The sequence below is a fragment of the Dunckerocampus dactyliophorus genome, chromosome 13 (assembly GCF_027744805.1).
Source record: "Dunckerocampus dactyliophorus isolate RoL2022-P2 chromosome 13, RoL_Ddac_1.1, whole genome shotgun sequence".
Classification (NCBI taxonomy): Eukaryota; Metazoa; Chordata; class Actinopteri; order Syngnathiformes; family Syngnathidae; genus Dunckerocampus; species Dunckerocampus dactyliophorus.
Genome location: NC_072831.1, coordinates 13,380,447 through 13,668,804, shown reverse-complemented (window position 1 = coordinate 13,668,804; position 288,358 = coordinate 13,380,447). Strand labels below are relative to the sequence as shown.

Sequence of the window (288,358 nt, the reverse complement as noted above, 5' to 3'; positions counted from 1 at the left end):
GCTCTCCAATGGGAGGTGGAGAGGAAGGTCTCGGAAGCCAACACTGGGACCACGTCCCCTGATGGGTGCCCGGAGGACAAGTTGTTTGTGCCTGATTCCCTTAGGTCCGAGGTCCTGCAGTGGGGGCACGACTCAAAAGTGGCATGTCATCCAGGGGCGGGCCGCACCAAGTTTATTTTGGGACAGAGATTCTGGTGGCCATCCCTGACTTCCGACGTCAAGGCGTTCGTCGCTGCCTGCTCAGTCTGCGCCCGAAGCAAGTCGTCTCATAAACCTCCAGCGGGACTGCTACAACCACTCCCTGTCCCCTCCCGTCCGTGGTCCCACATCGCACTCGATTTCATCACGGGGTTGCCGGCTTCTCGAGGACATACGGTGATCCTTAACGTGGTTGACAGATTTTCCAAGATGGCACACTTCATTGCTCTCTCCAGGCTGCCTTCGTCCATGGAAACGGCTCGGTTGCTGGTCAAGCACGTCTTTCGCCTTCACGGCAATCCCTACCTACCTTGTGTCTGACCGGGGGCCCCAATTCGCGTCCAAGGTCTGGAGATTCTTCTGCAGGACACTGGGGGCCTTCGTGAGCCTGTCTTCTGGTTACCACCCTCAGACCAACGGCCAGACTGAGCGGGCCAATCAGGACCTGGAAGCCGCTTTGAGATGTGTGTGCCATCGCCACCCTTCCGCATGGTCCTCCCACCTCCCCTGGGTCGAGTACGCCCACAACTCACTGATCTGCTCAGCTACTGGCATGTCCGCTTTTGGATACCAACCGCCATTGTTTCCAGCCCAGGAAAGAGAAGCAGCAGTACCGTCGGTACATCAATACATCCGCCGGGCCCACCGGATTTGGCGTGAGACGAGGGCTGCACTCTCACGCACGGCAGCCCGCAACCGCAGGCTGGCAGACCGACACAGGACCCCATCCCCTAACTATCAACCGGGCCAGGAGGTCTGGTTGTCTTCCAAGGACTTACCATTGGCCAACACCAACAGAAAGATGGCACCCAGATTCGTTGGACCATACACTATCCAGACCGTCATCAGCCCTTCCGCTGTCAAGCTCAAGCTCCCTGCTGTCCTCAAGATTCACCCTGTGTTTCATGTTTCTCGCCTCAAACCAGTATCCACCAGTCCACTGTGCCCTCCTGCTGAGTCTCCGCCCCCTCCGCGTATGATCGATGGCCTTCCAGCCTACACGGTGAAGGCCATTCTAGACTCGAGAAAGAGGGGTAGGGGGGTGCAATACCTGGTCGACTGGGAGGGATACGGACCTGAGGAGCGATCGTGGGTCTCCCGCTCCTGTATCCTGGACCCAACACTCATAAGCGACTTCCACTCTCTCCATCCAGACAAACCAGGTACGCCGCCAAGGGGCGACTTGTGAGGGGGGGGGTACTGTCACATTCTGTGTTGTCGCTGTGCTGCCGCCTGTCTGTTTTGTGTTGCAGTGCATCGCATACCTAATCACTCATGGGAATCACCTGTGACCAATTACCCAGGTCTTTATCAGCTGCTGCCAGACAACAGCCTGTTGCCAGTTATTCCTTTGCCAACCCTGCTTCCTGCACCTTCCTTCCCTGGCTCCCTACTGGTCTTTAGTATTACTTGCCTTGCTACCGTTGTGATTCCTAGTTGCGTGTTTTTCCTTCTCTGTATGCCGTTTTGCTACAGCTCCCTTAGTTACCGTGTTTGTCTTTTCTTCCTGCCTTGCAGTGTTTTTTGTTAGTCTTTTTGGCCTTAGCCCTGAGCTCTTTAGTTGTGTGTTTTTGCATTTTTGTTGTATTTTTGTATATTTATTACCTGTGGTAATAAACATACATTTTTTCACCCAGCGCTTGTTTCCTCTGCATTTTGGGTTCCAACACTTGGCTTACAGCCACCCGTGACAGTCTATCCACGAGTTTAAAATTTTCAAATGTAACACTTGGGTACCCTTGATCTGAGGCATGCACTTATATAATAACGGAAGAAGAAATAAAATGAATTCATTAAGGAGTAAAAACTTCCTGAAACACTGTAAAATAGACACAAAAATTCAGAATATGTGATAAGTGATACTTTGGTAATTGGTCTTTGGAGGAAAAAAATAATTTACTGAGTGGGTAAATAATTATGACAAGTAGATTTTAGAATAATTGTTTGAATTGATGCTTATTGATTGAATTATTATTGAGTGCTTTAAAATAAGTACAGTATAGATATAACTGTTTCATCAACTAATCGAATACCTTGGTGAATGATTACAAGTAGTTCATTGAAATAATGCTTGATTAAATAATTAGCTGAGTAGATGAACATCTGTGTGTCAAAGGTAAAACAGAAACACTGTTTGCCACAGCTTGCACCAGCCAGGGTCAGCAGCCAGATATGGTCCAGGATGTAGTCAAAACAGATAAACATTGGCCTGAGCCAGTAGGCAAAGCAAAATAATGTTTTGTTTATGTCAACATCTAAGTAAGTGTTATCGGGACGGCGAAGGAGCTGGCTATCATATGCTGGCGTCACAAGCTTTGTCAATTGGCTTAATAAATTTTTCAAAGTGGTCCTTTGACCTTTGGGAGGTTGTGGAGAATTTCATCTCCAGCAGTCTTTCACTTCTACAGCGCTTTTCCACCTCCAAGGCACTCAAAGTGTTAGCACATTTACCTACTGATGACACAGCATCAGGAGCGACTGGGGGTTCAGTGTCTTGCCCAAGGATACTTCGACATGATCACGGGAGGACCGAGGATCGAATCCGCAACCTTCAGGTTGGGTGACGACCGCGCAACCATCTGATAGATAAAAAGAATGAATAAATTACAAATTTGGGGTGTAATGATTCCTTTGAATAACGATTCCATTTATATCACAATGCGTGGTTGCCAATGCGATTCAAGGACGATATTGGTTCATTTAGAACGAAACGATTCAGTAAATTTTAAATCGATCAAGGAAATTTTGAACTACTGTGACTATGAAATAAATACCTGGATAAGTGCAACCAACACTTTGGTTGAATTAAAATGAATTAATGAACAGGTTGAATGAAATCAAGTCTGTGATTAATTCTGTCTGATAAAACACGGCTTTAACTCTAAAAACTCATTCACTTCTCTACCCCAAGTATTAAAGACCTTACAGCAAATTTTATAGCGGGAAATAGTGCCTTTGGTTCCCATTGCTTTCACATTGAGTCAAAACAAAAGCTGTGATCGACTCACGGAACTTGGCAAGAACAACCGTACTACAAAATTTATAATAACATTTGTTAACATCTGAGAGATTTGTTTTAAAAGTCAACATAGTAGCCATTTACAGTTTTTGATCATCAAAAAGTCCAGGGAAGAAAATGAAGTGTCATTTCATGTAGGCCTCACGACACACGCCACACTACAAAGTGCACGTACAGTAGTACCTCGCAGAACATAAACCTCCTTTTACATAAATTCCACAGAACATAAAGAATTTATGTAAAGTTTTTGCTTCGTATTACAGAAGAAATTCCATATAACATAAAGCGTCAAGTCAGTGTAAGTCTTTTTTTTTTCAATCAACTTTATTAATGCCTCAAGTCAATGCAAGTTCAGACTAACACTTGGTGACACCTTCTGACACATCACGCTCTCATTGGCTGATTTTCGGGGCACCGCCTCCGTTCTCACCTCCTTCCTTTTCGTAGTCCCGCTGAAACTAACTTAAACAATTAAGCTAAGTTACAAATTAAAATTTTGCACACAGCATTATCGTGTAGTGCGTGTGCGTTTGTCTGTGAGACCAGCTGACTCTTAGACTCTTTGAGTCGCGTTTTGACTCAGGCTAGTCCTCCTCCTCCTTCCTGCCACCACTTGCGCTCCTGATCAAGACATCTCCTGAACGATAGGATTGTTTTTGTTTTTCAGTTTTATTCATTTACAGTAATCTTATTTATTACCTTATTTTATATTGGAATGTTACTCTACTATGTTTATGCTAACGTTTTCTTATATTTTCCCCACCATATTTGGTGGACTTTGAATATTTTGAAGGGCCAAAGGGGTGAGTTTGAGAAGATCTTGGAACGGATTAGGCTATTTACATGTGTTTTACGCTTCGTATAACATAAAATCCCTATAACATAAAGGTTCTCGGATTGGATTATTTACTTTGTAGGGGCGTCTACTGTACATGTAATTCCGGGGCAAAATTAACAAATTTCGCACCATCAGATTTTAACGAAATTTCATTTGCAGATAGATATTAAAGTGAATTTATATTGTTCATACCTCTTGAAAGGCTTAAAGTTGGACTTAACTTTCCATGGCACTCGATGTGGTCCAACACTATATAAAGTATATAAGTATAAATCCAGTGTAAAGCGTGACGATGACATCACAGGCAGACTGAATCGCCTGCAGTGTCCGAGGGGTAGGGTGTCTACAGTCACTCTTTGCAGGACAAAATCTCACGAACTTCTGCTCTTTGGAGAGGACGTGTTGGCTCCAACCAACTACAATGTAACCCTTGGTAACCACAACAGTTGCCTTTACATTGACATAGTCCGTGCACCCCACTCTCCAGGCATGAATAATCAACTTAGGCCAAATCAAACTGTTACACGAGTTTAACGTCTTTCTCATTAAAAGTGCTAAAAAAAAAAAAAACCAACAACAAACATCCATAAAGCCTGCCGTCCTTAAATGCAATGCTTCATTTCCTAGTATTGATTCAATCGATTGATTACCTTTTAAACTATGTTAAATTGATATATCTCGTCCTAAATGGAAACTTTGCTGGATACAGATTGGTTGGTTGGATCGTAGGAATGTAAATCGATGCATCGATAATCGATGCATCGTTACACCCCTATTACGAATAAATGTGGATGTACAAAACGAAAAATGTGAAATGAGTAAATAAATACAGAATGACATTATAATTGATTAATTTGACAGAAAATACTACTGATGAATTAAGTCCGGATAAATGATATCAGACACTGTGGAATTCATTAAATAATAAATAAAAAATAATAAATGAGCAATATCTGTCAATATGGTTTTTAGTATTCTGCTTCCTCCATATATCTTGTAAATACCACGTGTGTACTTTTTATTAACCTGACTCATAGTTTGAGTTCATGATGTGGCCTTGGATATCATTCATTTATAATTAATAAACAATTTTGGTCCTCGTATTGACCTCTGGGGTACACCGCACACTATATGCAAGCATGACACAAATTGTTTTCTGTTCATTAAGTAGCTTTTCAGCTCTTATATTTATTAAATAAGAGTAACATTCAAATGGCCTTGCTGAAGGAGAGAAGTAAGCTGATAGTTACTGATGTACGCTAATGGTTTTGAGAGCCATTAATAACCTTGTTTATAATTTACATATTGATTACTTTACACTCGGTGGATGTTTCAGATTTGCGTTTTTCCACAATACTATTTCCTCCTTGTGTGGCTTCAATGAGGAACAATGAACTGGGATTTACTAGTAGTATCATTCCAGTCCTCAGATAAGGGTTTGGGGATCTTTTGATCAATGTTTGGTCCAAAAAGAGTAGGTATTAAAACCTTTGACTACTTTCCCCATATTGTCTTTTTTGGCATTTTCATATAATCAATATTGAGGGTCATCTGCCTTCTTACATCCATTCTTGCATGCAAATGTTAAAATGTTTGGCATTTTACACGCAGCGAATAAAAACACCCCCCACACAATAAAAACACATTTATTCTTTAAATGATTTTCACGGTTTAATAACCATCAATATAAGACTGTTGTGAAACGTTCAATGGAAATGTCTCAACAAATGCATTTCAGTCCACTTCCATTAAAGAAGTGAAACCACAGTGGCGCTGACAAGACATTTCAATGCACCATGCAGTCTGCAGCCAAACAGCAGGGGGCCACTGAACTTGATAACATTCAAATTCTTTGCAGTGAGTTATTTGGTAAGTAGGATGGTTTTCAATAGGTTTCAATCATTGTACAATATGCAAATTAATGACTGATGAAATTAAACAAGAATAAGCAATATCTTTGGTTGACAGCATGTTTAAGAGGATTATGTGTCCCAGGTTGTGACTGTGATGCAGCTGCTTACATTCTGAGGCCGTTCCCTAAACATAGCGAGGGCTGATTCAGTGCAAGGGTGTCCAAACCTTTTCCACCGAGGATACATTGTATGCGTTAAAGATACTAAAACCAATTTAATATAGGTCAATATATGTCAAGCTACCGGACTACAATATCCATATCTTAGCTCTGTGTTATAGGCAGCAAAGCAAACTTGTGTGTTATCTAATATCAATAATAAATCAATAAAAAACAAAACTGCGGACATTTTGGACACCCCTGGTGTACGATGCCGCAGGTAATTTGGATTTCCCCATAGAAGGCTTTTACCATCACAAACAAGAGGTAATATTTTCCAGTTTATAAGACATAGGTGAGGGATGCATGCAGCAAACATTGTTACATATCATTAACTTTACTCAAGAGGGACGTCAGATGTTTTGGAGGTGGTAAACCATCACAAAGGTTTGAGCATTTGGACTTCAAGCAGCGTTAAACTCCTAAACGCTTTCACCAATGAAAAACCTGTGTGGACTTTACAGAGTCCGACCCCGTGTGACACTGCGAGTAGGTTAGATTGACAAGAACTGTGAGATATTCTTTTCAGATGGCAGTCAGTTCTTGTTTACCTTGATATCAACAACTTTGCAAGATTACAAAAAAAAAACAAAAAACATTAGCAGCACAGTACAGAATATAGAATAAGGCAAAATGTGATTCTGCTGTTTACCTAATATAAATTCTCTCTCTTCGGCTCCAAACAACCATTTTCATCAAACATCATTCTCATCAAACAATTACAACAAAAGGCCACAATATGAACGTACACAGATAATAATCTGTGTTTTTACGTGGTAAATAAAAACAGAACATTACCATATCTTTGCTATAGTCATCATAATTGTGCCTTTTCATATATTACTCTGTGGGCCACCAATGGTGACTCAGCAATCATGCAATTACATTTTTTATACAATCTTTTGAATTTCGGATCAATTTGAATAGAATTTGGAAGATTCAAACTGTATGAACTGAAAGGTGTTAATGCAGCTAGGCCGTCTTCTTACAGACATGGACAAAGTAGCACGGAGCTTGAGTTTGGCCAGGGACGTACGCCATGAAATCTCCGTAGACGCTGTGCTCCACTTTCCCATGGAAGGCTTCGTGCAGCAGCGCTTTGAAGCTGTTCAGGCGGTGGGGGTAGTAGGACAGGCGAAATTTACTGCGAATACACATGGAGCATACAGTTAGATCCTTCTCTCTACGTGATCAGTGTGCCTTTGTCTGAAGAAGTTGTCCAACAAAAGGACACAAAGTCAAGATTTTGACATTTTCTAAAGTGTGAGAAATCTTTCTTTGGGAAGTACCCTCAAGCAAAACACTAACAGTCACTCTCTGCATATGGGGAAGCAAAAACATGTGGGAGGGTCCAATACAAGACATATACATTAAAATATGTTTACATATGGTGGTGTGAAAAAGTGTTTGCCCCCTTTCTGATTTTTTTATTTTTTTGCATGTTTGTCACACATTTTTCAGCTCATCAAATAAATTTCAATATTAGTCAATGACAACACAACTGAACACAAAATGGAGTTTTTAAATGAAACCTTTTATTATTAAGGGAGGGAAAAAAAACAAACCTACATGGCCCTGTGTGAAAAAGTGATTGCCCTCCCTGTTAAAACATAGCAAAGGTTAATTGAGCTCCATCACTCTGGAAAAGGTTATAAAGCCATTTCTAAAGCTTTGGGACTACAGCAAACCACAGTGAGAGCCATTATCAACAAATGACAAAGACATGGGCCTTCCTAGGTGTGGCCAGCCAACCAAAACCGCAGTGACGACTCATCCAGAAGGTCACGAAAGACTCCACAACAAAATCCAAAGAACTGCAGGCCTCACTTGCCTCAGTTAAAGTCAGTGTTCATTACGCCACCATAAGAACGACACTGGGCAAAAACAGTCTGCATGGAAGAGTGTAGAGATAAACACCACTGCTGAACAAAAAGAACATTAAGGCTTGTCTCAATTTTGCCAGAAAGCATCTTGATGATGCCCAAGACCTTTGGGAATATACTCTGTGGTCTGACGAGACAAAAGTTGAACTTTTTGGAAGGTGTGCGTCTCATTACATCTGGCGTAGAAGTAACGCCGCACATCAGAAAAAGAACATCATACCAACAGTAAAATATGGCCCTGGTAGTGTGATGGTCTGGGGTTGTTTTGCTGCTTCAGGACCTGGGAGACTTGCTGTGATAAATGGAACCATGAATTTTGCTGTCTTCCAAAAAATCCTGAAGGCCAATGCCCGGCCATCTGTTTGCGACCGCAAGCAAAAATTAACTTGGGTTCTGCAGCAGGACAATGATCCAAAACACACCAGCGAGTCCACCTCTGAAGGGTGCTAAGGGTGGCCCAATCAGTTATTAGGTTTGGGGGGAAATCACTTTTTCACACAGGGCCATGTAGGTTGGGATTTTTTTTCTCCCTTAATAATAAAAACTTTCATTTAAAAACTGCATTTTGTGTTCAGTTGTTTTGTTTGATGATCTGAAACATTTAAGTGTGACAAACATGCAAAAAAAAAAAAAGAAATCAGGAAGGGGGAAAACACTTTTTCACACTTTGTCAGAAAGTTATGAATTTAACATTACTAGCCTACCTTCTCTCGACATCTCTTGGACTGCCTGACTCAAAGAGGCATTAACCGAAACCGAAAGTAGCTACTGCTTGCACTATTACTTGTGACGTTCACCAGAGACGTAGGAGAATGTGAGATGAAGGAGTTTTGAGCCTACAGCAGTCTGTTCTCCACTTGTGTATATTTTCATTTAGAGTTCTCTGTTTAGACTAATACTTTAGACTCTTATCTAACAGAGCTGCAGTGGTAATATCTGGACTACAATGACAAAGCTTTCATACATGCGCAAATTTTTCTTCGATCTAAAAACTTTTTCATAATAAGAAGAACATGATGGACCAGGACTTGATGAGTTGGTCGACATATACAGGTTGTCAACATAAATGGGTTCGACTGTAAATTTGTGTTTACATAGCTAATAAGCATCAGTTTTTATTAGTTACTTATTAGTTTTTAGTTACCGGTAGTTAGATATTAGTTTCACTACAGGTGGCCCTCGGTCTACCAAAGAGTTCCTTCCGTTCCTACGACTCTGAGGTAAGTCAAGTTTTAGTGTACGTTGGAACTTATACTTAAATTAACGCCTCAGTCGCTCACACGGTACATAGAACACATGTCCACTGTCCATTTCATAACAGAAGATCCTTTCACATGTTCAAGTATACCATCTTTATCCTTCACCGCATTTGAGCGGTTTGCACCAGGCATGCAGCCAATATTGATTTCTCCTCTTTCTGAGCATTTTATGATTTAATAAAATAAATAAGAAAAAAATAGTTTCACTTCACTTCTCGCTTTCACTTTCTTTTTCTTTGGTGCACTGCCCACACACTTGGAAGACATAATAGAGGTTAAAGTTCACTTTACATGTTACAATTCACAATTCCACATGTCCAAAAAGGAGTAGGAAGAAACAAAGCTTATTTAATCCTACCCCCTCTTACCAATTCTAAAGTAACATAAAAATGACAAAGATGTACAATTTTATGTGTCAGTGTTTGTGTGTTCTCTATAACCGCCGTTGTGGATTATCCTAACTGACGTTTTTTATAGTACAGTTAGTGAGTGAAGTGTACTTTTGTAGTTCTTGCCCAAAAACTCCACACAATAACTCAGATATGGTAACACCAGAAAACAATAGAGTATGGAGTGGTTTTTGTTCAGTATTGAAGTGTTTTTTGCCACTTTCTGTTGTACAGTGTATTTTTAATGTGTGATTTCCAGTTCATTTAATCTATTACAATGCACAATAATTGATTTTCATTCACTCTGTCAATGTCTACTCCGCAGTATCATCCGCAAACACGTTGCTGCCACTTACAGGAACCAGATGAAGCACTTTACCTGATTTTGAGTGGCACCTTGACTTTCTACAACAGCTCTTGTATTGGAACTCATGATTATGAAGCCGTACTCAATTGAAGGCATACACTTTGCTGTCAGTGCTTTCATATTCACCACCTACCTGACTTCAGGCTGGCTCTGGGGGCTGTCTTGGGGCACTTGAAGGGTATAGTCCAGAGTGATCATATGGGGCTTACTGTTGACCCACAGCACAGAGGTGGATATGTCCTGAGTTAGATCACTCTGCAACACACAATTCAATGGGGCATTACATGCTGCATTTTGGTGCCCAATTGTTTCAGCAATCATTACGGTCATAAGTGACTGAAGTCCTCCATCTTTTCAGATTGTGGGATTATGGAGATGTATGTGGTTGATTGAAGTTGATTCCGCATTCAAATGCAGACCAACTATCTGTACGGTCTCTAGGTTGTCGGGATTTAAGAACAGGAAAGTTGGTTGGTTGAGGAAAACAAACTGCTGTGGACCATGATTTCTCCGGTGTTCATTTCTCCTTTTTATTCATCATTTATAATTATTATTAGGGATGTCTGATATCAACCGATACCGATTTGTGTAACATCACATAACTCCTGTCGTGGAATTACCACATATCTGAGCAATTAGCTTCTCGACGTGGCTGTAAACAAAATTGTACAACTGTAAGCAAACATCTGAGAAATACTTGCGATTGGGCATGGCAAAGCATGGCTCGAGGAACTCCACAAGTTTGGTGAATCCGCCGTCTTGCATGAAAGGCTGGTTATCCAATGCAATACACTCCATGATTTCCCGATTGATGGCTTTCGCACTGGGAATTGGAAGTACTGAAGGAAGAAGTCTTGGTTCCCCCTCACATGACCAACGCTTTGCAGTCATTGCAAATCGCGAGTTTAATATCCGAAGGAGAAACGACAGACATATTGTTAGTCAGGAGCAAGCTAGCTTGTTGGCCACCCACGGTTGTTTACACGGTTTGATGAGGTCATCATGTGCGTGCGAGAAAAAACCCAATACTTGACCGATATTACATATTTTGCAATAATTATGTAAGATATTAACATGAAATTCCCTTTTAGTTATACACTACATCCCCAACTTACGTTACCACTGTATTATTCAATGTCTATTGTGACTGGCGGAGCAACTTTTTGTCAGACATTTGCATAAATAACCACTTATCATGCCTAATATATGTGTATTGTTTGTAGGCCATACATCCTTCTGACATTAATCACTCCCCTCACAAACCCTTTATTCACTACTGCCACATGCTGTTCAAATTAAATTAAAAATGTATTTTTAATGACAAAGTGAGGGGAAAAAGGTCATAACCTAATAAGGAACTGCTATCATATTTGGTTTATTTACAGTATGTGATTGTATGTACTTTTACACAACACATTTGAATGAATTAAATGCGACTATAATGAAACTGCAACCTGTGTTCTTTGCACAAAAAATTTGTACGTAAAACAGGGCGGTAAACGGATGAGGATGAATCCATAGTCTCCCGCCAGGTTTCTCCTGGTGAGACACAATGGATTACAACTTAGACCTTGGACAGTGCAGCCATCTTGCAAATAAAACAAATATAGCTCTTGGACATGGGAGGAGTTCGGAGAAGCAATGGAGAACGATTTCCGGACGGCCATGAAACAGTGAGCATTATATAAATTAATTCATTTTTGAAAAACCATCAGAGCAAGAGAGCGATATTCGAACCGCGATGCAGTGAGGGACAAGCGTGTACTGTAATACACTGATCAAATCCCATTCCCGTTTGTACCTGATAGTAAATATTTTTGCCTTGTGGTGCCCGCCCAGTCTCCAAGATGTAGTCATAGTTGCGGTGGTCGATGATGAGGATCCCACCTGGTTTGACCATACTAGCGATGTTCTGGAGAGCCAACTTTTGGTCACTCTGATCCCCTATGTTTAAGAAAATACCCAAGTCATAAAACAGAATTAAGATTAAGGAAAATTCAGTCATCCATTTTCTACCGATTGTCCTGTTCAGGGTCATGAGTAAGGTGGATTCTAGCTCAACTGGACTGGTTGTCAATCAGGCACAGCTCCCATTTAGATAAACAGCCATTGACAGGCTCCAATTAAGATAAAATGCATGTTTTTAGAGAAGAAAGAACCCAGAATACCCACCCACAATCCTCAAGAGAAGTCAGAGCCAAAATTCCAATCCAGAACTACTTGATGTTAAGTGATTTTGATTTTAAGTAAAGTACTGTATTTTTATTGTGACAAGATAAACATTCAATGAAAAAGGCCCACTAAATTAGATAATTCAAGGTTTGTATTCTAGAAGACAAGTTGCTCCCGTTATCTTAACTTTGGATAACTCCTCAAAGTCTCACTGAAACACTGGCAACTTCTAATTAGACTGCACCTTTAAAGTCTGGTAAGTGAGCGAAGGAGTTGCCGAGGCAAATAACGGCATCAAAACCGCCTCCAGGTTTCTGGATGTCTTCTGGTAGTGTCAGCCAGTTGGCTTCTTCAATCACTGGAAAAAAACAAACAAAAACATATGTATTATAAATCACAAACGTAAACATAAACGCACTGACATAGAATTTAAGTTTGTTGGTACCACACATCTATTTGTTAAGTACGGTTTTTAACATAAATTCATGCACATGTACAGCTGATCCCCACTTTTCGCGGGGGTTACCGACCAGGACCGCCAGCGAATGGTGAAATGGAGAAAATGTCTATTTTTCACACATGGCTCGCATATGTTTCACTTTTGTGTCTCACAGTACATATGATGCACCAACCAAAGTGTGAAATCTCATTTCTTGACAGAGAAATATTATCAGTGAAGCATAAAGATGTACAAATTGTGGTCTTTTTTTTCCCCACAGTAAGACATGTGTACAGTGTTCTCTTGTTTATCGCGGGGGATAGGTTCCTAAAATAGAACACAATAAGTGAAATCCGTGAAGTTGCCAACTTTATTTGTTTACAAATATGATATATGTTTTAAGGCTGTAAAACCCCTTACAATACACTTTATACACTTTTCTCAGACAGGCATTAACATTTTCTCACATTTCTCTCTTGAACACTCTCAAAGTTCAAATTTCGTTTGAATTTTAATGATCAATCTACTCACTTTGGACGGGTAACACAACAGTATCCCGTGTTTTTATTCGGTATTTTTATTAGGGATTATTGTGCTTGTTGTGAGATAATCCAAACCTGCAATAAAAGCCTGTTGTTCCGGCGATCACACCAAACATTCCAGTAACATTACTGACACCTCGTGACCAGTGTAGGATATTTCAGTTAATTTAGCCATTTTTATGCCTCAAAATGCCGAATTTTGGCAAAAAAAAAATTAACATTTGCTAAAGTATGCATGTGTTTTGACTACAATATGCCGTATTTAACCACAAAACAGATCATTTATTTACTAATATATTTCTAAAAAACTGTGATAAGGTGAAGCCGTGAAATTCAAGGTGCAAAGTGACGAGGGACGACGTTAATTGACTAATACTGACTGAAAGTTGAAAGGTGAATGTGTGGGGATTACTTTCAGCACAGTGACACAAAACATACTGATTGTAAAGATCAAGAAGACAAAAAGTAATGAAAGAAAATATGCAGAATGGTAAGAAAGATGATAGGTATTATAAGACGTGAAATACTAGTATCATCAATCATCAATGGGTGAAAGTTTTAGTTGTCAAAAATGACTTGAACAATGTCAACAAAGTCTCTTACCCCACTGGTCAAAGGCTTGTTCTTTTCTTCTCTCCCATCTCGCCTTCAGCGCGTACTTTAGCATTTTGTCGCTGGCATCCACACTCATCACACTGAAACCCTCCTCCACTAACATAATGGAGTCCACACTAAAGAATAAAAAAGGCTCTGTAAGCAAAATGGGGGCTAAATGAGATTTCTGGTAATCCTCTGTGTGTTTGCTAACGTGAGACCATTTGTGTAACCATTGCAATAAACCCCTCCAACATTTTAAAGTGTTTTTTTCCCAACCAACAATGTTTGTTTCATCCTGTTGTGAATGCAGAATACAGGTTAATACTTGTTTAATAATCTGTATGTGAATCGACTGATCTGCCACCACGCCGTGGCAGAGGCAGAATTTTTTCTTTCTAAGAAGTTTCAAGTTACACCCACGCACATACACAGTGTTGCAATCGCTCCTCCACAGTTCTTTTCCACAAACTTCCATAAGAGAAAGTTATATGCTCCAAATTAGTTCACAAGGTCAAAATTAGACCGTTAATTGATGTGCTAGATTGATCGGCACTCGATTCAGAAAGCAAATGAGACCATGTAGAGCAAGAAATGACATAATAGTATACTTATTTACACAACAGTTTAAGTACAGTGTTCCCTGGTTTGTCGCGGGTGATAGGTTCCCAAAATAGCCCGCAATAAGTGAAATCCGTGAAGTAGCCAACTTTATGTTTACAATTATCATATACTGTATGTTTTATGGCTGTAAAACCCCTCACAATACATTTTATACACTTTTCTCAGACAGGAAATAATATTTTCTCATATTTAAACACTCCCAAAGTTCAAATTTCATTAGAATTTTAATGATCAATCTATGAGACTGGACACAATAAGTTATTTAGTAACTCGCATATTCACTGCTCTCACCGTGCTTCGTCCTGGTGCCGTTCGGCTGCAGCGTTTTTGCATCCTTGTTAAAACTTATTCCTCATGCTGTCGTCATCCTACTCGGCCTACTCCTTGAACCGAATATTCATTTAGTTGGTTTTGCTTCTTCTTCTATTGTTTATTGGCCGTTAGCAAGCAGCTCAGCTAGCTAGTTTGCTATGAAGGATATTGATTGTCAATGGTCTACAGCTAATTACGCTAATTTTTTCTTGAAGTATAAAAAATGTTTTTAGATATCTACGTGGGTTGGTTTGGAAAATGTAAAAAGTGGTCCCCACATCCTTTGATTTTTCAATATGTAGGACTTCTCTGGTCTAAGGTCTCACCGATTACTCTCTCGCTTACGGTTAGTCCAGAACTCTGCAGCACAGCTTTCAACAGGAACCAAAACAAGGGAGCGTATCACCCCAATTCTAGCCCCTCTGCACTGGCTGTCTGATAGTTTTAGAATTGATTTTAAGATTTTATTTGTTTTTAAGGCGTTGAATGGGCCGGCCCCTCAATACATCTTGGACCTCATCCAAATTTACACACCAGCACGCTCACTGAGATCCGAAGGCCAGCTCCAACTAGTGGTACCTAAGACGAGACTTACGACCAGGGGAGACCGGCCCCAAGCTGTGGAACACCCTCCACCTCACGTAAAAACGGCCCCTGCAGTTGAATGCTTTAAGTCTTGTCTTAAAACCCACTTTTATTTTCTGGCTTTTAACTCGGCGTGAGCTGTGTGTCTTTCTTTTAGTTCAGGTTTTTTTTTTTTTTTTTTTTAAATTGGTTTTATTTATCATAATTTTTTTTATTCTTTTTTTTTTTACCTATTTATTTTATTTATCGTTTTAAATGTTTTAATGTCTTAAATGTTTTTGTTTTTATAAGTTTTACTGCATTAATTTGTACTTTTACCTCTTATTATTTATTGTTTTACTAGTTTGTGCAGCACTATGGAAACCCTGTTTATAAAATGTGCTACATAAATAAGTGGATTGGATTTGATTGGATTAATCCACTAAGATAATAATCGTTAGTTGCAGCCCTAACAGAAAGCTACTGCTCCAAAGTCATTTTTAATAAATGCAATTGCTCCTCTACATGCAAGAGCAGAGGAGGTGTCCATTGTGAGCTGGTGTTATATTGGAAATAAAGTTAACATGACCTTCTTGGGCTTTTTATATTGCCTTTTCCAGTGTTTCCCGTCTTTTTTTCATGTGTACCCCCAGAGCCTTTTGTCATACGATGAGTACGCCCTCACTCATACATGTTGATATTTCTCCAAAAGTAGAATGTAACACAACTCATCATTAAATGAAATTCATTTCATTTCATCTCCTTAATTTGGACATTTAATTCTCGGGCATTTTCTTCTTTTTTTAAATCAAAGAATAATAATAATTAATAAATAAATAAATAAATAATTAAAACAAATAATACATCTGCTTTTTTCTGAGTTTTTTGTCAGGTTGCTCTGAACCCTGTCCTGAGTCCAGAAGAACCAGGCGTTTCAGCCATTTATCCATTTGCTTGCAGGTAGCGACTGTTATGATTGGGGAAACTAGTTGTAGCGCACACATTCCGTTTTATTACCTGGCTTAATATGAAATAACGCAGAATGTACAACTTGGAAATAACTGATTAAATGTTTCCACGTACCCCCTGCAATTTGGTCACATACCATTAGGGGTATGCGAACCCCTGGCTGGGAATCACTGGCGTATATTGTATTAGATTCTATTATTGTAACGGTGTTCTTTGTTACTTAACACATTACTAACAAAGACTATGATGATTCTTTCTGATTCACTTTACAATATTTATTCAGACCACACTTCGTCATACAGAATTGTTTTTAATATTTTGGCTTTTAGTTTTTTTACCACGGCAAAGTACAGATAAAACAAATACAGTTAAAATGAATAATCTCTCTAATAAGCTCAATTACATTACATTGTGCAAGAATACCTAATGACTTCTATGTTGAATGTGATGTTCCTCCTACTTAAATTCTATTCCGGATTGAGGCTATTGATTCCTGTCTGCAACTTCCTTGAGAACTTGTTGGGAGGGTGATGTTGACACAACGTGGACATGACCTCACACGCTCCTTTTACGATACACGTTGAACTAAACCAGTCAGATTGAACAATGACCTGTAAAGGTTACTGCACTGCAATGATTAACGTCAACAAACTTATAAAGCACAGAGGGCAGTTATGGACTGTAGAAAACACTCCAACAGACAAACAAATTATGTAATCTAATTCAGGAGAACAGAAGTTCACTGGAAGAACTATTGATCTGGAGGCGTTTATACAAATTAGTTATTGAATAAATTCCCATTATATGTGACAGGCAGCATTACAGGCACATTTTGGGGGCTAAAAATAGTGAGGCCATTTGCAACCCCATTCCAGTCTGCTCATGTTTACATCGCCTCACATTCCTGTGCTACAGAAACACACCATGTTTGCAGAATGCGGTCAAAGTCAGTACACTGCCTGTATCGAACGTATTGGATAAACTATTATTTAATATTACGTTACCTATAGATTGCAGTGTTGGCATTCTAGTGATTACAAATAGGTCGGGGGTGTCAAACTCGTGCCATGGAGGGCCAAGGCACTGCAGGTTTTCCTTCCAGCCAGTCACAAATTTTAATGATCAACACCTCCTTCAATTTGAGAGATGGCGCTCATCAATTAAATCACCTGCTGGAGATATTGGTTGGAGAGAAAACCTGCAGTCTCGGCCCCCCATTGAAACATGTCAAGTTGGTCATCACACACAAACCTGCCAATGACAGTGCGACAGTGTCAGTCACCACATTAAATAAAATAAAATGTCATGTAGTGTCATTTTAGCATGATGATGCTTTAACAATTTTTCCTCTGCTCTCTGTATCACGCAGGGAGGAGCAATCACATTGATTAAATGATACATCTTTATTTTATTTTCTATCGCTTTTTGTTTTCAAAGGTGGTGCTTACCACATGTAACCATCCAGGAGGGATTGCAATACAGTCGCCGGTGCCTTAACCCTCCCAAATCCCCCTTCTGATACACTATTAGAGGATCTCCAACTGTTTTCCTGATGCAGGGAGGCCACTTTAATAGATTTACATGTAATACATTTAGTACATTTTTTTGAGAGGCTAAACACAATCCAGTGTGGATCAATACGCTAAGCTATGCGAACAAAACACGCACATCAACGCTTCAGTGTAATATCTAATAATATATCTCATTAGTGATGAATGAATTGTATTTTACAATATGCATGAGGGCCAATAAAAAAGGAGCTGTGCGCCGACAATTGTAAAGCAGTCAAATCTACCTGCAGCGATCACAGGCCAATGTATTCCCCCTTAAAAATGACTCACCTTCAAATGTGTATAAAATAAGCAGGGTTTTGTTGGAAAGAAATCACCACTATACAGTTTAATTATGGCAACATACTACTACCCACCAGTGCCTTTTGAGAGTGAAAATCCTTGTCAATTATACTATTATTTGGCAGTCAAATGCAACATATCCGTGGTAGAGATTTGTGCTAAAGTGCATTACAAATACTGTATGCTATGCTATGCAGCCAAACGCCATGTATTTAGTGTAGAAATGATATCGGCCTAAATTTTAGTAGAGTGTAGCGTCAGTTGTGCCTGACTTTACCCTGTTCCGCAGGCTACATCCAGCACTCTCCGGGCACCTTGCTCTCTCAGCAGCGACACCACCCAGCTTTTGTACTCCTGCGTCCTACTCTGCGTGTTTCCGATGTATAGCTGCCACACTTTCGCTGCTTTACCATCGGCATACTGATCAGGAAGACCCTCCGCGGCCACACCGAGCGAGCGGGTCCTGAACACGCTGTCGACCGACATACTGTTGCTGCTTCCTGTCGGTGTTTTTGGGTTTTTTTAAGATTCGACAGTGAGCGATTCTTCCCACATGCTAAACTAACGTCATGGCTGTTATTATTTATATGCGGCGAAAAAACTTTAACCCAATGACGCGCTCCTTTGAGGAGCCGCCTACTTTTGTGATTGGCCGATGTGACGGAAACGTCATTTCCGTAATCATTTCCTGATAATGATGGGCTAGATTGCAAATTTTGGCACCGATCTGATACCAAGTAAATACAGTACAGATCCAGTTTTGCCAGTAGTGACAGTAGTGATTCTGATTGCATGATTTTGTGATTTTTAATAATGTATGTGCTATTGAACTATAATAAATGTATTATGTTTTGATTTTTAGTGATTAGGTATCATTATGGTAACTTTTCTAGCAATTACACTTAGTAGTAATAAAATGTGTTGTATTATTTATTTAGAAAACATTACGTGTTAAGAAACTTGATGATCATCTCTAACAAAAAACATTAACATCTGCTAATTGTTCCAGTTTCCCTAGGTCACCACTGATATATGGCCTTGGGTTTTCCCTTGTGTTTGCTCTTTTACATGAGTGAAGTTTTTCACTGATTACAAGTTGGAGTTTGTGTCTAAATATATTCTTATCTGCTCTGATAACTGGATGGAGGCAGTTGTGGATGGCGTTCAAAGTTACCTTTACATTTTATTACTGTGAGCACACAGCTTAGAGCCACAGGAATATCTGGGTCATATATGTGAGACTACTTCAAACACTTCTTTGTTCTTAATTGCTAAAATGTCACACATTAACTTAAACCAGGGGTTGTTCAAACTTTCACCATGCAGAAAAACTGAAGGATCTAGGGAGCCATTTTGATACATTTTGTGCGTTAAAGATGCTAAAACCAATCCAAAGTAGGTCAATATATGTTAAGCTATCTGAACAAAACATCCACATCTTAGCTTTCTGTTATATGGGACTAAGCAAATTGGTGTAGTATGTGTTTTTTTATTTTAACTCATTCAATCCCAGCCATTTTTCAAAAGACAACCCCTTCGGTACCGGCCAATTTAGACGATTATGACTGATATTTCAAGGCGCACAGAATATTGTGTTCTATGGCTATCTAAACATGGACCCTACCAAAAGAAAGATTACACTCCCGTCTTTCATCAGAAAAAAAAGTTTGTTTCTACCTTTTTTCATTCTTTAGTAATCAGCAGTAGAGCATAGGTAAGTTTCAGGAAAATATCAGTTCTTGACTGCAAATTTCACATTTGGAACTGAACTATGTGTGTGCATGTGTGTGCACGCGTGTGTGAGCATGTGTGTGCATGTGTTAAAATTTGGCCCCCAGGCTGCATATTGGACACCCCGACTTAAAGCATTCACCACAGTCACAATGACGGTGCAACCTTATGTTTGGGCTCCAAAGCAGACACACACGGAAGTAAAGTAGAAAGGTTTCATATTACAAAAGGCACACATTATTATGTGGATACAGGTTAGTAGCAAAACGATTGACAAAAATGTTAGCAACATAAGATTGCAGTTAAGACAAAGTACAACAAAAGACACAGCAACAAGCTGGGACGAAGCCGCACAAAAATAAAAACCAACGCATGTCAGGCTCATGACAGAAAGTCTGTTTATAAACTCTAGACTGCTTTACGTTGCTAGTAGATTGAAATACACCCTTGAAACTACTGTTGTATCATCAGGTGGTATATCAGAAAATGTGTGTTGCTGCAACTTGCTGGCTGTTATAGCAGTGTGTGTGTGATGTTAGGGTGACCATATTTTAACGTGCAAAAACCAGGACACTCGGACCAGCACTGAGATACTCAAATAATGTAGGATGCCTGTAGTATGCCTCTCTATGGATAGCCAATGGATAGATTTGAAAATACTATCTATAACCAAAAACACGAATTGAGGTTACTCAACATCTTTTATTATGGCTAAAATATGTATTTTTGGCAACAAATGAAATAATAATAGAAATCTCTCCTGTTTTATGTTACAAACATTGACCTGTAAATTGGCCTGTAAGTAAAAATATGAAATAATACTAGCTATATTAGTAAATCCTAATACCGACCAATTTAATGGCCCGATGAAAAACAATTAAACCCAGGGCATTTTCAGCACTTTCTACAAGAAAAAATGACATGTCCTGAGAAAACAGAAAGTTTGGTCACCCTATAGCTACAGCACTATAGTATAGACAACATATGCAAAAAACAAATGTGTACGCATGATTTAACTCCCTGATATGTCACACCTACACACATACCTGTGACTCTGATTTAGTATGATGGCAAATAAAATACCAACCCAAATAGATCTTCCTGTCTGGAAATGAAACAAAAACAAGTTTGAAGCACCACAAAAGGATTTTTGTTTGCAAGAAGTGAAATTTTATAGAAACAACAGTAGATGGCGCTGTTAGACAGCCGATAATGATGACTATACGAGTGCTGAAATAGTAGTACTGAACACTAAAGTGAAACATGTATAAGGGATGGGAAGGTCGGCTCCCTTCTGATAGTCACCTCTTTTTGTTCAGCTCCCAAAAAAGAGCCAGCTCATTCAGCTCTCTATCGCGCTAAATCTGTTGTAATTTGGAGCCTCTCTTTCACTCTATCGCTTACATTTGTTCTGTTAAAAATGCGTTCTTTGTTTAATATTTGAATCAAACTTTTAGCTGCACAAAATTAGCAGATAAACAAAACACCCCAAACCAATCAACACTACCAAAAACGAAAGCTAAGTGAGTATATACAAAAGTATAAATGTTCTTAGTATGCAGAAAAGTCAGGTGCCTCTGCTTGGATGAGTTGATTTTTCCTACTGAGATTATTTAATAGTGATGTGTCGGTCACGAACGAATCGGCTCCAAGAGCCGGGTCTCGTCGTTGGGAGCCAATTGGCAGCTAATTATTTTTTTCCTTGTATTTTTTTCTGTTAAAGGGGAATGTCATTGGTCAAGATGTGTGGGGCACCTCTGTGTCCACACTGAGCAGGGGGAGGGGCGGGGTTAAACACACGCCGTGGTGTTCTTAGAGCTTATTCGTTCATGAGAAATTTGCATGAAAGAGATTTGACCTATTCTGACTTAATTTGTGTATTGAGATGGGTCTTTGTTTTTGTATTTTATTTTGTATAATATTTATGATTTATTGAGGTTTAAATAAACCCATTTAAAAAATAAACTTATGAAATCGTGTATTTTTTACACTAGTAATTCATTTTACACAATACACATACTTTGGTAATGAATTAATTTACGACAAAAAAATCTGACGAGCCACTTGGGAGCCGAAAGAGACGGTTGTTTTGAGTGAGCCGAGCCAAAAGAACAGGCTGTCTAAAAAGAGCTGAAATTTCCATCACTATTATCTGATAGGGGAAGGCAGATGAAAATACAGATTGTATCGATGTCAAGAGCAGTGTCAGTATCGGATCGATACTAGTGTGATGAGCTTCATATTTTTTTAGTTCTCGTCTATGAATATTTTCACAAATAGCTGTGTTTTTTGTTGTGTTATCAACGTTGTTGCTGTTGTTATATTTATATATAGTTTACAAACTCAGGGAATACATTCTTGGACACGGGGGCTTAGAGGCAAAAACCCAATGGATTTGAATGAGAGACGATTGTATTTTTTGCTTTTGTTTTGTTGTTTTGCTCGATTGGGTTTATTTAGTCCGACCAATATATATAATAAAAGGGAATACAGTAATTATATTATTTTGTTGCTATTGGTACATTGTCTTATATTGGTGTATTTTTGTATTATGAAATTATTAAAATAAATTATTGTTTTTGCCCTGTTTTGTTCTGATTATATATGTTATTGTATACATTTGTTATGATCAACAAGAAGGAAAGCTCTTTATTTTATCACATGTACAATGACATTTGTGTCTGCATTCAATCCATCCTCTTGAGGAGCAATGGGAAGACATCATGCAGCGACTGGGGACCAGATCCGGGTCATAGGTCAGCATCTTGGTTAGTGAAGCACCTATGTGCAAAAAAAAAAGTTCACTGGCTCAACTTAATATAATGAAGGTATGTATTTCCATGTGTAAACCGCCCTGTTTCGCACCGCCCGCACCGGGACTCGAATACAGGACCTTCGTAATGGGAGGCGAGAGCGCTGACCATACGGCCAAAAGCCCGGACTGTCGACCGCGTGTTCAGTGCAGCTCTTAAGGCAGAGGGAGTGAGGTTTACCAACGTACACATGCGCAGCCTCACTGGCTGCCATCCATTACACATGGATCTTTTTGAGATGAATCGGCAATATAAAGGACGCCTCTGGGATCCATTGTTGTGAGACTACCTTACAGAGTGTTTACAACATGTTAACAGATGTTTGAGTTGAACCAAGCTAAAATGAATCCATGAGTTTTTCATTGAATATCCTGTAATGGCTAAATCTTCCACCCATTTGAAATGCTTTCATGTTGAGACAACTGTTATGCATTGGAAACATTTTACTGTTTTAGTTTGAGTTTATTTAAAGTTGGCTTGCTCAATAATGACATAATATGCAACCAGCGAGTAAATGAACGTAAACAAGTTGAAATCAGTGTTGATATCGTCAACACTTAAATATTTCCCGCCGCAGCACTTGGCATTTGGTTGGAATTTTGCTCTCTGCGCTTCTGGCGTTTAATTACATAGACTCTCCCAATACATATAAACCCAAACTCGCACAAAGCCGCTAAAATCCACAGCCAAATAAACGTGCCTGAAGAAACAGAGGAACCTTTCGTAGTGTCATTGTTAGGTTTAACATAGCCTTTGACGGATGGAGTGGTGATGTCAAAATGTCCATCAACTGCTTGGATGCATTTTCCCGGATCTCTAAGGACATAGCCTTCTTTGCAGGAGCAGACAAAACTTCCAAATGTGTTTTTACACACTTGGTCGCATTCACCCATCATGCATTCATTAATGTCCTCACAGAATTTGTCATTCATGATGAAGCCTTCAGGGCAGAAGCAAGCGCTGTTAGTGTTTCTCTCACAGATGGCAGGGCATCTCTCCTGTGCACAGTGGATTTTACACCTCCTGGGATCCTTGCTGTCTGGTGCGTATCCTCGGAAACAAGAGCATTTGTAGCCACCTTTTACAGCAGTGCAGTTTTGCTCACATGGACCATCAGAGCAGCCCTTAGAACTCTGGAAAAAATCTACGTCTGATAATAATTCTTGTGCCTTGCATGCATCTTTGTGGTTGGTTCTGCACAGGAACCCATCAATTTTTTCTGAGCATGGCCTTTCTGTGAATGTTTGGTCATTGGAAAGTGACACACAGTGTGGAAAACAGACTCTTACATCGTCTTTCCAGGTGATAAGAGAGGGGATGAACTTGCTCTGCCTGCTACCAGAGGTCCACTCATAGCCTCTCATATCAGCTGACAGGCTGCTGCATGCATTTGTTGGTAAATAGAGTCCAATCCAAAAGCTCCCGCCCAGTTCTTGCCTCACAATATCATGTAATCTCTCATCTCCTGCTGATTCAAATGTCATTAGTTCTCCTTTCCTGGCTCGACATCTTTCCTCAGCCGTTGTAAAATCCACTTTGTCTTGGTTGATAACCAAGCAGTTGCTCCCAATGCAAAAAGGCCGACAAGCGGCAGTCGACTCCATTGAAAAGCACATTTGGACAGAGAACACAAGAGGCAATGCCACCAGCACTTGGAGATTCAAGCAGGCCATGTCGCTGTGATGTAGTTCATCCTCAAATGTTGGCTTGTTCATGGCCAACTCAGAGCCCTGCATGCTACTACGGAAGGAAAGTTAAATGCGGGAAGGAAATGAGATAAAGACTTAACTACTGTGTTTTTCCAGTGTGAAGCCCAGGGACCATGACACTTTTTTCACAACAAAGACATGACTTATTTTTACTTTTGACTCACAATTACACAAACAATAATCTCATGTACAGAAAACTTCATTCCTAACCAGAAGTATCAGCTAAGTAAAATATACATTTATATGCACAATCTACTTAGAAAGTCCATTCCCTTCCGTTGTGCTCATAAACAAATGTAACACTTTCACCAAATCAAAGCACTTTCTGCTTCTGTGCAGTCTTTGTCAAATTATAGTAACATATCAGTAAATACACAGAACAGTGAGGAGTGCATCAGTCAGACATTTCTATTCTTATATCATCTTGTTGATTGGCATATGCTCACTTCCTGTATATACTACAGTGGAACGTGTTTAAGTTGACATCCCTCCGATCGGCTAACTCACCTTGACATAATCAGTTGTAAACATAACGTAAAACAATTGCTTGAACATTTACTAGTGACTTTCACCACAGATACAGTATACAGAGAATGGGCGAAAATAGAGGATTTTTTAAAAATACCGCACTGTGTTGACATCATCTTTCTCCATTTGTACAAATGGGTGCCTTTTGTTAGTTGCGGAAAATGAATGAATGAACAGTTGCGAAATCTACTACAAAAAAGAAAGGACCTCCGGTCCAGTGCCAAAGTTTTAAAGCTAAGTGTGATTCCTTTCCTGTTGTGGTTTGTTTTAATTGATTTTGACAGAACCACAAATCTGCTTTTGCAAAAACGCGTGAGCCATAATAATGAATTAAAGGGATAGTTCGGATTTTTTGACATGAAGTTGTATGACATCCTCATCAGCAGTGTAGTGCATCGACAGCGACTTACCCTCCACTTGTTCTCATGAGCACAGTTCCGGTCGGATTTCGGTGATGAGGAACGTGGTTCCGGTTAGTTGCTGGGGCCACTTAAGTAAAGAGTTTGTGAGGTCTGATTTTTTCGAGGAGGCATTTTTGTGATGCAAATGTATTACCCTTTTGAACGCATATTGTTTTGAGAGGCCAAACTCTTTACTTAAGTGGCACCAGCAACTAACCAGAACCACGTTCCTCATCACCGAAATCCGACCACAACTCAGTTCACAGGACGAAGTGGGGCGTAAGTCACTGTTGATGCACTACATTGCTGATGGGGATGTCATACAACTTCATGTCAAAAAATCCAAACTATCCCTTTAATTCATTATTATGGCTCACACGTTTTTGAACTATCCCTTTAACAATACCACAACACATGTCAACATAAACTAGGGGTGGTCAAAGTGTGGCCCGCGGCTGTTTTTTTTATTGGCCCGCAGCACAATCTAAAAATCGAATTTAACAAAAGACTAAAAAAAACAACAGCAAAAATGGAAAAAATGATCAGTAATTTTACAAGAATAAAGTCAAAATATTCAGAGGATAAAGTTGTAATCTAAAAAGAAAAAATAATTGTATTATTATGGTAATAAATCACATTTGTAATAACAGCCATTTTAGTAGCATACATTTGAAAATTGTAAAGAAAAAAAGTTGAAGTTGAAAAGAACAAACAAACAAATAAAGTTGTCATTTTTGGAAAATTAGGTCGGAGAAAAAAGTGATAATTTTATGAGAATAAAGTCCAAAATATTATGGGACTTATGTCTTAATTAATAGGAGAAAAGTTTTGAAATAGTTGGAAAATGAAAAAACAACAACAGCAAAGCTGAATGCATGAATGCAGTCAAAATATTAAGAAAAAAAATCTTATTCTCACGAGAAAAAAGCTGTAATTTTACAAGAATAAACTTGTTTAGTGGCACTGAGTTGAAATATTAAAGAAAAAAATGTGTCCATGCATCCATTTTCTATGCCGCTTTTCCTTATTAGGGTCGCGGGGGTATGCTGGAGCCTATCCCAGCTGACTTCGGGCGACAGGCGGGGTACACCCTGGACCGGTTGTGAGCCAATGGCAGGGCACATATAGACAAACAACCATTCACACTCACATTCATACCTATTACTTATACCAATTTAGAGTTGCCAATTAACCTAACATGCATGTTTTTGGAATGTGGGAGGAAACCGGAGTAACTGGAGAAAACCCACACAAACCCAAAAAATGTGTTTTTTTAAAATGTCGTAATATTTTGAGAAACAAACAAAACTAAATAAAGTTGTAATTTTGGGGAAATTGTGTTGAACAAAAAGTTATAATATAGGAATAAAGTCATAATATTATGAGAAGAACTTATCCAAAAATTATTTAAGAAAGTTTTAATATAAAAAAAAAACAAACAAAGGCAAAAAAAAGACCGAAGTCCATACTCATAATGCGCTTTTTCACCTATATAGCAAAGTTGAGATGCAGTTTTTCCTGAAATATATCTATAACTTCTTAGCATAGATACATGTGTTGGTTTACAAAATATCAAAAGTGGCCCTTGCATCCTTTCATTTTTCAGGATGTGGCCCTTGTTGAAAAAAGTTTTGACACCCGGACATAAACGGACCAATTTTTTATGGAAATGATGCCTTTGGGTCTCAAAAACAGCAGCTAACCAAACTTCATAACCAAAATCAAGATCTTAAGAAATCCAATCCAAAAGCAACACAGCATTTTAGGCATTTACATTCACTATAGTAGATATACAGTATTGATAATGTAATTTACAGAGAGTTATTATCTCAGTAGAAGTGGCCATATGGTTGTGCTGGCAACTGTATTGTTTACGTGTGTGTGTGACATACAGTATGTACAGTACGTACGTGCAACCAATCAGAAAGAAAAAAAGAGAGACAAGGGGTGTATGAATGGAGTATTTACAGTTATGGGAACCTTAAACATAAATTACATAAATATGCTTGAAGATAAATTATGTACAAAATGAAGGCAACTCCGTCCATCAGGTCATAGGTCATCAGTCAAGATGGATTCATAAAGTTTCTCTAAGCGTGGATCCAAACCTGAGGACACCCAGCAATAACTGTCTGTTGTAGTTTTCTTTGCTTCTTTTCTAGCTCGATTACATCGAACGATGGCGATAGTCAATGTCACAGTGACCAAAAGCAGCAAAGGAATCACTGAGCCGAGCACACAGATAAGCACTCTCGAGCTGACTGCCTTAGCGCTTGAAGCCTGGGATGCATTGTTTGGCATGACAGTCACCATGCGTGGGAGAGGCACATCCGTGGGAGTGGACCCTTTTTGGGGTTCCTTTGTCATCGTGGGTACAGTCTCGGTGATGTTTACTTGTGTTGCTTGGCCCACAAAGTCATTTAATGGTGCATCGGTCATATCTGAAAGACAATCCATTCCAGTGGCATCCACATTGAACCCTTCTGGGCATATGCACCTGAAACTTCCTTTAGTATTGACACATTTGAATTGACAGCGCTGTGTTGTGCATTCGTTGATGTCCATGCATGAATAGCCATCCTCTGATAATGTAAAGCCATCTTTACAGTAGCAGGAGAACGATCCAATCGTGTTTAAGCAGCTGTGTTCACATTTGGAATGCACGCACTCATCCAAGTCAAGACAATTGCCTTGGAACATTTGGAAGCCGTCCTGACATGCACACATGTAGCTGCCCTGTGTGTTAATACACAAATGACCACGGCAAGCGTTTGATCGTTGGCACTCATCGATATCAGAGCAATTTCGCTGGTTTGCTTCCAATTTGAACCCAGTGGGACACTTGCAAAAAAGCCCTGACTCTCCCACGATGCACTCGTATTCACATGCGTCCACGGTGCACTTGTCTTGTAACTTACAAGAAAGTCCGTCCTCCTCAATTGTGTAACCTTGGTTACAGAGGCATCGAACCTGATCTGAGTCCTGTTGGCACAGATGTTGACATCCACCATTGTTGTATGCACATTTTCCATGGTCAGTCTTACAGAACGGACCTTGGACAGTCCACTGATATTTATCATTACTCAGCATGCACACAGAAAAGTGAGACTCCTGATCACCACATGTGACTTTAGCGTATGTCCCAAGTGGCAATGATTTGATCTTAGTTTGCAGGGGCGCCTCGGAGAAAGGAGCCGTGTATGATATATGTCCAGAGCCTAACAGGAGCAGAGCGTCGCACATTCCTTGAAAGTAAAACTTACACACATAAAAGGTAGGAGTTTTGCAAGCTCCAGCAGTCCATTTTAGCTGATTCTCACCTGTCGGATTGTAGCTAACCTGCACACATCGTTCAGTGCATGTGTCCACAGGCTCTTTATCCCAGTTGGAGAAGTGGGAATCTCCCTCCCCAGATAGCCACTTGAAGCCTCTGAGGGGCTTGTCAGCTAACACACAGTCACCTTTGTGCAGCTTTAATCCAATCCAAAACTTGAGGCGCTGGTCCTTTTGGATCAGCGAGAGGAGAGAGTGGAGATTATCATCTTCTTCTTTGTCCCTGACTGTCATCAGGTACCCTCCATTGTGGAAACAGCTCTGACTGGCCTTGTCAAAGCTCACCTTCTCCATATGTAGAGTGAAGCAGGCATTTGAAGTGCACGTTGTTTCATATTCAATGCCATTAAATTCTCCAAATTGGGTGATGAGCAGCAGTAGTAAAAAAATCAGTGGCATCGTCGCACTTGACAACAATTTTACTGATACCTCTTGAGGGTTTTCATATGGAATGTGAGCAACATTTGGTTGTCCTTTGTGGTGGTGTGGCTCTGAAAATACCGTTCATGTTGCTGTATCCTGTTTGGGACACAAACTAAAGGCGGAAACAATGTTTAGCAGCAGTTATGGGTCCTTTCTTTCTCCTTCGCTGACTAGTTCCGTTTTGAGCTGGAAAACAATGGTGCACTCCACTGTGTTTTGACTGGTTCTCCAGATGTCTCCGGCCACAGCAGACTTTAGACGTTTAAGCTGACTCCCTTAATTGTAGTGAGTTACAATACACAGGGGGTCATATGACCTCAGAGCTGTAGTGACATCACAATTGGAAAGTGAGGATGGATGCATGGGGAGGACAAAAGTCACTGACCTTTGCCATCCTGGCACCAATCTCATACTTACTCAGGTTTTTATCTTCATTGTCTTGATTTTTTATTTAATTTATTGTAATAAGAACACAAACAATGAAAATAAAAATCCCACAGACATGAAGTGGCGCTTACGCACAGCCGTTGTAGCAAGATGGAGGCAGGTGCAATGACAGCCGATGGAGAAGAGAGAATCTTCCGTTCACTTGTCAACATAGTTGGACTGTAAGAAATAAAAATAGTAGAGAGATAGATTGTCTATCCAGTTGTCCCTCATTTATCGCGTTTAATTGGTGAATTTCCGTGAAGTAGGATTCAATATTAATAAACATAATATTTTTGTAGTTAGAGCACAGAAAACCTGTTTATGACTTTCTAAATATGGTTTTTAACATTAAGCCCTACAGACATGAAATAACACCCCTATAGTCACCTGTACACTCCTATTACAGTGTTCCCTCGTTTATCGCGATTTTTATATATATTATATATGTTTTAAGGCTGTAAAACCCCTCACCATACACTTTATACACTTTTCTCAGGACAGGCAATAACATTTTCTCACATTTCTCTCTTGTTTAAACATTCTCAAAGAAGTTCAAAGCTTCGTTTGAATTTTAATGACCAACCTACTGGTCGGACACAAGAAATTGTAGTGTATTTCACTCCTGTGACTGTGCCTTTTCATCCTGGTGCTTTTCCGCTGTACTGTAGCGTTTTTGTATCCTTGTTAAAACACATTGCTGTAGTACTCCTGTTGCAGTCGTCCTTCGCACTGAAGATTCTTTTAAAAGCTAGCAAGTTACTGTTATCCAAGTACAAATAGCTACTATTAGCTCGATGCAGCAGGCAAGGTCTTGTGTATGGAAATGTCCTGTATTATGTGCTTCATTTGCATTAGTAACGTGGCTAGTGTTTCTTCATGTGCACCAGTGATTTGGACCGTCTAGGTGACCGGTGTCAAACTCATGACTTAGGGTCTAAGTCTGGCACATCATTATATGCGGCCCTTGAAAACCTAGAAGCAATGAGCGTCAATAAATACTTAATCTTTCTTGCTAAATGTAATTTTGTTGTTTTGATGGAAAATTGCACTGCATGCAATTGCAGTTCTTCAAAACGTTATCAAGCAACAAGATATTCCATGCATTTTTTGTTATAATAATAATCACATACACGGACAATTGTGTAATAATATCATGAGGAGATACTGTACAATACTGTACAGTATATTCACTGTGACAAGCTGTGATGTGACCCTCAATGAAAATGAGTTTGACACTCCTGATCTACATGGTCTGAATGAAGACAGTTCCTGTGTTTGTTTAAACTCATAGAAATGGACAAACAACAATCACAGGAAGTCGAATGAGACACTCCTACCACCAGCGCTAAGTCAGTAGGAAAGAGAAACATTGTTTATGATCTCATCTTCTGTTGATAGCACATATTTCTTGATGGTTTTTTCCCACTCAATAACTGTGTTTTGTCAAGAAAATCTTGTATGCAGATTGGTAAATATGTTCTAACCACAACAAAAAACAGGAAGTAACCAAATCAAACACGATGGTAGACTGACTTGTAATTTACTGGTAGCAATAGTGTATGTGTTGAATGAAATGTACATACACAGTACATCAATAACAACTCATATTGCAGCACTGAAGACACAAAGCCATTTATATATGAACGTACACACAATATGAATGCAATACACTCAAGGGACACTAGTGGGATAGGTACATGCACAAAACCTAGTCCGATTGTATAGATTGTGAAGCATGCACCATTTTCAACACAATGTATTTCCTCAAACTGCAGAGAATATCAGGCATCTATATGAAGTCCATCCTTCCATTTTCTAGTGCTTTTTCTTTCAGGGTTGCAGGAGCCTAACCCAGCTGACTTTGGGCAAACATACCTATAATGATACCCATGACAATCACAGATATGAAGCATGGCGTCTATTTGAGAGAAAGATTTTATGTTTCACATGCTGCTGTCTGCTAATTAATCCAAATTAGTTTTGCTTCCAAGTAGTGCAATTTGTGTATGCGCCAGAATTGCAAGGGAGGAGCCGGTTAATGATCTCAAGGGAGGTGGGACCACTGTCGCCAAGAAAATCATTAATAGCACACTTTGCCGTACTATGTATACTGTATATTGTTGTGTGTGTGTATATATATATATTGTATATATATTAGGCCGGTCAAATTATTAAAAATTGGAATCAGATTAATCACAGTGTATAATAATTAATCATGATTAATCACCATTAGCAACTATGTGTGAAATATGTCCATTTTTACTGTATGTGTTGTGCCAACCCAACCTGACCTACAAAGAGACGTTTGTCTTCCAGGTATCCCTTTTCCAGCTATCGGATGTCACGCTCATCCTCTCTGTCTACAACAAGCGCAGTATGAAACGTAAGGAGATGATTGGCTGGATCTCTCTTGGGCTGAACAGCTCTGGGGAGGAAGAGCTCACCCACTGGACACTGATGAAAGAGTCCAAAGGACAGCAGGTTTGCCGCTGGCACAGTCTGTTAGAATCCTAACAGCACCACAAAGATACACAGTATGACCACTAACGTCATACATGCTGTTATCTCAGCTGGGTGAAAACATTTGAATTTGTGTCCTCAGAACCAGGGTGGCGGTGATGAAGCTTAGGGAGCCATATGTACACACCAGGGAAGGTTTATCATTGAATAGGCTAAAGATAGTAACAGCGTACAAACACTAACACCTAAAAATGCGTCAACGAAAGTGATGAGCGTGCGAACTGAACACCCCTGCTCTGGCAAGATAGGAAGAGGTAACGTGAGGCACGGTAGGATTCTATGCATATGCACACACATACATGCAACATACCTGCACCATAGAATGACAGTAATGCGCTCCTCACCAGTTAATAATGATAATCGACAATTCCTAATCAAAACAAAATACAAAGACTCAAAATGATCCAAAAGTCAAACCCACAACCTCAAACCTCACTCTTGACTGTATGCATAATAAAGACGTGTCATTTAATTAATGGGATCCTCGTGTAAGTAATTAATGACGGCAGTACCTTCCACACTACAAATAATAACAACAAATAAAAATAAGACTGGAAACAATCCAGAAATCAGGAAGGGGTCAAACACTTTCACACCACAGTATATACATGTACAGTATATACACATACACATATACATACAGTACATATGTGGATTTATACATACTTATAACAAGAAACGGTCTGTCAGTTATGACAAAATATCCTGTACAACACCATAAGGTAAATTACTCAAATTTGTTACAAAGACAGGAAGCATTTTATGACAGGAAGCAGCAACTGTCCACCCATCTCACAAAAGTCAAATAAAGACTGTACGTTGCTTCCATTTGAGTGTATGTATCATGTATACTTTGTCTTTTCATCGGGTCAATATTATATATTACCATAAATATTACCACAAGGCACAGAATTCAAACTTAAAATGGTTTCGGGATCTTGTTATGTAGTCTTCAACTTCCCTATTGAGAGAAGACGCTATGTTTGATTGCCTCTCCTTAGCATGACCAGCACAATGTGGCCTTTTTAGCCCCCTATAATCACATCAGGGGATTATAGAATTCAGGTGCAGGTGTTGTTCTTTTGTTATCCTATCAGTAAATATATTTTTTTACCAGGAAAGAAAAGCAATGCAATTAAATTTCAGCTGCAGCATGTTCTACTTACTTTGAACCCTTGTCACTTGTTCTGGAGATTGCATAACCTCCTGATTGTGCTCTACTGTGGAATTTGGACTCATTTTGTTTGCACTTAGTCATTATATCACTGCCTATCTTGCAAAAAAAAGAAAGAAACCTGTAACCACAAGCAGTATACCCTATCTTTAGAATTATTTTAATGTTGAAAGAAGGACAAAATATGAACATGCAGAGGAAGTCAAATGAAAAACGCCAACATATTGTATATATGATATAAGGAGCTTAAACAGATCACAAACATCATGGCTTTCGCCTCTAAGGATAGGAGTAGTAGGGTGGATGGGGTCTCAGTCTCCTGCATAGATGCTGTTTGTTGTTCTCTGAATTCAGCGCTTCAGACGTACTGTAGCTCTAAATATCAGACAGTATTGGATGCACATTAGTTTTTATTCCCAGTTTATAGTTATGCAGTAATACATCTTATTGCTTTCAACTCGGGTTTATGGCAGCTGACATTTAAATATTGTGAATATACTGGAATATTGATGATCATGACTTTGCACGAAGCATAATTTGTTTAAACCAGAGTGTCCAAAGTGCAGCCCAGGAGCCATTTTCAGCCCACAGCAATGAATGAATTATGAATGAGATATATTATTAGATATTACACTACTTTGCTTAGCATATAAGAGATAGATAAGATGTTCGTGTTTTGTTTCAATAACTTAGCAACTTAGCAGGATAAATTAGCATATAACAACATAACCTACATTTCTCGTTTAAGAGAAAAGCCGCCCTTACGTTCTCAGCTGTTTTGCTCTGCCAGGGAAAAGTGTGATACACTTCCTCTGTTAGAATGTATTTAACTTTTATGTTTTTTTGTCATACAAATTTGGAGCGGCCGGACTGGAGCAGGAGGGAATAGAGAAGAAGAGAAAAGAAAGCAGAGGGGGGAGTGCGGGGACAAGAGGGGGACAACAAAGACAGAGACAAGGACAACAGCAGCAACAACAATTGTGACAACAATAACAAAACAACAGAAACAAACAGGACTACATCAGCAAATGTCTGTGACGGCTATAAAGACCCTGAAGGAAAGGACAAAATATCAACAACCACAATGATAATACTGCATTGAAACAATCACACATAATTGTAGTAATAGTAGTAATGAAATGATTAACTATGATAATGAACAGAATGACAATAACTGTAATGCACACAATTGTAAAAACTATAATCATATTGCCCACATCACTGTCACTGTAATAAAACCAACAATATAATAACACCCTGGTTAACTCAGTGAGTAATGTGGTGAAGTACGTGTGTACTATGAGTGTGTATATGTACGTGTGTACAGGTATCTCTGTATGTGTGCATGTCTTCATGTATATAAAAGGTGCACGAATGAGAGAATGCACTCACTGAGAATGCATGAAAAGAGAGGGACTGCCTTCCACCATCCGGCAAGCTCGGCCCCACACAGCCAGGTTGAGCCCCCACCACCAGAAAGCCCCCGGGCCCACAGGGGCAGGAAGAACCACGACCAGCCCCCCAAGAGCCAGCTCACAAAGCCCGCCTCACCCGGGAAGACCAGCAAGGGGCCGCAGAGAGGCAATCCCAACCAGAAACAGGGCGCGGGCAGGCCGGAGGACAGCGGCAGGAGATCACACCCCACAAGGGCAGACGGCCACCGGGGGCAACACACCTGCAGGCCCAGAGACACCCCCGCAACGGCAGAAGCGCCAGCATGCTCGCAGACATACCCACACACACACACCGTGGTCGACCGCCTGACACCTGGAAGCTTCGTCGCAAGGTACCCCACGCAAGACCACCAGGGAGCAAGAAATCCCAGGCCCCAGCCATACCAACGGCAGGACATTACCAGCTAGGCAGACAGAGGAGCAGGCGAGGAAGAAAGTCAGCAAATGAGCAAGTGGGCGGGCAAACGGACGAGCAGCAAGACAACCCACCACACCGCGCCAGGCGACACCCGCACGGCAGCAAGCCGTGGGGAGGCCGAGCACCAGAGCCGAGACCAGCAGCAGACCAGCCGCCTAACGATGCCAGCTAACGATGCAATGAAAACTGGGGGACAGCTGAGGTATGGTGGGCCCCTCACCTACCCAGCCCCCCCAAACCCTAAGTGTCTATTGTGCGATTAAAATTGAGGGGCGACAGCGTCAGAGGGATGCCAGGGGCAAAGGAGCCGCCGCAAGGCAACTCCCCCCCCGCCACGCCCAACCGTGGACCACCCCCCATAGACCTATATGTGTGTGAACTGGTGTAGCAGAACAGGAAGGACGAGGGGCTCTAAAACAAGTTATAAAACATTTCAAATGTACCTGCATTGTTTTGTGGCTCACTTACATAAAAAAGTTTGTCCAGTCCTATGTATATTTTGTCATCGCTATTTTCTTAAAAAGAATGTCTTCTTTCTCGTTCTCATGGACCCCATATTGTGTAACGGCTTGTCTCGTGAGCTAAGTGTATTATGACGCCCCTACTAAACACTGCTCTTCCAAAACAGTAGAGCGTAGTTTTGGTCAATTCGGCTTGTTTAGCTGTGTAAGTTTTTAAACTGGAGGAGAATGCTACATGCTAGTTGCTAACTGTTACTATGGAATTTGTCATAATAGCATCAATGGTAATGGGCCACTCAGCAAATGTTTCTATGATTTAAAATGAATATGGACTACGTGTTCTTTCTTTCAATTCAAAGTTCATTTGCGGTACTAAGCACAAAAGCGAATAAAGCTGAGTTATTTTCATATAAGGAATACATTTACCATGAAGGCCCAGTGATCTGTGGTATATCCCCCATCATTTTACTTTACACATAAATGGTTATTATCCAATCCAATCAGTACTGTAACAGGGGTTTAAATACATAGCTTCAATGAACAAAAAAGAAGCTTATGATGCCAACATTTTTGGACTATCCAAAAGCAACCGAATGCTAAGAAAAGACAACAATAACCATCTGTAGCTTTTGGGATGGTATTTGGCAGCAGGTTACAAAACAATCCATCCATAGAAACACACGACTCAAACCAAACACCACAATGTGCTTAGTAATCACCATGTGCACAAAAAAACTGCTGAACAAATGAAGTATATGAACAGTGTTCAACAATGCTAACGCACACAGGAACAATGGCACAGCCACCCGTGTTTGCCAAGGGCTTTTTGGCGCAGAACAGTTTGGAATGATCTCTCTTTTTAGTAAGTAATAACAATTTTAAAAAGCTTAGTTACAAAAAAAAATAAGCATATGCAACATGGAATTACGTTTGGGTCTCTGAGGCTGTAATTATTGCTGTTTAAAAAAAATCGATTTGTACTTTAAATGTCATCTTCAATAACACCAAAATACCCACACACCACGAGGTAAGGTGAAAAGAATAATTACTGCCACAAGAGGGCACTAAAGTACTGCATCACAAACCCAGTCACTGTGAAAAGCCATCCATCAATCTTCCTCCGCTTAGCCAGGGTCGGTCACAGGGGTAGCCCTGGCTACTTCGTCCAGCTCCTCCCCAGGAATCCTGAGGCATTGACAGGCCAGTTGACAGAAACAGTCTCTCCAACGTGTCCCGGCTCTTCCTTCCTACTGGTGGGACTCCCACGTGTCCTGAATGAGTCCTGGACTCGGACTTGGAGGTGCTGCTTCACACTCGGCTGTGAGCCAATCCAGAAAAAGCTGAAGACCACGGCCCGATGAGACCCAATCCTGCAGCCACCAAACCATATCCCCTCAATGTCCTGGCTGTGCCTGGAGAAGACAGGGCTACCTACTTGGCATGGCACCTTGGTGCTTTTCCATTAGTACAACTATGTACAGTCGTTTCCAGACCCCACTGCGATAAATGAATTTCTGCGATATAGATTTCAATGTTAATAAATTGAATATTTTTTAGTAGTTAGAGAATAGAAAACCTGTTTATGACTTTCTAAATATGGGTTTTTAACATTATTAGCGCCATGTAGACATGAAATAGCACCTATATTCACCTTTAGACTCCTGTTATTCATTGTTTACAACACATTGCGCAACTCTTATGCTGCAGGGACTCCAGACGGCTGCGAGCTAGCTATAATAACAGTTCAATAATAACTGTTTAATAATAACTAATAATAGTCTACCAGAAAACAGCGATCATTTATTACTGAATACATTTCTGAAAAAAACACGTTTACTCTTTTTTTTTTCACGCAGTGGTACGCAATTTTGCATGCCAATGAGTAGATTTGTCCTAAACAGCTGTGAAGTTTGTGTAAACTGTGCAGGGCTTCGTGCTGGTGTGGAAACAAAATTTTGAAATATTGAAAATTCCTGTCACACATAATTTCCCTGAAATCCTGGTAGTATTTTACAGTGTGCAAGCTAATATAGACATACCTTTTTTTCCTGCAATAAGAGCTTCTTCTCTTGCAAATTAATGAAGCTAGGAGTGATACGTGTTGTACAGCGGCGTCACGCGAGACCAAATAATGCCACGACTGCTTCATGGATGCCGGAAGTGGTGGTGACAATGCATAACCATGCGGCAACAATGCGTGTTGTGCGTGCTATGTCGTACACTAGACATAAACAGCACTTGACAAGGTGTAAATAAGTTGTGCGGTCGCGTGGCCATTTCGTGCAAATGCGCACCATTTTCTGTCACCAACTGTGTGCCAGGTGCATAACTTATGCATAAACAGTGACCTCGTTGCTTTGTGTGTGTGTGTGTGTACGTGTGTGCATGTGTGTGCATGAATATTGTAAAAACAAAACAAAACCACTATTGACAAACCTCAAAGAAGTCAAGGCAGTTAGACTGTTTTAACATGCAACAACCTGTCATAAAAAAATTCGCAGTGTACTATTTATTGCGACACAGATGGACTTTCAGAGGTGATTATTTTCATGCTCACTGGCCTGAGGTACCATCTGGCATTATATAAGAAATGAAGCCTCCTTCTCACACGTGCTGATCCACCTGGGCTCAGCACAACACAAGACACTCCCTGTGCGCCCTGGTGAGTTAACATTTCAATTTTCATATCCAGGTATGTTCTGACTTTTTTGGTTTCGGCTAAAAAATTCACACCTATAAATTGCTCTTGCCATTGTTCCAAATCATATACACGTGCAGTCATCTAATCTGCATTTATTTAAGTGCAGTTGGACCGAAACACAGTTATTTTAGTTATTAAAATGTGCAAAGGAGGAAATTCTTAAACTATGAGCACAGACTACCCTCACAGCAATTAGAACACTTGCATATTTTATGCTGCTCTGCAATGAAACAACCATATATTTTGATGTATTTCCATAACTAGGAGATAAACATTTTGCATGCACCCTAGAAAGTAGATGGAGGACTGTCGGCACCGGGTTAATGTAAGCATGTGACATCATTAGTCTTGCTAATGGACAAATACAGAAAACCCCTGGGTTACATTTCAAGACCCCCATGATCGTCTAAACCATGGTGTCCAAAGTGCGGCCAAGGGGCCATATGTGGCCCATTGCTCGTTTTTTAAAATCTCTCTGATTTCTGTTATTAGTTCTGTTTGTGTTTTTATTTTGTTTCCTGTTTGGTGCTCAATGCTAACCCTTCATTTTGGTTTGATGGAACTATGGGGTGCAGATGGTTATCAATTGTAATTAGTGCTTTACTTGAGCTTGACGGTGTCTTTGACATTCTCTTGTTCCCTGGAAGTATCTTTGAGCTTTCTTGCTGAAAACCCGCAATGTGATTGTTGGCCAGTCCTCACTAAGTGCTCCTGCTATCCTTAAACAACCTTTCATGCATTCCACTGCACAGGTTAGCCGTGACTGTTATGAGTTCGCCTCCGCGTGACTCCACCTGACTAGCATTCCCTTCCATTTGCTTTCCTTTTTGTTTCTCTGTTAGTTTTACATTTTATAATTGACTACATCGTGCTTTATTAGTTTCCCCCTCAAACCACCTTTTGTTAGTTTATAGGTACCTTGTCTTTTTGTTATTTTGCACTTTGTATTTTACGTTTTGCTGCGTGGCATTCACCATTAATGAAAGACTTTATTGATCACACCTGCTACCGTGTCCCTGTATGCTGGACTAACACTAAATCATATTACTGCAAAACATGATACCTGGCACATAAAATTAAATATAAAAACAGCAAAAATTGAACAAATAGAGAAAAAAGGCACAGTGTAAAGCTAATATGTAGTGTTACCTTTTGGTAGTGGCACGAGATGTGAACACACCGCTGATGCGCTGTGAGCAAGTGTGTGGTGAAGCTAGTCGTTAGCTGGCTAGTAGCTAGCCAGTGAGGTGCGCCAGTAACATTGTTAATCCCATTTATGTCTTTAGAATGCACAGAAAAGAGAAAGGCGTGTGCTCATGTCTCACATAAGGATTGTGGATGATGGGCATCCACAATAAAGTGAAGTTTTCCTTTAAGAGCTGTGCTGGTCACGAAGTTGAATGTGTGCTGTTAATACATCGTTAATCATTGTCAGCGGTTAATGCGCTCGACTTTGAATCAGTGGGTGTGTGTGTATGCGGGTTCGAGCCTGTTTAACAGGATGTTGCTTTTTATTGACAACACGGTGGATCAGGACTCGATGAGTTGGTTGACTTAGATGGGTTGTTGACATAAGCGAGGTTGACTTAAACCGGTTCCACTGTTGATGGCTGGCTGAAGCAATCATCTCCAAGTTGTAGCTGACGAGCTGCTGTCATGACAGGGCATAAAAACAAAAACAAACAAGTAAGCAAGAGACTGATAAAAAGAAAGTGTCATGATAAAATAGGTACGCCCAATAATGTAACTCCTATTCCTAAACAGAACTCAATCACGACAGCAATGCCTCCTCCGGGTGTGTGCATGAGCATCGTTAATGCACGCCACGGCAAAGACGGTTATGGGACCATCAGCAACCCTGAGAACTTCTTAAAGCAAGACTACCGGATGTTGAAAGAGATGTGTCTGAGCCGGCAACTACGGTACATCGATGACATGTTTCCCCCTGACAGAAGAAGCATTGGCCAGAACTTACTGAAGCCCGATGACCTGAGAAGAGTGGAGTGGCTCAGACCGGGGGTAAGGGATCACACAAATCACAAAAGATTCACAGTCAACAGAGTTTACAGATACAAATCAAATACATTTTCGGTGGCTGTTCAACCTTCAACCAGATTTGTTTTATAAGCTTATGTTTCACAACATACACAATAAAATAAATGAAATTAAATTATAAAATGAATAAAATAAAACATTAAAAAACTGCAAACGACAGGTAATTCTCCAAAAACAATAGTTTCTTTTTAGTAATGTGCAACATTGCAGACCATTGCAACTGTAACAGTTTGAACAGTGTGAATTAGCATTTCATTTTAGTAGGGGTGCACAATAATATTATTATAATAATAATACCATGAAATCTACTAACATTAAAAAATAGCTCAGATTACCGATAACAGGAGGGCATCTTTTTTATTGAGAACCCAGTGGACGTGGGAACAAGAATAATCGGGGCAGTACTACGACGGGGGCGGTTTCTTCGAGATCACACTCATCCACTAGCATTCCCTGATGAAATTCTCTACAGTATAAGAGATACCAATTTTCAGCCAAGGGAATACACTACATTTGCTCACTTTTTGAGCTGAGGGTCAGGAATAAACTGCCGTATGAAATATTTATTCGGCCAATGTATACTGTATGTCACTGTATGTCACGGCCAGCTGGAACAAAACACTTCTTAAAACTCACCATTAAACATGCCGACGCTGTTGCTCTTGGCAGTGATCTTCTTGAACTCCTTGTAGCGCTCCATAATAATTACTTGCTCGCTCCATTTTTGCACAGAAGTAGAATAATATGACGTCACAACGCACCCTTTTATCTGAATGCGCACTGAGCACAAAGCCAAGAACAGGACTTGACAAAGTAAATTGATAACCACCGTCACAGTAGCATGTAACTCTGTTTGGGGAATTTAGATTTGTTGAGCTGCATCATGAGCAGAAAGCCTGGTATGTTGAGCCACTTTTGCAGCAGAGGCCGCAGGTTTTGGCTTCTCCTTGGCACCATTGCTAGTTATGTTTACAGAGTAGTGCGTGATGTGATTCAGTCCCGTGTGGGAAATCGATAAGGCTATGTACTAAACCAAATTTCCCATACCAAGAAATCTGATATAAAAAAATCTGAATGCATGAACCGTTACGCCCCGAAGACTGGGTCTATGAGACAAGATGAGATTTTAACTTTACTGAAAGTACAATGATATTACAAATAAATGGCAATCTGTAATCTACTAACTCAATACACTCTTCTGCACTCTTGTGTGTATGCTAGTGGCCCTGCCTCCACCCAATGAAACGGTTTTACTCCATTCATGCCGTTCTTCTATGGAACAAACGTGCCAAGATGTTGAAAGCAATGCATAGCGTGAACCCTCTTCCTGCCAGTCTGGAAAACAGACACTAATGCACATGGCAATGTATTGAGGCTGGCAAAATTATCCAGCTCATTTTAATTTATTGCGTGATTAATTTATTTATTTATTCGGAACCAAAAAATCTTGTCCCGTTTTAATCTTGTGAGATCTTGTGACACCCCTACTTTTAATTGTATTAAAACAGCCGCTTAAAATGTCACAGTGAATTACACATGCTCCACACTTGTTCACAGCCGCAACTCGATTTACATTTATTAGCATGAATAATATTAGCATATTAACACAATTAGTCCACAACCCTTCTGTTTCAGAAACTTGTTCCCAATCCATCTTTTGTTACTGATGGAGTCTCGAGGTTTGACTTCGGTCAAGGCCTGCTTGGTAAGAAAATGACCGGTCCAGTATGCTTATACAGTATTTTCCCAGCTAACCTGTGTTTTTGGCTGTGTCATGATATCCTCTTGTACTTGACTGCCTGTGTACAACTTGGCAGACTGTCATTATAATGTGTTCTCTTAGGAAACTGCTGGTTTCTTGCATCTATGGGTGCACTGACATTTCAGAGAGTCATCTTTGAGCAAGTTGTTCCTCTAGAGCAAAACTTTGTTCAGGACTACTGTGGACTGTTCCATTTCAGGGTAAATACACAGCATAATTTCATCTCTGTTTTGCTTTTTGTTAGCCAACTGTTATGAAATGTGTTTCAACAATATGACTTGTTTTTAATTCACGTTACTTTTTATTCATGCTCCATTCACATGAATGAAAAAATGTTGCTAACAGAAACAGAGAATACACTGTTACGTACAACTTACAATACCACGATGAACTAAACAATAGACATAAACTGGGAGAAATAATTACTTGACCTATTTGACTTTGTGAGTTTGTCCAATTGCAGAGATATGAATAGTTCAGAGTATTATGGCAGGATTATTATAAAAGAGAAAAAAAAACCCAACATAAAATAAAGGTTATAAATTAATTTGTACTTGATTAACTGAAATAAATATTAAATCTTCAACCAAACAGCAAGGATTCTGAGCCCCACAGACCATGAAGCACACAAATCAGCCCACTCCTACACCCCATGCAAGATCTCACCTCGTGGGGTAAGAATGAGTCTGAGAAAGGTTAGGGACATGTCCAAAATTACAAGGAGCTTGTTAATGACCTCAGGGGAGCTGGGACCACAGTCACTAAGACGTAATGGACTGAGATCCTGCGGTAGGCGGGATGTCCACATGCTCAAGAAGGTGTTTAACCTGTTTAACCTGAATGATTAAGACAAGGCTTGGGAGAATGTGTTGTGGTCAGATGAGACCAAATTTGAACTCAATTACATCAGCTCGACTTTCCATGTTTAGTGGCAGAGAAATGCCGAATATGTCCCCAACAACATTGTCCCTACTTCCAAACACAGAGGTGGAAACATTCCGCTTTAGGGCTGTGTCTTTCATGAGCTGTGGTGCTGCTTTGCTGCCCTCTGTCTGTCATTTGTTGCAGCACACTGCCGACTCACGTGGGATGCGCTCATGACCCTCCTGTAACCAATTACTCACCTGGAGTATTTATACCCTGCTGTGTTACCGACCTGATGCCAGATTGTCTTCTCATGCACGCCTGATTCCTGCTCCTTAGTTTTCTGGTCTTCCCTTCCCTTTTTTTGTAAGTACTTGTATTCTCTGCTTGCCGGTCTGCAGCAGTGGCTTTTGGTTTTTGTACTTTGTTTGTTACGTCCTGCTTGGTTTTCAGCAGTGTTTTTTGTTAGCATAGCATTTTTTACTCCTGTTACTTCCGTGTATAGCAGCGTTCTTAGTTTAGTCATTTTTGTTTTTTGTATTTTTCCCGTGGCTAGGCGCGGAGGTTTTGTGTTGTACTTTTTACATTTTTGCATGTTTTGTTCCCTTTGTATCTTGTGTGGATTTTTGTAATACATTTTTGTTACACGGACACAGTCTCTTCTCTGCATTTGGGATCCCAAATACTGGCTACACGCCGCCCGTGACAGTGTCTCTACCAAGGTTACAGGACTACTTCACTGAAGGGGCGATGATGGGTTCCATGTGCATTGTGTATTCATATCATTGAAGACAACTTGCACTTCTGAATCTTTGGTTCAACTGAGTAACCTATCATGAAATACTGTAGGAACACTACTTTGGGTCACCCACACCCAAGATACCCATAGCTCCAGTGCCCAGTACATACTGCAAAAAACACTTGATGCATGTTTCAATACATGATACAAAACATATGACCAACAGTCTGTCTCATAAACCTACCGAAAACTCTGGACTGTTCATGTTTGTGTAAGAGGGTAAACTTTTACAAAATAGTAGTGGAAAAAAAATCTAATCTTTAACATGAGCAACATTATTTTTGTTGTGCAGAATCTTTGCTACAGCTCTTGTGATACGGTGTATCAAATGTTGTTGTGTATGTCAAAGCATGTCCTGGGCTGACTTTGGATGTAAACCTTGTCTCACAACCTTCCAGTTCTGGAGATTTGGCAGATGGGTGGATGTCATCATTGATGACAAACTCCCAACAATCAACGGCAGACTCATTTTTGTACACTCCAAAGACCCAAGAGAATTTTGGCCTGCTTTGTTGGAGAAAGCTTATGCTAAGTATGGAAATATAATTTTGTATTATTTTTCTGTAGGAAAGGTTTTCAAAAATGATATTTGTCTTATTTTTGTTTTTAATTTCAATACTCTTGTGTCAGAGTGTGTGGGTCCTATTCAGACATGAATGCTGGAACACCCAATGAGGCGTTGGTGGACTTCACGGGCGGTGTCCACATTTGTATCCAGCTGTCAGAACCTCCCTCAAACCTTTGGGAGATTATGTTCAGAGCTGGACAATTCAAGTCATTGATGGGATGTGGCACTCCTCAGGGGGTAAGCACAAATGACCACAACAACTTCTGTGTGGGATTCTGAATAAACCATTGGAACTCTGTTGAAAGAGGCTCATTTCAAAGCACCTGAGAACTAAAATACCTTCTTGTTAGTTCCAGTTATATCCAGAAGTATTTGCACAATGACAGTTTTTCTGACGATGAGGAAACTCCAATGTCTCATTTGAGTTCTGAAAAGTTCCGAACCAAAGCGGGGTTGGGTATCGTTTACAAATTATTGGAAACCAGTGCCAAATTGCGATTAAAAAAAGGAAAGCATGCTAATTTGTCCAAAAACGATGCCTTTTATTTTTACGGAATTTTGTGAAATTCAAGTTGAATAGAATGGGAATTTAAATACTTGAGTAGTGTGAATGAAACTATAACTAAGTAATATATTCACCAATTTGAAATAGAATCCACTTCAAATTATCATACTTATCACAGCAAAACACAGAATACAGAAAAATAAATACACAACATAAGGAATGTGCAAAAAACTTTAAACAACATTTTACAGTACTTTAAGTGCAGCAGAAATTGATAATTGTGTTGGTGTTAGACTACCGTTACCCGAGCATTTTAGCTCGTCGTCTGTGCAGGTGAAAAAACAGTGTTAAGCCTAACACTGTCAGCACAGTTTACTCGGCGGTAACTATACCTTATTTTTGCCTCATTTCAATGCCACTAAATTGACAACACTTATCTTGTCATTGAGCATGAAATGATAACGCCTTCTCAACAGTCCAGTTGCGATCAACTGAAACACTGAAAACGCTATCGATACACATAATCAATAGTAAATCTTAATTTTGCACCAAATGAGGCACTGATAGTGAGTTACTTTTCGGTTTGGTTACTACCATTTGCCATTTACTGTTGGCACTGGTGCCATTATGGTACCCAGTTTCCGTATGCCTCCGTACACCAATGTCTAGTAAAGAAAGGTTTGAGGTCTGAAGCGAGGCTAATTTCATGGGAATAAGACTTATTACTATTCACGAGGGTTACGGTTAAAGACCACCCGCAAATGGAAAATAAACATGAGTAATTGAGACGCCCATAAAGCCTTGGTTACGCTGTTGCATTGAGGCGCTACTGTGCACTACTGTATACTACACCAGCTCAGATCTTCCTCTGACATTGACGTTCTCAGATTTTGGATCAACATTTGCAATAAGAGTGACTGTTGTAATTATAAGATTAGATTCAGTTGCAGAACCCTCCCCGTCTCGTTTCAATTGAAGTTGCGAGGTGCATCACTTGTGCGGATTGATTCAGTCGGTGCAGTCGCAACATGACAAAATCCCATAGCCCTCTCGCTCTAGCTAACGCTCTTTAGAATTCATATTTATACTAAAAACAGATCACGGGATGATCTTTTTTTTTTAAACTGGTCAAGTCAAGGTAGTTATATGCCAGTTTCATTCTCAGCAATTGAGCAAGCTTTTCACTTGGAACAAAAAGAAGATTAGAGTAAGAAAAAAGTATGCTATCGTAAGGGGCGGGGTACTGTTGAAGGTACTGCTAATCTTGAAAAATAAGCACTGAGCCTTCAAATAACACCACTTTGCTGTTCTGTCAACCTGTGTTGTGTGATTACCTAATACATGCTTGCTATGACTTGTAGAAGACATCCGCCAACACTGTTTTGCCGAATGGATTGGTCGAAGGCCACGCCTACACCATCACGGGGGTCAGACAGGTGAACTACTGCTGTGGCTTCTCTGTTAATGAACATAAAAGTTGTATAAGAATATGACATTTTTGGATGGGTCTGTTAGGGGTAGGTAAAAGCTTGTTAGGATTTAAGTGGGAATATGTTGATGGCAACTGGTTCTTGTGTTTATGGAGCAGATGATGAGTCGTGGGAAAGTAGCAAACCTGGTGCGATTGTTGAACCCCTGGGGCAAAGGAGAATGGAATGGAGACTGGAGTGATCGGTAGGACCAATGTCTATCAAAACAAAGAATTCACTTACAGTACATTAGTGAGCTCACTTTGAGAGTCACACAGTGAAGGCAGTGTCAAAAATGTTCACCTTCTTAGTAGAAGTGCCAACATCCTTAAAAAATGAAATTTGAATGCTCTGTGCCAGTGAGTCTCAACTGGTGGGTCAAGGGCTCATTCTCATTGGGTTGCTGGTGCCTGTGCAAAAAAACAGATAAAAATAATCACACTTTTCTTCTGAAGGGTGTTTTTTTTAATACAGCTGGGTGTTGTCAATTAATACTCCTTAAGGTGGCAACAATGCTCTATAGTGCTAAAGGAAACTCGCTTTCAAAGAAGACGACCAACCATGTGTTGTTAGTATAATGTTAATCCTCAGCTGACCAATACAGACGCCTAGCTAACTCACGGTGTGAAGAAAGCCAACAAGTCAACACAAATAAAACACACAATGCAACTGCACCACATGGACAATGTGGACTGTGTTGGTCTACTGAGTTAATCAGAAGAAAAGTTACATTTGTTTTGCAGCGTTAGGAGAAGTTGCTGCTGGACTACCCAGCATGCCTTGCGGGCACCACTTCAAATTCACACTGCACTGTCTTTCCATTAAATATAAGACATTTATAATGTAAGAAATTTGAGTTGAAACATTTTTGCAATTTGGTGCGCAGTTTGTCATTAAGGGGTGATGGTGGGTCGCGCAGCCAAACCAGATGATTGACAAATTGCCATATTTTCACAGTGCCAAGTCCTTGATGACTGATGAGCACCTAAATTGGCCATTACACTATGAATTCTGTTGAATTTGTTGGAGACTGTAAAGGCAATGCTTTTATAACATCATCAGCTTTCTTTAAAAATGTTTATTTTGCGATATACCTGTATCATTTTACTTTGCTACATATATATATATATATATATTGTTAAAAGCGGAGATAAATATAGATAGGCCTCTCATCCTCCCTTCCTGTTGTCTCAGCATTAACAATAACAACATGATACAGCAATTATGCTTGGAAAAATATTTAGCAGCAGAAATGGAAATCCAGCTAAATTCTATTTTCTTTTTTTTAGGGACGTATACATGGTTATGGATAGCTTAACGCGCGATAGCTTACACACTCAACAAACATCTTTTTCGGGTCTCACTGCACACACTGGCCTCCCTACCCCTTCCCGTGCTCATCCAATCAGCAGTCAGAACGCAGTCTAGATGCATTCACTGACTTGCTGTAGGTCGGATGTTTCAAACTGTTGAAAATGCTCATTTCTTCCACGTCGGTGTTAAAAAAAAAAATCACCGAGCTCGGCGAAGGGAGCAGCAACAAGGAGGCAGAAGAAGCGGCTGTGGAGCCACAGGTTGCCGACCCCTGGTATATACCAATCACCTTGTTATTATAGTGATTCCAGTATTTATTGAATGTGTGCTGCAGCTTCTGTTGAAGATGAAGACATTAAAAACAGTGTTTCTCCAAACTGCATTTCAAGGTCACCTCTGTGGCAAACAGTCAGCAAACAGGATCGAGATATGTGCCTTTCTGTTTTTGACAATGGAGAGTTTTGGTAAGCATGCTCAGATTGGTTTCCAAATTAGCATATAGTATAGTTAGTGCAAATTTGTGCATCTATTTTTATTTTCACTAATGTTACAATGTGATTACTATTTTTAAAAATAATATAATAATAGTATCATGTTCACATTCCAAAGTCTCCAGTTTTACCTCATCTTAAAAGTCCATTGTATCCAAGCCGTATGTTATCCTATGTGACAATTCCAACAGGATGTGCCTGGAAGATTTCTGTAGGTTCTATGATGACCTTGACATCTGCTGTCTATGCCCCGAATTCCTTGATGAAGAGGCATCGTGCCATTGGAAGACGTCCTTCTACGAGGGCAGATGGCTTGCAGGAAAATCAGCTGGAGGATGCATGAACTTCCCAGGTACATTTTGGACATACAGTGTCTAACAATCTGTATATCTACATGTTATGACATGTTCTCAAACGTTTGAACGTTTCGCACAAGCATTTTAGGTAGTTGCTCACCGTCGTCTGTGCAAGTGAAAAAAATAACATCAAATAATAAATAACATCATCACGATACTTGACTCCGGAGTAATTATATGTGGCAACACGAGGGTGATGGGAGGTAATTTCATAACAAAGGAAGCTGACAACAACACCTTGGGGCTTCACCCAAGGAAATAGTTACAGAATACTAAAAGACACACTAGGTTTGTTGCACCAATGAGGCAGAGGATGAGGTTTCAAAGATACAAAATTATTTTATTACAATTGGTTTTCAAAACATTAAAAGCTACCACACAAAAGGAAATCAAAATATTTAATAAAATAACTAAACAAACAAATTAACTAAACAAATCAAATTGCTAACCACAAATCCAACGTGCTAACCACACAACCGAGTTTGCATGTTTGCATGTTCTGCCCATGTGTGCGTGGGTTTGCTTGAACCTCACACTGCCACAACTCCGTGTCCGTGAAGTTTCCACGTAGAAAAAAGGGGGAGATCGGTCACTATTCACCAGGCACCAATGGCGGAACTGTAGACATAACAAAGATTACACGTGTGGCTTGACGCCACAAACAGCTCGGATCACATACCCGTTGATGGCAGCACCGGGAGGACACGGGACAGCCTGAAGCTAACAACCCGCTTCACAATGCAAAATGTACACCTTTATTGTACTCAACATGCAATTTGACTCTTGAATACACGTGTGTGCGTCACAGCTCTCCATTTTGTTGCATTTTCGGTTTTGAGTTCAGTCTGTGCAGTACAGATAAATAAAGAGATATCAGTTTCTCAATAGTTTTTCAAATCAGAGGGTGAGAAAACATTTCTGTCCCCTGGAGGGGCTTGATTGACAGAAAATATATGATAGCCACTGCCATACACAAACAAAAATTGAGGTTCCACTGCTTTTCACACCACTGCTGTTCTCGTTTCAGAGGTTTTGTGTGATCTAAATGTTGATAATCTGTTGGTATTAAATTGTCAAATTGTTTGTTTACTGTACAGATAGCTTCTGGACTAATCCACAGTATCGAGTAACGATTGACAAACTAGACAGTGCATGTGCTGCCAAACAAGGGGACATAAACATGCTCGTGTCTCTCATGCAAAAGCCAGACAAAAGAAACAGAGCACTGGTCAAGAATCTCCACATTGGATTCTCAGTGTTTGAGGTGAATATTAGCATTGCAGATGTTGTAATCATAAGCTGATTGCTGGCTCTAGTACTGAAATAGTCCTGCTGAGCCAAACGTTCAACCTAGCTAAAATACAACAATATGACTGTTGTCAGTAATTACTTACTTTATTAGAAGGGTTGTCCTATTGGTTGGGGAGTGACATATACTGTTGTGTGATTTTATTTCAATTAAGTCAGATGAAACTAGTGAAATTAATTTTCTGTCCGTAACATGAACCAATTTTCATCATCCAGGTTCCAGAAGAAGTGAGTGCATTTCCATCCTTCCAGTACAACCTAGTGCTCATGTTGCTCTAAAGATGGGTATACTTCACAGCACATGTCCTATGCATCAAATGTAATTCCAGTTGAAGGCACAGAGGGGGAAGTTCCCTGCCTCTTTCTTCAGCAGAAACCGACCTGTCGCGCAGTCTAAAAAATACTTAAATGCCCGTGAAGTGATGGAACTCATCATGTTGAAACCTGGCGAATACCTGATTGTACCATCCACCTTTAACGCTAACGAGACTGCCTCCTTCATCCTGACCATCCTCTCCAAGACAGAGACCCACGTTCAGTAAGATATTAACTTTATTTACATTCCACAAAGGATCTTTTAAGGATCTTTATAAAATATACAATGCCGCGACCCCAGTGAGGATAAGCGGCATAGAAAACGGATGGATGGGAAATATACTGTACAATACTACTATTTACATAATGAAAAAACAGACTTAATGCTGTTGTAATAAAAAATATTCAAGTTATCTTTACTTTTTAATATCAACTACCAGTCAGTATTCAATATAAATTGAGATTATAGACACAATTTATTCACGATGTGGGTACTTATCCCTGTTAGTTATTGTACTGTGTCCAGAGTAGTCAATACAGGGTCTCAACACCTTGTCCTTTTTGGAACCCTAAAAAAAGAGCAGCTGCAGTAGTTTAGCTGAATAAGAACAGCAGATAAATTAGAAGTGCTGTACCTCTTCGGCTCCAAATTACACTTTTTTCAACCAAAATATGAACTCCACCGGCTAGTAGATGTTACCAATAGTGGTTTAAAAGAACAGATTGGACAATTACATGTCTCTGTTCGTCCCAGTTCGAAGTTAAACTTCAGAAGAGGATCGGCGTTCATGGCTTTCACTCACTGTTGTCTTGTATTCAAATTGTTCATGGCGCGTGCTCATACGCAGCAGCCGTCTGAGAGACGCGACCGACAATTAGGCGTCATTGTGTGGTTACGATAGGCTATACCTTATGTTAGTAGCCAGACGTTGCACGTGTGCGTGTTACGTGGTGCATGGCTTGCAGCATCAGGGCAGGAAGTGGGTGGAATATACAGTTTTTGAGGATTAGCGCCCCCATGCAACCCAGGCTGACAGCAACTTTCGTGGTTTAATTGGAAGTGTACTCCTACTGAAGGTTATACTGAATGTACCGTACCTTTTAAATATTGACTTTACTTGGTCATTTGAATTCAAGGTATCTAATGCTGCAATAAAATAAACCAAATAAAATAAACTGTTGTATTATGAAGTAGACTATTAATAAAATAAAATGTAAACTCATGCACAAAAGTGAAGTAATATAAATTAGGTTAAGTTATTTAAAACGTGAAACCCACAAGGCTTGTAAAATCGTGCAAGTTTCTTCATGAATGAATTACAAACCTTGAAAGTGCACCTAATATATGAAGCATAGCCGTGCTAATTCCTACAAAAACTAAGTTGACTTTACTTAAGTTGATGTAAATTAACTATAACGGTATGAGAATGAACTCAAATCGCCTAAATACTAGTTATTAAAAATTATAGTGTTGATTATGTTATAATTGAAACTTGATATTGAAGCAGTAACATTTACTTAAAAACTTTTAGTGCAAACTGTTACGATTTTTTTTTTCAAGTAAATACTGTGTATTTTTTCCTTCAACAGCGAGAATTCTGGTGGCCATGACCATGGGCATACGGACGTGGAAGAGGTTGGGATACAAGCATGTTAGAATTTGAGACAGCGAGCAGAGTACAAGCCAGTTTGTTTTTTTAAGTCTATTTCTTTCGTCTAATTGTTTTGCAGTCCGGAGAGGATGATAAGGACATGAAAATCCTGTTCCAGCAATTGTTTGACAAGGTAATACTGTATGTGCATCCATCCTTTGTGCTTCAACTGTTTTTTATCTGATTCAATCAAACAAAACGTACTTTCAGTCTGCAATGCCACTTCCCCGGTGGTACATTAAAGCCCACCCAGCCTTTTACACCAATATCAGTTCTACACTCAGGAAATAAAAACTCACATTTCATGTGAAAGTTAGAGAGTGGGCATTTCTCTGCTGAATGAGTCACTTGTTGGCATGGGGATTTTCCACTGTCACTTTCCAGTTGGCACACACATTTGTTTTATGTCTGAAGTCTTGAATCTTGTTTTGGTTCCTTAAGCAGTCATCTGACATACAGGTATGTCCTGTAATGCCAAGTTAATGCCAGTTAATCGCAAAATCCTATTTCATTGCAGTATGATGAAGTGGACGCTGTGCTGCTTCAGAAGCTTCTCAATGATAAAGTCTTGAAAGGTATGGTTGGGAAATTTTCCACAAATGTCAAAGGAAGAATCGTGTGGTTGTGATGTGTTTTTGTAGGAGACTTGAAGTATGGGGGCTTCAGCACTGATGCGTGCCGCAGCATGGTTGCTCTAATGAGCGTATCCTTTATTGAAGTGATACAGAAAATATTTGATTATTAGGTACACCAGCACATTCTAATGACAGTATTACCCAGCGTGCCATTATTTTTTCCAGTCAGGTAGTGGGGTGTTCGGCCTTGTTTTTCGTGTAAAGACAGAATTAGGTTCCAGTTTCGGATGCCATTAGCGAATGCACTTTTACATTACAAGATATAATCCATGAATAAACAAAAAAATGAATGAATTTCAGTGAAATATGTCCAGATCTTACACCTTGATGTTAATCTGAAAAGACACCTGGCATTGGAAAACTGAATGCTGAGCAACTGTTTGATCTGTGGACGAAGATTGTCATGTACAAGGTAAGGCCTCTATAAAAAAACCAAAATGGATAGCCTCTTGAAAACTACTGATGCTACATGATGATACAATGGAAATTCCAAAGTCAAACAAATGTAATCATAATTAAAGCTTTGAGTGTATTTCCTAAACTGAGCCTTTCTTCCTCACTGTGTCCAATGTACCATATAAGCATGTATAAATCATGGCATAATTTATGGTGTTGAAATGCTCCAATGTCTCTGTTTTGTGTTTTTGGACAACCGAAATGTGATGTGTGTGGCTGCTGGGTGGGGCTCAGAAATTTGCATGTCTAAAAAAGGGGCACTCAACAAAAAACATGTTGGAAAACTGGGGTTGACATAATCATTCAACATCAGTCTGTTTTGAAACAACTTGAAAGTCCAGCATCTTTGTGGTTGTTAATTCTGATTTGAGCATAACATGTATTCTCCATCTCAAGGATATTTTCTTGCGCACTGATGTGTCAAAGAATGGAGGACTGTCACTGAGAGAGTTGAAGAATTCCATTTTTGCTTTAGGTAATGTGATCTTATCTTATTATGTGTGTATAAATAAATAAATAAATACATACATACGTAAATATACAGGGTCTCCCAAAAAATGTATACATTTTAAATAATTGTAAACTAGGTGTTTATTATAATTCGTTCAATTTTCAAAATGTAACAGAATTTACAAACATCATGTTATTGTTTGGTGACCGCCTGTTCTCAAACTGACACGCAACTGAGTTACCAGCTGCTGAAGGGTGTATACATTGTTTGGGACACTATATGTATGTATTAGGGCTGTCAAAAATAGCAGGTCAACTAATATACTTTATTAATTACATTTTTTTTTTGCGGAATTAACGCAAAGGCATCATGGCATGCCACGGCTCCACCCCTGTTATGACGACAGACGGCGGAACAGTGTAGCTCCCCACAGAGTCACACGAGTCTGACGCTCTTTTATAACTTTATTCTTACCTGAACACATCTACAGCAGCGCAATTCCATCACCATATACGTTTCTCCTACTCCCAACAAACACGTCTCTAGTCCGTTCCTCATTGCGACGACACTTCCTCATTGTCACCAGACAGACCCCGAGATGCATTCATGGACACTTGGAACATCACAACAACGTCTTTATTATGCATGGGTGGTCTAAATAAACAGAAATGCATAGAAAATTAATAGGTGGATATTCTTATCACTCACTTAGTAGCTCCTAATGCGGAAGTACAATTTGCTGCATTTAAATATGCTGGGAAATCCCATAAAATTTGTTCAAAACGTTAATTCAAGTTAAATTACTCTCACTGATCATAATAACACAGTTAAAAGTCTGATTCAAATATTCTGCTATTAAAGAAACCAGTGTTTGATAAATACATTTTAAGACATCCTTAACTTGATTTTAACTTTCAGTTAATTTGCTGCTATTAATACATACAAATATATATAATTCTGTTCTGTCATTTATCTTTCTATCAATAGAATACAGTAAAAATGGCCATGTTTCAGACATGATAATGGTAATGGTTTAATTTATTTTGAGCATACATACAAGTTACATTGGAATACAGTTCTACATGTCCAAAAAAAAAAGAGTAGGAAGAAGCAAAGCTTATTTAATCGTACCTCCCATCCGTTTGTTCACTTCCTGTATACCAAATGTACTCTTTGCTAGTTTAAAACACGTAGGGAAATGACAAGGTAATATGATAATGTAATATAAGGTAACAGTGTGTCATGGTGATTAATCATGATTAATTAATTTGAAACCCATGATTAATCTGATTAATCATTTTTAATCATTTGACAGCCCTATCGTTTGAGTTAATGCAGTCCGGACACATAGTACTTTAATTTATGCAGTTATTCTTGTGTCTTTTCAGGAACAAGGGTGAATGATGACATGTTAAATATGCTGCTTTTGCGCTACGGGACTCCTTCTGGACATGTAACACTGGAGAGCTTCATCAGTCTGTCTCTTCGGCTTGGCTTCATGAAAAGTAGGTCGATTTTAGCTCAATACTCCTAGTACATCAAATGAGAACTACAGTCATGGAAAAAACTATTAGACCACCCTTGTTTCTTCAGTTTCTTGTTCATTTTAATGCCTGATACAACTAAAGGTATCTTTGTTTGGACAAATATAACAATGACAACAAAAATAGCTCTGAAGTGTTAAATTTTTTGGCAGTACAACGCTACAGCTATTCATGTAAGAACTTAAGTGATTTTGGTTGTCATCAAGAAAACCATGGAAGTTGCCAGAGCTCTTAAATTAAACACTTATGAGCTATATAAGCCCAAAATTGTTTACAATACAATAAAGTCGCAAAAAAGTCTATTCAACAATTGGCCCTCAAAAATAATGAACATGAATTACTTTAAAAAATAGGAAATATCAAGCATGATAAATGGATTGGAAGTGTTATCACCTTTGTCAAGTTTGACTGAAAAAAAAATATGTCTTTAGAGGTGTATTCCACCAAACAACATAATATTACAGTGAACCCCCATACATTCGTAATTCAGCATTGTTGTGTGCTGTGATACGCAAACGTTTTTGGCGTTTTGGCTACAGAGGCACCAACTTCAAATGATTAATTAGTGGTGAGTACTTATATATTTTATATTTGTATTAAATACACTTATTAAATGTGTTTAATAAGTGTGTGAGACATATTTAGGGCCTTAAACCTGGATTGTGTTGTTACTTTTATTGTAAATGTTGATCCAAAATCAGAGGAGAGCGTTAATGTCAAACTAGCAGGGCCAATAACCATTTGTATTGGCATCTCAACGTATGTCCACACAAATACGGATTTTGTAAAAAGGCATATTTTTGTATGCGTTTTGACCTCTCGTCCAAAAACAAATGTAGGATTTTGTCCTTAAAAACATAGCTTTTGGAAAATTCCGGCTTCAGGTTAGGTGTGTGGACGGCAAAGACGAAGCTTTTGGCTTGTTGCCGACAGATGACGTAACAGGTATGTGCCGTCATTTCCCCACTGGATATGTATAACTTAATGTGTGCAATTGCAAACGTTACATTACTGGTTTTAAACATTCTGAACTGACTTTTTGGCGTGATGGAAATTACATAATAAACGCTTCTGATTGGCTAAAATTGCCTTAACAGTCCATGGCTGCAGCACCGCCATTGTTTTGGCATGCGCATGACAGCCGGTGAATGAGTATTCGTGTGGACACAAATAAAACGCCAATGTGTGGCTGGAGATTTTTTTTTTTACACCGGGAAGGGGCAAATTTTGAAAATGTCCGCATTCGTGTGGACATGGCCTCAAATAATAATCATGGATTAGATTTTATAGTGCTTTTCAAGGCACTCAAAGCGCTTCACAATGAAGTGAACCCGTTATTCACTCCTCAGTCACACACTGATGGTGGCAATCTACATTTGTAGCTGCAGCTGCCCTGGGGTAGTCTGACGGAAACGCGCCTACAGCCTCTCTGACCACCACCAAACATTCATACACCAGTGTGGGCAGCACTGGAGGCAAAGTGGGTGAAGTGTCTTGCCCAGGCACACAAAACAGTGACTGGGTGGAGTGAGCGAGGATCAAACCACCAACCTGCTCTACCTCCTGAGCCACTGCCGCCCCAATTACTTGCAAATGTTCACCATTCGCGGGTGCGGGCACGTGTGCCAGGAGTTTGTAGACCCCGGAGCAAAGACAAACAGCATGGTGTCAAAAAGGCATTTTAATTACAGCAAAAGGAGCTCACAAAGGAGAAAAAGCAAAGTACACAACAAAGGACGCCGGTGAAAAGGTCAGCTAATAAAGTACAAACAAAAGGACAAAGTGGCGAATAAGGAAAGATTCTAAAAAGGCTCAACAACTTATAGGTGATAATTAGCAGCAACGAACAACGGCACAAAGAATCACTAGCAAACGTGTCATGAGGGGACAGAACATGCACAACACAGGCAAAGGACAATCAGGCACAACAATCTGGCAAGGAACTGGCTAGACAGCATGGATTAAGTAGGCCTTGATTACAGATTGGGTGCAGCTGCACAAACCAGCTGAGCAGGAGAGAGGATTCCTCTGCTGAGTTGCAACGAGACAGCAGAGGGCAGCAGATTAAGCAGAGTGCAAATCATGACACCTGGAGCAGAATCTACTGTCTGTAGCCTCAGTTCCCAAAGTGGGGCACGCGTACCCCCAGCGGTACATTAATGGTCATAGGGGGTACGTGAATAAAAATTAAAAACAAATAGGTCTTAACACTCACAATTATGAGTGTGCCTCATGACGCAAGGAGAACGGAGCAAAAACGAGACAAAGCATAAAGCTGTTCATTGCTCTCTGTGCATTATATGACCAAATAAGTAAGATACTGCTTTATCGTGATTGTTACACTTTCCATTTCAATTTTGTATTAAATTAATATGCAGACTTAAACTAAAGCCATCGTGGAGTGGACAAAAAGAGTGAAGCTCAAATTCAACCCATTCAAAGGAACGATGCCAACATTAAACCGGAATAAAAGATATGTAGGATGATTACTTATCTATTTATCAGTGCTCATGTGAAACTAGCAAAATGTCACCATGCAAAATATACATTTTTGACCCGGAAGTAGAGGGTACACGGAGTCAGATCAAATGTCTGAAGGGGTACACGACTGTAAAAACTTTGGGAGCCACTGGTCTGTAGTATAGTATACAGCAGCGGTCTCCAATGTTTTTTCTTGTGAAAGCTACTTTTACAAAATGAAAATGGCCGAGAGCTACTCATTTTTGTAACATTTATTGTCATAGCATATTTTAACCCAAACAAACTGAATATCCTTGTTTTACCAGAACATTAACAAAATGCTGGCATCCACAACTCCCATTTTGTATTTCAGAATGCATTTCTTTCAGGGTTCTCACATTATTAACTGAAAACCTGAATGAAAAGCAGGCTTGCGGGTGCCTCGTGTGGTCATGGGGGGCTACCTGGTGTCTGCGGGCACTGTGTTGGTAACCCCTGGTATATAGTATTTCATGCTGATCACCACCGCAAATTTGTACCGCAGCCATACACAAATTGCCCGGTTAATAACGCAATCTAACTCTGACAATGTCAATGTCGTTATTATACAGTATTTGTGCAAAATTAGTCGCGTAGCAGGCAACACCCATGTAGTCATTTTAGAGCTGCAAAATTCAAGGAATCACGCTGGAAAAAGTGAGTTTTGATTTCTGTCATTGCATGTGACACCTTGTGTCTTACTCTCAACTTTCTCATTGTCAATCTGCTCATCAGATATCTTCAACCGCTTTTCTGACGGAATGACCGTGACGCTTCGTGAATCCGAGGTATAAAACACCCTGACGACCACGTACCATTACATCTATGTATTTAATGCAGGGGTTTCCAAAATGCGGCTGGGCCATTTTTGGCCGGCAGCTTGTTTTTCATTGGTCCTCAGCATGTTGTAAACAAAAGAGATTCATTGTTAATAAGATATATTGTGAGACATTGCCATAAGAGCAGATCTGATTTGCCAGCTCCAGTATATCACAGAGGTTGACGTTTTGTTCAGATAGTTTGGCATATATTGACCCACATTGGGTTTGTTCTAACATCTTTAATATACAAATGCATCAAAGTGGCCCCCAGCATCCTTTAACCTTTCTGTATGGAAAAAGTTTGGACCGACTCCATTTTAATGTGTGAACACAGTTTGATTATCTATTTCTATTTTACAGTGGATGTACATTTCAATGTGCAACTAAAAAGAAGTCCCATGATGTGAGAAGAAAAGCAAGACAAAGCGTGATTTTTGTTCGCATTAAGGGTAAAAGAAAGCGGGACTGTTTTGCTTTCTGTACTTGTTGCCCCAAAGTCAAAACCTTCCAAACTAATTTCGGGCGTCTTAAACATTTTTTATGGCCATGTTTGGAAGGTCACGTGGCATAGAAAATGGATGGATGGATGTTTGGAAGGTGTCTGCGTATGTTGTATTGTTGATTTTCTTTTTTTTTCTTCAATCTAAGGCTTCAGTGTGTATTTGTACTTTTCTCATTGCTCATAAGAGTGGTGTGAAAAAGTGTTTGCCCCTTCCTGATTTCTTTTTTTGCATGTTTGTCACACTTAAATGTTTCAGATCAGATCAAACACATTTAAGAATGAGTCAATGACAACACAACTGAACACAAAATGCAATTTTTAAATGGCCCTTTTTATTATTAAGAAAAAGTGTGTGAAAAAGTGATTGCTCCCTAAACCTAATAACTTGATGGGCCCCCCTTAGCAGCAACAACTGCAATCAAGTGTTTGCGATAACTTGCAATGAGTCTCTTACAGCGCAGAAGTGTTGTAATTCAGCCACATTGGAGGGTTTTTGAGCATGAAGCGCCTTTTAAAGGTCATGCCACAGCATCTCGATAGGACTCGGGTCAGGACTTTGACTAGGCCACTCCAAAAACTTAATTTTGTTTTTCTTGAGCCATTCAAAGGGGGACTTGCTGGTGTGTTTTGGATCATTGTCTGCTCCAAACTCAAGTTCGTCTCAGCTTTAGGTCATGGACAGAACATTCACCTTCAGGATTTTTTGGTAGACAGCAGAATTCATGGTTCCGTTTGTAACAGCAAGTCTTCCAGGTCCTGAAGCAGCAAAACAGCACCAGACCATCACACTACCACCACCATATTTTACTGTTGGTATGAAGTTCGTTTTCACCTGTTTCGCGCTTTTCCACCTCCAATGCTCTCAAAGCACACTCAAATGATCTGAATGATCAAATGATCTGAAACATTTAAGTGTGACAAACATGCAAAAAAATAAGAAACCAGGAAGGTGGCAAACACTTTTTCACACCACTGTATATACCAATATAATGTGAAAATATAAAATGATTAAAAATGATTGTGAATAAACATGATTTAAGAACCAATATGTGTGACTACTTTCTTCTTAAAAATGGTAGAATTGCTATGTACTGTATGGACATTTAATTACACATGAACTCCCCACCAAACACACCAAATAATCCTAAAAATGAACAGAACTTTTTCATCTCATGTCTTTTTATTTATATACACTCACAAGATAAAAGATAACTAAAATACATGTTTAACCCATAGCAACTCAGACCCATTTGTGCTTTACGTAAAATGATGACAGATATACTACAGACCAAGTGGAACACATAAAACATATTTCTGATGCTAAAATAGAATACTGAGTCTGACTGGAAATGTCATGTAACAGCTAATATTAAATAAAACCCTTCAAACCCAGTTAGATTTTTTAAAAGTCTCTTATTTCATCATTCAGAATACACCCCATTCATGAAAACAAAACACTGCAGCATTCCCATGGGTCAGCTTCGCTGGCTCCACTTCACTGAGGGTTACCTGGGGGCAGGAATCACATTGTCATTCAATTTCAGAATTTACATAATCTCTCGCTTGTATTTTGTGTTGACAAATAACAGGCATGGATAAACTACAGCTCAACAACCAAGTTCATTTATTAAAACTAAGGCTGTCAAAGTCAACGCGTTAATAACAAGTTAACGGAAATTCCCTGTAACGGCACTATTTTTTTGACGCGCGATTAACATGTGCATGTACTGTTTGACCCTCGGCCCACCGCATAGTTTGAGAAAACTCAGCCGTGCTGCAGTTAATGTTGAGCCTCAAGCGGGAACAAATATTGAGCAGAAATGGACAAAGAAAAGGGTATTTTGAACGGTAAGTTTAGCTTCAAAGCCCTGGCAGATGGCTCTCTTGATAAGTTCTAAGAAGTTATTTGTATCTACTGTCACTGTGAGAGGAGCTGTCACCGGAGTACGTCGACTTTCAAACACCACTTGCTGGGCTCAGCTGACAAAACTGAAGAATCTAGAAAATGTATTGGAGCATGGCAGGCATTTTTTATTGTCATTTATACAGCAATACCTTGGCATACAAGTGTCCCAGCTAATGAGTGGTTTTTTTTGGATATGAGCCGTCTCTCGGCTGCAAGCTAAAATTTGGGTTACCAGCTCCTAGTTAAGGACAGGCATAGCCCTAGACAGCTATTTGGAGGGCTTTTGTCACCTTAGTATGTGGAGACAAAGGTGGAAGTGAGCGAGCACACACACAGTATTTTGGCCTTTTACGCATTACCAGAACTTCCTTCCTGGGCATAGCATAGCAACACCTAGTGTTAACTTTGCCATACTCAAAAACAAAAACAACATGTAGCGTTATGCGAGGCATTGGGAGCGTTGCTAGCCAGCTAGTAGCTAGCCAGTGTGGTGTGGCTGTAGCTTGGCTAATATGCACATCACATTATATGTAAATAGAGCGTTGTTGGCGCTTTTTTGACTTTTTTTCAGAGGGCTTTATAGGCGGAATAAGTGTTTCCCACTACATGCACTCTGAACTGCATCTTTTTATCTGTTTTTATATGTTTAGAATGCAAAGAAAAGAGACATATGTGTTCATGTCTCACATAAGGATTGTGGATGATGGGCAAAATTTCCAAAAAATTGCAGTTTGCCTTTAAATGAAACAGAGAAATGATCGAAGATGTTGAGAAGTAGTTGTTGGTGTGGATCCCCTCGTCCCTATCTGCTCCGCTATCGCCAGCGAGATTCTTCAAATGAGGTAAAAGTGATGTTTAAATGTTCATTTATCCATTTCAATCATAATTTAGACTCGTTTTGGATTTTTTTCTGCATGTAAAACTACAACTATTTGGAACTATCACTTCCTGTCTCCTTCCTGTGCTCCTATTTTGGAATGCTGCACTTCCTGCTGGGGGGATGTTGCAGCCGCTTTACCTCAGTGGAATTGTGTTTGCTCTTGCAATTAGTGGAGTTTATAAGCCCAGCGTCTTTCCATGAACGGGGCTGGTTCATTCACTCTGTTCTGCTGGTCTGTGCCGTCCTCCACGGTTTACTTACCTGTTTCTTCTGCCAGTTGTTTGTTTTCACAGAGCCTTTTCATCTGTCACCTTTTGTTGCCTTATCCTGCACTACTGTGAGTACCTGTTTTTGGTATTAAAATATTTTTATTTGCACACTGCCTCTGCATACCGGGGGTCAAACATTCAACAGCTCCGCTCAGATCCTGACAATATTCTCGATAAAAATGTATTTTTTCTCAACTCTTTCAATATCAAAGATTTTTTTATAAACTCAAACGCCCGTTCCCAAAGACATATTTATACGTATTTTATGTTTTTTGGCATAAGAGGCAAAAAGAGTTGATGACACAATTGCACACTAATGGATGTCACTTTTAGACCAGTTTTAAGTCATAAAAACGGACACAAGGTGGCAGAAGTACATTTGATATGAGCTGGGCATGTGAATTTGAATGGAAAAAAACATACATGACAGCGACCTTACCTTACCTATGTTCTACTGCTGATTACTAAAGAACGGAAAAAGGTAGAAACTTTTTTTTTCTGATGAAAGACGATGAAAGAGTCTAATCTTTCTTTTGGTAGGCTCCGTGTTTATATAGCCATAGAACACAATATTCTGTGTACCTTGAAAGATCAGTCAAAATCGTCTAAAATGGCCTGTAGAGTTGTCTGCTGGGAAAAATGGCTGGGATTGAATGAGTTACTATTTTTGGGTGTATGAACGAATTACAATGGAACCTTGGTTAGTGTCATTAATTTGTTCCAGAAGGTGTGACGCAAACGGACGCAAACTGAATCAATTTTTCCCATAAGGAATAATGTAAGTCTAATTAATCCGTTCCAGAGTACCAAAAATGTTAACACAAAACATGTCATTATAGTTCTACAAATACAGTTTTACATGCAGAAAACAATTCAGATACATAAACATTTAAGGTTACCTTCATTGAAGACGTGACTCTTGATGGGAATGTTCCCTCAGACACAATGTGGCTGCTACCATATCGTGTCTTTGGGAACAGTCACATCATCAGTGAAGTTAAAAATAACATTAAATGTTAATGTATCCCTTTCAATCATAATTTATATGCATTAACAATTGTTTTAAGCATGTAAAACTATCACTGTAAAACTATAAAAATGTGTTTTGCTAGAGGCATTCTTAGAGTCAACCGCTGATGACATAGCTGACTTCCGGTTCCAGTTGCCATTTTGTTAGCAAGCTAAGGATGCTAACAAGACCTTTTCTTTGATAAAAATGTATTAAAACCACAGTTGGACTCACGCAGGGTGTTAATAACGCAACAGACGTACGCTAACCCGAAAATGCACACAAACCAAGGCAAAATTTTGGCATACATTTTCGACATTAAACAACATTAAAATGTTCTATTGGAAAAATTGCTTCGCTTTTTGAACATTTTGGTTTTTGTCGGACCTTTTGGAATGAATGAATACTGAAAACCATGGACATTCACTGTATATTCCTGCCAAATGCTGTACATACCATCACACTGTGGAGGTTTGTCGCTCCACTGATGTCCCTCACAAGAAATCACAGCAGCACCCATTAATTTAAAGCCATAATAACAGGAGTACAGAGCCACCAATTTGCCAGGCATCGCCGACAGCACGTAATCCCCATTCTTGATCTGTCCCGGAGAGCCACAGCTTTTCAAATCTGGGAGCGGGTCATATTAACCATATTAACACGCACACAAAAATGATTCAATAGTGATGAAATTACAAGTTAAAAAAAAAACAAAAAACACACCTTGACTTTTTTCCTCTTTCCACGCCCCCAAGTTAATCGCCGGTAAATCGTGACATGAGACATAACCTGAGGGGTACTTCTCAAATATGAATGCATCAGGATGGACTTCTGTGATGTCACTATTGTCACAGATGATCTTCGACAGCGAAACCTTTAAAAGTTCATCACGCTGCTGTTGGTTGAACAGACCGTCTGTCTCCCACCAAAACCTTCAGAAACACAAATGGTTGTTATAAAAATTCATAAGTAAACTAGAAATAGTCCTGAACAAGTTGTACAGCTATGGCTATCTTTCACCATAGCTGCCCGAAACATCTTGCATGAGATATCTAAATGTACGGTCAGAACTATTTTATCAAGGATATCATGTAACATCACACATCTTTGACATTAGTACCATTTTCGGAAAAAACATCAGAAATGTTGCACTTGGTATATGGTATTTCTCCCAAATAGGTTTGGGGTGTTACGGGTTAAACTATGCCATCTTTGCAAATACATACAAGAAAATATTTTACTTAATGGAACATATTCATAGGAGCAAACCAGTAGCGATTGATCTAGCACTGCAAGGGAAGCTCATCTTCCCCTAAAATGTCCAAAAAAAGTGGTGAAATATGTAAAACAATTTCATTGACTAAATATGGGCTAGAATACCTTCATCTTTTGTTCAGAATCAGCTACTTATCACAGGTAACCGACATGACTTCCTTCTCATTCATCCCCGCAGCACCACGGCGCTTTCACAGAGTCGGACGCAGAGCGTCTACGACTTCGATGGGGAAGCGTAAAGTGGGTTGTTCTGCTGTGCAAAACTGGACGGTCATTGGATAAATTCTGGGCTTTGGCCCGCCCATCGAACGCTCAGTGTCTCTGGGGGTCTATGGGGCAGTGGGCTGGCCTGAACGCTCGGCTTCTGCATGATGATTGGATGGTCTGTCTGAGGGGGAATCCCATTTTGATTGACAGTGAAGTATAAACTTCCATTTTCTGGAAAATTTTCCAAGTTTTTCATTTGGTTGTTTTGAACTGATCCGGAGACTTTACCGATACCCAGCAACGTTATCTTTGTTAAAAAGCCAGCAAGCTGCACATCATGGCAGACGCAAGAATTTACATATAAATAAAGAAACACGTTTATGATGCCGGGGAAAAAAAAGAACTTCCCCACCTTGAATGACCAGTCGTCGCCACTGGAACAAACTGTACTTTAGTTATATAATTTAACATTTGATTGTTATTGTTCTTCTCCTAGAACTGGTCAACTGTTTTTCACAGCTCTGATCTTCTAGTAACTTTCCAGTGTTGATATCACCTGTCACCATCACGAAGAGCTTTCATCTGCTTTCCAATGAGGCAGGCAAAGACAGGACCAACTCTTGCGCCTGGTAGAAAGGTCTCAACAAGTCCTCCCAACCATACATCAATGTTGTTGGGGTGTTTGTATAGTTGAAGGATTCTCCCAGCAACATTAACATCTCTTACAACGTGTGTAAAGTCTTCAAGTGTCTGAATGCGCTTTAGTCCACAAAACTCTCTCCAGTCATTGTATCCTGAAAAAGCACATTGCATGAAGTTAACTCTTTATCAGAGAAATTCAAAATTAACGATTAATGCTTATTGCTTTCTGTGCGATGATGGAATGATTATAGGTCTTCGGTGATTTTTAAAAACAAGGATAGGGTGCACGAGATGGGATTTATTTTTAATTTTCTCACATTTTTTAACTATACATATAGGCTCAGACATTAACTTAGATTACATCGCCTTAACATCGCATGGAGTCAGCCATGGCATGTCCGACATGATAGAAACAACAAGTTCTCCTCCCATTCCATGTAAGTTTTTGGCTTCTTACTTTGTCCTCCTTCCTCACTCTGTTTGAAACACTTTCTGGTAACGCTTTATAATAAGGTACACAAAATTACAGTAATTAATGAGGAACAAACCTACCAAACTCTAACCCTAGCCATTTCTCATTAGTTAGTCATTAGTTCTTCATTAGTTCCTCAGTAACTACTCTACTCATTAGTTCCTCATTAGTTCTTCATTAGTTTGTCAGTAACTAGTCTAAATGTATGTGCCTTAGTCATTAGTTCCTCATTAGTTCTTCATTAGTTCCTCAGTAACTACTCTACTCATTAGTTCCTCATTAGTTCTTCATTAGTTTGTCAGTAACTAGTCTAAATGTATGTGCCTTAGTCATTAGTTCCTCATTAGTTCTTCATTAGTTCCTCAGTAACTACTGTATTTTTGTGTACCTTATTGTAAAGTGTTAGCCACTTTTTTTAAGTTTAGAACAAATAAATTGGAGGCTAACTAGTTAGCTCAGTAGTTTGCTATATGCTATGAGCGGCGGCCGTCTCTTACGCCTTAGTGATCTCTTAGTGATCCTGTAGCCTGCGTAGTGTTGTGCAATGTGGCGTAAACAAGAATAATAGGAGCGTAAAGGTGACTATAGAGGTGTCATTTCATGCCCACAGGGCTCTAATAATGGTAAAAAGCGTACTTAGAAAGTCAGAAACAGGTTTTCTATGTTCTAACTACAGAAATAGTCTGTTTATTAATATTGAATCCTACATCGCGGAAATTCACATATCACAGGAACCAATTAACTGCGATAAATGAGTGATGACTCTATATTCCTCATCTAAATCTTGTCAAAAGTGATGCAAGAATATCTTTTAACTTGACTCATGCTGGGTGTTTGTAAACATTTGACCGCAACTGTATAACGGCTTCCTTCTAGTGGGAAGACTTTCTACTAGATTTTGGAGGACTTTTTTTGGACAATATGTATACAGTGTTCCCTCATTTATCACGGGGGATTGGTTCCCAAAATAGCCCGCAATAAGCGAAATCCGTGAAGTAGCCAGCCATATTTTTGTACAGTTATTATACTGTATATGTTTTAAGGCTGTAAAACCCCTCTTTAGACTTTATATGCTTTTCTCAGACAGGCATTAACATTTTTATCACATTTCTTTCTCGTTTAAACACTCAAACAAATTTAATTTGAATTTAATGATCAACCTACGAGATTGAACACAAGAAATTGTATTATATTTCACAACTCTGATCGTGGCTTGTCCTAGCGCCGTAAGGCTATAGTCTTTTTTGTATCCTTGTTAAAACATATTCTTCCTTGTCATCCCCCATGAACTTTATTAATTTGCGTTGGTAGCTCTCCGGGACGGGAGAGCGCTGATATAATAATACATTTTTTCCTGCAATATTCTCACGATCGATCGGAAAAGACCCAAAGATCGACCAGTAGCTCATGATCGACAAGTTGGTGACCCCTGCAGTAATCCCTCGTTTATCCCGGTCTATTAGTTCCAGACTTGACTGTGATAAGTGAATTCCCATGAATAATTTCATAGTTAAGAGCATAGAAAACCTGTTTACGACCTTGACATTAGAGCCCTCCAGACATGAAATAACACCCCTATAGTCACCTTTACACTCGTATTACCCTGTATAGTAGACATAGTAACAGAAAACAAAAACATTCAATTAGACTTTGTGCTCGTGTGTGTTGCTGTAAATTTATTCCAGTGCAAGGGGAACTGAGTGGGAGGGGACAGGACAACAATAGCCGCAACAATAGCCTGTGTTAGGGATCGTTGTGCCTGTTGTGAGATCATTCCAACCTGCAATAAAAGCCTGTTGTTCCGGTGATTTAAAATGTGGTGCTTGTGTGTTTCACTGCACATTACAGTAACAGTTAACATGACTAACACCTAGCGTCCGGTGTAAACTACCATACTACATACAGTATGATCACAGCATTTTTCAATGCGTCTGTCAATGCCTTATATTTGTATTTTACTACATTTAATAATTTTTATGCTTGAAAATCCTTAATTTAGGCAAAAAATATGTAAAATGTACTTAAGTATGCATTTTTTTTAAATAACAGGCCATATTCAACCACAAAAGAGCATGACCTACAAATTGATATATTTGTGATATAACCGTGCTAGAGTGAAGCTGCGACATTTGAAGCGTGAAGTGGCGAGGGACGACTGCATACTGTTGCAATGATTTCATGGCATCGTCTGTTAAAGAGGTCGCAACGATACTGAGTTTTGATTGACGTACCTAGAGGTATTCATTGAAAAGCATTTAGCTGTAGTTTGCAGTGATGTAGAACTGCTCTGCGGAAGAAAAAATTGCTGAAGAAAAATAATACCTGGGAGACCGTGATCTCGTCCTCTCTGCAGGTTCAGTGAGGCCAAGTCCATGGGTTGTTGAATATTTATGACAACCAGCCTCTCTGTCGCCTCCTCTTGCACCAGAGTGTTTGCACTGCTGGCTGCTGCTTCTGTTCCAATTGTACCTCTCAGGATTGGTTCAATTCCTCCTGGGAAGAAAAAAATTTTGAATTTGTTCTCAAACCCAGGATGTGTCACACAGATGTCTTTAATTGCTCACAAAAAGATCAATGGATGTATGGATGCTTTGTCGGTCTACTTTCAGAAGCCACAATTGTTGCTGACTCAAAGAAAACTACACAGCAGTGGATCAGGAGGTAGAGCAGGTCATCTAGTCACTGAAGGGTTGATCTTTCCAACTCCCTCCCTCCATTCCAGTCACATTGCTGATGTGTCCCTGACCAAGACACTTCATCCAACTTGCTTCCAGTGTCGCCCACACGAGCCCACAAGTGAGTAAATGAAGGGTTGGAGAAGTTGGCATGAATTGGCAGCCACTCTGTTCCAGGGCAGTGAGAGTCTAGAAGGGCACTACATACAGGTACTGTAAATGTAGTCTATTATTATTATTATTATTATTATTATTATTATATTACATTATATTTGTTGGCCGCACAGTCAGGAGATCGGGAAGATCTGGATTCTAATCTCCGCTGGGCATCTCTGTGTGGAGTTTGCATGTTCTCCCCATGCGTGTGTGGGTTTTCTCCGGGTACTCCGGTTTCCTCCCACATTCCAAAAACATGCATGTTAGCTTTGGCGACTGCACAACTGTCCATAGGTATGAATGTGAGTGTGAATGGTTGTTTGTCTACAGTGTATACGTGCTCTGTAATTGACTGGCACTGTCAATTGGTGCACCCCGCCTCTCGCCCGAAGTCAGCTGGGATAGGCTCCAGCATACCTGCAACCCTAGTGAGTGTAAGTGGCATAGAAGATGAATGAATATTATTAATATGTACTGTATATGTGTAATTCCAAGTGAAGTCAAGTCCATTTTCAGGTGCCAAATCACGATAGAAGTTATCTCAAGTCACTTAACACATTGGGCGGATCTAGAACCATGCTCCTCATACAATAAAGACAACCAACTGAACCCCACATGAGCACCCCACTTGTCAAGGGCCAGAGGGTAGCGAGAGCAAGAAAACAGGATAGAGGGGTGAGTGAAAGATGAAACAAATGGTTGTAAAATGAATATGTGTGTGTAATAAATGTCTTCCGGGCTGCAGTCAAGTGTTTAAAAGACCATTGCATACCTTGTCCAGGGCCTCCTTTAGTTCAAATGTCTCCTACTCTGTTGTGAGCGGTCCCTTTGCAAAGGTTAAAACACACTTTTAAAAAAAAAAAGTATGTCTTTGGTTCCTGTTATTGCCACTGTCATAGAGTATAACATAAGCACAAACACTTAAATTGGGAGTACTACACTGACTGACAAGACACACAGTGTGTGGTGACCTTAACATAAATATATTGTACCCTTAGGATGACGAAAATAAAATATATTGTTACAAATACAATGTACAATAACAGTCTATTCAGAAGAATGTGATGTGGTCAGAAGAGACCAAAATGGAGCTCTTCGGCACCAACTCAATCCGCCATGTTTGGGGGATGAATATGACCTCATAACACCATCCTTACTGTCAAACATTGAGGTGGAAAAATTCTGCTTTGGGGCTTAGGGTTTGTCTGCTGACGGTACAGGAAGAGTTCACGTGTTGAGTTTCTGATGAATGGGGCCATGTACCCCAGAATATTGGATAGGAACCTCGTGGTCTTAGCCAGAACACTAAAGATGGGTTGCGGGTTGGTCGTCCAGCATGGCAGTGACCCAAAACATATGGCCAAGACAACAAAGGTGTGGCTCAAGAAGATTTTCACTGTGTATATAAAGTACAGTGTTCCCTTGTTTATCGCGGGAGATTCCCAAAATTCCCAAAGTTCCTAAAATAGCCCACAATAAGTGAAATCCGCGATACACTTTTCTCAAATTTCGTTTGAATTTTAATGATCAACATACACGATTGCACACAAGAAATTAAGTGACTTACGCATATTTCACTCGTCTGATCGTGGTTTGTCCTGGCACCGTTAGGCTGTAGCGTTTTCGTATCCTTATTAAAAAATATTCCTCCTTGTCATCCTCCATGAACTGAGGATTAATTTACAGTATTCCAGGCGCCCTACAGCTGCGGAACTTCTGCCTTCATTCGACATGTAATTGCATTGACAGTACAGGACACTGTAACTGTTACCTGCACGAAGGAGATTGATTGACAATGGTCTACAGCCAGAACGCAGAACACAATGGGCAGGTTCTCCCTTAGCCAATCAGCATTGCTGTGGCTATATATTTACTGTGACCAACTGGACACGTCTGGACATGTCTTCACCTCTCACATGAGTATACAACACCCTCTACTGGTAGCAGTAGTAAATACAATAACAGACACATGCAATAGAGCACCAATATATCACTCTAATCCACCACAAGGATGCAGAACACAATGCATGTTAATACACTTAAAAAAAAAAAAAAAAAGTGCAAAATCGCACTTTAAAAAAATCAGCGAAAGAGTGAATCCACGAAAGGTGAACAGCAATATAGCGTGGGAACACTGTATGTAGATTTAATGATCAGCGGTTTTCTGTTATGTCGTGTTGTTGCTTTTGATTTAGTTTTGAATATTTACTTGAAGATTGATAAGTGGGATAAGTGGATAAGGATAAGTGCAATAAGCCTCAGCTTCACCCGACACCTTTCTGGTCACTGAATTACAGTATCTTACATAGTTTTGAGCATGAACTGATAAAGCCTGCTTGGAAGAGGTGAAACATCTTCTAAAACAGCCCGAATACTCCAGTTGCGATGGATTGAACGCCATGAGAAAGCAATGAATGAAAAATAAGTTTCACAAAACAGTCCTCACCTTCATTGAATATTCTCCATGAAGTGAATAAGGTATCATGCAGCATCAAGTTTGGAAAGTGTTCATTTTCCTGGTAGCGCTCATTGAGTCTCCTGATGACCGAAGGGACGGTCCCATGGCCGAACCGGAATGCAGCAGTAGCAAAAACATTTGAAGCAGATGGGTTCACAGTTGGGTCATATCCTCTGTAAGGCCCAAGGTAGTTGTCAAAAAACTCTTTACCAATTATTTTTGGAATGTAATCTCTCAGGGTGATAATCTAAGAAAAAAACAGAAAACAATGTTATCCATGCATTCATTTTCTATGCCGCTTATCCTCACTAAGGTCGCTGGTATGCTGGAGCTTATCCCAGCTGACTTCGGGCGAGAGGGAAAACATTGTTATTTAATCACAAAAGCCAAATGAAGGTGCTTATTACTGACTACATATTTAACATCAATAGCAACTATAAATTCTGCAATAAAATGATTAGTAATAGTATGTGTTATGAAGGTTCATCTCGTAGAATTGATAGGGAAATTGTATTATGAAATTGGCATTCATTCATTATCATTCATAATCTCTCAATGCAGCTATTGACATTAAAAAAAATAATTTCTAGGTCCCTCATTAACTGTTCTTCTGGGACCTCTTATGAAGAATGGCAGCCCCATTGTTTTTTGTTTTTTTATGGGGCTTTGTGTGAAAAATTCCTCCCAACGAATCATGATTTCAATTCGTGCATTTTTTTGCATAATCGTGCAGTTCTAAAGTGTAATAACATACCTGGTGCAGAGCCCCAATAATCTTGCGCGTTTCTTGATATATCATCTCTGGGTTCCAGTGACCATTGAGCCATTTAAGTGTCTCAGCAATTTGGTTGTGTTGCCTCAGCCACAGCGTATGCAAACAGGTCAAAGGTAGGCCCTCGTTGACTCGACTGTCTCCGGCACTGAAACACGGCACTTTTGCTTCACCAGCAGCATGGAGGCAGGCTGATGACTTTGATTCTTTAAAAGGAAGGTATGGTCTTCCCTTGATGTCCTTAAAGTACTTATTAACAGTCAGTTTGCCCTCACGTCCGGCGAGATCTCTGAGAAAGTTGTTCACTCTTGGACTGGAGCCATACACGGATGAAGCGTCAATGAAAGACGTGATTGCATTCATCTGTTGCTGTTGCAAAGCTTGACTGATGTCAGACCCAAAGCTGGTGAAGCAGGCTGGTAAAGAGCGATTGAAAGGCAAGCAGCTTTGTGGACTTGACAGCATATCATCTGTCTGTGGAAAACAAATGAAACCATAAGATATTCTTGTTAGACACATACAAAATCTTCTTTAGAATATGTGTTTGGATTACATTTACGGGGATGGCATTTTTGATACGTTTTTATGCTATTTTATTTGTGTTGAACAAGAGTGAGTAATACCACCCTACACCAGGGAAAAAAACACAATTCCTCCACTTTCACTTATTATTACAATTAGTAATTGTGTGTATTATTATTAACCCTCAGAAGCCGACAACCTCGTAGCCGCAGTCTAGCCACACAGACTCATTTCAACTCAAGTCGAAAGTGCAGATTTTACACTGCACCCGAATCTTCAAATTGCGTAAACCAGTCAAGAAAAATCAGACTTACCGTATGATCAATAATATTCAACACGATTTTGTTATTTTGTCACATTTGTTCTATCATCTACTGTACATCGAAAGCTCCAAACTGAGATTCTACCCAGAACCTACCGTGTTCTCTATCACTATAATGCTATTTTTAGATATCCAGGTAATTGCACTCAACTGTACAGGTACAGTACATGAATGAGAGTGATATCAGGCAGCAAGGAAAGTAATAAAGAGATGATGGAGAGGATGTACAGGTAGTGCTCTCAAGTTACCTGGATGGGAAAGCAAGGAGGCACATTTTTACAGGTACTCAGGCAGTCAGCTTCAGGTGAAAATGTTAGTTTCCCAGGACTTTGAGGGGTGAAAGTCATGTCGTGATCAATATACTGGCCCCACTCCACCAGCATATGAGAGTAGGCGTCGTCTTTAGCCTTAAACATGGTCTTCATTATCTTCTTGCTCACCTCCCATGACTGCCGACACAGCATTTGTTTTCCATCAGTCAAATACAGTGAGTTTTACACTATTCCTGTAAGCAAAGCTGTGAAAAGTTCAGACGAACGCTGCAAATCTTGTTTGTGCCATGCTTCACTGGTGTAGACTGATGTGAGACTGAGCTTTGACAGTCTTTGTTTTCCCTTGGATCGGAATTTTGCATACCGTGGGAAGCTGGAATTCATTATACAGACGACCTCTGTTCCAGCCTTTGGGTTGTCGTACTTGATCTTCGTACTGAGCTGGAAGCCACCTGAGCAAGGCGATGTTGGCTGCTCCCCAAAGAGGATTGAACCTGGCAAAAAAAAAACATGACGCTTAATATAAATCAAATGAATAAATCAAATTACAGTGTTGCCTTTAAAGTCAAAAGCCCTTGTGGTTGCACAATAAGGAATCCCCAAAATATGCTTCTAAGTTATTAACACCAGGTGTGGATTTGTGTGGATGAAATTCCGAAAAAAAGTGCAGTTTTCCTTTAATAACATGGCGTCAATTGACACCTATTGATCACATGTAGTGATTAAATGACCGTCTGACTAGGGGTGGGTATAGTTTACATTTTATCCAATACCGGCACCAAACTGGTACTTTTGAAACAATGCTCGTACTTTTAAAAAGGAAAACATATACAGTACATACATATACACTGCTGGTGTTTTGCAGAATTTTGGTGTTGATGAATACACCTCGTTCACCGTGACTGTGATTGGTTGATAATGAGGAAGCGTTGTGAAATAGTGAAATGTGTGCATTGTGTCGGAGCTAAGCGCTTCTGCTGGCGTATTAATGTCCGCAATGAAGCTTAAAAAGAGAGTTAGACTCTGTGTGCCAGTGGCGACACTACGGGGTGGTCGCAATTTTGACAAACGCGGCTCTGTGGTGCAGAACATCAATTCAGCAGTTTCCGCTTGGACGCATTTCACTGTAGCATACAACTTTCCGTGTGGAGGAGCTGTCAATAAAACCGCGTCTTGCATGAACTCTTAAGCGGTAGGTAACTTTTCCATGATTACGTTGGTTGGTTCCGGTCCAATCTTATCACTACTTTGACTTAAATTGTGAAGCGTGATTCAGCACATACAGTAAATCTGTTAATAATGGAAGCTCTCTGTAGCAGTATGAGTGGACATGTAAACCAAGGAGTCTAGAGTTAAACAGGAGAGCCAATCGGCAACCACTTCCGTATTATACCCTGCGCAGGTTTGGCCGCCATAATGGGAAGCAGAATCATTTATTAATTGCTCTAATAGACAGTCCAAAAGCAGTGGCGGAGCTAGTGGTGGCCGTGGCCACCCCTGTGGCCATCTATACAATTAAGGTATCAACTTATTGCCACCCCTATGTGAGTAATGGTCTCACCTTGGCCACCCCAATGAAAAGATTCTGGCTCGGCCATTGCTGTGTGCCATTTAGATTTTCCGTTTAGTTACTCCGGTTTGGTGCCAGAATGAAACTGAGTTTCGGTACCCATCCCTAGTCCTGACAGAGATTTGCATCATCACCTATTGTCTGCTTACAACAATTTCCTGACATCTCCCTCAGACATTGCCTCATTCCACTGGAAGAGTGGTCACTAACAACTTGTTCTTCAACGAAGGCAGGCAAACGACCAATTGGAAGAGTCCAGTTCCTCGATTCGTTGTTAGGCAGATACCTGTTGTTGCAGATGCCAGATATGGAGCGGTACTTGCTGGTGTGACTGTGTTGGCAGATGCCTGGATGTGTTGGAGGTGGACATCTTGACAGCTCTGCAATAAGTTCCACATGCTCCCACGAAAGCAAACCTTTAGTTGGGAAAAGATCACAATAGAAATGGAACATTTCAAGTATCAAAAGGCTTGACTTGGCTGATAGTCTGTTTTCAACAAAGGCTTAAAAATATCTTGTCTTATAAGTGTTTTTGCTTCAACAGTAATTAAATATCCTACCTGCTGCTGCAATATCCCTTTTATATCTCTGCTTCACTTTTTCCTTCAAGACTTGCAGAGTTGTTTGAAAAACCTCAGCAGCGTGTCCTGCCTCCAAGGTTTCTGTCTCGGTTTGTCGACGGAATGTAAAGCCGTGAGTGGAGGACAAGGGTGAGCTTCGTCTATGCACGCACAGTGAAAGAAAGGTAAATCGTGCCTGTTTGTGTCTACCTTGGCAATGTAGAAACAGCGACAGACATGATGACATTTTACTTGTTGATTACCTTTGTCTTTTCAGGAAGACACTTTCATCCATCATTTGAAGACTTTCTTGATGTGATGTGATAATCAGTTTTCGAATGTATGTGGCTGTAGGTCACAGGACGACAGTATTTGTGCATTTTGGATACTCTGTGCTTCTCCGGGGAAAGGATGGAGTGACGTTAATGGCTGTCTCTCAGTCATGGCTTGTGCACAGGCACATGTGCGCACACATTGACAACTGACACGACCTTTGGTGTTGTCTGTCATGTTTGGGTACTGCAACAGGGGCGCTCGCGTTTGAACGTACCATAGCCCACCCTCTTCCTGCTCAGCGCATGTAAGCCACACCGCACGTACAGTAACACTCACACCAGGAAAAGGTGACCTGAGCTTCTCAGAGTCTGTGTATGTGTGTATGTGCGTACATGTTGTGGGCTTGTGCCTGTGCACTAGTGAGTGAGGAAGAGCCACTCCCCTTTTCAGGCCAAATAACAAATCTCATTCAGTTCAACTCATATTTGGGAAGAATATAGACATTTTTTTCTACAGTATGTTCTCTGAAACCACTATTTATAACATTTGCTAGCTGGTAGATATATTTTTTTAGTGTAAAAAGTGTTACTTGGAGCCAAGGTGTGAGAACACTTGCAAATGTATTTACAGTATTTTACACCAAAATGAACGTACAATATACAGTCATGGAAAAAATGATTAGACCACCCTTGTTTCTTCAGTTTCCTCTTCATTTTAATGCCTGATACAGCTAAAGGTACCTTTTTTTGGACAAATATAACAATGACAACAAAAATAGCTCATAAGAGGGTTTTTTTGGCAGTACAATGCTATAGCTATTCATGTAAGAACTTAAGTGAGTTTGGTTATTATCAAGAAAACCATGGAAGTTGCTAGATATCAGCTCTGAAATGAAACTTTAATGAGCTATATTTGTTATCCTCATTATATTTGTCCAAACAAATGTACCTTTAGTTGTATCAGGCATTAAAATGGATCAATAAACTTAAGAAACAACGGTGGTCTAATCATTTTTTCCATGACTGTATTTTACAAAAGACTAGCACCCAAGAGCCATGATGCAAAATAAACAGGTCCTCGTTCACGTGTAAAATAATTTTTAACTACACCGCTAGAAGAGCATTTCAATGCAAGCAATGAGAAGAAGCTCCAATAACATCAACCAATATGAAAAATGATGCCCATGCAATGTTCACTTTCAAAAAAAAAAAAATACACAAACTATACAATACAGCTGACAGTGACTATTAGTCAGTAGTATAGTGATAACTGATCATGGTCCTTCATGCCATTTAATGAGGCACTTTCTTCCATTTCAGTATATTTCAACAAGATAATACTTTTTAAACACATTTTTTGAGTGACTTACTGTTAAGGGGGCTGGCTTCATCAGTTGACGTACTTGTAGAAATAATGCAGAAGAAAACCAGGCTAAACATCGTATAACAAGCCATCGTATGCTGAAGTTGCCAGCGAGTGCAAGTACACCTGGACTACACGATCTTAAATGTGCTGTGCAGTCTTCTTGCTCTCCATATATATGTGGCGACAGCGCTAGCCTGAGTTAAAGTAAACAATCCCACACAAGGGTGATTCAGGTTCACTCTTGTCCTTGCTTGACTCATTTAAAAAAATAAAATGTTCTTAGTGTATTACTTGAATGAAAATATCATGCTTTTAGTCTTAAAACTGCTATGGAAAGCCTGACGTGACTTATTTGTCACAAAAAAATGGTAATAAGCCACTCAATAAATGTCCGTTTCCTGCAGGTCACATTCATTGTAAAACATAAGCCTTGTGTCCCGAAATCCACTGCAAACTTAAGGGGCCGAAAACTCAAAGCTGACTTCAGGCTGTGGTTCGAACTGGACACTACTGTGTCTTGTACTACTTCACTTGTATTGATGGACAGTTTTCTACTTCACTTGTATTGATGGACATTTTTTTTTTTTTTTTTTTTTTACATCGGAGTGGGGGAAATGTGTATTTTTTTAAATATCCGGGTGCGTCCGCTCATTTTTGCTTGAAATTTGTACTCTCTGATGCCGTGAATGTATCCTGACTGCTGACTGGATGAGTCAGGAAATGGGAGGAGACGGCTGCAGATATAGTTGTTATAGCGTGGTTAACCGTTTTAATAAACTGATTGTTGACCAATCACCTTCTCATCAGCCTCCCAACGTCTGTGCAAAAGCTACAGTATTTTATATCGGACTGGATGAAATTGCAGTGTTGGCGAGATTTGAATTTGACACATATGTACTTATTGGTTTTATGTTATGGAACCTTGGTTAAGAGTAATTATTAATTGAAGAATTGTTAAGAAGACACACTGAAATTGTGAACGCAGTATTCTACACTGGTCACAGGGTGTCAGTAATTGTTCGGTGAGACAAGCACCAGACTTGATCGCCGGAACAACAGGCTTTTATTGCAGATTTAAATTATCTGACAACAGGCACAATAATAATAACATAATAATAATAATAATCATAAAAACACAGGCTACTGTTGTGGCCATAACCACGACAAGCTAAAACTCAACTCTGAATCCCCGACATCACTTCCTGTCCACACGGAAGACACTTATTGCGACACACATGAGCACAGCTTGTATTTATGTCTTAAAAGGCTTAATATAATAATAATAATAATTGGTTATTGTCTCCCTCCTAAGTTGGGATGCTTCTGACCATAGCCTTGTTGTGAGCGACTTAATTATTTGTTTGAATGTCTTCCTTTTTGAGTCACAAATAGCAGGAGAAATGCACTGAATTCTTTATAAGAACTATCAAGTGCTGACTGACAAGCAAGCTACAGTACTACAAATATGTCATCATTGAAAGTATTGACAGGTCGTGATGTTGACACAGCGTCTATGAAAGCACACCTGTCGATATACAGTTTTTATCGTAACACTCAACATTTTAAAGTGGACACATTACTTGTAGGAAAATGTACGAAATTTGTCCTTACCTTGTGTTTTATCTGCTGGCATGGCTGACCTTTCTTTGAAAATAAAAATCGTTAACAGGGCAGAAAGAAGGTGTGCAGTGAAATTGGTGCCACACTTCTCAATAACCCGCAGGAACTCTTCAGATATGCCACAAATATAGGTTTAAATGATTTCTACTGATGTGGTGGATGTACTCTATGTGATTTAATAAGGATGCCTTGACCCTGTCCCTATAGCTCTCAACTTCTAACTGTATGTACATGGAGTCACATCACGTCAGTCTAAAAGCAATGAGGAGCGTTATCCACTATGAGTGGGAAAAAACATGACAAAAGATGTTAAGGACGTGACTGATGGATGATGAGTTTCACTTTGAACAGATAAAAAAAATGCTGGTGGATGAACAGAACTTGATCCTGTTATATAACATACGTCCACGTCTATTTAATCTCAAGGTTGGGAAAACCATTATTCTGATAAGGAGAAGACTTGACATTGGCGTTATGGAAAATAGCAAATTTGAATGACCTGTTATTCTGCACAGAATCAGACTGCATGCTTTTACATGGGCAGTACTCTGGGAGTATGGGGTATTGGGCTACCTATTTCAGGCGGTTCACTCCCTGACCTCTCTGAACGGTGTCAGAGATTGGTCCGCACTGACGGCAATAGGACTTGTTTCCAGTGAGGGTTGGACTACGCCAGGGCTGCTATTTGTCACCCAATCTGTTCATTATTTTTATGGGTTTCTGCTTTTTGCATATGACGTGGTCCTGCTGGCTTCATCGTGCCGTGATCTTCAACTCTCACTAGATCGATTCGCAGCCAAGTAGCTGGGATGAGAATCAGCACCTCCAAGTTCGAGTCCATGATTCTCGCCCGGAAAACGGTGGAGTGCCATCGCCGGGCCGGGGATGAGATCCTGGATCGGGGATGAGATCCTGCCCCAAGTGGAGGAGTTTAAGTACCACAGGGTCTTGTTCACAAGTGAGGGAAAGATGAAGCGGAAGCTGAGCTGAAAGGCTAAACACTCAATTCACCAGTCGATCTACGTTCCTACCCCCATCTGTGGTCATAAGCTTTGGGTAGTGACCGAAAGGAGAAGGGTAGCTGGGCTCTCGCTTAGAGATAAGGTGAGAAGAACTGTCATCCGGGAGAAAATCAGAGTAGAAACGCTGCTCCTCCGCATTGAGAGGAGCCAGGTGAGGTGGCTTGGGCATCTGGTCAGGATGCCTCCCGGACACCTCCCTGAGGAGGTGTTCAGAACACGTCCGACTGGCAGGAGGCCTCGTGGAAGACCCAGGACACGTTGGAGAGACTGTCTCTCAACTGGCTTGGGAACGTCTCGAGATCCGCCAAGACGAGCTGGACAAAGTAGCCCGTCTGGGAAGTCTGAGCTTCCCTGCTTAAGCTGATTCCCCCGTGACCCGACTTCGGATAAGCGGAAGAAGATGGATTGGTGGATGTTTGACTGAGAAATCGGAGGTACAATCTGGACAAGAGCCTATACTGCACGTATAACTCAGTGGTAATGATTGAAATGGTAAAAAAGTCTGCGAATGTAAAAGTATTGTGTAAGAAGCCTTAGACTGACTTTGAACATTCTGGTTGGACGCTTTTGACTTCAAGGACCCAGACAGAAAAAAATAAAAGTGTGCAGTAGGAATGAGCCATTTTATTTATTTTTATTTCCCTGTGCCTCTATTCTTTTCTAGCCCACTTTTGTTGTAAATGGCTGTAAATGGCTGTCCTATTAAATTGTTGTCTGCCTTAGAGTGTTTCCTCTGTCAATGTTGCACCAGCATGTTTTCTATTTCCTGAAGGGAAGGGACACATTGAAAGCTTGTTACCTTCTGGACTCTGGCATTGGTAGAGATTGGTCTCACAGGAATTTAATACAGTTTCCAGCAAAACTATGCGTTATTTTTGCTGCAACGTTTTGCACTCTAACATGAAGGAACATGAATGAAAATCATATCAGGCCACACCTCATTTTCTCTGTGCGTAAGACAAGCTCTTGAAGTTTCCCTGGACATTCAGGTTCCCGTGAAGTCAGTCGAAACCGTCATGGCCCACTCAGAGTTGAGCCGTGTACTTGAAATTCACACTTGACTTGGAGCAAATGCAACGTCATGAAGGTGTTTTGTGTCAGCAGCTTGCTGTGATATCAGTCATCTCACCTCATGTTTGCTTTACAAAACATTCACGGAAAGCCAAACTGTTTCTTAGATCAAAATGGTTACCAGCTATATGACGTCATTCTATATGATGTGTTAAGAAATCACTTTAAATACCTCAGTTATGCTGTAGTGCAGTCTGTTAGTAAGGATGACAACGCTGAAAACCTTTCTCCAATTGAGCTTCACAATCAAAAAGATCAATGAAGTGATGGAATGCAGGAACGATTGAAATGAGAACTGCAGTCAAACGCGTTGTCTCAATTTGGACACTTGCGTACATAAACTCCAACTTTTGAGTGCATATGTGTATTACCGCTGAGAAGTATGGTAAAATACAGTCCACTGTCAGTACCCAGATGTTGCGCCAAGGTACATTCCTTCACCCTTGGCACAGGGAAGGTGCGCACCCTAATGGACAACACCCAGGCACTCGTGAGCAAGGAACTTGTAAGATACAATGTGGACATTGCTACACTCAGCGAGACAGACCTTGCTGAGCAGGGGCAGCTGAAGGAAGCTAGTGCGACCAACACAAGATATGACCGTAGTAGTTGCCAAGACTGGAGCCACACCAAATCATGTGACCCTTTGTAGCTGGGCTATCACCGCATCTGAAGCAGGCAGGCCAGCTTAATCAGATAAAGGAGTTAATAGAGACGAGTAAAAAAAATGAGGGGTTTTGAATGACACGTTCAGGACTTGCACAGCTCTACTGTACAGTGTACCGTGGAAAACAGAAAATGTTAAAAACAACACAGAACTTACATACAGTTCAATGGACAAGTATTAATATTTATTTTATGTTTGTGTAAATATTTTTGAGGCTCTGTGTCCCCTGTCTGCATGTCACTGCTTATAAGATACAGTGTTCCCTCGCTACAACGCCGTTCACCTTTCGTGGATTGGCTGTTTTGCGGATTTTTTAAGTGCAATTTTGTATATTTTTTTTAACAGTGTATGAACACACATTATGTTCTGCGTCCTTGTGGGCTATTAGAGCGATGTATCCGTGCTCTGTTGTATGTGTCTGTTATTGTATTTACTACTGCTACCAGTAGAGGGTGTTGTATACTCATGTGAGAGTTGAAGATGTGTGCAGCGTCATCGCATCTATGTGTTTATGTGCCTGTACGAGCATATTAGGAACCCACAGTAGACAATAAATATAGAGCCACAACAGTCCTTATTGGCTAAGGGAGAACCCACTCATTGTGTGATTGGTCCTGATTGGCTGTAGATCATTGTCAATCAATCTCCTTTGTGCAGTTTCCTGTTGTGGTCAATAGTTAGCAAAGTAGCTAACTGTGTGAGCTGCTTGCTAACCACCAATAAACAATATAAGAAGAAGAAGAAGCAGCTAACCAGCTAAATAATCTTTGGTTGAAGGAGTAGGATGAGGAGGAGGACGATGGCAGGAGCAATATGTTTTAACAAGGATACAAAACCACTACAGCCGAATGGCGCCAGGACGAGGCACGGTCAGAGGAGTGAATACACGTGAGTCACTTAATAATTTCTGGTGTCCAACCTAGTAGACGGATCATTAAAATTCAAACAAAATTTGAACTTTGAGTGTTTAAACGACAGAAATTATATATATAAATAATTGCAAACAAATACAATAGGCTAATTCGCTGATTTCACTGATTACGGGCTATTTTGGGAACCTATGCCCGGCGATAAACGAGGGAACACTGTACTGCCAGATTGTTAAGAATTTTCTTACTATTGTATGTAGATACATATTTTATTACTGAAGTTAATCAAACGTATCACGGTAATTCTCTGTGTATTCTGTAAAAATGGAAAAGTTCCGTGGGTGGACTGAGAGGAAGTGGTTGGGGTGCGAGACATGTCCAAGGTTGTCTCCGGTTGAGATAAGAGAGCACCTGGGTTGCGAGACGTGACCAAGGTTGTCCCCCCACATGCGAGGGCTCAGGTCAGATATGGGCCATCTCAAGGGCATCAACACATTCCACGGACGTGAGCTAAACAGCCGCTTCCTCAACAGTCCACTACCGGAACTGGTGTGACTAATATCAAAACTTAACTTACCACGTCCATTGATGTCAACAAAAGGAAGCAGGAGAGTGTGGTCCGTTAGTGAGTGTTGCCATGTGGCACGGACACTCGCTCCTCGCGCGAGAAAATCTCAAATCTTGTTTTCTGTGTCATTTTGTTAATATTTTAAATAACATAAATATTCATTTATTTTCTATGCCGCTTAATACTCATTAGGGTCGCGAGGGAATGCTGGAGGCTATCCCAGCTGACTTTGGGGGAGAGGCGGGGTACAGCCTGGACTGGTCGCCAGCCAACCGCAGGGAAATAATGACTTGAGAGGAAACTGAAACTCATGTGTTTTAATTGGAAATGCAAAAACAACACCTTCTCAGTCTATTATTTACTTTTATGAACAATTTATTGCAAACACAGTAAGAGACACATTTTCAACCTCCAAATCATAACATAAACACATGTTGTTATAATTTTATTTTAAGTTTTCAATTGAATTGGCATGGGCTTGCTACAAGTGGGTGAATAAACAGGTTCACTTGATGAGATTAATTAAAATTAATTATTTAAAAGATGAATTAGGAGACTGTAGGCGCTGAAACCATGATAACAAAAAAAATATTTTCCTCCCATCACAAATTGGTTTATAAAATACAGCTTATTGCCCGCGTATGTCCTTTTATATGTTCCTCTAACTTCCACACAAGCTGTGAGCGCACATAAAGAGAGGATCCACGGAGGCCACCTTTGCGGCAATGAAAGCATGTATACAGTGGAGGACTGCGGTTAGATTAACAAACTCAAGTTCCTGTAAACAAGTCAAGGACAAAAGCACCTATCAGTTATTAAACAAAATGATTTGTACTCCAAACTTAAGCTAGAATAGTCCCGCACAATGGCTACAGATGATCGGAACTAAATGTTAGGATCCATGCACATGTATGAAAATAATGTTAATACCTTCATGTCTATTTGCTTGCTTTCAGCATTCTTGAAAAGAAGTTTTACCCTGGTTTTGCCATCATCAGAGGAGCCTTTAAGTTGAGAGAATTTATATCGCCACAGTTGTATCTACAAGAGAAACACACAATACAGTAAATACAACCCAGCACATACCAACCCTTTATTCATAAAATCACAATTAGGGATGTCCCGATCCACATTTTTTGGCTTTCGGTCCGATCCTATATTTTTATAGTCTTGCCGATCCGATCCGGTACCGATCCCTTTTTTTTTGTTGTTACAAACATGAATTTGTGGAATGAAATATGGTTATGAAAATAGCTCTTTAGATCATTAAAAATAATACAACCAAAGTATTGCTGAATTTACTTTATTACACAGCATGACCCACAATTTTGGTTTTAGTAACAAACCTCTGTCAGTCAGGACCCTAATCCAATAAAAGGAATAAAATAAAACTCCAATAAAAGTCCATCCAATGGAAAAAATGAGCATGCAAAATACTTGTAGGTTTGGACTAATCATTTGACAAGGTTATAGAATTTTTTTTCCTGTTTTTCCGTTTTAATTTTTTATAATTTTTTAGAATTGTGATTAAGTAAGATGGAGTCACAGATGTAATTCCAATCACGTTAATGACAAAATTTAATGACACCCTTGTTCTGTTTACACAATTAGACAAATGTGACAAAGAGCGCTCTTATTTTGAAGGCCGGAAATGTGTCGTGTGTGTTGCGAATGGCAATTGACGGTTGATACGAGCTGGGTGCAAGAATAAACGTGCCTCTCGTCTTTGTTCACTCAGAACCTGCACGTCGTCAGTGGGCATTGTAAAATGGTCCTTTCATTAAAGCAGTAAAACACAACACAGTGAAAATATACTCATCCACCCTGCGTCACGCGCACGCACACACACACTCACCCACACACACACGCGCACGCACACACACAGCTGCAGATAACCCCGCTAGCTTCCATTCACGCTCCGTAACAGAAGAGTTTCCAAGGTTTCGTGTCATGGCAGAAGCCGATATTATCCGATCTTCAAAATACAGCGGCTCGGCAGCTGATCCAGATCCTAAAGATCGGATCGGGATATCCCTAATCACAATTACTAAAATTTGCTGATCTGGTAGACCTTCAAACAGCTAAAATGACGCATAAAGCAAACAATCACCTGCTACCCAAAAACGGTATACAATTCTTCTCAACAAGAGAGGAGAAATATGACCTTAGGGAAACTTTAAACATTTCTATGCGCACACAACACTAAAAACCTTCAGCATATCAGTATGTGGAATCAAATGATGGAGGGGACTGAGCAAAGAAGTCAAACAATGCATTAAAATGAGCCATTTCAAGAAACACTAAAGGCAGTGGATGTTTACAAAGTACGAGGAAGAAGAGTCCTGAACCACTTTGTACATAAAATGCAATGTCTAACCACTCTTGCACTTACTACTTATTTTGCATTTCTTAGGACTAATGAAGTATTACATTGTTTGTACTCACTCATCAACGAACTATGTTTCTGCCAACTATTAACTTTTCATCACTAATTATGACATATTTACTAGGGCTGTCAAATGATTAAACATTTTATTCAGTTTAATCACAGTTTTTAAACAAGTTAATCTTGATTAATCACCATTTGGCAAAGTCTAAACGGGCAGTTTTGTGCCGTTGAAGGAGACGAGGTCTTTGAATTAGTTTTTTGTTTTTAAACCCTTTTCCCGCAGATGCCGTCTGATGGTTATTGTGCTGCAGTCGGCACCAGTAAGGGTCTTAATTTGGGTGGAAGACGCCATGTGTCTTGATGGACAGCCAATCGGATCCTCCGGCTCAGCGCAGGTGTGATTTTTTTGGGTCTCCCACTTGACTTTGTTTAGAATGACTGTCTTACTGCGCCCAACCTCAGCAGCAATGGCACGCTGCGAGAGGCCTTGCTTACGCAGCTCGACAATCCGACCACGTTCAAAAAGAGAAAGCGTCTTAGCTTTAGCCATCAGGAGGGCATGACAGTGTGAATGCCTGACAGAAAATGAACATTTTGAGCAGATTTTGGCTTTTATAGCCTGCGGTCTTAAACATTTGATCAGCTGATAAACAACCTATTTCAGTTTAATTGTTGTTTTCAGTAAATTACTTTTTCAAAATGTTTTTTGTCTCACTCCTCCTTTTTGTTTTTGCATGTTGTAGCTCTACTTAAAACCTCATTAAGATCCAAATGTGCAAAATGCAAATTCTAGCAATTTTTCAACTGGTCTTAAGATTTTGATCAGGTCTGTATAGATCATATGAGACATTACAGTCTAGTATGATGTGAGCTGATTGTACTGTAGTAGTATTAGTAGTAGTAGTTGTAGTAGTAGTAGTAATAGTAGTGGTGGTGGTAGTAGTACTAATTATTTGATTTAATTTATTGTAAATTTAATTTTTATTTTTATCAAAGTGGTATCACCAAGCACTGACTTTCATTCAGTAAAGATATTATTTTCTTGTTACATTGTTTTTGTGATTTATTTAGTAATACATTTTATTTAAGGTTAATTATATTAATTCTATTATATTTTGTACCTTTTAGGGATTAAAAGAAGATATGTTTTATTTTTCCTTTTGTATTATATTTTATTCCTATTCTGGTGCCTTTTTTCATTGAAAAAAGGAGTGTGTGCTGAGGTTGAGGCTAGGCTAAGGTGTTGATACAATTTGTGCACTGCAGAAAAATAACTTTCTAGTTGATTTGTTATATTTAATAGTTTTTATGCTTATTTACACTTATTCTATTTTGCACCTATTTTGTACCCCAGGCTGTCATACCAGGCAGAACCCAGGCCCAAGGTCTACAGGAAAGCCACAGAGGCACAGCACAGAACACAAGACTCCACATTTGACATCTTCACACATTTGCAAAACAATGCTTGTGTTAGAATAGAAAAACACAAACTAGAAGCCAGAATATATCCATACTTACATTTGAGGATCTATCCGAGCAAGTGAAGCCTGAATCAAAGTCTATGGTGAAGCACAGTGTGGTCCCATGGTTGCTGCACATGTAGCTTTTAGTCTGATGAGACAAAGCAAATAAAAATTATTAATATAAAAATATAAATAAATGACAATTTTGATGTTAAATTGTACAGCGGTGGCCGAAGGGTTGGCATATTGGCCACACCGTCAAGACTTGGGCATCTCTCTCTGGAGTTTGCATGTTCTCCCCGTGCATGTCGGTAGAGTGCATGTTAGCTTAATTGGCGACTCTAAATTGAAATGTGCGTGTGAATTGTTGTGTGTCATATGTGCTCTGCGATTGACTGGCGACCATTCCAGGGTGTAACCCGCTTCTCGCCGTAAATCAGCTGGGATAGGCTCCAGCACACCCCCGCGACCCTAATGAGGATAAGCGGCATAGAATATGATGGATGGAATTGTACAACATGCAAAAAGCACGATAAAAGAAGATACTTCAACTCTCAGAGTGATTATTGGTCGCAGCAGTTAGGAATGTATCACAATCAGTTCAGTATATTAGATGGAAGATCTGAATAGGACCCAAAAAATGAGTGGAAGCTAGCCTAAATTTTAACAATTTGGAAAAACATCAAAAGTTGTCCAAAAATTTGGAAAAATGGAAAAATTTTCTTTGTGATGCGAGAAAAACAATAATGGAACGCACCGCGATGAAGCGTAGTGGACCGACCGGTTACATGTAGTTGTAATCATGTGATTACGTATATTGGGCCTCATTCACGAACATCTTAAAAGTTTTCTTAAGAAGTGTACTTAAGAAGGCGCGGGTTGGAAACTGTGCCACATTCACGACACGTTCTTAAGTAGGGATAATCGTTCGCACCGGTGTTCTTAGGTTGATGAATGCCAACTGCGATGCCCGTGCATGTAAGGCCTAATTTGCATAGGTCACCGCCTATTATTTCCCATACAAGGTAAAAAAATGTGCCGTGAGCAACAGGCAGCTGGAGGCAGAGATGAGGGCAAGACTGAGAAGCAGCTGGACAACAAACGAAAGAAAAAGTTCAATTCTACTGAAATAGAGGTGCTTTTACAAGGAGTGAGCGAACACAAGACCACCTTATTTTCACGTGTATCCACCGGTCATCAGGCCATCCAAAAAGAGTCGGCATGGAGCACCATTGCAGGCAACATAAATGCCGTTTCCACGGAGAAACGCACCACCGCAGAGGTTAAAAAGAAGTGGTTTGACTTAAAATAGACTCAAAAAAAAGATTGGACTGCACCGGAGGGATCTGGAGGAAACGGGAGGTGGGCCATCAATCAGAAACCAAACCATTTCGGAAACTCTAGAAAATATTTACACAATCATGATGGAAAAATAAAGTCAAAATACATAGTTTGTGTGTGACAATGTATTTTTTCTGTGGTTACATTTGATTAGACGCTGCCTAATTAATACAGCAGCCCCGTGCTCTGGCTCAAGACGTGGCTGGGGGCGCATGTCGTTATCTGGGGGTGCTCCGTGCGCAATAGGCACACCACGTTTCATTGCGATGTTATTCTGATGATCCTGCACACCTGCAAGAACAGAGAGGGAAGCCTGAAGCCTGAAGCGGGACATCAAATATTCGTGGCTTTCAGCAAATAAATCTGATGGTCCCTTTACATTCTCTCTCTGCGCAGCGCACGTCCAGCCAGCTACATTTTTTTGATGAATTGGGATTTGAATATATATTTATCGATGGAGTATATTTTAGTTGTTTTGATGATAAACAATTGTTGGGATATTTTATTTGCACTACATTTTTGGGATCAGGTTGCAAAATCCATCATGAGGGCGATTGCGCATTGAAAGTGCAAGCTTTGCTTGTGCGTAAGAGTCCTCCTGAGCGTTCGTAGAATTTGTTCTTACATCTAAGAACTGTGAGTTAAGAACACGTTTCGTGAATGCCAAAAATCTTCGTAAGAAGGCTTTAAGAACACATTTGTGCGTAAGAACGTTTCGTGAATGAGGCCCATTGACGCTAGACTGTGCTGGTGAAAGTAGTTTAATAGACAGACAAATACAGTTTATCATAGATAGCTATCACATAAATAATAATATATGATTTAAATATAGTCAAAAATGATTGTGAATACTTGGGAGACAGTATCGGCAGATACACAGCATTGTAGTGACGGTATCGGCAGTGAAAAAGTGGCATTGGGCCATTCCTAGTATGTACACACTGGACAGTCTTTGCAGTGTGTTTATATGTGACGGGGTTGCTTCAGTAAAACCAAAATATGCAACAATTCTGATGGTGATATGTGATCAAGTGCAATGTGAAAGTTACACGGACCAAAAACATTACCAGCGTACAACACAGGGATATCAAGACATAACATGGGCCGAAATGCTGTCCCTTCTGGCAGTGTGTGTACCGTGAAAGTGAGAATATGAGTTAACATTGTGCCGTAGCACCACATAAACAAATATCCAGCGTGTATGTAAACACAAGTAAACACAATAACTTTTAAAATCTTAATAGATTTCCAACATTTTCTGCTCCATTACTACTACCACTAATGTTTTCTTCCATGTGACATTCACGGCACATGCATTTTTAGTGTTTGATTCAACACAACAGCATTCTTCATCATAAATATTCAACATGTTTAACATAAACGACTGTCGGACCACAACCATTTCCCAAACAGATCAGGAAGAAAAGCATCCCTTGTAACACCTCACAACACAAGATCATCAGTCAGGATAGTATTTAAGAGCCATCCCATAATTGGCTTCTTGCAAAGCACATGCACCACCAACCCACAAGGTTTTAGGGAAAACGGTGGTGTAGTTTTTGCATAATCGTGCTAAGACAAAAAAAACACCAACTAACAGGGGTAAATACTCAACAAAACTATAAAAACAACACTTGTTTTTGCTTTTAATTTTTCATCAGCTCAACTCAAAAGACTTCAAACTTTTTCTTTGTGCACTCCTGGTCAAAATATTAAGAGCAGCTGAGGATTTACATTTTGCGCTGTTGGATCTTAACGGGGTTCTAAGTCGAGCTTCAAAATACAAAAAGAAGAAATGGGAGTGAGACAAAAATGTGTTTTGCGTAAGAATTCATTGCAAACAAGCATCAAAGTGAAATAGGCTGATCAAAAGTTTAACACCACAAGCTTTAAAAGCCAAAATCCGACAAAAATGTGGATTCAATCTCATTTTCTGTCAGGTATTCACACCGTCATGATCCATTGATGGCAAAGGCAAAAAAGCTTTCTCTCTTTGAACGCAGTCGGATTGTTGAGCTGCATAAGCGAGGCCTGTCGCAGCACGCCATTGCTGCTGAGGTTGGACGCAGTAAGACATCATTTCAAACTTCTTCAAAGATCCTGAAAGTTATGGAAATGTCAAATAGTAGACCCAAAAAATTGTTACCGACCCTGAGCCAGGGCATCCCAATGGAGAACAACCACTTGGCCACCGTGCGGCCATAAAATGCTCCCAGGCGAGCTCAGGGAGGACAGAAACCTCCAGTGGGGTCGAAGGGTAAAAGCTCACTTGATCTTGATAAACAAACAAATAAACAGCAATTAATGGCAAATGCATTGCAATGCAATGCAAACACAACACTTCAATTTGCAATGAATGAATGAACAGGTTGAATTAAATTAGGTCTGTGATTAATTCTACCTGATAAAACATGACTTGAACTTCAATTTGATAACTCATTCACTTCTCTACTCCAAGTATTAAAGAAGTTAGAGCAAATTTCATAGGGGGAAATAGTAACTTTGGTTCCCATTGCTTGAAAATTGAGTCAAGACAAAAGCTGTGATCGACCCACGGACCTTGGCAAGTACAACCGTACTACAAAATATATAACAACATTTATTAACATCAACATTTGTTTTAAAAGTCATTTTTTTGATCATCAAAAAGTCCACGTAGGCCTCACTACACACGCCACACGACAAATTGCATGTACACAGTAAATCCGGGGCAAAATGAACATATTTAGCACCATCGGATTTTAACGAAATTTCACCTGCATATAGATCGTAAAGTGAATTTATATCCTACATACCTCTTATCTTGTCCTGAAGCTCCGATCCATGAGTTTAAAAGGCTTAAAGTTGGGCTTAACTTTCGATGTGAAAAGTATAAATCTAGTATAAAGCGTGGCGATGAAATCACAGGCAGACTGAATCGAGTGTAGCATCCGAGGGGTAGGCTGTCTAGAATCAGTCTTTACAGGACAAAAACTCACAAACTTATGCTCTTTAGAGGGGACGTGTCGCCTCAAACTAACCACACTGTAACCCTTGGTAACCACAACATTTACATGCCATCATCCGTGCGCCCCACTCAACAGGCATGAATAATCAACATTCAACTTAGATACCATTTGCTAACACTCTGCACAGTAAATATAGAAGAAAAAAAGACATTGTGCAAATATTTGGGAAGGAGATGAGTGTGCTGGTATTTTGTGGTTGCAGTGAGCCCTTTTTTGCAATGCACATCCTTTCAAACCTGGGCTTCAAACTTCATATTGCTACTCCTAACTCTCACTAAATGTTAAGCAGCGATCTGTGCTTTGTTTTTATTGCTGCCACAGTAGAAAAGGTCATCTCACAGAGATAGGATGTTGCAAAAAGGTAGTAGAACGTTCACAGCTTTCTGTCCAATGATCGGATACTCCCTTTGCACACCAAGCCAGAACTAAGTGTCTGTGACGTAAACCTCAACCCCAGGGTGGAGTCAGAAGACACGTCAACCAGCTGGTCCTCCTCTGCCGAGAGCTGTCACGCTGTATGGATCCCTCTGCCTGTCATACTGGGAGCTGTCACCACAAAAGTATAAGAATCCATTTATTGATTAGATCTGCTGCTTCAGCCATGGAATCACTGTAGTCACATCACAGTCACAAATCCAGCAAACCATGGTGAAGTCGCTTGCCCCACATTTCCAGCTTTCGAGGGAAGGTGCTAATTTCGTCTGTGAGATCTGGAAGGTGCATACTTCGGCCTTGAAGCTGTGGATGTAGTTCATTGAGCTTTCCAAATACACAGGTGAGGTAGGCCGATTTCAGCAGAAATTATTGTAGAGCACGTATTCGCACTTTCGTTTATGCGCTCCTGCTCCAAAAACATCCTTACTTCATGTTTGAGCTCATACACTCGTGACAAAGCTTTGCCTCACGACAGCCACCGTGCTTCAGCGTTACGATCTGCACCCGTGTCCTCACAGAAAGTAGCAAAAAGTTGTGCTTTCAGTGGCCTTGTTTTAGGGAAGATGATAACAATGATGATGCTGGTTGAAGCCTCATTTAACTCAGGGCTGAGCTGTCGTGATGCAAGAGCTTCCCTGTGTATATGACACAGAGGGTCCACTTCACATTTGGTGAGGCCCGCCATCGCTGCAAACACAGACACAGTTCTCCCTCTTCAATCTGTGCTCATTTAGGTAACAATCCAGGAGCTTGAAGAGCTCATCAACTGTTGCTCTTGTTCATACATTTTTACGAAATAGCACACAGTGACCCTGACATGTCAAAACGGACACACGTAATAAACGGTCCCTGTTGCTGTCAGCGGCCTTGTCCATTTGTAAGGCAAACCGCTTGTCTGTGAGTGTTCTTGCAGGTCGTCTGAAATGTCAAACAGACGCCTCCCTTCTTAAAATCTTCTTTATATTCAAATGCAATGTTGACAAGTATGCTGTTTGGGAGCCTAAAGAGCCGGCTCGTTCTAAGGAGCCAAGCCAAAAGAACCAGCTCCCTAAAATGAGCCAAAATTCCTATCAGTACTCTGTATACCGGTGCACAGACATACAGTATATACGTAGACGCCGCATTAAGCAGTGAATGCATTCGTCACCGCCATATTGGATGTGGGAAGAGCGAACTGAGAACAGGCAAGAGAACAGGTGTTGTCTCATTCATGAGTTGCATGGAATTGTGCCAACCAGTTCACGATCCAAACCAGATCTCATGGGATCACCTTACGCTTAAGACTGAAAAAATACTTTTGATTGTGTTTAGCCATTATAACATTATTTGAAACAGAATTTGCTGACTTTGTGGCTAATATTAGAAGTCCTCCGCATAATACTGTAGGTTCCTGTGGTAAACTAGCTTTCTAACTACAAAGCACTTTATGACCTTTGGTCCATTTCTTTGCATTAGTTTAGGATGCAGATCTGCCACAACAAATATGGCAGACACGCTGACGTATTGTAGCAACAAGCCAAAATGCTCAATGATGCACCTGTCTATATACACTCTTGATTAAAATTTTAAGACCAGCTGAAAAATTTCAAAAATGTACTTGTTGCACTGTTGGATTTTAAGGAGTTTCTAAGCAGCGCTTCAAAATGCAAAAAGAAGAAATTGTAGCGAGCAAAAAAAAAAACATTGAGAAAGCAATTTGTTGCAATCAACCATTAAAGTGAAATAGGCTGTTTATCAGCTGATCAAAACTTTAAGAATACAACCTTTAAAAAAACTAAATCTTGGCAAAAATGTGGCTTCAATGTCATTTTCTGTCAGGTATTCACACCATCATGATCCATTGATGGTAAAGGCAAAAGAGCTTTCTCTCTTTGAACGCTGTCGTATTGTTGAGCTGCATAAGCAAGGCCTCTCACAGCGCGCCATTGGTGCTGAGGTTGGACGTAGTAAGACAGTCTTCAAACTTCTTCAAAGATTCTGAAGGTCATGGAGCAAAATGAGTGTATTCACACTGTCAAAATTAGGGTTGGACATCATTTTAATTTGAACAATTTGGATGCTTTCAAGCAGCAGGGTTATTTGTCCGGTTTAAATGAGGGCACAAACCAGACTTCTTTTTGGATGAAATGTCTGAATTTGTCCATTATTTTTTTAGAAGCATAAGCAAGGCCTTTCAACACCTTTCCATGGCTGCTGAGGTTGAACGCAGTAAGACTTTAAACTTTTTAAATGTTCCTGAGGGTTATTGAAAAAAAAAAAAGTCAAGTGATAGACCCAAAAACCCTCACCGGCCCTCAGCCGGAAGATCCGTCAATACACGGGACGATCCGGGAAGGTTGTTACTGGTGCCGAGTACAGTCCGATAACCATAAGACAGTATCTGCCGAGTACAGTCCGATAACCATAAGACAGTATCTGCGAGCGAATGGTTTTAAGCACAAAAAAACGTCTTCAAAGGTGACGCCTCCTTTAACGGCACGAAATTGCCTGTTTGGAATTTGCACAAGAGCACCAAACAAGGGACAACAAAGTTTCAGGGAAGTTTACAAAAAATGGACACCACCAGTAGGCCATCTTTACCACAACATTCCTACTAGCCTCCTGTAAACACTGGCACCATTCCCAAACAAATCTTTGAGGTGGTTAACAAGAATGGCGTAGCTACTCATTACCGAGTCCTTTTTTCAAAATTATATCTTTACTTTAGGGGGGTTTTGTTTTGTTTTTTAGCTGTGGTCTTAAACTTTTGATCAGCTGATCAAAAGCCTATTTAGATAATGGTTGTTTACAATAAACTACTTCTTCAAAATGTTTTTGTCTCTTCATTTTGAACCTCCTGAAGACCCAACAGTGCAAAATGTAAATTCTTGCAATTTTACCACTGGTCTTAAAGGGGACCTATTATACTAATTTTCAGGCCTTTGTATTGAGTTCTGGACTCCTATGGAGCAGCTACACACGATAACCCGTGCAGAAAGCTTTCTAGATCTTCCAGACTCTGCACCTCTTCCTGCAGTGTTTCTTGCCTTCCGCCCAAACGGTCTATGTAATTTACTCCATCCCAGGCCCTCCTGCAGATACGCCTCTCACCGAGCCCACTCCGCTGTGATTGGTCACACTCCCAAGCACTCCCTGAGGACTTCCGGACAGCTGCCGAATCCCTTTTGTCCGATTACTTACACAAAATAAACACAGTTAGGACACTGATAAATTGTTACTTACAGCTTGCTCTTCTGACTCTTCAACACAACCAAGTAACACTGGTTGTGTTGAAGGTGTCGGACTTTAGCAACAGTTTGGCGGATAGTCCAGCTTCATATTGGCCCATGTTCACAAAACAGTCCTGTGTGAAGTGCCGTTGACAGATGAGCAGATTTTTATGGCTCTTTCTAGCCAGGAATCAGCAACTCCAACCACTTCTGCCTGATGCTTGCCTCTTTAGGCACACCCGGACAAACATTTCCTGGGAGCCATTGCTCGATGTGCTAAAACCGTGAACAGAGCGAAGCAGAGTGGGGGTGCTGGGCATGCCTGTATAGGGAAGTCCGGGTTGCATTGACGTCAATGGAACTCGGTGTTAAAAAAAACTCTTGCAGAGCCGTCCAAAACTGCTTTCAGGGCTCACTTCCAAATGCGTAAACCTCATTCTCTGATGTGTTGGCATCGTTAAACACAAGAATACAACATTGTAACTACATTTATAGGTCAGCTTTGATCAAGCGTATATATCCATGCACTGGTGCGCCTGTGTACTTCTTCTACTTGGTTGAACAGGCAGCCTGTGTGAGCACTGCTGCCACCGAGCTGGAGGCTTGTGTATTGTTCAAGCATGAACAAAGACACTAATACTGAAAGTCCCCCCTTTCTCACACGCCCCCCGGCCCACTATTTGAAAAGTACCGCTTTAAGCACAAACGGGTCTGAGTTCATATGGGTTAATGTCCCGACTAAAGCAAATTCAGCAAATTCATTAGCAGCTTCACAGCAAATCCCAAATGACATACAACACACACATATATACAGTATATGCACACTTTTATAACATTTTTCAAGTTTCTTTGAGTGGGATAAAATAAGGCAGAATAATATGAGGAACAACAGAAGACGAAATCCCTTTAGAAGTCTTAAATATTCTATTTTTCTTCACAGCACTCAACACAAGCATATTCACAAATCTTTTGAAGGCACTGAAGGCTTTATCTCAAAATAGTCTCTGTACCACAGAAGTTCATTCCAGTGTTATATCATCCACTCATTTGAAATACCGAGAAAATACTCATCTTGTGTTTTTGTGACAGTTCCCTAGTAATTTTTGTGTGCACTGAAAATGACACGGGACACGACACAACACAGGTCCCATTTCTAAAAGAGCTTTCAGCTGTGAAAGGGATAAGAAAGGCATAGCAGCCCCTGGGTTCTTGCTGCCACCCCAAATTAAACTCATGTATGCCTGGTGACTACACTTCACTAATTGGGAGGGATTTTTTTCTGTGGGTATTAGCAACACAAACCTTTTTTTTTCTGTAAATCTCCTCAGCAAAGACTAACAGAAGTACAGCCATGTTGTAAAAATGTCTGCGTGTGTATGTTTGTGTGTGTACTTTCCAAGTGATTTAAGTAAAGCTGCTAAACACAACATGCACTGGGCTTTTAAGAGTTGCCTAATATGCTGAAATGCACCATTTCACTAATCTACTGGTATCATGACCATGCCGGATTGACAGAGCCTGACTGTTAAGAGCCCTGCCCCTCAACGGCACCCTCCACTGCTCCATGAAGGTCAGATTCATTTTGTTTCATTTTATTTTCTGTATCGTGTAGGATCATTTTTTGTTGGCCCTTGACAGATTGTAAAAATAAAATAAAGTCATTATTTGTGCAGCACATTATGAGATAGTATACTAATTTACTTGGTTATCTATAACCCAAAGCTAAGATGTCAATGTTTTGACCTACAATGGATTGGTTTTAGCATCTTTAATGCACAAATACATTTAATGCATCAAAGTGGCCCCGTACATCCTTTATTTTTCTGTATGCAGCTCTAGATGAAAAACATTTGGACATCCCTGGCTTAAGTCATTGCATTGTAAATCAACAGGCATTCATTTCAATACTGTGCACATAAAAAAGGCGTTTGTGTTAATGTCACTTAATCTACTGCCTGGCGCTAAAAGCTATGATAATGGTAATGGTTTGATTTATTTCGAACACGCATACAAGGTTACATTAGTGTACATCACATACTTACTGTGTACTTACAATTCAACATGTCTGAAAAGAAGCAAGGCTTTTTCAATCCTACACCTTCTCAGTTTTACATCAATCATTAATACATTTATTCACTTCTTATATTCAACATGTCCCATTTACTGAATCAACAAAATGATGAGGATGTTTCAAGGAAAACTGCACTTTTTGGGGGAATTTTGCCCATCATCCACAATCCTTATGAGAGACATGACCACACGTCTTTTCCTTTTCTGTGCGTTCTAAAGAGAGAAAAACAGCTAGTATGAGGGAGTTAACAATGCACGTATTGGAAACCAACAATTCTGCCTGTAAAGTCCTCTTAAAAAAATTCCACAGGGACATTGTTATTGTAGGAGCTAACAACGAAGAACTACTTTTCTAGCGTAGTGACACAGTGCCTCACTCACAGCACCTCAGGCCATTAACGAGAGGTAACGTAAGCTACTGGAGTTGCTGCATCACCTGTGAGTTTGAACTGAATTGAATTGAAAGATACAGCTATCCCATCAGTCAGCATCCCGGTGAGAGCAGACGTAAGTGACTGTTTCATGATGGTTTTACTTTGCCAATGAAAGGTTTAGCACTGGTGCTACATGCTAATGCTATGAGAATGGCTTAGTGTTTCACCATAGCTGGATATGCCTAGCACCCAGAGACGTTATTCACTGCCTGGGCGGGGTGTAAAAGTAAAAAGTAGTCGTTGGCAGCGGCTCTCACAAAGTCAGCCATGATTAATGGCTCTCTGTGTGCTGGACAGAAGTAGCGTGTGTTGCTATGGGCTATGTGAAATCATTGCACCCAGGAAGGAAGTTCCGGTAATACTTAAAATGACCAAAATACTGTAAGTATTGCATGTTATCATGAATGTGCCTGTTACCACATGGTCACAGCATGTATATAAAACCATAAAACGTTGTTGCAGAGTTTTTAGAGGTGTTTTAAAGAGGGCTATATAGGTGGAATAGGTGAATTCAATAAATTGCATTACTAGCTGCCTCGTGCTAGCAGAATCCACAAGGAATATGGATGATGGGTAAAACAAATTTAAAAAGCGAAGTAGAGTTAACTGTTTTTTTTGGTAACTATTACTGTAATATAATAAAGTATATGGATATTAGTGCATACACAACTAAACACATTCAAGTCAATAAGTTATTAAAGAGTTATAGTAGTTATAGTAGTCTTTTTTCATGACGAAAACAAGACGGTGACAAACTAAAAATGGCTCTTTGTTGGCTAAAACAATACGAGTCATAAGTGAGTTTTTGTTGACGAGACGAGACTGGACGAAAATGTTAGTGAGTGGTCTATCAAACATTTAAAATGCATGACATTTCTGCCTATTGTGTGTAGCAGTGCATCCTAGCTTAGCATACAGCGCATTTCCTGCTCAACACGCCAGTGACGTGGGCAACAGGAGCACTTTTGGTCGGAAACAACACACTGATTTGTGGATACGCTTTAGATATAATCCATCTGAAAGAAAATCTGAATGCATTGTGCAGAGAGAGGGCGGTAAATGTGGCTGCAATCTCAAGCAGCACATGAAGGCTAATATCACACCGATACTCTTACGAAGGTAAGTTACTACAAGTTGTGTTTACATATCATATACATCCTAAACACTTGGCTTGTGATAAATTTCATCGTAATCCTAAAGCTTTCCACGTAAGTCATCTCGCAAACTTAGTTCTAATTTCAGGCTAAAGTTAGCTTTATTGTGCAAACATCAATTCAATAGATTCAGCGACGGTGTGGCCATCTCTGTGTGTGTGTTTATGTTCTGTGAACATAAAGTGACGTCATGCAGCCCCTATCGTGGTACGCTTACAATAAAGTTGAGACACACACGCAAAACTCAACAGTACAGATACTGTACCTTATAATTTTGCCCATTGCTCAGAAAGAAAGAAAAGTCAGAAGGCTTCAGTACAGTGCGGGTGCCAGTCAAGTGGTTAATAAGCTACAGTATAAAAACCTATTTTTACTTGTTTGATAGTGCTATTTTGCCTTCACCTGTAGACCTTTACAGGAGGTGTACTTTGTATACAGAGATAGAGTATAGAACTGACTAAAATGTGACAAGAAGCATTTTGATCTAAAAGACAAAAATCCCTGTCCATGCGGGAACGTTCTTGGGTTGGTTTTTTTTGGCAGGTTGAAAAAAAAAATCTTGTCCACACTGTGCCAGATTCGCAAATACTTGCATCCAGACGGGAACGGATAACTGAGTGAAAACGATGTAATGCACAAGGCACACCTACATGTGACACACCAAACAATGGAAGAAAGAATGGATGCGCATAAGTCCGTCCCGTCATCTTCAGCTTTTCAAGGCATGTGGAATTACATGTGCGTCCTTTTTGGAGTATAAGACAAGAAAACACCGGGAGAACGTCAACTGCGGTGAGTCATGACACTCGAAATATTCAGATTTGTTGGCTTGTAGTCAAAGTTCACTTCCGGTCACATGACGGCGATGGTGCGGTGACGTCATCGTTTTTAAAATGAAGTGGATTTGCTAGTCCATACGGAAATGGCGAGCCGGCGTTTTCGGATTTTCCCACTCTGGAAGCCATTTTAAAAAAATACCGTTTCACCCAGAATGCTGTTCCTGTGTGGATGAGAGGCTGAAACAATAAAATACTTTGACCTGAAAACGTTTCCGTGTGGATAGCCCCTCAGACTAAAAATTATTAAATGTTTAATATACAATATGACATGAGTGTCGGACACATGAGTGTCGGACACTTAACTGACAGAAGTAGTTAAAACACTCACTCGCATTCGCTGTACTTCCAAGAAGACAGCTCTTTGGAAGGACTTCTCCCAGACAGCCAAGTCAGAGGACAGCTCTACTCTGAAGGTGTGGCTCTGTCCGTGGCTGATGAGAATGCTGAAGCACAGAGACTCAGTGTCCTGCTGGTCAGGTGGATGCTCCAGGCCCAAGTACAGCCTTGCCTGAAGCCAGCAGTCCTCTGTCAACCACAGCTGAAACCACAAAGTTCAATCATTGAGTGTTGATTTAAAAAATAACTAGCAGATGAAGTATACACCAACCATGAGCTGGCTGAACAATTACGAATCTGACTAAAATGTTTGAGAAAAGTATGAGGGAAATTCATGATGAAGACTGTGAGGGAGCTGTCAACCCTCCCTCACTGATCAGGTGTATGCCCCGCCTACACACTCACTTTTCTATTTGTGTACAATGTATCTAGTATATCATATTTATTTGCCAATTAATCTTAACTGTTAATGATTGGATCTTTAAGTCGTTGGTTTTTCACAGAAGTTATTTGTTTGTAATTTCTCATCAGTGTCTCCTTTCTTTGAGGTGATTTGTTGGGGCACAAGCATGGAAGCGTGCCCATGTGAGTGCAGACCAGGTGCATGTCATCACCCTAATTGGACTCTTCCAAGTTTCACCTGGAGGAGGGCATGGTTCACTATGCCGTGCTTTTTGTCAACATAGTTACATATTGTATAATGTAGAGGATGACGTGTACAGAGGTTGAGGCCTAAATGAATTGGCATTGGAATGCATTTGTGACATGAAGAAGGGATCTGGAGGGTGTAAATATGACTTCTATAGCAACTACCTCACCCTCCCATTAAGTAGTTATGGTTGGGTTCTCACTATATACACGGGTCTGGGTGAATTGGTGTGTGTGTCCTGTTCTGTGTGCTGGGGGAAATGCTGTCGGACTGTCTTGCGGTACCTGCAATAAATGTGATGAGCTCGCAACCTCGGCTTCTGGCGTATACTTTAGATGCTACGGCTATCCTGGGCTAGTAAGAGGCCATTTTTTAAACTGGAAATCTTACAAAGACCATGAAGCAGGAAATTGCACTTTTTCAGGATGTGCACATCTCTCAATCAGTGCAATATGCAAGCTGACAATACAGGACAACGAGAAAAAAGTATGGACACACTTTCTCATTTCTAATAAGTTTGTCAAAACTTTTGAATTACATTGTAAGTCAGTAAAAATAACGGACCTTCATACACTGGAAAATATATGAGTTAAATATGAGTTTAATATGACTTTTGGAAAGTATGTGTGTCAGGCAGAATCCAAAGATGACAAAAAACAGAACTCGGCTCATGGGATGAAGTGGGGCAAAAGTCACTGTCGATGCATTACACCGCTGATAGTGATGTCATACAACTTAACAGGACGTGCTCCCAGCAATGCTACAATAAAAAAAAAAAAAACATACGCTAGCATGCATGCGGGAGCAAAACTGAGTTCGGTTGTACTTAATTGAAGTAATTTAGAATGTACTCACGTTATTTTTGATCAATCCTCATCCACAAATCCATCAAAGTCCTCATCTTCTGTAGTCGACACAAAAAAAGCCGTCTTCTTTTCCGTTCGCTACTAGTCTGTTAACTTGTCAGTGTTATTCAGCTCCGAAGCAAAGAAGGAAACTTCTCCTGTTGCTTCTGCCAACTTTATTTACTGAACGCGGCCACCAGACAGCAGCTCAGAACACACACACATCTCTCAGCATCGTCTCTCCTTCCTGCTTGCCCACAAGGCAAAGGTTAAACAAGCCCCACTACATAGCTGTCCCGGCAATGCCTGTAAGAAATGACACCGTTTATTTCCTGGTGTGCACTGGTCAATACTGTAATGCCGCTTGTTGTGGGGAAAGAGAGACTCATGTCGCCGATGCACTTTAATGGCTTTATTCACAGCGGAGAACACTGCAGAACTTTACATCCACGCCAACATAAACACACTTCCCAACTCTCTCGAAACTCACAGCTGCTCGGGACGCCCACCATCACTTCCCGTCACTTCCTGATGAACTAAAGCTGTAATGTCACTCTGCCGTATAAAAAGTAAAATATAAAAAACAAGCGTAAAACATTACTACCACAGCTTTGTTCTGTGGGTCGTGGATATATTCTATCAGTTATTATTAAGCCTCTAGCTTCCTTTTAGTAAGTAAAAACCTTGGCTATGATTGCACTACATTGTCATGTAGACCTACAAAGTACACTTGGAAGAAGAAGAGGTGAATAAATGTATTGCAACTGATGTGAAACTGATGAGGGGTAGGATTAAATAAACTTTGCTTCTTCCTACACCTTTTTGGACATGCAAAATTGTGAATTGTACGTAATGTGAGGTGCTACTGTTTGACTCATATGCATGTTCAGGATTAAAACCATGAACCATGAACCATGATAATAACAAGCCTAGTAGTGCTGTACAGCTTTTATCCACAGTCCGCAGTGCCCTCTACTGGTCAACATTATTATTTTTTTCCCCTTTTTTTCCCCTCTACTGGTCAACATTCAAACAGGACGCCAACCTGTCTATAGAGGCCACCTGTCTATAGCGGCCACTTTTGCAGACTCCCTCTAGTGGCCGCTACAGACAAGTTTGACTGTATATATATATATATATATATATATATATATATATATATATATATATATTCATGTAATTTTCTGTTGTTTCTTATTGTAAAAATGAATTCCATATCCGACTTTACAGGTTCCACTGCGGTGTTAACAACACATTTACAACTACTGACATACCTTGTGAACCTTGAATAGAACCTCGCAGAGGTTATATGATATTTCCGCTTGTCCCCAGTCAGCAGCACTAAGCTGAAAACAAAAAAAAAGTTCCTTTAGCCACACATATCACAGAAATTATGAGACTGAAGGTAAAATTTATTGAAACTGATTGATGAAATAGGGTCATACATTTTAAAAAAGATCTAATGGAGCTCTTTGAACATGCACCCAACTCGTTCCAGTATATTAGAACTAATAACAATTTATACAAAAAGACAAACCATCTGTATTGATTACCGGGGGGCTGCTGAAGATATGAAAATATGGTCCTCTCATTGCCAGGAATTTAAAAGATTGTCTTCGAGAAGCACCCCTCCTGTCTGAACTTTCACAAGCCCAACCCATGTGAACAATCTGCAGAAGAAGTTGAGAATATTCTTGTTAGTTACATATTACTTCTGTATTGTACGTATTTGCTCAAATAGTGGCCAGGGGATCGAGTAGCAGTACATTGATGGAGTGTCTGGCAGTTATGTGAAGTAATGCATCACCTTTATTTTTTTCAAATATTTGTTTAACAGTGGAGCTAGATACGCTGCTGTCCACTGATGGATCTGTGGAAAATTGTTAATTTGGAATTACAATGGGAATGCAATGTGTAGCTAGTTCCATCCCTTAAAAGTAGGGGTCCCCAACCACCCGACCACGGGAAAAATTTCAGAAGCAATACAAGTTTTTTTCTTTTATAAATAACTACATTTAATATTATGTAAATGCATGTAAATTATGGAAACAAGGCTTATTATTTTATTGGAAAGATAATATACTGTTAGAAAGCCCATAGTTTTTGCATGTTTAGGTCATTTTATTTCAATGTTTCACAGAGTTTTCATTCCCAGTGGTCATTGAACGCACCGTAGTTGTGTGCCCCGAGACAAATTGAAAGTCTAACTTTCTCAGATGCTGCCACAAATAGACTTATATTTTCCCCGTTCATCATTGTTCTCAAAAGCAGATGCTGTGTGTAAATACATAAAAGTGAGTTCTGATGACATGACGTCTACGTTGAGCGCTAGCGTTGAGATTTTTTTCGTTGCCACATTTATTCATGCAAGTACACTGCACCCACACATCAAACAACGTCATTCAGTGACATGTGGTGAGGTTCATGGATGGTGAGGCATTAACTCTTTTGGAGTTTTTGTTGTGTTAATAGGAGGTTGCTCATTACAATAATTCACTTTTGTTTAAAAAAAAAAAGTCTTCAGATTGTTTTCAAATATTTCTTAGTCCCATTTATTTATTTTTTTAATTAACTGGTAACATTTGTGTTCCTACCTTTTATCTGAAATATGAAGTACATGCAGCCTTCTCCAGGAAAAGTTCTGATACTTTGATTTAAAAATCTGATCACCTCCTATGTTTGCTGTCAGCTAATTATAGTGATGTGGCAAACTTTAGCTGCTAACGTCAGCTATCATTGAATGTATAGTCTATCATAACCACACTATGACTCCAAATTGTGTATGTGTACACGCTATGGACATGTACGTGTATATAACACAGCCATGAGTTATTTTAATCAGGCCGAACACAAATTAACAACTATTTTATGCAGTATGACAGACATTTGTTATACAATCTGTTTTTTGAAACCACTATTGGTTGAAAAAAAAAAATACAGTCCCTTGAACTTGATTTTTAAAGTGTGCCAGAGTTAAGGGAATAGTGCCTAAGCCAGATAGAGAGAGACTAATCCATGCCTTTGTCTCCAGCAGGCTGGACTACTATAATGGCCTTCTCACCGGGCTCACTAAATGAGCTGTAAAACAGTTGCAGTACATCCAGAATGCTGCTGCTCGAGTCCTGACTAGAACCAGGAAATATGACCATATTAGTCCAGTACTAGGTCTCTGCACTGGCTTCCTGTCGCTCAGAGAATAGACTTTAAAACAGCTCTGCTTGTGTATAAGACCCTTCATGGTCTTGTGCCAAAGTACATCTCTGACATGTTAGGCCCACATAAACCATCTTGAGCTCTGAGAATCTCAGGTAGTGGTCTCCTGTGGGTGCCCAGAGTTAAGACTGAACACGATGAGGCTGCGTTTCAGTTTTATGCTGCCAAAATCTGGAACAATCCTCGACTTTGGCAATGTTCAAATCCAAGCTGAAAACACTTTTATTCAACTATGAATATGACAGCTGAAATAATTGTATTTGCACTCATCATTTTCTTTGTTTTATGGATGATTTGTGGAATTTTATGTAATGATTTTAGAATGTTTTCATGTAATGATTTTATGAGGTGATTTTTACCCTTCTTTTGTGTAAAGCACTTTGAATTACCTTGTGTATGAACTGAACTCTATAAATAAACTTGCCTTGCCTAATACTTATAATGACAATTTGTGTCCGGTGTGTGGGTGCTGGGTTTGTTTGGGGCTGGCACGGGATGGTGGCTCTTAGCTGGGGGGGCATGGTACCTCTTTGGTTCTTTTGAGGGAGGCCCACAATGTTAGACTCTGAAAACCCCTGGTTTGACTGGTTAGATTATTGTGATCCGCAGTTACTAAATCAGAGCACTCCTGTGGGGATATAATTTGTACAAGACAGCAAAGGTTGTGCCTGCGCACCACCCAGTGTGAAACAAACATTTCTCCTGTCCAATTTCAGGTAGGCCAATGTTAACACACCTGATCATCTGAAGCACTGTATTTGTTGACCAACTTCATCTGTGACAAAAAAGAAGAACACCCATTATTATCACCAAAGACTCATAAAAAAAAAAAAATCTGTTATGTATTGGCTCCATAAAGGTAGTTTTAAGCATCAATAGTACTGAAAACAAAACAGGGGATCCTTAGTTTTGCTGTTTTGTGGTTATGAAATTGCTCCCATAATTTAATTAAAAACCTGATTTTGGTCCGTAAACACGAGACTCGGTTACAATGTACACCGGCGGAAGAATATGTGCCGTGTGCAGCACAAGAATGCATGTTCCCTGCGCTGGGCTACCGTGCCCAGTTACACTGTGGAAGAATAACATCACTTTTAGAAGGGGCGTGACCCTGGGCACAGATCGACCTGTCTGTCACACGTCTGACAGACGTATCTTTGGAGCTTCAGTAGAGATATATGCCCAAGGCAATATCCCATCGTGAAACACTGAGCAAAGTTAAAATAAGAATGTTTACATCTCTCCCAGGACGTTTTCACTCAGCATACACAGTCACACAGTCATCCTGAACCCCACTCTGTCCTTCAAGTCCCAGATCAGATAGATCACTCAAACATCCTTCTCCCACCTCAGTAACATTACAGGTCTATGCCCCAGCCCCGCCTTGGTTGCAGAAACGAATACATACCTTCATAACCTCCAGACTGGATTACTGTAACACAGGGGTCACCAACGCGGTGCCTGCGGGCACCAGGTAGCCCCCCACGACCACATGAGGTGCCCACAAGTTTGCAGTTAACAACGTAAAGAAATGCATTCTGAAATACAGAATGTGAGTTGTGTATACCAGCATTTTGTTAATGTTCTGGTAAAACAAGCATATTTGGTTTGTTTGGGTTGAAATATGCTATGCAAATAAATGTTAGAAAAATTAGTAGCTCTTAGCCATTTTCATTTTGTAAAATTAGCTGAAAACGTTGGAGACCGCTGCTGTAACATCACCCGCTATGACCTCCTCTACCGTGAACTTCAAAAACTACAACATGTTCAAAACTTGAAAACAGTTGCTCAGAGAACACAATACCACCATCCTCCCACCTTCACTGGTTCCCAGTAGAACATCATCACTACTATGTCGCTGACTTCGACATCACTCTCAAATTCATCGCCTCATTCATCACCTCGGTCATGAACGTAAAACTTTTGACCTGGACCAAACTGCACCTGAGTTTGGAGGCTTGCTGCAAAAACATTAACTTCATGATTTTCCTTGTTAAGCACTTATTTTAAGCATGATTGAAACCAAAACTAAAATTGCCATACCATACCAAACCTCTGGAACTCCTGAACCGTGATTCACACCATTCAATCAAAGCAGAACTAAAAAAAAATATCTTCAGTGAATTTTTCAATATCCTCCTCCCAAACATAAATACTGTAAGTTTCACTGATGATCATCACTACAATTTCTCTTTGTTTACAAACACAGAGAAAACGGGAGATAACCTTTCACGGTATAATGCATAAAAAGACTTACATTTTCCAGGGTCAGGTCACTGATTTTTGTTGATATTGCTTGGAGCCAGTCTGTGGTTTCAGCTGCATTGCAAAATTGAAGAATATTGGTTGTGGATCCATTCAAGGCAAGTACTTCAAAAGTGTTGGACCTGCAAAAGGGGTCAGAAAAAGACAGAGGAGAGAGAGGTGGAGAGGATTGAAAGCATTATTGCATTGAGTGAACGTTTTTTACGTTATTTAGCTATTTAGTTATTTAGTACGCGCAGAATAGGGAGCAAGTTCTCTGCCATGACTGCTAATTGCTAAGACTGCTTCGCTAAGACTGCTTGTGTGTACGTGCGCGCATACTACAGGCACGTGCGTGTGCACGAGCCGTGAGTGAGTGACAGCCATTCATTAGGGGTGGAACAATCGATCAATGATCTTTAAAAAGCCTGACCTGCAGATTAAAATTTTGGCCGATACGGACTTTTTAAAATAACTGACACCATACACCTTCAGTGACACCTTTTGTTGCAAAACAACACAACACCCGTGAAACAATGCAAACTTGTTGCCGATCGCCGATTCCCCAAAATTAAGGAAATCTGAGCCAATTGATAAACCGTCCGGTGCATGCTTAGCATGCGAGCATGTAGTGGTGTTCCCGTATTTTTGGGGGTTCGGAAAAGTGTAGTTTGGAGCAAAGGAGGGATAGCACCTTTCAATTTGAGCTTAAAATAATTTGAGTGCATAACTTACATGTTTGGTCTCGAGTTGGGCAGAGACCTGGAACTTGGAGGCACTGCTATTTGATGTCTTAAGTAATCCATCTCAGTGAAGATTTAGCAATAATAGGAATTGGGAGTATACAACTTAATGAGCCACTGTACAGTATGAAGAGGGACATCTAAGACAGCTCTCAGTTTCCTCTTCAATGTTACCTACAACAACGTCAATACTCCAACCACCGGCAATTCTCTTGCAAGCATGACTTCTTGGAAAAAGCCGCAGGCTGAATCCATAGTCACTCTCCAGGAGGGGTGAATGGTGTACAACTAATAGATGCGTGTCTTGACCTTAATGGTCGATTGATCTCATTTTTTGTATAGCTTGTGGGATTTTTATTATGAACATGGCTCCAGCATACCCTCGCGACCCTAGTGAGGATGGGATGGATGGATGGCTGATTCCAAAGGGATCAGGCTTTCAGGCATTAACAAAATAACATGAAATACACAAATGTGCTTGGGATTATGTTTTTCGTGAAGTAAATCTTGACAAGATAATCACCATGTATTGTATATGGCAATTACTTCTTCTCGCATCCAAGGGTGCAAACAGGCAAAAATATAATTCCCAATGCTCAAACATTACAGTAATCAGAGTGACAGAGCTTAAACGCAGTGGCTGGAACAAGCCTCAGAGGTTGCTGATAGACAGCCTGTCTTGTAGGATATCAAAACATAAGAGAAAAAACAGAATATTGGCATCTTTGGTCATAAAAATGAAATGACTTGTATTTATTACATCACGTTTAACTGCTTAATTGAAGTGTCTCTAGATGCAGATGCCAACCAACTCTTGTGTCTTGCAAACCTGCCTATTAAGGAGCATTAGCAATGGAAATAGCGGTAAATAAACAGATACATTTAAAAGAGAGTGAATAAAATGTTTTATTCATAAGAATTTTATGTCAAATGCCAAAATTGTCTCGGTGGAAAGAAGTTCCATATATTCATCAAGTAACGACATTGTTATTGTTATGTTAGTGATGTTAAAAGTTATCGTGATGAAGTTGGTAAAACACTGAGTATTTTATGAAACTGAACACTGCATTTATACTTGTAGTTCGGTTTTAACACTGGTCCATTTACTGGTGTCTGTAGTGTTCACATGCAAGCTGACCGAGACACATCTTTCAGGAGGTCCTAACCCTGCTTGTTTAGAACTAATCTGTGAATGAAGAAGTCTTAGATGAAGAAGGAGGGCAATTTTTTTGACTCTCATAATTTGCACAACCGATTTTAACCGTGTCGTAGCCAAAATTCTCCAATCATTTGGGACTCTTCACTTTTCTTCAGTTTTAGGCTGCGCCATGCCGTGTGGGAGTTGTCTATGAAGAATCACTCAGGTGAGAGGCCTGAACTGTTATTCAGGTATACTGCAGAGGGCAGTGATGTTTACAAGCTAGGTTGGAGCCAGTCTGTGAGTGAAAAAGGCTTAGAGAAAGGCTTAGTGTTTGCAATGCTAGTTTTAAACTGCGCTGTACGGTGTAGGAGGCTGCTTTGATCCTTTGAGAGGTTCCACATAACTCAGTGTGCTAATGCATGGGCTGCCTACACAAGCCTCTATCTAGGGGGCAGCAGTGCTCAAACTAATCAACAGGATGCTTATTCAACCCAGTTAAGGAAGAAGAAGACATTCAGAAAGTGGTGACAGTATTTCACCCATTTTCTCAGGTATTAACTTACACTACCGGTCAAAAGTTTTAGAACACTCCAATTTCTCTGGAGGAAACACCTACATTTTTAAGTGCGTTGGTCTTAAGATGGTCTGTCTCTCTCTTCCATTGGTAATTATTTGTTTTCTTGCCATTTTTGTAGCATTTTGCTAGCTTGCTAACATTAAGATGTTAGCATTGTCAATATGCTAACATTAGCATCTTAGCATTTAAGCTATTTTTATAGGTATAAACGTATATAAAGACTAAGTGCTATCATGCTACATGTTAGCATGATAACAGCTAGCATGCTAGCATTACTAGCATGCTAACATTAGCATATTCACTTTTTTGCTATTTTGTATAAATTTTACATAAACAGTGTTTTCGTGTTAGGTGTTAGCATGCTAACAATTAGCATGTCGTATTTGCTAGCATGCTATAATTATCATGTTAGCATTTTTAATGCTTTCAAACCCTAACCCTAAACTTACATAGACACTTTGTGCTATCATGCTAGGTGTTAGCATGTTAGCTATAGCCTTTCAGTCTGGCATCAGCTCATTAGGATTTGACAGCGAGTGCAGCACTGCAGTTCGGCATCAGCTTTGCCAGCATTCACATGTAATTTCTCCCAAAATTTAACACTTCTAGTTTTAAGTACTCTTGTGCCAAGTAAGGAAGAAAGTGCCAAGAATAAAAAGCTCCAAAGGAAGAAATTAATAAGATGGACCGACATCTGGCGCATCAATGTCAGAAAACTGTATCCCTGTCAGAAGGCGGCTTAAGCCATCCCATACTCAGAGAGCAGTACTACAATCCTCACAAGAGGGAGAGAGAGGCTGCTCTGTTTCCCCCAAAAATGGTTTGCTAGCAGTGTTCTAAGTTGTTTCATTACGTGTCAAAGCTTGTGCATCACATGTTTATTTCTTTATAGTGTGCAATATTGATTCTTCGGTAGGGCATGAGATCGATCCCACTCTCCCCCAACACGCACACACACAAACACTGTACAAATATAAACCAAAAAACAGCAAACTTTGAATGTTTGCTGCAGCAGAAAGCAGAAAGACATAAAGTGGCAAGCAATATGTGAAATGTTGATATTAATAACTAATAATATCATAAGATGTGTCTTTGTCTGCAGTTTCCAGTTCACAATAGACCTGAGTTGGTGGTTTCTGGATTGTTACTGAACATCCTAACCAATTTCCTTTCACCTGAACAGTTTGGGTGTTCTTTTTCAGACCTTGGCAAAGTGGTGACACATCAAAATAACGTGTACTTATGTACAAGTGTTTACACTGATGATGTTGGAAGAAAAGGGTACCACTTGTCACCATTCTTATTCAATAGAACAATGAACTACATCTGTGAGACACCATGACCCAATCACACTTTGTAATACCATTGAGAGCAGGAAAGCGTCTGAAAGACTGATACTCTTCACTGACAACATAGCTCTGCTGGTAGACTCCAGACCAACGATTAGAGGGCTGACATCTGCTCTTGACCAGAGTGCATCCAAGGCTGGACTAGAGATCAGCTGCCAGAACACCAACATCATGCATTCATTAGTACAATGAATTACATTTGTGAGACACCATGACCCAATCACACTTTGGAACACCATTGGGAGCAGGAAAGTGCCCTAAAGACTGATACACTTCACTGACAACATAGCTCTGCTGGCAGACTCCAGACCAAATATTAGAGAGATGACATCTGCTCTTGACCAGAATGCATCCAAGGCTGGACTGAACATCGGCTGCCAGAATACCAACATCATGCAGATTGGAGAACAACCTATGGATGAACTAATAATGTAACCAAACCACTTCCTACTGAAGTTATCATAAAAAAAATACATTTACAGTTTAATGCAAAGGAAAGACATCTGCAGAAGAAATAGGCGGGGATCTACTGCACATCACTGTGGGGCCCAAAAAAAATACTGACTTAAAAAAGCTAAATCAATATACATAAAAGGGAGTGCATGAAAATCAAATGCATATTAAGTTTGACTAGTGTTGTCACACGTTCTGAGTTCCAGCCTTAAAGCTGCAGTGACCTTTTAAGCCGTTTATGTCTGTGCATACATATTGGCGTTAACAACTTCTTGCCTAAAGGAACATTGCTTGCTAAACCAACAACAGTGCTCACTGAACTGCGCATGTTGAAGGTGGATTATATCATGCCGGATAACTCTTACCTTAATTTATCCATGCCAGCTTTATATCTGGAGACTCTGGCCATCAACAAGGGCAGGGAGACAGCATCCATCCAGCGTTTCTCATACTTTGGTTCATTAGCTGAGGGTGAAGGAGGTGATGAAGCCTACAAGAGACAAATGCCCAATGAGCTTCTCAAGCCTCAATGTTAAAGAATGTGGCCATGCAGCCGTATTTGCTTTTAAAAAGTAAATCTACAACAAAATGGTGGGATACTAGTTACTGCACATTTTGAGTAAGTGTTCGAAATATCATTTACACCATTGGTCACCAACCTTTTGGAGCCCAAGATCTCTGGTCTCGCCCGTGAACCCACGCAAGATCTATACACAGTCAAACCTGTCTTAGCGGCCACCTTTATAGAGCGGCCACCTGCCTATAGCAGCCACTGAAAAATCCCCCCAGCAAATTTACATGTTATAGACCCTGTGTATAGCAGTCACCTGTCCAACACGGCCAGCGGCCACCCATTTTGTCTCCCTTGGTCAATATCTGACTGCATATAGCGGCCAAATTACCAACTCAAGTAGAGGCTTCATGCACAAAAAAGTTTCGTTTTTCAATCAATGAAGCCGTCGTGTGTAGACTTTAATTACTGAGTCCTAGCTCAGTCACAATCATTCACAAGATCCACACAAACTGTCAGTTGTTCCACATAAAAAAGCCGTCTTCTTTTGAGCTTGCTATTTCCTGGTCAAACATGTAACTTTAAGAGCATTTGCACCAAAACATTACCGCAACGTAGGCTGGGAACAGGACGTGCTCCAAGTGACGCTACAATAAAAAAAAAAAACACGCTAGCGTGCATGCGGCAGCGGGAGCAAAACTGAGTTCGTTTGTACTTAATTGAAGTATTTTAGAATGTACTCACGTTATTTTTGATCCATCCTCATCCACAAATCCATCAAAGTCCTCATCTTCTGTATTCGACACAAAAAAAAACGTCTTCTTTTCCGTTCGCTACTAGTCTGTTAACTTGTCAGTGTTATTCAGCTCCGAAGCAAAGAAGGAAACTTCTCCTGTTGCTTCTGCCAACTTTATTTATTGAACGCGGCCACCAGAGAGCACACAGAACACACACACACATCTCTCAGCATCGTCTCTCCTTCCTGCTTGCCCAAAAGGCAAAGGTTAAACAAGCCCCACTACATAGCTGTCCAGCCAATGCCTGTAAGAAATGACACCGTTTATTTCCTGGTGTGCACTGGTCAATACTGTAATGCCGCTTGTTGTGGGGAAGGAGAGACTCACGTCGCCGATGCACTTTAATGGCTTTATTCACAGCGGAGAACACTGCAGGACTTTACATCCACGCCAACATAAACACACTTCCCAACTCTCTCGAAACTCACAGCTGCTCGGGACGCCCACCGTCACTTCCCGTCACTTCCTGATGAACTAAAGCTGTAATGAAACTCTGCCGTATAAAAAGTAAAATATTAAAAACAAGCGTAAGACATTACTAGCACAGCTTTGTTATGTGGGTCGTGGATATATTCTATCAGTTATTATTAAGCCTCTAGCTTCCTTTTAGTAAGTAAAAACCTTGGCTATGATTGCACTACATTGTCATGTAGACCTACAAAGTACACTTGGAAGAAGAAGAGGTGAATAAATGTATTGCAACTGATGTGAAACTGATGAGGGGTAGGATTAAATAAGCTTTGCTTCTTCCTACTCCTTTTTGGACATGCAAAATTGTGAATTGTACTATGTGATCGGCTACTGTTTGACTCATATGCATGTTCAGGATGAATTAAAACCATGAACCATGATAATAACAAGCCTAGTAGTGCTGTACAGCTTTTATCCGCAGTCCGCAGTGCCCTCTACTGGTCAACATTATTATTATTATTATTTTCCCTTTTTTTTTCCTCTACTGGTCAACATTCAAACTGGACCAACCTGTCTATAGAGGCCACCTGTCTATAGCGGCCGCTTTTGCAGACTCCCTCTAGTGGCCGCTATAGACAAGTTTGACTGTATATTTCAATTATACATAGTTATTTATTGATTTATTTTGCAGAAAGCTTACAAAGCTTTGTGTTATTATTGGTTGTCGGTGTCAACATTTCAGCTTTTTCTCATTGTGCCTTTTGCTCTATTTTTACCCTTTTTGCTATTTTTTTAATTTTATTTTCTTTCTGCAGTGATGCAATGACAGATGGCCCCTTGGCCGCACCCCTACTTTTGTGGCTCTTTGTCGGGGTCGGGCTTGTGGCGTCGGCTCTATGAACAAACTTCAAATCTATTTGGCTTGTGGGCTCAGTGCAAATCGATGGTGGTTGAGGGGAGAGGGGTTACAACAGTCAGTCCTAATGAGCAGCATTTTTTGGAGGTGCACATCTATGGAGTTATATTTGTGCCTTCATTTTGAGGTAGCAAAGGCTGATTTGGAGCCACAACATGCAATAATTACTGTTGCGTGAGCAGGCACATTGCTGACACTCTCTCTCTCTTTGTCACTCAACCTGCGAGCACGAGACGAGCCGGTGTACATGTGTGATCGGGTTTTTGGGACAGGGCTCCTGGCTGGACATTGCTGGAGAAGGCATACGGGCGTGTTCAGTGGTCAAAATGCATGCCTGTTGGTCATTCTCCGGGAGAGGTGTAATGATGTAATAATACATTTTTTTTCTAATATTCTCGTGATCGACCAGCCAAGTCCCAAAGATCGACTAGTAGCTTGCGATCGACGGGTTGGTGACCCCTGATTTACACTATCTTCCGTATTGTCTATTCCTGATTTTTGTGGTGACTGTTCTTGTGTACTTGCTGTGTGCTCTGGTTTCTCCTCTTCATTTTGGGTGCTTTCTTTGATGGGATAACGAGGCACACCTCCAGTCATTCTGCAATTAGTGGTTCTTTTTAAGCACAGCTGCTGCAGCAGGAAGACGCCAGATTGTTCCTCTGCTTCCACGTTTTATGGAGAGCTGTTGCATTCCCAGTGTTTTTTTTCCATGAGCAGTCTTCATTTTGTTTCTTGATGACAACTTGTTCAAGCCCTGCCGATTATTTACTGCTCGTGTCTTCCTCCCGTGCCTTGTTATGCCAAGCCAGCTGCCCTTTTTGCCATGCTGTCTTTTTTGTTCTTCTAGAGGTAACAGTTTTGTCCAAGGTGGTTTTTGTTGTTTTTCCTGCACCGTCACTTTTGGTTAGTCATGTTTTGTGTTTGTTTTTGTACTTTGCCTGCGAGAAACGAATGCACTACATGAGCTTTTATTAAGGACTCTTAATGTTTTGCTACTTGCTTCCTATGTCTTTGTTGAGTCCAAAACTACAGGTTGTCCACAAAGTTACTTTCCAAGTTAACAAATGTATGGCAAGTAGAGATTTACGTTTTTGTCTCTTTTGACGGACCTCTATATGGGCAACATTAGTTGAATGAAACACATCACGGTGGTTGATTTCTTGCCATGTTTGCTGTAGCATATAGGAGGTGCAACGACTCCTTGAATAATTCGAGAACCTCCATTACAAAAAAGATCGAAGGATATTTCTGCCTCGAGGAATCGCTTACATCACCAACGCACTTATGTTACCCATGCAGACGTCAAAGAAGGAAGCGGACGGTGCGGGAAGATTGAAGAGGTGAGAAAATGCGGTAAGGCAACAAAAGGAACGAAGGAAAGCAAAGAATAAAGTCGCAGTTTTGTCACCAAACAAAATGTAAAAAGACAGAAAATGTGGCGAAACAGAACGTTGAACACCATCACAACATCCGTTGTACCACAACAGCACATCTTTTATGTGGCATCATCTCCTTCCGAATGTAGCATAAAATCCGAGACAAGGTTAAATTAAAGTAGCGCAAATCAGTGAGATTAAGGTTAGTGTACCTTACTAACATAACGTTAGTCGTGTGGACGGATAGCTTTCTCTTAATTATGACTACGGTCTAATATGTGGCAGTTTATTACGATGGTATCGTGACTTCAAACAGGGTTTGTTTCATCTGCAAGAAACACAGCGCTGTGACACTTTTTAGCTCAGTAATCAGTAGCTGCTCATTTCTAGCAGACAATACTGTGTAATAGAACAAGGAATTCCTTATTTGAGAGTAATGTGTTCCACTACAGGTGTCTTCATTTGACTATGAACCCTGCAAAAATTCAATATATTATAAAGAATATTTGTCTTATTTCTAGTCAGCCTGTCTAAGTTTAGGATTTATAAATGCACAGCCATCAACATAATGTAATTTATTTATTGTAAAAAAATAAATAAATAAATTCTGGACCCCAACATGTGTCGCAGAGCCTGGGTTCCAGTTCGAAAATCCCTGGAAAGAACACGACTCAGATACATCTTACCGTGCCTCTTTTGCTGCCATTGAAATGCGAGCCGCAGTCAAAGAGTGACGAGGATTCACCGCTATTATCAGCAGATGAAGAACCTGTGAGGAGAAGGCAGTGGTTAGCATGTTGGCCACACGTCTGGAGATGTGGAAGATCTGGGTTCGGATCTCCGTTGGGCAACTCTGTATGGAATTTGCATGTTCTCCCCATGCGTGGGTTTTCTCCGGGTACTTCAATCTCCTCCCACATTCCAAAAACATGCATGTTAAATTAATTGGTGACTCTAAATTGTCCATAGGTGTTGAGTGGGAATGATTGTTTATATGTACCCTGCGATTGATTGGCGACCATCCCAGGGTGTAGCCCGCCTTTCGCCCCAAAGTCAGCTGGGATAGGCTCCAGCATACCCCCGCAATCCTAGTGAGGATAAGCGGCATAGAAAATGCATGGATGGGAGTTTGCCTTCATTTCACTTCACTCCTTCCTCGTGGCATCTAAAAATGTAATAGTATCTGTGTGCCAACTAACTCAATAAAGGTCCCATATACTATTTTAAATTAGCGTCAAGTCCTACAAAAAGTGCTTTTAATAAGCCCTAATAAGAACACAGCGTTGTGTTTTTACTGCTTTAATGAGCCTTTTTCCAACAATGTGGCTCAATCACTATTATGCCTTTTATCCACTTTTACACACACATAATAGATGCAATATACAGGTGGACCTCCAGTTACGAACGTGTTCCGTTCCCACAACTGTGTTAATTTCGTGTTCGATTTGAACAGCCCATAGCGCACAAACCAGCAGATCTTCTATTATTATTTCTGCAGTGTTTTTAATAAAGTTTTGTTTGAGCAAGTGACAGCATTTCCTGAAATAGTGTCCATTGGCCATAGACACTACAGTCAAAGTAGACAAGTTATGATATTAAGTTGAGACAAGATTTAGGTCTTCAAAGTAGCAAGCAACCCACAAGGTCCTGAGGAGGACACGTCTATTTGGGGAAAGTATTATTCGTTTAAGAGCGTACCCACTCCCTCTCCTGCACTCACACTGAGCATTTGAAAAATATATTATCAGTGAAGCAAAAAGACATAAACATGTAAAAAATGTGGGGTTTATAACTGTGGTATATTTATGCTGAACATTTATCACATAGGCCAGGGGTAGGCAACGTTATGCTGAACATTTATCACATAGGCCAGGGGTAGGCAACGTTTACCATCAAAAGAGCCATTTTAGCAAATAGTCGGGAGCTGCAAAACATTACACGGCTTATAAACTTGGAAAAATTTTACTTTTTTTTTTGTTGTTACCTGTTCCAACCACAAAATTCAACAAAGAGAAGTGTGCCTATGTCGGCCTACTCTGAAATAATTTGAACACTTAACTCCGTAAGTCTTTCAGAGTGGTTCCCACATTTGTTTAAAATTAAAACAAATTGCAGCCAACTTTAATATAAAAAAATGTCCAGAGTTCACATACACTATGAGTGTTGTTTGCTGCATACCGTTTACGCTTGCGCTGAATTGTCATCAATAACCATTTTATTGTCCTTGACTGTCTTTGCAAAGAGAGGCATTCTTTCATGTTCTGAATAATGTCCTGTTTATTTTTTAATTCGGAGAATGGATGCTCTGATATTTTTATGAACAATTCTTTCATGTATTCTCCATCTGTGAATGGCTTACCCCTCCTTCCCATCTCAGTGTTGCCAACTTGGCGATTTTCTCTGTAAATCTGGCCACTTTCCAAACCCTCTTGGTGACTAATTTTCTCAAAAGTAACTAGCGACAAATATGAAGACTTTTCCTGATGTCGTTGGGAGATTTTTCTGGTATTTGGAAACATAAAAGTGAAAGAGCATATTGTTCTGAGCGGTGAATGCACAGTCAGCTCCCACGCCATCCTATCTGCCTCTCCTGGAGTCACCACCTCGGCGATTAGCGTGTCACGGGCTCCGAGCACACACAGTAGCTCGTTATAAAACATATCGCTATTCTCTCGTTAATTACATAGTTTTATTTTACTGCACAGTAACTTGCTTCAAACTCAACTCAAAACTCCCTCACCTTTTTTCTCTCCTTCGTAGTGGGACTCACTGCATACGCTAGCCTATCTACCCCTCCCTTGCACATCCAATCAGCAGTCAGAATGCAGTCTCAATGCATTCACGGACTTGCGGTGAGTCGGATATTTCACATTCTTTTCGAAAATGCACATGGGCCCCTACTTCAGTGTTAAATCTTAATCTCCAGGAAAGGAGCCGCGGGTTGCCGACCCCAGACACAGGCCACGTCCACACAAACACGGATAGTTTCAAAAACGCACGTGCCCCTCTGCAGTGTCCAATAAAATCTCCATCCACACAGTTTTAAAACTATTTCTGTCCACACTAATACACATTTGTAGGCTGTCATGTATGCCAAAGTAACAGAGTCATGGACTGTTAAGGCAGTTAAATCAGAAGCATCGATTACATCATTTCCATAGACTCACAGTAACAACCACGGCGAGTCACAGGAGAAGATACATGTTGACTGCTAGCAAAGTAGCGCTACTTTTCAGTAGTTTATTTCACATTTGTCAGCAACATTGATTGAATACAAAACTGAAAATGTATGAACCATGTTTTTCTATTCAAATGTACCACTTGTTGATTATGCTGTGAAGTGTAGTTCATTTTATCAGTCAAGACAGAACTCCTTCGGCTGTGACGCTACCATTGCTGAAATAATTTTGCGCCTCTTTGTTTAATTGCCTCCACGACAGTAGTTATGCAGGACAAAACGGGCATATGTTACAGGCATCCCCCAAAGCCCATAATGGTGCCTTTTTGTTTGTCAATGTAAAGCGAAAGTAGGCGTATGTTTACTTTTAAACACACAAAAAGTCATTTCAGTATGCTTAAAACCAGCAATGTAATGTTTGCCATCTCATACATTAACTTATACTTAATAGTGTGGAAACGACGCCACATAATTATTACATCATCTGTCGGCAACAAACCAACAGCACCGTCTTCGCCGTCCACAAGCATACGCTGAAGCCGGAGTTTTCCAAAATATTCACCTTGACCGTAGTTTTCCAAAAGCTCAGTTCTTAAACACAAACCATACGTTTGTGTGTCGACAGAAGGCCTAAGCGCATAGAAAAATATGCAGGTTTTTTTTATATCAGAAATATTTTTATTGAATTTTGACAAAGTAAAAAACAAATACACACAAAGTTTGCTGGTAGTTTAGGCAGAGAACGAGAGAGAGAGAGAAACCAAAACAAAAACAGCAAAATAACAAACAAAAAACCCCAACACAAAAAACACTCACAAAGTAAGCCACACACAGCCCAAAGAGACAGAGGTCAGAGTTTGGTAGGACAACCAAATGCAAAACAACCAAAGCAAATGCATAAGTGAATTAAACAACAGATGACAGCAAATAGGCCAGAGAGGGAAAGCTATTGGGGAGCTCAGGTAAATTTAAAGTTGTGGAAATATACTAAGAAAGGTCCCCCCAGACATTTTGGAATTTTTCTTTGGCATTACAAATCGAGTAATGAATTTTCTCCAAATTTAGACAGGACATGACATCTCTCAGCCACTGAGCGTGGGTGAGCGGAGCAGCATCCTTCCACCTTAACAGAATTGCCCGTCTGGCCAAGAGGGAGGCAAAGAACAAACTTCGTTGTCGTGTGGGGGTCAAACGCAAGTCGGGTTCACCTGTGGTGCCAAACAGTGCTATTTAAAGAGTTGGGTTGCAAGGGTAAATTGATAGTTACAGAAAGTGTCTGAAAGACTTCCCTCCAATACTTTTCCAGACTAGGACAAGACCAAAACATGTGAATAAGTGTGGCATCCTCCCTCTTACACTTGTCACAACAGGGATCCACCTCTGGATATATACGGGCTAGTTTGGATTTTGACATATGAGTCCTGTGTACAACTTTAAATTGTAGCAAGCTATGGCGGGCACAAATAGAGGTTGAGTTGATCATTTTAAAGATTATATGCCACATGTCACCTGTCAAAGACATATTCAGATCCCATGCTGTTTTGATGTTAATCAGAGAGGTCTGTCTTATGTCCAACAGTTTGACATAAACCGTAGAAATTAAGCCCTTACGTGACGGTTGCAAGTCCAGAAGTGCATCAACAATGTTCGTACCAGGAGTCTCAGGGAAATTTGGTAATCGATTGTAAACAAAGTGCCTAACCTGGAAGTACCGAAAGATATGGGACTTTGGAAGATTATATTGTTCCATTAATTGCTGGAATGACATGAACGTATTATCATAGCACACACTCCGTGGACCCATCAGAGGGGAGGTACAAGATGTGAAAAATATGCAGTTTTTAAAAATCCATATTCATGTGGACGTGCACATCACAAGTTTACGAGTTCAATTAAATCGGTACCCTCAAAGAAGCTCTATTCCTATATATTAAACCAAAATCCAAGGTTGCTTTATTCTAACTTTTAAAAATGTATCAAATTCATGACTCTTACCAAGAGGAAGTTTTAGAAAAGATGGAACCTCCCGTAGATAGCGGACAGTGATGATGACCTCATCTCCAGCCGTGCGCAAGAGGTGAACCTGACAGGAGTGACAAAAGAAGATGAAAGGTCAGCGGTGAATTAGCAATTTAGGATATAAAAGCTCAACTTATACAGATTTAATACAAATCATTTTTATGCAGATGCACGTACATAGCCCATAAAACCAAGTTAACCTTTGTAGGCTATGTACATACAAAACAGAGACAAGACGTAGAATAAGCAATCAAGCTAATTGTTTTATTTGGATGAATTCATATAGATAAGCGTTTTTAACAAGTAGTTTAATGTAAAAATTACATTACAACAATTTACGTTTGCGTACAATATGGTGCACGTCTTGTCGTGCGTGAGTCCAGATGTGTTAATGTATTTTTTTTAATCACAAAACACCCTTCCTTGCTAGCATCCTATCAACTAGCTAAAGAAAATTGCAACCAGAACCAGCAGTTACATCACCCGTCTATGATGTCATCAGTGGTTGACTCTCAAAAATGTCAACACAAAACACGTTTTTATAGTTTTACAATTATACTTTTACATGTGAACCAATTCTAAATGCATGAAAATGATAAATGAAAGGGATAAATTAACATTTAAGGTTACTTTTACCTTGATTTAAAGACACAATGTGGCAGCAACAGCAACCACCACCACCTTCCTGTTTTCAGTCCCATCAAGAATTACGTCTTCAATGAAGGTAAAAGTAACCTGTTCATTTATCCCTTTGATTCGTCATTATATGCATTTTGAATAGTTTTCTGCATGTAAAACTATAAAAACGTGTTTTGTGTTAATATTTTTGATTACTTATGAGAAAATTTTATTTGGTTAATGTCCGTTTCGGTTTATGTCGGACCGTCTTGAATTAATTAATTACGCTAGCCAAGGTTCCACTGTATATGAATTTAAATACCTGCCAGCAGTTAAAAGCCGGCTGTATTTTTGTGGCTACTTCAGAGAACGTCTGTTACTGTAGAGCTGCCATCAGTCTCTGTTTTGGTTTGGTTACATGATGAAGCCTCCCAGTCTGGCGATTTGAGATTGAATCTATGATCTTCTCTGGATGGGGTTTGGATGTTCTCCCCATTGGTTTTCTTCGGTACTCCGGCTTCCTCCCTAAATTGGTACTCTAAATTGTCCCCATGTGAAAATGTGAATGTGATTGGTTGTTTGTCGATACAGTGCCCTCCAAAAGTATTGGAACAATGAGGTCAATTACTTTATTTTTTTCCGGAACTGAAAACATTTGGGTTTGACATCAAAAGGTGTGAGACCAGAAAGCAATGTTTCAGCTTTTATTTCCAGGTATTTACGTCTGAATCGGATAACAGCAACTTTTGTTTGAACTCGCCCATTTTTCATGTGAAACATTTGACTGACAGGTGTGTTTTGTTGCCCAGGTGTATCCTATTACATTGCTTGTTCAAGCAATAAATAGCCCTGAATGTCTACACTCAATTTCAGATTGTGTGGGGTAGGTTTTGTCTGTGTGAGGTGAAAACAACCACAAAACCAGAGAGCTGTCTATGGGTTAAAAACAAGCAATTGTGAATTTGAAAGAAGATGGAAAATCAATCAGAACCAACGCACAAACATTGGTCATAGCCAGTACAACCATTTGGAATGTCCTATAGGAGAACGATACCACCAGTGTACTAAGTAACACACATCGAACAGTTGTTTTTTTTTTTTTTCCACCCGATGACAGTTTTCATGTGGTTTTCACTTGACAATGCAGTCTAGACAAGCAAAACCTATCCTCCCCCAATCTGAAACAGAGCGTAGACATTCAGTGTGCTTTAATGATTGAATAAACAATGCAGTAGGACACATCTGGGCAAAAAAACAGCCGTGGAAAATCTTGAATTATCATTGAACAAAATTATACTCACAACTTGTTCATGAGTACAGTGCTCCACGTTTATGCCATTGACCTACAGAAACCAAAAGAGGATACAAATGAACTTTCCTTCCATGTTAAACAGTGATACAGCAACTCTATTAAAGCAATTAAACTCTGCATTATAACTAATTATTGATAAATCATCACTGTCAATGTAAATAGAGTGTGAGGATTTATTTGATGTGCAACACATTTATTACAGGCCTTCAGAATTTTACGTTTTAACATTCAGGAAAAATACATACAAAAATATTTTTCAATTCATTTGATTGAAGCACGTTCAACCATGAATAATGTCATCTTCATATTTCCAAAATGAAATGTCACACTGCAAAACAGAAGAGGATGGAAAATAGTGACCGCCTTGATCCGAGCCAGTCACACTCAAATGTACCCACCTGCAAGACGGCATCACCAACAAACAGCTTCCCCACCTGGTCCACTATGAGCATCAAGAGTCATGCATCAGAGGTTAATGAAAACAGTAGAAAATAATTTTCTGTTAATTTGTGCTAATGTAGTGGAACTAGCAATCGGTGTACCTGTCGGACTCATCTTGGGCGGCATCTAATTGGTTAGACAATCATACAGGGATGCATAATATCAGAAACTAATCAGGTTTCGAAGTCTATTAAAAAGGCAGGAGGTGACGACAAAACTGATATGGAACGAGTAAAACCATTCAAATGTTTCTCACTGTATGGGGACGTGAAAGCTGTGAGTGTCAGCACTTTAGAAATTGGTCAAATAAAACACTGAAATATATGCAGTTTTATAAGAATGTAGTTATTTTTATTTCATTGAATTTTTTTCCTGTGAAAATAGGCTGTTTTTTCTGTGTTGATAAATATTGTTTGTTGGTCTTTTCTGCACTTGCTGCGATGACTCATGGTGACATGGCTGATTTGATATGCACTTTGATCCACCAGGTGCTTTGCATTGAAACTTCACTGCAAAAACTGAATTTCAAGAAGTAAAGTTAAAAAAAAACATTTCTCATTTTTTTCCTAAAAAGAAAAATATCTTGTCTAGCAATTTTCACTTAAGAAAAATAATCTTATATTAAGACAGTATAGCTGGCCAGTTATGAAGATATTTTTTTTTTTTGCCAGAAATTAGTTCTTTTTTGTAATAAGTTAAACCTTATTTGGATTATTCAACAACAGATTAATATACATTTGTCTTAAATTAAGAATATAACTTCTTTCTAAACTTTCTAAATTTAAGAACGGACTCACACACAGAAAATATAAAGTATATTTACTATACTGCAAAAACTACATTTCAAGAAAGTAAAAAAGTCCCACTTAAAGCAACCATTTCTTAAAGATTTGCTGATTTCAGGCCAATGTGAAGTCTATGAAAATGTAATATAAATGTGTAAAATTGTTAAACTTGATTCCAGAAATTAAATTACTCTTTTTATCTAGTTTATAAATCTCAAAAGTGAATTTCCGTGCAAATCAAGCCAAGGCAGAATTCTGATGGTGTTTATGACAATAGGTTTTAGTGGATTTTAGATGCAATCACACTATTTTCTTGAAAAAAAAAAGAGGTTCCATTCATATAATTTGCTTCATGCTTGTTGAAAAGCTCAGACCAGTGAAGAAGTAACCAACGTAACTAACATCCCGACAATGTGGCTGAGTCGATAGCATGGTGGCCACACAATCAGGCAACCTGGGTTCAAATACCTGTCTGAACACCTCTGTTTTTGCTTGAAGTAAGAAAAGTTGTCTCATTTTAATCTAATTTGGCCTTCTTTCAAGTATGGCTATTTTTGCAGTGTTTGAAAGTAAAAGGAAACTTTGCGTGCAGGTGTGCATACGCACATTTTTATAAGCCTGAATAATTTTATGCATATGCACAGTTTTAGTAGGAGTCCTGCACGCACTTTTAAACATGAAACCCCTGGACATTGGTACTGGCACGCTACGTCAAGCACACTCGTCCAAAGTAAAGAAATAATGGCTGTGACTGTTTTTTCAACACTTAACAGGAACTCGCAGTGCTGAAGCAAACACCATCCGTCCTTATTCATTTTTGTATTGTTGTACATGTCAGACAAGCTATTTATACAGTAGACTCATGTTTGCAGTACATTTGATTGATGCTGACAAGACAATCCAAATGCCGTAACATTTTCTTCACTACAAAAGTAAAAATGTCAGCAATTTAAATGTCAAGGTCATAAGTACTGATTTTCGACAAAAAATACATACCTTTTTTGTTACCAGGCACTTTTTTATCTTAGACCAATTTGCTTATTTTAAGTCATATTTATACTGAAATCTGAGCTTACCATAAGCAAAATAACCAAACAATGGAACAAGAAAATTGTAATTGCACTTTAAACCTTCATTTCAGGTACGTAATGTTAGATTACCCATTTTTGTAGTATGGAGATATGTAGTCACCTTCATCAAAGGCTTTTAGATGTGTACTTTTAAGTAGGGGTGTTCCAATTGGGGTACAGATGTGTTCCTTTTTCCACTTTCGATACAATTCCGGTATTGCAGCCTTGAACATTGGACAAAACCAATATCAATCCGATATCAGCATGACTCAAACAGAGGAATGAGAAAATCCATTTACTTCTTGATGCATCTGATCTATACAGTAGTTTTACTGACAATAGGCTAAATGTAGCGAGGCTTGAGGTGCTCAATAAAGCTTTTAAACCTGACATTACTAATCTCCAACAGGAGCCGGCTCCTTCCTGTTATAGTCAATGACTTTTTGCCGTCCTGTGCGAGTTTCATACACTTTTTAAATGTGTCGAACAGCGGTGGATGTTTGAGGAAGCCGTGGTGTTGTGAAAATCCTGCTTCAAATGCATGATGAGGCTGGTCGTATTAAATTTCCCCGGTTCTGTACCACCGCGGTAAACATGTGCATGACAAGTTTTGTACTCGGCTTCAACGTCTTTTTCTGACTTTAACAAAAAGTACTGCCACACGGCTGCCATCACTATACTCCTTGCTAAACACGTTAGCACACACTTGTGATCACGTGGGCTGCTGGACAGAAGTGCTGGCGCGGACCTTGGAATGGACTGCTTGTATTGAAGTCCCAATATCAGAGATTTTAGATGGAGGCCAATATAATCCGATACCGTTTTTTTCTGCTGATATCGGACTGATATCGATATCAATATCGGATTGGGACACCCTTACTTTTAAGAGGGATGAACTACATTCTTACCTACTTGAGCTTTAAATATCTTGGAAATAACCACAGGCACGTTATGCTCAGCACCCCCCTGAAAAGCAGGAGAGAAACCGATGAAATTGACAAACCTTGTCACCTTTTCCATACAAAGCCCTTTTCATTTCCGCTTGGATGTCTTCATAATAAACATGCATGTGCTTACTTTGATGCTTAATCCCAGACAGCCAGTTTCCTGTCTTCGGAGTACGACAGTTCTGTACTTTAAAAAGTGGGAGATTTTTATTGGCAAAGGGATATTGTGAATGTGATGTGGTGGTAAGGAATTATGCACCTAATCATAATAAAAGTCTGAATCCCCCAAGGGCACTTACATTTACTTGAGATTCACTTCCCCCAGTGCAAACCACGTCCAGCTTCTGTATAGTTAATACCTCATTGGTCAGTTTCAGGCAGACGTCATAGGAATTGGTGGTCTCCTCATTGTACAGCAAAGCAATTCCAGATTTCAACTGTTGAAATTGAGAAGAGCATTGATATTTTGCAGAGGAAACCAATTATGTACACAATGAACGTGTAAGCCCATTTTCTAAATAAGTGTAGCTTAGGGTTAATTGCTTTGTTTAACGTAATGAATGCGTGAACACTGGTGCACAAGATACTGTACTTCTGATGTTGGGAAGAAGTAATAGAAGTCATTCACTTCTGAACCGTAACACCACAACAGAAGGTGAAAATATCAGTAAAAGAGACAGCTCATTTCCTCTCTCTAAATTAAATGCATGTTATGCTCTGTGATCTCTCACTGCTCCCTTTCAGCACAAACTGGAATTAAACTATAAGAATTCCAACAACTGCACCCCTGAGCTTTTCCAATTAATTGGATTTCCACCACGTTTTGTCTGCCAGATTTATCAGCAAGTGATTGCCGGATGGAGTTCTTTCAAGTTTTACACTGATTAAAGTCGCTCGTCCGGCAATGTAACTGCTCTTTCTCACCTCCCTTGTCTGGCAAAACTCCAAAAATCTACTGTATAACAGACAAGTACAAGAACCTTTGAATGCGTTCCTGACATTATAACTTTAAGTGGCATCTTTTAGCTACTTAAAATTGAAGGGGGATTTTTAATTAATCCACGAATCAATAGTCTGTACTGCTTATCCTGTTCTGAGTCTCACAGAGGCAGCATACAGCCTGGACTTACTGTATCATCAATCAATCAATCACATGACTGATACTGTCAACCAAATACACTCACATTCACATACAGGCAATTTAGCTCGTACTTACACTCTGACATTTGAACTGGATTTACTGTATACTCACATGAGGCCGTGCCTGAGCTCACTTCAAACTAAAGTCGGGCACGTTTGGCTTGTGTGAACGTCCATGCACATGCACATGCACATGCACATGCACATGCACATGCACATGCACATGCACATGCACATGCACGCGTGCAATGTAGCCGAGTCATAAAATGACTGCAATGCATATCGCTCCTCGCAGGTTCTTAATGATAATCAACACATTATAAAATAAAAATTCATTATGAAAATAAGACACAAAGACTAAAAATGATCCAAAACAGCACACTCACGACTACATTCATCTCCGTAATGAAGATGTGTCATTTCATTAATGCAATCGATCTCCTCCCAAATATTTAATTTCAGCAGGCACCTTACACAAAAAAAACAGTCAAAATGACTCGTGATTAATTTCCATAATAAAGCAGAATAAAAGTGAGGGAACAAGCAAACGGGCCAGGTGGCGAATGGTCAGTGTTTGCACAGGCTAAGTGGGGTCGGAAGAGGGAAGGGGACTTGCGCCAAAATCCACCATGGTTCGGATGGACGAGTGTTAGTATGTCCTGATACGGTTATCTCGTCCCCACTCTTCACTTCCTTCTACAACCCTGTATTACAGAAAGTTTCCTTACATTGTGCATTATTTTAGGCGGTGGTTGGTGGTGCCCATGTAGTCACTGCCGAGTGTCAATGCACCCTGAGTCTTCAGTTAACCTAAATCCTCGTTTACACTTGCACGCATTTTCTCCCCACAGGGGAGAAATTGCTCGTAAACAGGTGTGAAGTATGCGAAAACTGTGCAGGGCTGCTTGCCAGTGCGCAAAAGAAATTGAAATGTTCAAAATTTTGCCTATGCCTAAACAATGTGTGCGTTTCAAAGTGTGTCTCAACTTGTGTCATTCACATGACTGGCTTAACTTTTCCACCACCTTTTGGAGCAAGTCGGGGGGGAATTCTCAAGTCGTTTCTGTAGCCTCTTGAATCTTCCTTGTGAATTTCTGTTAATAAGTGATAATAATGTGATGTCTTCCAGTCAGCAATTCCCTCTCCCACACTGTCCGCGACTTCTTTTTTTCTCGGTTTTTGCTTCTTTCCTGCTCTTTGCGCATTTTCTCTGCTGCTAAGAGACAATATAGACCTACCTTCCTTTTCTGCATGAGCTTTTTTCCCTGGAGTTCAACATCTTGTAGGTCCCTTGCAAATACAGGAATTATTGAAGCTAGGGGTGATGTTGCATGGTGTCACGCGGAACACAGACGGACCAAATAATGCCACGACTGCTTCACGGATGAGGGAAGTGGTGGTGACAGCGCATACCCATGTTGGAACAATGTGCATCACGCGTACTATGTCGTACACTAGACGTACACACTACTTGACCAGGTGTAAGTAAGTCGTGCGGAGTGTGGTCATTTCGTGCCAATGCACACCATTTGCGGTCAAGAATTGCGTGCCAAGGGCGTAATTTATGCGTAAACACAACACAAACAGTGGGCAAAGTAGTCTTTAGGCTTTGCAGGTGTACCATGAAAAAATAAATGACACGTATTGCCACGGAAAATTGCAGGACAAAAATGCAAAATGCGTGCAAGTGTAAAGATGTTTTGCATGCACAGGGACATCGCAGAGAGGAGACAGCAGAAGTATAACAAAAATATTCTTGCATGCCTTAGCAAGGCATGGAAATGTTGAGAAAGTACATTTAAAAAATCTAATCCAATCTATGCCTTCAAGTTACTACAGAGTTGAATCTGCATGTTTTTGACAGTCTCACAGCAAAAGATTATTACCACCCTAGGATATGAGTCAACGCAATATTTTGCAGTTGTATTTTAGTGAGCCCAACCCCTCTTCTGTTTGAGGTTTTTGTTGCTTTCACTCAGTAGAAATGTATCCTTTTAACACTGTTGATAACAAGCATTTCCCCACAATGCTTTGCTCTTTGAATTTTATTTGTTCCAAATGCTTTACACCAAAAATAGTCACGGTGATTTGTGAGGCTTATTCAGTTCATGAATGCCATACAAAGTAAGCATCTACATTTGATACTGACTTTCCTTAATAAAGCTTACAGTAGGTACCTGTATGTGTTTGAATTCCACTAAAGTGATAAAAATCACCCATGACACAAAGATCAAATATATACATTTTTCGACGGTAGGAACTTCAACTTAATCCGAGAATGAATTAGGCAGAGATGCACTAGGACAGTGGCCATGGGACCGCTGCAGTAATAATTAGCGGTGTCATGACACGAGACGATACAAAAGATTGGGTCTACGAGAACGAGACGAGACAAGATTTTACAACTTATTTTTGCAAAAAAATTAAACAAACAATGGAAAAATTTATTACTGGACAAACTGACTTTTTAACTGAACTGAGTCACAACACATTGCAGGTGCACTTTGAAATGTTTAATGTCCCCCAAATTATTATATAAACAATGTTATTGTCAACATTATTTGAGACCAAATTAACCATTAATGTTATGATAATATATCATAATAATAATTATATATAGGGGTGTCATGATACACTCAGCTGACACAGGTATTTATAACTTTGCATGCATGACCCAAGCATGATGCTTTTAACTGTTGAACTTTCCACAAATTGAAAAAAAAAAACTAAAAATGATAAACATTCAAATAATGATGGCAGTTGTAGCTGTTACTACTAATCATTGATGTTGATGTGCAGTTATGTAAAACAGTTTACAGTACATTAGCTTTACGTTTACGCTAAAAGAACTACAGCTCCCATGATGAGGAAGCATCCAAATTAGACTGGACTATCACATGTTCTGATGGAAGCCATATGCAGCGATCGTGTTTTAATTTGACAAATCTTAAGTACCTCTGATCAAATGTAGAATTACTACAACTTCTGCTTGGATGTTAATTAACATAGCGGCAGCTGTTGAACTCTGAAAAAATGAAAAAAACAGTCACGTTTGCGAGCGAGTGACGCTTGGAACACTGAGTACAGCAGAATTGCAAGGATTATAGTAGGGATGCTCCGGCCACCGATCAAAATCGGCCGATTTCCGTGAAAAAGCATGTGGTAGGCATATGCCGATAAATGCCTTTCAATGCCGATCACAAAAGCCGACCACCTGTGGCTCGTACGACTGCAGCATGCAACCTGTAGCGAGCGTGTCCCGCCCACTTTCCTTTCCTCACACTGTGCAGGCGTACCTGCCGTTTGTGAGAGTGATATCAGTTTTGCACGCTGCAAAACATACCACAAAGAACATCTCACCGGGATAGCACATTGTAAAGCTTTCATTTAATACGGCATTTGAACACTTGACGGCATATGGTGAGTTTTCGAGGCTCATAATGTGATCATCAATCAAACGGCAGCTACTGAAGCCAATGCTGGACACTCGCCCATATGTACATGACAGTCAGAAGTAGGGATGTCCCAATCCACATTTTTTGGCTTACGATCCGATCCCGATCCTTTATTTTTTTTTTTCTAATGATAAGATTTTGTTACAAACATGAATTTGTGGAATTGAATATGGTTATGAAAATAGCTCTTCAAGGCATTAAAAATAATAAGAAAATTAAAGCATTGCTGAATTCACTTTTTTATTACATAGCATGACAAACAATATTGTTTGGCTTTTGTAACAAAACAAGGTAGGCTAGTGTATACAGCGAGTTTCACTGGAGAGAAAAAAGGTAGGGGAGTTTTGAGTTGAGTCAGAAGCAAGTTACTGCGCAATAAAATAAAAGTATGTAATGAATGAGAGCAAAGCAATATCTTTTATAACGAGAAGTGCTCTGTTGCTATGTGTTTGGAGCCCATGACAAACTAATCGCCGAGGTCGCCCGGTGTTGCCAAGTTGGGCTGCATATGAGTAGGAAGAGTGGGAAGTTGCTCACAGACGGCGAATACATGAAATAATCATTCATAAAAATATCAGTATCTATTCTCTCAATTAAAAAATAAACAAGAAACTATTGAGAAAATGAAAGAATACCTCTCTCTGCAAAGACAGTCAAGGACAGAACCTTACTGATGACAATTCAGCACAGGTGTAAACGCTATTGAGCAAACAACACTTATATGCATAAATGTGAAATCTTATGAGTTTTTTATGTTAAAGTTAACTACGTTTTGCTTTAATTTTGAACAAATATGGGAACCACTCAAAAATGCTTATGGAGTTCAGTGTTTAAATTATTTCAGAGCCTACACATGCTCGCTGCACATCTGTTTGTTGAATGTTGTTGTTGTAACAGGTAACATTTAAAAAAGATTACAATTTTTACAAGTTTATAAGCTGTGTAGTGTTTTGCGACTCCAGACTGTTTTTTTGGGGCGGGGGGTTTACTGGAAGACGAGGCAAAATGGCTTTTGATGCTAAAGGTTGCCGACTCCTGACCTAAAGTACAACTACATAAGGTTGTCCATCCACATCTGACAAGGCTCTCAGAAGTAACATGCAATACTATCATTATACCAAAAACTATGAAAATTAATTCACTCAATTTTCTCAAACGCGCACAAACGTGATCATCAACCCAATCTAGCCCAACCCACACACGTACACAAACACACATGCTGCACACACAACATGTTTGGTTGTGCGTGGTTGCGTTTTCTTTTTAGGTCATATTTTACATTCTTAAATCAGATACAGCTGATTAATGTTGTTAGCCTGGAACAGATCGCATCACTTTGCTACTGCGCTGCGCATGCATTTGCATAACTGCCAATGCAATTAAAATCTCGTGTCAGCCTATCATAGAAACCATGCTGACTGGTCATTGAGTTTTAGTAGGGTGGATCGATGTTTAATTAATATGTCCTTTTTGTGAGCGATAAAGCACCCATATCTGTTTTTTTCGATAGCCAAAACGACAAACATGATGAAGGAGGATGCAGCTCGCTGCTTACTATATAAAGGCATCACAATATTTGCTTTAGAGGACACATCAGATGACAATGCCCTATCATATACACACAGTATGTTTGTATTGGTGAAAAAATGTAAAAGATTGAGCTGCAACCAGAATAGTGCTGACAACGCACCTCTGTAGATACAGCGGAAAAGGTTTGGAACTGACATGACGTCCCAACATTATCCAAAAAAAGTGCTCTTTCACAGTCGACACTTTTCATACATATAGCAACAGCCCGGATGTCTCCTCAGTGTTTTTCTACCAAACATTCCCAGTTTCACCTTCACCTTGGTAACTGACAACTTTCCAGGCACTGATAACCTTGAGAAGCTGCACAAATATCAAGCGAACACAGATGCACAAAGCCTGGAGACACAGCTTGCCTGCTCACAGAGCTCACGTCCACATCAATCACATCATTTCTTAAAGTCATCAAGGCAAATGCATTATAGACTGACATGCCACAACTAGGGATGCTCCCATCAGGGTTTTATGCTGCCGATTCCGATACCCATCATCGGCCGATACAGATCACATAGATTAAGTTTACATTTTTTAATTTACAATTGGCGATATGATATGAAAAGGGGAACCATAAAATCACTTTCATTGAGACTAATATATTTGACTTACTTTTTCAAGAGAACATATATGACTGGTGAAACTTACAGAGGATGAGACGCCTTCTTTAAGGAGACTTTTGATGCGAGAGCACACAGCTTGATGGCGCTCCAGCAGGACCCCAGTCTGCAAACCCGGTGTCCTCCACCGCCAACCAAGGCAGTGAAGGACACCAGTCTGACGAATCCAACCACTTTCCGGGCTATCCGTCTTAGACCTCCAACTGCCACGCACACACGGGTGAGAGTCCAGCGTTGGCCAAAAAAGTGGAAACATCAAATGGAATAAGCTCAGAACTAAAGAACTTCCAACAAAGAAATGCAATGTTCCAGCAACCAACTCAAACTGCAAGCTGAACTGAAGATACAAAATAAGAGCACCACACAGGGAATCACAATGAACAACGTCAAACTAAACTCAGAACGAACTGATTCCATATGTTCCCAATTTAAAGTCACACCAGGTGGGTGGATGGAGAATCGGCGGTGGGTCGCTGAGCATGCGTCCCTACCGCGATGGATTGGAGGGGCAAACGGTAATCCATTTTTGTCAATTTACAACAGTAGGAGACAACAGAAATTAACTTCCAATATGCACATTTTTATTCCGGTTCACACTAAAATGTAATGCGTTCTTGCATCTCTAGTAATGGTTTCATGGAACTCAGTGCTGTTATTTTTGTGTAACCCTGCTTATTAACAAGCCAGGAAACTCGGGTGAAAAAATGCATCACACCTTTGCACTCTTGTGCTTGGTTGAGGAAACAATGCTAAAAAAGGTTCAATCTAAAAACATAACAGCAGTCCTCATTATGCGCACACATGTGCACAATCAAAGTTAGAAGTGCAATGGCTGCATGCTTGCTGACTGTGGAAACAGACTGTGTCCACACCAATGTCAGCTGGTAAAGGGACAAGGTTTCTTCTCTCTTCATGGGAAATGAATGGGATGTTAAAATCCATCAGTTTCCTGCCTAGGATCTAAATAAAAATGCTAATGAAACACTGTAGGTATTAATAATGCAGAGGAGTTGTTTTATTTGCCATGGAAACATTTCAAGTCAGTCTGTACCGACATTGCAACTTGCTGTTTGATGTATCCAGATTCATGACACTCGCTATCTCATGACATTTAAATAATTAATACAGCATCTAAAAAGTCTTTAACTCGCCCGTGGTTTTGTAGCCAGTTGATTATGACTGTGCATGATGCAATCTTATATATGTACTGTATCTCTCTTTCCTACAGGGATTAATTATAATATTAAAACTGGAGTATTCCCTATGGTCCAGTTCTCATCCCTCAAGGTCCCTCCCTGCCGCGTTCATGTGCCAGTGATTGAACTAAAACAGCACCCTGCTGTATCTGTATGTACAATTTTACAATGATACAGAATATTTTATCCAAGAGAATTATGAACCATACAAGGCCATGGGTATCAACTTTGAGACGTACATTTCTGAGACCTACTGCATCACCATATGGTCAAAACTTTGCTCAAAACCCTGTTGTACACATTTTGAATACTTGTCTTCAGCCCCCTGGATGTTTGATAGATAGATACTTTATTCATTCCGAAGTTTGCACAACAATAATTTGTCAGAATGTCAGAATCGTGTTAACCCCGGCCTGGCTCTGTCACGGAGAATCTTCCATTTTGAAGACTTTTGCTAAGAGTTTCAAAAACGACACTTACTCTGTTGAAGCAGCCCATAATTACCTACATTTTGTCATTTTCATTGATTGTTAAAAGTGCAGAAAACGAGTGTATCAACTTTGATAAGCAGGTACAAAGGGGAAGTTGGTAGATGGTAAGCTTCCACATTTGTCCTCCCACTGCTAAAAGGAGGTGAACCCTCAATTGTGAATAATTACAGGCCAATCTCTAAATTATACATTTTGGCAAAAGATTTTGAAAAATTGGTCTGAGATCAACTGAAGGATTTTTTTTTAAATCAAATAACATTCCCCCTTTCGTTAGTTTTTTTACGAAGCAGCACAGCTGTTGCCCTGAAGGTCTATAATGATGTGTTAGAGGCATTGGACTCAAAGGTTTTGTGTTGCTCTGTTTTGACCTGTCCAAGGCATTTAATGCTGTGGATTACAGTTTGCTGTCCGAAAGAAAGTCTCTAAACAAGCTGCCCCTTGGTTTGCAAATTATTTGGCAAATAGGACGCAATGTGTTCAGATGGCTGGAGTTAGTTGTACCTTTTGTTGAGGTCACAAAACGTCTAACTCAAGGCTCAGTCTTAGGGCCCATTCTGTTCACCATTTACATGAATGGCCTGTGTGCAAACAACATGTACTGTGGAATTTACTGCTGCTCACATTTGATTGCACAGACCTTTGAATTCTTGCAGTCTGCCTTTGATACGGTGCAGTTTTGTCTGAAGAAATTGAAATTAATTTTAAATGCTAAAAAATCTAGACTAATGTTTTTTTTTTCCAAATGCATCTGTTCCCTCTGAGGATATCCCTCAATTAGAACTGTCCATGGTAAACTTTACAGCTGGCCATCAACTACAAGCAACTGGTTCTAATTGTTGATGGGGACCTTTCCTTCAAAGTTCATGTAGAAAATCTGATCTCCAAATAAAGGCTGAAGCTTGGTTTCCACCATAGAAACAAGTTATGCTTTTCCTTCAGCGCTAGGAAGCTTCTGACGTCGCCTACTTTTTTTTTTTTTGCCTGTACTACATTATGGTGATGTTGTGTATATGTGCGCTTCAATCAGCTGCCGACATTCCTTGACTCCGGTCTACCGCTGTGCTCTGAGGTTTGTCACTGGCTGTAGCCACCACTGTGAACTGTATGCTAAAGCTGGCATGCCCTCCTTTAATGTAAGGCGATATACACACTGGATGACCCTGGTTTATAAGGTTCTTCTTGGTTTGGTTCTTACTGCCTTATGCCTCTCCTGTCAGTATCGCAGGAGAGAGGGATATGATACATCGGCACCATCAGGATGAACATGGACAGTGTTAAAGGAAAAAGGCCAGAAGAAACAGGTAAGAGGGTGCATGAATCATAGTCAGCCAAAACAAAGCGGCAATTGTACGATGGTGTGAAAACAAAGCTGTCAACCTGGTATCCTGTTTTGTTGGCATCACTCCCCAAGGCCAAACCCTGGGATTGGAAGACCAAGGCACGTCATGGTTCCCTGACTAGCAATTTTGGATACCTACACCAGAGGGTGGAATTTATTTTGTCTTATCTTACTTACAAGTAGAGCGTTGTGTATATATATGGTGGCATAGTGTCACACTGTCAATGCTTGGATCCTGTACGGAAGATACATGATTGCAGTGTAACTAGAGAAAAACACCATCCCCCTGAGAAAGAGTCAGGCCTCGGTTGGCTCTGGCTTTACAAGTGCAGAAAAAACGGAATCCGGAATCAGACCGGCAGACCACTGTTTGTTTCACCAGTACCCTCTTCTCTACAAACACCACCACCACCACCACCAGCCCAACAAGAGAACAAACCTCCACAGGGTGTTGGGTGCACGTCTACTGAGGGCAAAAACATTATTCTGAACAAAAGCCTTTTTCAAATTTGCCTGCTCAACCACAACCGAGGCCATCATGCAGTGTCACTGCAGATGTGAGGAGAAATGGGTTAGATCACTTCCCGACCTGGACGCGACAAAGTTGCCAGCACCGCAAGGAAACTCCTCAATTTTCATATGTGAAAAATGCAGCAGGAACAGTTTTCTCACAGACTACTTGGCAAAATAAAAAATAAAAAAACGATTGAAAAGATAGGAGTTACAAACTGCAGATGTTCCAGATGGGCAAGAAAAAAAGAGTTTTGTCATTTCTGCTACAAGATCATTAAATGACCGTGTATCTCTGTGAAATTAAATATTCTAGCAAAATAAGCATCCTACTGTAACATTTTCTTTTGAATATTCAGTTTTGGAATATCAAGTGTGCTTGTGTGCATTCCAATTACCCATGTCGATCCAAGAAAATATACACTGGTATATGTGTTCAAATTACAAAAGCATCGCCAGTCACACTCCACTAGGATATACTGTAATTATTTTTCAGCAGCCCCGACCAAGAGACAACCTCAGGCGTGTGACCACAGGGGTTTCGTAAGTTTATATGACATGCATATCACTGATACTTATTCATTTAGAAAGGTATATGCCAGAGTGTGATGCCTGATGATTGTATTGCATTCCTCCATAGTTAATCCCATTTGTAATGATGTGATCCTTGAGGTGTCCTTGTTGTCTTATTCACTCTGGAAAGGCTACATTCTTAGAAATAGCCAACATGTCATAAATCCCTGATTAGGCTGACAATGTTGTGTCTCCACATGGGGGCATTACTAAATTGGCACAAAAAGAAGACCTGTGACTTATTAAATACCGACCCCGTGATCTCTGTGTGCATTTATATGATGACACAACGTGCAGGCCCAGGCTATACTTCACTACACAAGTTAAACACATGTTTAACTGTACAGGCCATGTTTTAGTTGATACTTATCAGTGTAAAAGCAAGTAAACTATTAAATATTAGGCATAATACTTAAAGGAAATTATGTGAGACATGAACACATAGGTCTTTTTCTTTTCTGTGCGTTCTAAAGATATAAAAACAGCTAAAAAGAAGCAGCTGTGAATGCATGCAATGGGAAACACTTATTCCACCTATAAAGCTTTCTGAAAAAAACTCCTAAAAGCGCCAACAACGCTCCATTTACATAATAACCAAGCTACAGCAACATTATTATCATCAACATTGTTATGCTGACTTTGCCACACCACACTGGCTAGCTACTAGGCGGCTAGCGACTAGCTTCACCACACACTCACACGCAGCGCGTCAGCACCACCTTCTCAATGCCTCTGACCACAACCGAAAGGTAACACTACATATTGGAGCCGCCGCTAGCGATGCTGTGTTTTTGTTTTTGAGTTTGGAAAAGTTAATGCTACATAGTTTTGGCTTTCGTTTCTATGTTGCTATCAATGCACCCAGGAAGGGAGTTCCGGTAATGCTAAAAAAGACTAGAATACGGCAAAATACTGTAGGTATTGCATGTTATCATGAACGTACCTGTTACAGAACACACATGTATGATTTTCATGATCTATTTTAATTCAATTGTGAATACAAAACAAAACATTTTGGTGTTCAAATACTGCCCACCTGGCAGATACAATAATCCCTCATTTAATCCCTCATTGGTTCCAGACCCGCCCTCGTTAAATGAATTTCCACGATATATGAGTCAATGTTAATAAATGGAATATTTTCGTAGTTACAGCATCCAAAACCCGTATGGGTTTTAACGTTATTACAGCCCTGCAGACATGAAATAGTCACTTTTACACTCCTAGCCGAGAAAGCTAGCGAGCTAACTAGTTAGCCTCTTCAATTTACTTATTCTAAACTGAAGCAAGTGTTTCAAACGGAGTGGGGAAGGAGGACAAAGGAGACAAAAACTAACCACTTCCAAACAGAACGAGAGAAGAACCTTTTTTTCACTCGACCTTAGCCATGGCATGTCGGCTCGGCTCTGTTAGCGTAATAGTCAGTCTCCATGGAGTGCGAAAGGTAATGTAATCAAACGTCATGTGTCGTAACATTACTGGTGTTTAGTGACCAGAATACTACATAAAACTTGTGTTTCAATATTTTTTGGACTAATAATAGTCAACCATGAAACAGCGATCATTTAGTCATTAATTATTATTTGAAAAGCCACGATGTAGTGAGGGAGTGATATTCGAACCGCTGTATAGCGAGGGACGATTTAAATATTGCTTTTAAAATTCTGCTTCTATGTCTTTAATTGGTCTTCTTGTTGACTTAAACAACCCCCCCTCCCTCTGGCTTTGTCTTCACAAGCTTAGATTTTGATACCAAACCATGGAACCGTTTGATTTTATGTGAACTCTGCAGTATCAACAGAATTCAGTCGGTGCCTATAAAAGTACCGCTTTCGGTACCCATCCCTACGTACTGTACAGCTACATTGAGGAAGGATAACATCGCTTTGTGTAGACACTTTCAGTATTGTCGTTCTTACCGATATACAACATCCCATAATGTCCGGAGGTCTGTATGGGGCTTTTGTGTTGATGATGCAGATCAACAAAACCCCAAATCCTCAGTTAAACAATACCGTGACAGTGGTTCTCAACTTGCCTTGTTAACAGAATCACGGACGGAATCACGGAATTTGCCAATGAAAACGGAATGCACTGTTAAACATGGAATTTCGTGAAAATTGACATAATCTGAACGAACCTCATTATCGTTGGCATCGCTTAACAGTTTAACACGAGGATACAACATTGTAACTTTTATAGGTCTGAAAAGAGGAAAAGCATAATCGGTCCCATTTAATGTCCAAGCAGTACCGTAGCTGTTGTAATTCTACATTTCACCAAAGATACTGAAGATTTGTCAGACCAAAACACGATCACCGTATGCGTGTGTGTATATATATATATATATATATATATATATATATATATATATATATATATAATATAAAAGTGGGTTTCAATCCCCGTTTGAGATCCACTGCTATACTATGTTATATCAATATATATATACATTCTAGTTTTATTTTAGTTTTTAATGCACAAAATATGAGTGTGTGTGCGTGTGAGTGTGGTCGTATGCTACAGTATTAACATAAATGTGAACATTCAAGTGAAACAGAACTAAGCTGTTTTGTTTCATTTAAACTAAAATGAATAGTCGTTTAAAAAGGTGTCAAACAATCCTATGGCGTCTTCTTTACCCGACATACAGTATGTAATGACAGGAGGCTAAAATGGAGTTCCAACATGGCACAGTGTGGGTTCACTTACCGATGTGGGTGGAAAAAGACTGGCAGGTCGTTCAATAAACTGGGGGTGTTGTTTCCCGGTAACGTTCATCTCCCAGTGCCGCTTCTCCCGCTCTCCGCTGGACTTTGGCAAGTCACGTCACTGACGAGCGTCCTCTTCAAACACAATAGAAGTCACATCCGAGCTCCGGCACACTCCTCCAAAGATGTCCGTGTACAAGTGTAGCATCCACAGCGGAGACGCCACTAGTTTCAGCGCCACCTGCACGCTGACTGTACTGGCGTCCTCACAACTCAACGTCACATTAACCCGTTCATTGGCACACACTTGTAACCTCACGACAGTCAAACAGAAGTTCAAGATCTGCAGGGGTTGGCGATACTGCAAATGTTGGAATCGATCTGATACCAAGTACATACATACTGTATTCCTGTTATCAAGTCTGATACCAATATTTTTTTCTAATTAAAACAAAAGCAAAAATTACTATTAGCTTTCATCCACATCCAAAGCCCTCTTGTGTCCGATAACATATTCCCTGAGGTGAGTTTTTGTTTGTAAACAATATAACATTTATACAGAAACACTATAAAAATATATAACACAACAAAAAACACAGACATTTGTGAAAATAAGCACAGAAAATAACGGAAAAATACAATTGGATCAGTGCAGTCATGTTATTCAGCCCACAGCCATACAATGGATCTTTGCATATTTCTGCAATGTACTGTGGCATTCATCACATTTTAAAATATATAAATACAGGATATATATATATATATATATATATTGTATATTTTAATTTGTGAGAAAACATGCCCATTTGTGCTTTTTCTCCCCCAAAATAAGGAGGGTTTTTTCTCCCCCGAAAACCCATCTCATTCACCCTTGTTGTGTAATAGTTTCTAAATATGTGATAACGTCACGAGTTGGTGTGGCGTGGGTCTGGATCCCGAACGCAGAGGCAGGAGGCAGGTGGGACTTTACAGAATTTTATTCTGTTGCAAAACTAAACACAAGGCGATGGTGCCAACAAAAGGGTACACCATGGGAAAAATAGACTACTAAGTAACGGCTGAAGGCTGGTGCTGCTGAACGCTAGGTAACAGGTCTCGGGGTAGCAACACAGGAGAAGCATGGAGACGATAAGAATAATCCGGCGTTCCCCAGCTGTCCGCAGTCAGCCTTAATAGTCGGCGGAGGAAATCAACCTCAGGTGCGTTCAGCAGCTCCGCCTCCAGCCAGGAGCATGGGCTCTGGATGGAAGATAAACAAAAGGGGAGAACATAGTAGAACGTGACAAATAAAGCATAAAATGTCAGCATAATACATAACAGTGGTTCTCAATTGTCTTCAAAATCAGACCTCACAAATCGCTCGGCGTTATATTTGTCTCTCACATTGTCCCTGCGCACTGTCACCTCTCTGTTTGTGTGTATGTGATGATTCGTGGGAGCAAATGGGGGAGGGGGTTAAGTCACTGTTGAAATAGTCCACTACTGATGGAAATGTCAGACAACTTCATGTCAAAAAATCTCAACTATCCTTTGAAGGATGGAGTCACATTGGGTGGTTTCTACTGTACTGGATGTAGGCGTCATCCCCGGTACTGTTTATGTCCAACTTCCTTTTGTTTGCATGGGTTCCCACAGGCTTTTTCTGCTGACAGGCTTTTAAAGTTCATACCAATCTTAGAAAAGTCTTGTGCTCCAGCAAAAGCAACAATCAAACTTCTCTCCCTGGAGAAACTGTTGCTTCATTTCTGTCTCTAATGGCAAATAAATGATGTTTTTCTTTGGAAATGACCAAATTGAACAATTTGCTTTGACCCTTAATGGTTATTTCAGACAAGTCAACAGTGAATTCAAGTCCAGAAACGTCTGTTTCTCTGGAGCTTATGAGGATTGACAAACACATTCCAAACCTCATATTGTGTTAGTGGGTGCAGTTATTGGATAAATAGGCTGGACAAAGACGAATGGAACTCGTTTTAAAATGTTCACCCCTTCTGGGAAGACTTTATAGGCCTGCAAATATTTGCTGTATAGTGTTTGAGCTTCAGTCTTCCTCCTATTGTGAAAGTGCTCACAACAATTTGGTCATCAGTCAAGTGACTCATCAAATCATCAGACAGAAATCCCCGACTGACAAGAGTTCAACCCAAAGATCTTTTCCTTTCTTGTGTCCTCACTGTCTTGCGGCTATATTTTACATTCACTTTAAAAAGGAACACACATTAGGAACATAGATTGGGTAGATCCGTGTAACTGATACCAGCATGGATGGCTGCGTGAGTAGACTTCTCTCCCTGAAGTATCAGACTGTTCATTATTGTCCACTGTGCCAAAAAGGAAGTGCAGACCCTCGTTCAAGCCCTGGGCGTGTACAGGAGTGGACCAGTCGGGTTACATATGCATCACGAATTCTTACTTATTTAGTTCAAGATAGCTACTGTACAAACAGCCATCATGTTACACGAAATATAGAAACTTAGATCCATACTATATCAAGTTAAAGCACAATTTAGAGGCTCCATTTGTAAAAGACATAAATCAATGTCATTACGACTGCATTTTGGTGAGGTGCTGCAGATGATTTGGATTTGTGAGAAAGCCAAGTTCTACATTTGGATACGACGGCTGCACTGTTATTCATGCTGGTATGGTAGCTAATTTGATTTGGCGCCTCACAGAGCTTATTTACAAAATTATTCAAACTGTCAGACACTTCAACTCTTCTTCAAAACAGAACAAAATCCAACCACTGCAGGTATGCGTGTATTTGTTTAGAGAAGCTGAGCTCGGGGCATGCATCATTAATTGAGTCAGCTTTCTGAAATTCACATGTATTTGTTGTGCCTGCGATTCAAAAATATTCCTACTCACCACTAGTGTGGCAGTTTGTCTTCTATTTGTTGGATTTATCAAGCTGTGGCGACATCTAAAGAAAGTTATATGTAAGTTTCACTTTAGCTTCTCAGCACACAACGAGGGTGGCTTAAAGGACCAGAGAATCACACAGTGAGAAATCTGATGAAAGAACATTATCGGGAAAGCATAAAGATATAAACATGTAAAAATGGTGGGCTTTCTAACAGTGCTACATGTGTACTGTACATTTTACATAGTATTTATAAATTATTACCAACTTATGATGAATGCGATGGGTTTCCTGCAGTAAAACAGCCTAGGTTGCTTGCTGCGTGTTGCTACACGTGAGTTGTCCTCATGCTGAAAACATGACTTGCGGCATGCATGACATCACAGAAGAGGAGAAGAAAGCAAATCCAGTATATGGTTTTAGTAAGGAAAATGACAAAAATAGTAACGCACAGTGACTTGGGTAATTAACGTTGATCTGATTACTGGTTTGGAAAGAGTAACGCCTTAGATTACTCGTTACTGAAAAAAGTGGTCATTTTAGAATAATGCGTTACTGCCATCACTGCCGGTGACGCAAAATCTCTGGAGTGACATGATGGCCTGGAAAACTCCCCGACCAGTCTCCCACATGCTGCTAACAGGTTTGCTTCTGGATCTGTAGGCACCGGCTAAATCAAATGACTCATGTGTGCTATGAGGTCGTCTGGGTTGCCTCTTTCCAATTATGGCGGCAGACAGAGGTACAGTGTAGCGTCCCCACAGAGGCTGACGCTCTTTAATAACCTTATTCTGGCCTGAACACATCAACAGCAGTTCAATTCCAACACCATATGGATCTCCAACTCGCAAACACTGTACATCTCTCCGTCCACCTTAGGACAACACTTCCTCGTTCTCCAACTCATGCGAGGTGCATTCATGCACACTGCGAACTACAAACGTCACAAAAACATCTTTATTACACATGCACAATGTGTGGTTTAAATAAGCCAAAAGACAAAAATAAGTGTATATTCTTTTCACTTCCACTCAAGGTAACTCACTCTGGATGTACTAAAACACAGGCACACAAACGATGCACACCTCCATAACTGTCTCCTTTGAAAGAGCTGAAATTCCCTGTGAATGATTAAAGTATTCTACACAGGTCACTGTGATCGCTGAACAACAGCCTATTATTACAGGTTTAAATGATCTCACAACAGGCACAACAATCCCTCAAAAAAATCCCTAATAAAACACGGGCTACTGTTGCAGCCGTAACCCACGTCAAACTGAAAATCGAATCTGAACACATCACATCAGTTCCTGTCCGCCCCAACTTAGCTCCTCTTGCACTAGAACACGTTTATAGCAACACACACAAGCACAAGTCTTATTTACTGCATGTCTTATTTTCTGTTATTAGGTCGACGACAGTATATTGGGTAATATGAATGTGAAGGTGACTATGAGCTGTTATTTCTAGGGATGTCCGATATTGGCTTTTTTGCCGATATCCTTTATGCCGATATTGTCCAACTCTCAATTTCCGACTCTGATATCAACCGATACTGATATGTGTAACATAGATACTTTTTCTTTTACCGGCGCCGCCATAGTGACTTTTTTTTATTATTAACTTATTATGATGTATGTATTATAATTATTATCCTCCAGTTAAGGAGTGTATTTTCACATATTAAACCACTTAAAACAGCTTTTGGCGTTTCTGCATATTCATGTATCTGGCAGTTCAGGCGGGGCAGCAATTCCAATGAAGAGACAACCGTCACAGTAAAAGGAAACCGCATGCAGTTCACCTTTGGGATTCCTGCGCTCAAGATAGAAAGAAATTCTTCAACCGTTATTCACCTCAACTGTTTAAATTTTCAAGAGAAAATGTAGTGTTCTGCACTCATGTCTGACGGAATTAATGGAGTAACTGACAAAGTGACATCACGGCAATCTACTTGCGAGGCATTGTTTCCGTTAGGGATGACTCGGGCGTTCCTGTGCTCCTGGTTTATTAAAAAGCTCCGGGGGAAATTCATTTCAAAGCCCATGTCTGATTTGGAGATACGCATTACACGATAGGCACGCTATACATTAGGGACAAAGTGGAGAATAGTTGAACACACAGCATCAGTAAATGGTGAAGAATCCCCTTAATGAAGAAGAAAATGGTCCCAATATGTCTGCATCCTCCTTTCTAAACCATCAAGCCATAAGGCATCTCATGCAAATAGTCGAAGAAATGGCTCCCATATTGTTAACGTGCATCACTGAATAAGCGGGGAGATGGCAGACATACTAAAGTTCACTTTTTGCCCTAAGAGACACTTAGCTCAAACACAAGTCTGGATGAATTTATCCAAACACAAAGCACACCAGCAATCGCGTGTGACGGTTTCAAACTCAGTGTTGCATTTTAAGTGCACATGAACAAAACTGAATGGATTGTTTGTGTCACATGATCATCTTTTCAGAGGTCGTTAATTGCTTAGGAGATAGGAAATAGCCAATTCAGTCATTAGTCAGTCTTAAGGTGGTGCTACGGATTTAAGCACATTTTCAGTCATTATGAATTACTGGATATCTGAGCCTAATTGATGATATTTATCGATAAACAGGAAACAGCTTTTTAGGACTTCAAAAAGTCCACTGAGGAGTAAAAGAAAACAAAGTCTCTCCACACTGTCGTCCAGGAGCTGAAAGAGGGAAGTAGCGTGCTAGGTGAAATAAGTATCGAATGGAAATGCCAGCCCTCCACAAGGAGAATGACGTGGAAGAACACGTTAGCTTGCAAATGATGTGTAGACTTGATGAGTTGGAGCAGGGTGCACACATGAATGATGAACTTTTGACTCGTGTTCTTTTTGAGCCCGGGTCTTTTATTCTAGGGCAGTCCAGAACAGAATGGGAGAGCGGTGCAACAGATGCACAACTTTGTGCAATCAAAGAAGGTTGAAGTGGATGTTGATATCGAAACATGTATTATTACACTGTACGGAAAAAATAACACAAACCTCAACACAAAGTTCACCAATGGGAAATACAGTATAAAACAGCACTGCTGACGTGGGAAGTAAGCTCAAAAGAAACAAACAAAAAAGAATGTCCACATAATCAACGAACGCTAGATCGAGTTACGTTAAGGAAGCAGGGGAAAATTAAATACATTTGGACTGTGAAATGGGCTGGCAAGAGGTAAAAAAAAAAAAAGCAAATTTGTGTAATATATATAAAAGATTTTAGGCAAACAAAACACAATAATGCCTCATGTATTGTGGTGAATTGGTTAATTTCCACAAAGTAGGATTCCTTATTTATAAATGGTCAAAGATGGAATATTTTCAAAGTCAGAGCATAGACAACTTGTTTTACGACATTCTAAATATGGTGTTTAACATTACTCGACCCTGTAGCCATGAAATAACAGCCCTACACTCACCTTTACACTCAAAATACCCAATATCAGCCATTTAAGATATAAATAAGACTCATGCTCGTGTGTTGCTATAAATGTGTTCCCAGGGCAGCTCAGAGAGTTCAGAGTTGAGTTTTAGCTTGGTGTGGGTTACGGCAGCAACAGTAGTCTGTTTTTACTAGGGATTATTGTACCTGTTGTGCGATAATTCAAACCTGCAATAAAAGTCTGTTGTTCCGGCGATCAAAGAAACTTAGGGGGTATTCTGCGAAGTGAGCTTAGTGGGTTAGCGGGCGGTGTTGACTGAAGCCGGACTTGCCTGTTCAGCGAAGCTAGCTCTCTTTTAAAGCAGCTCTATCACCATGGTAATTTAGGCTAAACCTGGTCCAGGCTTTCGGGTTAAAATTGGCTATGAAAGTGCCACTGTTTAACTAATTCGGAGATGGCGTCACCATTTATTTAGAACCTACGGAGCCCGAGAGGGGACATGGAGATTTTTTTTTTTTTTGTTAAAGGGCATTCCATGATGATATGATCCGAGTTGAGCACCAGGAATCAAATGCAATGAATTAATAATTAGGCCAATGTGAGCAAAGTACATGTCACAGCATGACATGACATGAGTCCTTGAGTACTCGCCCGTTAGTCGTCTTATATTACAGTATTTGCTGGAGGAATAAGCACTCTGAGGTATCAATCAACTGGAAGAAAACACGTTTATTATAACAAGGAAAATGTCAAATTACAAAAGGTCACCACAACTCGTCAACACTGCTAACTGCCATCTAGTGGTCACAACAAGACACAGCATTTGAAAACATTTCAAAGATGAAAAAAAAAAAAGACAGTTGTTGCTTCAATTTATTTTTTTTAAATGAATAAGTGTGGAAATGTCAAAGTTGTGCAATGTTGAGCTTTGATAAATGAAGACTAGTAAGGTATCGTTAGTGTGATAAGATCAGTGTTAACTTGCACATTCACACATGCCAGCGTCCTCCCTCGCTGTATTGGCGGCAACACTGTTGCTCTTAGCAGTCATAATCTTTTGGGAACTCCTCATAACGCTCCATAAAAATTACTTGCTCATCTTGTGTAAAATACACCGGCTGGGATTGCTTCACTTTTCAGCGAAAGCAGAATAATAGGATGTCAAACGCCCCCTTTTTATGTGAACGCTCACTTAGCACAAAGCCGAAAACCGGACTTTAAAAGTTAAATAACCACCGTCGTGGGACCGATTAAGTCTGATTGCGATTTTTAGGCTGTTGAGCTACATCTTGAGCAGTGACCAGTGTAGAATATTACATATCATCACAATGTCTTTAAATGCATCCTCCGAATGCCTGTTATTTGTATTTTGGTTAATTCAGCCATTTCAATGCTTGAAAATGCTTACTTTAGGCCCAAAAAAAAGTATTATAATTTGCCTTAATTGTCACGGAATGGCGAGTAGCCATAGTTGGATTCCAATAAAGCAGACAGGACGAACAAGACTTCTGTGTAACAAAGTCCACAATGTACAAAAAATGAGAATGTCCATAGAAAAAACGCTAACACAAACACCCTGCCTAGCCGCGGGGAAAAAGGAGAACAAAAAGATAACTAAAAGGCGCTGCACACACGGATAGCAGGTGAAAAAAAAGGTATTAACAAACAATCACTACCACAAAAGGGTGATAGGAAGACACTACTGGTTAGCAAGGTAGCAAAATTCACAGTAACGAAAAATCACTGCATAAGCAGGCAAACAAGAGAAGTACTCTACTCACAGTAGGAACAGGACGTGACGTGACCGGAACAAGAGAACAAGGAATCAGGTGTGCAAAGGAAGACGTTCTGGCAACAAGTGAGGGCTCGAGCATGGCCTAAATAGTCCAGCGCTGATTGCTGTCAGGTGTGCCTGAGCTCCTCCCCTGGTGATTCGGTGTGCTGCAACAAAGTGAACGGCAGGTGGCAGCAGAGCAGCACACCGTCTCATGACACTTAATATGCACATGTTTTGACTAATAAAAGGCCTTATTCGACCACAAAACAGCGTGATTTATCAATTAATATATTTTTGAAAAACCGTCATTGAGTGAAGTCATGAAATTCGAACCGCAAAGTGGCAAGGGACGACTGTATGTATTTAAAAATATAGATCTCTTTTTTGAGAAATATGTATATTTTTATCGACAAAATTATTTGTGAACAATAAACAATAAATAAATACAACAGTATACGACAATGTAACAAAACCAACAAATGAATACAATTGTTTATCATTTATTAGACACAATTGTAGATACAATTGAGCTGTCGAGTGCGTGACCTCCGGTATGCAGAGACTAGGCGATGGAGAGCAAAAATAAAAAAGATTCATTAATGGTGTGTAAAAGGAGTAAACAAAAGGCGACACAGAAAACGGCTCTGTGATAACGGGTACAGAAAGTCCAGGTGAGTAAACATCTCAGGTAACGGCACTAACTAGGGAACAAGGAACGTCAACGAACCAGCGCCGTACGTCTGACGACGCTGGCCTTTGAACAGCCACTAATGGTGATTGGCGACAGCTGCGCGGCCACCAGGCGTGAAGTAGGCGCTGCCTCTTCCTCCCAACAGGAAGTATACCTTGCCAAAATAAGAGCGCAGGACATGAAGCACTCGCTCCTGTCCCGCGAAACATGACAACAATGTTTTGAGCAAAATAATGAATGAAGTGAATGAAGCAAAACAACAAAACACACGATCAAATAACTATTACTACTGACTCAAATTATTAACAATTTGAAAACAAAACAAACAAAAAAAGTATTTCTGAAAATAAACAAAGAAGAAAAAACTCATCAGGCTAGTATCAATACTTGAATCGATCCACTCACCCCGGAAATGCAGGCTCATCCCAGACAAGTTAGAACATAAAATGGTAAAGAAGTCCTGTTTAATGTTTCCAATTCTTTCAGAATTCAGCAGAGGGATTTGTGAGTGAGTTAGACGTTGCCAAGGGGACGTGCCCCGCTCGGTCTCCACAATCTTCTGCATTGGCTCTCTGCATCTGGCATCAAAAATGCAAAAAAGCTTGGCATGAAACCTAAAAGTAGAAAATGGCTTGTGGCATGCAGGGACACCACAGTGGCAGCCAGACGGACTCCGGAATGATGCAGTGCCGTGAGTGAGTGGAGCAACCTAGAAATTAGCTGCTGCAAAGATGAAATGATTAGATCAATATTGCACGCATACAACTTTTAATACACTAAAACGGGACTCCAAACTTTTTCCACCGAGGGCAGCATACTGAAAATTTGAATGGAGCGGGGACAACTTTGATACATTTTAGACATTAAAATTGCGGTCCATATCAGTCAATATTAAGCCAACTGAACAAAACATCTTAGCTTTGTGTTGTGGGCGAGAGAGCAAATTTCTATGTACACAAAAACCTGTGTTCATTGTCCAGAACTTCGCCGCCACCATGGGCCACTTGATTGGCAACACGGACGCATTTCATTGAAAGGCATTTTGAATGCACCGCGATACCGTGACGAGATCCTACGGCCCATTGTTTTGTCATTTATCCACGTCCATCACCTCATGTTGTAGCGTGATAATGCACAGCCCCATGTTGCAAGGATCTGTACAGAAAAAAAACATCCCAGTTCTTGCATGGCCACCATACTCACCGGACATGTCGCACATTGGACATGTTTAGGGCGTATACAAGAAATTACAAAGTCACTCACTCGTATTTCACTCCTGTGACCGTGCCTTTTCGTCCTGGCGCCGTTCCGCTGTACTGTAGCATTTTTGTATCCATGTTAAAACATATTGCTGCAGTACTCTTGTTGCAGTCCTCCTTCGAAACAAATATTCATTTACAAGCTATCAAGCAAGCTAGCGATGACACAGGAGACACGGCAGGAGATTGATTGACAATGGTCTACAGCCAATCAGGACGCAGAAAACAATGGGCAGTGCAGACAGACGAGCGAGACAGAGAGAGAAAGAGAGACACAATTTCCCACAATGCAATTCTTCTTAAAGGGCCATGCTCGGCCTGTAACAGCATTCATACAGTGCAATAAAAAAAAATCACTAAAAAGATTCTGCCAAACAGCGAATCCGCGATAGAGCGAGGGAACACTGTAAATTGGTCTTCCAAATGGACAATGACCCTAAGCATACCACCAAAATAGTCACTAAGTGGCTAAAAAGTCAATGTTTTGGAGTGGCCATCACAAATCCCTGAACACCATCGCAGAGAAAATGTTTGGACAGATTTGAAAAGACGTGTGCAAGCAAGGCGGTCTACACACCTGACTCAGCTACGCCAGTTCTGCCAGGGGGAATGGGCCCGAATTGCAGCAAACTATTGTGAGAAGCTTGTTGAAGGATACCCGAAACAGTTCACCCAAGTCATACAGCAAGATGCAAGATCCACACCAGATACTGACTGGTTGTCTTTGAGTTGAGGTCGTGAAAAATGAGAGTAAAAACAAAACAAAAATGTTTCTATTTATGTTGAGTATATTGCATTCATAATGAATTTTTTTTTTTTTTTTTAGAGTTTTTACAGTTTGGAAGAGCAGACAGCCCCAGATAATAAACTGCCAGCAACTTATCCAAGGTAATTTGTATTTCCTAACACAGATAAAACACAGATTTATTTAAAATTCAATGTCATTATTTTATTAAGTTAGGAAACCAACACATTTATGAAATTGTATTATATACACTGCCTACAATATGGATTTAAAAAAAAAAAACGACAAAAAGACGCTTGACGCACCAAGCTAATTCATAATAAAGAATTTCCATTTCACATGACCATAAATAATGTTGATTCAAACAGTAGTTACCGATTCATAATGTCGCAAGGTCATGTCCCAAATGCGCCAGTGTTCGTTTGTTCACATTAGGAAAAAAATCCATTAAATACATAATAAAATACATAAAGCATCATTTACCATGTGTTCCATGGGAAACAAAGAAAAGGCAATATTTGAAGAAATCATTTCTCACGAGATATTGGAAAGCATTAAAAAAAAAAACGTTCAAGTGACGTCATTTAGAAGAAGAAGCGGGGTTGCAATCATGAAAGCAATCAAATGATGGCATCATTGCCACTCTTTTCAAAATATACACATGATGAAATCTATGGATGCGCTGCAGTAAGCAGCCATGGGAAGTTCAGTTTGGTCAGTTCCGAAAGCAATCCAGTGCGGTTTGACCCCAAGGATGTGTCAGATACAGTTCTGTACTGTCATCAGTGCAAGTGCTCCTCCTTCTCCCGGCCTTTCTTGTCCTTCTCATCCTGCAGGGCTGTGCCCAGCTTCTTGATAAGCACAGACAGCACCTTGTCCAGTGGGTCCATCACGCCTCTCTGCAGCCACTTGGGAATGGTCGTTCTGGCATGGTGGAAGCCCAGTTTTTGTAAGATGTAGTCCACGCCCACCGGGTCAATCTTACGGCCTGTCCAGGAGATGAGCCTGAAGGCAAAGGCAATGTTTACACAGGAGGTTGTCTCAGAGCACGTATTAGTATTAGCTGAACATCAAGTTCAATGCAACCCTAGCATCTTTGAATTCAGTTGCACTAACGTTTTAGAATCAGCTAGCATCAAGGGATTGTTTTGTAGCTTTTTTTTTTTTTTTTTTTTTGCAAAAGGAGGTAAGCAGACTCACTTGATATGTGAAAACTGTTTTATCGTTTATGTTTTTCTTAACAGTGGTTAACTTCTTTTTACGCTTCTCTGAAAGTTCATTCATTCATTCATTTTGCTGCTTAATCCTTTACGGTTGCGGGGGTATGCTGGAGCCTATGCCTGCTGATTTTGGGCAGGAGGAGGAGTACACCTTGGACTGGCCGCTAGCCAATTGCAAAAGCAATTGTAAAACCTTTCACACTCACATTCACACCTATGGACAATTTAGAGTTGCCAATTAACCTAACATGCATGTTTTTGGAATGTGGGAACCCCCGTACCAACGGGGCGAACATGCAAACTCCACACAGAGATGCCCGACGGAGATTCAAACCCATATTTGAACCCCTCTCCTGACTGTGTGGCCAACATGGCCGCACGGGGCCCTGTCTGAAAGTTAAGATTGTGAAAGAGTTGCTTTAAAACAAAAAAAAAGCAGTAGTTAACAAAAGGTATTATTAAGAACAGTACAGTGGATGCTTGCACATTTTGGTGAAAAATTTTTTTTCTCTTCAAAAATAGGTGTTTTTTTCCTCATTCAACCTAACTTGGGTAATAATTTATAAAAATGTGTTAATCCAGGTAAAATGGACAGCATACATGCGCCCTTGTCAAAAAAGCACACTATTTTACACTTGCTTGTTTATGCTTCACTGATTACCTTTTTTTTGTTGTCGAGCGAGATTTCACACTTGGTTCAGCAGTCCTCGAACACACCATAGTTGTGTGCTGAGACGCAAAAGTTTGTTTGGCTACGGTAGCACTAGCCAGCGTCAGCCTGGCGCCGAGGCTGATTGGATTCCATCTGTTCAGTTGTCATCTAACATTGTTGTGGTCCATGGTGTGTGCTAGCTAAAAGGATGAACTGATTGAAGCAGGGCCGACCTGAGAGTGGGCTCCAGGTGCCAGGTGTTGCACATGAACTCCCTCCAGTCCACCGTAGTGTAGTTGATGCTGTCGTCGTTGTCCTTCCCTGTGGTGCCGTCATCGTGCAGGGCCGTGGGGCTCCTCTGGCCTGGCCGAGCCGCAAACATTCTTGGGGCAAAAAGGGCTGACGACACAGTGAAGGAGCAAAACAAAAAAATATTATTACTGTTGCGTTGTCACATGAGACCAATATTTGTCTACAGTCCAGTGAAACCTCGGTTAGCGTCCGCCCTGGTTAGCGTGTTTTTCGGTTAACACCAACATTTTGCCTCTGTTTGCGTGCATTCTCCGGTTAGCGTACAATATGGCATACGCTATTATTACCGTCTGAGTGCAATTATGTTCTTAATGTGATCACAAAACATCTTTGTTAGCATCCTTAGCTTGCTCATAAAATGGCAACCAGAACCGAAAGTCAGCTACAGCATATCGCCCCGTCTATGAAGTCATCAGCGACTGCGACATCTGTCAACAAATGCAACCATAGATTCATATTGAATCGAATCGTATAGACACTGTATCGAACCGTTCTGCTTTCAAACCTTAACACACACACACACACACACACACACACACACACACGCACACACACACACACACACACACACACACACACACACAGGCAGGCAGGCAGGCAGGCAGAGCCAGAAAGGCAGATGTGTGCTATGCGGCATGTTGCTGATGGTTCATTTACTGGGGAGATGCACAACACCTTTCTTTGACAGCGTCAACAGGTTATTTGCACTCCTAATGAGATTGATTCATTTATTGACTTATTTATGAACTTCTCAGAGGTTCACACGCACGACTGACAAAACAGAAGGAGCAAAAACCTTTCTCTTTCTCCTTCAGGTAGGCGGACACCATATCGTGCAGGAACATGATGAGCTCTGCGTCCATTGTCACACAGATGTGGTCTGTGAACTCTGTCACCACGCTGCACTCCACTTTTGGTTTGCTGTTGGAATCTGGGAAACACACAAGTCAAATAAAACTAGTAAGAGAAGACAGTACTACGAACGAAAACAAAAACAAACTACAGAATGAACTGCAATAAAAATAAACACTGCAGAAGTAAAATAGACAAAATTAAGTACATTAAGACTATGTACTTCCGTGTGTAAGGTTTATGTGCATTGTGCAGTGTTAATAAACGTGTAAACACAGCAATGTGCAAATATGTAATATTAGAGTGGAACCTCTGAAGTTGATCACAATCTGTCCCGGTTGATTTCCAATTTGTTTCCTTATAAGAAATACGTGACGTACAGATCATCTGTTCCAGGGTCTGGAACTGCCGTAATCATAAAACCTATCTTAACTTTTCACGATTTTATGCAGACAAGCATTCACACTCACATTCACACCTATTGACCATATCAAGTCTCCAATTATGCAATTTAATGTTTTTTTTCTGGATTGTTGTTGCTCTCCTGTCTAAAACTATGGACGGTTCATGTTCTTGTAAGGGAGAAAACAAGCCAAACATGATGATGTGCTGATGAATTAGGCCGCGTATTCATTGGTCTGACTTTTGAGAGTATTTTTGGAAAGGCACCACACCTAACAGAGAAGGTTCGTCAGGATCTTGCACGTGGATGGACTTGAAGTCCAGCTGCATTCTGGGAAGAGCAAAGATGGTCTCCGTCTCGTGATTGTAGCTGGAGTTGCTGCGGAAGCTGCTCAGCAGACTGGAGCTCTTGGCAGCAGCTCCACTCTCTTGGTTGTTCGCCTCCACATTCCTTAACAAGTTTAACTCTAAAGCAAGAGATGGAAAGAAAAAGTGTCAGAAGTCCTTTGAGCTTTTCTTCCTTTAACACTATCTCAGCTATTTTGCATTAAAGATAACAGGCTGCAGCTTCAAGGCGGATCGCAAGTTGGTGGTTTATGGTTGGGGACCCGTTGTCTCAGCACTGTTTGAAGTAAAGAATTTTCGAACGACTCTGCACTTAGTTGCCAGTTCATTAGGTAAAATGCTCCAGTCAATGAATTAAACTTTAATTACCGTATTAGAAATCTGCTAGTTATGTAGTGTTTTGCTGGATTATTTTACCAAAAACAGACATTTAAAGCACATATTATGATTATTAGGTTTTTTTACCTTCATTCCTCATGGCAGTGACATAGTTAAACCATTCTTTAACAGTTGCGACTCCGTGTGGAGGGTTTTCATGACGCCGCCGGGTTATTTTGGTTATGGTGGCCATCGGGCTTTCCAATGCACCACACGGTTTGGTCACCATTGTGTTGTGACCAAGATGGAAGTCCAACGTCTGCACGATGTACGTGGAATCATCCTTGGAACCTGTTGAAGAAAATACACTGCAGTGCCAGGCAGACACATCTGCACAACAGGGGACCTTGAAATGAAAGCTTTCTCTCACCATCCTCCAATATTTTCTGCGCCTCTGTCCAGAAGGCGATATTGGGCTCTTCCAGGTGGAAAAGGGCCCACGACTTGGACCGGAAGTTGGGTCCATGGAAGCAGGCCAGGGTCATGTGATTGCCATGCAGGCTCATTGAACCGCCTAGCTGCACAGCATCCTCGGGTAGAGGCATCTGGAAGAGGGATATGTGGCAGCCCGCGATTACCTTCAGCACCCCGGGCCAGTGGCGGTGATGTGCTGCATCCATGTCTGCATATGAGACACAAAGTGTTATCCTTGTTGTGGACAAATACATTCTGCTACTCATTGTCATCACATTTTTGAATGTTGCAATATTTTTACTTACCGTTTTTAGTTTGCGCGTCACTGTGTTAATAGTACTGTAAATCTGACTGTGTTTAACAGTAGAACTACCTTGTCAAGTCTTGTAGTTTTTCCACTGCACGGTACCGGCTCGGCTAAGCTCTACTAAACTCACTTTGGGTCATAGCGGATGAAAACGCAAATAGCCTGACACAATGAACGCATCCATCGACACACAGCAACAATGCAGGACAAATCTGAGGGCATCAAGTAAAGAACCGGGTCCCTCCCGAGGCTACGCCTGTCTGAGCATCACTTTGCAATCAATCTCGGGGAAAAGATGACGGGCCCCAAAGCAGCTGGGACAATTGCAGGCCCGCTCGGCCTTGACGCTAAACTATATTATTGTCAACATTTTTGAGACCAAATAAACCACTGTTATGATAATATATAATGATAATAATATCATAATAATGCAATATTTCTTTTTATGTCATCTTACACTGTAAAGTTGAAGAATTGGCGTTTGTGACATGTATTTCTCACAGTTCTGCTCAAGTCCAATGGAATAAACAGCCACAAGTCACTTACTGATGCAGCCGAAATTTTTATACATTTACGTTTTTATAGGCGTATCAATTACTCACGGATTTTCGACATCCACACGTGTTAATTTTGGATATTTTTAGTCATGTATAACGAAAAGGTACATTGACAAATCTATCGACTCATGAGTGACACAGTGGTTTATGTCTCCCATCTGATATCAGCTCAGCATGTTTGGAACTAGGATCGCCCCATGCTTGATACCAATACCATATAACCAATCTGCTAGCAACCTCTTTTTCTCTGGTCTTGTTACAGTAATAGATTTGCATGCATGTTCTTTTCTTAATGCAGACATTAGGGGGTTTTAAGAGACATACTGTACAGTTGAAGTGTATTTGTGTTACAAAAGCCTTCCAGTGATCGGCAGGACTCAGTATTTGCTGAGTGTATTATTATATTACATTACATGGGATTTCAATACTTCCCTTCGAGTATACTTACAAAGCTCTGCTGCTCCTTTCTCTGTGTTGATGACTGGGGTTTTAGGAGGCAGGTAGGGGCCAGGCCCCCATGTAGAGAGCGCCCGCTTGCTGGTGTCAAACTGTTGCGTGAAAAACTCCTGCAACTTCATGCCGATCTTGATTAGGTCCGGTGTAGTGGAGCGTGAAATGATCACCTGGAAAATGTCCCACTGCAAGTCCCCATGGACAAATATCTCACTAGAAGAAAAGGAAGGAGGAGGGTTTTAGTTTGTACCGTTGGTCTAATCAAGTGTTCTCTGCTATCCATCCGTTTTCTATGCCGCTTATCCTGATTAGGACGTCGGGGGTATGCTGGAGCCTATCTCAGCTGACTGTGGGCGAGAGGCGGGGTACACCATGGACTGGTAGTCAGCCAATCACAGGATACCTATGGACCTAATTTAGAGTCGCCAATTAACCTAACATGCATGTTTTTGGAATGTGGGAGGAAACCGAAGTACCCGCAGAAAACCCACGTACGCACGGGGAGAACATGCAAACTCCACACGGGGATGCCCAAGCAAAGATTCGAACCCAGGTCTTCCTGACTTTGTGGCTAACATGCTAACCACTCAGCCACCGTGCGGCTGGTTGGAATTTGCTGATATCATTTCATACCTTTTCTCAGATATGCTGGAATCGACAGTGCACAGGTTGACTTTCCACTCATCTTGGAGTTGCAGGTCAGCATTACTGAACACGCCCATTAGGATGCTGGAGCCCATGTAGTCCACTCGTGCCTCAGTGGAGCCCATGGTGATCTGGATTTTATGGCTGGGTTGCTGGTTTGGGTGTTCAGAGATGTGTGCTAGGAAACAATCAGAAAATAAAAAGGAACTTAGCAAGAAAAAAAAAAAACATAAAAAAAGAATTCAGTTCAGAATATGTAAGGAAGTGTAATGGTACACGCTTCTGACTTTCGTGGCAGAAGGCGAGGGTTGGATTCCCCGCCATGATTGCGTAAAAAACTAAGCCCAAACCTCTCATGTGATTGACTTGCTGTGGTGACCCCTGAGAGGGGAAATGCGAAAGTCGAAAAAAAAACCCCCACAGTACCAAGTGGTACCTGCCCAAGCTCTTTGTGGGATGAAATTGAATTAATTATTATTTTTTTCAAGTGGCTATTAAATGAGGCACAATGACTGTATTATAGCGAGTGAGTCTTAATTTGAGGTAATACACTAATTCATTTTCTATGCCGCTTGAACTCACTAGGGTCACGGGTATATGCTGGAGCCTATCCCAGCTGACTTTGGGGGAAAGGCTGTATCTGGATCTGGAAATGCATTCATTGAAATGCATAACAATTTTGATGTTATTTCTCAACTGTACTGTATAGATGCAGATGAAAACAAAATGAAATGTGAGGTGTTTTTGCTCCCTCTGCACAGTTTACGCTCTGATGGAACAAGAGCTCCCTAACAAGCTGCAAAAAAAACCAACAAAAAAACACCAGGTGCTTTGACAGTGTGTGCTTTTGTTTACTTACAGACCATCTCCAGGGTGTTCACATCTATATTTCCACCCACCACACCACCCTTTGAGTCCAGCTTGGAGCGTCCCAGGCCGACAGACATGCTGATCTCTCTGTCGCGGTTGCTACCCACAGATAGACGGCCTTGGCTTTTCAGACCACTGGTTGTCCAGCTGCAGGGGGAATAACACTGCTGAATAATGCACTAGCGCTCCCTATGAAACATAAATGACTGTCATAGTGAATGTCCAAAAAAAAGAACAGAAAAGAATCGACAAAGGTCAGCCAACCATCGGTGACACTGACACCTCAATATGTCACTTTGTCACACAACAGATTTATGGTTGCTCTTTTTGTGCATGTACAAGTGTAGATTTCCTTTGGGAGTAATACATTTAAATTGCTCTTTATGTGCAGTAAATTCCCATCCTGCCAAATACATGGCTAACACCAAAACTGCTGAACCAGTGTGTTGTAGCTGTTAAATATTCCGAACACCTAAATAATTCACATGGAATAGGAGAGTTGACTATTCTGACCTCCCAGGTGAGGGATAAGCTGAAATAGAACATAACTTGTTTCGCAACTTTTTAAAGACTGCTGAGCTCATCAGTGCTGCCACAGGTCGTTACGTATTCGTTACAGCAACATTTTCAGCTATTCTGCCTTAACTCTACCTTAACTTTAAACTATTGCTTCCAGTCAATCCCGCCAACAAGCACAGTTTCCAAGTAGGAGCGCTCTCCAGGTTGCTCTTCCACAGAGTTGAAATTGGCACCTAAAATAGCATTTTAAAAAGGTGACACTCAAAGAAGCTGTGTTGGATTCAACCTTCGTGAACCACCATAACAGACCTGCCAATTGAAGACATTTTAGTAAGTACTTATAAAAAACAAAAACAATATATATATATTTTAATTTTGTAAAAAGACTTCAAAAACGTTATACAATGTACAGTATATTTAATGACACAAATTTATGTTATTCTTACTTATTAGTATAAACATTTCAGCTTTTTCTCTTTACAGTGCTTTTTTTCTTTTATTCTTTTATTTTTTGGGGGTTTAATTTTCGAGTGTGATAGCGAATGAAAGAGGCCTTATTACTGTAAAGGAACCCGAATCTGGCCTTTACTTGGGCCACATTTGTTCCTTTGATGCGGAACTTGAAAGAAAGTGAGTGCTACCCAAGAATTTTAGGAGCTGACAAACTCCAGTTCTGAGTCGTCAGTACAGGTAATCTTGGAGGGGGGGGATCAAATAACATACATTTGGTCTTCTTTGCAGGTGAAGGTCATGAAAAGACTGAGTGAGGCTGAGTTGAAGTACGGATGTGGTAACCGGGAGGCACCGATAGCCTTGGCCACATCATTTATGTAGATGGAGAACAAGGTTGGGCCTAAGATGGAACCCTGAGGCACACCTTTAGAGGTGTTAAGTGGTTCAGACACAACATTTTCTGACTTCACTCGCTGAACACGGTTATAGAGATAGCTTGCAAACCAGCTAGTACAACTCTTAGACAGACCAATGCTACAAGTAGAGCCTACGTAGGAGGATATTGTGGTCTATTGACTGAAAGGCCTTCCCTAGATCCAAGAAAGCAGCAATGCAGTCCTGCTTATTGTCCATGGAGATGATGATGTCATCAAGGCCTTTGAGGGTAGCGGTGATGCATCCTTGGCCAGTTCTTAATCGTGACTGTTGATTTGACATGATATGGTTGAAGTCAATGAAGTGTGTTATCTTTGTGAATTAATCTTTCAAAAACTTTGGGCAGGCAGGGCAGGATGGATATAGGCCTGTAGCATTTGGGGTCTGAGGCAGAGCCACGTTTGAAAAGAGGGAGGATCGTGGCAGATTTCCAGTTTGAAGGGAAATCACACAGCCAAATAGACAGGTTGAACAAATATGGGGGCAGCAACAACATTAGCAGCTACTTTTAAAAATGTGGGCTCAAACCTGTCATAGCCACCAGATTTACTGTATTTGAATCCAGCTTGATGAGTTCCTCCAAAACCTCTGAGGCAGAAACAAGATGACGGGAGAAGCCAACATCACTGGGTGGAGGAGGTGTTGGTAATGGAGCAGCGTTGGAAACCGTGGCAGAAAAGGCTTGCTATGAATGAACACAATTTTGGTTGAGGAGTGAGGCCATGCGTGATTTATCAGTGATGATTGTGTTGCCAAATTGGATGGAGGTGGGTAGGTGAGGGCAAGTGTCTTTATTTTCCATCGACTTGACTGTAGACTTGACTTAACTTCTTGGGGTCAGTGCCACAGGATTTTGTCCTTGAAATGGTTGATTTTAGCTGACCAAATTATTTGAAGACAAGCCAGTCAACAGGTGACACGAGATCTCATGACACCCCTATTATCACCTTTCACGAATTTGCGTGTACAAAGTGTATGGTGAGGGGTTTTACAGCCTTAAAACATATAATAATTGTAAAAAAAATGAAGTTGGCTACTTTGCGGATTTCACTTATTGCCGGCTATTTTGGTAAACATCTCCCACGATAAACGAGTAAACAATGTATACAAGACAAAAACAATTGGATTTATGTCTCGTTATCAGCATTGTTTTAAGTAGGCATTGTCATCTCTACGGTAAAAAGTACAGAAATGTTAATGACATACGTGTTGTTTCCCATGACGTTGCTCATGTTCATTTGGACTGTGAGCTGTTTTAAGTTGATGGCAAACACCACCAGTGTCTCCCACGGTGCCCCCTGCTGGCCTGCTGCTTTACCATTTTTACTGAATGAGGGCGTTGATGTTTTTGTCACTGAATCTGGATGTGAATAAGCAAAGGAAGGAGATTGGAGTGGAGAAAAGAACAATGCTTGTATTAAGGACTAATCTGTACATTGAGTGAGCTAAAAGTTCATTTGAGTTCCACTGAGTGACATCACCTCTTCTCGGTGCAGAAGAATCGGACACGCTCCTGCTACGACCGGGTGCAGGAGACTTGAGGTGACCCAGGCCACCTGGGGACATGTTGCTTCCAGTGGAGTGCTCAGAGAAAACGTTGGGGGACTGAGGCATGTGCGTCCCAGTACTGCCATCCCACGTTCTCCAGTACGCTTTGCGGCTGGACTCGGGGGACAGATGCTGAGTCATGTTTTCAGCTGAGTCAGGGGTGGTGGGGCCAGAGGCTGAAGAAGGAAGGTAACAGTCCAGATGTGTAAATGTAAAGGAACAGTCTTGGAGAAGTCAAAATTGAGCAGTGGAATATGGTAATGACTGGAAGATGGGAGATTATTACAAAGTGATATAAGATAAACCCTTAAAATAAAGGATTTTCCTTTTCTATTTTCCATCTACTTCAAGGAAAACAATCCTGCAGTCTAATAAGAGTACCAAACCCCAATTCAAACTCCCCTGAAGTGAGCCTCCAACAATGCCGGCAAGGATACAAAGGAAAAACCCTTGATTGGAAAACAAGTCACCTGGTAGGTTGATGGTCTGGTCTCCAAGAAAGAGGCGCCTGGCAATACTTCGGCGGTACCAGGCTCTTGGGAAGGCCAGGATCTCACTCAGTCGTCTCATGTCATACTTAAAGGAAGCTGAGCCAATATCGCAGACAGCTACAAAGAAGAGATTACATTTCTTTCATAGAAAAACACACAATTATAGTAAACAGTGGTATTTAGATTAGTGCTTGACGAAACGTACACAAAATTAAATATGCATCTTAGATTAGTTAGTTTGTTTTTAGTTCAATACCTCTTACAGTAAATCCCTGCACATTCACGATTCAGCATTCACAGCCCCGCAAATTCACATATTTGGGTCAAAAACATTTTTTCCCCTCCAAAAATAGTCTGTTTTACCACAGAAAAGACATCTCATTCACCCGAAGTTGGTAATAATTTCTAAATACGTGATAATACAGGTAAAGTGTACAGCATACATGTACCACTGCCGAAAAAAGCCCACAATCATGTTTATGTCTTATGCTTCACTGACAATGTATTGTTTTTTTTGCCATGCGATGAGATTTTAGTGTTCATGTTTTTGTGATTGTGTTCGGCGGCCCTTGAACGCACAATAGTTCCTGTGAGATGCAAGAGTTAAACTTCTACACTGTGACACTGATTCTATCTGTTCGTCAAGCAGTGGTGAATGTCAGGATTGGAACACAATTTAATTAATGACATCTAAAATGCCTGAGATCAACGGCAGGCTAAACAGGAATAATGTGATATTTTTCAAGTCTGACAACGAACCTGAGATGTTGATGAGGGTGGTGTCCATTTTACCGCCTTTACCAGGAATGAAGCTTTCTATAAATGTGGGGCCTCCTGTACGCCTCATCCTAGATAAGCTGACTTTAACAAACTCCAGGTTAATACTCAGAGAGTCCTTCCTTCCCGTCACAGACGATGGCTCCTCATCTACCGTCCCTTCAGGAAAAACATAGGCGGTTACGGAAAACAGACCACCACGTTATTTACTCTGTACGTATAGTGACGTAATGTAAAAAATGATAAGAATAGAATTTGCTTACCTAATGGGCTTGGGCCGGGCGGTAGGCCAGTGACAGCAGATTTTTGCTTTCCAGCGCCATAGGGGTGGAAGACATAGAGGGAGAAATCAGACATGCAGGCAGTAAAGCTCAGACCCGAGGAGTTACTTGGGGGCCCAGTCAGGTCTGACTGGCTGCTGTTATGGCGGCTTCTGCCCAGAGGGCTGCCCAGTAACGGAGAGGCTGGGGATAGAAAGAGAGCAATAGCAAAATAAATACATTGCATTTGATATTTTACTTTTATCTGATTGCTATCGACAGTATGGGAAATAAACTTCAAGCACACAGAAGTGACTGAATAGCTATAATGGAGTATGATTAGACTTTACTACAGTATTCCACAGTGGAACCCACTTAAGTTGCTACCCGCTTATGTCTTCAAACAAGTCCAGGTCCAATAATTCATCAAGTTTATTTAAAAAGTGCCTGTTTAAGTCGACATCAACATAAATGGCCGACTGCTTATGTATACAGAAAATTTGAGATTGAGTTCCGTATATGTTAAAATATGTTGTCGTATTAACTTCATCATTTTTGCAAAGCAGTCTAGTTACACAGCATTAAAACATGCACACAGTGGCACTCAGTACAAAATAAGCTTCAAATTAAAAGCATGCCAGTATTAACCACGATGCTACACCCATTTCTTTTAGATTTTTAGCCACCGATAGAAAGATTTGCGCATGTACGAAAGCTTTATTATCATTGTGATAAAGAAATAAAACAAATATACCGCAGCAGCTGTGTTAGATAAAAGTATAAAATAAAATATATAAAACTCGTATCTAGTAGTCTGGTCACTCGCGGTCAGTAATGTTACATTGATGAGACATAGATTATATCACCTTAACATGTCTGACATGATAGAGTGGAAAAAAAGTTCTCCCCCCATCTGTGTGCAAGTGGTACGTTTTTGGCTTCTTGTTGTAAATTATAGGCTGACTAGTTAGCTTCTTGGGTTGCTATATGCTCTGAGCGGCGTCCGCCTCTTACGTCCCTACTGTGATCCTGTAGTCTGTGCATGAGTGCTGAGCAATGTTGTGTAAACAAAGAATAATATGAGTATAAAGGTGACTATAGGGGTGTTATTTCAGGTCTACAGGGCTCTAATAATGATAAAAAACGTATTTAAAAAGTACTAACAGGTCTTGTATGCTCTAACTATGAAAATATTCAGTTTATTAATATTGAATTCTACTTTGCGGAAATTCACTTATCGCTGTTGGGTCTGGAACCAATAAAGTGCGAGGTACGTCTGTATCAATGTTTACAGTACCAAATGTCTGGAAAACACCCTTCTCTTCTTTCAAAGCATGATAAAGTGTGTCAAAAACTTTCAGCTGGTCATGTATTGCACATCAAACAAAACTCCACAGACCTTTGCTAGGAGGCAGTTTGGGGATATGTTGCGCTGGTGGAGTGGAGGAGGGTGGGTGTGACCCATCATTTGGATGAGCTCCAGTTGTGGTCTCCAATTCACCGCGGTTAGAGGAGAAGACCAGATCCAACGAGGGAAGTTTGAGCATACATTCAACTCTGGACATGGGCAGGCAGCTGAAACGAATCTGAGAGGGCTGAAAAAACACGCACACTGACATGAACACTGAATATTCCTAGATTGATAGATGTAAAACAAAAAACACACACCACAATATCATATACATCATTAATAATTACAGGAAATATGTTCCAAGATTGTGTGAGTTGTGAGTACCTGAACTCTGACATAGACAACTACATCCACAGGGAAAGAAGAATATGCTGATGTAGAGGAAGAAACCAGCGAGGTGGTTGATTCCTCCAGTGGCTCCACTGTATCAAACTGTCCCATGTCCTCTTCCTGGGACGCCACAACTGAAATAAAGAGATATGAGTATAAACACGGTAATGTGATGGACCACATGAACCGACAGAGTGTGTAAACACGCTTCAGCAAACAAACCTGCATAGCTTCGTTCCACTGGGGTGATCGGAATGGTTTCTAGTGCTTTTTCCAAAAAGTCAAGCAAACAAGGGCTGATGACCATTTCCTCTGGCAGTGTCTGGAGGGCCACCCAGGCGTACAGCTTGGCTGTTTTCACCCCTCCACTGCCCTTACCTTTGGCTAAAAGCACACGTTGGAGTTAAACAACTTGCTGTTCATGCCTTGAGACAAGAAGGTTTGGCCAAATTAAAAATCTGCTCAATGTATTAAGCTTTTTTCTTTTAATATGCATGAGGCCATTTGATAAAAGGATTCATGATGACTGCATGCAAGTGACGCAATGGAACCACATGTAGAGTGCAGAGCGGTGTGGCAGCGCAGTGTTAGTGGCTACAGATGGCGGTAGGACATGCAATTAAAAATGATGGAACAATCAATACCTGATGAAACAGGTGGGGGCGGGGGAGGTAGGAGTGAGTTAGTCTTGCTTTGGACAGCATTTGGAGGACCATTATCTTTCATACCATACAGCTTTGACTCTTTGGAGAGAGTGCGCGAGAGGGAGGATCCACGTGAGGCATTAGGCGACTCGGTCTTAAGGGTCTTGGAGTTATAGTGCAACTGGAATGGGGGAAAAGGGAGAATTAATAATTCAAAGCAATAAAATCTATTACAAACAGTGCACACTTTGGATTGCTGATGGAGAAACTGACCTTTACATCCACTCCTGGAATATAGAAAACTGTGGTCTCTAGGTCGTTGGATTTGGTCTGCAGGGAAGAGGGACATTTCTTGCCAGCTAGGAGATGTGTAGTGGACACATAAGCGGGCTGCAATTTTTTCTTCTTGGGAGGAGATTCCTGGTCTAGACTCCTCAGGCTGCGATCACAGCTCCTAGAAAACCCACACGGCAAACAGTCATGAAAATTAGACGACTGCACAGTGGAACTCAGCGTCAGGTTAGCGTGGTTTTTCATTTTTCAGTTAACATACAATATGGCGCATGTGTTGTGTTATTAGTACACAGCGTGAGTCCAACTGTGTTCTTAATGTATTTTTATCACCAACACCCTTGTTAGCATAGCTTGATAACAAAATGGCAACCACAACTGAAAGTCAGCTATGTCGCCTGTCTATGATGTCATCAGTGGATGACTTTAAAAAATGTTAAAACAAAACATGTTTTTATATTTTTACATGCATAAAACAATTCTAACGCCATACAAATGACGAATGATGGTGATAAATGAACATTTAAAGTTTTACCTTCACCCAAGACTTGACTGTTCCCAAAGACATGATGTGGAAGCGAGACACCACACAGACTCTAGCTTCCTGTTTTGTCATGAGTTATTTATTGAATCCATTATCAAAATGCTGGCACTTGCAACTTTCTCTGGCTCCATTTTGGGTTACAGTATTGTGGTGAGAAACGCTATTGAAGTCAAGAAATAACTCATGACAAAACAGAAAGGTGGTGTCCGCATGGTGTCTTGCTGGTACGTTGTCTTTGGGAACAGTCACGCCAAGAATCACGTCGTCAATTTAGACGTAAATATACATTTGTCCGTTAGTGTCCATTTCTGTTAGATTTAGCCCTTCTGTAACGAATGAATGACGCTAACCAAGGTTCCACTGTACAGTGTTCCCTTGCTCCATCACGGTTCACCTTTTGCGGCATCGCTGAGTGTATTAGTGCAATTTTAGTGCTTTATTTTTTTTCCCCCCTTTACAGCACATGAACGCTGTCACAGGCCGAGCCTGGCCCTTTAAGAAGAATTGCATTGTGGGAAGTTGAGTGTTGTAGTTCTGTGCTTTAGCAGGAGGTGACTGTGTCTCTCTCTCTTCTGTCTGTGCTGCCCATTGTCTTCTGCATCCTGACTGAGGGACAATGGTCTATAGCCAATCTCCTTTGTGCTGTCTCCCGTTGTGGTCATGGCTAGCAAACTAGCTAACTGTGTGAGCTGCTTGCTTACTGCCTGTCAGCGTGTGACCCTGAACACTGTATGGTTGCAAGTTTTCTCCCCGACAAAACCCACAATGTCGACGAAACATTCTGCACCCAAAAGGCAGAGCAATCAAACCATCGCACAGAAAGTCAGACTTCTGAACATGCTGATGGAAGGTAGAAATTGCGGCTGTAGGGCACCATTACAAAATAAATCAATCTTCGGTTCAAGGAGCAGGACGAGGAGGAGCAAAATATGACGACAAAAGCAATAAGTTTTAACAAGGATACAAAAAAGCTTCAGCGGATATATAAAAAAATACTATATACAAAATAGATACATTTTTCTATGTAAAATTACTTTTGTTTTATTTTTTTGGGGGGGTGGTTTAATTAAAGTTTCATTTGCAATTTTATTATTCCTGACCTACAGAGACAGAGACAAGACTGTAGGAGATGACTCTTACTGCACCTCTTGAGAGAAATGTCCTCATGCTCAGGTTGCTGAGTACTCGGATGAAGAACACACTTCCCACTGTCTATTTCCACACGAACATCAAGCTCAAAGTCGATGTTTCTTTCAGTTGTTGGGCCACTGAAACTCCGACTGCCAGGTGTACTTGGCCAACGCTCGCTGAACAACTGACTTACTGCCGAAAAGCCTGACGATTTCCTGTGAGGAGCTTGACTAAAAGCAAAGAACAAAGAAAGTGTTCAATGAAAACATAAATATTACATCAAAGCAGAAATGATTACAGTATTGACCTGAATTCAAGAGGGTATTTTTTCCACTATAAAAAGAAGGTGTCTCATTAGGAGCATGCCCCGACGTTGTCAGGCATGCGTACAAGCACGTGGGGGCCACACAAACTACTGAGAATCATTTTGAGTTGCTACAATGACATTTTGGCAAAATGGACCAGTCTGCTGCATCATTTTTTCACTTTCATTTTTGGGGTGTCTTTGATTTCCCCACTCTATAGGGTGACCATTTTCATTTCTACCTTCCATCAAATTATGTGGCATCATTTTGTTACTAAAACATCACCCACTTATTATCAGGAAAGATATTCAAGATCATTTTTCCCCAAGTTTAGATCTGATGTGTTTTCGAAGTGTTCCTTTAATTTTTTTGAGCAGTGTGTATATATATATATATATATATATATATATATACATACACACACACACACACACACACACACACACACACCCATCAGACGGCATCTTGTGTTGGAATATTTGAGTTACATCACAAGTCACAAAAGCAGTTACTTTATGGCAATTATGTTTGTTTTGTTATTGGTCTTTGGTCCAATGACAAAAAAGGTGTGATTGCAATGTTAATCTTTTTATTTTTTGGTCTTGACCAGAATATTGATGCACACGCATGAACACAGCCCTAGAAAACAATAGAGGAGTATTGATGCCAATTTCAACATCATGCTGATCACTGAAACAGTCATCGAGCAACTGTCAAGCAGCTAAGAAATATGATTTAATTTCTCTTCTATTATTATTATTATTATTAATCTACCAGTTGTTATTGGAGAACATTTGCATTCTTCCAAAAACTGACCTTGAAAAAAAGGTTGCCTATTTTAGTCTAGTCTATACATTGTATATTCAAAATCGTCTTATATTCGGGTCAATACGGTAATTGCTATGACAAAGATTGCATGCAATACACAGCATCGTCTTGTCAGATGGTGAACATCAGTCCAAATAATGTGAAAGAAAACACCTACAAAGGTCTTCGATAGCTCAGGGGTCTCTCACGTTCAAACTCGTCCTCCTTTTCCGAGTCTTCAGAGGAAGACGAGGACAGGTCATCTCGCCGCATGTCATCGTGCTGGAAGGGAATCGTGGGTGAGAGGACAGCAGGGGTGCAAGGAGCACTGAACACTGAGCACTGGTCTCCAATTACAGATGAAGAATGAAGATGGTGATGTTGATGAGGATGGGATGGATCGTCGATGGTGACTGATAAAAGGTCCATCTCTGACTCTTCGGGAAACTTCACAAAAGATCAGAACGTCAGACTCAGTTGAGGACAGTTGATGTTGGAACATAGTTCAAATACAAAGCTACCTAGGGATTTAAGGTCGGGTGCCCAAGAATAATTAAATGCAAGTGGGGAAAAAAAAAGTATACGGTACAAACATCAACCCATCACCCACCCATGTACTGTTTCATTTAAACACACAAACAATTTAGCTTTATCTAATCTTTTTGCTGGAATATTAAAACATTCCAAATGATACCCAACTCGACTAGAAATGAGAAACCATGAAGGAGATTGAGATCTGTTATGAGGTAATTACAATATAATTATCATTGCAAAAATCATCCGAAGACAGACCACTACCATCCGGCGACTGTTCTCAGATGTCATGCACTTTAGAATAGAACTGCAGAGATAGTGAAGGAGATGAAGCTGGCATGACACCCCAACTGGAGAAAATGCAAAACAAGCACAATAAAGATCAATGGCAAAAAGGTGATTCCAATGCGTTATGCAAGCACACAAAGTGGAGAAAAAAAACAAGGAACAGACCGAGCAAAGTACTGCAAGTATTACTGACTCTGAAAGCTAGATCGACTAGCAACATATAGTTTCTCTATTTTAAAACTGTATCAACTTTAAACCTAGACAAACATTTAAACGTATATTATTTTAAATAATAAGCAAGTAAATGCCTTATAGCACAAAAAAGGAAGTAAAAAAAAAGAGCTAATTACCTCCAAACCATCAAGGATTTACACAGAAGAATGTCAATGATATATCAGATCTGCCAAATTACATTACAAAAAAGGTAATCATACTTTATCATATTTTCATGATAATGACACGTTTTTTTTCTCCGTCATAAAAATGTGAGGTTTTCTGCATGAATATTTTGGAGTGACCAAAGGGAACCACTGCAGTTCAAGAGATGACCATGCATAATTATTGTTAGAGATCAGCAATTTATTAGTTTGTAGAAAAGCCAATTAGGATGTTTAAAAATAGTTCCAAGACAGGATGAGAATATGTGGACTTCAAAATGTACATTTCAGTTTGCCTGTTTTATTGTACCAAAATAGTCCTAACCCACACAGCAGCTGGGACAAATTAATATCCTGCACAGTGCACACTGACTGTGGAGGAGGAATTATATTTTGGTCCATGAATAAATAAATAAATACATAGATCTTAGGTTATTTTTATTTTAACAGAGAGAGAAACACATCAACAAAAAAATCCAGAAAAAAAATAAAGCTTATAAATGCATGAGCATTTGCTTGAGTAGAATAGGTATTTGAACCGCAAGTAAAACCCCATTTATCCTTGGAAAATGTTATATGATTTTTTTACTACCTCTTCCATCATCTCATACCTCCGGTTCCTGGGACTCTTCCTTCAGGGCGGAAGGCTGTTTTGTTTTATTCCTGCGAGGCATTCCTTTGATTTGCCTGTTAGCGTCAGCGGCAACCGTAACTGTCAAGGTATCAGCAAGCAATCCCGTATTCGGTGGTCATGATCTGTGGTCAGTAAAAGAGCCAAAATAGTCTGCTGTCATTTGGCATATCCAACTTTCAGCTCCCTCCACAGATTCTCTATGGGATTAAGGTACGGCGACTGGCTACTCCAGGGTCATAACGTGCTTCTTTGGTGCTGTATGTTTTGGGTCATCGCCATGCTGGAAGACGCATCCATGATCCATATTCAGTGTTCTGGCTGAGCCCAGGAGAGTCTCATCCAAGATTCTCCAGTACAATGTAGTGAAGTCTTCTTGTACACTGAGCAGGGAAACATCACCAAATTGGAATATTTCCACCTCCATAAAAACCCACAGCATTTCAGTATGTGGAATCAAATTCTGGAATGGACTGAGTAAGGAACTCAAACAATGCCCCAAGATGAGCAAATTCAAGAAACAATACAAGCAGTTGTTGTTTGCAAAATACAGGGAAGAAGAGTCTTGAACTTATGTTTGTCTCAATTCCGTACTATTTATTTATCTATTATTACACTGATTATTATATATGATTTCTATTTACTATGAAAAAATCTTCAAAATTACATCATCGTGATTAAATAAATCACATATGGAATACAGGAAGTGAATAAATGTACCGCAATAGATGTGGAACGGATGGAGTGTGGGGTTAAATAAGTTTTGCTTCTTCCTACTCCTTTTGGACATGTGGAACTGTGAATTGAATTATGTTATGACAGTTGGGAGGGTGTCTAAGGGGTCATCATATTCAGCACTTGTCTGGTTCCAAACGTGGCGACTTGCGTTGATGCCTAAGAGCTCAATTTTGGTCTCATCTGACCACATCGTATTTTTCCATGCCTTTTCTGAATCATTCAGCTGTTCAGCAGCAAACTTCAGACAGGCCTGTACATGTCCCTTCTTGAGCTGGGGGACCTTGCGGGCACTGCAGGATCTCAAAGTGATACTAATGCTTTTTTCTTGGTGCCTGTGGTTCCAGCTCACTTGACATCATTAACCAGTTCCTCCTGCGTCATTCAAGGCTGATCCCTCACCTTTCTCAGAATCATCCTTACCTCACTTTGTGAAATCTTGCATGGAGCTCCAGAGCGAGGAGGGTAGACTTAACTTGTAGTTTCTTCATTCCATTCTTGCTGATTGGTAGGGGATCAAATAATTATTTCACTCAAACATCTATTTATACTATTTTTTGTTGGTGTTATATTTCTCTCTGTTAAAATATTGGATTGTTTATATAAATTTGTAAGGGAGTAAACTTGCAAAATCAGCACGGTATCAAATAATTCTCCCCCCTACTCTATGCAAATCCACTTACATTCTTGTTCTTGTTTCTTAAATTCATACTGAAAGCTGAAGACAATATTTCGTCATCCTATCTGGCTTTTAAAAATCCTAGCAGCACCATAACCACAGAGAAGAAGAGAAAGTACTGTATTATTTGGTGAAGCTTAGGTACAGTATAATTATTAGTAGAAGTGTAGTTTTTAACAAATACCTTGAATACATCTCCTGGACTGACAGGTGCAATTGTGGACTCCAATGCCTGCTTATTAATGTTGAATGAACAAAAGAGGAATAAAAAAACGGAACTTTAATAATTTTGAAAAAAAAAGAAAAAAAGAAATTAAAATGTCTAAAAATAATAGCAGTAAAATATATAGTAAAATAGCATTTTCCCTGTGTGGATTCAAGGCTTTGGGATGATTGTATAAGGACTTTTAGGGCCCAAGCACACAAGCACTAGGCTTGTGCTAAGGCAAGGCAATGCAAATTTGTTTACGTATAGAGCAGAATTCCTACACGAGGTACTGTAATTCAAAGTGATTTACAGAAAAGAAGGTAAAGATAATTCCAAAAAACATAAAATCATTCGAAAACATTCCATAAAATGATTTATTTGAGATGATTCGCTAAGGCCCTGTTATATCAATACGATTGTATTTGCATTAGTAACTGTGCGTGGTAATGCCACATAAACATGGAAATGGAAGATGAAATGTGTCATGGGAAAGCGCTACTGCAATCTGTCACATTAAGTGAGTGCTGTTACTTCCGCCCACGGGTGACTTACTGGTGACTCTCCATTTTTCATGCAGTTTAAATAAAATAGCTATTTTTGGAGGGCAAAGAACTCAGCCCTTTTGATTGGCATTAAAGGTGCAGTCTGTCATGTTTAGGTACTGCATGGGGACTCTATACCCTCAAAAACTGTATCTTCTGCCCATTTCCTGCTCCGACACACCAAGCCACGCCCCACGCAACACACACACACACACACACACACACACACACACACACACACACACACACACGTCATGATTGTTACCAGCTTTGGAAAGAGATGTGGCTAAGGTTAGCTATCATTGAATGTAAAGCCTATCAAAACCATATAACGACTGCAAATTGTTGGTTCTCTGAGACTGCTTTTGTGTGTGTACACTCTAAAGGCATGTATGTGAATACCAGACAGTGAGGAGTGAAAGCTGTGCATGCCAATCCCCTTGTTCAGATCGAACAAGAGTTGTGACAAATGTAGCCATTTATTTATTCGATCTTTTTTTTTTTTTTTCAAACCACTATTGGTAACATCTCCTAACCGGTGGTGGTGTTTATATATTATTTTGGTTGAAAAAAGGCACCTTTACAACATGTAATTATGGGAATAACTATATGTTTCAAGGATCTATATCGGTTATTTAATTACCGCCTGAAGGACAATGTTAAAGTTACCGTATCCTGAATGTTGAAAGTGACTCTGGGTCCAGGAGAGGATGCATCCACTCGGACATCAGGGAAGTCATCCACATCTCCTATTCTGGAACTGCAAGCAGCAAGTGGCATAAAAACCCCCATCATGAACTATTATGCAACATTGCTGAAATATATGTTTTTTTCAAAAAACATGCTTCATTAAAGAAAATGTTATTTTCAATCATTCTACTCATTACTCTAGCCTGATGCTCAAATACCCCATGAAATTTGAGATATTAAACGTATTATTGATTGAAACAATGTCTCTTTTTCTATGACTTCACATTTAAAAACAAAAAAAGTGTAATATCAATAGTCACACCAGAGAAATGTGAGCATTTCAAGCTAGCAGTTGAAAAGACTACTTGTTGTGGAGTGGCAGACGGACATACTTTTTGTGGGGGGATCATCACTCTGCTACTGTAACTACATGCGAGCCTGTTCAGGAGGCAAACTATCTGGGCCTCATTTAGCTGTACATTTTACTGGTAGCTGCCAAGTAGTAAAATCAAGTATGCCTCCATCGCTTCATAACAAATGCAAGACTCCTCACCAACAAAAATTGGTGCATGAATTAATTATGCCCATCCATAGTCATTTTTACTTGTATAATTTGATTGACTTGAATGAATTCTCTTGCCGTCTTTACCTCTGTCTGTCCATCCTTTTTAAAGGTGGTCGACCTGCTGCTGTTGAGATGCTTTTGGAGCGGTTGTAGCTTGGTTTGTAGCCAAGACCCCACTTATCCTTTAGAGAGGCCGCCTTGCAAAGGGACAAAAACAAAGTCAGAAATAGATACTTGAAGGTACGAAGGAAACACACAATGTCATTCTTGAGTAGTGGCTAGTGACATTGGCTAGGGGAAGAGAGGAGCGCTTACCCTCATGCTGGAACGACGTAGCTTCTTTCTGACATCTCTCCTGATGTCATTGACAGCCACAGACTCCAGCTGTTGATAACGTTGAATCTCCTGGTTGATAGTGCCCTCACTTGCCCCCAATTTCCTAAGGAGTTGTCAAAGGATAGAGACTTCTACAAGGGCATCTTCACAACCACTCTTTCTTCTGGTCTGAATCTTTTTGGTTTTGACTAACTTCACACAAGCACTTTAAGACTGTACTTAATAGTCACATGTATGCAGGGTGTGAGCATGATTACAATGTGGGCCGGCAAAGTTAACATGTTAATAACGACTTAAAAATTCTGTATAACGCCACAATTTTATATAACACAGAATTAGATGCTCCTGTGAAGTGAGTTACCTATGCAGTACATAAATTAGTATGGCGTGTACACTGCACTCACATGTAGTGTTTCTCATTTGTGATTCAGCCTGTTTGCTTATGCCATCACTTCAATGTACACCACTGTATTATATTACGGTTGGCCAGTGAGCTAAAAGAAACAGGCTGTCAATTCACTGTACTGCACATTTCTGTCACACCTCCACCAGTTGGCATCTTCAAGATGAAACATTAATGCACAATATAATCATCAAACTTACTTATTCATATAACTCACACAGCACAATGAAGAACTTCATGCTCTGTCTCCTTCCTTCTTTCTGCTCTGACTGTGCGCTGTGAGGTGTTCAGGCGCACTCGTAATTGCGAGTGTTACGCGCTAATACTTTTTCATTTTTATTCACGTACTCCCTATGACAATTAGTGTACCCCTGGGGGTACGCGTACCCACTTTGGGAACCTAGATCTTAAAATAAACAGAACATTTAAAAGAAAAACAAATAATTAAGAGCAAACTATCATGAAAAATGTTGCGATTAATTGCAATTGAACCCTGAACACTGAAGGCGTTTGGATAATTAAACATGCATTAACTGTCACATCAGGATAAAATGAAAAATTGTCGAAGGCGAACTCTTACTTGAGGTCATCGATGACCTTGGCCTGTTCGTTTAGCTCTCGGATATCCACTACCCTCTTGGTAAACTTCCTGCCACGAGCGTCAACCACCTGGTTTCCCATCAGCATCTGCCTTCTGGGATCAATTGTCTCCTGTTGGGATAAAGAAACGTTGCAACGGATAAAGACAACAATTCAAACCCACCAAATCTCCACCTTGAAAACATGTCCAGTCTCTGCCTGTAAAATGCTGTAAACATCCCAATGTGTGATTAATGTGTTATTTGTCTTATTAGAATTCAATCAGATACAACCACCTGGGTAATATGAGGCAAAAGTCACAAAACAAGGGACACCAACACCACCATCACCAACAAAGTGAAGGAAGGAAAGACAATTTGAGATCTTTCCTATGATTGTGCAACACTGATTTGTCATCTCACCCAGAATTATTGTACATCTTAATGAGGAGGTCAGTCAGTGCAAATTCTAAGCAATACTATTTTGCAGCATGTTATACTATCTGGGTGTAGTATTGCTTAGAATTTTGCAAACATTTGTTGATAGCAGATGACAGAAAGGTCTGACATCTTGGAAGTGATGTTATCATCCCAGAAAAGAATTTGACACTACGGCTGGCTACATACACAGGCCCAGGAGAGAGGTCTTTGGTCCCGGGTACTCCCCCCACGAAGGTGGGGAGAGGGACAGTTTAAGTAGTCGGCTGGGACAGATACACTCTGAGGTCTGGGACTGAGGCCCAGGATGTGGTTTACCAGACGTTTCTTTAATGTCAGCCGTGGGCTGAACTGGCTCTCTGGACTCTGCAGGGACACGTTAGGGACAAATGAATGACAATCTTCTGATGCTCTTTTTAAAATTAAGTGTGGTTGGTTTCCAACATTTTCTACATAAGCTAATTTCCAAAAGTTGCTAACTCCACTTTGGAGTTATTCAAGGTTTTTCGTAGGACCACTTCGGCTTTTTTGGACACCTAAACAACTTCTCACATAAACATACATTCATCTTACTTAATTAAAATAACCAAATAAATCCTGGTATGTTAATTGTTTCTTAAATTTAATTTTTATTGTAAAAGTCTGTAAAATTGTAAAAAAAAAAAACAAAAAAAAACAAAACAAAAAAAGAACATAGTTGTTAATTATTCCCCATAGGAGTTGCCCCATGTGTGTTTACTTACCTGTTATGCTGTCATTGTTGTGTTAGCACCACGACCGTAGGTAGTGCTGTCTAGTGTTCGCAGTTCATTTCTCTATGTGACAAGATCACTGTTTGCTCAGTGATGGCGTTTGCTTGTCCAGAGTTTGCGGGCCGCATGCACAGTAATTTTTGCTGTTAAGTCACGGGCCGCCAAATACAACTCGGCGGGCTGCAAAACGTCGGTTAGCTTTGATGTTAACTGAAACACATGCTAACTGTGTCGGCCGCTAACCGAGGTTGCACGGTATATAACTTATTGTTGACAATCTGTCCCCCACAGGACATCGGTGATCAGACAAAAATGACAAAAAATCTAATTATACCTATCAGGGTATATACTGTATGTCTATGATTTTTTTTTACAACCCAGAGCTGTGCATTTTATTGTTTAGTTATGCTTTTTTATTGCTTTCAGGTGTTATTTTTATTATTTATTACATTTTGTAAATTAATATTTATTTTGATGGCTATCAACCCTGTTATAACTGTCTTGCAGCAACAACTGCAAAGAACCCACACAAAGTAAATATCGACTGACCAAGTGGATGGTGGGTGACATAGTGTCACAGTCATCTTCATCTGAAAGGTCTGCCATGTTGACGGAATTGAGGTCGCCAATGTCTTCTACGTCGTCCTCTCCTGTCAGTGACGTCAGCGTATTTCCCAGAGCATTGAGGCGCTTTCCGATGTTGGGGTCCATGTGAACGTCAATGCCACACATTTTCCAAAGCACATTCAGCGTCCATGTACCAGCACTACTGCTCTCTGAAAGACGAAAAGCCAGGGGCGAGGATGAAATTAATTCAAAATTCAGGCAGAATTCTGGGGTGTGGTACATATTTTATTGACTCAAACTTGCCAGCAGAAGGCTGCCCCGTGGTCCTGGAACACACTTCGTATGTACCATCAGGAACTATACCTGAGTACACATGACAAACAGACAGTATTTCAGTGATATATGCAATTCAGTCACAAGAAATTGGAAAGTGCTTTCACTTACAAGCATTCATGACCAGATCGCCTCGGATTTCAGGCTTCCAGTCATCCCAAGAGGTCTCAAAGCCCTCTGCAAAGCGGATGCAGAAATTCTTGAAGTGGCCTTTGCTGACCAAGGACTCAGATGAGCAGGCGGTGATCAATGTGCTCTCAATAGTTAAGACAAGAGCTGAGCCGGTGTCAAAATCTATGCTGTGGTTTGCCTAGTAGTGAACCAAGAATGTGGAATGAGTTACTTGGTAGTACAGGCAAAAATATATACTTCTAGCAGAATGGTAACATTTCACTTTGCTTTTTAATCACTCAGTACTTTGAATACTCTACTATTATCATGATTAAGGGTGTCACGAGATCTCGTGAGATTAAGACGTGACGATATTTCTTGTTTAGAGAAAATCTGTCTTGCAAGAACAGGGTGTACTATGGCACCGCCACTGTACACATAATATGGAAGTGGCAGTGCACAAGGTAGGATTGGAAATGCATATAAGTTTTTTGCACACACTGTAAACCTTGCAATCCAAGCTGGCCTCGTGTTTTCCCCACATCACTCATTAGCTCGGGTGGGTGAGACGCTCCCCCCCCCCCATCGGAGTTCAACAGCTACCGCGGTTTTAAGGTCCAAGGACAAGCTAAGGTACCGGTAATTTTATATTTGATCAAACTTAAGATTTGGCATATCAAAACATAATTGCTGAATAAGACAAAATGTGATACAGTATTAGCTTCTATGACTTCCTGAGTCACTCTAAGCATCATGGGAAATGTAGTTCTTTTTTTTTTTTTTTTTTTTTTAGCATAAACATAAAGCTAATTTACTGCAATCTGCAACATATCTGGTCTTTAAATAACTACACATAAATGATTAATAGTAGCAGCTACAACTTCCGTCTTTACTTTAACTTTTATCATTTTTAGTTTTTGTTTCAGTTTGTGGAAAGAAGTTCAACAATTATAAGCATCATGCTTAGGTCATGCATTCAATATTGCAAAATATTTCCAAACCGGCATTGCTTTGTGACTCAGTTAAATAAAAAGTCTGTTTGTCCAGTCCTGTATTTAGTCATTGTAGCTTTCTTAAAAGTACGGTTAAAATATCGTCTCGTTCTCGTGAACCCAATATCGTGCATGGTCTCTTCTCGTGAGCCGAGTATCGTGACACCCCAAATAATGATACATAATATAAACCAATACAATTGAACTCCTAAAACCTACAGTGGAATGTTACCAAGCTTTATGTCAGATTGCTGCATTTCATGATAGGAAAACCATTGCCCATATTAACTGAATTTCTGAACACATAACATGTGTCAAAACATGTCAATCTGTCTAAACAAATTTGGACAATCAATTGCAGGAATTCAGGTAATTTAAGTTCAAAATGCTTGCTCTCACAAGTGACGAAGTATGTCATCTGACTTAGTGAGTAATTTGGTATTAAAAAATAATGACAAAATGATTGGCCTGAAAAAGAATTGCATTAATTTCATGTAGTTTTAATCTGAAGTTAAGACCCACCTTGAAACCCACCTTTCAGACACCACCACCTCTGTTAGTTAAGACAACGTTATGAATTTAAGGTCTTGATATCACCACTGTTTAAACTGGGGATGTCCCGATCCGATCTTCATGATCAGGATTGGCTGCCGAGCCGCTGTATTTTGAAGATCGGATAAAATCGGCTTCTGCCATGAGATTGTGCCGATCCGGTTGCCATATAACGTTCAGAACTCTGGGCCACACTCCAACACAGTAGGTGCGGTAATGGGCCTCAAAGATGGCTGCCACTTCACTCCTGCCACCCGCAAGAAGTAAGAAAACGCAACACCACCATGCAGACATGTCCACGGTGTACCATGGTGAAGTTAGTTTCATGTTGGACGTTGGATATTCAGCTCCGTAGCTACAGCGGTAGTTCTTCCCCCTCACCGTGCCTGGACTGCTATGTCCAGGTGCGGGGAGCTCGTTCGGAAAGTGCAGCTCTAACAACTGGTTGTTTTTACAAGGAAACATCAATGAATTACTATTCTGTTGAAGAGAGTTTGTTAAAAAAAAAGTCATATATTCAAAATCACACCATAAATTAATCTATAACCATGTCAGATGATTAGTATTTTGCAGGCCCATTTTTAAAAATTGTATCTTTTATTGGATGGACTTTTATTGAATCTTTTATTGGATTAGGGCCCTGACTCACAGAGGTTTGTTACAAAAGCCAAACAATATTGTTGGTCATGCTGTGTAATAAAAAAGTAAATTCAGCAATACTTTGGTTGCATTATTTTGTAATGCTTTCAAGAGCTATTTTCAAAACCATATTCAATTCTACAAATTCATGTTTGTATCCAAAGTTTATTATAAAAAAAAAAAAAGGATCGGTACTGGAGCCAAAAAATATGGATCGGGACATCCCTAGTTTAGACAATTTCGATTTCAACAGATTCCTTTGAAGATTGAAGCCATTGTCCCTCAGCAACCCATTACAAGGTGGATAAATTGTAAGTTACTTTTTGTGCATTTTTATGCTGGACTTTTGATTTGCGGGGACCCGATTCAGAGTTGATGCCCTCTGTACCAGGTGCTTGTCCTTTCTATGGAAATAAGTCATGACACAATAATATACCCAATATACTTTATCTTGTCAAAGTCGTAGCAGAAGTGTAACAAAAACTAAAATTTGAACGGTGAATGTCAACAACCAGTGCCCCCTCTTGTTGTCAAGGTTACAATATAAATTTTCATTGGAAAGAAAAAAACACTCAAAGCGTTTCAACACAGTCGCCTCATTCACATACTGATCAGGAGCAACGAGGGGTTCATTATCTTGCTCAAGGATACTTCAACTTTGTCATAGGGGTGACTAAGGATCGAACCTATTGGTTGGGAGAGAACCACCCTACCACCTGGGCCACGCCCCCCCCCCAATGCAAAACTAAAGATCATTCTAGGAATGACCTAAATGTTGTTAACATTTGTTGTTGTTAAAAAAAACCTGACATTTTGGGGTAGAAAGAAATTCTGGGGTAAAGAGACAAATGGAGGCAGGTGAGTGTGTGACTTGCCCACAAGGCAATTATTACTAGACTGATGTGAATTTGCCCCCCAAATACTTCATGCATCCTTTAAAATCAATAACTTTCATGCAATGACATCCCTGAAAACCTGAAGAAAATTGCACTTGATGCTGGACAGACTAGGAGCTGCCCAAACCTGCCAAACCGACTTGGCTTGAGCTACTGTAAACATCAGCTCATACATGCTTTCGAATAAATATGCTAAATATGCGATACCCAAACCTGCATAGATGCAGCCCAAGACATAATTCATCATTAATACATATCATTTCATATAATTGACTAAATTCTTCATATTTTAACCAATTAACCAACCAATGAACCATTAGTGTTAACCTTTGTTGGAATGTGGATAACATTTAAGTATTGTGTGCAATGTAAAAAAAAAAAAAAAAAAGAGACAGAAAAACATTCTATATTAAATTAATCCACCAAATTAATATAAGTCCTCAAATATTGAGTAAAATCAAGCACAGCTGGTTACCTGGGATGTGTTGGTGATTGGTAGGCAGATGCCCAGGTCATTGACAGTCAGCTGAAGGAAAAGGGTACTGAAGGCTTGGGCTGAGGTCTGTTGGATCCCTGGCAGCTTGTCCACCACCTCTTTTGTGGCCACATGGATGTCCTTGTTAAGGGCCAGACGCTGTTCATTCCAGTTGTCATATGCTGCCTTGTAATTCAGCCAGAACAGCACAGCTGCAGAGGATACCCGGGTAGATAAGAAGGGCTGTTTAACCATTATAAACTAATGGTAGACATAACTGCTAGAAAACCAACATTTGAGGTTGTTACTATGCTCAATAAAACTCACTAGTTTTACAGTATAAAGCATAGAAAAGAAATCCACAAATACGCGGGGGAGCGACTGCCAAACCGCAAATCGTCAGGGATCTACTGTAATCTTACACAATCTATTCAGACACACAATACTTTGATGCACTTTGGTATTTGATGTGACAAAAATTAAAAAAAAGTGAACCTCTATCAAATGCCACTGGCTGGGCAAAAACGATTGGCCTGTTGAGTGTGATGAGAACAGCCTCCTTGTCAGATGAGCCACTGATCTCCTCCTGTACAGCATTTCGCAGACCAATTCGGGTCCGAAAGTATGCCACTTGGTGGAAATCGGAGCCAGCCTCTTCATATACCTATCGTAAAAAATGTGGGGTCAGTCATCTAGTAGGAGGGGAAAAACAAAACTGGGCAATGGGAAAACCCATTTGTACCTGGTGCTTGACAATTTGTCCAAGGGCAAGGTGGAGGTCGACTTGACACTTGCCAAAGAGTTTCAGGTAACTGCTGCTCCCACCGGGCTGAGCTTTGCACTGGATCCTGTTGGATAGCTCCAGCTCTATCAGGCCTGTCTCAAAGCGCACGGCCCGCATTGATGGGGTGGTGGCAGTCATCTGAATCCCCTGTGAAAAAGAGTGCTTTGTTTAAAACCTGAGTCATCATTTTGAATAATCCAAGTTTGACTGTGTCCCTATTCATACAGACAGATATTGCATATAAGGTACCTTGAACATCAGGCTAAGAGAATAAAGCAGTATTTTGGGCTTGTCTGCATCTGTTGAGGTGTCATGCTCATTCCAAAGTGGGATAGGCTGCTCCACCCCTGAAGCAAAAAACATATGCATGTCAACCCTACAAGATTAGAATTAAAATAAATTGTATTTTTCCTCTGTTGCGACAGTTATGAAGATAAACCGGGTCAGTTTTGTGCATTATTTTGTGACAATTATTCTCGTGTGTGATATAGCAGCTGCAGGCTACTTTTGGGAGTTTAATATTTGATATAAAATATCAGATTGAATTTATTGATCAGGGAGGAAACAGCAATTTGTTTTGCACAACTTTGACACCTTTTGAGTGTATTTTACTTACCTGACACCTTTTGGATGACTTCATTGACCTCCTTCATGAAAACCTTCTGTAGGAAAACTAGGTGGTTTAGCAGATCAGTGGTCAGGTTGTGTTCAAAAGAGCCAATCTAAGCACCAGAGGAGAGAAGTTAGATGATCTGTCATCAATTAATTCCAAATGCTTGTCCTGGCACATAATGTTAACATCCACATTAGGAGTCCTGCCCTACCTCAGCCACACAGCGCAGGTAGTTGCCTTGGAGATAATTCCCTTGCTTGGCTGGGAAGTCATCAGCACCCCAGCCCTGGTCTGAGTGACTCTCGTGGTCCTCCATGATGTATTCTCCAGACATGGTGACTGGGGGTAGGGTGAGGCTAGCTGATGGGGGCATGGTGGACATGTCCACTGGAGACACTTTTGATTGGAAGCAAAGCTTGTGATTTGGCAACTCAAAGGTGAAGCTGGTTTGAGCCCCTGAAAAGGAGGCACGAGAGATGTACATATTAGTTTGTTTTGAGTACTACTAAACTTGTAGTCTGGTACTCTGGTTCAGACAAAACATTATGAAAAGATAGCTTTCAGCGTGATTTTCACTTTATTTTCGGTTGGGTTTTGAGGTTTTTGAGAACTTTGGGAGGGTTATTTAAAAAAAAAAAAAAAAAAAGCCACTGGTAGCAAATGGCCCCGGTGCCGTACTTTGGACATCTCTGCTCAACTATGTCAGCAACCACAACTCTCATCTCTTAACCATTTAGCTTGTTAGCTTCCATAGTCACCAGTGAATGGTCGTAATTAAAGAAAAAAGGGGAGCATTGCTGCAGCTGAAAGTAATTGATGCGTTACAACTTGCACTCATTTTTATTGCCGAAATCAGAGAAGAAAGTGTTTGCAGAGGTGGGCTGTGTAAGCCAGTCGTGTACAAACAGGAAATAATGTTGTACAAGCCAACCAATCACAGCCTTTGCAGTGTGCATACAAAAGCCTTCCAAGTAATAAACGACACAAATTACAGCTCAGAAAGCACTACTAGTTAGTCACAGTACTGGAACCAATTAACTTTGATAAACCAGGGATTTCTGTTTTCAGATAATATTCCTGGAACCTATGATGATTTTCCACTCACCTGTCATGCCGTGGCTTTTCATTCGACCCATTTTGTACTCAGCTTTCAACGACGGTAGCAGGGCGGCACCGATGGTGATGCCATCCATCATGGCACTGAACTTGAGGACGATGGGCTTCTTTTCGAGTCCCTCTGGAAGCTGGGGGAACTCGTTGGCTTCAACAGGCGTTTGATTGATGCTTGATCCTTTGTCAGAGGGTTGTGGGGTGGGCGTCTCCTCTCTATTGGGAGGTTGACTGTGGAGAAAGAAAAAAATTCTCAATTCATCAGGACAGGCTCTTTACATTAGTGAGCCACTAAATGACTGGATTACATGTAAAAGTTCCCCCATCATGCAAAATTGACTAACAGTATTAATATGTTGTCAGTGCCTTGCTCACATCTTACAACTGCCAAATTAACGATTGCTAACATCAAAGAACATTATGCAGCGTCTCCCCTACCATTATAGGAGGGGGCCAGGAAGGTCAAGTTAATGTTATTTTAAATTTTTTGGAAGTTAATTTTATTTTCTATATAGTGCTAGATCACAAGAGAAGTAATTTATAGGATACATTCCATATAGAACAGGTCTATACATTGTTCTTTGATTAAACAAACTAAATAGCCTTATCTTATGTAAGTGTATCTTATTTACTTGACAGCATTGATGAATGGTCAGGGCCAGCAAAGCCTTCTCTGCTGGTCTAAACACAATCAGAAACACTGAACTACATTTACAACTTAAATTCTAATATTTGTTCCATCAAATTGTGTTAATTTATTCACAGTCTATCATCTTCATTTCATAGCGTGTCTCATGGTCCGATGGTCGCGCATTTACAATTTCTCAAGGGCTCTCTGTATGGAAATCGTGTGGAGAAGAGATTGCATTAATTAAACAACACAAATTAATTTTGAGGATTAATTTGGAGTCTTTCTATTGTTTTCTATTATAAAAGTTTGTGAAATATAACAGCTTAACTGCGTGTGAAAGTGCATTTGCCTCTGCTCCCCCAAAGCTGTAAACCTGAGAAAAACACTGTTATGTTTTATGTTTAGGATTCATTTAGGATTTTCTACATGGCTACTAGTCAATAAAATTTGGAACACGGCTTGAGCAAAACTTTCAACGGCAGACGTACACATTGGAGGGCTGGCGGATGAGGTCAGAGATCTGTTTGGAGAGCTGATGGGAGCTGCGGACCATCATGCTATGCAGAGTAGCCGGGTGCTGGGGGATGTTGATCATGATGGTTCCCACGTTGAAGACAGCTGCATTGTTCGTTTTAAGCCCGCGCTGGGCGCTGTACAAGGCCTGAGACTTGGCAATGTTGCATTTCACCACGGTTCTGCAACACAGAAAGTACAGTGACGACCACGAGGGCGGAAATGTCAACTGCATGTGAATTCATCTACGATTACAAGGACTACTGAAATATCATGCAGATGTGAGACGAATGAGCAATTGTGACACTGAGGGCACGTTCACAAGTTTACAACATAGATTGCATCATAGAACATGGTGAATCACTAGCTTGAAAAATAATCGAATTTTGAATTACATTTTAAAAATATTTATTTCCATGCTACTTTGTGTCTAAAATATTGAATCGACCTTCACATACTGTGTCAATGTCTGACAGCAACTGTTACATAATCTAATTAGGCAGAAATTGTGAGGAGGATTCTAATTGAAAAGAATTGCATGTCATCGTGAGTTTGTCTTCTGCTATACCAGAAACAGGCTGCTCAAGACTTCGTAACATTCACGGCCAGTGACGTGCAATCAGGAAAGGCAAACAAATAATAACATGAAATAAATTGTTAGCTGTACTATAAATTGACTTGTTTGATTCCAATCATTTTTTGTGTTTTCTTAAGTAAAAATCACTGAATTTCCTGATCAAACACCGGGCAGAAACCTGAGATGAGGCTGCCACGACTGTTACGCTGCTTACCATCTGAGTGTACTTGCACTGAGTTGTGGATCATGGCACCTGCCAAGATATTTTTTTGCTCTGCTGAATGAACGAATGAATTTGGCAGGTCGAGAGTTATATATCCAAGCTCATCAGGTGGTGATCAGACATTTACAACAAAGTGTAGAGAATAGTGTGCATGTACTTCATATACAGGAAAAAAAAAAGGTAAGAACACAAATGTTTTTCTGTAAATTAAATAAATAAATAAATGGAACTAAGAAGTCTTTGAAATACTTTTTTTTAAACCAAAGTGAATTATTCTTTTCTTTTTCCTTGTTATCCTCTTATTGAGCAACCTGTATTATTATTATTATTTTAACTCCAAAGGAGTCAGTGTCTCACCAGCTATGAACCTCACCGCACGTCACTGTTTAAGGCCAACTAGAGAGTGATAATGCTAGCCATGTTAAGTTAAAATCCTATGTTCACATTGACAAAAACCAGAAGAACTACACTAGTGGTTCTAAAACCACTATGTGGTTCTAAAACGCAACACACAGGCTAATCAAGGTTAGTGTGAACGAACCCTGACAGAGGTTCATATATAACAATGATTGGAAAAAGGTAAGGAATTCACGTCACTCATGATTCATGTTCAAGTAAAATAAGATGCGTCATTACCACATTATCACTTTGCAAGACAATAAGGAAGTAAAAAGCTGTGACAGTAGGCCAACTTTGTTACCCCTTCTTGAAATGAAAATGACTTCATGCACACATGTGGAATAGACATGAAAGACAAATGACGAATAATCACTGAAAGGCATTTTGATTTTCAATACACAAATGTATGTGAGCCTTGAAAGGCAGCAGTAACATACAGAAACTCTTGTTTTGCTGTGCTGGTAGGAGATGTTGGGAAATCCTCCAGTCTATGCATGTAGTTTTCGGAGGAAGCAACAGAACAAAACACAGGAAGAGCAGTGAAAAAGGTAAAAAGACTCCTGAAGTATTAGAATGTAACGCTTCAAGTATGTATTTCACACACAAGATCTCTGTCATCAGCATAGTCAGCCATGACATTAGATTTTGAAAACCCCTGCCCTAAACAAAATAATTCTTATCTACTAACACAGACAAAGCCTGCTGATGATCTTCATTTAAACCAAACTGGCAAGCATGCACTGCAATTAATTGGACTAACATGTAAGAGTTATTAATGAAAGCCATCAAGCCGTATAAACAAAGAATTCAGCTGTTACATACTGTAGAAAGAGATTAACTGGCTTTTCTTTCAATCTGAATAGTTTTAACTAATTCAAAACTGCCAAAATGGCCTATATAATTAGATTTTTGAACAGAACAACAAAGCACCGACCGTAACCTATACACTATAAACTTGAGACTTTCTCCTTGGAGGAAACTGCCTGCATTAAAACATACACTAAAACAAATCCTGTCCTTGAAAACTGTATTACGGTACTCTCTGAATTCATTCATCGTGTGACCACTATTTTCTACGCTACTCTATGTTCGACACTGATGAAATTTAAAAGGACAATGCAGTAGATCCTCGCTATCTTTCCCGGGAGCTACGTTCCAAAAACCCCTGCCAATGGCACAAAAATGTGAGGCCATAAAAAACCCTAAAAATGCCTACATGTGATACACTAGGCCCTATACACCTGTACAGTTATTAAAAAACATTTAAAATCAGTTTTCACAATAACAAATATTTCTCAACATTATTTTGAGACCACATTAACCACTAATGGTATAATACCGAAATCATAATAATAATAATTATATAATAATTATATACTGTATATGTACTGTACGTGGGTGTTGTGTGTGTGTGTGTGTGTGTGTGTGTATATATATATGTATACACACACACACACACACACACACACACACATATGTATAAAATGCAATATTTCTCCAATTTGTAATGTCTGTCAAACGTTTGAAGCAGTTCTCAAAAAGCTGGCTTTTCAACTGTATTAAAGAGCAGCATTTGTTTTGCGCTATAAAGCAAATCACAAACTACGCCGTTTTGCGCTGTTCAGTTTGTATTTACTTTGTCGACTGACGTCTCAGTGAGTGTTGACTGTAAGGACGAAGGCTCTGCATCTCGATGTGTTGTTTTTTTCCCTTTGGGAAAACCGTGTCAGTGGTTATGTTTTTGGTGTGTTGCTTTGTTGCCACCACTTTCAAACAAATTAGTCATACTGGCTGTGGCACTTGGCTTTGCATACATGTTTTTCCCTCGTAACTTCTACTGTGTTACCTTGCATTTATCTTCACGAGGCAACACTCTTCCCCTGTGTGTATGCTAGCGTCCCCGCGTCCCCCCAAAGAAACAAAAGAGACTGTATGACTGACAAGAGGTCTCACTTTGTTCATGCCGCTGTCTTATGGAGCAAACATGTCCAGGGGCTGAAAACAAGCACAGAGTGAACCCTCTTCCTGCTTGTTTGGAGGCGAGAGACGAAGAAAAAAGACGAATAAATAAATAACAATAAATAAATAAATAAAACGAGGCTGGAAAAAGTATTGAGTTAATTTTTCATGTGATGAATTAATTAATTTATTATCGTGGACTGTTTTTTCCTGAACGAGAAATCTTGTCACTTTGTAATCTCATCTTTCTGAGACAGAGCTACTCGCTGGATTCATTGCACTCTTTTTTTCCCCCTGCTATCAAACCACTTCGTATTTCAGTTACCATTAAAAAAACTAATTATTTACAGTTTAAAGCAGAGAAAAGAAATCCACAAATATTTGTGGTTGCAAATGCTGAACCTCAAGTAGGCGGGTATCTACTGTATGTGGACATAGTGTCTGCAAACCGACTTAATTAGTTAATAATCAAGTAAGACTACAAAAACAATAAACAAGCAAAAATACTTCTATTTGAGACAGGATGACATAAAAAATGTTTATATCAAAACTCCTTTTTTCTCTGAGATGAGAGGCTTTGTACATACTGAATGTCTGGTGTTATGCCCTCCAGCAGTACTATGTTCACTCCTCCAATGTGAGCTGATGCACACGTCTCAGTCATTTTCTGATGTAGGATATCTGTGGAGCAAAAAAGATGCAATCAAACAAAAAAAGAAAACAACTTGCACTGCACACGTGATCATTTTTAACAGCCAGGAATTACTGGATATTTTTCTATGCATTCTTACATAAACCACACTCACTAAATCTGAATGCATACATCTGAATGCATCAGATAGAGCTGTGGCATTTCTCTTAAACATTCTATTCAGTGTTTTAGCATTGTCCCCTGGCTGCACTTTGGACACCCCTGTCTTTAAAGCTATGTGATTTTTAGGTGATTTGTTATCTTCTACTTAGAATGACCTTTCATCTTCTCCTTGAGGGTAAAACTGCCATGGATCTTCTTCAGTTCGGCCTCCATGGTGAGTCCCCCGATGTCTGCTTCCAGATGGGTGCGGTTGACCATGCCAATGCCAAACACTATGAGAGTGACGTGCTGGGGCTCGGAGCTCACCAGGCTTCGCCGCCTTCCGCCTGCAACCGGGGGCCTTGTGGGCGTGGTGGGTTCCTGTTGTTCATTCTCAAAGATCACGTTACAGAGTGGCTCTGAGGGCCGATGGCCACCTTCTGTAGAAAACAGAAAACCACATTACGGGCACTGGACATCTCAGTTGTATATGATATAATAAAGTTGTTCCAAAACACAATAATAAGTTTAGCACAAATTCTCAACTGTATCCGTAAGGAACAAATGTCATCATAATGTAATTAAGAGACAATTTTGACCCATTTTCAGAGTTGAAGAACAATAAAACCCTCAAACTTACTGACATTAATGACCACCATCCCTCAAGAAAACTGTTGGTTTTGGTGATGTTATGACCTTTCCTACAGCACCCCCACCAGGCCAAACTTTATGTTTTAGAGTTAGTTTATCTTGAACATCTTTCGTCCAAATATATTCTAATTTGGGGTGCACATTCTTGACACTCAAAGAATGAACCATATTGATTGTTGTTAGTGACACCCCCCCAACACCCTCATAAACATAATTATTTATTAATTTTTATATACAGCCATGGAAAAAATGATTAGACCACCCTTGTTTCTTCAGTTTCTGGTTCATTTTAATGCCTGATACAACTAAAGGTACCTTTGTTTGGACAGATAACAATGACAACAAAAACAGCTCCTAAGAGTTACAATTTTTGGCAGTACAATGCTATAGCTATTCATGTAAGAACTTAAGTGATTTTGGTTATTATCAAGACAACCATGGAGGTTGCTAGATATCAGTGCCTAAATTGAACTCTTATGAGCTATAGTTGTTATCATCATTTGTCCAAACAAATGTACCAGGCATTACAATGGATTAATAAACTGAAGAAACAAGGTTGGTCTAATCATTGCTTCCATGACTCTGTCTTCCGCTTAGCCAGGGTTGGGTCGTGAGGGCAGCAGCCAGTTGAGACATGTAGTGTCTCCAATGTGTCCTGGGTCTTCCCCGTTGCCAACCCATCTCTAAGGGAGAGCCGAGCCAACCTACAGTGGAAACTCAAGGCCTCTTTTTCCTGCTCGTCCTTGAACTACCACTTTATCGTGATGGAGGAATATGAATGTCCCAAATATCCTCGGTCAGGGGTGTTTATGCCCCTGGTAGGTCGACCAAAGACAAACACGGCCTAGGGGAGGGACCAGACAAAGTGTAGTTCAAAAGACTCTAATGATGAATAGTAAAGTTGGAATAAGTTTTCCCTCGCCTGGATGCAGATGACCAGGGCACCCTCTGGAGCCAAGACAGTTGGCCGGGCCTGGGGGCTCGGCCAGGCACAGCCTGAAGAGACAAAGTGGTTCCCCCCTCCAAAGGGCTTAGGGTCGAGTGCAGTGTGAGATAGGTGGCAGCTGAAAGTGGGGACCTTGGCGAAGCTTCGTTAGTGGAATATATATAAAATATTATATTATACATTGTTTCCCCTCTCCTATGTAATGTACCAACTGAAAATGATCAACTCTGCACCTGCAGGTGTGTGGATGTTAGGTCACACATGGGTCACACACAGACAGGTTTTTCACAGCTAAAACAACTTGGGGTCAAACTGACCCCAGAAGAACACCAATGTGTTTAGCAGATAAAAAAAATCATCATAATTTTATGTTTAATCAAATTGAAATGAATCATTAAGAGCTCCACATATTGCAAAATATGTCTCAGGAAACACTCTATACAGTATTGGGAGGTTTATGAGCACAAAGACTGAATGCGACACCGTGAAATAATTTGGTTGGTCATGCAAGAGGTGAAGTACTGACAACTGATTCCCACCTGGCAGACAGTTCTCTGCAGAGCTTCTCTCCAGGATGCCTGTGGGATCTGAGATGAGTGAGTAGAAGTTGAGCAGCTTGTACATGTTCTGCCAACATTCTGCTGACGGCTCGCTCTGCTCCGACACTGTGATGGAGTCCGAGTCGTCCATCTGGATAGCCGTGTGGTCTGCCACGTCACGGGAGCCCTTTCTTGACACCTGGAATATTACACACAGATTCCACAATATTTTACAACTACTATATAAGGTTCATAAATTGCATCTGGAGGCTCATTGTGAACAAAAAGCTTTTGGCAGCCCCGTTATTGGTTTAAAGCTAAACACAATTACAGTTACATACTTCTACACCAAAATGACGTTTTTTCTCAGCAAGGAAATCGGTGGTGAAAAGTGTGCACGCTTCATGAAGCCTAACTACTGGCTCCCTCTTGTGTTTGTAAGCGTGCATTGCACTTCACTGCTCTGAGGAATAATATCCATCCATTTTCTATGCTGATTCTCCTCTCAGGAATAATATGCTGACAAATAATTGTATATTTTACTTGGCTATTAATAATTAAAGAACCACATCAGACCTTAACATGGCTTTCAAGTAGTAATATAGCAATATAAGTTTTCTGTATGGCTTTAAAGCTTCATCTCAAAGAAAAATAGTTAACCGAATTTAAGTATAAACCAAAACATTACGTCCAGCGTTTCCAAAGTGTGCTCCTAGGGTCATTGCATTTCATTTTTTTATTGGCCCATGGCACATTTTAAAAACATTATTACAAAAAAACAATAACTGGGGGGGAAAAAAAGGGGTAATGTAAGGGAAAAAGTTGAAATGGCGATCACACATAACACAACGATGACATGCAGTCTGTTTTTAGCCTTTTTTTAATTACAAAATGAAAAATATGAAATGGCCCTGCGGTATCCTTTTCAGTATGCGGCTCTTGGTGGAAAAACTTTGTACCCCCTGCATTTATTGAACCCTGCAGATCAGCAATTACACTTTTAAAATAATATTGCTGGCTCCCAGACTAATGTAGATTACCACCACCGGTGTGTGACTGAGGAGTGAATGAATAATGGCTTCACTTCATTGTGAAGCGTTTTGGGTGCCTTGAAAAGTGCTATAAAATCAAATTTATTATTATTATTATTATTATTATTATTATTATTATTACTATTATTATTATTATTATTATTATTATTATTAGGTACAGTGTCAATGGAATTATCCATTTCATTTAAAATATGTTTATTGTTGTGTTTATATTGTGCATTGGTGTACGGTCTTGCTTCATACCGGGAGGTGGACTTACTAAATTTTATTTTGGCAACATAAAGGAGCTACGTCAGTCAAAATATTACCACTATGACCAGTCAGTGACGGCAGTACCGAATGTTGTGGCCAGTTAGTTAATGTGTTTAGGCTGTCATGAGGAAAATATATCTTAAAATTTGCTATGATATGCTCACACAAAAGTAATATCCTATTAACTTGTTACCTTAGAGGTGCGACGTTCTGAACGTCCAAGCGAGCCACGTCCCCTGTGCTCCCTTCTCCCTAGCGTGTCCATGGCTGATGGTGGTCCGTTAGGTGGTAAACCCCCAACAACCCCTGCTCCTCCACCGCCAAAACCTCTTTTGCTCTTAAGGGTTTGAGTGCCACTACGTGTCCCATTGAGGCTACCACGTGAGCTGCGGCTGAAGTCGGATGACCTGAAATGGCGGTAGGGTCGTGCTTTGAAGGTCGGCGTTGGTGAGGCTGAACCAGCAGTGTAACGGTTAAGCTTGATGTCTGTTTGAGTGGCTTTGATGTCGTCGATCATGGTGCTGAACTGGTGAATGAGGCGCACTAGAGCCATGTCGACACGTTGGCTAATAGACTGGCAGGCTGTGGTGAAATCGCAGTGGAATGTGTTGAAGTGTCGTCGATTCAGGTCGTGGAAGGAGAGTGGAACTGCAGATGGGCCCTGTGGAGCGCTGGTGGACTTTTCCATCACCACCGCATTCAAACTGAAAGTCTCAATAAGAAGGGCTGGCTTGAAATCAAGTGGTGGCAGGTTCACCATACCTTGTCTAGAGGTATGAGGACAAAGAAAGCATATATGTCAGTGAGTATGAAGTCTGCTGTGGTTAGGTCAGAAAAAGAAAAAAAGCCGTTCAAATCAAGAATATATTGACGACATAATGCAATTTTCATGGCACACTACATTCTCAAACATTCTCATAAAATATTTTTGTTAGTGCTCAATTAAAAATTACCGTATGTCATAATACTTGTCTATTAAGAGGGAAAAGATATAGGATGTTTTCAATTGCAGAAAAAAGTTGCACAGTAACCAATGTATTATTATTTTATTTATTAGACATGTCACAAGATCTCACGAAAATAAAACGTGACAAGATTTCTCGTAAAAAAAAAAAAAAAACGAAAACTGTCTCATGGGCACTAAGCCAATTTCATGTATCGTCTTGCGACACACCACTATTTATGTATAATTATAATACAAAGACTTAGCAAATGTACACCCATCAAATTAACTACTTCTTCATTTTCTATGGTGATTCCCATTTTCCACAGTAATAAATAAGATGCACGTTACCTTCTGGATTTTTTGTTTTTGCGCTCTTTGGAGGTGTCAGAGTCCACAATGTCTGCTCTCAGACACTCCAGGTTGCCTGAAAAAGACAGATGTTCTCCAAAATACATCTTGTAGCTAAGAGGAGTTGCGTCTTGGGCTTGGATGCCCGTGTAGTTCAGCAAAGGCTTGAAAACAACCTGTGAGGTAAAACAGATAGCAAGGGACAGTTTATGGTCAATGGCCATTGTAAAAACAACAAATGTACTGTATATGAAAAGACATGAATAAAAGTAGAAACTTATTTTTATCACCTGAGCATCAGCCAGTTGAACAGCAGCCGGACACAGGTTGCCCTCTTCAATATTATCGATGTCATCCTGGCTGGTGCTATGCTGGGAATGCTGGGAGTGGGTCCCATCCAAAGTGTTCTGGTCACTGGACAATACCGTGTTGAAGTCTGAAGCGGACGGGATAGTTGGTAGGTTACAGGTCCCACCTGAGGATGTAGGGCAGGGGTACGGATTTTACTATATTATGAAACTGATGCCTTGTAACCTTGCAATGTTTTCCTCTACAGTGCATATTAAAAGAGAGCCAGGGACCATTTCCAATACGTTGTATAAGCATGTTGAGCTAACAGTAAGCACACTGTCCTTAAAACTACTTCCAAAACCATGAACCTCCTGAGACCCAGGAATGTATTTTTGTCCTATGTAAGTGACAAGCATTTCACAGCGTTATGTTAAATACATCCATCCATCCATCCATTTTCTATACCGCTTCATCCTCATTAGGGTCGCGGGGGCATGCTGGAGCCTATCCCAGCTGACTTCGGGTGACAGGCGGGGTACACCCTGGTCTGGTCGCCAGCCAATCGCAGGGCACATATAGACAAACAACCATTCACACTCACAGTCATACCTATGGATAATTTAGAGTCGCCAATTAACCTCACCTGCATGTTTTTGGGAATGTGGGAGGAAGCCGGAGTACCCGGAGAAAACCCACGCGCACACGGGGAGAACATGCAAACTCGAACCCAGGTATTCCCTATCTCCAGGCTGTTCCTGTATTGGCCAACGTGCTAACCACTAGACCGCCATGCAGCCCATGTTAAATACATTACGTTTCAATTATTGTCGGACCTTTTGTAATGACAAAAACTGTTTGAATTGATAATCTTGGAATTTGCGGTTGTCTTAGATATTGACTGAATTCCTTGGATTTCCCATTGTTCTGAGTATTGGTCGAGTCAGTAAGTGCTGTCAAAAAATAATTTTATGCTGCGAAAGAGACACTATCAGCTGCAATCAATCATTATAGACATATTGTTCCCTTGCATGTGCTGATCGTTTATCGGCTCATTTAAACTTTCTAATCAGTGATAGGTGATTAAAAAAAAAACATTGTGCCTTGAATATGTACGCTGTACAAGGGTCAATCACCCGTAAGGGGAACCAGAGAGGGTGCCGTCACTTCAGGGGGCATGACGCACAGACTACAGTGATTTGCACCTATAACCAAAAAAATACACTGCAAACACAATGAATAAACAGGGGAAACAGTGTTGAATATTTTCTTTGGGTCTGTTGTGCATAAAACACGACCTGATGTTAATTGCAGCCCGTTTGTGCATCGCCTCTTTGTGACATGAAAAGTGTGTCACAAAGACAATAAAATAAAGATTTTTTTAATCAAAATACAGCAAAATACTGTAAGCATTACATTTTACCATGAATGTACCTGTTAGTGCATGGTCACAGCATGTGTATAAAACCAAAAAACATCGGGTTTTTTTTAAGAGGGCTTTATAGTCGAAATAAGTAGGTCCCAACGTGTGCACTGTTAGCTCCCTCATGCTGAATGTTTTTCTCCCTTTAGAACGCACAAAAAAGGGAAGGACGTGTGCTCATGTTTCACATACGGATTGTGGATGATTCCCCAAAAAGGTTTTCCTTTAATTGCTCAGGATTTTTTGTAATGACTTCTATTGAGACAAAATGTTGAAAAGGAATATGGCACTTTTTCTATAATTTGTATTGCATATTGCAGTATTTGAACACATGAACAACAGAACATGAAGTTATTGACTAAGGAGGGTTGGTTTCATTTCGTTCAGTAATACACACGCGTGCACTCGCACAAGTAATCAGAAAGGCTTTCACGATGGTTCTTGGGCTGCATGTGAGCTAGTGCTGATATTAAAGATAATGTACACGATGCAGAACGAGTGATTTGGCAGCCTGGAAATGACAAGACAAGAATATCTCTCGCCACATGGCACGTGACGCACGTAAAACATAACTTTTCTGTAATGCATTCGGGGAAACACGGCGGGTGTTACTATGTTAACGACTTGTTGATGTTGTCATGTTGATGTTCTGAATTGTGGTGTAGTGAACTGCTAACACTTCCTAGGAGTAGCAGCTGCAGGAGGCAGGTATAAAAGGGACTTGTCACTCCACCTACGCACAGATTGCCATGGCAACGCCAGACTGACAGAGCAAATGCGTAGAGAGAGAGCAAGGAAACGTACAAATTAAGGGTCAAAATGCATACCTAGTGCAAAAAATGTTGTACATGTTAGCAGGTCTGTAACTATTCACCGATACCAGCACAACACTGAGGGACAACCCCTGACCTTCCTCGGGACTGTGTATGCTTGGTAGTGGCTGGCACTGGCAATGAATGACCGGAGAATCCTACGGGTTTAGCAAAACTGCAACATTTACAGAAACTTTCATTCAAGACATTTCAGGTATTATTTGCAAGCATTTCTTCCTTTTTTACAATTCATAAGAAAAATCTGAGACAAGCTCTGCATAGCATCTTACCTGTCTGTAGGCTATTGTGAAGGGAGCGGTTGACTGGGGATTCCTGGACTGCAGCTCCACTCCTGTTACCGACAGCATTAGACATCCAGTTGTAAAAGCTAACCGAGGAGGGTTCAGACAGTAGTGGGTGCTCAGTCAGCATTTCTGTCCCTGAAGTCCAAATAGAGAGGATCGCTTTAGCGACACTGCATTTAATTATTGAACAGGAAACAACAATTGCACTGAGAGTTATCAGCTTGAAGCCATGAGAAACATGTTAATGATTGATACGAAAATGTAGGAATCACTCATCTCATATGACAGATAAATGGACTGAAATTAGGCATGTTTCCCATTGGATGATTCCAACTAAACTTTGGGGCACCTCAGACCGTGTGCAATGGTCACTAAATGTTCTCTATATATTGGTTAATTGGTGACTCTAAATTGTCCATAGGTATGAATGTGAATGGTTGTTTGTCTATATGTGCCCTGTGATTGGCTGGCGACCAGTCCAGGGTGTACCCCGCCTGTCGCCCGAAGTAAGCTGGGACCCTAATGGGGAGAAGCGGCATAGAAAATGGATGGATAGTTAATGATGAGAGGTCAGTTCTTTGTAGAAATATTATCAAGTACTATTTGATCCAAATTTTATTTGCATCCCTTCTATTGATAATTTAACAGTTAGTGGAGGACCGGAGAATCCCCACAACACGTTGAGACTAACCGGCACTCATTTTCTCTTTATGTAAGTGTTGAATTGGGTGTTTCCCATGATCCTCCACTATTCCCATGATCCTCCACTGTAGTGCCTACTTCTGCCAGAAATTATATTCTGGGAGCTGGCATTAGATGTTAACATTGAACACCCATGGTTTTGTCTATAGAAGCCGAAGAATGTTTGCTGGCTGCCCCGTTCTGTTCATCTGGCTGCTCGTGCACATCAGACCACGAGAAAAGATTGTTCGTTATGGGAGCATTACATCACAACACTTTCAAAGTCATACGTTAACACTGCCTTCGCCACAAACAGCGTTTGTTGAGCTAAGTCAGCCAGTTACACACCACTAACTAACGACAAGGACCACGTAAAGGACACCAGCATTGATCACATGTAGTGGTTAAACATGATTAATGTGGAGAAAAGTTTTGAATCCCCAGCTAGTATATATTCTTCATTGCATTATCTCATGCAAAGTTCATGTGTGCAACCCCACATTCAAACAAAGAACATTCCTTTTGGTGTGTGTAGACCAAGCAGGTTCAGGATTGGGTGTGTAACTCTCCCTCCTGTTATTAATGTGGCTATTAATCATAATTTCATAAGTTGCTAGCTTATGAGCTTATGATCATTGAAAATGATTTTCAACAATTATTAATTAGCACTCATTCTAATAATCTTCTGATTCGTCCTCCAAAAGCCAATAGCGGATGCTCCACCAAGGGTAGCTATGTCAATTTTGCAAAACCAAAGGACAGATATCAAAAAGTTCAATCAGCCACCTGTACGAGTGAGGGAGCTGCTCTTGGCTGCTGTGGCAACAGATGATTCATTCCTCTGGGGCGTCCCCTCCAGCAGGTTGTGAAGACTGCGGAAGCTCCCTGTTAAATTGCTCAGGAGACTCTCTTTTCTGGGGCTGTCCTTGACTGGTAGGCCCATGCGGCTCACATGAGCTGGTGAGTCAACTGCTGTGTCACCGCTGGTGTAGCTCAAAGATTGGTAGGGGTGAGAGCCCTGGGCATGATAAATGTACATGTCAGATTCATACTGTTCAAACTGTTAGGTGCTTTTATTTCCCATGTTGGATGGACGGAGCAGGATGGCTCAGCATGTTGTGTCCCCATCACATCCTTCAATTTTCCTGCATGCTATTTTTATTTTTATTGAGAATTTAATTTATTAGAACATTGTCAGCAGTTGCTTTATGTTTCATATTTTAAAAAGTCATTCAAGTTGTTTACATGAAAACTAAGCAGCTTTATGTTTTGCATTTTATTCCCTTACTGTACCGAAAATGAACCTAGCTATGCTCATAAAACCGAGGTACCCTAATTATGGTGTACTGTTCCATAGTGTTATACAGTATAACCTGGGTTAGTGCCCACCCCAGTGCAGCAAGATCAACCACCAGCTTCCTGTTTTTGTTATTTCTTGAATTCAATAGTGTTTCTCACTTTTTAAAAATCAAAATGCTGGCATTTGCAACTTTCTTTGCCTTCATTTTGGTGAGAGAGTTGAGATGAGAAACACTATTGAATTCAAAAAATAACTCAAAAACCGGAAGATGGTGGTTGATCTCACTGCCATATCGTGTCTTTGGGAGCAGTCAGGAATCACATCTTCAGTGAAGGTAAAAGTAAACTTAAATGTTCATTTATCGCTTTCATTCATTAGTTACGTGTATTTATATGCATTCCAAATTGTTTTCTGCATGTAAAACTATAATTGTACAACTATAAAAACGTTCAAATGTTAACATTTTTGGCTTTCTGGAACAGATTAATTGGACTGACATTATTTCTTAGGGGAACAAATTAATAACATTAATTCATTTGTTCAGTTAATTTAAATTTAATAAATTATGAGTATGAAGGCTGTTACAAGCCGAGCCTGCCCCTTTAAGAAGAATTGCATTGTGGGAACTTGAGTGTTTTGGTTCTGTGCTTTAGCAGGAGGTGGCTGTGTCTCTCTCTCTCTCTCTCTCTTGTCTACACCGCCCGTTGTCTTCTTAGTCCTGATTGGCTATAGACTATTGTCAATCAATCTCCTTCATGCCGTCTCCTATTGTGGTCATCGCTAGTAAACTAGCTAACCATGTAAGCTGCTTGCCAACTGCCAATGAACAACAGAAGAAACAGAAGAAGCTAACCGTGTGACTCTGAACGCTGTATGTTTTCTCTCCGACAAAACCCACAATGTTGACAAAATGTTCTGCACCCAAAAGACAGAGGAAGGCAACCATTGCATAAAAATTTGACTTCTGGACTGAAGGAAGGTAGAAGTTGCAGCTGTAGGACATCATTACGGTATAAATAAATCTTCGGTTGGAGGACAGGAACAAGATGTTTTAACAAGGATACAAAAACGCTACAGCAGAACGGCGCCTGGACAAAGAGGCATGGTCATATGAGTGAAATACGTGCGAGTCACTCAATTTCTTGTGTCCAACCTCGTAGGTTCATCCTTACAATTCAAATGAAGAAACAAAGAGAGAAATGTGAGAAAATGTCCATGCCTGTCTGAGATCTGTGTATATTGTGTATGGTGAGGGATTTTACAGCCTTAATTAAGCCTAAATGAAGTTGGTTACTTTGCAGCTTTCACTTATTGCGGGCTATTTTGGGAACCTATCCCCCGCGATAAAAGAGGGAACAGTGTATATAAAAACATTTTTTAAATAATTATTTTGAATTCTGAGTTATTACACGATTCATTCCAATTTTGAGACAGTGAAAACTGACGTTTTAAAAACATTTTTTTCCAGCATCCAATCCTAAAACCGAGACAAGAATAGGATTTCCAAATGTCTTCTGAAAAGTAACTTATTCTTTGCATTGTGATTATACTGTAGTAAATCAGTACATTTATCAAACCGAGTGGACATAAAATACAATATATCTCTAAGATGAACATCATGTGATTAACTTTTACCTTTATTCGTAGCGCAGACTCGCTGTGTGTGTGGGACTTGGAGAGTTTCCTCATGATCTCCACTCCACTTACTGGACCAGAGTTTCCCTCTTTTGGTGGTGGACGACTGGACGCTCCCTCCAGTAACATGGTGTGTTCACTCACTGCGGCTTCAAAGAACGATATCAAATAAAACTCCCTCATATGACTGCTAGCAAAGGAAAAGCAGAGATATCTTGCAAATTTATACCAGATAACAGGCTGGTTATCACTTAGGGTCACTAATAGACTAGCCAAATATAACTGCTCTTTTGAAAGCTTTTCTCCCCCCACCTGCATCATATTCAAATTCAGCTCCATCACCACTGGTATCACTTTGCAGTGCAGCACCGTTGTCCAAGCCGAAGACTGTTTCAGCAAGAGCCTGCTGAGGTTCCTTGGGTTTAGCAAGCTGATTGGGTCTCATCAGACCAATAGCCTTGAAGCCCTGAGTAACCACAATGAATTTCATCCATTGCCGGGCCAACGCCACAAGACCCTTTTTGAGGGTCACTAAGGCCGGGACGCCATCATTCTGCAATAAAAAGAAAACAAGTTGAGACTATGCATAAGCAGTAAAGTAAGTAAAGAGGACCCAAAAACACGACATTCATAATTCCATGTAATTTTATTGTAAAATGCATAGAAAACATTTCTAAGCTGCGCAGGCCTTGTACTAACCATTGTCGCCTCTTCTATGACAGAATAATCTGCCTGTTGTAAGTAGCGGTGAAGAATATTGCAAAGCATACACGAGGGATTTTCGTGCAAGTAGCGAGCTCGCTTCGTCACACGATTGTACTTGCTTCGGAACGGGATGTGGATGCTCTTTTTCTGCAACATGGCAAAATGTAGTGACACTTTAAAACGGTGACCTGATCAGTGGTGTGTACCATTGGAAGAATTACTCACCTCTAAAGCCTCAGTCATGATGCATCCCATGACTGCACACACACGCAGCGTACCCTCCATGTCCAGTTTGTGTAGAGAAGATTTGAGCTGGTCAATCGGAACCAACCAGGCTCCAATGGCTGGAGTGGCAGTGCTGAGAAGATTCAATTGCCTAGAAATCAAAAAAGAAGCACAATTTTCCCTTTCTTTTATTTTAATTTGATGTTAGATACTACAAGTAGAAAAATCCCTTGAGCAAGTGTCTAACATGGATATTGCAATATCAATACATCGGCTGATATCGATACCCATTTGATATCAATACCCACATTCTTTTCTCATTCCTTAGCTTAATATTGACATTAAAAAAACACCATGCTCAAACTGTGCAACAAATATTCTGCTCCCAGAAATTAAATAGACCACAGCAGGACTCAAGTTTTACAATACTGTGGCTGTTTTTGATTTAAACTTTAAACCCACATAGATTCTAATAGCATTTTTGATTGGTCACCAGACCCAGCAGTGCCTTTCAAAGATTCAAAATAAATTTCAGCACTGTCAAACTTTGTACAAAAGCTGTAATCTGACTTTTAAATAAAATTAAAGGAATCATTTCACTGTGCAATAAGATACTTCATGCTCAATGTGGCCTATACCTCAGACTTAAATAATTATAACTTAACAATAGGGCTGTCAAATTATAAACATTTTGAATAAGATTAATCACTCAAGAACAATCAATCAAGAACAACTACATCGACACTTCGGTGCAGAAGGAGGGGATTCCTGGAGCCCCTGGCTGCCTAGAGCACACCGGAGTAGTGACACAGCTCATCAGAGAGGCCCGTGAGAACAGAGGTGACCTTACTGTGTTGTGGTTGGACCTAACAAACGCCTACGAGTCCATCCCACACAAACTAGTGGAGCTTGCCCTACACCTCCACCATGTTCCCAGCAAGATCAAGCTCCTGATTTCGGATTATTACTCCAACTTCAGGCTCAGGTTCACTTCTGGGTCAGTAACATCAGACTGGCATCACCTTGGGAAAGGAATAATTACCGGTTGTACCATCTCTGTTACCCTTTTCGCATTGGCAATGAACATGGTGGTTAAGGCTGCGGAGGTGGAATGCAGAGGGCCCTATCTAGATCAGGCGTTCGCCAGCCCCCTATAAGAGCCTACATGGATGACCTTACCATCACAACATCGGTCCCAGGGAGTAGGCGGATCTTGCAAGGTCTGGAGAGACTCATCACATGGGCTAGGATGAGCTTCAAGCCCTCCAAGTCAAGGTCCATGGTACTGAAAAGGGGGAAGGTGATGGACAAGTTCCGGTTTTCTATCTCTGGATCTGCAATCCCATCCATCACAGAGCAACCAGTCAAGAGCCTGGGGAAGTTCTTTGACTTGAGCCTGAAAGACTCTTTTGCCATCCAGGAGGCTGGCGAACAACTAGGGGTGTGGCTCACTGAAGTGGACAAGTCCGGCCTGCCTAGTAGATTTAAAACCTGGATCTACCAGCACTTCATTCTGCCCAGAGTCTTGTGGCCTCTCCTCGTCTATGCAGTCCCTGTCACAACTGTGGAATCCTTCGAAAGGAAGATCAACGGCTTTCTTCGGAAGTGGCTGGGCTTCCCACGTAGCCTCAACAGCGCTGCCCTGTACGGGACAAGTAACACCCTCCAGCTACCCTTCAGTGGGCTCATTGAAGAATTCAAGGTGGCACGTACAAGAGAAGCCCTCCAGTATAGGGATTCCAGGGACAGCAAGGTGTCATCAGCTGGGATCAAAGTGAGGACAGGAAGGAAGTGGAGGGCAGAGAAATCAGTGGAGGTGGCAGAGTCACGCCTCAGGCAAAAAACGCTGGTAGGGGCCATGACAACAGGGAGAGCAGGCCTGGGCTACTTCCCAAAGACCCAAGTGAGCCAGGCTCGGGGAAAGGAGAGACACTATCTACTCCAAGAAGAGGTTCGAGTAGGCGTGGAGGAAGAGCGAGTAAGCAGGGTAGTGGGACTCCGGCAGGAGGGGGCCTGGACAAGATGGGAGAGCATGTTGCAGCGTAAAGTCACCTGGTCGAACATCATGCAGGCAGACTTCCACCGCATCTGGTTCCTTGTGCAGGCAGTCGACGCCAGCGAAACTCCATGTGTGGGGGAAGAACAAGACACCGTCCTGCCCCCTTTGCTCCGGAAGAGGCTCCCTGGAACATCTCCTCAGTAGCTGCCCAAAGTCCCTGGCTGATGGTCGCTACCGCTGGCGCCATGACCAGGTTCTGAAAGCAGTTGCTGAAAGCATAGCCTCGGCCATCAGCACCACCAAAAACCACCATGCTCCGATCAAGGCAGTCCCCTTCATCAAAGCTAGGGAGAGCCCCCGGGCATGTCCACAGAGTACATCAGGACTCCTCCACTCAGCCACTGATTGGCACTTGCACGTTGACCTGGGAAAACAGCTGAGGTTCCCCCAGCACATCGCACCAACGTCTCTCCGGCCAGACATGATCATTACCTCGGAGGCTTCAAAACATCTGATCATGCTGGAACTGACAATGCCCTGAGAAGAGCGTATTGAGGAAGCCAACGAAAGGAAACGTGCCAAGTACCAGGAACTGGTGGAGAAGTGCAGGAGAAAGGGCTGGAGGACATTTTACGAGCCAATAGAAGTTGGCTGTAGAGGCTTTGCAGGACGTTCTCTCTGCAAAGTCCTAGGCCGTCTGAGTATAACAGGGGCGGCCAAGAAGAGGGCCATCAAATCCGCAAGTGGGTTGCTACTGGGACGCAAGCCGAGGCATGATCAACCACGGCTGGGGCACCAGGGGGAGGGTGTCTGATGTTGCGAGACCCAAAACACCCAATGAGCCCAGGATACATCACTGATGATGCGTCCCAGTGCATCCAGGAGATGTTTCTTTCAAGTCACTGTTTTCAAATTAATTAATCACGATTAATCGTCATTTACAACTATATCTGAAAGATGCCCATTTTTACACTATTTTATTGAAAAAAAGATAAATGACAGGACAGGATTATAGATACAGGGTGTCCCAAAAAATGTATACACTTGCTGCAACAGTCTGTGATGCCAAGTATTGGAGAAGACTTTGAAGATGACTAATTTTCCGCAAGATGGGGCACCCCCACTCTTGATGAGCTCTTGCTCAACAGGTAGATTGGGCAGAGGGGTTTCGTTGAATACCCCCCGACCTCACACCAGGCCTCACACCGCTAGACTTTTTTTTAATGGGGATATCTAATACCCTAGTCACACTAGAGGCAGAATGCGCCAGAATGCTGTCGGAATTAAAATTCTTGGTTTATTCTTCGATATTGCATTCTACAAATCATGACTGCAATCTGAGTGCATTCGAAATATCAGGGCCCATTGTTGTGGCCGGCCCGAATGCTTTTAGCATGCTAAAAACCTTTGAGGTGGATGTGAAGTGGAAAAAGTTAAAAAAATATTCATATTCAAAAACATTCGAAGGGTATTCTAACAGCACTCTATTGAAATATTCTGAAGGTATTCTAAATATTCTTACCATATTCTGAACAGCATTCCAAAGATTCAGATCGCATTTGAAAAAAACAAACAAAACAAAAACACAGCCCGCTGCCGCTTAAACGTCACTGTGTCACCTTATTCACATCACCACCAAGAAAAACTGGCTAACTTAACTCCACCAGCGGCCACCGTGTGTACAGCGCAAAGGTGCTGAAAGGCAACGAGCCTGCTGAAGCATCACTCACCAATCCTGTGTTGCCAATTTACAAAATGTAATTTACATCACAACAAAAAAAGGGGCCAAATATACCACCGGCCTCCGCCGTGCACAGTTCAGGGTGTTGAAATCAAGGAAGCCCCTGAAGCCCCAGCTCCTATTCCTGATAGGTGTTTGAACGACATTTAAATCATCTCCCGAAAGTGGCACACATTTTGAAACTTTTTCATTCTGGCTGGTTCTGTTTGATTCGTGCTTAGTGTGACGGGGGCTTAAAAGACAAAGTCTACGCCATGAGATCTGCAGCAGTCGCTGAATTGAGAGCAGCCGTTGAAGGTGAATGCACGAATGTGGGTACAATAATAACAATAATTGAGGCTGCGCTAAAAAGCCTCTCACTCTCCATAAAAATGAAAAATGTAGTTGCTGTGACTGCCAAGGAGGGCAGTCAAGGTTGGTTGATCTTCCAATACAGCAGTGGACTGAATGACTGTCGTCGTGGCTCAGCTTTCTATTTAGCATTACTTCACTGTAAAAACTCTACATACTCCTTACTGTACATACTCTTTTGTAAAAGTCATTACCTGGAGATGGCCTGTGAAGGTGATCTGACATTTGTAGGAGCAGCAAAACTAAACCAGATCTCCCGGATGGTCAGCTTCATGCTGCTGGAGTCAGGTGGTGGAGGCATCAGCGGGAGGTCTTTCTTTAGGTCATCTGACTCAACCCCTTCATCCTGCACATCCAGTAAGATCAATCATTTTCTTAGGCTTATTCCAAAATTGATTAAATTATTTTTCCCCCCGAAATTCTACATATAATACCCCATAACATGATACCGCTGTTAAGAAAAGCCCACAATTCTTACATGTCTATGTCTTTATGAATCACTGATAATGTTTTTTTCATCAAGCATTGAGATTTCACATTTTGTTTGGAGGTCCTTGAACGGACCATAGTTGTGTGCCGTAAATCAAAAATCTGTTTGTCTTTGTAAGCATGAGCTTTGACAGTCAATCTGAACTCAAAACATGCAGTGAGGTGAACACAAGTTAATATATGATCGTAAATCCCCACTGAAATTACAACAGGCAAGCAGTGTGGATTATGTAGACGCAGCTCTGTGCATATCAATCTAGTTTTAAGATGGTAAAATTATGCATCGCATCCATCTAAATTAATAGTTGCAGATATAAGATTATACTGTACATACATGAATGATTTGCATTTTAGACATATACACTTTATAAATGCTGAAAGCAGGGCTTATGTTAGTTGTGACACATGGCCAGCATGTAACATACAATGGAAAGCGTTCAAAGACATTTTACATGTATTAATAATTTGACAATTTAACTATATTAAAGTTATGACATGCTGTTTGATTCCCAGCATCTTACCTGGTCATCTGAGTCAGAGTGTTCATTGACATCAGAGGGGGGGCTTACAGCATCACGTGGTAAGTTGTCATCAGATGCATCAGTACTGTAACCACTCCCGGTCTGAGAACCTGTTGAGCCATTAGAGTTGGGTACTCCAGTTTTGCCCCCAGTGTCTAAGTGGCCCATCACGCCGAATGCATTGTACAGAATGGCTCCTGACTGACGGCCCCCTACAGCACAAAGTGTTAAATACAAGTAAGTTTCACATACACAAAGATATAATACGAGGGGTTTAGTCTGTTTACCTTTGACTGTAAGATTCTCAATGCCGCATTCAAACATGATCCAGCCCCATTTCTCAAGAGACATGGTGGAACGGCCAAGGTCACCTGTGCTGGCATGTATGTCAGTCTCATCTACTAGTGAAAAATCCTCCATTTCTTCCAGACCAAACAACACTTTGGACTTCTCCGTTGGGATTGCTGTGATGGCACAAGTGCCAATGTCTATGGGAAGAATAATAAATCCCATTATAAACATGACATAGAAGAAGAACACATAAAAAACCCCCATTGAGGATAGCAATAGAGCACAGTGAGTATAAGCACAGAACATATATATATATATATATATATATATATACACATATAGCTTGCAGGCTGACACTATTTCGGCCTGCAAGCTACTTCTAAAATGACCAAGTGCCTCAGATCTACCTCCTAATATACACAGTCAATATATATATTTAGTATTTGAATAAATGAGTATTTATGTACATTGTACATGTATATCACTTTTTCAGCATGCAAGATACAAGTAAAAATGATCTGCCTCTTACTATAAAACAGGAAAACATATAACATATATAATTGAACTGGTAAACTTTAAAACTACTATTCTAAATATTGGACTACAATACTGATGGGGATGTCCTATGACTTCATGTCAAAAAATCCAAACTATCCCTTTAAGGAAATACTGTACAAGAAATGAAAATGATTATGCAAAAGACAATTCAGCCAAAGTCAAGGCGACAGATTAAAAAGGTTTTAGCAATGGGCACATTTTCCAGTTAATCATGAAATAATAGTTTCACAAAACGAAAGTGTAGAAAACACACATTTCTATAATGAAGCACGGAAGCACAGCCATCAAATAATTGATTTTTTTTCTACATAACTAGTCGCTATAAATGAACGGATAACTTCTGATATGGATATAGGCATCTTACTGCTGAGTTAGTTCCGTAATCAGCACAATAAAGATGAAAGTTGCATTTCCGTGTGTCGCTTCAGACATCTGTTCATTATTTACTTTGCCACTGAGGTGTAACAGCGAATCAAGAGGGGAACTTAATGTCAGCTGACTGATGTTATATAGCATCAACAAAGTGACGTTTATGACGTGGGTGGCACATGCAATGAACCGACACTAGCTTTGCGGTCGAATTGTCGATATAATGGACATCCCTGTACTAGAGCATAATAGAGCATTGACGAAAAAAGACAGAACCAACCTGTGGAGTCAAGGCCTCTCAACTGGCTGTGGATACGGTGGATGTTGAGCCTGGCAGCTATTTCTTTGCCTTTTTCAATGCCAGCATTAGAACGTAATGAGCCAGATGACTGAGGTTGCATCTTAGTGGCAGAGGCGTACTTCTCCAACATAACAGAGGGTCTGCCATGATCAGTTGTGTTTGGGGTTTCTTCTACTATGCCCCTGACAAGACAGAAACATGACCATACATGTAGATGTGATTTTCTACACAATGTGAGTGTCTTAGTTTGACAAAATTTGATTTAGCTAATCTTGTGTGGGTAACATGCTAGTCATATATGCATATTTTTTGTGTCAACATTGTTGCTGTGAGAGAATAATTTCTCTCACAGTGCAGTGTGCAGTGCGGTGTTTCTCCAAAATTGGTGTGGTTGAAATTTTCGGTGACGTTCTTCTGGTAACGTGAATGAAGAGCATGTGTATATTGATACAAGCGTTGCGTAGTAGTTACCATAGTAACACAAGTGCAACCACTCTACTGACTACACTTGTCATGTGGCCATTTGTTGGACCCGTTTTGACTTCAGCCAAAAACACTTTGCATTACTGCGATCTGCTCAACTTTGTTGAGGGTTCACTACAGGTACACACACAGCTTGGTACTGAATCATGAGGGTCTTACCTGTTCATTCTGAACTGGGTGGCAATCCTGTCAAAGCACAGTGCCACAAGAGATACGTGTGTGACGCATTTACTGGAGCTGGATGGAGAACCCTCCTCTACAGAGGCCTGCAGGAGACAAAGGTTCACCTGCAAGGGAAAAAAAAAGGACACAACACAAAATATATCAACTTAAAGACCAAGACAGACTTCGTCATTCATAATTGCATCAGCGATACATATCAGAACGAGGTTCCGTAGCACTGGCTCATATATTCATGTGTAAAGTGGCTTGAGATAACTTTTTTTGTGATTTGGCGCTATATACAAAAAATATAATTGAGTTATATAATTGAATTGAATAGTGCATCAATAAAAATGAATAAAAACAGCCAAAACATGAAGAAAAAGGAGTGATAAAACCCATTCTACAGTTGATGTAAAAAATGTTCTGTGGTTGCCCTCGACTGGGTATTTTCCAAAACACTGGACCTCTCATTACTTGGGGTCATGAGGCTTACCTTTGGGATGGAGACGTTGGCTTGGAGACCCTTGATTTTCACATTATCCGGTTTGACAGACAGGTCAGTCTGGCCGTGGGAGATATTGAGAGAGCCGTGGGTCGTGCCCTCTGTCTTGGAAAGCTTGTGCTCTTGTTTGCCTGCTTGGCTCTGTGTGGATCCAGATTCAAAACAATGAGACAGCAGTCACTGGCATGAATACTATCTTGACTTTTAAAATTCAAGGGATGACAGAGCCATAATTCAAATGAATTACAACATCTTTCTTTGTTTCTTAGTTGTACTTACAGATTCAGTGACTGTGGACTTGCTGATCTGATAGGCCTCGTTAAGAACTTTCCCATGCAGGTCATCTAAAATAGCTGCAGGATGGCGGATGCTGGCAAAGTGGACCATAGACTCAATGTACCTGAAATCAACCAAATACAAAGCTGCGCTGTAATAAAGGAATGTACAGTGGATCCCCGCACATTCGCAATTCTGCATTCACGGTCCCACAGATTCACAGATTTTTGGACAAAGAAATAGATGTATTATTTTTTGCTGTTGGGAAAGCTCACAGTTTTTTACACGTTTATATCTTTTATGTTTCAGTGATAATGTTTTTTGGTCAAGCGTTGAGATTTCGCACTTTGTTCGGCTGTCTTGGAATGCACCATAGTTGTATGTTGAGAAACAACTTCTAGCTCTGACAGGCATCGATAATCCTAAAATATCATTCATGAGTGGTGAGTACCGATACATTTTATACATTGAATGTGCTTATTAAGTGTGAGAGGCGTATTTAGGGCTTAAACCTATAATATGTCGGGAGTGAACAATGGCAGTTGAAGAGAGAAGGGGAGAGTTCTGGAGCTGAATCTAATTAATAACAGTCAATTCCATTGCAAATGTTGATCCAAAATCTGAGGACTTCAACATCAAGCTAGCACGAGGCTTTGGAGGTGTGGGGGACCAGCCATGCGTCAAAAGTTTAGACAATTTTATCGGCGTATCAATTACTTGCTGTTTTTTGGCCATTCGCTAGTGGTGCCGGAAGTAACCCGATATCCAAAATCAATATCGCATTGGGACACCCCTAGAGGGAACAACTTCAAAACTAAAACACGTCTTCAAAGGCTACAACATTTTTAAGCTATGGTCCTCAATTTTTGATCACCTAATGAAAAGCCTATTTCAGTTAAATTGTTGTTTTCAATAAACTGCCTGCTCAAAATTGTTGGGTCTCTTGCTCCCATTTCTTCTTTTTGCATTTTGAGGCTCTACTGAGCACGTTTTTACGATGTGCAAAATGCACATTCTTGTATTTTTTTCAACTGGTCTTAAGACTTTGATCAGGAGCGCACATTTTAATAGTCTGGTCAGAAATGCAGCAAAGCAAGGCTGTTTGCTACCTGTCAAGGGACTCAGCCACAAGGGGTGTCAGAACCACGTTGATGGGTCCTTTCACCTCCACGATCGCTGTGGTCCGGGTCTGAGCTAAGGGCTGCTCCAAAGTCCAATCATCTGTCGTTGTATCCTCATCAGTATTCTCCATAGCTCTCTTATCCAAGGGAGTATAGGGAGTACTAGAGAGAAGAGAATAAGCAGGACATTTTATCTCAAAACATACAAAACATATTTCCTTGTCTTAAGTGTCTTACCTGTTGTTGTCTCCCATCAAGTGAAGTCCTCTATCTAACAGAGAACTGGCTGAGAGGCCCTGTTTGGTCACCTGAAATATATTTGTCAATATTAACGTACTGCTGTATTGTGGATGCACATGTACCATTTTGAAAGAGCAACGTCAATCATAACTAGTTAAATTAAATTCACAAAAACCTTAAAGCTTGGAACAGACAGTTGGTCAAAGGAGGCGGAGCTTTCTTCACTTGTGGGTGTGTCAAGATCTAAGGGGCGGTGCAGAGAAGACTTGGAAGTTCTCTTGTTGGTGGGCTGCTTGACAGACCAATTGGAAACCTTAGAGGATAAAGCAAACAGCACACATAAACACACAAACATCAAAGTTTTTACACCACAATATATAAATAATTTGTCGCTTCTGCAGTGATTTTAGGAACCCTACAACTAACTAATAAACTAGCAGTGATTATTAACTAATAAGACTAGAGACAGACATTAAACTTTACTGGCTTTGGTGAAAATGAAGGCAAAAATTTTAATATAAAAATATAAAATATAAAAATGTTTCAGTACGCTTTATTTTGATAATCATGCGAGCAGATAAAAGTATGAGACCGGAGGGACACACTTATTACCGTGAGAATGAAAAATAGTAGGTAAAATGTTTCAGTCAATTGACGACAGCTGGTCACAGACTAAGTTTATCTATGCCAGCGTGTTTGATCGCTCACGTTTCCATCTAATTCCACTTTCTGGCATCTTTGTTTACACATGTTGCCTGGTAAACATTTTGCCTGGCTTTCACTACTTCTCTGGCAGCAGCTAGCAAGTTTGTTTTTGTCCCACGGTCGAGCTACAAGTTGCCATCACGTTCATGGGGTACGTGCTAACTTACTTTTTTAAAGTGTCACTTAACAATCTTGCTCTCTTGTTATCATTTTAATACTTACGGCTTGTCTTCAAAACATTAGCTGTGTGTCTGAGTTGTTCAACATAAACACTTAGTGTGCCCAGCCTTAAGATAGTGATGCTATCACAGGGGTCTCAACAGGTAGCACACCGATTGGAGATGTGCTTTGTAAATGAAGTGCAACTTAAATATTGGCAATCACATAAAACACAAATAGCTCACCTCACCTTTCTTTTTGTCAAAGACAGCTTTAATAGTGCTGTACATTGGATACACCTACACTATCATAACCCTGAACTCAGAATTTATACTCTTTTATACAGGACAGATTTCTACAATAAATATCATAGATATATATCTTTTATAGAAATATCTAAGTCATAAAAATTGTCATGCACCCTTGGGGGGTGGGAAGGGGCCTGGGTGGTCTGGGCTGAACCTTCAGTGCCCTTCGTGGGGGGACACTGCACACCCAGGGGGAACTAGCAATGGCTCCAAGTGACAAATTTTAGCACACTTAATCACACACAGAAGCATGCTTTCATGGTCTGTTTTCAGCATCTTTAATTTGTTACTATATGTTGACGTTGGCTTAAACAGACAGTTTTACGTAATAAAAAGAATACGGTGGATCAGAATTTGATAAGTTGGTCAACATAGAGACATAAATGGGACTGACGTAAGCAGAGGCCACTGAATCGACATTTTGAGATAATATGATTACCTGGTAGTGGGCCAGGTAGTTTTGGTAGCACGCCATCACGTGGGGCTGTCGGGTTACTGGGCCAGGCTCGGCTGTTTTCTCTGCTTCCACTGAGCTCTCTTCCTCCATGGCCAGGGCAGATACAAAGGAGGCCTGGGATATGTGGCTCGGAAGGGGCTGGGAAGGCAGTGGGGGCAACATTGGTGGCAGAGGCAGTGGACGGGACTCAGTGATAAGCTCCCCATTGAGAATGTAAGCAAGAGGACCCTCAACACTGTGGTAGATGGAAGTCCGGCTAAATGAGATAAAGCATAAAACACACAAAATTAATTAATGTAGGCGTGGTGATTAAGTTAAACAGCTAAGTTGAAGTTATACTGAGTAAAGCATTTACAGTAATCCCTCGTTTTATCGCGGTTAATTGGTTGCAGATTGTGATCAGTGAATTTTTGTCAAGTAAGATTCCTTGTTTATTAGGGGTGTTCGTGAGAACGTGATGAGATTTCTCGTTTGGAGAAAAGCTGCATCGTGAGAACCGGGCAGCCAGAAGCCTATCAGACAGTGAACTATGGCATCACTACTATGTCTGATAATACAGTAATATAGAAGTGGCAGTGTGTAAGGCATTATTGGAAGCGCACATTACATGTGCTTGTTGATGTCCAAGCAGTAGTAGTAGTTATTGTAGTAATTCTAGATTTGATCAATTCTACATAAGATTTGTCAAATCAACCCATGTTGATGTTCGGACTTGTCTGCATCCTTAACCACCTAGTGGTTCTATTGACACTCATTGCATTTGGTTCAGCGCCAACTTTCAAGTACTGGCAATCACTGGTTCCGTTTCATAACACACCTCATACAAAGTAAAGATCCGTGTTGAAATTTAGTGACATTGTCGCTATATTTAGCGAGTAAGTGTTCGCATATAATGTAAGTGTTTCTTGCGTCATGCATTCTTTCGGTAATTAAATACAAGTTATCGACAAAGGTGAAGAATTTGCCAACCAGGTGCACGATAGTGAGCTCCACACCCGTAACGCCATTCAATGCACATCTGAAAGTGTAAAAATCCTTCCACAATGCAACTCAGCCCCTGACCAACACAGCAAAGAAGGTGGAGTTTGGACATAAACCTCCGTCGCCTTACTGCACCATGCCTTCCTGGCAAAACACGCAACACAAAGATTTGTCTTTTAATATGTATACTGTGTATGTTGTTTTTTTATGCTAATGTGTGTTTTTTTTTTTATTATAAATATATATAAAAAAAAAAAAAAGCCGGACAACCCGGACGTAAATAGACAAAACAGGTAGATAAGAGAAAAACAGTGAGCTGTATTATTATTATACAGTACAGTATATCATCATAACAGTAGTTCGTTTGGTCTCAAAAAATGCTGACAATATCTTTGAGCGTCAATTATGTTTCAAAACACACCCGCATTGTTTTGTTTTCCCGCAAGTTTTTTTTCATTTTACTTTTCTTAAAATTAACGTTAAAGTCTTGCCTCATCTCGTGGACCCAATATCGATCGCGCCACCCGTATTATTTAAAAATACATATATACACATAAATATGAGAGAGCGAGAGAGAGCGAGAGAGAGAGAGTGAGAGAGAGAGAGAGAGAGAGCTAGAGAGAGAGAGACAGAGCAAGACTCTTTTTGCAGTCAGGGGACTTTGGAATTGTCTTAACTCCCCCATACGGCCAGGCCCATCGCACTCAATATAAATAAATATAATCAAAAATAATCAAAATTTACAGTTGATCCATGTGATCGGTCATTTTTGCCTCGCCCCGTTAGGACTCTGTCATTTTTTCACACTTTTTATCAATTCCTCCAGGGGAACAGCGGCTCTGCACGCTTTTTATAGCCACTTTGAGGCTCCAGGCGCCTTGGTCTGCATTTCTCTCTCTCATGGATGATCGGATTGGCAGCAATAAACCCTGATCGGAGCATCCCAAGTAATTATAATATGATCAACTCATTTTTATCCAGCAATGCTGGGAGCATGGATGTGCTGCTCTACATGCACAGACTAGTGTAACACCTGAAATGTACGCCACTGCACTGGTTATTCGTGTTTGATTGATCTAAAAATAAATCAGTGTGTTTACACTAGAAAAAACAGAAAATGACAGCATGTTTGGAAAGAAAAGTGATACCCAATTTTCATAGCCCACCAGCAGTAAATGACCTGGCAGCTAATGGATCATACAAAGTACATCTTATTCACTAAAATGCGCCAACAGCCCTTCCATCCGGCTCGATCAACTCCAACCAATAAATAAAAGCCGTTAAGCTCAGTGTGGCTTTAAATATTTAAATTCAGCACTAAACGGGTATTAAAAGTAATAGTGCCATTATCATGAATGTGTAATAGACCGGCATACAGTGCTGTGCGGGTGCATTGGAGATACAACATATTTTACAATTACTGTTTTTGTCATGCAAGTAATCATAATGATTGCTTGCTTTGCAATGTTTTTTTTCTAATTACAAGGTAATCAAACTATGACAAATGCATAATGAATCATTTTATGGAAGGGTAAATATGATTTTTAACAAAATCTGAGAATGTTTTTCCTTACATTCAAATTACAATAAAGCTCCATTCAGGACACTACTGAATCTATTTGTCTGGATTCAACTGTTCTTGACAGATTTCATTAAACAGTTACAATAAGTTGTATGGCACCATGATTCAATATTTAACCTTAAAGTGTAATGTTCTAACGTTCTTATTTTCAAAAGTTCATTCAAAGTGAAGCTTGAGTAGAGTCAATTATTTCTAGGCTCAAACTGACCTGTAGTTCTCTATGTAATATGGGGGCTGCTGTGGTTGTTGCATCTGCTGCCTCCTCCTCTTTTTGCGGCCCGGGTATGTCCCCGGACCCTCATCAGCACTGCTGATTGGCTCAAAGTCTTCAGCAGCAGAGAAGTAGGCTTCACTATCAGCCACTGACATGCTGGAGTCGGCGGAGCGGTACTGATGGAAGGTGTTGGAGTCTGCTGAAGGTGTGAACGGGAAGGAACCATAGCTCCGACGCTGCCGTGGTGAATCCAGGACGTTCTCGTCACTGCGGGAAACATCACAGCTAAACTGGACACCTCCAGATAATACTGGGGGAGGCTTCTCATTGAAGACAGCAGCTGACAGGCTCTTGGTGCTGCCTAATCGGCCTGAGTGTACAGAGGACTGGCGCTTGAGGGGAGAGCACAGAGGTGAGCGCACTGAAGAGCGTTCCTGAGCGTTGTTGGGTGAAATAGGAGAAACCTCTGGAATATCCCGAAAAGTGCTGTAAAAGCCACAAATACAACATTATAAGGAGAACAGTGAATCTTGTGTGATTTCATCACACTAAAGCCTGGGTTATGCTCCTGTGTAGTCACTGCACCGTCCCCACCAACACCGTCGTGATCCTTTTATAGCTCTTCCTCTGGGTCGAGCGTGTGACGTGCAATACTCTGCTGAAACGCTAGGGGCTCTGATTTCCGGAGAGTCAACTCAATGATCAACAATGGCTCTAGTTGACTATTTATTAGCTTGTTAGCTTACTTTGTCTCGAGCAAACAATGGCGTTATTGGAGCTGTGATTAAATCACGTATTAAAATGCGAACACCAGGCCAGGAAAAGGTGTTAGTGAAGGTGGGCTATACTCCCTCTGAACGAGTTGTACACACCCAGGAAATAATGTAGTACAAGCTGACCAATCACAGCCTTTATGGTCTGTGTCACTGCAAGGCAAAGTCAAATTTTTTTGGAGGTGCATGTCATGCTATGCAAGAGGGTATGGAGGGAGGAGAAAGCGTAGCGTACATTGGCACCTCAAAGCGGGAGCATAATCCAGGCTTAAATAAACCCTGTTTAATATTCTGTGCTAGAACAAGTCAAATATTGTTGACAACAATCAAATGTATTCTCAATACTACTCACTCAACAGGACTTTTGCCATTCACAGGAAACATGCGCTGCTCAACACTTGGCGAGGGCGTGTCCCTTTCTCCAGCCAGTAAGGGCAATGCCGCACTAGAGGAACTATTCTCTTCAGAGGAGGATGCGGAGCTATGAGAGCGTTGGGGTACCTGGAGACTTAGGTGCTGTTGACCACGCCTCTCAGGCACCTCAGGAGGCAAGCAGGGTGAGTGGGTATCGGTTTTCAGTCCAACAACCCTTCCTGAAAAAAAAGACAATACTATGAAGCCCAAGCTTTACTATCCAGCAAAAACTTGTACATGTCATAGTCAGACCTGCCAACCTTGATCAAATGTTATGAGTACTCCACTCCCACCCTGCACAAATCCAACTGAACTATTTTCCTCACAGACTGCTGTCGCTCAAGTGTGGCGTGCACTTCTGCGTCACTATGCTGTCCCCTCCAATGTTACGTTGATTCTTACATACTGCCTTGTGCTTTAGTTTTCCCATTTTTGCTGTTTTTTGTATTTAATTTTATTTCTACAATGTGATGCAGGCCAATAGAAAAACAAGGCACAGGTCGCAAATGGGCCGCCCTTTGGACACCCTTGCTTTTACGGCTCTTCATCAGGGTTGTGCATGTGATGTGATGTCAACTTTGTCAGCAACCACAACTCTCAATGGTAAATAAAAGAGAGAAGGGGAGTGTTATTGCAGCTAGAACTGATGTATGCGTTAGTCATTTTTTTATTGCAAATGTTGATCCAAAATAGAAGGAGAAGGCATTCGCGGAGGTGGGCTGTACGCCCTCTGAATGAGTTGTTAACACACAGAAAATAATGTTCTACAAGCCTAGCAATCATACCCTTCATGGTCTTCGTCACCCCAGTACTAGATTGTTTTTGGATTTGCAATTGCAATGCAACACTACGCAAGAGGGTTTGCACAGGGAGGAGTAAGCCGGTGTAGCATACAGTGGTCCATAATTCAGGTTTCAGAGGCTCAACTCAAAACTAAAAGGGGCAAAATGCAACAAAATATACCTGGAGAGCAGCAAAGTGTACAAGCATATTGAAGGGTCAAAATGTGTGCCAGGTCCAAAAATGCGACCATGTTGGCAGGTCTGCATACTGTATGCAGCACTAATTCAATTCATACCATCCACTTTTGGTGTTTCCTTGGTCATAATCCACTCCCCAGGGTGAAGCAAAGACTGACCATAACACATGTCGGACTCAGTACTGGAGGAAGAGAACGCCGACGAGGAGGAGGGTGTCATCTCTTCAAGTTTGAAGAAGTCCAGGCCCATGTTGGTTCCTCCAAAGAACCGACAGCCTCCAAGGCAGCCACAGCGATTCCTGCTGCGCTTGTTTCGAATACCCGCATCTTCTGGCCACAGGAACCAAAGTCTTGGGAGAAGCAGGTAGTAAAGAAAGTACAAATTAAACTAGCTAACAGCTAATTCTCCATAAAATAAAAAAGCAGTACTGCAGAGGCTTCACTTGGCAAGATTGTTGTTTTCTACCTTTTGGTCTGTGCATCATGTAGCTCCAGAAAATGCCGCTGGACTTCACATTTGGCTGAGTGGTCAGCGGCCAGGGCAATGTCTGCTGTAATGAGGTTCAGGTTGACTGAGCCTGCCTCCAGCCAGACAGAGCGTCGCAGCACTGGGGGTTGGCACAGACTTGGAGGAACACCTGGACCTTGCCCCTGCCCAGCTGGCGGCGGCCTGTTTGCCTCGCTGTGCTGCTGCTGCTCAATGTACTGTCGAATGTTCACGTCCTGCACCACAGCACTGATGCCCTCTCCCACTGCTTGGTTGTGAAGGTTGCAGTTGGCCACACGAACAACACCCATCTGACGTAAAGATAATGAAAAAAGCCCAGTAGTATACAGCGGATGCAACACTGACTGACTGACATCGACGGTTGTTGACATAAGTGAAACAGAAACTAGCTCTGTACATTTACTTGTGACTTGCATGATTGTTAAAGGGTGTTGAACCTATGGCCGTTTGTTGACAACGTTTTCCCACATTGGTGCATATTTTTATTAATTCGTATGTTTTCATATGGCCTTTTATACTTTTATATAACAAAGCTGCTGCGCTAATTTCATTGTACAGCAATGTCTTGACTATAATGATAATAAAGCTTTCACACAGGAACAAATCTTTCATCCAGTGGCTAACAATCTCATAAAAAATGTAATCAATCGGTGCATTTTGTTGATGGCTTTGGTAAAATCCAGGTTTATACTGCCATATTAGTCTTAAGTTTACATCACACTGAACAGAAAGTCACTGTACATGTTTTAATGAGGTCTAAGTAGACAGTACAGTGCATTACCACACATTCGAGATTCAGCATTCATGACTCAGCAAATTCATGGATTTTAGGTGGGGGTTTTTTTCTCTGAAAAGAGGCTGTTTTTTCCACAGAAAACACCTCATTTACCCTAAGTCGGTAATAATTTACAAATATGGAGTAATGCAGGTAAAATGTAAAGCATGCATGTACCACTGTTAAAAAAGCCCACGATTTTGGCACATTTATAAAAATAATGTTTTTTCATCAAGCAATGACATTCTGCACTTTAAAAGCGAAACTTACATAAAACTTGTACTCTATAACTCGAATTCCATCTGGTCATCGATCATCTTACTAAAATGTATTTAATAAGTGTGTGAGGCATACTAAAGAGGGACGGGGGAGGGTTCTAGAGCTGAATCTAATAATAATTATAATAGCCACTCTTTTTGCAAATGTTGATCTGAAATCTGAGAACATCAATGTCAAGCTAGCAGTAGGTTGGCGACTGGTTGTCAACATAAGCAGGACCGACTTAAACGGGTTCCACTGTATTTTATTGTATGTATTTAACATGAAATACATTGCAATGAAAGGTCAAGTAGATTTTCTGTTTTTTTCATATATTATTAATATGGAAATACAAAAAAAGAGGGGCTCATTACTTTGATGTTGGCCGCACAGCCATGTTCAACAATGAAAAGGTCCACTCCATCCATGGCCAATCGCGTCATGGTGTACTTGAGCTCCTCTGATGTTCGACAGTGACCTGGTAAGCATGTCAACTGAAACAACAATATACACAATGGAGTAAACAATGGTTTAGGCACACCGACTCAGATAAAGAATTTCTGGAAAGGGCTAATTATAGTTAATGAAAGTCTATTCTTAAAGTTTAAAATCATTAGATAGTCAGTAGCATTCTCTGCCCATTACATATCATTTTAACTGTTTGTCTTAACAAACATTACAGTGTGTGTTTTCTCAAATGTTCAGATACAGTAGGTTGAACATTTGAGAAAGCCTGATCAATATTGTCTGAATGATCACATGACAGTTCAATTCAGAGGTGTACCGCCCGCCGTACAGAAGAAAAGTGAATAGCTGGAGCTGATGAGGTTGAACATGTGAACACATTTTATCTAGAAAGACGCCACATTTCCTGGTTTGGTTTTACCTTAGCATCACAGATGCGACGGTCAGTGCCATGCTGGCAGATGACAGAGGGCTTTGGTTGGTCCAGCTGAAACTCGCGAGACACCACATGGAAAAGGAATGTCTCCCCCCATTCTAACAAGCAGGCCACCTAAATCAACCAACACACAGATGCTTTAAACATTAAAATGCATTAACTACAAAAGCTACTGCATTCCAAAGTTAAAACTATATATACGTAGCAAATTTCAAGGTATAAATTATGGATAAAAATTGGGAATTTGTACAGTATTTAGAATCCATCCATTTAATTGCTTGGACAGCATCTAAGCACACATACACACCTGTGGAACAGTCACCCTGCCAGTGAGACCCCCTGCCTGCATATCAATGAGCCAGGCGTACTCCAGGGTGTCACTTCCGAGTGGCAGCCCCTGGGCAGAGAACATGGCGTGCGCCCTCATCTGCAGGCCCGACAGGCTGAGGTGTCCATCCCTCAACACCGTGTCGGCTGTTGGACGCTGTGACCCGAAAAAAAGAAAAATTCACATATAGTAGTTTGCATTAATGACTTGGATCACGACATTTCTATATGTACAGTATGTGTGCGTTTGTATGTATACTTATGTATGTATTAGCAATTGATGTGATACGGAGAGGGGGTAGGATTAAATAATCTGCTTCTTCCTACTCCTTTGAGGACGTGAAATGGTGACTTGTAACTTGTCCCTCTCCTTTCATAAATTCTCAGCGACAATTACACGTTCACACATACGCACAAATTTATGTACGTATATACAGTATACATACAGACATACAGTGATACCTGTACACGCGTATACCTCCACTCAGAGTAGTTACGTATTTCCCCATATAATTCAATGATTTATCAATTGTTGGTTTTATACAGTGATGGTGATGTCGGCAATAAGATTATAGTTATTACAATTGTATGCATTACAGTTACTGTCATTTTGTTCACTTTTTTTGGTTAATATTTTCATTGCTATTATTACCACTAATAATATTTAATTCAGTATTATCACTGTGGTTGTTGATATTATTTTGTCATCTCCATTATGGCTTTTACGGCCGTCATAGACATTTGCTGATGTAGTCGTGTTTGTTTTTGTTGTTTGTCGTTGCAATTGTTGTTGTTGCTGTTGTTCTTGTCTCCCTCTTGTCCCTGCACTCCCCCCTCTGTTTTCTTAGTAATGGCTTGTCATGTGGGCATGAGAGATAAGGTCATCACCCCTTGGTGTGCCGTTTTATGAAGGGGCCACATTGCAAATTCCGGTTTCTCTGCCCTGATCCCCCCGCGCCCCCGTATTTGTGGTACTGGATGCCCTTTCATGTCATCCACTGGAGCCACTTGAGGCTGTGGGGATGAAATTTGTCTCCTTGAAGACGGCGTTGCTCTTTGCCTTGACTACAGCAAAGCGCATGAGTGACCTTCAGGCCTTCTCTATTAGCCCTGCTTGTCTGCAGTTTGCTTCGGGGCTGATGAGGGTCTGTAAGCGGCCTAACCCTGCTTTTGTGCCTAAGGTGATGGACTCATCTTTTAGGTGTTCCACTGTGGAGTTGAGGGATTTTCATCCACCTCCGTTTGCAACAACAGATGAGCGCAGAGTTAACTCTTTGTTCCTGGTAAGGGCATTGCACGTGTATGTTACAAGAACAGCAGAATTCAGAAGAGGGGATCAGCTGTTTGTGTCATTGGCCACACCCCACAGGAGCAAGCCACTGTCAGAGGCTGTCTCATTGAATTGTGGAGACTATCTTACTGGCCTATGCCTGAAAGGGGTTGCTGCATCCTTCACATTTAAAAGGGCCCATTCCACGAGGGGAATGGCCACATCGTGGGCCCTGTTCAGGAGGGTTTCTGTGCATGATATCTGTGTGGCGGCAAGCTGGGCTGGGCGTTTGTGAAGTGTCTGGGCCTTCAGTGGCACACGCAGTGTTGGATAATGTGTGTGAGCTTCGCAAATTGGACTGTGAATTGTTTAGCCTCTCTGCTGCAATACAGGAGATGGCCATATCTCCCATAGTGAAACACTGAGCGAAATTAGAAAAAGAACTATGGGTTACTCAACGTAGCCTTGGTTCTTTGATAACAGAGTGAGGTGTTTCACCTTTGATTCTCTCCTTACAGACACGGTAAGAAGTCGTCAGGAATGATTTAGAGGGAGAGGTCGGCTGTGTTAGAGGAGTGGGCGTGGCCCTGGCCACAGCTCAACCTGTCTGTCACTGACAGACGTTGTGTCATCAGAGCTTCCGTAGTGATACATGCCCAGGGCTATGGTATCCCATAGTGAAAAGCCTCAATCTACTATCAAAGAACCAAGATTACGTTGTGTAACCCAAACATTTTATTACTGATTTACAAATAAACATAGTGAAAAATATTACTCAGTCCCACTGACACTGAACAGTACAGTATGGCTTGGTACCGGCAACACTAATCCACATCTTATCTTATTTTGACGCCCTTCAGGTGGGGGGAACCTTGTAGATTGGGAACAAATGGGTGGAGATAAACAAAGCTGTAAACAAACTTTAGCTTTAAACAAGCTGTAGTCTGTTGGTCGCTCAGATATGGTTCATAGTACAATACAGTATATCCCTGCGATTGATCGAAGTTATGTTTTGAGACCTGTAAAATGTACTCACCACTAATGAATGATAAAGAAAGATGATAATGATGACATTTGCTGTGCCGTACGATGACGATTATGAAGACACCATACGCATCAACAGCCAATCAGCACAAAGTACAGTGGAACCTTGGAGTCCAGAAGGTCCGATTAACCAAAATGTACTCTAACCAAAGTAATTTTTCAAGAAAGCAAGTCAAATTAATCTGCTCCAGAAAGCCAAAATGTTAACACAAAACATGTATTTGTAGTTTTCCAATTCAAAATGCATATAAATACATATAATTGAGTAATGACAGGGATAAATTAACATTTAAGCATTTAATCATATTTATCCACTGATCTGTGATATAAATGTATTTTTGGAATGATTCCCATAATTTTTTACATTTTCTTCAGTAAAAATGACTGAATTTCCGCATTCCCCATCAAATACAGGGCAGATACTGGAGGTGAGTGACAGCGAGCCTCACAAACAAAGTCATACAGTGAGGTATTGTACTCTTATTGTAATCTTACCTGATAGTTGTCACTAATGAAAATGTGAATAGGTGATAGTAGTAGCTGAAGCATTGTTTCCTTGTAACCTTTCTTCATTTCAAAACATAACCGCTCCAAAAATCCAGATGGACCTTCTGGTCCTTCGCTGCTGCAGTGCTGGAGGGACCCCAAAAACATAAGTAACTAAAACATGAATCAACACATTTTTACACACAGAGTAATCCAAACAAGAGAGATGTAAAAAGAAATTAAATTCTAGATGTGCTGCAAAACATGAGGTATACATGCCCATGCCAATATTCTATACAAGTACATTTTTGCTCTACCTACTACCTTTAAAGCAGCTATAACTTTTAAAACAAGAAATAAATGTTTTACCATAGGTAATCGACCGTGGACTTTGTAGAGATTGATGAGCACAGTTATGTCCCAAGGCCGCAGGTCCAAAGGATGTATGTCGGAAGTTTCCTTATGCCCACTGTCTTCCATTCCCAGCGGAGACCACCCGAGGCCAGATGAGGAAGTGGACAAAACAGGACTGGACACTGTCGCTTCAAAGTCTGTGTACATGTCATCTTCACCAAAATAGTTTTCCTGAGAAACCAGTCAAAGAAGGTAGATTAGAAGGGTGACTCATAAGATTGTGGGTTCTCTTTTTAAAGCCATTGAAAAAAGTTCATACTTTGATGGCAATTAAAGCTCGGAGTAAAGGCCCATAAAGGATAATTTGGGAATCCGGGGACATCTCCATCTCCACATGAAGTCTGTCAGGTGGAAGCTCCGAGGGGTCAGTAGGTACTCGGCTATAGCCAGCTGAGGCAGAGGCAGACGTGTAGTGTGGGTGGCTGTGATGTGCTGAAGTGTGTTCTGGAGGCCGCAAAGCTGACAACATGGATTCTTCCATTTCAGAGACTGAAATTAGGTAAGAGACAATCAATCTAATTGGCTTTAGAAAGAATATGTGCAAAGGTTGTGGTACCACGACAGAAAGCTTACATGACTGCTTAAGTTGCTCATCTGCTTTTTGAGGATAAATGGGGTGCCAGGTGTAGTCAATGATCAGCAGGAAGTTTGGCACACTCCAGCAGTCCACCCAGCCGGCTCTAAAGTTAGGGCAGAAACAATTAGAATCACAACATACACTAGTCACATTGCAATATTGAACATTTCAAATAGACTCGACAGAAATATCAATGCAACACTTTTGCTTTTACTCACATCTTTCATGAGCTGTACTCATCCTCTACCAAGACGCAAGCATTCTGACCCCCACAGACCAGTGATGTGCCCATGAAGCACAGAAATCGGTCCCGTTCCTAAACCATCTCAACTTATGTGGCTAAAGACACCTGTCTGAGAAACAGTCCCTTCTATTAAAACCTCTCCATCACCATCGGCAAGACCAAAGACGAGTCAAAAAGAACTCAGGGACAAGATTGTAGACCTGCACAAGACTGGAATGGGCTACAAGGCCATAAGCCAGAAGCTTGGTGAAATGGAGACCACTACTGGCAGAATAATTCGGAAATGAAAGAAATACAGGATAAGATAACGGTCACCCTCGTTCTGGAGTTCCATGCACCTCGTGGAGGAAGGACGATTCTGAGAAAGGTGAGGGACCATATATCTTAGGTGAGGGAGCTTGTTAATGAGCTCAAGAGTTGGGACCACAGTCACCAAGAAAAGCATTAGTAACACACTCTGCTGTAATGGTTTGACATCCTGCAGTGCCCGCAAGGTCTCGCTGCTCAAGAAGGCACGTGTACAGGCCCGTCTGATGTTTGCCAATGAACATCTGACTGATTCAGACAAGGCTGGGAGGAATGTGGTGTGGTCAGATGATACCAAAATTGAGCTCATGGCATCAACTCAACACAACGTGTTTAGAGGCAGGGAAATATGAGCCCAACAACACCACTCTTACTGTCAAACATGGAGGTGGAAACATACTGATTTTTGGCTCTTTCTGTGACCAAAATCCCTCCTGAGATGTGTGCAACCCTAGTGACCAACAACAAGAAATGTCTAACCTCTGTATTTGCCAACAAAGGTTTCGCCACCTACAAAGTACTCTCAAGCAAATAAAAATAAATGTATTACTGTATAGGACTTTTTAAATTGTGTTTCTCAGTAAATCTACCAAAAATTAATATCTTTGTCAGGGGGTAAACCTAAACAATATGTATCTTCCCCACTGTCTCCTGCGTTGCAATGTTTACCAATGGAAGATGTCACGTTGTTTTTAATCCTGCTTTTTTTTAACTGAAGCTGTACACAGCAATTTATAGGACAATGAGCAACGAAGTGATATTTGGTTATTCGGGCTGTCAAATCTATTTAACTACTATTCATTTTCATTGTTAACTCATCACATGGAGTTTTTTTTATGTTCTCTCTATATTAAAGAGATATTTTATAGTGGAAACCTTGGCTCAACACGTAACGCCTGATGTTGACCTAAATAACGGCCAAATAAATATCCCACTTTAAAAAAGGACTGTATGCAGAACATGCATACACTTAGTATAATAGGTCCCCTTTAAGATAAGTTATACATTCAACAATAGCTAGTGTTAGTAGATAAACTTTGCCAAATCCCCATCATTACCTGACAACAAACATAATAGTGTGCATGCTATGTCAGCGTAACTCGCAGTCCCAATACAAAACTACTGTACCAAAGGTCACACTTCGAGACAAAAATCAAATTTTCTCCAACCTCACATGAGAGACAAACATTTGAGGAAAAAACATATGGTTGGTGTGATGTGCGTGATGTACTTACATTAACAGCAAAAGCAGCAGGACAATGCCCCTGACTCATTTTGTATGACGTATTTAAGTTTTGCAGTAATTTGACACTGGTTTGTTTCTTTGGTCCATGCAATGTGAGCTCAAGAGTTCACCTGCCAGCAACGTACTACATCAAAATATGATCTATCCCCATCAACAAAGAGAGGTAATGAAAGTCATGACAAAGATATAATTACCGTAAATACAATGATTTTAAAAAGTATATTATAAGAAATTATATTTCTTTTCATGTCCTACTACAATCAAGAATCCCAAAATGGGCAGCCTGGAAAAATAGGCTTGAACCAAAAACTGCCAAGAAACGTGCTGATGAGTCAGGCCAGAGCAAACATGTCTGAAATTGCAGGATTATGCAGAGCAGTACTGTATGGCCAGGGGCAAAGAAAAGTTCATCTTTGTCATCTACAATCTATTTTCACTACAGCTAGAATTCAATGGGAATAAAAACATGTATTTTATTCCAATCCAAAAAAGCGGCCGCACTTAAAAGTACCTCTTGTTATCCTGACATTTTATTTTCTCCTTTGCAATTCCTTATCTGGTGACTCATCAAGTCCTCCTCTCTGCAAGCACTGTATCTACTTTATTCCTACAACTTACTCTGCGTGGGTGATATTCCTCCACCGAGACTTGGTGGTTTTAGGAGGGGGGGCACTTTGATTCTCCCCTGGCATGAACATGTCGGGGGGTAGCTTCACATTCTGGTAATCTTTGGCAAGGGTGAGGAGGGGGTAGCGGCTTGGGTGGCACTCAGGCAGAGACAGTCGCATGTCTGTATCCTCCGCCTGAAAAGGTCAAAACGTACATGTACTTAGATACACCCACATACAGAGTAGATTTCTGTCTCCAGGACATAAAAATGCATCTGAATCTAAAAATAACGTATGCGTAATCTACAGAGTGCATTAATACTGCCGGCAGGACATCATGGCACTCACTTGCAGAAAAAACACATTTTAACAGGACTGCATTTGAAATAAGTCATTCTTTAAATAAGACTAACCTTCAAGCTGAAGCGGGTATGGCAGGTTGTTGGAACAAACTCATTGAAAGGCAAAGTGAAGTCTATATTGAGCGTCTCGCCACATGCTGCCAGGTACACTGCAGAAAATCAAAATTGCTGGGATTAGTCATACACTACAATGTAGCATAACAGCCAGAAGCACCCTGCCATGTTCCTTCTCTCCAGTGCTGAAGTGCATTAATTTGTGTTGGTGTTAATACTAAAAGACAGTGTTTCCCCTGCCATTATACTGGGGGGGCAGGTGACCCCACCAAGAGGTCAAGTTAATTTAATTTATATAATTACAGGACACCAGTCCAGGGTCTACCCTGCCTCTCGCTCAAAGACAGCCGGGATAGGCTCCAGCAGACGTGCAACCCTAGTGAGGCCAAGTGGTGCAGAAATGGATGGATGGATTTTTTCACCCTATATTTCATACAGAACAGGTCAATACCTTGTTCTTTTATTAAACAAACTAAATATCTTAATTTCTTGACAGCATGTAATTTCTGACTCTGCAGTCTACATGATTGCATGTTTACAATTTCTCATCTGCTCACTGTATTGCGTACAGAGGAGCGATCGGATTAAGTAAATGACACATCTTTGTTTTGGAGTTTTGGGTTAGTATAGACTAGGCATGGGCCGTTATGATATTCTGACGGTATGATAACCACAGGCAAAAATATCACGACTTCACGGTACTGTAATTACAGCTTTAAAATGTATTATTGTGAAATATCTTTATTGAAAAGAAGAGAAAAAGAAGAGAAAAGTCAATATATTACAACATGATGGAAGTGGAACCTATGCATTTCAAATGAATAAAAATAACTGAATTCTTTATACCATTCTTGCATTCCATTATTATTATTATTATATTCACGACTAAATTTTCCTCACCATTCTCCTGCTGTTTGGTGGAACAGTCGATCCAGTTGTGCTGGTTTGCGGCCCAGATCATCTCAAACTGGTGAAAAAGCATCTTGAATGTCCAAGAATAGGGAACAAAAGAGTAGATGTCTGGGGCGCTGTCACTCGCCCAGTCCTGAATCAAATCTGTCAAGGCAGAGACAAAGATTTGTCGCAATCTTAACCTATAAGAAACCATGGTGACATGTGTCGACAACACTTTAAATATCCTATACAGTGTTGTGCTTGACCTGAACTTATACAGTCATGGATAAAATGATTAGACCACCCTAGTTTCTTCAGTTTATTGATCAATTTTTGATCAATTTTAATGCCTGGTACATCTAAAAGTGCATTGGCCATGCGATTTTTGCCCCAAATCCCTGTGTTTTGTTTTTTTTTTCGTGGAGAATATAGTTGTGGTGACCATGAAGGAGTAAGATTTCGACACGCATGGAGGACGTATGAAATAATTACGTGTGTGGGGTGCACGTGTGGGGCACGACACACACACAGGAGTCCGCAACACAGGAGTCCGCAAGCGTGATTTTGGCCAAAGCTGACACCTGCAAAACGTACGTTGGACACAAGTTGGCCATACGGACGACACACAAAGACAGACAAAGTGCGTAAGTTTGTCTAGCAACCTGAAAAACACATAACTGCCCGAAGACTTTGTTTGACATCATGAAGAACCTCTACGTCCGGTCTACGGCCAGTCGTTTGATAATCACCAAGTCACACGGTCGCCCTCCATGCGTTTCTTGCATTTTTTTGCACACAGACTGGCTGTAGGAGCCCGTACGACCGGTTGTGACCTAGGCTTTACTAAACATTCTGATACTGTTGTTTTCTCTGCTCAACTCACCAGTGAAGAAGTTTTTCTGGGCATAGATGAAGTGATAGGTGGCCTTGTATACCTCAATCTCACACTGCCACGACTGAGGCATGTTCCACACCTGAGGGTAGCTGGCAATCACATGGAACTGAAATATGGGCGCCAGAACACATAAATTCACACATACACATTTCACACACAAAATCATTAGCATCTTTCTCAAATGTTTCTTTCAAACTCTTGCTGCAGAGTAATTAAGTGCTACTTACAGCTAACATCTCTGCCTCAAGGAGAGTCCTGTACTGCATGCTGCTAGTGGTGTCAACATGAAGAAGCTGCCCTTTGATGGTGGGCGAGTAGCCTGAGGGCAGGGGCAAAATGCAGTACTGTTAGTTCTCTAAAAAGATGTGTCAGCCATATCTTTGCATAATCTAATTAAAAACGATCCCAACTGTACGCATTATACCTACATATACAGAACTAACCTAATAATAAAAAAATGAAATCGTGATCTCGATTCCATTCCATTCCCTTCCATTTTCGTCCGATTATCCAGGTCCGGGTCGCGGGGGCAGCAGTCTCGGTAGGGAAGCCTAGACTTCCCGGTCCCCAGTCAGCTCCACCCGGAGGACACCAAGGCGTTCCCAGGCCAGCTGTGAGACATAATCCCTCCAGCGTGTCCAAGGTCTGCCCCGGGGCCTTCTCCCGACTGGGCATGCCTGGAACACCTCACCAGGGAGGTGTCCGGATACTGACTCCTCTCGATGTGAAGGAGCAGCGGTTCTACTCTGAGCTCCTCCTGGATGACCGAGCTCCTCACCATGTCTCTTAGGGTGAGTCCAGCTACTCTACGGAGGAAACTTATTTCAGCCGCTTGTATACGCGATCTCGTTCTTTCGGTCACGACCGAAAGCTCATGACCATAGGTGAGGGTGGGAACATAGATCGATCTGTAAAATTGAGAGCTTTTCCTTCTGGCTCAGCTCTCTCTCCTGAACAAGACCCCGAGATACTTGAACTCCTCCACCTGGGGCAGGACCTCATTCCCAACCCGGAGGGAGCAATCCACCCTTTTCTGACTGAGAACCATGGCCTCAGATTTGGAGGTGCTGAGTCTCATCCCAGAAGCTTCACACCCAGATGCAAACCGTCCCAGTAAACGCTGCAGGACACAGCCCGATGAGGCCATCAGGACCACATCGTCTGCAAAAAGCATAGACGGGAAAGCCCCCGAACTGGACTCCGTCGAACCCTTCACTGCGCTTAGAAATTCTGTCCATGAAAATTATGAACAGAATCGGTGACAAAGGGCAGCCTTGGCGGAGGCCAACGTTCACCGGAAACAGACTTGACTTACTGCTGGCAATGCGAACCAGGCTCCTGCTCCGGTTGTACAAGGACTGAATGGCACGTAATAGCGCGCCACCAATCCCATACTCCCGGAGCACCCCCCACAGGACACCGCGAGGGACATGGTCAAATGCCTTTTTCAAGTCCACAAAGCACATGTAGACCGGTTGGGCAAACTCCCAAGTACCCTCCAGTACCCTTGCAAGGGTATAGAGTTGGTCCAGTGTTCCGCGACCAGGACGAAACCCACATGTAAACATTGTGGACCGGGCACTGCTTCCCCTTTCTGAGGCGCCGGACGGTTTGCCAGAACCTCTTCGAGGCCGATCAAAAACCATGCTACATGGCCCCACCTCCCACACTCGAGTTTTTGCCTAAACCACCGCCGAAGCCGCGCGCCGCTTGGCCTGCCGGTACCTATCAGCTGCTTCAGGGTCCCGCAAAAGCCATCCATGCTCAATAGGACTTCTTCTTCAGCTTGATGGCAGCCCTAACCTCTGGTGTCCACCATCGGTTTCGGGGCTTGCCACCACGACTGGCACCGAACACATTGCGGCCACATCAATGGAGGCACGGAATAGAGCCCATTCCGACTCAATATCCTCGTCCTCCCCCGGGATGCAGGCGAAGCTCTGCCAAATGTGAGAGCTGAAGACTTGACGAACAGAAGACTCTGCCAAACGTTCCCAGCACACCCTCACTGCACGTTTGGGTCTCCCGGGTCTGTCCGGCATCTTCCCCCGCCATCTAATCCAACTCATCACCAGGTGGTGATCAGTTGACAGCCCAGCCCCTCTCTTCACCCGCGTGTCCTAAACATGCGTACGCGGGTCTGATGATACGACTACAAAGTTGATCATAGACCTGCGGCCTTGGGTGTCCTGGTGCCATGTGCACTTGTGAACATCCTTATGTTCGAACATGGTGTTTGTGATGGACAAACTGTGGTTCGCACAGAAGTCCAACAACATCACACCGCACGGGTTCAGATCAGGGAGGCCGTTCCTCCCAATCACGTCCCTCCAGGTCACACTGTCATTGCTCACATGGGCGTTGAAGTCTCCCAGCAAACTGACAGAGTCACCAGTTGGGGTGCTTTCCAGCATCCCTCTGATGGACTCCAAGAAGGCTGGGTACTCTGAACTGCCGTTCAGCACGTACGCACAAACGACAGTCAGGACCCTTTCCCCACCCCCAAGGCGTAGGGAAATGACTCCAACACAGAGGCACCGAGCCAAGGGGCTATTAATAAGCCCACACCAGCTCGCCGCCTCTCCCCTGCAGCAACTCCAGAGTAGAACAAGGTCCAGCCCCTCTCGAGGAGTTTGGATCCAGAACCAGGATTGTGGGTCAAGGTGAGTCCGACTATATCTAGTCGGAATGTCTCAACCTCTCTCACAAGTTCGGGCCCCTTCCCCGCCAGAGAAGTGACATTCCATGTTCCAAGAACCAGATTTGGCTGCCGAAGATCAGGTCGCCTAGGTGCCCGCCCTCAACCGGCACCCAAAGCACAATGCACCGGACCCTTATGCTTGTCCCCCCGCAGGTGGTGGCTCTATGGGGGTGGGGGTGGGGGGGATACCGTGTGGCTTGTTCGGTCTGAGCCCGGCCGGGCCCCATGGGTGAGAGCCCGACCACCAGGCGCTCGCCTGCGAGCTCCTCACCAGGCCTGGCTCAAGGGTGAGGCCCCGGTATCCCACGTCTGGGCGAGGTGCGGTCCCTCCTCTCATCTTTGTTCATAAAGGTCTTCTGATCTCGATTCATGGAAACTTACAAAAAACTTACAAAAGACTATTTATTTTATTTTACTTAAGGAGCTGCATCCCCGACAAACGCTGCCATTTCACTCAAGAACACAGGCTGCACTGTTGTCGGCATGATAACCAACAATTTCTCCTGACGTTGTGCATCCCTCACAGAGTCTCACCACCAGGGCGAGCTGACTTGTCTTTATTACGCGCATTAAGGCCGGAATATTGGTATTGTACACACACTCGGATTGTACACCCGACTGCCGTTACAGGATCCTATGAAGATCGGCAGAATGACCACTAAAGTTTCTTTAAAGCAGAACAAGACAATTAAGTGTCCATAGTATGGTGATGATAGGGATGTCCGATAATATCGGCCGACCAATATTATTGGCATAAAAATGTACGGTCAATATCGATTTTTTTCCCTATAACAAAAGCTGAAATATAACCCTTTAAGCGCCGAAGTCGCAAAATTGCAACATTGCATTGTAGTTAATACTAATACAGGAGATGGCGAACATCTCTGTAACTTCAATCTGATTTGTAGGTGTGTTCCGTTGCAAAATTTAGGAGTTATATAAACCTTGAAGGCCCCTGGGCATGCAGCTGCTGCAGCAGCAAGTCCGCTCGACATAACACTTCACAAGCAGCACATACACTTGTGCCGATGCTTTGCTGAACCGTGTTCGGGGTGGGTTTTCAAAACACCGCTAATGGCGGGTAGCGGGAATGTAATGCTGTTATTTACAGCCACGTTGAGAAGCTAATTGCTGATGCTGTATCCGTTAGCTTCACAACAGATATGTGTTTAAACGGATGGACAGATCGATACTTTATTCATCTCCAAAAGAAATTCACATTTCCAGCAGCTCATAATTAACTTAATCACTTCATCACAAAATAAAACAACCAAGGAAAGACATGAGAGATAAGGAAATAAGAAAATAGAATTAGAATAACTAATTTGCAGTACAATAATACATAATGAATATTAATAATATATAATAAGGCAATAAGCCCAGTCCTGTCCAGTCCAGTCCTTCAACAACAGGAGTGTCGGTTGATATCGGAATCGGAAATTGAGAGATGCACAATATCGGCATATCGGTTATCAGCAAAAAAGCCAATATCGGACATCCCTAGTGATAATGAGTCAGTACAAATGGGCTTCTATATACAGTTTCATATATGAACCTAGTCTGTGTTGCCATTTTAGTCTAAAAGTCGTACCAATCTCTCCAACAGTCATGGGGATGTTGACTTCCAGGTAAGAACCTGCACCTACATTCACATGGATGGCATTGGTTTCCTAGTAACAGGAATGAAAACAGAGCAAAATGGAAAAAGAAAAAACATAATAATTAATAAACAAGTATTTAATCAAAACAGAGCAAAATGGAAAAAGAAAAAACATAATAATTAATAAACAAGTATTTAATCAAAATACAAATACATGCAAAAGAAGATCAATAAGAAAGGAATAACAAATAGTAGTGTTCACCGACCCGGTTTTTGGTAAAAAGCAGATCAATGGTGGCGTCAGCAATGATGTTCATGCGCAGCTCGAACGCCTGGATCTGCCTAGGTTCTCCTGGCTGGGCCATTTCTGTCACCTTCATATCCTGGTAGTCTGCCGGCAGAAAGAACTTCCACAGACAGTCCCTGTAAAATATGTTTTCACGTGTTTCAGCAAAAATAATAGCTTTTGTTTAATAAAATAATATTCCTAAATCTAACATTATGTCATGTAGTAATCACTTGTTTATCACGGTTAATTGGTTCCAGACCCGACCGCGATAAGTGAATTTCCACAAAGTAGGATTCAATATTAATAAATACAACAGAAAACCTGTTTAACGATCTTCTAAATGTGTTTTGTAATATTATTAGAGCCCTCATGACATGAAATAACATGCCTATAGTCTCCTTTACACTCGTATTACCCAATGTAGTAGATATAATCAGAGAAAATAAGTAATTTAAGACATAAATAAGATTCCTGCTTGTGTGTTTCAATAAATATCTTTCAGACGTGTGGACTGAAAGTGACGTCTGGGATCCAGAGTTGAGTTTAAGCTAGAGTAAGAGTAAGCTAGAGTACGAACACAACAGTAGCCTGTATTATTATGATGATGAGGACATTATTATTGTTATATTATTGTGCCTGTTAAATAACTTTCAAATAATAACAGCCTGTCATGAGCGATCTAGTCTGGTAGGTGTTACTAGCGACACCTCGTGGCCAGTGTAGACTACAGTTAATCAAAGTCTTGTATTGCCTTAAGATGTATTTCTATTTTAGTTCATGCCTGAAAATGCTTTTTTGCTTAAATGTGCATTTTTGGAATAATAATAATAGGCCGTAGTCAACCACAAAACAGGAATCATTAATTCATTTTTTTTAAATTGCAATGAGTGAGGGAGTGAGAGAGTGACCGAGCGATGTTCCAAACCGCAATGGAGCAAGGGACGACTGTATTTGTATTTTACTTGATTTAGATATTTTTAGGTTTGAAAATGCTTAATTTAGGCAAAATTATGTAACATGTTTCAATATGCATTTAAAAAAAATATTAGGCCATGTTTACAAAGAAAGAGCATGATTTATTCATATGTTTTTGAAAAAACGTGCTAGAGTTAAGCTGCGAAAGTGGCGAGGGACGACTGTATTATATTTTGCTTTTCAGCGTTTCTGTGCATGCGCTTGTTTGTGCACCTCTGACGATCCACCCATGGGCCATAGTTGAAGTCAGTTCCTTTTCCACAAACAATGTCCAGACCCCAGCATGGAGGGAGGTCTTGCAGCTTATCTTCCTCACTGGATGTCTCAGCTTCTTCCCCACTCTCTTGTTCGACTGGCACCAGACCTGCAGACATCCATACTATTGTCACCCTGGATGTATGTATTTTCTGAACAGTCAAAAAGTCTACATCAGTGGTCCCAAACTTTTATAGTCCCATTACTCATGCAGACATTTGGCCAGAAGCAATGTACCCCCTACTCCTGCACACTTAAACACCCCACAAGAAGCACACAGTTTGATTTAATGATTATGATTATATGAGGTTTTTGGAAAAGGAAATCTTGACAGAAGAGCATGCGCTCCGTAATTGCCCCTTCTTGATTATACAAACATTCACTACGACAGTGGTCCTTAACTGGTCTGGCTGCAGGACCCACCATCACCTTTCAATGACAAGTAGCGACCCAAATTGCAGAGATTTTTTATGTAAACTTCTTAAATATCTTATTTGATTTATTAATTAATTAATTTACATTTTAAATGTAAAAAAAACTGTTTGCAAGGGTAACGTGGCTGCTTGGTGGCGCTAACTTGTGTTACAAGCATTATATCCCGCCCACACATGCGCAGGAGCCTTTGCTCAGCACTGGCGGTGTAATTGTGAGCCAGCTGCAAACAGCCCCTTTAATGAAAAGACATTAAAGTGCAGTTTGAATTTCAGCTAGTGCAAAATATCACGGTGTGCCAGCACAAAACAAGTTTCATGATCAGTTCAACAACGATACGTTTTTATCCACAAATTGAAAAAATATTTGGAAAAAAAGTGCGTGTAAAGGTTTTCAGTACATGTTATATCTTGGGCGTTGAAACAGAGCATTACCATATGGATCTGGATGAGAAGTGTAACAAGAAGTTACAAAGTCCAGTTGCTCTGATTCAACACTCAGTAGGTAAGTTTCATAACAACAGGAGGACCATTTCGAACCGGATCGAACTGGGCAATAAACGCCTCCCAGTAATGTCATACTGTACCTGGAAGTCTTCATTGTGGGCGGTCTGATACGAGCTCAAGCTTGCAAATCGTTTTTGAAACTCTCACATTGGCGTGTTATACTGTTTACATTGTATTCCTCGTTAGCTGGCGAGCTAGTGGTCATCCCTCTCTCAGCCGAACATCATCTTTATTCAATATGTGTAGTGTAAGTGTTTATACCTGGCTCATCTTGGTAGTAGTAGATGTCGACATCATTGGACTGCATGACAACAAAACCTTCGCCCATCAGTCTGGGTGGTCTACAAAGAAAGCACATGATCATGTTCATGACAGGTCATGAACTCTGTAGTGTGGTGTTCAAACATTTTCCATATAGAAAAATGGGGGGGGCCACTTTGATATATTTTGTACATTAAAAGATGCTAAAACTAATCCAATGTATGTCAATATATGCCAAGATAGCTCAATAAATCAACATCATAGCTTTGCATTATAGTCGTCAAAGCAAATTCGTGGAATATCTAATATGATAGCTTATTAAAAACAATGTTTTTAAATATGTAAAGGGTCAATAAAAACACGAGCTGCGAGCCAAAAATGGCCCGGGGGTCACACTGCCGACACCGCTGCTGTCAGGCAGGGTAATAATAGTCACTAAGCTTGTTAACTGGGTTAATTGGTTAAATGGTTAATTGGCGATTCTAAATTGTCCATAGGTATGAATGTGAGTGTGAATGGTTGTCTGTCTATATGTGCCCTGCGATTGGCTGGGATAGGCTTCAGCATACCTGCGACCCTAGTGGTGGCATAAGACGGATGGATGTTCAAAGCTCAGTGTTACAAGAGTTTACACATTTCAATTGTCACTTTATATTCCAAATACAAAAGCCAAGAAAAAAAAATTAACAGAAATAGTATTTTGAATTTATTATAAAATTTTAAGTATACATATTTTTGGTTATTTACATTGTTAAGTATTTTATACATATATTTTTTAAATTTAATACTATATTTTTTATATATTATATACACTGCTCAAAAAAATGAAAGAAACACTTTGAAAACACATCAGATCTAAACTGGGGGAAAAATGATCTTGAATATCTTTCCTGATAATAAGTGGGTGATGTATTAGTAACAAAATGATGCCACATAATTTGATAGAAATGAAAATGATCACCCTATAGAGGGGGGAAATCAAAGACACCCCAATAATGAAAGTGAAAAAATGATGCAGCACACTGGTCCATTTAGCTAAAATGTCATTGTAGCAACTCAAAATGATTCTCAGTAGTTTGTGTGGCCCCCACGTGCTTGTACGCATGCCTGACAACATCGGGGCATGCTCCTAATGAGACTACGGATGGTGTCCTGGGGGATCTCCTCCCAGATCTGGACCAGGGCATCACTGCGGTACCCGGACGCATGGAGGAGATTCCAGGAGACAGGTAGTTACTCCAGGAGAGCTGGACAGGGCCATAGAAGGTCCTTAACCCTCAGCAGGATCGGTATCTGCTCCTTTGTGCAAGGAGGAACAGGATGAGCACTGCCAGAGCCCTACAAAATGACCTCCAGCAGGCCACTGGTGTGAATGTTTCTGACCAAACAATCAGAAACAGGCTCCATGAGGGTGGCCTGAGGGCCCGACGTCCTGTAGTGGGCCCTGTGCTCACTGCCCAGCACCGTAGAGCTCGATTGGCATTTACCACAGACCACCAGAATTGGCAACTACATCACTGGTGCCCTCTGCTCTTCACTGATGAGAGCAAGTTCAACCTGAGCACATGCGACAGACGTGAAAGAGTCTGGAGATGCCGTGGAGAACGTTATGCTGCCTGCAACATCATTCAGCATGACCGGTTTGGTGGTGGGTCAGTGATGGTCTGGGGAGGCATATCCCTGGAAGGACGCACAGATCTCTACAGGTTAGATAATGGCACCCTGACTGCTATTAGGTATCAGGATGAAATCCTTGGACCCATTGTCAGAACCTACGCTGGTGCAGTGGGACCTGGGTTCCTCCTGGTCCACGACAATGCTCGACCTCATGTGGCTAGTGTATGGAGGTAGTTCCTGGAGGATGAAGGAATTGATACCATTGACTGGCCCCCACGTTCACCTGACCTAAACCCAATAGAACACCTCTGGGACATTATGTTTAGGTCCATCCGGCGCCGCCAGGTTGCTCCTCAGACTGTCCAGGAGCTCATTGATGCCCTGGTCCAGATCTGGGAGGAGATCCCCCAGGACACCATCCGTAGTCTCATTAGGAGCATGCCCTGACGTTGTCAGGCATGCGTACAAGCACGTGGTTGCCACACAAACTACTGACAATAATTTTGAGTTGCTACAATGACATTTTAGCTAAATGGACCAGTGTGCTGCATCATTTTTTTCACTTTGATTTTTGGGGTGTCTTTGATTTCCCCCCTCTATAGGGTGATCATTTTCATTTCTATCAAATGATGTGGCATCATTTTGTTACTAATACATAACCCACTTATTATCAGGAAAGATATTCAAGATCATTTTTCCCCCAGTTTAGATCTGATGTGTTTTCCTTTTTTTGAGCAGTATATATATTATCATCATTATTAGTTTTTTTTTTTTTTTAAGCAATTTTCACTATATTATTATGACTGATAAGATAATACAGGTACATGGACATTTTTTATTGAGATAACCGCTTCATCCTTAGTATACTCAGAGAAAAAACATGAAAAACACAAAGTGTAAACAGTATGTGGTGTGAAGTTGCCACACATGACACAGCCTTACTCATCATTCTGCATGCCAACATAGCGTGGACTGGGAACCAGCATGACACGCACATTCTCCAGGGAGCCCTTTACAATGTGCATGTACTGATCTAGGTGGCTGGATGGAGGCTTGGTGGCGTAAGTCAGGAAGGCGTCCTCAAAGTTCAAGCACAAAGTCTGTGAGAGGTGGTGGTTCCCAAATGCCAACCGACCCTTCAAAAGCAGCAAGCACACAGGTTACAGAGCTTTGAAGCCACACAAAGAACATTTTACAACAAAGTATGACTTTACAAAATCACCTATCCATTGTTGCGTCACAATGGTGTACTAAAAGGTGGTAATTTGTGAGGAACGCACCGTGCTGATGTTAACTTTGATGACAGGAATGAGGGAGCGCCAAGACGATGTCGGATCTGGATTCTCTGTTTTAATGTTCACACTGCAGAAGAACCAAAACAAAAACATTAAGCACTGCCAGTATAATGAACACAATCTGTCCTCTCACTGTATTCCTGCTACTTTTGATGAAAGCCATAAGAAAACTAAGCAGCTGGCAATGTTCACAAGACAATTTTTTCCTGCATTTGGCACTCTCTCACTGCATTTCACAGAAAGACCATCTGATAATTATCCAGCCAATAGGTCATGTTAGCATGACATATATTCAATAAAACAGAAGGAAAGAATAATTTGTTTTGGTTATTGGATTACTGACAGTTGCCAATCCACATAAAACCTAAAAACAAAAAAGGAAGATGGACAACGATGAATCCAATGTATTGCTTAGGTCAGGGGTGTCCAAACCTTTTCCACTGAGGGCCACTGTTGGGACTATGATCATATGGTATTTATTTTTTGTTGCCTAATAGACTTCTTTAAAGTCCGTGCAGTGCGTGTTTTTTTGTGCGTCTATTCAGGGATGATTGGTGGATAGATGTCGTCTCATAATCGCTGCAAAAAATTGCTGTAGTATTGTGTGTTTCTCCTGTTTTTGTTAGTTAGTAAGGTACGCTGTTGTATTATGCTTTCTTTGGTTTTAGGCTACATTTGATTACCTTTTTCAGTTAGAAATGTTTTGTCCGTTGTTTTAGCCTTGACTCTCCCTGAAACCTTTTAGGTAATTCAAAATTTATGTTGAATACAGTACCTAACCTTAGATTTTTGCAAATGTTTTCGCATCCCGTCTCTGTTATTGTACGGCCAAACATTGCGCATAACAAATTAGTCCATTTAACCGCGTATCATTCCCCAGAATCTTTCATCAGAAAAAAAACCCTATGTTTCTACCTTTTTTTTTCTACCATAGCTAACTTTCAAGAAAATATCAGTTCCCGACTAGAAAAGGGAGAAAAACAGCTTTTTGTGAAAAAGGTACATTTCAAGCACTTTGATACAAATATTTTTTGCTTTAAACAACAATACCACAACATAAACAACACATTTTACATCAAAATAATTTATAATTTATTTACAAATATAACACCATGAACTATATTCAGATTTGGAACTGAACTATGTGTGCGCACGTGTGTGCACGTGTGTGCGTGAACGCGCACGTGTGTGCGTGTGGATGCGTTAAAATTTCCCTACAATGCGCAACCTTCTGCACACTACACTCTTCCACGCTCTCTCACTTCCTCCTTCCTGTCATGTGTAGTTCTTCCATTCACATGATCCCTGTCGAGCACTCATCAAATGCACTTCTGCCACCTTGTGGCTTTTTATGGCTTAAAAGTGCTCTGAAGTGAAATGCATTAGTGGAGAGTTGCATCATCATCACCTCTTTTTGCCTCTCGTACAAAAAAAACATACAAAATACGTTGTTGGGTTGGGGATTATAGACACATAACTACGTCTTTGGTATTGAATTGAGTTCATTGAAAAATGTGCACATTGCTGAAACACTTTTAATATGTTGCCTTGACTTCGGCTGCATTTTCTTTTATAATCATCATAATTTTCTTTTCTTGTATATCTAATATTTGATAGCAAATGCTAACTGGACATAATACATGAACTAGATGTATAATGGACGCTATATAGCTATTTTGACTAACATATTACTAGTACTCAAATTATGAAAAGAACAACTGAGAAATTGTGTGTAATTATTTTTTTTTTGCCATATTGAATTGAATTGTGAATGAATGAATTATATAAACTATTTTAATAGCCTGCAAACTTTGAAACTGTGAATGTGAAATACTAGTCATTAGTATTTAGTATCGTAGTTTTAATGTGTTTTCCTGTTTTATAGGTAGATCATTTTGATATGCAAAAAAATTTTGATATGCTCAAAAAGTGTTTGCACCCCTGATATACATGTACAATATACATAAATAATCATACTTATACATATACAAAATATATCTCTCTGGATATTCTCCATATTTATTGTAAGAGGTAGATATTTTTGGACTTGGTCATTTTATAAGTTGCTCGCAGGCTGAAAAAGTGTGAGCACCCCTGGTTTAGATACAATAATCAAAAGACAGGTTTAAACATCAAAAATCAACAAGCATTAAATAATGCATGTAAAACTTTGGTGGGCCGGTCTTACCGTTCCAGGGTCTTGTTTCTAGCCTCCTGTCCTCTGTCTTCATCTTTCTTGGGTGTGCTAAGTGTTGGCTCCAGGCCAAAAGTCTCTTGTAGGCGAGCATAGAGATCAGTCCGATTGTAGACATGAAACTCGAAGCCGTTAACTGTCACATAAAGCCTGGTCTCTGCCTTGGGGTCTGATGATACAAGAGATTTAAAATAGTCTTCAGTCGAATATAGGTCTTCGTTTGGGCCTAAATATCAGCTTGGGTCTATGTGAGTCAAGTTTGTTGCAGTCTTTTGCGGGATTCCAGCTCCCTCACAGTCAAAACATGTATGTGTATGATGAATATCCTAAACTGTAGGTGTAAATATGAGAGTTAACAGTGGTCCGTCTATAGGTTCCAGTTGTGATTGCCTCAACTTTCCTTTACACGACCGTGATCAGGACAAGACAGATCAATGCTGTTGCTAGAAAAAAATGACGGATTTTAAAACAGCATCCCATTACGGCAACTGAAGTAATAAGAATTTTCATTTTTGATGTTTTCAAAATTATTATACAGTAGATCCCTGCTATCCAGCATTCATCCATTCCATCTTTTTCTCTCAGAAACATATGCCGTTTTGTTTTGCAGAACTCTCATTAACCCTAAATCGGTAATAATTTATAAATACAGTAGCATAAAATGTAGAGATTAGTAATACAGCATACATGTGTTCTTCTGTGGAGTCTCACTACTAAGGACCAGTCACATTTGTGTACATTACTAACAAAGCACCAATGTAGAAATGTCACACCACAAATAATAAAAATATATATTGGATTTATCCAAAGCAATGACGGACTTAATTAGCAATGTGTTATTTCAAAGGCAGGTGGGTTGAAAGTAGCAGACTGAAACATTAATGTGTGATCTTTAGGACTACTACAGTTTGCTTACCATGCTGTTTCTGCTTTGGGTTATACATCTTCCACCAGCGGAAAATGAGAAAGCCATCCTGTATCCTATAAAAAAATCCAAAAATGTAAAACACACACACAAAAAAAAAAATTAGTGAAAAGATTGACAGCAGGAAACAGATTGTATTTGAACAGAGATCAGCGCAAGCAGCAAGAGGTCCGATTACCTGATAGACATATCCTGGTTGATGTAATAAACATCTCTGAACATAACTTTTCCTGACAGCACAGAGAAGGAGAAGGAGCCTGTGGAGAAAGTGTAGATCTATTTTGTTATGGACACCGTGTGGAAGTACTACATGTTAATAACAATACAAAAACGGCCCATTGAACAGTCAGCATAAACAAGTCATTGCCACATCAATTTATTAAAATGTTGAATGGGAGGAAATATGATAAGTCCTCTTAGTGAACAATGAAAACATTCTTAATAACGTTGTGACTCCATAATAATTAAAAATCATTATCAAATGGAAAAAGACAAATTCCTGTGAAATTGACAATTTTTTAAAATTGTTCAGATTATAGCTTCCTTTTAGAGTTTTATGTTTAGGCTTGTTCATACAAGTTTAAGGAACTCTATCTATTGGGGTATAAATCAGGATGTTGCTTTGCACGCCAATCACACAGTGGAGCAAAGCCCTCTGGAATACTTGCCACTTTCTGTTGAAGAGAACAGAATCTGAATGCCTGAGCGCCACACTGTTATTGAAGTTTTGTTACTTTTCTTGACCACGATTATAGGACGTTCGCTGACACCTGCGACTCGAACACTGTCTAGTGTGACGTACGGATTTGTTGATAATAAATGAGTTGGGAAACAGTACGGTTACCGCTAGCTGGTGCTGATCAAAGCGATTGCCTACAAACAAAATGCCTCGCAGGAAAAACACAAGGTAATCTCCAGCCCTGAAGGAACAGCTCAGCGACAAAGAGGAACCAGGGCTGCACGACATAACAGATGCGGCATGGAAAGATATTCAAAGAAATTCAATTACAACCTTCCAGGAAGAAATGACGGATGACAGATGAACAGAAGCAGATAAAGGACTTTCCATAAACCAAGGAAGCCATGAAAGTAGAGAATTAAAGCCAAAGGAAAGGTCTATAAAAAGATAAACTCTCAGAATAGCAAAGAAGAAAACATCAACAGGAAGACATCAATAAACACAAGGCCCTCGATGACTTACAAAAAGGTAGCTGAAAAGTAAAGGAAGACAATCAAAGTTGACAATCAAAGTCCAGACTGCCTTCAAGGATCTGAAGGAGGAAAATATGCGCTGAAAAAAGTAGTTGTAGATTGTTGTTTGTTTTGCACATGATTTTAGCTGTGTGAAAACATACCAGATCGGTAAATTTCTATATTTGTGTTTTACGGAATAGTGTTTGTGCGTTCTCTATAGCCGGCAATATATATTTTCCTAACTGCTCTTTTGCCAGTATGTTTAGTGCATGAAGTGGGCTTTTCTAATTATAATAATAATAATAATTATTATTATTATTATTATTATTATTATTATTATTATTATTATTCAGTATCAAAGTGCTTATTGACACTTTTTTAAATATAGATTTCAAGCTCATTTTACCATTGATTATGATACTTAAAAATGTGTTTTCAGCACCCTGTCAATGTCTACAACATCTATTTGGATTTGTTTTCGAGTGTCTTTTTTGCAAGTGCAAAATATTTGTATAAATATTATTTTTATTATACAATTATTTATCTAATAAAATATTATTAATAATAATAATAATTATTATTATTATTATTATTATTATTATTATTATTATTATTATTATTATTGTGTTCGTTAAGTACCTATTCACCCAGTTCCAAAATTATTTAGTTAAAAAGTAAATGCTAGGTAAATACAATATAAAAATTAGCCTTTTACAAAAGGTATGCTATCATCAGGTAGTAGTTTGCTTTTGTCACTGACAGAACCTGCCTTGTTATGAATTATTTAACATTCCAAGTAAATGCCTTGGACTCATTGCTTGGCAGTGATCCTGCTCTCTATTCACCACACAGCTGTTGTTAAGCTCACCAATATGAATGTAGCCATCCTTGTAGAGTCTGTTGATGATGAGAGTGAGGATGAGGCCAATGTTGCGGGAGTTGTAATAAGTTAAATATATTATCCATCCACAGGACAGAATGGTAGCTTCAGGGAAAAACATACACAACATGGTTAGTTAACAAAATTTAAAAACCGGGGAAAAAAACCCCAACTTTTATTATTTATCACTTTATTATTAAGAAGATCATTTGCACAAAATCTCAAATTTTAATGGGATTAAATCCCTATGTAAATGAAAAAACAAACATTTCACAGAAAGTCTGCAACAATTCCACTTATATTTAAGGCTTTTTTTCCCAGTGCCTACAAATGGGCAAATCCATCACACAGACAAGGGAATCGACATTCAGATATACAGTAATTCCAAGAAACAGAAGCATATATTGTGTCAGTAGTTTTAATGTTACACAGTCACAGCCGCAAACTGGTGAGGGATTATCATTATGAAATTCTCGCTGTTTTGTAGTTGACTGAGGCCTATTATTAGTCCAAAAATCTGCATTTTAAACACATTGTATGTATTCTTCATGGGCAAAAATGGCTAAATGAATGAAAATACATACAAATATAAGGCATTCAAAAGACATGATGTAGTACAATATGTGTGACTTGTGTGCGCCTTCAAGGGGTGGGACCTGGGAAGTGACGTGTGTGACGTAAGCTAGCTAGAGATGCCTGTTTAGCTGAGTGTTAGCTGTGTGGAGAGTGACTGATGTGAGTTACGGCCGACAGCAGCTCTCGTGTGAACATTCACTCGATATGTGTTCGCCGCTTGTTAATAAAGTGATTGAAGTGCATCGGCTACGTGAGTCTCTCCTTAACCACACAGGCATTACAGCAGTATTCTACACTGGTCAATAGGTGTCAGTAATGTTACATTGATGAGACAATAGCCACCGCAGGAAGTAGGCTGTCTAGAAAAAAAAAAGGAACTCCATCAGTGCTAACATGTGAGTCTATGCTATGTCTAATATGTCTTGTTTTCTATTATGTCTACTATATTGGCTAATACGAGTGCAAAACTGACTATGCAGTGTTATTTCATGTCATACACAGAGGGCTCTAATAATATTAAAAATGGTATTTAAAAAGTCATAAACAGGTTTTCTATGCTCTAACGACAAAAATATTCCATTTATAAAGAAGGAATCCTACGATGCGGAAATTTACTTAACGCAGTCGGGTCTGGAACCGATTAACAATAAACAAGTGATTACTGTATACTGATACTGATCTGACAGAAACACTACAGATGCAGAGCACTTACCCACGAGAAGCCAGATGAAGTTAGAGTTGTGCTTATTGAGAAAGTCATCAAGATCGCCCAAGCTGGGGAAAGTACTTTCATTGTTTTTGGAACCAAGCACATCCATGGCTACAGGTTCTCAATTTGATGTCGAAAACTGAAAGAGAAAATGATCAAATGGATAAAAGTTAAACACTCATAAATTTGACTCAAAGAAACCTTGACTTTTGCAAGAAATTGTGCGGTGCATTTATTGTGTCAGCACCAACGACTCCAGTAATAATGGTATAGTTTTTCTTTTCCTTTTTCCCTAGTAAATCCAAATGGCTAGTGATGGATTTTAGGTGGACTAGGACCAGAACAATGAGATGGTAGAACAATACAATTGCTTGGGCGCACACTTGAACAATGATGGAACAATGAACAGGGACGCTAGATACAAGACGGGAATAAGCAGTATAGATATCCTGAGGCGGCTCAGATCCTTCAATAAGTGCAGCAAGATGTTGAAGATTTTCTACCAGTCTGTGAAAGCAAGTGCCATCTACTTTGCGGTTGTCTGCCAGGGGGCAGCACCAATTCCAGGGTTGCTAGCAGGATTAGACTGATTAGACTCATAAACAACAACTTACATTAACTTTCATTCAATTCACAATACATTTACTATATACTGTAACAACCTTCCACTGTGTGAAAGATGAGAAACTCACTGATATGATTGACAATATACAGTCAAACTTGTCTATAGCGGCCACTAGAGGGAGTCTGCAAAAGTGATCGCTATAGACAGGTGGCCTCTATAGACAGGTTGGCGTCCAGTTTGAATGTTGACCAGTAGAGGAAAAAAAAAGAAAAAAAAGGGGGAATTTTTTTAATAATAATGTTGACCAGTAGAGGGCACTGCAGACTGTGGATAAAAGTTGTACAACACTACTAGGCTTGTTATTATCATGGTTCATGGTTTTAATCCTGAACATGCATGAGTCAAACAGTAGCACATCACACAGTACAATTCACAATTTTGCATGTTCAAAAAGGAGTAGGAAGAAGCAAAGCTTATTTAATCCTACCCCTCATCAGTTTCACATCAGTTGCAATACATTTATTCACCTCTTGTTCTTCCAAGTGTACTTTGTAGGTCTACATGACAATGTAGCGCAATCATAGCCAAGGTTTTTACTTACTAAAAGGAAGCTACAGGCTTAATAATAACTGATAGAATATATCCACGACCCACAGAACAAAGCTGTGCTAGTAATGTCTTACGCTTGTTTTTAATATTTTACTTTTTGCACGGCAGAGTGTCATTACAGCTTTAGTTCATCAGGAAGTGACGGGAAGTGACGGTGGGCGTCCCGAGCAGGAGAGCTAGGCTCAGTGCTAGCTGTGAGTTTGGAGAGAGTTGGGAAGTGTGTTCATGTTGGCGTGGATGTAAAGTCCTGCAGTGTTCTCCGCTGTGAATAAAGCCATTAAAGTGCATCGGCGACGTGAGTCTCTCCTTCCCCACAACAAGCGGCATTACAGTATTGACCAGTGCACACCAGGAAATAAACGGTGTCATTTCTTACAGGCATTGCCGGGACAGCTATGTAGTGGGGCTTGTTTAACCTTTGCCTTGTGGGCAAGCAGGAAGGAGAGACGATGCTGAGAGATGTGTGTGTGTTCTGAGCTGCTGTCTGGTGGCCGCGTTCAATAAACAAAGTTGGCAGAAGCAACAGGAGAAGTTTCCTTCTTTGCTTCGGAGCTGAATAACACTGACAAGTTAACAGACTAGTAGCGAACAGAAAAGAAGACAGCTTTTTTGTGTCGAATACAGAAGATGAGGACTTTGATGGATTTGTGGATGATGATTGATCAAAAATAACGTGAGTACATTCTAAAATACTTCAATTAAGTACAACCGAACTCAGTTTTGCTTCCGCTGCCACATGCATGCTGGCGTATGTTTTTTTTTTTTTTTTATTGTAGCGTCGCTGGGAGCACGTCCTGTTCCCAGCCTACTTTGCGGTAATGTTTTGGTGCAAATGCTCTTAAAGTTACATGTTTGACCAGGAAATAGCAAGCTCAAAAGAAGACGGCTTTTTATGTGGAACAACTGACAGTTTGTGTGGATCTTGTGAATGATTGTGACTGACCTAGGACTCAGTAATTAAAGTCTACACACGACGGCTTCATTGATTGAAAAACTAAACTTTTTCGTGCATGAAGCTTCTACTTGGTAATTTGGCCGCTATATGCAGTCAGATATTGACCAAGGGAGACAAAATGGGTGGCCGCTGGCCGCGTTGGACAGGTGACTGCTATACACAGGGTCTATAACATGTAAATTTGCTGGGGGGGATTTTTCAGTGGCTGCTATAGGCAGGTGGCCGTTCTATAAAGGTGGCCGCTAAGACAGGTTTGACTGTATATCAATTCAGTACATTACATCCTGTATGTAGATTCTCAGTCACAAATGCAATGGTAATCCACACAAGTTGAATCAAGGCAACTGATCTTCTTGTTTGGTTTGGTTTGGTTTAGTTTATTTGAACATGAAGGTTACAATGGAATACATCTCATGAATCATTCTCTGACAGTTTCACATGTCCAAAAGGAGTAAGAAGAAGCAAAGCTTATTTAATCCTACCCCCCGTCTATTCCACATCTATTACAACACTTGTTATTCACTTCCTGCGTTCCATGTCATGTTTTCTGTGATAATCAGGATACTAATACATAAAAGATGACATAAGACCAGAACAAAAATAAAAAAATGAATATATAAGTTAAATATGAATAAAGAAAGAGTTTTTTCCTTTTTTTTCTTTTCCCTTCCCCCTTTTTTCTCTTTTCTTTTTCTTCTCCCCTTTCCTTAAAAAAACTAAAGCAAAAAAAAAAAAAAAAAAAAAAAAAATGTGTATATATATATATATATATATATATACACACACACACACACACACACACACACACACACACACACACACACACACACACACAATATATATACACAATATATAATACAAGGCAGACTCTTCTGCCTTGTATTTAACAAACATCAACTGCTTGTATTGTTTTTTGTAAATTAAGGATGCTTCAGATTGTAAATTAAAGATGTAAAAGGCGACTCTAAATGTTCTAATGCAGAATTCCCATACTTATATCTCTGGTGGTTGTGTACCCTGTGGGGTGTTCACAAGTGAGTTACCAGTTACCATCTAGTTATCAGGTGTGATTGGTGACAAACACCAACACAAATGCAGCAGAGCAGACTGCATTGCAAAGATACTTTCTGTTCACTATCGTGAGGTCAGATTTGTGTTCGATTGCTGTTCGCTGCTTGTTAATAAAGTGATTGAAGTGCATCAGCGACATGAGTCTCTCTTTAACCACAAAAAGAGGCATTACAGTAGTATTCTATTTGTTGGTTGATTGGTTTTCTCGAAGCACCTCACTCATCCAAACAACATTCCATTCGTATTTTCAAATTCCTAATTTCCCAATCGTATTATAAAATCATATTATAAATAGGGTTGGGCGATGTGGACCTTAGCATGTATCACAATATTTTCGGATGGACCACGATATGACTATATAATTAAATTTGGCAGAGTCTTGCATAAAAAGCTACAGAAAAATACACTTGTCTCAAATTGTAAAGCACATTTATTGACTTATTGGTACGAAACTGTGCAATACAGCTAGTGCATTTAGTGACTACCAAACAAACTGTCTTTATTTTTGACTAGGTAGGTGTAGACGTGCTCACTGACTCTGTCTCACGCTTCATGACACACTTCTCGTACTCAAATCTGTGTTTATACTTGAGATAGGAGAACAAATTTGTTGTGTTCCCAGCTTTGCATATTATGGTCTCTTGTGTCACATCTGCTCTATGAAAACCAAACCACTTCCATATTACAGAGGTACCTTCCCGTTTGGTAACAATTTCTTCACCTATACTCTCCGCTTCTCCTCCGCCTTCAGCCCTTGCTCATTTTCTCTCTTTTGTTGTCTCTGTTCTATCTTTCGCCGCCACCGCTGGAGAGGCCGTAGTAATTCTACATTTGATCAAAGTTACTTAAGATTTGTCAGATCAAAACATGAAGATGTTAAGACTTATCTGCACCCTTAATTGCTGAGCGGCAACTCTCGAAGCACCGGCAATCACTGGACATATGTATATATATTTCACAACTGAACAAGTGTCACTGAACACCTTTACTCTATTGTTGTCATTTTACCAATTGTGTCTTGTCCTCAAAACACTATTTGTGTGTGGTTGTTGAATTAACATAAATACATAGTGTGTCCAGCCTTATGATGGTGATACCATGACAGGGTCTCCAATCTCACCAGCTGATTTTAAGGAGCTCAGAAAGGGTCAAAGAACATTTGCTTCAACTCTTAGTTTTTTTTATTACAAAGTATAACTGTTGTATGCCTTTATATAATGACATGACCACAAAATAGCATGAAGACGATGGTCACACTGTTTGAGTGCAGATCTGCTTGGTAAATAAAGTAGTGTACAGTGTACATTAAATGCTGCCAGTCATAAATAAAACACAAATAGTTGACAGTTCTAATAGTGATGAAAATTGGAGACCCCTGCAACCTGGACACTGAATTTATTCTCTTTTGAGCTGAGCAGGACAGATTTCTGTTTAATAAAAGCTATTTATTTGTATTATTTTATTCAGTTAATTTTGTTATCTTCAGCTAAAAAATAAGTATTGACCAATTTTTGACAGTGCTTACGTGCGCGGATGGAGACTGCTGCGTTGAGAGACTCACGTCGCAGCAGTCTTCCTCCGCTGTGGAAAACATACACAACATTGGACAGGTGAGAATGCGTAGTGATAGAAATGGAGAGGAAATAACACTGAGCGACTGAGAGGTCTGACTTTTTTGTTAGCAACTTTTTTGTGATGCAAATGTATTACTCTTTTGAACGCATATTGTTTTGAGAAGCCAAACTCTTTACTTAAGAGAGCACAGCAACTAACAGGAACTACGTTCCTCCTCACCGAAATCTGACCAGGAGTCCACTCACGGACCCAAAAAGCGGGTGGTAAGTCACTGTTGATACACTACACTGCTGATGGGGATGTGATACAACTTCATGGCAAAAAATAAGATCTATCCCTTTAAGCTACATTATTCCCACAGACCACCAATAATAATCATGCACAATGCACAACAACATTGCTTTGTTCAGTAGGACCTTGAATAATAAGACCAGAATCAGTTTCCAAGACCACACAGCCTTACAGGCCACGTCAAATGTCCAAAAACGCATTTGGTTTGGTTTAATTTTATTTGAACATGCATGCGGGTTACAATGTAATACAGCTCATGAATCATTAAAGATTATGTTAACATTGTTTCAGATGATTTGTCACACAATGCCACCATAAAAGATGTCTTCAGGTAATATAGCTACAGCTGACCTACTGTTTTGGGGTTTCAAATTGTGCATACTTAAAAATGTGTGACAAATCATGTGATCGCATCCATCACTAAGTAAGTAATTAGTAAGTTATACGCACACACAGGTTGTTTTATGGCATGGAATTCACTTCTACCAGAGGGATTATTTCTTTCTGACAGGATATTGTTGGTGGGAGTTGACACGTGCATGCAGCATAAGTCTTTGCAGTGAGTGCATTCAGCTTTGCTCACTGGCCAAATGCTTGAGGACTGCTGCACACAAACACAAACCCCTAACTAATCCAACATAAATAATGATTACCCAAAAAAACCATTTTTTTTTTTAAATGAATATTCTGCTTGAAAAAAAATAAATAAATAAAAACCATAAATACATGTCTCGAAAATGTACCTCAAATGGTTTTGTCTACTACTCTGTTCCAGTTTATGTACATGATGCACAGTGCAATAGTTATTCCCATGTATGGTTATAATTCCAAACAATGCACCCTTTGGGGTGTTAAACAGAAATCTGCCATAGCAAAGAGTTGACTGCTGTCAAATTGAGGTGGGAATCTCTGGCCACCTCACGATTCGATGCGATTACGATTCAGAGGCCTGCGATATAATGATAAAACGATTATCGATGCATCTTTTTTTGTGATCAATAGTTTGTCAATTTTATTTATGCATATTTTTTTCTACACAGTATATAATTTCTTTTTACTCACTGTGTGTTACTAAAACAAAGCAGTTTTCTAACGATCCACAATTAACATAAACATAAAACAGATTGATTTACTGTGCGGGTCAGACTTTACGCTCAGCTATTCTGGTAGCGTCTTACACTTAGGTGCACCAACATAAACAGTCCGGGCGGCACTTCCGCTTTCCGCCTTTTTGTTCCGTCAGCATCGATTATTGACATTTATGAATCGATTAATAGTCGTTAAAGTCCGCATCGCAATGCATCTAAGAATCGATTATTTCCCCCACCCCTACTGTCAGTGACTCATCCCACCTGGAAGTGTGGCGGTTTAGCATGCGTTCATACATATAAAAAATTAAATTTAAAATAGTTGAATTTAGTGCGGTTCAGTTAGCATTCTCTTGTATTTTTGTCAGTGGACCAACTAATGCTGAGTTAAGCATATGCATAAAGTCGTGCCTCGATTGGACACGTATGTGACGTGTACATTGTCCTACAAAACTCACGCCTCCAAAACAAAAACGTTAAGCGTTTGTTCTTCAAATGCTATATTAAATTAAAGCTTTTTAAACACGCTACCCCCGCAAGACAGTTTTGGTGCATGCGTTGGTAGTTAAGTTCCACAAGGCAGAAATTATGTTTTTGTTTTGGCACGTCTGCACGCTATGAAGAAAAGTGGAAGGAGCACGATGTCCGGGACGTCAGTTAGGGCATAAACTACACTACACACATGGATCGCTGCGGACTGCAATAGTACTAGTCACGGGTGATCGGCTTTTGTGAACACCGTTGTAAGGCATTTATCGGCATATGCTGATCACATGTTTTTTCACGGAAATCCGTTGATAGTGGCCGACCGATAGGAGCATCCCTAATAATAATAATAATAATAATAATAATAATAATAATAATAATAGATTTGCTTTTCCCTTATTTACAGAGTGGGCGTGCAGTAGGCAACTGAACGCTACAGATGCCACAGCTACATCATCTGTCAAGGAAATTATATTGTGTGTGTTTATTTGTGATTCAAAATAAAATTTTGTTAATATACTTCAGTGTGTGTCTGTGTATCAGTACTTTTTAAACATTTTCAGCACATTCAACAATACCGTGATAATAATGACCGTGAATAGTGATAGTTTTGGTTACCATAATTGTGATACGAAATTTTCATATTGTTACATCCCTAGTATAGTCTACTCACAGCAACAGCTGTGTGTTCAGCTTCAGCTTGGACCACTTCTCTAGCTGTCCCTCCCCTCCCTCAGTGTATTCTGGTTCATAAAGGTATTCATTTGGCTTTGTGCTAAAAGGTACGTCGCCATCACTTGTTTCGTAGTTACACATGTATACTTTCCCAGCAGTAAACACTGTGAAACAGGTGATGGAAATGTGCACAACAGTTGACAGCTGGTGGCAGCACCCTGGGATATGAAGGGAAGGAAAATAACACAGAGCGACTGTGAGGTCTGAGTTTTTCGTGGAAAACGAATGAAATGTATTACTCTTTTGAATGCATATGGTTTAGAGAAGTATAACGCTTTACGTTCGTGACCCCACCAACTAGCTGGAACAACTTTCTTTAACAACAAAAACAGACCAGAGCTCGAATAATGGGACAAAGTGGGGGGGGAAGTCATTCTTGATGCGCGACACTGCTGCTGATGAGGATGTCATACAACTCCATGTCAAAAAAATCCAAACTATCCCTTGAAGAATTCCACTTCTACCATTTACGAGACCATGCCATGATGTCACAATGGAAGTTTCATCCAAATCTGATGTAACATTTCAGAATAAAAAGTCTTGTGGAATGTGCATATGGGACTGTCATTACGTCTGATTTCAAAGAGCATTTAAAATGGTCTCCTGTTATCATTCAACCGTTTCACCTGTGGGATTTACTAGGCCATCCCAGAATGTCACCATAAACATTTCACCCAAATCTTATGTATCATTTCAGAATAAAAGCCTTGTAAAATCTGAATATGTGACTGTATTTACATAATTTTTTCTGCAATGCCTGACAATGGCACACGCGCAGCAACGTCCAAACGCTCGCAACACAAAAATGGTCCAAAACCAAAAACACACAAACGCCATAAAACACATGCAACAAAAAAATGCTGCAATCTCATAAACACTGCAAGATCAAATACCAAATACACACGCAAACCCAAAAACCAACTGCATGACAGAAATGGTGCAAGATTATGAAACAAAAACGGAAGTTTGCCAGGCTACCAGGAGAGCCAGACCTGAAGGATTTCTGTCTTGAAACACATGAGCCCGGAAGAAAGTTGGCTGAAAGAGGCGAAATAAAAAGGTGCATTTTTCTGTAATATTTTACAATATTATAGAGAAACTGATTTACGTATTTTAGTGCAGTGTAAGTCTTATGAAAGAATTCATTTACATTCTCAGGTCCCTTCATTTACGTTACTACACTAATTCTGCTAGTGATATACGCACATTTTTGAAAGCAGTAATCCCTCGTTTATCGCGGTTAATTAGTTCCAGACCTGACTGTGACGAATGAATTTAAAAGCCTGTTTACGACCTTCTAAATATGTTCTTTAATATTATTAGAGCCCTCTAGATATGAAGTACACAACAGACACGAACAAAGTATTTGATCGTGTAGCACACAACACACACAGTTAGTGAGTGCACACTCGATAGCACCCTGCCCCCCACAGGGACGACGAGACTGAATGACTGACAGGAGGATTCACTCATGCCATTCATTCCGCTATAGAACCAATGCAGCCAGGTGTGATTTTATTTATCGTGAGGTTAATTGATTTATTGATTATCGTGACAGGCCTAGGACATCTCTAATTAATGTTCCTGTTGTGAGATAACTCAAACCTGCAATAAAAGCCTTTTGTTCTGGCAATCAAATCTTGAGGTTTGGGTGTATCACCAAACATTACAGTATATCTATGTATATAGCATCACATTTTTAAATGCATCTTCTGAATGCCTTATATTTGCGTTTTAGTTCATTTAGCCATTTGTATGATTGAAAATGCTTAATTAGGGCAAAAAATACGTGACATTTGCTTAAATACGCGATTTTCAGTAATAGACCATATTCAACCACAAAACAGCATGATTTACTATTCAATATATTTTTTACAAACTGTGCAATTCAAACCGCGAGGTGGTGAGGGATGACTGTATCATTTTAATCATACAGTTATGGTACGACTGAATTACATCATAGCCCTATGAATTGAAAAAGACGCATTTTAAAAGCATGACAATAAACATCTAATTAGTCTGAAACAGTCACCAACCAGTAGTAAACGTAGCTCACAATGTACAACTTGCAATGCGTGAGGAAATCTGGAGGAAACTCGAGTTTATGCAATGCACAGATTGCTTTGCAACAACTCACCTCACGTACACGTACACATACAAACTCTGGTGTGCGACAAGGTTTAGTGTTTACTACAAAAGTCAAATGAACATTGACGCGAAAACTGAGAGACATTTCATCCAAAGCAAATCATGACTTGTCATTTGCTGAAGCAAGGTGGTGAACAGCAACTTCAAGCTACTTTGTTTACATTATGAACTGTTTAACTGAGTCAGAACGTGAAATTGTCTACTCGCCACGCTGATTAGGGTGTACATGTAACGACTGTCCGACTATACAAAAGGTATTGACTTTAAATCTAACTCCAAATAAAACCAAAACTGCAACTAACCCATCTAATCCTGTCACTGTGCAATGTCCTATTACTCTCAGTACAGGTGAATAACTAGCATGTAAAAACACCGAATATTCTTCAGTGAGATTTTCAATCTACCTGACTAATGCCATTTGTACAGTGCAAGGATAATGTCAAATAAGAAAGCGAAATGCTAAACATCATGAAGTTAGCACTTAGCTAACGAGCAAGCTAATGACAGCGGGCCGCACCCTGCAACTTCACCTTTAATAATGTATGAAAACAAGTCACTTGACATTATAACAATACCTTGATGCCGTCGGTAAACCTTGCGGTTTCATCTTTGCTCCGGTCAACCAACGGTTGTTGTCACTTAATGGTGTCGGCAGGCATGGGACGAATTAGCATCCTGTGTTGAATATTTACCCGGATTACTGCCAGTCGACATCTCTTCCGGTTCTGACGAAACCTGCTCCGAAATCGACCAATGGAAAAAACATTTCCGGACTGAAATTGACCAATGAGCGTGGTGAATGATCGACGTACACATCCTTTTTGTGCCAATCAGCATTGTTGTAATACTTCCGCTAAAACCGCAGAAAGAGAATTATTTAAATAGAAAAGAGAGATCGATACCCTATTAATCTCCAAGAGAAATTCACATTTCCAGCAGCTCTGCAAAAATGTCCTAATAAACTTAACTACTTCATCACAAAATAAAACAACCCAAGCAAGACAGGAGAGATATTGTGGAGTTTTTATCGAGTATTTTTATACTGAATAAAACGTGTAGACGGTAAACGATTTACACTGTTTCACATATTCACAACAAATATTATCAACTCTTTATCTATGAATTGTATAGCATTTATCATAATCCTCATATTATTATTCGCAAAAATCTACTGAATATTCAGGACCGTTTGGGTGCATTCAGTTTTCAAACTCTCCTCACGTACACGGACACATACAAACTCTGGTATGCGACAAGGTTCAGTGTTTATTTTGAAGAGCAGGAAGTTTTTCAGTACTCTGATGCGTTTACTTCACTAACTGAATACAAGAGTGAGCCGACACGCAAAAATAAATGTAACTGGACTGGAATGATTGGCTGTCAGTTGCCAAATTTGGCCGGAAAATTGGGAACGTGTCAAGACACTTTGGACTTCAATATGTTATTCCTGCTCCTTTTGGACATTTAGAATTGTGATATGAGAAGTATATCAAATCAATCAATCAATCAAAAAAGAGTGTATGCACGTGTTATTTTTTTTTTTTTTTTTAGATATCCTGAATTCACCTTATAACAGCGATATTTTCTTTCTCTTTACTTTTGGTCCTTTGCGTGTAAATACTTAAAATGAAAATAGTTTTCATAGTTCCATTTCCAAGACTGTTTATCCTTATCAGGACACTATAAAAGACCCTGCTCGAGCATCCAGCTCATGACCATGAACCAACATCCTTGACTACTAGACTCCTTCAGCTTTTACATGTGCTGTTCCTCATTGTTACATACTTCTGACTTAATAGGTTTCCAGTGGACAACTATACACCGTAACGACTGTAATAACACAGGAAACAACAATACATAAACACAATTTATCTCCACTTCCTTCTGGAAAGTGTTTCCATACAAAGGGAAGCTGTGTAAATGAATGCGCACCACGTTGTCAGGCGGGATTGTGACCAGTTTAATTTGCATTTATTGTGTCTTTTTTATATTTGCTGAAATATGCATAACTCAAAATATATTGACAATGACAATGAACTTGTTACCTTCCAATTAGCAGACATCAATTCATCATTTTAAAAACAGCAATCCACCTAATGGCTTTGCTTCACACAGGCATTCAAGTAATCAAAAGAGCTACTACTTAAAAAAAATAAATAAATCAACTCGGCACATCCTGGTGGATTCTAGAGACAATTTTAACATAATGTTTTATTCAGGCGCATAAGAACTTCTCAAAACACAGAAATCACATTATAACAGCAGACTAGTGAAGTATAATAAAAGTTTGATTGTAATGGCTCATGGAAGCAGGATATATTTAAAATGTTTCCTTGTACAACAGAATACATAAAAGAAGGCGGAAACAGCAATTGCAGGTATGAAAACAACACAACGATGCATTCCTGTAACAATAAAAATAATAATAAAAAAAAAATTAAATGAACAAACTGTCTAGACCAGGTGTCCAAACATTTTCCACTGAGTGTCGCATACAAAAAAATGCTTAGGATGAGCGGCCACTTTGATGCATTTTGTACAATAAAGACGCCAAAACCAATCCAATGTAGGTAAAAATATCAACATGTTAGCTTTGTGTTATTCGTGACAAAGCAAGTTATTGTGATATCTTATAATTAGGGCTGTCAAATATTTTTTTTAAATGTAGCAGATTAATCACAGTGTTTAAATCAATCATGATTAATCACCATTCGCAACCATGTCTTAAATATGCCCCTTTTGACTGAATTTAATTAAAACGAAAGGGAAATGACAGGACAGTATTATATATATTTATGTATTAACAGCTCCAAATGTACTGAATATGTCAATCAAGTTAAAAGATACCACACTAGTCTCTTTAATAGTAGCAGAACATTTGAATCACATTTTAAACCCTGTTATTACAGTATAAGCAATGAGGGGTTGCGTTCAAAGACCGTAATTTAAGTACGGTAAATGTACTTGTTTTCAGTGTATCTTCCAGCATACTTAAATGTTGCAAATTGTACATCCGAATTAAGAGTAACAAAGTGATTGATAGGAATATCTATTTCATGTTTTTCTTTATCTTCCTGTTTATTTCCATACACACGCATGCACGTATTATAAAGCCGTTTTTTGTGATGTTCGGAGTGTCCCTGAATGCATCTTGTGTTCTTGTAATGAGAATGAGGAAGTGTCGTTCCCAGGATGAACGGACAAGAGATCAGTGTGAGTTGGAGATACATACAGTATACTGTATGGTGTTGGAATTGCACTGCTGTTGATGTGTTCAGGTCAGAATGAAGTAATAAAAGAGCGTCAGACTCTGTGCGACTGTGTGGGGACGCTACATCTGCCATCATAACAGAGGCATGCTTGCTCTGGTGTGCATGCGTTTATAACAGTAAAAAATGTAACGTAATTAATGAAATAAATTAGTTACCGCCCTTAACGCGTTATTTTTGACAGCCCTACTTATAATATATCTCATTAATAAAGAATTGATTTTATTTTTGCAATATGCCAATATAAAACAAGCTGCGGGCCGCATTTTGGACACCCCTGATCAAGTACAGGTGAAGAACAGAATCAGAAGTTCATGAGGATGTCTCGCTCCTGCATGCTGGTATAGAATGACTTTCCAAACACAAAGGAGTGCAAGCCTGCCCTCAGCTTTTCAGCGAAGGCCATGACAATGTTCAGGTCTCCTTCCACTGTCAGATTCAGGTCGTTCTTTAAGTTGCGCAAGGACTGGAAAGGCTTCTTCCCCTTTTGCCTGTAAGGGAAGACAGGCAATAGTTAACAACCTGTCAAGAGTTAGACTTAAGAGATTTGCATTAAGCATCTAGAGCTGCAGGTGTGCATGGGAATTCCAAGGCACAATGAATTATGCATGCTGCTCCACAATGACAAGTTTGCATAAACCATCTTGTTACCAGTAAAATGACATTCACTTCTGTCACAGGCTGTTCAGTAACATAACCATGCCCTCTGATGCCCTCTCACTATATTACGACAATGACAGTTTCCCAGATAAGATCCATCCATTCATTTTCTATGCCGCTTATCCTCAATAGGGTGGCAGGGGTATGCTGGAGCCTATGCCAGTTGACTTTGGGTGAGAGGTGGGGTACACCCAGGACTGGTCACCAGCCAATCGCAGGGCACATACAGACAACCATTCACACTCACATTCATACCATTCGCCAATTATTTTTTGGAATGTGGGAGGAAACCGGAGTGCCCGGAGAAAACCCACGCATGCATGGGTTTGCAAACTCCAAACAGAGATGCCCAAGCGGATATTCAAACCCAGGTCTTTCAATCTCCTGACTGTGTCCAACATGCTAACCACTCGGGAAACAAGTAAATAAGTATTTGATCCCCTACCAACCAGCAAGCATTCCGAGCTCAGTGATGTGCCCATGAAGCATATTCCAACCTCTTCACCACTATGGGCAAGACCAAATAGCTGTCAAAGAACCTCACGGACAAGATGAAAATTGTATACTTGCACAAGACTGGGATGGACCACAAGACCATTAGCAGGAAGCTTGGTGAGAAAGAGCCCACGACTGGCGCAATCATTTGTAAATGGAAGAAATACAAGATAACAGTCAATCACCCTCGCGCTGGAGCTCCATGCAAGAGTTCACCTCATGGGGTAAGGATAATTCTGAGAAAGGTGAGGGATCAACCCAGAATTATGAGGGAGGATCTGGTTAATGATCTCAAAGTCGATAAAAAAAAAAAGCATTAATATCACACTTAGCTGGAATGGACTGAGATCCTGCAGTGGCCGCAAGATCCTTCTGGATCAAAAAGGAACAGACCTGAGTTTGCCAATGAACATCTGAATTATTCAAACAAGGCTTGGGAGAATGTGATGTGGTCACATGAGACGACAATTGAGCTCATTGGCATCAACTTGACATGTTCGGAGGCAGAGAAATGCTGAATGAGTCCAACAACACCATCCCTACTGTCAAGCATTCTGCTTTGGGCCTTTTTCTCTTAAATACCTTCTAAGATGGGTGCAACCCTGGTGACCAACTACAAAAAATGTCCACCCTCTGAGCGTGTCAGCAAGGGTTTTTCCACCAAGTACTAAGCTAAGTTTTAATGAATCCATAACATTTATTTAATGTTTTTCCTCAAGGGGTTACCACAAACCTACTATAAAAATTATAGACTGTTCATATCTTTCTAAAGGGGTAAACGTACAAAATCAGCAGGAAGTCAAATACTTATTTGTATGTTGTATTTATATATTTCAGTATTACCTCTCTCGTGTTATATTTGCTCTATAATACATTCAGTATTACTTTTCTCATGTGATATTTGCACTGCGGTACATTGATTCAATATTATCTTATACATTGATTCAGTATAACTACTATGCACTGAATATCTGGACACATCTGGCAACTGATGTGTACAACACAGCTTCTTGAATCTGAAAGTTAAAGGAGTGCATATTTTTCAACAGTGGTAACCTTTATTGGACCACTCAGAATGGTAAAACATTTTTTTAAAACGCTGCCTGCACAGCTAAGATAATGTAATGTATGATAGCTGCATTTGAACCATGAACAGCTTATTTTTCTATTCATTTTTTCCTATGGTTTTCAAATCTGAACAATTTGAAGGTTGACTAGTGTCCTGGAAGGAATTGTGTACGAGCATGAAAATCCTCTGGAGTAGCAGTAAACAAAATAAATTTGTACTGCTGTCGCAGCCTAGTTGGATATTTTCAAACTGTGTTGCAGGTTGCATGAATATGGTGGACGACTGAGTCGACAACTTTTCTGATATTTCTTAGTACTCGCACTGAACTCTTACGTTTCATCCTCAATGTACTTTAGCAGTGTGAGCGCCTTCCTGTGGAGCAGCAGTAGGAACTGAGCCAGATAGGCACTCCGCAGGGACAGGCCAGGCTTCAGCATGAACACCTGGGTAAGACACAGAATGTAAATTCCTGGACCAGCAAAAAGCTCTGCGGGCAGAAAATGAAATAACAGACTTCTGGTGACAACCACGAGAAAGAAACATATGCAGTAGTCACGGGGCAGGGGAAATCTTTGCAACTCGGAAATACCATCATTGAGTGGTAGATGGGTTGTCACCCTTGGGAAGGAATCCTGCTGTTTGGCATGGGCTCTAGAGACTAGATCAGATAGATGGGAACCAAGACTGGCACACTGCATAAAATAGGAAAAGAAAAACAAGGGAAAAAAACAAAAAAACGACTATAGATGTATCCATTTCAGCTTTACTGCTGTGTTGTAAAAACAGATGTTTTTCTATGTTCTAGGCAGCTATGTTTTGTTGTTGTGTGTTCTCTCTGCTTTTATGCCTACAGGAATAGCTCAATAGTTTACTTTAAGAACTAAGAATACAATATAATTACAGTAATTCCTCGTTTGTCGTGGTTGATTGGTTCCAGACGCGACCGTGATAAGTGAATTTCTGCAATGTAGGATTCCTTATTTCTAAATGGAATATGGTTGTAATTAGAGCAAAGAAAACCTGTTCACAACCTTCTCAATACAATTAACATTATTAAAGCCCTCCAGACATGAAATAACAACTCTATAGTCACCTTTACACTCGTATTACCCAATACAGAGACATAAGAGAAAATAAGCCATTTAAGCTTACGGTATGTGTGTTGCTGTAAATGTGTTCCGGTGCTGGGGGAGCTGCGTGGTGGGACGAACAGGAAGTGACGTCGGGGATTCAGTGTTGAGTTTTAGCCTGGCCTGGGTTACAGCTGCAATAGTCGCATGTGTTTTGATTAGGGATTACTGTGCCTGTAGTGAGATAATTGAAACCTGCAATAAAAGCCTAGCTATCAAGTCTGGTGCTTGTGTGTCTCAATGAACATTACAGTAACATGAATGCATTTTGTAGCCACACTGCAGTCTGTGGTCAACAGAAAAGTGTAATTTCAATGCCACAATGGATTGAATGGTGCGCTGGAACTTGTTTATGTCGATGCCCCTCGGGCTGGCTGACTGACATTGGCATCAGCGGCAAAACTATAACTAGCCATTGCTTGTATGCTGTATGCTCATATTGCTTGTTGCTTGCAGGAACAGTAGTATGTTGAGGTTAATACGTTCATGCTGCTTTGCGATAATGATGACGTTAACAATACTACAACACATGTCAACATACACGGACCGATTTTTCATAGAAATGACCCCTCCTTTACTCCTGCCAAGTCATACCGTAGCAAGCTGAACTGAACTGTATCTTGGTGGAAAAAAAGGCTTTTGATTGCTTTGAAATGGAGCTTCTCGATGACGTTAGTACAAAGTTACATACAATGCCCCATACAATTATAGGGCGCCAACTAATGATTATTGTCATAGTCGATTAATCTGAAGCTTGTTTGGATTTATCAAGTAATCAGTACGGACCAAATCAATATGAACAAAACAACAAACAGTTAGTGGCTTAGTCCACAACATATCAGAAAAGGGGCAAAAATGTTGATCACTGTTTTCCAAAGTCATAGCTGATGTGTGTGAATATCTTGTTTTGCCTTAAGCAGAACGATAATAGGTCTGCTTTCATGGATGACTAAGGGAATTAAAAAATAATCACATTTGAGAGGTTGAAATGAGAGGATATTCACATTTTAAAAAATAATAATAATAATAATCAAATACTAAAACAGTTAATTAATCGATTAATTGGATACCCGATTAATCATCAATTCATCGAATAATTGTTGCAGTTCTAACATATTAAATACAAAGGTATTAATAATTGGAAGATTGGGACTGGAATCAAAATAGATAGAAATATATGTTCCCCTAGAGGCTACACAGGTATTCCAGATTTGCAAGTGTGTGCTTGTCTGTGACTGACTGGCGATCAGTCTGGGGGGGTATTCCCCCTACAAGGAAATATTTAACATTATTAAATTGAAATAATAAACAATTGGCATGAAACAGTATGTCATAATCACAGTTCAGCATGTACCATAGTTTTAAGGTCACGGTTCGGTTCATTTTCGGTGCAGTCAGGCAAAACATAAAACTATTGACCAAGTAGAGGCCTGACACCAGGCACACTTCCCTGTCGCTTATTCTTAATGTGTATCATGTAAGAAATTGGTACGCCTTTGCACCAAACGGAAGGTTCTCTTCTGAAAAATCGGATTACAATGTACCCCTAACAGATAACTTACCTCATCTATAAATGACTTGACCAAAGTATCTTTATGCATGACATCTTGAAATATATTCCTAAGAACAAAGAAGAATATGAGGATTGTTTTGAAATTACAGATAAATGTTTCGACAAAAAAAAAAAAAAAGACTGATAGATTCATAGCTTACAAGTCAGGTGTAAAAGTGTCATCGGTGGGGATGACAGTGTCAGGAGGTATGTCCTCTTCACTGTCAGTCTTCCAAAGAGTGTTTAGTTCAGACCGCATATAGCGGCGCTGGTTGTAAGTATGCTCATGACAGGGTGGCATTTGCTTGACTGTGTTGATGTCGACGTCGATGTGTGTGGTCGGATAAGGGGAGTAGAGAACTTGGCGGAAGGGCAGTACAAAGCTACCAGTTGAGTCCTGAAAAAGAGGAAAAAGTCACACTTATAATCTGTAAATATGGGTTCTTACTTCAACTCTGTAGTATCTATAGTAAATAAATAAATACCTCTGAAAACAATATACTTGTATGACACCCGATGTAATCAAAGACATAATACACAATAAACTTAAATTAGAGCGGTTCAACCAAATACATGTGCAAAATTGACTTTATCAAAACTTTTCCTTTTTGCAAGCAGGTCGTTGCATTTGTCTGCTTGCGGTTTCTACCTTTTTATGTTTGTTCCCCATTGTGGGTTTACATGTAAAACTGCAAGTGCTGCCAAAACAAGAAACTGCATAACAGCCAGTTTTTACCACAATGACTCCTCATAAATGAGAGAAAACCTCCATGAAGTTTGTCTTCTGCTTGTGTTCCTCAAATTAGGGTTACACATACAGTGCTCTGAAAAAAAGTGTTTGCCCCTTCCTGATTTCTTTTTTTGTTGTTGCATGTTTGTCACATTTAAATGTTTAATATCATCAAACAAATTTAAATATTAATCAATGACAACACAACTGAACACAAAATGCAGTTTTTAAATTAAACTTTTTATTATTAAGGGAGAAAAAAATCCAAACCTACATGGCCCTGTGTGAGATTTTTTTTAAACAAACTCTTAGAGCCCTATGAAATCTGTTTTAAATTTCTTCCTAAATTCCGTTTTTTCCATTTACATTTTTTAGAATTCTCGGGGTTTTTTTGCCTTTTCCACTTATTTTACCAGCGTAGAGTGTGAGATATATGAGTTAGTGAGTAAAATGGTCATTAATTAAATGCAAAAATTCTTACATTTATTGATGCAATACATCACTGGCCCATTTTGTCCAGTAATTGAGAAATGAATGTAGCTGGGCAAATTTTTCTACTGGGACGTCAGCCTCAGCACATATTGCTACAAAATCTTCAACAAACTGTAATGCCCGTGCTTGTGGTTAAGGAAGATATCGTCACAGATGTCATTCCAATCACGTTATTAATGTAAGATATTTTAATGACACCCTTATTTTGTTTATATAAATAGACTCATGTAACAAAGAGCGCTCTTATTTTGAAGGCTGGAAGTGTGTTGTGTGTGTTTAGAATGGCAATTGACGGTTGATGCGAGGCGGGTGCAAGAATAAATGTGCCTCTTGTCTTTTTTCCATTCATAACCTGCACATTGTCAGTGGGCTAAACTAAGCTAACCCCGCTAGCTTCCATTCACGCCCCGTAACAGGAGTTTCCAAGGTGTTTCGCCATGTTTAGTAGTGTGTGTGATGAGATTCCGCCACGATTGGACATGTCTGCATGGTGGTGTTACGTTTTCTTCTTCTTGCGGGTGGCGGGAGTTGAATGGGAACCAGCTTTGAGGCGCATTACTGCACTTACCGTGTTGAAGTGTGGCCCAGAGTTACGAACATTATACGGTAACCGGATTGGTCCGATCTCGTGGTGGAAGCCAATATTATCACATTTTCAAAATACAGCGGATCGGCAGCCGTTCTCGATCCTGAAGATCTGATTGGAACATCCCTAAATGTAATTGTAGCGCAGCAATTGCATTAGAGTTATCAACACAGCGTCCGTGCATGTGCTTGCATGTTTGTGTTGTTTCATCATCTTAATTCAGTCCAACACACGGACACAGATACACGCACACGCTGTGCACCACAAATGTAACTGTAGAGGAGTGATCTGTAGAGTTCTACAGCACGCGTGTGGATCTGTTTGTGTCAGTTTGGTCAGCAAAATCCCCCGCAACTCACACACGCCTGCATACACCTGCTGTCCACATGAATATGCATGTGTGCACCCCAAATGTTGTTCAGGAGCAATTTCATTGGAGTCAGCAACACTGTGTCTGTGCGTATGTTTGTGTTGCTTCATCAGCCCAGTCCCCCACAATTTATACATCGTTATACATTTATAAAATCACATTACAGTTGGCTACACTGCGCGCATGCATGTGTGCGCGTTTGTGTCGATGCTCCCCATCTGCCACCCCAAAGCTGTAAACCTACGGGAAACACTAAAATTCAACTAGAGAATCAAACACTTCTATGCAATGTGGTCATGGAAAAACAACTTAATCTTCTAGTAGCTCTTTCACATCAGAAAATAAATTAGGGTACAAGACAACAATGGCAGCGAATGAGCAGCCACGTTTATGTCAGACCACCTGTGTATGACTGAGGAGTGAATGAATAATAATATGGTCACTGTGAAGCGCTTTGGGTACCTTAAAAAGAACAATATAACACTAATCCATTATTATTATTATAATAAGTATTATAGACAACAATACAATGCCATAGTTGGAAAAAATATTAACAGTAACAGACTACAAATGTGTTGCATCTATCAGGAAGATGTTCTAGAAGTTGGTTACCTTCAGCAGACCCTGAACAAAGAGGCCTGTATCATATTTGAAGGATGAGTCCGCCTTACAAAGGCGAGAACATTTCTTCTCAGCAGCGGTAAGGAAGAGGCAGAGCGTCCGCACCATCTACCAAAAATATTTTTGGGAAATAATAAATTAAACAACTAACACACCTAAAATCATTAGAGTCACGTAGTAAAATTTGGATTATATATTTCTTTCTAGTTAACCAATGTCAAAATATAAATGTCAATGCATGCATATTGAATATGCTGTGGATGCTCCTAACTAAGTAGCTGTTTAGACTGTGAATGCTTGAATTTCATACACGAGCAGTAACAAAACGATGAAATTGAATGCAGGGCACACCTCAGCTTCAAAACACTTCAAATTACGTACAGGAATTGCAAGTTTGTGTGTGTGTAGACACTCATTTGGTAAATGTACCTTGTTTACTTTCTCTGGGTTGCTTCCCACCACTACTGAACAGCCACAAGTCTGGAAATGAGAGCTGATGGACCTGAACCACACACACAAGGGCAAATTAGAGCCAATTAGCTGCATTACAATTACTTTAATGAATGATATTGTTTCGAGATTTCTGAAAACATTTATATAGAAGGGAACATAACTTGGCAACAGGCTAAAGATTAAGGCCAACTGCTACATTCGTTATAGTAATATATACAGGGGGTCCCAAAAAAGTCTACACCCTTTAGCAGCTGATAACTCAATTGTTTTTTTTCTTCTTTGCAGATGAAACCCATTGAGATGATGACAGCCAGACTAAACATTGAAGAAAGAAAATTCATTCTAAAATGCTACTGGAAGATCTTGCCAAACAGGTGGATTGGATGGAGGGGTTTTGTTGAATACCCTCCACATTCATGCAACCTCACACCACTACAGTTTTTTTAAATGGGGATACTTAAAATACAAAGTCTACACTACAAAATCTGCAACAGTCTCTGAATTGAGAGCAGCCATTAAACGTGAATGAACGCAATACCAAGGGAATTGTTTCATGATGTATGCGATTCCATTGCTTCACGCTGTCAGCAGTGTCCGGACCAGAACAGACAAAATAATAACATGATGTTTGTAAATTCTAATAAATTTATAAAATTTAACAAATTATAATAAACACCCAGTTTACAATTACTTAAAGTTTGTATTATTTTTTTTGGGATAATCTATATAGTTAGTAGGGGTGTCACAAGACACCCAATTCATGAGACGAGAGGATGTGCAAGATTGGGTCCGTGAGAACAAAAAGAGACAAGATTTTCACATTAACTTTAAAAGAAGTACTGTACAATGAAAAAATATGACTGGACAAACAAACTTTTTTGTTTAACCGAGTCACAAAACAATGCAGGTGCATCTTGAAACTTTTATTGTCCCACAAATTGACGCTAAAGGATATTATTGTCAACATTTTCTGAGAACTGCATCTGAGTCTTATGGTTTTAAATGGCTTAGTCTCTCCAATTATTATGTACTACATTGGGTAATATGAGTGTAAAGGTGACTATAGGGGTGTTATTGTCTGTCTAGAGGACTCTAATAATATTAAAACCGGTATGTAGGTCATAAACTGTTTTTCTCTGCGCTAACTACAAGTAGTATGAAGTATTTGATTTATAAATAAGAAATCCTACTTGCGGACATTCATGGAACCAATTAATCGCGATTTTATTTCTGCAAGCCACGTCCCACAGATGGCCCCTGGCCACACTTTGGACACGCATGCGCGTGTTGCCAGGAATACAAGGTGTTGCCAGGCAATTGAGGAGTGTGTCTAAGCTCTGCCTTCTTGGCTCCGTCGCTGGTCAGGGGTTGCGTTGCATTGTGGAGGGGTTTTCACAGCTTTCAGACCTGTATTGCACGGCGGTAGGTAGGAGGAGCCTGCATGGTGGATAACTTTGTTGACCGCTTGTATTTAATTACTGAATAAATGCATGACGCAAGAAACACTTCCTGTCCTTCACTTTTAATGCGCACCCCTACTCGCGCACACAAAGTGCTGCAAGTGAGTGTCGTGAAGAGTATGGGTGATTCTCCCGACAGTGCAGTTACTTTGAGGTTCATGACGCACAGACTACAGTCATTTGAAGCCATAATAGCCATGCGAAATAATCCTGCAAACATATTGAATAACCAAGGGAAACAGTGTTGAATACTTTCTTTGCGCCTGTTGCGTATAAAACATGATCTGATGTCAGTTTAACCCGTTTACGCATCATCATTTCGTGAAATGAAAAGTTTGTGCCAAAGACAAATAAATAATACAAAACGGTGGAACTTACATTTCAGCTGCCGTGATTCCCGAAGTACAACACCCCATTGTGCACCAAATGCATTTTGCTTCATCCAAAACATGTATTTTAACCAAACTTCGACAAAATGTTACACCTGAAACGTAAACAGTGTATTCCACACAGTAAAAGTAAATCAAGGAATAAGCAAATGAGCTGACATTTGCATGTGAACTTCAGAATATTTTCTGGTTATATCTCCGTTTTTTTGTCAATGTGACACGAGTTTTTATGTTTGTTTTTTTTGGTTAATTTATTATGCTGGCCGCACGGTGGTCTAGTGGTTAGCACGTTGGCCAACACAGTAACAGCTTGGAGATCGGGAAGACCTGGGTTTGATTCTCCCCTGGGCATTTCTGTGTGGAGTTTGCATGTTCTCCCCGTGTGCGCGTGGGTTTTCTCCGGGTACTCCGGCTTCTTCCCACATTCCAAAAACATGCAGGTGAGGTTAATTGGCGACTCTAAATTGCCCATAGTTATGAATGTGAGTGTGAATGGTTGTTTGTCTATATGTGCCCTGCGATTGGCTGGCGACCAGTCCAGGGTGTACCCCGCCTGCCGCCGAAGTCAGCTGGGATAGGCCCCAGCATGCCCCCGCGACCCTAATGAGGAAGAAGCGGTATAGAAAATGGATGGATGGAATTTATTATGCTCTTTGTTTCATTTATTTAAAAGCTCTTGACATTCCAATTACAATGATAAATACTCTTAATTAAAGTGTATTGCTTTTGATGCGGTGTACTTGCATTATTATGCCATACTGTATATTATCATTACAATAATGGAAAAATGGTCTCAAAATAATGTTGACAATAATATTGTTTATCTGCAATAATTTGTAGCGCAATTACCCAGCAAAATTTGTTACTTTGATAGGCCTAGGCTGTTTGTATTCATGGACTCTCTTCAGCTATAAATGTCCTTTAACTGCAAATATCTTTGCAGCGTACTGCAATAAACTTAGCAAACTGTGAGCAATAGCAATTTAGCCTTGCCCTTTTGTCTGGAGGAAATTTCCGCTGCATGCAGAGTTTTTACTCATGGGAGGGATGATAGGTGTTGAGCTGGCACTTCTTATCATCTGTCACCATTTGCCAAGACTGGAGCACTTACTTGTGGAGGAAATCCTCATGGCAGCTGTCTCCGATGTCATCATCATTTAGTACTGTGTCTTTTATCTAGTCAGAAACAGGGAAACAAATGAGATCGTTTTGGCAGAGTTCTCAAGAACAAAACTAAAGTGTTGATTGGCACATTTGTGCACTTTGCAATGAAAATATGACGCAAGCTCATCGCTGTGTAACAACAGTGTGAGAAACAGCCAGTGAGATTCCACTAATTGGTTTTGATGCTTTGAAGTGCAGGCTTAGTGTTGATGTCTATTGACCACAAAGGCTACATAACACATTTACAGAATAACGTGGCTTTACTTAGGGCTGCATGATTTTGCTAAAAATGTGAATCATCATTTTGTTTTTGACAATCAACCCAGAGTCCAAAAATTATTACTCATTAACACAAACCAATGTTGTTGTTTTTTAAACATGAAAAGATAATTGTTACTCACATCTATGTCTTCAGGCACACTGTGTGTCTTCATGGAAGCAAGCAGCTCCATAATCGGGACAATCTCCAAGCTCAGCACTGCGATGATGTTGTAGCCCTAAAACAAAGCAAAGAAGCTAAAAACACTGCATGAACAAGTAAACTGGCAAATTACAAATGTTGTTTTTCACAACTAGCAGACCTCTACTCAGACAGCACAAGCTATACATGCTCTACACTGATATATACATATGCAGACATTAAGACCTTATCATCTTTAAATGATGTAAATGTTATCAGTCTATGATAAAATGGGCACAGTGTTTCTATTATTCCTGTTGTGGCACTTGAGATTTTTTTGGAAACAATTAGTTTTGTACACTGTTAAGAGAGAGATTAACAAAAGGAGGTGTTGGACCAAAAGAAGAACCCATTTAATTTTGGTAACATTTAAAAGACACTTTAACAACAATAATAATTGTATTTGTTTATTCATAATTCTTTATTATTCTTCAACCTTTGTTTGAATGCTAAAATAGGTATATATTTTCATTTGACAGGAAGAGGAGAAGAGTAAGGTGTGGAGCCACTTCACAAAAGACTCAGCAGATGTTAGATTCAACATCTGCAGTGCACACGTTAGCCAGAGCTAAAACACAAAGAGGCATATCCTCATGCTGACGGTCTTGCTAATTAAAGTTCCTTATTTTTATTTAGTAGTCTTCTGCTTCTTTGCGTTGAATCGTATTATAAGAATGTATGTTCATGTACACTTTATATCCTGTGTATATCAACGCTCTTATTTCATATATCGAACAAAATATCGGTTATCGACCAATATATCGGATAGCGGCTTTTTTCAGCCCCCGATATCGGCATCCGACCCAAAAATCCCATATTGGTCGGGCTCTAATTCTAACATTTGCCCTCACAGCACCGTCTTACAACAAATTGATTAATTTGAGCATAAAAACCTTCACGCTATGTAATCATGTCATTCACTGTTCACTACGTATCAGCATAATTAGTCCTCCACAGACAGCAGAGAAAGCAACTTTAATCATGTACTCATGTTACAATCTCTAATGAAGCGTGCAGATGTGCAGATCACTTTAAAGCAATTTAATATCACCAGACCAGAGCAATACAATATGAATACAAAAACAAGTAAGCAATTGGAGTCTGTAAGGTACCTTCTGCATCCAAATGCGTCCCTTGCGAATAGCATGTTTGAGCCTCTCCACGCAGATGGTGTGTAAAGGTAGGTAGAAGGCCAGCTCGGTCTGTGGCAGAATAATGGACAAGGCACAGGTGTTCTTGTCCCCCTTAAGTTCACCATCGAAGATGAGTGACACAATGATGACACCCTTCTCCGCTAAGACAAAAAACTTAACATCCACTGCTCCGCACTCTGCACTCCGCAGAATCTCGCCATTGAGTGTGTGATTTGCCAAGAACGTCACATCTCCATCACTGAGAAATATCCCCTGATCACACTTTGGTGCCCAAATATGATGCACACGCGGCCCTAGGATATTGTCCCAGTAGGCAAAGGTGGCAGCCAGCAGTGGACATTCTCCGTCGATTGCTACTTCAGACTTTGCCACAGCAGGTGACTGGGGTGGACACCCAGAAGACATTTGAGTTGAAATGTTGGAAGAAACGCTGGATGACAATCAATCTGAAATTTAAAAAGACATTAAACCGTGTCATTTGCAGAAAATGAAAATGGTTACCCACAGTACTACAATCTATTTGTGGCAGTGAGTGACCATCAGCATCAATTTGCATAATTGTAATTCTTTTGCATGCTCTGGGAGACAAAAAGTGAGCAAATAACATGAAAAACAATTTTATTATTTTTTTATGTCACAAGCAAGATGGAGCTGCCTTTTGGATGGGGGCTGATGAAAGCACATATCGCTCCTGATATGTGCCTTCATTTTAGTCTTCAAAAATGTACTGTATGTCACTAGATATGTCGCTAGTTGCTTTTTTGAAAAACGTGATTTAGAAGGGTCTGAATAGTCGCTAAAAATAGCAACCAAGTCACTATGTTGGCAGCACTGATCCATCCTGCTATGTTTTCGTATTCTCTTGCAGAGCAGGTGCGTATGAGGTAAGGGTGTCCCGATGCAATTTTTTCACTTCTGCTACTTAACGACAATGCAGCCTTGAACATTGGATGATACCGATATTGATCAGATATCAACACAAATCATAAATACTTTTATTATTTATTTTGTAGCGCTGAATGTTGGAAAAGCGCACGTCCTGCAGACTTTTATTCCTTATTTTCTAGTGTGGAATGTTAGAAAAGGCTTGATCAAGTCATATTACTACATCAACAGTGGCTTTTGTAGTTATGACCCCATGTCTCCACACAATAAGTTACATATGGTGATACAAGAGAAAGTAAAGAGTGTAGAGTGATTTTTGATCGAGGATAAATTTTGCTTTATTCCACATTGAGGTATTTCTCACCATCTTATGTTGTATATTTTTAATATGAGATTTCCAGTTCATGTTTGTATCTATTATGATCCCCAGAAATGTATTTTCATTCAGCCTTTCAATATTCACTCTGCTCTGCCACAACTAACGATTGACAGGCAACACACCGCAGGTACGAAACACGGTGAAGGTAGTAGCGGACTAAACCTTTTCATATAGCTATAGGAGGTGACCAGTCAATATAGAAGTTTACTTTCGGTCAGGGATATTTAACTGTTACTACCAAATACACAAGTTTGTTTTAATCGTTTTCTGACTATATTAAAAAAAAATCCCAACCAAATAGAACAATTATTTACCTATTTACTGGGGTCCCTGTCAGTCTTGGGCCCTTGGAATTGTCCTAACTTTTTCCCCCTTTACGGCGCCCCTGCACACACAAACACAGTCTCAGACAGGCGATTTAAATTAATGTCGTTGACTATGATAGGCTATCATGAATGAATGTATAGGCTAACATGAGTAGATAAACTTGACAAATTGCTATAATTAGTATACATAACTAGTGCATGTGGGTGTGTTACATCGGCGCACTCAAAACAGGAGGAGACGGGATATAATGCTAGTAGTACATTTGAATGTTGGCGCCCGCTAAGCAGTTGGAGGAACCCACTGCATACAGTCCCTTTAACAAAACAAAGACAAAGGTACCTTTCATTTATGTGATTTGAACATTTTTAATTTGAAATATTTTCCCGTTGCGGAAGACCTGGGTTCGACTCTCCCCTGGGCATTTCTGTGTGGAGTTTGCATGTTCTCCCCGTGCGTGCGTGGGTTTTCTCCGGGTACTCCGGTTTCCTCCCACATTCCAGAAACATGCATGTTAGGTTAATTGGCGACTCTAAATTGTCATTTTATGTTTTTTATTCTGTTTATTTACATTTGTTTTACTTAAACGGATATGACGTTTACGTCTGCGCAACAAGCATTGCGGAAATTTTTATGTAGCTCTGTCTTGGTAAGACGATAGAAACATCCGCATGCTAACGAACTCTTTTAATAATAATCACTAATAAAACAACCCCCCAATGTATTTCATATATGAAGTATGGTTATTGACCATTTACTTTCATACATTTAAAAAATAACTACCACACCACGTGACGTCGCAGTGTCGCTGTGGTAAATATTTGCTAAAAGAGGAAGTGACGTAGGTCTCGTGCATGCGTATAACCAATTGCGTTTCCGGGACGGATTGCAGTGACAGGTGGACACTAACAAAAACTCCTACAGGTACGATGGGTTAATATGGTCTCAATTTAACTTTATGACTGCAAGTCGTCGACTAGTCCAGGGTGTACCCCGCCTCTCGCCCGAAGTCATCTGGGATAGGCTCCAGCATACCAGCGTCCCTTGTGAGGATAGCGGTACAGAAAATGGAAGGATGGATGATGGGCTGCGTGTCGGATTCGTCTCCTGCCTACATCTCCAGACAAGGAACTACACTTACAATTGACTACAAATAACAACACTGTACATTCCACACGCACACATATTTACAAAGTGTGCAGCGGTTTGTTGTAGTATTGTCTAATTTTCCAAACTAGTCATGCTAACTCGCTAACCCGCGCAAGCATCATAACACACAACGTGGAAACACACCAGCAATAACTTACTCGTTTCGTCGTTTAATTCCGACACTCCGCTTCTAGTGTAAGACTTCCAAATGTTTCATTTCATATGTTTCTCTTTTGCTGCCAAAAGAAAATGTCAGGCTGCACTGTCACTACACCGCTGAATAGCCACCTGTAGTGCTTCCGGGTACGTTTTTATGACGTCAATGAGGAAGACCCACAGCGCCCTCTAGTGAATAACCGTGGGAACATTTTTTTCCAGGCATCATGGATTCAACATTACAGATTAGGCCTAACCATTAGGCCTACATAATTCATATATTTTTTTAAACACACTCTTGGTGGACAGTGTATTTATTTACTATGGAGTGGCATGGCTCAGCTGGGAGAGTGGTCTGTCTCCCATATTCTGAACCGGCAATTGCTCCCGATGCTGCCTCATCAGTATTTAAATGTGGTAACAGTCGAAGTGCTTTGAATGAAGGTAGAAAAGCCCTATACAAGTGAAATTAAATCATTATTATTATTGTAACAATTAAATTGTAATTATTTATCATCTATTTCCCCATTGAATCATGACGTCTATGATTATGCTGGAGTGATTGTGTGACTGAAACGCCCTTCTTTCAGCACCATGTATTCACCATCACTCACAAGTGACACAGTTGACAATGCTATTCTCATGGTCTCTGAGATTCACAGACACTAGTAGTGTCTCTGTCTATAAAATGATATGCTGCAACTCTGAGACACATGCCGAGAGACAACCATTATTATGTAAAACATTTACACATAAAGTTGTAACTGGAATGTGACTACTAGCCTCCCTCACTGGTGTCTGTCTTAGGTTTGAAAAGTTTCTGCTCATGGAGCTATTGCTGAGTAAATTTTCAGTTTCTTTACAGTTCCCCTGTGTCTCGTTTTAATCCAGAGTACATTTACAATCCAAAATTAGCTTTCAGTTCAACACCACAGCTCACCTGGACTCCCTCAATTTGGCATTTTTAATAGAAATGTGTGTCCTGGGTTGTGTATCCGTTCATCATATGACACCCAAACTCCTGATGAGCAGAGAGGGTGGCTGGACTTGGGGAGCACACAGGACTCACCTCTCATGGTGACATCAGCTGATGTGCGCAGGGTTCTGAACAAAACAAACCCACGAAAAGCAGCAGGCCCAGACAACATCTCAGGCCGTGTACTTTGGGTTTGCTCATCAGAGCTAGCTGATGTGCTTGCTGACATATTTAACCTGTCGCTTGCACAAGCATCTGTACCGACCTGCTTTAAGTCCACCACCATAGTGCCCGTACCCAAGAAGAGCAACGTCACTTGCTTGAATGACTATCGCCCTGTGACTTGCTTGAATGACTATCGCCCTATAGCACTCACTCCTATTGTTATGAAGTGCTTTGAAAGATTAGTCATGACCCACATCAAAAAGAGCATCCCGGCGGCAACCGTGGACCCTCTACAGTTTGCATATCGCCAGAACCGGTCCACGGATGATGCAGTCAACACTGCCATCCACACAGCCCTTTCTCACCTACAGGGCCAGGACACATATGTCAGAATGCTATTTATAGACTATAGCTCTGCTTTTAATACAGTCTGCCCCCACAAACTCACAAATAAGCTCCTCACACTTGGCCTGTCACCCTCCCTCTGTAACTGGGTGTTTAACTTTCTAACAGGCAGGCCCCAGTCAGTCAGAGTCCACAATCGCACATCCAGCTCAAGAATTGTGAGCACTGGGACCCCACAGGGGTGTGTGCTGAGTCCGCTCCTCTACATGCTCTTCACCTACGATTGCGTGGCCTCCCAGAACAACACCAGCATCAATAAATTTGCGGATGACACTACAGTCATCGGACTGATCACTGGTGGTGTTGAAACATCATACAGAAGAGAGGTGGCGGACCTCATAGCTTGGTGTCGTGATAACAATCTCCTTCTCAATACAGATAAGACTAAAGAGATGATCATCGACCCAAGAACAAGGGAAAAGGAGCCGCATAGACCCCCGTTGATTGATGAGACTGAGGTGGAGAGGGTGAAAACCTTCAAGTTCCTTGGCACACACATCAGCGAGGATCTCACCTGGTCTCACAACACCCAACAAATTATGAAGAAGTCCCAAAGGAGACTGTACTTCCTGAGAAGACTGAGGAAATTTGGCATGTCCACCACAATCCTGAGTTACAGATGTACTATCGAAAGTGTCCTTACCGCCTCCATCACTGTTTGGTACGGTAACTGTACAACACGTGATAGGAAGGCACTCCAGCGGGTGATCAAGACCTCACAGAACATTGTTGGGGCAGCCCTCCCCTCACTACAAGACATTTATAAATCTAGAGTCCTACGAAGAACACACAACCTCATCAAGGACAGCACACATCCACAACACTCATTATTCACACTCCTACCGTCAGGCAGACGCTACAGGAGTTTGAAGTCCAGGACCACAAGGCTGGCAAACAGCTTTTACCCACAGGCCATCAGGCTTCTCAACGAAGCACTCACACACGCCACACGCAACACACGCACACACTCATAGCACTTTATTATTTATTTATTTATTTATTTATTTATTTATTATTTTTCTGTATTAATGTCTCTTCTGTTGCTGTTGCTTAATTTATTGGTATTTATGTTTCTTATGTTCTTATTCTTTTTCTTGTGTTTTCTTTCTTTTCTTGGGAGAATGAACAGAATAAGAATTTCATTGCATAGCAGACGAGGGAAAGGCTTCTTGAGACGTCATCTGTACTTCTGTGAAGAAGGTGTCGGACGTCGGCCGAGCCAGAACAATAGATGCTAACGAGCCAGTATCAGAGTCGTTCAACCCAACTCAGGGAGCGACACTTCCCCTTTTATCGGAGGTGTTAATAGCAGGAGAGGATTATACCACTACTCCGCCCAGGCTTAGTGTAAGGAACCAATAGAAGGAGGGTGCTGGCACACCAATTCCGCCCACTCTTACTGTATTTAAGGCCTAGGCTACCAGCACTTATTAGTTCGCTGACGAAGCTCTTCGGATGAGGAGCGAAACGTCCAACACCTTCTTCACAGAAGTACAGATGACATCTCAAGAAGCCTTTCCCTCGATGGACAACTCCTGTACGACTGAGAGCCTACACAGACGCATTGCATAGCAGAACTACCTGTTTTACTATGCATATGACAATAAAACTCTTGAATCTTGAATCATATAAACCTATCTCAGGTCGTCACATAATTTAAAACTCTGTCAGAATAATTTTGTAAATATATAACATTATGCAGTGTTTGCCAGAGCAACCCTGTTCTTTCGGAAGTTCTCAAAGTCACAGTCAGACTGTCAACAGCCGGTCCAATTTGAACTTTCTGGCTGCCCTACTGATTGTGATTGCGCTGTGAAATGCATTGCAGCATTACAAGAGCAACTGAGGTAAAGGAGCCTTTCCTTCTCTATCCTGAAACAAAACTCTCAATCAAATACAAATAACTTTTCATTTGCTTTATCCGTATCATATATTGATATATTTGAGTCTTAACTTCACATAGCCATTCTTGTGTATACCTTTGTCTTACATAAAAACAAATTTTCACATTATGAGTATTCAGGTGTAAACACACACACACACAAAAAGGACAAATCACCCACAAAAATGTTTGGGAAGGTCTGACAATGGTCTGTTTCTGTTATTAGTGTCCCATATCACCACTTGCCAGCTAACAAAACCCTCATAGGGACCCTCAAAAGACATATTCAGCAACATCTTGGGTGCCTTATGCGGTGGCTTTATGTCTAATAGGTTAGCGATCTCATAGAACAGGGGTGTCCAAAGTGCGGCACAGGTGCCATTTGTGACATCTGCCTTGTTTTTTTATTGGCCCGTGTCACATTGTAGAAATAAATTGAAATCAACAAGCAGCAGCAAAAATGGGAGAAACAGAGCAAAAGGCACAAAGTATATAATCTGTATTAAACCTTTTCTAGCCTTTTTACAAAATCAAAGAGATGTATCACCAGATCAAAGTGGCCCCCGCATCCTTTGATTTTTCAGTATGCAACCCTCGGTGGAAAAAGTTTGGATACCCCTGTCACAGGAGGTAACAAAATCTTCCACTTGCCTGTAATATTCCCATTCATCCACGTCTTTGTATCCTCAGGGCGTTGAATCGATCGCAACTGGACTGTTCATGCCGTCTTAGAAGGCGTTTCGCCTCTCATCCGAGCAGGCTTCATCAATTCATGCTCACTGACGAGGTCGGGTAATTCTAGTCTGACTGGGTGGGACAAACACGAGTTTGCGATTTCACTCTGTGGTGCCAAATGACAGCTGTTACGATACAGGGGAGTGAGACCTCTGCCGCCCCGCGACAGTCGTCTGGGTGGAATCACCCTTGTTAGTATTCCATTCAGATGTAATGATGGTCACGGGCACGCTTGAAACTGACTTGGCTGTACCTTGTTTATGTGTTGAAATGATTTAATCTTTTATGAAAGGGTCAAAGGACAGCATTTTATGTGCGGGAGAAGTGGTACTGTTGAGAGATGGTTTCTCAACTTTGACGGAGATGGCCTCCCGCACTTCTCCTTTCAAACCATCTGTCTTCTCTGTCCAGAAAAAGAGAAAGCCCTAAGAAAGTCTTCCAGTAACATGTTGATGGATTACATTATGTGCTAACAACAAGAACGCTGTAGCCCTTCGGAGTGGCCCATACTGCAAACTGCTGATACCGATACCAATACTTTTTATTTTGAAATCCATCCATCCATCCATTTCCTATGCCGCATATCCTCATTAGGGTCGCAATGGGTATGCTGGAGCCTATCCCAGCTGACTTCGGGCGAGACGCGGGGTACACCCTGGACTGGTCGCCAGCATATTCAAGATGATGAAATGATTTTGTGATTTTGCCTATAATTTGTTGCTCATGATTATACAATTGTGCTACAATAAAACACAATACAACATTTTTAGCAACAAAAAACACACTTATATGTGAACAATGTAACAATATATAAATACAACAGTATAATACTATCCAAAAATATCAACAAGATAATACAAATATTCCCTTTTATTACATTCAATTCTTGAAGCAAGTCCATCCATCCATTTTCTATGCCGCTTCTCCTCATTAGGGTGGCGGGGGCATGCTGGAGCCTATCCCAGCTGACTTCGGGCGACAGGCGGGGTACACCCTGGACTGGTCGCCAGCCAATCACAAGGCACATATAGACAAACAACCATTCACTCTCACATTGTAACAATGGACAATTTAGAGTCGCCAATTAACCTAACATGAATGTTTTTGGAATGTGGGAGGAAACCGGAGTACCCGGAGAAAACCCACGCATGCACGGGGAGAACATGCAAACTCCACACAGAGATGCCCCAAGGGAGAATCGAACCCAGGTCTTCCCGATCTCCAGATTGTGACTGTGTGCGGCCTTGAAGCAAGTCAATAGTGCAAAATAAGTCAACAAAAGCCAAAAATACCATTGGCTCTCATTCAATGTCAACAATATAACAATATGTACACAACAAAAAACACTGATATTTGTGAAAATACTGAAAAAAAACAAAAAAATATCAATCTCAACATGCCAGTATCAATCCTATACTGATACTGCTTTTGGTATCAATACTATCTATATCTGGATCAATCTGCCCACCGCTAGTAGCCCCATATGATGACGGTGGGACAGAACCAATAAACTTCCTTTGTGATTTTACAGAGTTTAATATGGTTTGAACCAGCTGAGAAATGTTGTATTTGGGGAAAGCACTGACACAATAATACACTTTTTGTCTTTGGGACCTCTGTTCCTCTGACTCTTGCTGTATTTGAAATTTGCATGAATCCTTTATTCCAGCTAATTATTCATCTCGTGAGTACACTCCCTGCACAATAACAACAACTGTAATGAGGACTACAAAGGGACCGTCAGGCATGAAACCTGGCAGCCTCCATTTGCAATGATAGTAACTACTCTGCATGAAACCTTTCCACAAAATTCACATGTTGCAAAAGTATTGTTTGGAAGGTTTCAACTTGACTACTATTGAAATAAGCAATGAACATTTTATGTAACAGACCCTGGCAAAATGCAGCACATTTTGTCACTCTTTTGCCACGCAAACAGCACGGCACTGTGAATGCCAATGCAAATTTAAAGATTAATGTGTTATTAATGTTGTAATGCTGTTATGTAGCATGGGTTGGGACGGCTCATGCTCCAATGTCTTGTCTTAATGATAAGATTATTTTTTTTAAGGTCTTTCTGTATCAGAAGAAGTACTTTGAATCTAATGCCATTTTTTTTGTGGTTTGATCTTGTCAAACTTTCATTATAATTTCACATTCAAGTTAAGTGCACGGTGGTTTAGTGGTTAGCATGTTGGCCACACAGTAACAGCCTGGAGATCGGGAAGACCTGGGTTTGATTCTCCCTTGGGCATTTCTGTGTGGAGTTTGCATGTTCTCCCCGTGCGTGCGTGGGTTTTCTCCAGTTACTCCGGTTTCCTCCCACATCCCAAAAACATGCATGTTAGGTTAATTGGTGACTCTAAATTGTCCATAGGTATGAATGTGAGTGTGAATGGTTGTTTGTCTATATGTGCCCTGCGATTGGCTGGCGACCAGTCCAGGGTGTACCCCGCTTGTCGCCCGAAGTCAGCTGGGATAGGCTCCAGCATGCCCCCGAGACCCTAAAGAGGAGAAGCGGTATAGAAAATGGATGGAATTGAAGTTCAGTACAGTAATCCCTCGTTTATTGCGGTTAATTTGTTCCAGACCCAGACGTGATAAGTGAATTTCTGTGAAGTAGGATTCCTTGTTTATGAATCAAATATTTTTGTAGTTAGAGCATAGAAAACCTGTTTACAGCCTTCTAAATACAGGTTTTACCATTATTACATCCCGAAAGGCATGAAATAACACCCCTATTGTCACCTTTACACTCATATTACCAAATATAGTAGGCACAATAATAGAAAATTACCCATTTAAGGAATAAATCAAACTTGTGCTCGTGTGTGTTGCTGTAAATATGTAACAGCAACAGTAGTAGTGACCAGTGTAGAAAACTACATATCATCGCAACGCCTATGAATGCGTCATCTGAATGCCTTCTATTTGTAGCATAGTTCATTTAGCCATTTTGATGCTTGAAAATTTAGGCCACAAATACATAGTTTCTTCAAATATGCATGTTTTGTTACTAACCATAGGTTGTATTGAAGGATGAAACAGTATGATTTATTAATATATTTATTGAAAACCCGTGATAGAATGAAGTCATGAAATTGGAAGCGTGAAGCGGCGAGGGATTACAGCACTACAGTGGAACCGTTTAAAGCTTGGATTATACTCCCACGTACAGGAACCAGCGTACGCTACGCTGGTTTGCTCCTCCCCTGCAAACCCTCCTGTGGACCATGACGTGCACCGCCAAAAAAAAAAAAAATCAAACCTCACATCACAGTGACACGGATTACAATGGATATGATTGGTTGGCTTGTACTCCATTATTTTCTGTATGCATACGACTTGTTCAGAGGGTGTACAGCCTATTTTTGGGAACGTCTTTTCCTCCCATTTAGGATTAACCTTTGCAATAACAGTGACTGTGACTATCACATCTGTTAATTCCAGCTCCAGTAACACTCTTTATCTCTCTTTGATTGTCTTTGTTTGCACCGAACAACAGAAAACGAATACTGTAAATAGCAGCGGTGTGCAGTCAGGTCTCTGCTGGCCTAACCATTACCAGAAGCACTGACCTACATTTCAAACTTAAATTGTAGTATTTGCTCCATTCAATTATATATATTTATTTCTATCAGTTTATGATCTTTCTTTAGTAGCGTGTTTCCTGGCTGCGGTACTTGCAGTAGTGCTGATGTATGTTAGATTTGTTTTGTCCAATCAGATTTCAGCTTCGATGTGTTGCTATATCAATGTAATGTGCCAGGGGCCTTCAGAATCAAGAGTGCCGATCCATGTCACACACACGCTATTAGCAATGGGGCTGTTTATTTTTTTAGCCAATCAGCCTTCTGATTTGCTTCTCTGGGTCAGCTTGAAGGCCCCTAGTCCCAATTGGTTAATCAGAGCAAAGAGGCAGGGCCCTAGTCCTGATTGTGTTATCAGAGAAAAACTGTTCAACAAGATAAGTGAAGCTAACAATGGCTGATTGAGAAGGAGGACATTTACATGTCTGGTGTAGTGGATGCATTTTACTTCAAACATTGTATAATTTAATTAAACTTAAAAGGTTTTATAATTTTTTCATGTTTTTAGATAATTATTGATTGTGAACTGCTTCAGATGACGTTGTCGTGTAGTTGTCTGAACCTTTAATCACTGACCCGTTCCGTTGACACTACCCACATTTGGCTGAGCGTCAACTTCACAAGCGCCGGTATACTGACGATCACGCTAGAAATTAGTCACTGATTCGAAGTTACTCGCCGTACAGTAAGTCAGGTGTATTGGTGATAATGTATTTCAATATTGGGGGATTTATATTTGTAAAATATTGTAGTTGCGGGAATCTTACGCCGATCGCAGCTATCTTACTTAATTTGTTGGGGTTCCCCTCCCTCTAAATGCCTGTACGGCGCAAGGCTAGCAAGGCTGTTGCTCTATACAAGTGACCACCATTCAAAATCCCGCCATTCCAGTATTTACTATCTACTACTAGCTTTTACGGTGTATCGTGAAAAAACAATCTGGCCAGCCCACTGAAGGCCCAGGTACAAAATGCATTGGTAAATAGTCGACAAGTGTCATGGTTTCTCACTGACTCTATGGAAAACATTGCCCCGAGTATTTGGGCAAAGAATTGCACGTGACACGCTAAACCCCAAAGAAGATGTATAAAAGGATGAAGACGACACGGGAGGGGATGGTTTAGTGCATAATCTAGGCTTTAGTTGACATACCTCATATTAGCTAAACAGTTGTCAACATAAGCGATTTTTGTCATAACCAAAAATAACCATCGCTTGCACATTTCCGATTGACCATGCCAGAGACATAAAGAGAATGGGTGACAATAAAGGTTGTTTTTTTTTAACATACGGCAGTTTGTTGACATTGTCTTCCTCCATTTGTGCCAAATTTAAATGGGGGCATTATTTTAGTCGTGCAAAGGGGGATGAACGAACAGCTGAGAAGACTGCCGTGAAGGGAGAAAGCGTTTACGTGGCAGTTCCTCTCCCGCTGCCCCTCCCAACCGTCTCTGTTTTTAGTGACTTTGACATAATCACAAATCTGCTTTTACAAAAATCACGTAAGTGATAATGATGACGTCAACAATATACGTTGACATAAACTACCAATTTGCCAAGAAATGACAAACGCGTGCATTTACTTAAGCAGGTGCTTTCTTGGTAATAAGAAGAACACAGTGGACCAGCACTTGATGAGTTGGTCGACATATGAGGGGTCAACGTAAGCGGGTTCCACTGTTCTAGTACAACTTGTACATTTTAGTATTCTGTTGAAATGAATCTCCGACATATTCAACGAAGAATTACAAATACTGCAATAACACTCAGTAGAATACAGACTTCTGCAAAGGCGGAACTATTTTACAAACGTGGGGGGAAAAAAAGTGATGGATGAATGTCCATCCCTGGTTCATGGAAAATGACAAATGGACAGATGGTGCCATTTTTATTCTGGAATGCATGAGTCATGACCAGTGAGGGAAACAGCAAAAATAAATTCCTCACCTTTATCCAGTTGTCCAGTTGTGAATCAGTTCATGCTCATGCACCAGCCACTTCAAAGTTCTTTTTTTTTTCGTTTTTTTTTTTTTTTTGCATAATCCTGTTTACTAATGAACGAATTACCAAAACAAAGCCTTGTGATTCATGCTTGGTGGCGGTAATGAATTAGTGCTTGTACATCCAAAGATCTGAAGCGGATGCAGAAGCAGTGGCGTTTCCAAGACTGGAACAACAGCGTACAGAGTCTATGCTTCACTTCATTACAGTCTGTGCTCGTGGGAATGTGATTGAGTCAAGTGACCGCAAAGCATTTATTTTCATCTGACATGAGACAGACAGGCTTCCGTTTCTGCTCGACACCTTGATGCCCACAGCCACCATCCATTAAGATTGGTCCAATCCCCACTAACCTACATGGCCATGAGAATTGGGGCAAAGCTGCCCAGAGAGCAGCCTGCAGACTCCCAATGCTTTCCTCCAGACTGACATTCAAAACCACTCTTTTCTACTTTTCTTGACCTAATTTTCCTTTCTGCTCGCTAATCAACATTGCATTCTATAGTTTAAAAGAAAACAACACAACACAAACTCAGAAAATGAATCATATCACTTGAGAAATGGATTTGGGATTTTGGATCCTGTATCCAAGGACTTATTCCCTCAGTTTGTAAACAATGTAACAATATGAAAATACAATAAATCCCCACTTTTTGTGAGGTTTACATTCCAGAACCACCAATGGAGAAAATCCGCAAGTAACTGAGACACCCATAAAACGTCATAAAGTGGCATAGTGTGGTGCGCATGAGTCCGTGAGGACCAGTCAGCCAATCATGAGCTATGAAAAAACTCATGACGAGCTTGTCAACCCTTTGGAAATTGCAAGTGGTCATCATTCAATATTACAGTCTGACTCACTGTTTCATCTTACAAACATTAAACTCATCACACAGCAACTTAACACTCAAACTTTATACCTCAGAAATATAGAAACATGTAGCAATACGACTTTTATATGAAAAAAAAACAACATTTCAAATGTTATCATAATGCATTTTGTTTGAGAAAACCATTCCATTGGAGGAGAGCATAGAAAGCATAGAAAATGTCGCTGCAATGCTACTTCTGTCCACCAGGGGGAGCCAGAGGACTCGGAGCCCAAAGCAAAAAGAGGGATGCTGACGTCATTGCAGCACCCCAATGAATGTGCTGCTCAGACCCAATGCCTTATGGAAAAACTTTAAAACATTGTTTTTCTTTTATGTTACAGTCACATTGGGACATGTTTGTATATTTGTATATACACCTTTTGAGAATTACGTTGCTGTGTGATGAATTTAGTGCTGTTAGTAAAGTGTTCTTCGAAAGATGAAGACTGTTACGCTGTTATACGGGTGGTTGACAAGCTTGTTGTGAGTGCACTGATTGCTTGTGATTGGCTCCTGCCAAAAAAATCGCTATCGTTTCCTCACTGACTCGTGAGCGGCACAGTATTTTACCAATTAGTAGTAGTTCTGAAGTCCAGGAGATGTCACGAGATGAGAATTTAGCCATAAATTAGCCGCAGGGTTCAAAGTTTAAGAAAAAAGTACCGGCTTATACACTGGAATTTACGGTAACTTTCACTTTTGTCTCACAGTAACTATGGTATGTTCAAGGACCGCTGAAAAAAAAGTGCGAAATCTCAACACTTGAGGAACAAACATCATCAGTGAAGAATGAAGACATAAACATGTAAAAACTGTGGGCTGTTACTACTGTTTTAACAGTACTACTGTTTTAACAGTAGCACATGCATTCTGTATTCTTACCTGTATTATCACATATTTGTTGTAAATTAGTACCGACTTAGGTTTGTTTTCTGCGTAAAAAATCGTAGGAAAACATAATTTTTTTAAACCAAATATCTGCAAATTTGTGAAGGCTGTGAATGCAAAATTGCGAATGTGCGGGGATCCACTGCATAAAAATATCACCGATGTAACAATATGAACAACACAACAAAGTATACATATATCTGTATCAGAAAAATATATCAGTATCATCATACTAATAATATTGATAATGATACTATCAATATTTGATTCGATCTGCCCACCCATGCCGGACAAAACAGATGTTAGTGGGATAAAGCCAAATTCCCCCAAGAGAACGGTATATACAGTACAATTACATTATATTTCTTGCTTAGGAATCTCTTTATGTGGAAAAAATAAATAATTGCTGATGTAAACGCAGACTCCCGAGCAGGTTTGAAAAACGGAAAGCCTTTTTTGCACTGATAGTCAGAATGATTATGACAAGTTTCCCTTGAACACACCTTCATCATTGTAGTGAATGATGTCAACGCGTAAAACATCAAACACTCCTTAATTGTTAATGAATCAACCCATGTTTGATCTTATTATACTTGACACGCAGCCTGTGACGGATTTCAAGTATAAATGAGGCTGCTGTGTTCTTTATTAACGTGAGTATGATTGTTTGTGACCGATTGTGCGTATCTGGCTCACAGGATCAACGTACTGTCCAGATCAAGCCACCATGTCTTGTGAAAGCCACTGTATTTTATTTTTCATACTGTGAGTTATTTTAACATCTGCCTCTACTCTGCCATTTTACCATGATCATTTTCTCATTTGTTCATATTGGGATTCTCTCACCAGCCTAATTAGATATGCACTTGCATGCCAAGGTGACTGCAAGGTTAGCATTTGTTTGCTTAATCTGACAGCGATGAAAACACCAAGCCTCAGCTTTCATTCATTCATCAAATCATCTAAATATGGACTTGACTGTAGTGGCACATACTGTAGTTGTATTGATTGGAGACAGTGGCATTCTTTTATTTTAGTTTCACCATAAGAATGCAACTTCTTAGAGTGTGTTCCAGTGATGGAAATTTCGTCTCTTTTTCCTTGGCTCACTAAAAAGAGACGGCTCTTTTGGCTCCCAATGGCTCCCATGATTTTTTTTTTGTTGTCTTAAATGTTTATTGTTTGAATTGATTCATTTAAACCTCATTGAGCAGCCACAAAAATATCGTGTTATATTATAAGCAAAATTCAAAAACAAATTTATCACGGACGAATCGGCTCTAAGAGCGCCAGGGTGTTTTTAACCCCGCCCCTCCCCCTGCTCAGTGTGGACACAGAGATGCCGCCACACATCTTGACCAATGACATTCGCCTTTAACAAAAAAAAAAGACGGGGAAAAAACGTATCGGCTCCCAATTGGCTCTCGATGATGCCAGCTGGCTCCTGTCGTTCATTTCAAAGTGCCGGCTCTTAGACAAGAACATTTGCATAACAACAAAACATCAAATAAGGTCAAATAAATTCTGTATAACAGGGGAAGAGTATCTCACAATTTTCCCCGGCACAGCAAATGTGTTGAGCACGTAAGGTCATTTAGATCAACAATGCTATCTGCCCTATTGGCTGGACAGGAAAAAAAATATACATAAAAAAATAATAGTAAGAATAAAATAAAAAAAATATCTGCTTTATTGATTGACTGAAGTTTTCCATTTTTACACTCCTGGGGTGCCATCACAAAAAAAAAAAAAAAAACATAAAAAAGGCAAACCAAAAGCAAAATGTACTTGTCATTGACCTGAACGTCTCACAAGATATTTTGAAGCCCACCAAGAGTAGCCGGTCTTGTTTGCCTGCACATTCAGGATGAAAAGTATAAAACATTCAGCATGCTTCTCCTGCTACTTCACTCATTCTATGGTATAACGCCACAGCCTATAATTATTATTCCGAGTAGTTCTCTCCAGACTTCCTCAAAGTAACATTCTGCTGCCTGAAGGCTAAGTCCATCCCACCAAGGACCTCCTGAGACAAGGATGTGCAAGAGCAGACTATCCTTGCAACCTCAGTACAAGCAATATGATGAATTAACTAAGCAGGCTTACGGTAACTTGGTTATGTCGTCCTTGATTGACATCTACAGCCACATGTGATGCCATAGTTATTGTCAGATAATGCAATTTTATTTTGCGATGCCATCACCGCAGTACTTTCCGTGTAGAGTGGATCCCTGCATACTTGAAATTCAGCATTCGCTGAAAACACATCTCATTCACCTGGGGGCACTTTGATACATTTTACACATTGAATATATTAAAACCAATGCAATCTAGATTAATACATTTATGCTAAGCTATCTGAAAAAGGCCAGGCAAGGCAAGTTTGTTTATAGAGCACAATTCGCACAAGTCACACAAATCACAAAGAGTTAAAAATAATAACCATATTAGCTCTGTTTAGTGGAGTTTTAGTGGAATACAAAATTAGTTGTTGTCCAGTCACATGTCATCAACGGGTTAGTCATTTGACTTTTATTGTACTTTCCTTTAGCCTTATTAGCCAGGTAATTTGACACATTTAGAATTTGTTTTTTTTTTTATATAATTCACTTATTCACTTATCATGCTCGGGTCTGGAACCAGTTAACCGCGATAAACGAGGGATTACTGTACAGGGGTCCTTGGGTTCCGAACTAGTTCTGTTCCTAGGCTGTGATGGAATTCGGAACTTATACCTAAATGATACATAAATTCATTCGGAAGTCACTCACACTATGAACACAACACATGAACGACGTCTAAAATACAGTAATAAAACACAAAATACTGTACAATAATTCCATGAAACAGTAAAAAAAAACCAAGAACAACTTTTTTACTTTTATCCCTGTGGTTGTCTTGCAGGTAGGGGTGTCACCAGACACCCAACTCACGAGACTGAGATTGGGTCCATGAGAATGAGATGAGACGAGATTTTAAAGTTAATTTTAAGAAATGTACAATAAAAAAATATGACTGGACAAACAAACTTGATTATTTAACCAAGTCACAAAGCAATGCGCTGCACGGTGGCCAAGTGGTTAGCATGTTGGCCACAATCAGGAGATCGGGACCTGGGTTGGAATCGCCGCTTGGGCATGTCTGTGTGGAATTTCTATGTTCTTCCCGTGTGTGTTTGGGTTTTCTCCGGTTTCCTCCCACATTCCAAAAACATGCATGTTAGGTTAATTGGTGACTCTAAATTGTCCATAGGTATGAATGTGAGTGTGAATGGTTGTTTGTCTATATGTGCCCTGTGATTGGCTGCCGACCAGTCCAGGGTGTACCCCGCCTGTCGAGCCAATGTGATAGGCTCCAGCATACGTCCGCGACCCTAGCGAGGATAAGCGGCAAAAAATGGACAAAACAATGCAGGTGCATTTTGAAATGTTTGATGACCACAAATTGAAGCTAAACGATATGATTGTCAACATTTTTTGAGCCCAAATAAACCACTGTTATGATAATAATAATAATCAATAATAATCTATCATATTTAGGGATGCGCCACCAATCAATGTTGGTCAGTTACTGTGGAAAAGCACATGATCGGCTGTCAACTGAAGCAATTACTCACCTGGACTATTGAGACCCTGCTATTTCTCTTACTTGTTGCCAGATTGTCTCCTCATGCTCATGGATTCCTGCACTCCTAGTCTTGTTATCTTTCTGTTCCTTAGCATGCTGGTCGTCCCTACCCTGCTCTTTATAAGCATGTGTATTGCTCTCCCAGTTTTTCTGCAGAAGCGATTTTTGTTTGTGCTTTGTGTATTTGGTCCTGCTCGGTTTTCAGCAGTTTCTTTTGTTCTTGCTAGTCTTTTTCCCTACTCGGTTTTCAGCAGTGTTTTTTTTTTTTGTTTGCTTAGCTTTTTCTCTCCTGCTACTTCTGTGTTAGCAGCGCCTTTAGTTAGTTATTCTTTTGTGGTTGTATTTTCCCGTGACTAGGCCCAGAAGTGTTTCTGTTGTACTTTTTACATTTTGTATTTTTGCTTTGTTGTACTTTTTTGTTACACGGAATCAGTCTTGGGATCCTGTGACTGGCTACACGCGGCCCGTGACATTCACGAGAATGTTTTTGTAGAAATTGCATGTAAAAGCTGAAGAGCTAAAGATGAACTAAACTGCTGTACAGAAAATGTGTTTTTTTTTGGAAAGTGGAAAACTGTTGGAATGGTTTGTATCGTTTGAGAAATGTGAAACTTGTACAAAATTGCCCATTCTTTTTCAATGGGAATGCTGTCACGGAAAATGTGGGGATTTTTTGGAATGTGTCAATAGCTAGCCAATTGATCACGTTGTAATATGGACACAGAACACAATAATTGCACTACAATATTGGGGAACTGTACTGTGACAAAGGTTTTGCTTCACAGCGCACAGCTTGTATACACAAGCACAGAACAGGTGACTGACACTGTTTACTTATGGTCGACTATTAATGGAACTTGTGTAAGGAGTAAGTTGATCTATGTGTAGGTCTTGACCATACATGTCAAGGTATGCGTGTACACATAGCCACGGTTAGACGCACATAGAATTCGGATGGTTTGAATCAGCTGAGAAACGTGGAAGTAGTTAAGATGTCAAAAATGTGGCGGAGTACAAATCATAAATAGAACTCAGACTTTTGGTGCCGTTTAGGATTCACACAATGCTAATAAAAATGGTCAAAAGCTTCCATCACTCATATGATTTATCTTCTTTATCTTGTCTACTTATGCCTTTTATTCGGTTGGTAATTGCATTTTGCCCTTCAAGTCGTAGTCATTCATTCTGTCTAATTAGCTCTCTGAACCTCTAAGCCAGGCTTTGACCTCTTCATCTGGGAAGAGCTGTGGCTTCCGCTTCACACTTTCTGTTAGAAGACTTGAAACGAGCACTAAATATACGAGGGATCCTTGCTGATCCAATATGTGCTATTAGTACAACTTATTGTTGCACTTTCCATGGGGATCGTCCATAATGCTCAAGGATGTGTGTGTGTGTGTGTGTGTGTGTGCGTGTGTGCGAGTGTGTGTACATTCCTGATCAAAGTTTAAGACCAGATGGAAAAATTGCAAGAATTTACATTTTGCACTACAAATCCAAAAAGAAGAAATGGGAGTGAGACAAAAAATTGTTTTGCATAAGCAATTTATTGCAAACAACCACAGCTAAAAAAAACCCTGAAACCCCCTAAAATAGAAATACAATTTTCAAAAAAGGACCGAAAAGCAATGAGCAGCTGGGCCATTCTTGTTCATGACTTAAAAGATTGGTTTAGGCATGCTTGATGCCAGTGTTGCCAGGAAGCTAGTGGGAATGTTGCTCCAGGTGGTGAAGCTTCATGGAGAGCATCCACTGCCTTGAAATGATGTCCATTTTTTTTTAAACTTCCCTTGCCATTCGTCCACAAATGTTCTCAACTGGATTTAGATCAGGGGAACATGCAGGAGGGTCCAAAAGATCGAGACTATTCCTCTGGAAGACGACTTTTGACAGGCGGGCACAACCTGCCTTGCACAACCTGATGCACCATTGTTCCATTGAAGCTCACAGATGCCGGCTGATGGTTATTGGACTGCACTCGGCACCAGTAACAACCTTCATTTGGGCTAACAATAATCCCACGCCTTGAAGGACAGTCAATTGGATACTCCAGCTCAGGGCCGGTGAGACCGTTTTGACTTTTTTGTCCCACACTCATGATCTTTTAAGAAGTACAGTGTGAATACAGAAACACTGTTTAACACTGCGTACATACAGTACAATGTTATGTCTAGCCACTACTACAAACTCTTAATTTCTTTGTGAGTACATTGTCTGTACTCACTGTTAGGTTATGTCGACAACTGCTTATGTCGACGTCAGTCAGCCAGTCCGAGGGGCACATAAACAAGTTCAACAGTATATTGTATGCAAGTTTTAATCTAATTTTCTGTCCACCGGGACAAATGTTCACACTGTAAAGCCCACAAGGCATTTGTAATATATTATAAATCTGAACGGCCTCACAGCAAACTTCACATATTGTACAGTATGTGCCTTAAGGCCTCCTGCATTATTTTTTCACATATCCAAGTGCCAATTGGACAGGTTTATAAGCTTCTAGCTGAGGCTGATATAACCGAAGGGGGATAGTATGTAAAGTGACGTCATGTTGAACCTTCTCCACCCCTGCAGGCTTGTGTGACGTGCGCTATCAACTCATTCACACCCTGGAGGCTCACTGGTGATGCCATGTGATATGCTCCTTTTCTGTTATTGCGCTCATCTTTCACACCCCTGTGCACGCTGACACTTGCCACAAGCCGTGTTTTAATGGGGCAGTTCCACGGGGATGAGCAGAGTGCTGCTCCGCTCGGACCAGGACGGGGTTACAGTGTATGTAGAGCTTATGCACGAGTGCGGTTTCACCCGCACTGAAGAGTCGTGATAAAATGTGTGGCATCATTACATTTGCATTTAAAAGGGAGCAGTTGCAATAATGTCACAGACTCGCTCCGTAATTGCCCACACACTGCGTACTGTGATCACACTGACCACTTGAGACATGATGCAATGGGTAGCTGGTCTCTCTGGCATGGCTGATCATTATGGACAGAAGATCCGTTGAAAATGTCATTGGCAAAGCACTCAAAAGGAATAAAGTACTCATTTCACATTTGAGCATTTAAGCTACCATAACCTTAAGACCGTCCTGTAGGTTATGTCACCCAAAATGCCAACATCAACAGTCATTCTGACGAAGATCACTTGACAAGCCTCTGCATCCACCAGTAGGGGTGGACAATATTGGATATTTTGGTATCA

The 288,358-nt window shown here is 40.4% G+C and overlaps 7 protein-coding genes across 22 annotated transcripts; 1 reads left to right on the top strand and 6 right to left on the bottom strand.

Annotated features, from left to right (window-relative positions):
* Positions 1-5,713: 5,713 nt before the first annotated feature.
* On the bottom strand, positions 5,714-18,687 carry gnmt (glycine N-methyltransferase). Its single transcript, XM_054797275.1, has 6 exons — positions 18,371-18,687; positions 13,781-13,908; positions 12,441-12,554; positions 11,826-11,968; positions 10,158-10,279; positions 5,714-7,270 (listed from the first exon to the last, which is right to left on the bottom strand). The coding sequence occupies exons 1-6, from the start codon at positions 18,577-18,579 to the stop codon at positions 7,099-7,101; spliced, it is 888 nt and encodes a 295-aa protein (XP_054653250.1). The 5' UTR covers positions 18,580-18,687; the 3' UTR covers positions 5,714-7,098.
* Positions 18,688-21,404: 2,717 nt separating this feature from the next.
* tpo (thyroid peroxidase) lies at positions 21,405-76,305 on the bottom strand. Of its 7 annotated transcripts, none has more exons than XM_054796230.1 (19): positions 76,167-76,305; positions 74,785-74,869; positions 74,522-74,682; positions 74,248-74,377; positions 72,756-72,885; positions 72,368-72,568; positions 71,258-71,749; positions 70,492-70,750; positions 67,537-67,707; positions 64,657-64,894; positions 63,342-63,550; positions 63,075-63,248; positions 53,663-60,063; positions 46,514-46,620; positions 46,357-46,428; positions 46,076-46,199; positions 33,147-39,839; positions 29,554-29,637; positions 21,405-22,605 (listed from the first exon to the last, which is right to left on the bottom strand). In XM_054796230.1, exons 1-13 carry the CDS (start codon positions 76,249-76,251, stop codon positions 60,050-60,052), a joined length of 2,349 nt encoding a protein of 782 aa, XP_054652205.1. In that variant the 5' UTR covers positions 76,252-76,305; the 3' UTR covers positions 21,405-22,605; positions 29,554-29,637; positions 33,147-39,839; positions 46,076-46,199; positions 46,357-46,428; positions 46,514-46,620; positions 53,663-60,049. The 7 variants fall into 7 exon arrangements, with proteins under 7 accessions (XP_054652205.1, XP_054652209.1, XP_054652208.1 ...); XM_054796234.1 differs by having other exon boundaries at positions 37,527-39,839; XM_054796233.1 differs by lacking the exon at positions 29,554-29,637 and having other exon boundaries at positions 36,573-39,839.
* Positions 25,660-29,391, bottom strand: LOC129192327 (complement component C1q receptor-like). The gene has a single exon (XM_054796238.1). It carries the CDS (start codon positions 29,005-29,007, stop codon positions 27,328-27,330), a length of 1,680 nt encoding a protein of 559 aa, XP_054652213.1. The 5' UTR covers positions 29,008-29,391; the 3' UTR covers positions 25,660-27,327.
* zgc:136872 (uncharacterized protein LOC678524 homolog) lies at positions 37,982-59,600 on the top strand. The gene is made up of 22 exons (XM_054796237.1): positions 37,982-38,149; positions 39,953-40,207; positions 41,879-41,948; positions 42,087-42,205; positions 44,067-44,200; positions 44,299-44,473; positions 46,103-46,177; positions 46,330-46,415; positions 47,914-47,988; positions 48,207-48,367; positions 49,469-49,635; positions 49,896-49,907; positions 50,009-50,217; positions 51,585-51,630; positions 51,726-51,779; positions 52,164-52,221; positions 52,288-52,349; positions 52,625-52,693; positions 53,134-53,212; positions 54,577-54,693; positions 57,967-58,019; positions 58,413-59,600. The coding sequence occupies exons 2-22, from the start codon at positions 39,971-39,973 to the stop codon at positions 58,437-58,439; spliced, it is 2,085 nt and encodes a 694-aa protein (XP_054652212.1). The 5' UTR covers positions 37,982-38,149; positions 39,953-39,970; the 3' UTR covers positions 58,440-59,600.
* Positions 76,306-82,612: 6,307 nt separating the features above from the next.
* Positions 82,613-138,220, bottom strand: sntg2 (syntrophin, gamma 2). 8 transcript variants are annotated; one of them, XM_054796239.1, is made up of 18 exons: positions 137,870-138,220; positions 124,552-124,689; positions 124,383-124,439; positions 124,218-124,271; positions 121,552-121,576; positions 121,408-121,451; positions 120,999-121,040; positions 119,056-119,143; positions 114,569-114,651; positions 110,237-110,361; positions 105,622-105,751; positions 104,101-104,139; positions 101,705-101,821; positions 101,426-101,497; positions 98,650-98,859; positions 85,887-85,979; positions 82,910-83,020; positions 82,613-82,757 (listed from the first exon to the last, which is right to left on the bottom strand). In XM_054796239.1, exons 1-18 carry the CDS (start codon positions 137,936-137,938, stop codon positions 82,641-82,643), a joined length of 1,614 nt encoding a protein of 537 aa, XP_054652214.1. In that variant the 5' UTR covers positions 137,939-138,220; the 3' UTR covers positions 82,613-82,640. The 8 variants fall into 8 exon arrangements, with proteins under 8 accessions (XP_054652214.1, XP_054652216.1, XP_054652215.1 ...); XM_054796241.1 differs by lacking the exon at positions 98,650-98,859; XM_054796240.1 differs by lacking the exon at positions 121,552-121,576 and having other exon boundaries at positions 124,214-124,271; positions 137,870-138,219.
* A 10,558-nt stretch (positions 138,221-148,778) lies between these two features.
* Positions 148,779-251,789, bottom strand: kiaa1109 (KIAA1109 ortholog). The gene is made up of 88 exons (XM_054796248.1): positions 251,642-251,789; positions 241,547-241,682; positions 240,247-240,363; positions 238,363-238,441; positions 238,176-238,240; positions 237,254-237,428; positions 235,051-235,132; positions 234,713-234,906; positions 232,154-232,233; positions 230,913-231,063; positions 229,702-229,858; positions 229,427-229,505; positions 225,362-225,453; positions 225,123-225,240; positions 224,246-224,401; positions 223,343-223,440; positions 222,940-223,124; positions 220,522-220,628; positions 220,208-220,437; positions 219,904-220,119; positions 219,544-219,681; positions 216,715-216,891; positions 216,393-216,521; positions 215,881-216,000; positions 214,432-214,763; positions 214,065-214,315; positions 212,925-213,165; positions 211,794-212,285; positions 209,005-209,278; positions 207,569-207,706; positions 207,391-207,461; positions 207,142-207,315; positions 206,036-206,156; positions 205,748-205,897; positions 205,249-205,376; positions 204,586-204,788; positions 203,375-203,575; positions 203,088-203,299; positions 202,272-202,423; positions 197,987-198,137; positions 197,756-197,908; positions 197,369-197,609; positions 197,057-197,205; positions 194,908-195,139; positions 193,426-193,575; positions 190,903-191,087; positions 190,613-190,788; positions 189,512-190,085; positions 188,015-188,213; positions 186,055-186,318; positions 185,673-185,766; positions 183,564-183,614; positions 181,903-182,109; positions 180,779-181,014; positions 179,885-180,129; positions 179,677-179,782; positions 179,310-179,407; positions 179,019-179,207; positions 178,772-178,940; positions 178,277-178,488; positions 174,723-174,921; positions 174,582-174,641; positions 174,261-174,487; positions 172,524-172,654; positions 171,520-171,643; positions 171,289-171,401; positions 170,619-170,709; positions 166,134-166,402; positions 164,858-165,073; positions 163,151-163,331; positions 162,878-163,058; positions 162,456-162,617; positions 162,228-162,367; positions 161,892-162,087; positions 160,496-160,696; positions 160,215-160,391; positions 159,435-159,572; positions 158,898-159,140; positions 158,623-158,776; positions 155,999-156,156; positions 155,128-155,317; positions 154,490-154,707; positions 153,134-153,385; positions 152,851-153,054; positions 152,313-152,507; positions 151,583-151,717; positions 150,708-150,873; positions 148,779-149,607 (listed from the first exon to the last, which is right to left on the bottom strand). The coding sequence occupies exons 2-88, from the start codon at positions 241,650-241,652 to the stop codon at positions 149,385-149,387; spliced, it is 15,216 nt and encodes a 5,071-aa protein (XP_054652223.1). The 5' UTR covers positions 241,653-241,682; positions 251,642-251,789; the 3' UTR covers positions 148,779-149,384.
* Positions 251,790-253,015: 1,226 nt separating this feature from the next.
* Positions 253,016-270,180, bottom strand: c9orf72 (C9orf72-SMCR8 complex subunit). Of its 3 annotated transcripts, XM_054797528.1 has the most exons (11): positions 270,016-270,169; positions 268,699-268,769; positions 267,079-267,566; positions 265,908-266,003; positions 265,454-265,518; positions 262,470-262,542; positions 262,032-262,148; positions 259,403-259,638; positions 259,252-259,309; positions 256,893-257,002; positions 253,016-254,826 (listed from the first exon to the last, which is right to left on the bottom strand). In XM_054797528.1, exons 3-11 carry the CDS (start codon positions 267,523-267,525, stop codon positions 254,640-254,642), a joined length of 1,389 nt encoding a protein of 462 aa, XP_054653503.1. In that variant the 5' UTR covers positions 267,526-267,566; positions 268,699-268,769; positions 270,016-270,169; the 3' UTR covers positions 253,016-254,639. The 3 variants fall into 3 exon arrangements, with proteins under 3 accessions (XP_054653503.1, XP_054653505.1, XP_054653506.1); XM_054797530.1 differs by lacking the exon at positions 268,699-268,769 and having other exon boundaries at positions 270,016-270,180; XM_054797531.1 differs by lacking the exon at positions 256,893-257,002 and having other exon boundaries at positions 270,016-270,170.
* Between the last annotated feature and the right edge of the window lie 18,178 nt (positions 270,181-288,358).

Excerpts from the sequence above, each read along its gene's own strand:
- kiaa1109 (XM_054796248.1), bottom strand. The coding sequence starts at position 241,652 with ATGGATGTGCTTGGTTCCAAAAACAATGAAAGTACTTTCCCCAGCTTG. Across the intron at positions 206,157-207,141 it reads GTGGCTGAGTCCCTTGACAG|GTACATTGAGTCTATGGTCC; the intron begins GTAGCAAACAGC and ends GGTTGATTTCAG. Across the intron at positions 204,789-205,248 it reads ACCCAGTTCAGAATGAACAG|GGGCATAGTAGAAGAAACCC; the intron begins GTAAGACCCTCA and ends CTGTCTTGTCAG.
- LOC129192327 (XM_054796238.1), bottom strand. The coding sequence starts at position 29,007 with ATGCCACTGATTTTTTTACTACTGCTGCTCATCACCCAATTTGGAGAA.
- tpo (XM_054796230.1), bottom strand. The coding sequence starts at position 76,251 with ATGGCTTGTTATACGATGTTTAGCCTGGTTTTCTTCTGCATTATTTCT. Across the intron at positions 72,569-72,755 it reads ATGAATTCCAGCTTCCCACG|TCATGGGAGGTGAGCAAGAA; the intron begins GTATGCAAAATT and ends CTGTGTCGGCAG. Across the intron at positions 70,751-71,257 it reads TTATTGGGGCTCTGCACCAG|ATTATCACCCTGAGAGATTA; the intron begins GTATGTTATTAC and ends TTTTTTTCTTAG.
- gnmt (XM_054797275.1), bottom strand. The coding sequence starts at position 18,579 with ATGTCGGTCGACAGCGTGTTCAGGACCCGCTCGCTCGGTGTGGCCGCG. Across the intron at positions 13,909-18,370 it reads GATGTAGCCTGCGGAACAGG|TGTGGACTCCATTATGTTAG; the intron begins GTAAAGTCAGGC and ends TTTATTCTTTAG. Across the intron at positions 10,280-11,825 it reads GCAAAAATATTTACTATCAG|AGTGATCTAACTCAGGACAT; the intron begins GTACAAACGGGA and ends TGTGTGTTGCAG.
- c9orf72 (XM_054797530.1), bottom strand. The coding sequence starts at position 267,525 with ATGTCTTCTGGGTGTCCACCCCAGTCACCTGCTGTGGCAAAGTCTGAA. Across the intron at positions 262,149-262,469 it reads ACCCAGAGAAAGTAAACAAG|ATGGTGCGGACGCTCTGCCT; the intron begins GTACATTTACCA and ends TATTTTTGGTAG. Across the intron at positions 259,310-259,402 it reads GACACTTTTACACCTGACTT|GAATATATTTCAAGATGTCA; the intron begins GTAAGCTATGAA and ends CTTTGTTCTTAG.
- zgc:136872 (XM_054796237.1), top strand. The coding sequence starts at position 39,971 with ATGCCTCCTCCGGGTGTGTGCATGAGCATCGTTAATGCACGCCACGGC. Across the intron at positions 42,206-44,066 it reads GTGGACTGTTCCATTTCAGG|TTCTGGAGATTTGGCAGATG; the intron begins GTAAATACACAG and ends ACAACCTTCCAG. Across the intron at positions 50,218-51,584 it reads AAGACAGAGACCCACGTTCA|CGAGAATTCTGGTGGCCATG; the intron begins GTAAGATATTAA and ends TTCCTTCAACAG.
- sntg2 (XM_054796239.1), bottom strand. The coding sequence starts at position 137,938 with ATGAACGTTACCGGGAAACAACACCCCCAGTTTATTGAACGACCTGCC. Across the intron at positions 124,690-137,869 it reads GTCTTTTTCCACCCACATCG|TTGAAATCTGGAATTGCTTT; the intron begins GTAAGTGAACCC and ends CAATTTCAACAG. Across the intron at positions 98,860-101,425 it reads TTCTATTCAAGGTTCACAAG|CTGTGGTTGACAGAGGACTG; the intron begins GTATGTCAGTAG and ends TTGTGGTTTCAG.